Source organism: Pteronotus mesoamericanus, unplaced genomic scaffold (genome assembly GCF_021234165.1).
Source record: "Pteronotus mesoamericanus isolate MK-2021 breed Mesoamerican mustached bat unplaced genomic scaffold, CSHL_Meso_final scaffold_167, whole genome shotgun sequence".
NCBI lineage: Eukaryota > Metazoa > Chordata > Mammalia > Chiroptera > Mormoopidae > Pteronotus > Pteronotus mesoamericanus.
The window spans coordinates 18,786,328-19,074,685 of record NW_026555308.1 but is presented as its reverse complement, the minus strand read 5'-3'; the positions used below and the strand labels follow the sequence as shown (position 1 = coordinate 19,074,685).

The 288,358-nt window shown below is 41.7% G+C and overlaps 1 pseudogene; it reads right to left on the bottom strand.

Annotated features, from left to right (window-relative positions):
• Nucleotides 1–178,219: 178,219 nt before the first annotated feature.
• On the bottom strand, nt 178,220–179,488 carry LOC129083411 (alpha-enolase-like; annotated as a pseudogene).
• Between the last annotated feature and the right edge of the window lie 108,870 nt (nt 179,489–288,358).

Sequence of the window (288,358 nt, the reverse complement as noted above, 5' to 3'; positions counted from 1 at the left end):
AATCAGAGGACAGCATGTACACAAGCTCGATTTGGTGACCACATCCAGAGTTAAAAGGAAACAGAAACTTTGCCCTCAACATTTTACATGGACCCATTTTCTCCAGGAAAGCACATCAGTAGGATCCAGTAAATATTCAGACTTTTATCTCTAGCACTGATCCTGATAATTATCCATTTACCTATATTCATCCTTCCCCTGCTTTCATGTTTCTGGTTCTCGATTGCTGCATAATTACCCATGTCAAAATATTGTGGTATAAAATAGCTATTTTACTGTGGTCACATTCTGTGGATCACAAATACAGCAGGGCACAGTGGGAATGGTTTGTGTCTACACCACAATGTCCTAGGGCCTCATCAGGGAAGAAACAGTGGGCTGAGGGTGATGTTTGGGGACTGGAATGACTCTGAGCTTCTTCATTCACATGTCTGGTGCCTGGTCTGGATGATCCCAGCAGGCCTCAGTGGGGTCCTCTCATTCACTTGGACTTCCTTGCAGTATGGTGACATCAGGGTAGTGAGTAGTGGCTCAGAAATGCAAAAGCGAGTGTTTGAGCAAACAAGATAGATGCTATCTGGCCTACCATTGAAGTCGCGCAGTGTCATTCCATTGGACTCTATGGATTGAAGCAGTCATAGGCCTTCCCAGTTTCAACAGGAGGGAATAGAAAGTAAGGGAGAATTTGTGGCCATGTTTTAAAATTGCCAGTCTCACCATGGCCATTGTGGCTCAGTTGGTTAGAGTATCATCCTGTAACCAAAAGGTTGCAGGTTTGATTCCCAATCAGGAGAAATACCTAGGTTGCATGTTCAGTTCCCAGTCTGGGTGTGTACAGGAGGCAATCAATGGATACTTTTCTTTTGCATCAATATTTCTCCCTTCCTCTCTCTCAAAAACAACAATAAAAAAAATCATCAAGTGAGGATAAAATAATCATAATCATAAAATTGCCAGTCTTTTCTTCTTGACCATCTCTTTCCTGCCCTGCCACTTCATGACAAGGTTTTGACTCTTCTCTGGATGTGTTCTCCTGGATATATCTGGATATGCATCTCCTACATTCTTCCTTACATACAGTTTTGGTCATTGTATTTCCAAAAGCTATGGACAAATGGTCTCTGGGTATGCAGGACTTGGGCTGGCCTCATGTGTATCGACGCTTAGTTTATTTAGCTAAGTTCTGTGCATGCATGATCTTACTGGATCCTTATACAACTCCTTGATAACAGTGTAATTATTTACCCATTTAAAAAGTGAGGAAGCTGAAGCTTGGGGAGATTAAGCAGTTTGTCGAAGGTTCCACAGCTAAGGAAATTGTAAATCCACAATTTAAACTTAGTCTTAATTGCCATGCCATACACCTCTCTCATCAGTGCCCTTCAATGAATACCTGCAGTTCTCTGAACTTGGGCATTCAGGTTATGGTTGTATTTTCTATTCCTCCCTCAACCCCTGCCCACATTATGGTTGACTGGGGCCATGTAACTAGTATTGGCCAATGAACTGTAAGCAGAGGTATTCCATGTCATTCTGGGACTAGTGTTGGACTGCTGGTGCGAAACCCTCCCAGAGAGCCCCCAACCACTGAGACTGGCGTTATTGGAGATGGCAGTTGCTCAGTCTGAGTTTCCAGGTGACTGCAGTGAAGACAGCCCCCTGCCAACGCACAGTGGACGTGGACCAGGAGTAAAAAACAAATGTTTGTGGTTCAGCCACTGAGTATTGAGTCCTGACACAGTATAATCTGGACTACATTACCTGCCTGACTATATCATCTCTTTGATCTTCAGTTTCCATGACTGAACAATGGGATAATTGCTACTACTTAGAGGGACTATGGGAATGAGTGGAAATAGTGTATCTCATTTAGTGTCTTACCTAAAGTACTAATGGAGGACTTTATCAACATCACATATAAGGAGGGCGCATGGCTCAGCCCCATTGATGTGGACGGCCCAAAGACTCACCCCCTCTTTAGCACCCTGTCTGACAGCTGTGGGATGCTAGCAGGGTGACTCTGGCCATGGAGAGAGCAGAAAATGAAGAGAGGCAAAGTTGTTATAACTCACTATGAATGTGATGTTTGCCAGGATCAGAAGAGGGTACTGAGTAAGATGTAAACTAGGAGGTGAAATACAGAGAACAGAGTCAACCACTTCTTTGCTATTCTTCCCTAATTTTGACCACAAGAATAACTTTATAGAACTGAGTTTTCCAAAATAGATTTCCTTCATAACCCAATACAACCAGGTAGGATAATCATGTTTCAAAAGCTGAGCTTCATTTCCCCCAAGATGAGGAATTTTGAACACTTCCTCTAGTGGGAACTGAGGAAGTGCCTCTTATCCAAATGGATGCCAGTCTATGATTGTCCAATTATTCACTGCATTCTGCCTTTGATGGCCCAGATGTTCTCAATTTCTTGTAATAAATTCTTTCATCTGAAAAGTCATTCTACTCAGAAATGCAAAATCCTCTTCAGTTTGCCAGCTTTTTTTGATGAGCTGGTGTAATTGGCCTTTAATTTGCTTATTGTTTTGCAATAGAAAGCCCAAGTTTAATTTCATTTCTGTAAACCTGTAGACAAGAGCCAACCATTCCACCATTAAAGTCATTCTCCTCATTACAATCTGCTTTGGCTCTGCCCACCCCCACTCCTATAATCAGGATGAAATTGTAGGAAACCCTTTATTTTCCTTCCTTATTTTTCCACTTAAAATTTTTCTTTACCATTGCAAAATATTTAAATTTGATTTAATAACAATATTTATTGAATACCTTTTCTATACCCCTCTTGTTCTTAAAATAATAACATATATATTTATTAGTATATGTAGTGACTAATCAATTGATTAACACTTTTAGTCATCAATCTAACCAATATTTATTAAGCTCCTTCTATGGCCCTATATGCCATGTAAGACTTGAGAGAGGTACAGACAAGTATGAGATAGGCTCCTTGTGCACAGGTCACCTATTTGTGCAAGCTGGGCATATTCATAACAAAAATATAACAAGTTACCAATAATAGATCATTAAATTTACTCGTTCAGAAGACATTAATTAGCAAATATTGATTCACCATTTTGCCATTATTAAATACCAGAAGATCAATTTTTCCATCTTTACACTGCACATTTTTGTGGTGTTAATAAAGCCCCCTCTTTTTCTAGAGGGCTTTGTTTCCAATTCCATGCTCTACATTGAGGAGATTTCACTTTGTGGGGTTGAGTAAACTGAACTTCCGATATACCTGTGATATGTGCTCTAGAACATAGCATAGAGAAATGATATCTCATACTGTTTAAAGCATCTGGCCTGGAGTCAGGCAGCCCAGGTTTAAATATATGGTTATGTACTTACTATGGGACCTTCGTCAAGTTGCGTTGTCTTCCCCTTATGCCCAGTTTCCTTATCTGTGACGGTTAAAAGTATGTATCCACTTGACTGGGCCCAAACATTACATTGTTCTGGGTGTGTCAATGAGGATGTTTCTGGATGAAATTATCATTTGAACCAGTAGACTAAGTAGAACATATTGCTTTCTCCCAGTGTGGGTGGACCTCATCCAATCAGTTGAAGGCCCAAATAGAACAAAATGCTGAGTAAGAGAGACTTCACTTCTCTCTACCTGATTGTGTCAAGCTGGGACACTGGTGTTCTGCCTTCAGAATGGAACTATACAATAACTGCCCTGGGGCTCCAGCTTGCCAACTCTAGATCTTGGGATTTCTCAACCTCTGTAATTACATGAATAAATTCCATGTAATATATCAGGTTCTGGCCCTGGCCAGTGTGGCTCAGTTAGAGAGTTGTCCCAGAGACTGAAAGGTCATGTATTCAGCTCCTAGTCAAGTCACATACCCAGGCAGTGGGTTCAAGCCCCAGTCAGGGTGTGTGCAGGAGGCAACCAATTGATTTTTCTCACATCAATGTTTCTCTCTCTCTCTCTCTCTCTCTCTTTCTTCCTCTTGGTCTAAAAAAAAGTCTTCCAGTGAGGATAAAAAAATATATATCAGATTCTGTTTCTGTAGAGAATCTCAACAATATGTTCTGTTTCTATGAAGAACCTCACCTAATACTGTTTATAAATATGAAATAAAAGGACAAAAGTCATTAAATGGCTTAATATACAGTACTTAGAATAGTGTCCAGCACAAGTTCATGCCTCTGTAAATATGCACTGCTACTAATCTTAAAACTATGGTGCATAGAGCTTTTTGGCCATTTTTACCCCAAGACTGTCTCCCTACTGCCAATGCCCTCATCCCAGGATGCCCTTTCCAAAGACTGAATTGATGCTTCTTTGAAGTACTCAACTAATATATTCATTTTCCCCTTTTGTTATCTCACTTGGAATCACATCATCTCCAGTCCGTGGAAAAGGATTCTGTTGGATCACACACTGATTCAAACAGAGAGACTAGAAATAATCAGAAATTACTCATACCAGTGAAATGTCAGGTGAGTCTGCACAAGCCTTTCTTCCAAGAACACTTTCGGTAATTCTGTAGATAAAAGCAGATTGTGAAGGTTTTGTGAGTCTTTCTTTATTCTTCCCCTTCTTCCTCCAGATGAGAAGAGCTCTAAACAGACCTTTGTCGAAGAATAAATTTCCAAGGCTAGCAATTTGGATCTCAAAAACCCAGATTCAAAGAAACCCTCAGTTCATGACAGGCACTGCTATCTAAAATAAATGCCTGAATAGCTGTCAGTTAAGGTACACACTGAGCAGATAGGAAATGGATAGCTACATTATAGATTGCTCTGTGAATTCAAGAGGTCTTTGTCTGGGGACAATAGTAATATGAACAAATATTCAGGTTTCAGTTATGGGCCAGCCAGAGAATCAAGAAAGAAATCAAATTAAATCTAAATTGACTCAGCGGTGGCAGCACCATTAGTATGGAAAGCATGCATCACCAGACATCCTTCCTGGGTCTCCTGGCTCACCTCTTGGAAACGGGGCTGAATTATACCCAATCTAATACATCCAGGTATTTTTCTGGTCAAGTACAATGAGGTTTTATTGTTCATAATTAAATAGAGTTGATTCACAGAATGAAATGGTTCCCCTGTGCCTTTCACCAAATGAGAATTCTCTTAAGACTCTAAACATGTTATCAATAGGAAATCTAATCTATTAGTTACTTGACTGTTACTAAATTTAAGCTCTATTAACAAGAAGATCAGGAAAATAATAATTTCTCATCTATAATCGTACTGTTAATCAATTTAAACAATTTAACGGTATGGTTTGGTTTTACCCATAACTGCTATTGGCTGCATTTTAATCAATGGGGAAATGTATTTATATCTATCTATGTATTTTAAAAATTATTTTTCCATTTATGTTAGGGAGGAAGGAAGAGACAGAGACAATGGTTTGTTGTTCCATTTATTTATGCATTTATTGGCTGATTCGTGTATGTGACCTGGCCAGGGATTAGACCCACAACCCTGGCATCTTAGGACAACGCTCTAACTAACTGTGCTACCCAACCAGGGCTATCTGTGTATCTTTTTGCTCTGATCTGCTATTGTATGTCCTATGTTAGGTAAAAGCACCAACGCTCACCTGATCCATCATCTTTGACACCTCCCTCTCACATCCATGTCCAATCAGTCACGAATCCTGATAATTCCACCACTCACATAATTTTTATGTTCACCCTTCCCTCTCCTTTATTCAAGCAGGAACCATCATGGGCAGGTAACCCCAGCAGAAATGCATCCTCAGAGTTCCCAGTGGAGAGCAAAGGACAAGTTGTGGGTAATGCAGTGGTGGTTTCAGGAAATGATTTAGTCAAAACTTTCCAGAGATGGGCCACTAGCTAGTTTAAGTAACTGAAAGTCACAGATGTGAGACAAATGAATCCAAACCAGAATGTTTAAGTGGAAGGTCTAATATAAGGTGAGTGGGCCAAAAAGAAAGCATGATCCCAGATAGTAGTCATATACAACATTAAGTAAAAGTCAAAACCATGGTTCAGAGTTCCCTGTTTGGATTCAAATAAGACAATATACAAAACAGAATCAAGTATGTTTAAAACAAACAAACAAAAGAGCTAAATATCCCACTCAGATCTAATGGCCTCCTCCCCAACACCACACCATTTAAAGTATTTCATATAGATGTAAACTCCTGGTAAAAATCAGACTGTGCATTTTTCCCAAGAAAGAAACAATCAACAAATATATGAATGATCTTTCTGCTTTCATTTCCAAATTGATTGAAGTAAGGCACTGGGCTTTGGTTTGGACAGTTACTGATTTTGTGTAACCAGAATTGTATTAAATATCTCATCTCACCTTCTCAGAAATGCATTCAACTAACACATTCAAGTGCTGATAACTGTAATCAAGCTATCATAATAATAATAATTATGATAATGATAATAACAATATACTTATCTCACACTTTACAGTTTATAAAATGCATTCCAAGATGGTTTCACATACATTATCTCATATATAGAAGGGCAATTTTCTACATTAACAGGATTGGCCTTGAGAATGAGAAGGATAAACAAAGCAAATGATCATTTATGAATTGGTACTTTATGGCCTTTGTGGCAGGCCCTGTCTGAGCTTGTCCTATAATCCCTCAAATCCTATTGCCATTCCTGTGCATCCCACTCTGACTTCTAAGAGCCAGAACATCACTTTTGTTAGCTGGCTGGCCTTAGGCTACCAGAACCCACTTGGCCCATGTGTAAGGCAGAATAGAAATAACATCTTCCAAGGATAGTTAAACCCCCTTAAGCAATGATTGATGGGTGTGGGAATATAACTGCCCCAGCTTCTTTACCCCTTGGCTAGGATAATTCTGAAGTATGCATTTTATAGCTTTTCCTGGTGCCTTTCTGCAGACATAAGCTTAGTGGCTCACGGCAGTTGCATGGTTTTGACTATTTCCTTTTCCTCTGTATTACCTACACATTATCCTACCATTCTCTGCAACTCCCAAATAAACTATGCATCCTCAAGCCTCCCCTCAGAAATTGCTTCTTAGATGAACGCTGTTCGGTTAGTGTCAAAAGTAATGATGAGTACTGTGAATCAATGGATAATATGTGACATACAAATGATAAAAGTTATGCTAAACTGAACAAGATAGATATCCACTGCAATCTTTAAAAAAGTCTCTAACCTGTCCGTAATAAGGTAGTGGCTGTTATTATCGTGCATTTGTCAAGACAGTTTAAATACTGAGCCCTGAGTGGACAAGATGCAGGACATGATGAGTAAAAATTAAGTCATTGACCTTGAGCTCCCAGACTTCATGGTCTAGAGATTAGGAAGAGACACCAAAATGAAGCATCAACCCACAATGGAACAACAACCATGAACTGGGTGTGTGCCGAGGAAGGAGAGACTGACTGACTATTCACCAATAATCACCTTAAGGTATAATCAGACTAGGAAGCCCATGGAAACAGTAGAGCCAGGGAAATGGCCACCTCTGATTGCTCTGCAATCAAATATGACAGGTTTATTGTTTGTGGACTTAATTCACCATCAGAAGAATGGATGTCAGTAAGACATCATTTAACAGTCTAAAACAAAAGGACAAAACCAGAAGTACTGATCTTAGTAAATCTGCAGAGATCTCAGCATTTTATCACAAACCTTGTTTGTTGTATCAGAAAAATTGATGCCTCACAACCAGTTCTTGTACAACCTGTATCCAAAGACGGAGTGGAAATAGACTGTTACTAGCAAGTTCTGTTGGAAGAAAACAAACACTTTCCACAACGATGCATCAAAGAACAAAGAGCACAGCACTTCCTCCAATCTCTGTATCTCAGCTTCAAGAATGAGTGCTGAGATGCTCACTTAAGTATAAAATCAGTTACCCTCACCCTTTTTATTTTCTAATATGAGCAAGAAAAGCTAAGGCCAAAAAATAAGCCCAGCACTTATTTATACAGTCCATAATAAATAGATGCAACTTGTTTCTCTAAAAAGGCTGTGTAGAACAAATACATAAGTTTTCAGAAAGATGGTGATACATTTGATAGACTCAACACTGATTACTAATAGGCTTGTCCAGGATCAGTCAACCACAGATAAGAGCAGGATAAGAAAAGTTATTTAAATAGAAGGCTGCTATTTATTTAGAAAGCTATCTGCTTGCTTAAGAGCCAGCCATACTCTGCAACTCCTGTTACGCAGTATATTTCTTAGTCCTCAGAATGGTTTCTGTTAGAGATAGACAGACACCAAGACCCCAGAGAAGAATAGCTAGCTGCAGGGCACTTTCAGGCCTCCAGAGGCTTAGTGAGTCCCATAGAATTTCCTTGGATCTTGTAGAATGATATCCCTGTGCCCAGGTGTGACCCTGAAAAAGCACCGAGAAGCAGGAACCCAAGAATCATACACAAAACTGTGAGTTCTCTCCCCAAATTACTCTCTAAAAAAGTTGACCTTACTCCATGTCTATAATTCCTCACCTCCTGTTTTCTCTTTATACTTATTCCAGTTGAACTTTTACCTCTCATGTTCTGCAGAAACTTGTCAAAGGCCTTAAGAGCCTCCATGTTGCTAAATCCAGTGGTTCAACCTCAGTCTATATCATACTTCATGAGTCAACAACATTTATCAGTTATTCACTTCCTCTTCTTCAGTTCACTTTCCTCAGTTGGCTTCCAGGACATTAGACACTCTAGGTTCTTTGTTTTGGGTCCTTCTTATTTCAAAACTCTTAAGATTAGAGTTTCCCAGCTCTTAATCCTTGGTCTATTCTCTCTACATTTTTCCCCCACCTGAGAGCTTCGAATATCATCTATTTATCAACAATTCCAAAATCTATACCACTAATCTAAACTTCTCTCCAGAACTCTGTACTAGTACATTTAACTACTATGCAACATTTTTACTTGGATCTATTTATACACTCTTGCTGGACTCTGACTCTCCCACATCAACCACTCCACCTGTATTCTTCTCCATTTCAGATGGCAGCATTCACACAGATCAAAAACCTTGACCACATATTAGATTTCTCTCCCATTTCGCATTCACTCCATCTATATGACCTGTTGGCTCTACCACTTTGTTATGTCCAGAATCTAACCTTTCCACACTACCTGGTATGAGCCATCATTATCATCTCTGCATCACAATTGGCCTTCCTGCCTCCACTTTTGCCCTTAATTTTACTTTCCAAACAGAGCTAGAATTATCATTTTATAATGTATACCATATCATGTCCCTACTTTGATTTAAACTCTCCAATGGCCCACATTTCATGAGATGAGAGGCGAAAGTCTTTCCAGTGTCTCCTTTATCTGAGGCACCACCACACCTCTCTGCTCTCTTTATCCATTATTATTCTACATCTCTAATTCCAATCAGCCTACATGGGTCTCATCTGTTTCTTGAAATTACCTGGCAAGTTCCCGTCATTATGGCCATTAAACTTGGCTTTGTCTGGACTTTGTCTAGAATTCTCTTCCCCTTGATTTCTGTTTAGCTCCTTACTCTCCACCCCCACCACCACCTTCAAGCCTTTGCTAAAATTTTCCTTTTCAGTGAAGCTTACGTTGACCAACTAAATTAAAAACTCAACCTGCTAATAAACTTTGGCATTCCCTTTGTCTATCTCCCTGCTCCACATTTTCTTATATTACCTTCTGATGTGTTAGATTATAATATAGCCATTTGTGATGTGTGTTGCTCATTGTCTTTCTCCCTTGCTAAAATATGTTTCACAAGGACAGTACTTCTATGTTTTTGGTTCACAGATTTATCTAATGTCAATGTCCAGGGCACTGGCCAGCACATGCCAGGAACTCAATAGACATTAGTTGATTTAATTCCATAAGTAAGTGGAAATAGTTTACCAGTATAGAGAGGGGAAACAAAGAAGCCAAGGGAATTAGAAGGAGGTGACACATTGATCAAAAGTGACTTCTATCTTACCTTTACCTGAATCCTTATTTTTAGAATATTTTTCAGATTTCCCTATATGAGAATCTTGTAAATAAATCTCCTATTCTTGTGATAATTTGATTGGGCACCATTTTGTAACACTAAAACATCCATCCTATTATAGTGATCTTATCTCTCCCCTCTCTAGGAGTTCATATACCCCGTTAATGATTTATTACATTAAGTTCAAAGACGGCATTTGGATTGAAGGCCTTGTGCTATGTGTGTGAACTTCTCAACTATCTAAATCCGACTCAACCTTCAAGGGCTACCTCTTTTAAGAAAAGTTTTCTGAGAGCACTAGAACATTCATTTGCTCTTTAAGACATTTTGAAACTTGATTATTTTAAGTTTATTAGATGATATATTTGTGTTTCTCTTTAGTTGTGAAATTATGGGTCTCTAAAATAAATTCATAAGCAACTTGAGAAGATGCACAATAATAATATCTCATAGTTACTGAAACCTATTAGATGCTGTGAACTGTTCAAAACTCTTACATGTAGTATGTCATTAATCATCACAATAATCTCGTTAAAGAATATGTGCTATTATCTACATTTACTGATGAAGATACTGAGTCCCAGAGCATTTTACTGTCTTGTCCAATAGTGCAAAGTTAGTTAGCAGATGAGCTAAGGTGTAAGCATAACTCAATCAAGCCCTGTATCCCATACTCATAACACTAGGCTATTTCAGAACTTTCCCATTAGTGGCTTTATAGAACATTCAGAGGTGGTGTTCAAAATATGTCCCTGTTACTCAAAGAGTGGTCCACAGATCAGCAGCTTCAGCATCACCAGAAGCTTGTTAAAAATGCAGAATCTGTTCTTCACTCCCCCAACCTCCCAATCAGAATAATCTGATTTTACACAAGATTCCAAAAGATTAAATATATGCACATCAAATTTGAGAAACACTGAAAGATTTAACAACGCAAATTGTATTAGTAATAAGCACACAGGAGGAGGAACGTAAGGAGGGGTTCCAGGGAAGGGCTGGGAAGCTGGAAGCGGTGGGGGAGAATGTTGGATGAAAAAAAATCATGGCTTTTTACTATTTACTGTGATAGTATTTCACTATGTCAACAACAGTGTAAAACTGTAAGTACTTACCAACAGAAGATTAACCTCTAAGTATACTAAAATGCTATGAATGGGTTATGGGTGTGTTATATGTTGACACAAACGCACTTAGACTACTTAGTATCCAAGTGCAGCTTGGAGTCAACAAAGACCCAGAGCCCATGTACAAAAGTATGGAAAGCTTAATTTAAGATTTCTATGAAGTGAGCTGAGCAGATGTAAGACTGACAGTTGATCCCAATATCTCAGCAAGTACTGAGCATGTTAACAATACCTGTTCTGCCTACAATTTTCTAAAAGCTGCGAAGGAGTTTATGCATGTTTTGGACATCTAAATTGCAGCCAGCTGTGTGGTATACTCAAACCCACTGTTAATAAGGGGTCCATAGACCCACCAGTGTAGTTTGTATTCTAAATACCTAAGTAGTTAAGTGCACAGGCAAAATAATAGGAGTTGGAGTTGAAGAGGCTGAGATATCACCAGGTGTTCCTAGCAGAGAAGCTCCAGGGGGCCCTGAATCTCTCTGCCTTCACACATATCAAATGCTTTTGCAGATAATACGCCCTTTTAGTGGCATCCAGGCTAGCTGCAGGGTGACTTCTCTAACAATGCATGTGTTTTCTACTAATTAGAGCATCATCATTATTTTGAAATACTTGATATAAAAACACTGTGTTGGATTTGAATCCCATTTGCATTATCACAAGAAATTTCAACATTGCATTTGTCAGTGCAAAAAAAAAAGCTGTTAACTCTTTTAAATACACTTTTACCTACTGCAGGTTTTGAATAGTTTTAAAAATGGTTTCAAATTTTCATCACCTACTAGTGTGAATAAATTTTCTAGCCAATGGTGACTATCAAAAATTTGAAAAGATCATCATTATAAGGTCATTATCAGGAGTAGAGTATAGCCCTGTCAAGCATATACCTGATAGGAAAAATTATGTTCATGGAGGATAATGGCTGAGTACGATCCAACCAGACAAGCCTACCTGCAGATAATAACTATAAACTGTGGGTATCATACTAAACAACTAGCCACATGAAGCACCAAAGCAGACATGTTCCAGTGAGGAGAGTTGCAGAGTTATTTTCTATTTTACAACTTTTAGCCTGAGGTCAAACATGGTTGGCTATCTAAATGAAGAAGTAGGGGTGCTGATAGAAAAGCCACAGCTTTCTATCTAGGGAAACCATTCAATCTGGACAACAATAACCGCTGGAGAAAAAGGCAAAATACCAGAGATGGAACCCCAAAATCTGTCTTCCCATAACTCTGGTTAACCCCTAAATAATGTATGCATGGAAAACAATCAAAACAACTCAATTAAAACTAAAAGATTTGAGCTGCAATCAGAGCTACCAACCAAGGAACAGGGTTTGCAGTTTAAGTCTTACTAAGTTAATTGTCCACCAAACCAAAATGAACAAACACTTGTTAGAGAAAAATGAAAGAACTCAAAATCTCCATGACTAAATAGCCATAATATCTAGGATATAATGCAAAATTTATTCAAAATAGAAAAAAACAGAAAATGAAACACATTCTTAAGAGAAAATCGACTTGTAATCAACTCCAATATAACTCCAATATTAGGATTAGCAAAATACATTTTAAAACAGGTATTATAGCTATCCTCAAAGAAGTAAAAAGAAATATGAACAAAAAAAGACAGAAAGTGACAGTAGGTAAGTAGAATAATAAAAATGAACCAAATTGAAAGTCTATAACTGAAAAATATAATGCCTGAAGTTTAAGCAGTCACTGGATGGATTTACAAGAATACCAATGGTAGAGTAAATAGTAAATGAACTTGAGGGGAGATCGATAAAAATTATTCAATGTTAAGAACAAAAGAAAAACAACTTAAAAAGATTAGTAGAGCTTCTAGAACCTATTCAGTAATATAAACCAGTCTAACACATGTGTAATTGGAGTACCAAAATGAGAATGTACAACAAATTAGGCAAAAAAAAATTGTAAACATAATGGGCAGATATTCCAAATTTGATGAAATTCATATATTTACAGATATATAAGCAGGATAAATGTGACACACATTATAGTTGAATAGTTGAAAGGCAATGATAAAAAACAAATATAGAAAGTAGCAAGAAAAGAAATAAGCTCATTCCTTGGTTTACAGCTGACTTCTTGTCACGAACCACAGTGGCCAAAGGAAAGTAGAATGGCATTTTATTTAAATGCTAAAAGAAAAATTTTCCAACACAAAATTATACATCTACTGAAAAATTTCTTTTCAAATGAAGGGGAAATAAAGTAGCAATAAGGTAAATGGAGACTAAGAGAATTTATTGAAAACAGACCTACTAGAACAAGAACTGCAAAGGAAACTCTTCGGACAGAAGGGAAATTATTCCAGATTGAAATGCAAATCCTCAGAATGGAATGAAGAACATTTTTAGAAATGGTAAATATTTTAGCAAATATTAAACTGTTCTACTTTTTTCTTATAATATTATTATAATACATATGACTTTTTAAAAAAATTATAAACGTGTGGATAGTATAAACACAAGAGCCAAAATGGACCTATATTATAGCAAAGTTGACATCTTTTACATGAGCTGATGCAATATTAGCTGTAAATGAAGTGTTAGAACTGGAATTTACATTGAGATCTCTAAATGGACCATGATAATGTAATACAAGAAGAAAAACTAAAAGACAATAGAAAAATGAAAACGGAATTCTAAAAATAACTATATTATATTCCTCCCCCAAAAAGTCAGGAAAGGAATAATTAATAAACAAAGGAAACAAATCTAAGGAAACAAAAAATTGGAAGTAAAATGACAAACCCACACCTAACCATAACAATAATTAAATCAACATTACCGACCACCTTGATTTAATTGATATCAGTAGATCACTATACCCAACAGCCTCACAATACACATTCTTTACAAGCATGCAGATCACTTACCTGACTGCATGCTGCATGCTGCACCATGGAACAAGTCTCAGAAGGAAATTATTTTTAGAAATAAAATGATAAGCCACACTCTGGAGAAAATAGTACATACAATGTCTATTTATTATGTTTATACATATAAATATATGTACTTACTATACATTCATAATTTTTCATCACAGTCCATTCACAGTAGGACCCCAATCAGTCCCAGGTGTCACTGTTATGCGGTTGAAGGACCCAAGGGGCACCTGAGAGAAGGGACTTCCAGCTACAACTTTGAGCATTGTCCCAGCTAAATTGGACACAGAGGTAGGGCTCCAGGCTCTTCAGGAACCTGTAATGACAGATAAATTGAGGCAGAATAAAGTATAGTAGAAATGATAGTATTTTGGGCTTTGAAATCAGGCAGACTATGATTTTACTTTCTGTCCTTCCTTTTCTAAGCCATTTGAATTTCAGTGAATTATTTAATCACTCTGAGATATACATTATCATTTTATAATGAGTAATAAGAATTGTATGGTGATGGAAGTGGTTAAAAAAAAAGATACTAGAGAAAAGAACCCATCCCAGAAGCAGAAGTGATTTTAATTCTAGACTCTACCATCTATTGTCCTCCCCGTCCTAGTCATAGACAATTCAGAGATGAGATAAAGTTGAGGCTACTTATATAAAAATTTGTCTCCTCTTGTCAGAAGTTAGTGATAGCAATGACCAACAATGCATTTTTATGTGATGATTTTTTCACTGTTCTAGTGGACAAGTATCATCTAAGAGAAAAAAAAAACACAACTGAGGCCTCATTTTCACTCATAAGTTTACATAATTTTGCACAGCTTCATTTGGAGAACTACAGATTAAACTCCCTCTTTTACTTTAAAAAGATGTATCTCTCAACATAATGATGCGTGTAAAAGAAGGCACACTGCTCTCCAAATCTATAGACTCCACTTCTCAGGATCACAACATGGAATTGCCCTCTCGTTGACAGCGTCAACAATTATTTAATGTGTGTAGGACACATTGCCTTCCTTGAGGAGTGGCTGTGAGCCGTCCCCTAGCCATGGTGGGCAGCACAAGCCTCACAGATGCAGTAGTAACAGAGCTGACTGACTGCGCTGTAGATACAGAACACAGACCACTCACTGGTGGCAGATAAGTAGGAAGGAGCAGAGAATTTAATGACCAACCCTTGCACGGTGCATTTCTAAGTAGAGCCTTGATAGGGATCAATTAAAGGGAGGCAAACTCCAAAAGAAGAGAGGGAATGAGTGCTGAGAAAAGCAAGAGAAGAAGAGAGCAATTTATGGAGAAGTCATTTCCTTTTTATCTCATGAAAATGAGAAATTCTCTTTGGCAGATAGATATTATTAGAAGAAAAATTGAAAAAATAAATTACTTAAATGTACTATGTTTAGTTAAAGTTTTTCAAGACACAATTTCCACAGCAGAAAAGTAACAAAACAACATTTTTTATGGCATGCAAGATAGAGATCACTGGTGCAGATCTAATGTTGGAGAATAAATCAAAAACTCACTTTTTCAAAAAGCTTCCTGTAGTCTTGTCTTGCTCCCTCAGGGTCCCATTCTTCTTATTTATCCCTAACTTGCTTCCAACTGCCTAGTATGTCCAAGTCATCGCCAACAGTCAAGGGAACCCCTTGCAATTTGCTCCTTCTCATCGTTCCCTATTCTATCTACATTTTTCTCTTCAGTGTTGACCATTTCAGGGGACCATATTCTTAGAGTCCTGTGCTCTGCTAGTTATTCTCATAAACACAATGAATATATCAGGAGAATGTAGTGAAATTCAACCAATCTCTCAGAAATATGCCGGGAACCATGGGAATCCTGAAAATGAACTGAAGGCATTATCTCATGAGGCAGGACTCTGTGGGAAATGCGCAAGAGATGAGAACTATCATTTGCACTGCGTACTGACTATGTTTTAGGTGATTTTTTTTTACTTCTCCTTTTTCACAATACCATGAAAGACGATGTCCACGTAGCTGGGAATGAAACTGAGGCTCTTAGAGATTAAGCAACTGGGGCAAGACAGGGCAGAATAGATTGGGAGAACTAGGATTTAGTTTCAAACTAGTAATTTTCAAATCTGTGTTTTTCTACTACACTTTCTCTCATACTAGACAAAGGGTGAATTTTAACTTCAGTTAACTCTAATATAGGCATGAAAGGCATGTTTAGGACCCAAGCAGATATGGGTATGGATTCAAATTACAGATGCAAGCCATGATCTTCCTTCACAGATATTTTTTCCAAAGTGTGTTTATTTACTTTTGGACCCAAAAGCAAGATTACCATCATTTTAACACTTCACCCTTCCTAATTAACAATAATAGCAACAACAATGACTTACGTATAGACATCTTTTTAATACACTCAAAATATGCTGATGACATCATTTTCAGCACTTAAAATTCTTTTAAGGCATGAAGGAAAAATATGATTAAGCTATGTTGCTGATAAATCAACTAGTGCCCCAGGCACACAATGAATTCAAGAGACAGAATTTAAAGCAGGTTTTCCATCTGGTAGTAGAGTGCTTTTAAAGCTAAACCATGTGTACCTTAAGGAAAGAAAATGTTTAATGAAAACTTAATATTAAATAGAATAGCAGAGAGACTCTGTTAGAACTGGAGCAAGATATAATAGTGCCATCTATTCTATCTCTTAGCTTTCACACAATACTTTTGCATTTTCAAAATATTGACTTCATATTGACCAAATTTCAAAAGATTTTGCAAGATAAGTAAATATATGTGGTTGGGCAAAAGTAGGTTTACAGTTGTGAGTACATGTAACAGTCTTTTCCTTGTATTATAATTTGTTAATTATTATATTATGTTCCGTATGAACAAATGTAAACCTACTTTTGCCCCACCCTTTATGTGCATTCTAAAAGAAATATGTTTTCTAAAAATGATTAAAAATAGAAAATAAAACATATTTAACAAATTTTTAGTAACTGAGACTATACCAGAGGCCACACACTGTGGGGATAATAGATTTTACTGAAATAGTCTAATGAAGTCACAAAGACAAATAAAAACATACACAAACCCCCAAAATAAATAAATAAATAAATAAATAACAAGCCCTGGAGAGGGGGTGGGAATATCAGTATCAAAAGTTGCTACAATATATTATTAAAACATCCATCTTTCAACAAAAATTCATGAGACATCCAAAGAAAAAGGAAACTATAACCCATACACAGGTGGGGAAAACACATAACAGAATTAACCTTTGAGGGGTTCCAGATGTTGGATTAGCAGACAAAGATTCAAAGCAGTTCCTATAAATATGTTCAAAGAACTAAAGAAAAACACATTTAAAGGAGTAAAGAAAGACACGCTCACAATATCTTATCAACTAGAAAATATCAATAAAGAAATAGTAAAATTTTAAAAGAAATACTGGATGAAAACTTTGAAAATTTGAAGAAAACCATTATTCTAACATTCAAGACACTCAGTGAACTCAAAGTAGAATAACAGTAAAGTGATTTACACCCAGATATATCATAGGAAAAAATGTAGAAAGAGAAGAACAAGGGGAAAATCTTGAGAGTGGGAAGAGAAAAATAACTCATCATATACCCCTGAGGCCTCCTCAGAAATCATCAAGGCCAGAAGATAATCTGATAAGAGTCAAAGTACTGAGAGAAAAAAAATGAAAACTGCGAAACAAGAATTTTATGTCCACAAAACAATCTTCATGAAAGAAAGACTAAATAAAGACATTACAGGTAATAAAAAGGCAGAGCTGTTGCTAAGCTACCTGCCTTACAAGAAATATTAAAGGGAATTCTTTAGAATGAAAGCAAGTGACCTCAGTCAGTAATTTGATACACACACACACACGTACACACACATACAAGAACACTGGTAAACATAATTATTAGGTAATGATAAAAAATTTTTGCATATTCCTTATCCTTCCTTCTCTTAATTTATTGTTGGACCTATAACATATAGACATGTAATATATTTGCCAATAAAAGCACAAAAGTGATGGATGAGAGTGAAGCTGTATTGGAGTAAGAAAATGACACTAGATAGTAACCTAAATCTACAGAAACTTGTGAAGAGAGCCAAAGCTGTAAGTGTGAAGATTAATATATCAAACTATATATACATATGTGTGCTTTCATTTCTTCTCTCATTATGTTTAAAAGATATAAAATTATATAAAGTAATAATTATAACAATGATTATAATATACATATATAACTGTAATAGTACAAAACAGAAGAGGGGATAGAACTACATAGGAGTAATATTTCTATATAACACTAGAATTGTTATATAAGTCTGAAGTAGATTTTGATAATTTAAAATGCATAGTTAATATATACTGTTAGAGCAACCAATAAAAGATATGTTGTTTAAAATAATTAAAGGAATTAAAGTGTTACACTAGAAAATATTTACTTAATGGATATAAGAGCACTTAAAAGAGCAGATTTAAAAAGAGACATGAGGTATATAGAAGACAAACCCTATAATGGCAGACATAAAGCAAATTGTATCAATAACAATATTAAACATGAGTGGATTAAACCATTAAATATAAAGGCAGAGATTGTCAGCCCTTTGAATTAAAAAAAAAACAACAGGATCTAATAATATGCTGACTATAGGCAACCCATTTTAGATTCAAAGATACAAAAGGTTTCAAAAGAGAAGAATGAAAAGAAAGAAATATCATTCAAACAACAACCACAGACAACTATTCAAGTATCAGGCAAAATTCAATTCATCAGGAAGATACAACAATTATAAACACATATGTACCCAACAAATGAGCCCCAAATTACATGAAGAAAAACTGGCAAAATTGAAGGAAGAGATAGATACTTCAACAGTAACAGTTGGAGATATCTATCGATATTCCCATTTTCAGTATTGAAACAACTAGGCAGAAGCTCAGAGAGGAAATAAAAAGACTCGGGCAGCACTTCCAGCCAAGCAGCCCTGAGAGACATATACAGAACATTCTGCTCACAAGCTGCGGAATCCATTCTTCTTAAATGCACATGGAATATGTGTTGAGAGAGGCCATATGCAAGGCCGTAAATCAGGTCTTAATCAACTTAGAAGGATTGAAATTCTATAAAGTGTGTTCTCTAATCACAATTGAATTAGAAATTAATAACCTAATGAAATTTGAGAAAGTTGTAAATATGTGGACAGTAAACAACACTCCCCTGAATAACCAATGTGCCAAAGATCAAATAACAAGGGTAATTACAGAACACTATGACATGAATGAAAATAAAGGCACACATACTAAAATTTACTGGATGAAGCAAAAGCTGTGCTTTGTTTGAGGACAATGTATAGTTATAAATGTGAACTTTACAAAAAATAAAAATCTCAGAACAATAACCTGATCTCTAACTTTTGACACCGAACAAAAAAAAAAAAAAAGTAAACTAAACTCAAAACAAGCAGAAATTAGGAAATAATAAAGATTAGACTGAAAAATTTTTGAATGGGAATAGAAAACCAGAGAGAAAATAAACAAAACCAAAAGTTGTTTCTTTTAAAAATCAACAAAATTGAAGTCTTTAGCTATTGACCAAGAAAAAAGAGAGAAGAATCACATTACAAAAATCAGGAATAAAAGAGGGGTTTTAGCTTCTGACCTTACAGAAATAAAAAGGATTATAAGGGGATACTGTGAATTTGTGTATGCCAACAAATTAGATAACTTAGATGAAATGAAAAAACAAAAAGCCTAGGAAGAAATAAACTAGCAATACTGACATAAGAAGAAGTAGATAATCTTACTAGTCTTATAACAACTACAGAGACCTGAGTAAGCAAACAACTTCCCACAAATAAAGTCCAAACTCACTGGTATGTTCTAGTAATAGAATATATTAATTCTATTTAAATATAGTTTAGGGAAGAATTAACACTGATTCTTCACAAACTCATCAGAAAAATCAAAGAGGGGGTAATACTTTCTAATTTATTCTATGATATCAGTATTACCAAAACCAAAGACAGTACATAAAAAGAAAACTGCAGACCAGTATCTACCATGAACTTAGATGCAAAAATTCTCAACAAAACCTTCATAAGTTGCATCCAGTAATGTACAAGAGTACATTATACAATTCAACCAAGTGAGACATTATCAAAATGAAAACTTACATGTTATAAAGGACAGCAGCATGGAAAATGACAACCCACAAGTGGGAGAAATATTTGCAAATCATGTGTCTGATCAGGAACTTGTCTCTAGAATATTAAAGAATTCCTACAGCTCGATAATAATAAGATAAAGAACTCAATTGAAAAATAGGCTAAAAGTTGAATAGGCAATTCTCCAAAGAAGCTATAAAAGGGTCAATAAGCGCAGGAAAAAATGTGTAGCAATATTCACCATCAAGTAAATGCAACTCAAAACCACAATGAGATACCAATTCATACTTACTAGGCAATGACAACAGGTGTTGGTGAAGATATGGTGAATCTGGAATCAGTGTCTGAGGAAACACTGCTGTGGGATGTAAATGATGCACGCACTACGGACAACAGCCTGGCAGTTTCTTAAAATGTTAAACATGGACTTACCATATACTCCTGGAATTCCACTTCTAGACTCACACTCAAAAGAAAGAAGAACATACATCTACACAAAACTTTGCACAGGAATGTCCATAACAATATTATTCATAATGTTCAAAAACTGGAAACAACCCAAATGTTCATCAACTAATGAATATAAAATGTGTTATAGCCATACACTAGAATATTATTTGTCAATAACAAGAAATGAAGTACTGATGCACACTACAACATGGATGCACCTTGAGTAAATTAGGTTAAGTCAAAGAAACCAGTCAGAAGACAACACATTTTGTGATTTCATTCATATGAAATTTCTAGGGTAGGCAAATCTATAGAGATACAAAGTAGATTAGTGGTTGCTTAGGGGCTGGGGGAATAGGGCTGGCAGCAAAGATGTTTAGGGTTTCTTTTTGGCGAGATTAAAATGTTCTAAAGTTGATTTTTGGTGATAGTTGCACAACTCTTTGAATATAATAAAAACACTGAATTGTACCCTTGAAATCAATGAATTGCAGAGCCTATGAATTATATCCCAATAAAGCTGTTTTTATTGAATTAAAGAATCCAACAGCAATTTCACATATTTCTCAAGTATTTTGCATTGGATATATCATTCACATCATCATCAGAATCTGCCTGATATTTCAGGCATGGGTGGGCATGTCTCTCTCCATCATAAACTCTGATGCCCTTGAAAGTAGCTGTCATGCCTGATTCATCTTTATGAAATCTCTGAAACCTCAGAGCTCAGCCCTGTGTGTGGTATCTGATACTTGCATCAAACACGTTGTTCCACACTGGCTTTGTAGCATCCTACTCTTAGGAAGCACATTACATTAACATTCTGTTTGATGCAGGCAAAGCAACCTGGAGCACCAGCCTTGGAACGGCTAGCTATTGGACAGCTTCAGAGGAGGTTCAGCTTCATCTCTGGCTCTTGGTTATTTTCTCCCCCATTTTGTCTGTATTGGGAGAAATCAGACACTGAAGGCAGGGAGAATAGAAAAAGGCTGACCTTAAAAATTGTTTTTTTAATTATAATTTTCCTAGGATATAATTCAATATCAATGGTATCTTCCAGCTTGGAAGTATAGAATTAATGGGCTTTTTTGATGAGTCCCAGGTTTCTGGCCCATGGAAAATTTTATTATGAATGGGACTCTGCTTATCACAAAGTTCTGAGAAAGATTTCATGATTACAAACTTCTCTAGTTACATGAAGAACTACCAAGACCCTGTATTACTAAAACACAGAAAATTATTAGCTTGCTGAGACTTCCTCTACCAGAGGAAAACTCCTATAGGAAACTTATACTAAATAGGTGCACAAGTTCATATGCCCAAAGTTTATAAAAGCAAGAGTCTGCATGACAAATTTTACGTCAAAGTCTGGATCGATGTACCCTAATGTACTCTAGTTGATTACTGCTCTAAATATTAAAAAAATAATTGTTGAAGTATAACTTGCAAAGTTTTGTTTAGTTACATAATGGTTCTCAAATTATAAGCAATTGTGTACGAGGGGGGACACAAAAACCCTGTAATTATCTTTTGGAGGGTGGGCCTCTTGTAGTACAAGCTTCCCCCACTAAGTGAGTGTTCTAGAAACCCATCTGTATCAGTGTGCCAGCTGGCATTGTTGTAATGGGAGGTATTAGGCTTCAGTGAATTTGTTTTTGGAGACTGTTTCAACGCCTTTGCCCATTCCATGATGGGTGATTTATGAGTGCACCTGCACACATGGCCTGAGTGTTGGGCAGTTTTTGATCAAAAACAGCATGACCCCCATGCCCTACCCTCCCTATTCACCTGATCTTGCCCTGAGTGATTTTTTTGGAGGCGGGGGTGGGGGGATTCTGTGGATGAAAAAGTCCTCCAAGGGAAATGTTTTGTTGGTATGGAAGAGGTGAAACAAAAAAGCAGAAGCACTAAAAGGTATAAAAATCAACAAGTTCAAAAACTGTTTTAAATAGTAGAAAACACATTTCAATAGGCGTATTTCATCAAATGGAGAGTATTTTGAAGGGACTAAAGTTTAAACATGTAAAAATAAATACACAATTTTTATAAATAAATTCCTCTTTTTTGAGTCCCCCTCTTGTACTATAAACAATTGTTTCATTACTCAAAACTTCCCATACATATAAAAATTAACACGAACATACTTAGATCATTGGACTTAGCGAAGTATAGGGTTCAATCAGTTAAGTACAACCAAGAGAGAAAAGATATTTAAGGGCATTTTCCAGACTATAGAATAGAGGCCTGGTTGGTAGAGGCGCGAAGATTCCAGGGAGCAGAGAGCTAGGGGAAGAAAAAGAGTTGTGGAATTACTGGAGTGATAAAGGAAATATAGTAGAAGGGCAGGAAGTGGTGATCAGAGGGAGGGATGCTTGGAATTGAGATTTCAGAAGTGGAATGTTGTTATCGAAAAATAAGCATGGGAGAATGGCTGCAGCGTGGTGAAGGAGAGGATCATTGCTGGGGAGGAAATCAGCTCCCAAAGTTCCAGTAGTTACACTGTCCACTATCCAGGGGGTCACCGCGGTCCTGATAATTATGACAGGATAAGAATGAGAGGAAGACAGTGAATCAGATGCTTGAACATCATTGACTGAGAGGGAGAGAGGGAGGAAGGAGGACATAGCAAGCAGAATATGGTTGGTAGGAGTCTGATCAGATTGCAGGAGATTCCCAGGAGAAATGGCGTGCAGGTGGCGAGGCAGTGAAAGGGAGACACATTTATCACTGAGGAGAAGAGAGTGCTCAGCCTTTGCTTGAACGCTTCAGGAAGGTTGTGCAGGCGCAGGAAAATGGGGGGAATTATGAGTTGTACAGGGTAATAAGGAAATAAGAACCAAGGGATGATGGCTGTCTGGGGAGCTTGGGTTTTCAGGACCCACAGGGATGTGGGACAGGGTGAGAATAGTCCTCAGAACTTTTTAAATATGGAGGCAACCAATGGAGGCTATAGTCCAGTGTTTAGAAGTCATCTGCAATGAGTGGCTGAGCATGCTACCACATTCTTATCAAAGGTACAATTTAGTTTTCCCACAAGTGACTATGTGAACCAATGTAGTTATCCTTCAGAGAGAAAATAGATCTGAATGCAGAGTTTGACACTGGGCATAGCAGAGTACAATATGAGTAGATGTTTCTAATGGTGACAAAGACAAAATGTAAGTTCCCCAATATATCTCCAGTACCCAGAAAGAGAGTCTGGCACATGACAGGAGCTCAGGAACAAACACATTAATTACTGAATGAAAAAGATTGCAGAGGTATTGGAATATGTGAAAACTTGGCCTCGAGAGAGGTTGGAGGAATAAACTCTTGTCATAAACTCACCCAGCAGGGAAGGGCAACCAAGTATATAGCCCAGAGGGATACAGTGGTTCTCTCAGAGTGAAAGTGTTGTAATTACTGTTAATTTGCTTGGTGTTATCTTGAGTCTTTGATCTTTTCAAGTGTGCCCCCTCCCCCTTAAAACCTTCCAGTATTCAAAAGTATGGTTCAAAGACAGAACGCTTGACTCTTAATACAGTGCATGGCTTGTGATTAGAATAATCCTCCATTGATAATTCATATATTCAGCATGAGGTATGCTAAGGGCCATCCGCTTTCCATATACCAAATATTTCTTTCCTAGGGAAAATGAAATTTGCAATCTTAAGTTGATCAAAACAAACTTAATTTTCATCACATTGAATTAAGAAATACCAGCCCTGCTGATCTATTAGGAAGAAGTTAGGCTGCACAAAATCAAGTGGCAATATATTGCTGCTGCTCTAAAAAAGAATTGCTACTCTAGAGAATACTCCCTTTCTAAATGGCTATAAAGGCCCCACGCTCCAGAAAAGTCAGAAGAAAAATTACCTCCCAGCTTGTGCATTTATTTTTATGGCTGCAGTTGATTGTTCCCTCCCACTCCGGCCTACAACACACCCCAGTGCCTGTCAATTCCCAGACCTAATCCTACACCAGTTTCCAAAGTCCCAACTGGGCCAGTTTGCTGAAATGACATGATATGCTCAGCTTTTGCCAGGCATCCAAGTCCAGAATTACAAAGTGAATGAGTCTATCTGTCTTTATAAGTGCATTGTGAACTTTATAGTTTAATATTAAACTTGCATCATAAAAAATGGCTCATAAATGGCTAATAAAAGCCTAGTTTACAGCTTATAAAGTGCATCAGTACTTTACACGGGTTTGCTTAGGAAGATTTATGTGAGAGCTCTTTGTCTCCTGGTTAAAGATTATTTCCCCCAAAAAAACCATTAAAAATAACTACTGAAAAATGGCCTTTTGGTTGAACTCTGTGTGGTACCAAATTTGAGGTGTGCAAGAAATTCAAACCCAGTGTGCTGGTGCTTATTAATGTCACAGGAAATGCCTGGGGTTTCAGGGAGGCCCACGGTGGGAGGCACCAGGAGGTCTCCTTGGGAGGCACAGCAAGCTCAGACAAATTGGCAGTAACCTTGCCATCAAGTAATGTCTACACAAGCCATAGTATAAAATCGGGTGTTAGTCTTCGTCCTCAGGGCACAAAGAGCTTTGCGAAAACAGCAGAAGAGGCTGACCTGCCAAGCCTTAAACCACAGTCAGGCAGTAGGCTTCCTCCAAGAGCACTTGGAAACTCCTTTAATGAGTTCTTCAAGATGGCTCGGCTCCCTCCCCCTGCCTCCCTGACTGTCTCCCTGGCTTAATGCACTGGTGATATATGTGACTGCAATCCACTCACCCCCTGCACCTTATTTCACTTTTTATTACCCATTGCACTGCTTTACCCAGGTTTATATACTTCATTATGTTCTCTGCTGTCACTTCCCTTATTTCATTTTTGATTTTTACTTTAACTCGGCGGCTGGCAGCTGTGTTGCCACCATCGCCCTCCTGCCTCTTTGTGCCCCTCTGTGCTGCCAGAGATAAAGGTCTTTCAATGTGTATTGACATTTAACTCTTGAGACATTGGCTGTGAGGCAGCAGCCAATGCCCTGGATGTGGGGATAGAAACCTGCATTCCTGCATTGATTTTGCTGCCAGGTAGTCCTGACACTGTGGGGCATTTAGTTAGCTTTTGAGCAGGTCAAATGTAAAAAGGAAGTGATAAAACTAAATGATCTTTAAGGTGCCAAACAATTCTCACTGGCTGACTTGTCTACAAAATATGGATGCGAACTTCTCTGCTTGCCACCCAGGATTGTAATTAGGATGATATGAGGTTACCGCAGTCAAAGATCTTCAAATACTATAACGTTCTTCCCTGACCTAAAAAATTGTACTAATTATTAGAGTGATTTTAGCATCTTTCTTGACAGTGTACTATTTTTTTTTATCTCAAGATCAAGTAATCAAGAGTAATGTCCCCCCTCCCACTTTTTATATGGGAGCAGCTCATGTTTTCTCAAGAGAGGCATTTAATCATCCTTGCATTTATAAAACTAGGTGCCAGAGAGAGGAGATCAAACAAATAAAGAGCACAAATTCTGCCCTGACTCAGCTTTGTAAGAAGACAAAGATACCAAGCTATTACATTAGAAATAGCACACGCTAATGTTGCCGGAAGAAATAGGATTCTTATGCAATATTGTAGGAAAAGCATCTCAGGGATTCACATATTGGAGGATCGGAGGTATAGTGGCAAGATTTAATGGAAGGGCATGCAGACCATAGATGCTCCTGAAGAGGCTGCCACATTGTCTTCATCTCACTGCATAAGTAGTCCAGCTTCTGAGGCCGTGGGCCCACAATTGTCCCCACCAAGTGCAAAAGGAGGGCCAGGACGTAGAGCTACCAAGCCATTAACCTGGCATCCAGAACTCAGTAGTCCAGCACTGCTGCTGCTCCTGTCCTGCCCGTGGTCAGCACTATCCTTTGGCCCACGGGGTTGCTGAAGTGGGAGGGTATGCAAGAGTGCTACCAGATAGGCCTTTGTTTAATTATATTTCCTTGAGTTTGGGTGCAAGTTTTCTTTCAAACTATCCAGTCTCTTTCTTGGAGCTTCCCAGTGCTATGCTGGTGCCTCCCCCTACCCAAACCCTTTCCTGGATCTTCCAGTGTTTCATGATCTTATCCTATCTGATCCTTTTCTCAGATTGTCCAAGGCTGGACTCCTCCCCTTTATGGTTCCCATCCTGGCTCCTACCATGTGTGCATGCCTTAGCACAGGAATTTCCCTCTTACTGTTTACCCCTCTTCCATTATCTGGGGGAACTGGCCAGTTGTTCCCTGGCAATATTGGAAAGCTGGTCTTTCCTGTCAACCTCGATATCAGAAATGACTGTGAGGCTACCTTTCCTAGTTATCCAGCTTAGTTAGGTGCCTGGCTCCCTTCTTTTTTGGTTAATATCTAACTAGATGTCTATTGCAACCCTTGAGCAGAAGGTTTGCTTTGGGAGTCTCCTGAAGTGAAACACTTAAGCTACATCTTGGAGGCAGAAGTGGTTCTCCATAACCCTAAATTAACATCAAATGGCCTTTAATTTTAGTGATTTGGAAACTGATGAGCTCCACTTTAATGAATTGCTTCATATCTGCCAAATATAGATGTCTAGACCCGTTGGGGTCCCCTAGCGAACAATAAGAATTTAGGACCTTCTATATCTTCATTTCAAAACATTGAAGGAAATCCGAATATTTTATCATCAATTGTAGCATACACAGCATTAAGGTGCTTTCTAGGTTGCATTATTTGTCCTCTTTGATTTGAGGAACTTCTTCTTCCAAAAAATTGTGGGGCTCAAATAAAAGTTTCATGACCCAGCCCGCCAATAACAGCCAAAAGGAAATGTCCATGGGCAGTTTTTCCCTAAGACTCATTTGCCTGAACCTGGGACAAGACAGAGCTTTTATCTGATGATAATAAAGCTGAGAAATTGATATGAATTGGAGAGAAGGCTTTGGTGGCCTGGAGCACCAGCATCCAGATAGTCCTGTTTTGCTCTAGCCAATCCAGGTTATAGGGGCAAGAAACTTGTTTATTTCACTTCAGCCAGGTGCACTGGGTTTCTGGCACTCTCTGATCAAAAGCATCCTCAATAGTTACCATGGTGTCACAGTTCCTTAGAAGCAGGCTTCATACAACAAATAGTGTGCAGAGCTGATTCACACAGCTAATGGTGTTAGCCTCTTTCCAACTTTGTGATCATTAACATCATACAGGTAACCTGAAATTGGCCATGGTGGGACTATTTACACCACAGAAATTGACAAACTCAGATGCTGTTCTCCCAGAGTCAGTTGTTAAATATCTATACCTCTTTTGAAAAATTGTCTTTGAATGTAAGAAAAGTAATGAAGTTGTGTAAGTCCTTAAGTCATTGTAAAGTCCAGTCTAAGCCTATCAGTTGAAAGGAGAAAAGGAAGAACTACATATGATTTTGAGGTATGCCTGATATACATGGCCACAGAGGTTCATGGAAAGTGTAATAGCACTATATATTCCTGCCCAGAAGGGATTTCTAAATATTTCTAGGTTACTCATGGGTTCCATGAGGGAAACATTAAAAAAAAAATCATGCTTCAGTCTCCTCTTCCCAACTCATCTCAGGCCAGTCCCTTACCTGCCACATAAGCTATAATTGTGGAGGGTCACTGTGGTTTCTTCAACCCCACCATGCCTGTTCACAACTCCATGGGTTTGTATATTCTTTTTCCTCTGTCTGGAACATTCTCCCCTGATTTGGCTGTCTGGAAACCTTTAAGTCTTCTCTCAAGGCTCTACTCAAACACGATGGCCACTCGGAAACTTCCCACTATGCCATAAACCTGAGGTTTATTTGCACTGAAGACACAATTGTCTAAATGTCCAGTGAACGCTGTCAGCGTGACCAGCACTGGGTTAGACCCAGACGGGAATGCGGAAGTGCGTAAGATTAACAGACACTGCTTCTGCCATCAAAGAGTTAATTGTCTAGTTGAGGAGTGAGATTAATTCCATGAAACAATATGAGAGAATGTACAATCAAGCCCCAATTTGGGCAGTAGAGATTTTAAATGCCAAAGGAGTTGAGGGAAGGAGAAAATTCATCATAGCTGATTCTGCAAAACTCATGGCTCACATATAGATAGCAGCTGAAAATAGTGTGTTCTCACCAATTGTACTGCCACCAGCAAGTTATTGAAATTTCCTCCCTACCAAAGGCAAGGGGGGAAAAAAAGCAGAGAGAAAAAAAGTACACGATTATAAGCATTCTCACCTAGGAGGGAAAACAAAGTAGAAATGCAAATGAGGTTGTCAAAATTTGCTTTACCTCTTTCACCAAGCAATTCCACTTCTTAAGTGTTTATCCTACAGAAATATTCTGAATGCACACAGAGTCAGCATTGTTAGTAATAGAGAAAAATTGCAAACGAGTCCATCAGTAGAAAACTGGTTGAACACATTTCGTTATAGCTGTACCATGGAATCCTATTGCAGCTGTTTAAAGAGAATGGTGTGTTTCTTTATGTACTGTCATGGAATGATCATCAAAATCTATTATTAAACAGAAAAAAATAGCAAGTTGTAGAAGCATCACTATAGTATGATCGAGTTCATATAAAACACAGGGGCAGTAAATACTGTTTCTCTGTGCAATCATTCACTTAGTCATTGATTTAACAGTTGTCTGCTGGGCTCCTAATTATGTGTCAGGCAATGTCCTGAGTATTAGAGCATCCACAGTGAACGAAATAGCAAAAATCCTTATCTTCCTGGAGTTGCCATAGAGTGGTACGAAAAAGACATGAAGCAACTAGGCCACATATCAGACGACGACGCAGAGCATGGAGAAAACGAAGGCAGGGCAGGGGGAAAGGAGGGCCTGGCGAGGGAACATGGCCAGCGGAAGAGGGTGGCAGGGGAGCAGAGACCTGAAGGAGGTGAGGGCGGTGTGGCTCCCTCGGGGAGAGAATTCCAGGTACAGGGAGCAGCCAGTGCCAAGGAGGCCATGCCTGGGATGGGTCAGAGTGAACAAAGAAAGAGACAGTGTATGTCAGACGACAGGGTGCTAGGGGCCACTTCATGCAGAGCTCTGGGGCCATTCCATAGACTCCAGCTTTTGTCCCAAATGAAACAATTTGCCAATGGAGTGTGGGGCAGAAAATAGAGTATAGTCTGAGTTCTGTTTCACTTGGGCCTCTCCAGCTACTGTGTTGAGAACAAATTATTGAGGAGCAGAAATGGAAGCAGGGAGGCCATTTCAGAGGCTAACAAAATGATCCAGAAAAAAAATTGCAGGTGACTTGGTCCAGGATGATAGCAGGGGAACTAGGGTGAACTAACTGAGTTCTGGCTATACTGTCAAGGTAGAGTAAATAGGATTTAGCTGTGGAGTGAGTGTGGAGTATGAAAAAAGGTAGTTGTTCTCTTTTTTCCAAAGTAAATCAAAGAATGAAGTGGCCATTAACTGAGATGCGAAAAGCTATGTCAGGGGCAGGTTCAGGGAGGATATGCTTACATAAAATGAAACATACTGTGTGGATAATTTATGTGTGTCTTCCCTCTAGCTCCTTGTCTCTTTTTCTTCGTATCTCAAAGAGGTAGCTAAGCTCTGTAATTCCTAGAGCCGGGGATTTGAGTAAGGCAGAAACAGAAGGAAATGCAGTCTAAGAATTCTTCTTATTGTGCCAAAGGAGTATCAAACCACATAGAGGAAAGTTGCAGGGTCTTTGGGCAGAGGAACAAGGAAAGTCACCTGAAGGAAAAGCACTAGAGAAAGGCCAGTTACCCTAGGCTGAGTGGGAACGGAGCAGTCTGAGGTTCTAGACTGGGAACCAGGTTCAGCTCCCCAGCAACCCTGCGAGGGGCACAGCAGAACTGGGAGAGGCAGCCGTGCTGACTGGTCCTGGGTCCACAGTCCTTGCAGAGTTTCCTGCCCTGAGCACAGTAGGAGGACAGCAGAGAGAGCCATAATTTAGGAAGGGCAGGGACAAGGGCCATCTGAAGAGTACACTATGGGGACCAATCACCAAAACCCCCTGGGCACCTGCCATGTTTCAGCTCTGCATGAGACTCATTGCTTGGCTCAGTGCAATGGCGGAACTCCAAATATCTGCAATTACATTTTCTGCCAGCTTGACAGAGAGAAGGGTTGGAATCAGAAATTACACTGTGTTACAGAAAATGAAAAACATGATATTTCTTGAACATCTGAATTTGTGTAGCTAGATTTATGTTCATCAAATAGGAAAATACACATCAAATAGTCTGAAAAAAGACTTTCCGAAGTGCTTTACTCCATGAGTTCCATGCTGTTCAACTATTTTCCACAAAAACCTATCCTTGGCATATTTGTATAATTAGTATTATTATTATTTTTTTATTCTCACCTCATTTTGAAGCCCAGCTGTTAAGAAGTCCTGGTACAGACCCCTTTGTGTCCTAGAAGCTGAGGAACTTGCCTCCTTCCCTGCTTTCCATAAGGTCCTTCAAAGAGGGCCTCTGGTTCTGTGAGTCTCATCCCCAAACTGTTTCTCACTAAGGCCACAAGGTATGTCTTCCACTGTGAGCTCTGAAGTGTCCTTCCTCTCCACACCCCTCAACAAATCCATCCCCGGCTTAGGCCTTTCAGGCAGGGAGTGATCGATAAATTCAACATCGTAAAACTTTCACATTGCACTTAACCCAGGATCAGCTACATAATTTGTGGGGCTCAGTTCAAAATGAAAACGTGAGTCCCCTTGTTCAAACTTTATTAAGAATTTAACACAAATTAGATATTGTTAAGAATTTAAAGACAATATCAACAAAGCATTAAATCAAAGTGGGAGCCCTTTCTGGGCCCTGTCATGTGTCACGCATCCATGAGGCCAGCCCTGCCCACCCCTTCTACAGAAGGCCCAAGGTCAATCTCCCCTTCAGTAATGGGATAGCAATGCTTTCCTGGGGTTTCTCCCAAAAGATCGTGGGGCTGCGCCATAGCAGAGGAGAGCAACACAGGCCTGCCTTGAAAGCAGGAGGCCATGAGGTAGACCAGCACAGTTGTGCTGGAGTCATGGCCATATATAGGGAGGGAAAATGACAAATGTCTGGGAGGGGATCTTCTGAGGTCAAGGCCAGCGGGGGCGGGGGAGGGAGGTGGCGGAGGGCGGGAATCACTGCAGGAGTTTAAGGAGGTAGGAGATGGAGGGGGACTATTGAGTATCCAGAGTGAGCCTTGAAACTGCTCATCAACTGCTGAAAACATCTTCCTTAATTTACAATTAAGAAAACTGAGGCTCACACAGAATAAGAAATTTGCTTAAAGTTACACAGGTAGCAAGTTGTGAACAAATGAGGTGTTTTTGTTTCTTTGTCTTACGGAAACTACTTTGAGATAATTTTTTGATATTCTCACTAACCTTAAGTCTTTCCATTTAAATATCCCCAGTGAACAAATAGTAACAACCTAGACCACTCCATACTTATAAATAGTCATTATGTACCAGTCCCAGTGCTAAGGACTTTTGCATGTTTTACATTTAAACTTCCCTGAACAGTAAGATGCAGGCACCTCTGGTTTCCTTATGTTGCAGTGCCTGAAAGGTTAAGAAAATCTCCCATAGATCACATATGTGGTAAAGGTTCAGTCACATTTCAAATATGTGGCCAGAAAAAGCCGTCTCCAAGACCACTGACCACTGGGCCTGTCTGCTCTATTAACGGAGGCAGGCATTTCTAGCACCAGATCCAAACATGCCAGAAGGTACATGGTGATGCAGATGAGCCTTTTTTAAGACTGTGATTCTCAAAGGGTCAAAATAATGTCCCAAATGTACAGGATTTCTAATGAGCATTTCTGCTTTGACTTTGGATCTGCATTAATAACAACTGACATCAAAATGTTAAGATGGTAAGGGTTAAAACCCTACAAATTATGTATCAGCAATAAAGAAATCCAAAATAGGCAGGAGAGAGCGAGTCTAGAGTCCAGGAAGCATCACCAAATGGTTGGTGTCACTGGGTCTCTTGGTTACTTCCATTGGTTAAAATGAGCTTAATTGGAAGAAGTAATTTCTAAAGGCCTAGTTAAGCTCTATGACACTTAGAATTTCTATTCTCAAAACTTGCAATATTAGTACTTTCTTTGTTCATTTTTTCACTTATTTGGTTGGTTTGATTCAAAGTCTTCTGGGCTTACCTTCCTGGGAAAATTCTACGGCCAACTATTAATAGCAAATAAATACATCTACCAACTGAATAAAGCATTGGGGAACAGTTAATATACAATGTTTCCTATGACTGCTCTGAAGCACTGAAACATCAAGGGTGTAGAAGTCTCACTTCTGTCCTAAATGCTGTAATTGTGATGCCACTGCATCTAGCAAGAGCATTTGAAACAGACTCATCATCAAAGCTTTGACTCAAAAAAAAAAAAAAAAAGAAAGAAAGAAAGAAAGAAAGAAAAGCAAAGCTGTGGACACCCACCCTCATACAGTTCTAGCCCAACATCTGGACACAGACAGCAACGTTCTACCCTTGCTCCTTGCATCTCACTTCCTTCCTGTGATACTTTGCCTTCTGAACTTTCTTGGCTCGCTGATTCTTCCTCAGGCTCTCACTTGCCTTTGGTCCTAAGAATACATTAGACCTCTATATTTCTGACCCGCAAAACTGTTTCTTCCCCACAGTTTCCACTTGAAATCTTGGCTTCATCTGCTTCTGGCCACTCCAAGGAGCCACCTACACCCTTGAGCTGAATTCCCCCGGAAACCACTTGCCACCCACCCCCTCAAGCTTAATTTCCCAGGAAACTGCTTGCCCAAGGCCTGAGAATCTGACCTGGCCCATTACAAGAGAAGTGTGGACTTACTGGACATACGGAAGACTTGGTCGTATTTCTTAATTCTGCTTTAGTTTCCTTACAGAAAATCAGAGATCATAATACAACACTTAAGTTTGTTTTAAAGATCAAACAAACTTACAACTCAGAACTAAAATGCCAGTGATTGAAAATCAGGAGAAAGAGGGAGCAAGCGAAGGAAGGAAAAGGAAGAAGGAAAGAATTCTAGCGATAAACCCTAAGAATTAGCCTATATCCAGAAAGTCACCCTGTTACCACAGTACCAAATGAGGCAGCTGAGATCAGTTAAATTCACTGAAATTTGAGATCAGTCATTTTACAGAAAATAATTTTGATGAAATTAATTCAATCTGCAATTCTGGGTTTTAAGCAGCAATAATGATTCCCTTGGCTGAAATGTTGAGCTTTTAAAATGGGAGGAAAACTTTATTAATACCAAGTGGGGTATCCCCCAAGAGTTCTGACTTAGATCTGTAGCTGAGCCAAGACATCTGGCAATTTCAAAAATTGAACTTGATCTTTAACAAATATAGACACAAATGTGAAGAACATAAAATCGCTCCTCAGAATGAGCCTTAATGGGCTGCCTTGCCTCTCAGAAACGTTTTCTAATGAGCCTTCGGACACGAAGTGATTCCAATTTGCAATGTATTTGAGGCAAAACCAAGAGGAGAAATTACATTTGCTTTTCCCTGCTGGGTTGTTAAAGGCCCAGACTGACAAACCTCGAATATTCAACTGTGGGCAGTGCTCTTCCTGGACAAACCCCTCACTTGGTGGGCTGGCACTAGGAAGACCCAAGCACAGCATAGCCCTACAGAGCTGTTACAGACCAGCCATCCAGACAGCCCAGGCAGCAAACAGGGAAGGAGACCTGATTTTATGACAGGCATCATGCTAAGCACTGGATGGAGAAAGAAGAGAAGAAAATGATACAGAGATGAAACAGACATGGAACTCATGGAAGTGGGGGTGGGGGGAGGTAAGTGCTACCCCCGGCTAAAGTCCAGGTCTCCATTCACCTAAATTCACTGGGGAATTGGCCTGTAAGAAGTAGGCCTCTGACCTTGGAACCCCTGCAGACACTGGATCAACATGTACCCCGGGTATTTCCTGAGCTTCTCAGGGAGACCTGTTCTCAGACATGAGATGGCCACACATTTGATTCATGTTTTGTTGATGTACCAAGTTGGTGCTGGCATCTTAATGTTTATCTTCTTTTACATCTTGGCATCAGTTTAACTTGGGGAGAGAAAACTCCAAGCTTGCTATGTGGGTTTTCCCACAGGTCACCAAAATTTAGAGAAACTAAACATATGATAGATTTTTAAATTCTGGCCAAAATTTAAGTCTCTTTCCTTTTACTTTTCCCATTATTTTCACAACTATAGTTAGGAACCCATCACTGGCCCCAGGCTAGGCACTTAAGCTGCCAATAGAGATGGATTGAGCCAAACAATAAAGACCGAGGAAAGAGAATTACTAGGCCTTGGGCATCTTCGTGAGCTCCAGGGGAGCACCACTCTTTTTGGTTTGTCTGGGCTGAAGCCTACTCTATAAGATTCCTTTGTGCAAATTGGAAAAGGTGCCCTCGCAGGGCAGATAGAACTCCAAGGCTCCACAGCTTGAGTAGCCTCTGGTTCTCTGGACTTCTTTAGGATAGACACATACGCACATGCATTGGAAGGCAAGAGCCTGGACTGGACTGCAGTCCCTCTCACCTCTAAGGCAGGTGTCTTTGTACAGGCCAGAACTTGTTTAGCTCTAAGAAGAGGCCCTGTTTCAGGGAATAGCTGCCCTTCTTGTCTCCTTTTAGACTCTTCCTGGGCATTTGCTCTGGCTAAGTACATTAACAGGATGCCTCAGGCCTCCAAAATGACCTGAGCCTCTACTCAACAATTACCTACTGCTTTCCCTGGGTATGACTACCTGGAGAACATCATCACCCCTGGGCAAGCGCACCATGCTGCCTTCCTTATTTCCAGTCCCCTGGGATGCTAATATTCAGCATCTCTGGAAAGGTTGTTAATAATAACTCATAATCAATACAGTTCAGTGGCCCAGAACTTTACTCTGCAACCAGACTGTCTACATTGCAATTCATGCTCCATCCTTTCTTAGTTGTACAAGCTTGAGCAAGTTTTTTATGCAATACGTGCCTCAGTTACCTCCTCTATAGAGCAAGGATAGCAATATTAACCTCACTGCATTGTTAGGAGTATTCACTAAGTTAGCACATGAATAGCTCTTAAAATAGCGCCTGTTCCCATTCAATATTTAGCACTTGTTATATGCTAAATATTTATTATTATTACATTTGTCCAGTGAAAGATGCTTTACAATAACAGATATTTATAGCCTAAATTGTCCTGCTACGTGTCCTCAGTATTCTTGTGAGGTTAAAAATTGTTCAAAATAAAGTTTTGGGAAGCCACAAAATAATTTTAAGTGAGGAATATGGGTTAGTCCTTCCTATTTGCCTTAGTGCTGGTAGTGAAGTCATATAGAAACAGGACCTATCACACATGTGTGCATTAATGTGCATACCATGGGTGTGTAAGTGGGACCCTATTTCACATGCTCTAAAAAGCTCCTTTTCAGCTCTTGGAGCTCATTCTCCATAGTTGTGAAATGAGCAATGATTACATGGGACAATACATTGAGTCTGTCTGTCAGCTCTTCCCTCCCTTTCTGTGTCTCTACAGAAACTCCTGTTCTCTGTCACCCTCATTTTCCTGTTTCCCCACATTTTCCTCTATCTCTCCCCAAAGCATCAGAGCAAAAGTAGAAGGAAAAAATTAACCCATGTCTACCTCCCAGGGAAGGCCAATAAAAATATTGTACCCTGGTTGCTGTGGCTCAGTTCATTGGAGCATCATCCCATGAACCAAAATGTTGCAAGTGCAATTCCTGGTCAACGTACATGTTTGGTTCCTGGTCAGGGTGGGCACTGGAGTGTGTAGGGAGAGCAACCGATCAATTTTTCTCTCACATCAATGTTACTCTCTCCCAGAAGGAAGGAAGGAAGGAAGGAAGGGAGGGAGGGAGGGAGGAAGGAAGGAAGGAAGGAAGGAAGGAAGGAAGGAAGGAAGGAAGGAAGGAAGGGAGGAAGGAAGGAAGGAAAGAAGAAAAAGTATTGTGCTGTATTTTCTTTTTGACTTTGGTTCTGTGTCCTATGTGATGGAGATGGACAGGAACGTGAATGCCAGCCAGAGGGGTCTCATGAGTTATAAATGAGATTATGCAGATTTAAGTGCCTGGCATTGCATGCAGTAAGCATTGGCTCTTCTTTCTAGCTATGGTGCTGCTTAGAAGGTTAATCCAAATCAGTTATATTTTTTCTAAAACTTAACACACATTGGCCTGTGTATAAACCTTTTCTGTTCGGTGTGATTTTTCTGCCTGGCGTCTCTTCTCAGTCCTTCCCTACCACCCTGTGTTTTGCTGATGGCAAATCAATGGCACATTTTTTCTTAAACAGCCTGCACTTGGTATTTTACTACCGACCATGAGGGCCCCCGCCTTTTAATTACTCCTGCTGAGCCCAGCACTATATATAACACTAATGTTTCTGGGACTGCCAGCAATTAAAACCAAAAATAAATAACACATTACAAGCTGAAAACCAGCTAGGCCTGGGTAATGCTACGGATGGATAGAGGCTTTTGTTTTTAATTGCCCAGGTTTCTCCAGGCCCTGCAAAATGTAAACACCTGACAAACAGCTGTTTGCCAGGGATTGGAGCCGAGGAGGCCTGGACTTCAATCTCCTTTTTGATGTTCTTTTCCTTACTCTTGGCCCCAGGAGACTGCCTGCCATTCTTCTGCCTCAGTGTTTCACTCTGCAAAAGGAAGATGTTCATATGACTGAATGCACATATGTGGATGAAAGTGCTGTTCTTGGTCATGTATCAAATTGGAGTAAGCTATGTTGATTTTGGCTGTTGTTTTTGCTTTTTCTAGCTTGAATAGAATACTGAAAGGGTGGTTTTTAATGAATACTTACTTCATTTATTCAGTGTGAGAGTTGAGTACCAGCGATTGTCCGTAATTAGGAAGAACAATTATAAAATCAAGATGTTAAAGCCCTCTTTGAAGCCCAACCTGAGTATATAATGATTTGTATTTTCGCTAAGGAAGTCCTTACCCACCTCCAAAGGTTGGCTGTGCTGCCAACCACTCCCAGCTATGAAATGTAAGAGTAGAGATTTGCTAAGAAGGACCGTAAGTATCAGCCAGTCCCTGTCCCTCACTGCACCATCGAAGGAGCTCTGACTTTTTTCTATCTAATAGACATAAGATTCAGGATGGATCAGAATGCTCTGATGTTGTAAATGTATCTGACACATCTTGCAAAAATGTTCTCAGAAAGACTGCACCATCAGAACTCTGTTTTACAGGGTCAGGAACATTGGTGCTTCTGGTTGTCTCCTAAATGGCTCTTCACAGCACCAGGAGCCCTGTGGACTCTGGATCAGTTTTCCTCTGCCTCAGAGAGGACAGGAAGGTACCTGCTTCTGATGACTGAGGCAAGGGCTCAGCGCCCTTCTGCCCCGCCAGCAGATGGCCGCATTGTGGTTGAGTTCCTGCTCCCAGTCTTATAGACTGGACTGCCAAGAAATGCACGATGTAAAATTCAAACACACCGTAGCAAATCCACATGTATTGCCCTTTACCGTGGGTGCTGCAGGCAAAGCATCTCTCTCAAAAGCAACAAATAATGAGCCTTGACGGCAGCAGTATTGAACTGAGGCTGACTCATGAATGTCATCATTGTCCTTTCCTGCTATGGACATTAGCCCATGTTCAGCCCTAAGCCAGAATATCTGCATAGGGAACAAAGCTGATTATCTTAACCACAGCTTTATTCCAGGCCGCGTGCTAATTCAGGTAAACAAGTCAGTGCAGGGCTGGGCCGCACTTTGTGGGAAGAAACATCCAAGGACCAGAAGCCAAGAGGGCCTACGATTACACTGTCCATTTTTTCCCATTGCCCATTGCTTCCTCTTGATGTTTCCTTCCAAAGGAGGGAGCCCATGAATGGCCTTCGGTTCCATGAGAAGTGTCAGCCACCTTATTCATGAAATGCAGTAATCATCCACATGTTGACTGCCAACAAACCAAAAAACCTAGCTCTCTCCATCAACTCCAGCATTGCTTGCTCTTCCCCAGCACCTGTCGAAGCCCTGGGCACCACCTTCCCTGCCCCTGGAGGGTTGGGGGTGCGGTGCTGAAGGAGAGGACAGGGGACATGCGCTCAGCCGCCCAGCTGTCTGGCACAGCCCAGCTGGAAGCTCAGGCTCACTGCCTCTCCATCTCTTTGCAAGTCACATCCATCAACATCCTTTTTTCACACTGTCAGGTTCCTGGCCCCCACCTCCACCCCCAGCTTACTCTCCTCGGTTGGCAGGCTTTCCTCGAACAAATGTTTTATTTCTCACATTGATGGATATCTTGGCACTGGAGCCCTAGTTATATACTGGATTGAACACCATGGCCATTTAATTTGAGGGATAATCATTTTTCTCTTGTAAATATGGAATGTAGATGGTTAAGGCTCCCACCTGCTGCTCATGGTGCTATTAGACATGTTGCCCTCTGAGAGAAGTATAGGAAAGGGCCAGGGGAGAACAGAAGAATTTGTCCACCACAGTGCAAAGGTGGCATGGGAGAAAAGGTCTGTGTGACTCCAGGGGGAAAATGAAGAACTTATACATCGCATTCCTCAGAAGGTGCAAAGATACCTTCAAGACTACACAGAAAAAGACAAATGCGGGAAACTAAACTTTGTGTAACAACAAGAAGTGGCGGGACCCAGAAGTGAGGACTGCACATCCCCCCAAGGCCATTCAAATCCAGGTTGGAAAATAATTACTATCCAGGAAAACCCATCCACAGACCATTTATGGAGGTTGCTAGCTTGCAATTTCTGGATGGTGGCAAGTACCTGTTCAGTGTGACAGACACCTGGGTGCCAATCTTCAGCTCTACCACTTAATGGCTACTTGACTTGGAAATCATCATTCCAGCTTCTGAGCATTCGTTTTCTGGTTATAAAACAAAATGATAATGACTCACAGCCCTGTTGGGAGGTTATAGGAGCTCTTCTGTAATGAGCCCAGTACAATTCCTGGCTCACCTAGCAGCAAATAAGTGTTTGGTTCCTTTTCTCTGAAGGCTTCCAGAGAGTTCACTTGCACTAGGCAGACAAAAGCAGTTAAGGAGCCCTCCCTCAACAAGTCAGGCAAATAGACCTCTTATAAAACCTTTGAGTTGTTGAAATTGGTAATCTGCAAATACCTGCTCAGTGAAGGAGGCCCACTGGTGTCTGGTAATCCTCAGTGAAAACTTCTTTCTCAAGTAAGAGATGTTGGAAATATGGGCCCGTAGTACCATTCATTCATTCACTCATTCATTTACAAACTCTTGTTAAGTACCTACCAGGTGCAAGACACTTGGAGCCCCAGAGTTTATTACAGGCCGTTCAGATTGGTATTCTGATTTCACTCAGATCACAGAAGTACAAGGAGTATCTTTTCCTTATCTAGCTGTAACTATTGATTAGATGACATTTTAAATCATCTAATTGCTAATTGTGTATCTGCTTAGAAATGTCCTTTGTCCGATTTTCCCTCAAAGCAGCTGCACAGGAACCTGGACTGTAATTTTCCTAACACATCCATCAACATTACGCCCAACTCTATACCACCTACAGAAATGTACAAGGTACTTAAAACCACAGCTGGTTTTCAGCACTCACACTGTAATTCGCCAATTACCAAGGCTTAAAAAATCATTCCAGGGTGGACCAGGCATTCTGTAAGCCACAGATATAACAGTGATTATATCTGGCCCTTCTGGGTGGCTCTCACCTTAGCCACAGGAATCACTTTGCAAATATTAATTAGTTGGATTGGTTTGGAGGTGCCCCAGGTGGAATGTAGCAGGCACTGGAAAGTAGAAGAGAAGCCCTGAGACACTCTATCAATCGAACAGGAGGGTCAGTGGCTCCGAGCCCAGTTTTATTCCACGTGGTGTCCCAGAGAACAGAATGAGTCAACAGAGGCGGCTCTGGCAAAGGTTGCAAGAACCAAGGGAAAAAGAATAGAGTAATATTGGCCTAAGGCTTCCCTAAATTCATAGAAAGGAGGGGCACTGGAGTTATCATTGGGGTAGTGAGTCAACATCTCTTACCATGACTGTCTGCACCTGGTTTAAATTTGCCGGCCCTCTTGACATGAATACCAAGATGGTCATTAATTGATCCTCTGCCTCTGGCCTCTCCCTTTTTCAAGGAAACATGCTCACTGCGATCAATCTTCCCATATCACAGCTTCAATCAGGTAATTATCTGTTAGGAATCTCTAACACCCTCTAACCCCACCGCTGGCTTTTATAAGGGTCAAGGCAAGATCCAGCCTGCTGCCAGTTTTTATAATAAAGTTTTATTGGCACATGGCCACTGTCATTCATGTATGCAGGGTATATGGCTGCTTTGGTGTTGCAATGACCAAGCTGAGTAGTTGTAACAGAAACTGCATGGCCCGCAAAGCATAAAAAATCTCTGACTCTTTGGACAAAAAAGTTTTCCAATCCCTGGTCTATGGCAGCACTTTTGACAGTTTTCCTCCAAAGCACTTTGAAACAAAAAGAGTATTCATTGGCTTCTTACAACTGCAAAAATACTTTAAAGCCTCCTGGTTTATCTTAAAATCATATGACTTTTGCCTTACAATGTGCCCATGTTTGTCTTAATGTAAAAATCACAGCTATTTTTTTCCTCCAAACCTATGGGTAAAATTGATGACCCAAGAAAATGCACAATGGTCTTTTTGTGCTCCAATATGAGAAGGATGACTCATGGGCTAAATTCCAAACTTCTCAGGCTAGCATTTGAGGGTCCACAGTGTGGGCAACCGAGGGGTTCAATGGACATTGATTTTGTCAGGGCTCAGTCAAAAATATAGAAGCCAGTCCAGGCAATATAAAAACAGGGAATTTGACACAGGGAATTAATAACAAAGACATCAGAACTAAGATATCAGAGGGGACAGTGAGATAACTAAGGGATGGGCACAACAGGAAGCAGCTACCCTCCCTCAAATTTACCCAGAGCTGGAAACAAAGGGAGGAGACAGGGGTGCTGGAACCAAGGTCCATTCCATAAAAGCTTGGAAATGGCAGTGGGCTTGTGGTGGCCTTGAGCTACAGTGATGGAGAAGCAATTGTAGGTAACCAAGGCTTCTCCATCCCTCTGCCTTCCAACCTGTCACTGGCGTCCCCTACTGGACAAGCCCAACTAGAAGCCAGATGGCGAGGGAGCCTGGGAACTGTAGTTTTGTTGCATGTTACAGAGTTAGAGGAGGGTAGGTAATGGGTCTGAGAGCAAATTAGCAAATGCCTGGCACAGATGGCCATGAGGAGAGGTTACTGCCGCTAGAAAAAATCCAACCAGGTGGTTACAGAGAGGCCACAGAGAGCGACAGAGCCTCAGGGAATTCATTACAATGCAGGATTTGGTCCCCAGAACCATGACGTAGACCTGTCCCCTGACCACAAATTATTGACTCATGAACATTCACTCTGATGGAATTCACCTAAAACGATGACCCATTGAGAAACCTGAACATTATTTCCCTTTATGGAAACTGCAAGGGGATCCAAATCATCTGCAAACTCTTTGGAGCACAGAGGCAAACCAGGGGACAGTTGTTTTATGATTAGTACATTTTCAGGCAGTAGGTTCCCACAGGCTTAGTGATCACCTCCACAGTAATGCTAAACATCCCCTCACAACCAGATCCATCTCGTCTTTGGATCAAGGCCCCTCTCCACAGAACTGTGCCTACAGGATCACTGCAGGCATTTGCTCAGCAACTAACCCATCACATTCTCATGACTGGCTAATAGGTGGCTCTTTAGTTAGATAGGATAACACAATCAATCACACCTTAATCTGGCATGGGAAACATTCTTCCTCTTTGAGAAGACATATCTTTGCTTTTATCATTACATATTACTATTATGAGTTAACTCTCAGAAGGCAACAGTTTCCAGAATATTGGCATAGCAGGGTGGGGGAATGAAAGGAGGTGTGTTTACTACAGTCCCTTATTTGCCACATGCAGACCCTCTCAGCATTGCTTCCCTGGTGCTTGTCTATAGAAGACAATTCAGGGTCTTCTCTGTACTGATCACTCTCTGTACTTTTTCACCCACAAGCCTTTGCTGATCTGTTCTCCCTCAAGGAAAAACCATTCCCAAGCTCCCTCTGGTGCTCAACCTCCCTTCAGTGCTCAAAGTCCAGCTTTGTGACTAATGTTCATTGGTCTGTCCTGAGCTCCCAGTTAAGACAACACAACTGTTACTCCTCCAAGACCTTAGAGTACCTTGTTTCAATCCTTCTTTATGTAAAATATGCTGCCATTGTTATGGTCATAGGTCTTGTTTGACTTACAGTTACATACAAAGAACAGGAGTTATGTTTTCCTCTCCTCTCTATCTCCAGCAGTGCTTGGTATGCACAAGGAGCCCAATTATCTGAGTGAATAACTCTGAGAGATGATGTGGGTTCTCTCCAAAGACTTCCCCCTAAATTATCCTATTGTTAGATAGATTTGATTTTGAGAATGTTCCCTCTTCTTTTGACTTAAAATCGTATCATGTTCATCAGTTTGTCTTAGGCCATCTTCTGGAGTTATGCAGAATAGTTCTATTTCTTCTTCCATGTGGCAACACTTCAGATATTTGAATAGAGGTCTTAGTCTATGCCTGAGTCGCCTCTTCTCTAATCCATACCTTCCACATGTTGGGTTCTCTATAATGCCCATCACAGTGGCTCTGTCTGATGAATGTCTATTCTACCTTCCACATCTACTGGACTTCCATTTAAATTATGCCTGATATTGAGTATGATGATTCTTAGGCAGTCATGTATGTTTGATCATTGTTGTGTGCTCTTGAAAATCATTTTAGGTGGCTTAATTCTCTCACAGTTCCCACTATTACCTGAGGTTTTCAGCTCTTCTGAACAATGTGGGTTACCAGATCACTTTTTTCCAGACCAGCTCTGAATCATTGCATACCTGGGTTCAATCTGCAGATGCTAGAGCTGGATCCTCTGTCTGGGGATTCATCTGTTCCTGTCTAGCTACCCTGTCAGTTGCCACAGAGGTCTTAGTTAATATTCAAAGGGCATTGATATAAATGTGTTCAATCTTATAATATTCTTCTATAACGCTTCCTTGAGAGAATCCATTACTGCCTGTGCATGTGCAAGAGAGAGAGAGAGAGAGAGAGAGAGAGAGATGAGAGATCGAAAGAGAGAGACTAAATATCTCTCAGGTACCCAGCTCCCACCTGCCTGTATGTCCAAGGTCAACAGCTCGTCCAGACCACCCTCAGCTCTGACCAAGAGCCTGCCTCCAACCTATTCTTCTCACAGTATCTGCCTTAGCTTCTGAATGTAAATCTAGTAATAATATTCTCCTGCTTAAAACAATCCAATGGCTCTTTTTGTTCTTGGGACAAAGACCAAAATTCCTATCAGCCTGTGTGGCATTCCATAGAGACTTTAGAAACCACTTACCAGTCCCTGACTTCCCCACCCCAGACTAAACCAAGCAAACCTCTGTATTACATAGTTATGTAGCCCTGTGCACCATTTCCATGGTCATGTAATTTTACAGTTACATATGTGACTCTGAGTTATGTCTACCTTCCCCTCTAAACTTTGAGCTCACGTGGCAGGAAACAAGCATTTCCACTCACCACCATAGCCCTAGCATCAGGCACTGGATTTGACACATAAAAATACCCAATAAGAATTTGTGAACGAAAAGAAATTAGGACGGTACGATAGTCTGAATAATAGCTACCCAAAACGTACCCATGTCTTAAATTCCAGAACTTTGTGAATATCCCTTTTATGGTAAAGGGGACGTGCAGATATGATTGAGATATGAAGATTCTCCCAGATTATCTAGGTCCAATGTAATAGGAAGGTGCTTACACAAGGGAGGCAAGGAAGTAGGAGACATGGTGACAGAAACAAGAGGCTGGAGTGATTCAAGGAAGGGGTCATGAACCCAGGAATGTGAGCACCTTCTAGCAGCAGACCCTCCCCATGTCGCGCCTCTACCCCTGGTGACTGCCTAAATCCTGGTAACTAAAAGGGTGTAAGCGGCCCCTGTGACACCTGAGCTACTATTCATGAGTGGTGGTGGAGCAACAGTTGGAGCCCATGTCTTCCAGGTCCTTGTCCCATGCCCTGTACACCACCCATGATGCCCCCCCTTTCTACGGATCAGAAAAATCAGAACTGTTTTGGGGCTTTATCTAGGGAGAAAAAAAAATGACCCTTGCTAAAACCTTGCCAACCAGAGAGAACTAATGTATTTCCATCTGCAAATTCCACTCAAATGTATTCCAGAGCTTGTCTTTTCTCCCCCTTGCAGGCCAAGACTTGCCTGGCATGTGTCCTAATTTCTCTCTGCCTCAAAGGAGCCCCCTGACCTAAAGGGCCGGTTCTCCCATTCAAAGGAGTGCAAACTCCCTGCCTCAGCAAATGACATGACATTTGCATAAAGCCTGAATTGAGATGCTCTGGAGCTGGTGATGCATTCAGAAAGCCCCTTGCTCTGTTCCTGTCCATCAGCCTCGCCGGAGATCATCTGGCCCACGCCTCTGCTTCCACACAGCCAGCCTCAGAGCCAGCGCTGGGAGGCAGGAATTGGGCCAGCTGCCTGACGACTTTAATGTTAAAATGTGTTGAACATTCACAGGCCACAGAACTCTGCTAAGTGAACCAAATGGGCCTCCCTAAAGCCATATGTTCACTCTATCACATCCCAGCTGCAGCCCTCCTGCAAACAGGGAGCAGACTTGCTAGGGAAGCTTTGGTTTTTCTCTTTCTTTTTTTCCTTCCTGTTGAACTGCTAATACCAGATGCTGATGTCGCAATCCAAGAACTGGCAGAGAAAAGTCAGCAGCAAGCAGAGCATCTCCAGAGCACTTTCCCAACAAGCACTTTCTAGAGGCGTCTTTAGACTTTTGCATCCTCCGTATACACTTAAAGAATGAGATCATTACTGAGTGATTTCGAGCTGTGGCAGAGATTGGCTTGCTCATCACCAAGACATTTTGATCTTTCTCTTAGGCACACAGTTAGACCGCATTAGTGTCAGCCTTTCCTGTAGTAAGGTGTAGCCACCAACCGAGTTTTGGCCAGTGGAATGGACTATGTACCAGTTCCATAAAATGGAATATTCCCTAATCTCGGGTGACCAAGCATCACAGTTTGCCCAGGATGGTTCCCATTTTAACATGAAAAGCCCTGTGTCTTGGGAAATCTTTCAGTCCCTGGTAAATAAGAATGTTCAGTCATCCTACTGGTCACCCCCGACCCCGTTGTCACCTGCCAGCAATAGAGAGAGGCTCCCAGGCCCTAGATCATGGTTCTCAAATTTGGGGGAGCAGCATCACCTGAAGGGCTTGTTAAAACACAGATTGCACGGCCCCAGCCCAGAGTTTCTGATTGACAGGTCTCAGGTGAGGTCTAGGAATTTACATTTTTGACAAATTCCTCAGTGAGACTGGTGCTGCTGGACCCAGGACCATGCTTTGAGAACCCTGCCCCTAAATCAGTGCTTCTCAAATTTTGCTACATATTAGAGTTACCTGGGGAGTTAAAAAAAATCCCATTACCCAGGCTGAGCCCTGGATCAATCGCACCACAATCTCTGGGAGTGAGTCCCAGTTGGCAGTAGCTTTTGAAGCTCAGTTTTCAGCCAAGTTGGAGAACCAGTGCCCAAGATCAGTGTTTTCAAATGCTAATGTCCCCGTGAATCTCCTGGAGATATTATGTAAGTGCAGAGTCTTATTAAGTCAATTGGGAAAAGGACCTGGCATTCTTCATTTTTAAGAAGTTCCTTGGCTCTAAGCAACAACACCTGGAGTAGCGAGGCCTCAGCTCAGTGGGCCTGAGGCTTTTAGCGGCCATCTGAACCCCCGGGGAAACCTTGTTAGATTGTTGGACCCACTACCGGAGTTGCGGACACAGTGGGCCTAGGGTGAGGCCTAAGAATTTACATTTTTAACAAGTTCCCAGAGAAAGTCCTGACTGCTATTATCCAATGAAGACAAAGGACTGGTTTTGAGGGACCAACAGCAAGTGTTTGCTACCTTGATACAGACCCTGATTGTTCTTGGGGAGGCATTCATACTCCTGAAATTAACAACAAACACTGCGTCTGCCCAGAAAGGGTCACAGTGACAAATATCTATTTTAATCTTATTATTAACTATAGAGCTTCTGGAAGAGGCCAATCAGGCCAGGTTAGAAATAGCTCATGATCAATGCCGTTCCTGACATAAAGACAACAGCTGCCACTAGTACTGCTATCAATACTACCGGTTAACATGTACAGACTGCTTTCTATGCACCGGGTGCTGTCATAAGATCTTAAAATTTTGTCTTTATGACAACTCTAGAAGAGAGGATTCTTATCACCTTCACAATGCATTTGAGGAAACTGAGGCACAGAGAAGATAAGTGACATATCCATGGTCATGGAGTAGAACTAGGATTTTAAATCAGACTCCAATATTCACTGTCAAAATTAGTGCGCTGTACTGTCTTTTGGGGGAACTAGAAAAAAATGACCTGAAAAAGAAACATCTAGATATTCTTATTTAAGATAATTATCACCAATATTCTGGTCTACTTCCTAAGTCTTAAACTTCTGGTATTCACTAAGGTTTTCACTGTTTATAGAGGAATATAAAACCACAGGAGAAGAGAACTTGAAACAGTCCACCAAAGCCTGAAGAATCACTGAAGGTCCCAAATGCCTATTTCATAGCAGAAGCCTTGGACATTTGTTGGCAAAATTTTTCCAGCCCCCATCCTACAGATATATTATACTTGGAGCAAATCAGAAGCATTTTCCAACCAATCTGTGATTTTGGACAAGTCAGTAAACCTCACTTAGCTTCAGTTTCCTCATCTGAAGAAGGAGGGCTAAGAACTGAACCTGTCTCATAGGGTAATAATGAGAATTAAACAAGATATTACATGTCAAGCACTTAGTTTAGTGTCTGCCCTATAGCAAGAATTAAAGAAATGTTAACTATTTTGAATTATTATTGTCATAAGTTTTTTAACATCTACTTTAAAGTATTATTATAAGTATTAGAAATAATATATATGCTACTTCTAGCACTAAATAAACATAAAAATGCTAGCTGTTATTAATATCCCCACCATGTATCATGCTTCCTTTAGGTGAATCCATATTGGTGGAACACTTATCATGTTTCTAGCATTCATTCATTCAACAACTATTACTAAGGAAGGTCACATTCTGCATATATTTTGATGGTGCAGCCAATAGAATATGTGGATGGATCAGATGTAGGGTATGAAAGAAAGAAGTCGAAACTGTTCAAGACCACACAGTCTTCCTCACTTCAGGGTAGAAAAAGAAGGACGTGACGCTGAACATAGACAAAGGACAGATCACGAGAACACCTGGGCATGAGCACTTTGTTCTTCACTCTGAGGCAATGGGGAGCCATCGAAGGGCTAGGAGAAAAGTACTGACTTGAGGATGAGCCCCAGGACAGTGGAACCAGTAGAAATTCTTACATCATATAGTAGTCTGGGTGAAACACAAAGGGACCTAAACTAAGGCAAGCATAGGAGGAATGGATAAGAGGGGAGACATGTGAGTGGCATGTTGGTTTGTCCAAGTAAATTGTTTTTTAAATGCAAAGGGTGAGGAAGTAGAAGAACCTAGATGAACTTCCCGGTTTCAGTCTTGACAGCAGAGTAGCAGAGATTGCCACTGACCAACACTTCTTCATTCTCTCCTTCTTCATTTCCGTCAGAAACGCAGCTACTTTGTGCTCACCTTAAAATGCATTCTGAGAATTCCTTGAGGATAAAGGTAACCATGCAACACCATTCTAGCCAATGAGGGATGTGTTGAACGGAACTTTCTGGAAAACTCCTTGAAGGGGCTCACTCAGCTGAGACACACCATCTCAACTCACCCTTCTTTCATTCTACCTGGAACATGGCCAAAGAAGTAGCCTGGGACGGGGCATGCCTGGCCATGCTGAAACTGCAGGGGGGCACACAAGCAAAAGACAGCTAAGCAAAAGTACCTAGTCCTGATGATGCCACACAACAATGGTGCTAGCCCTGGGCAGCTGAACAAGGAGAAGGTCATGGGAAGAGCTAACACAATAATTTTCATAGCACAAAGGACCGTTCTATTCTGGTCTCAAGTAGAGAGTGATGTGTATTATTTTCTTCTTGTTTTTATCACTTGTCACTCAATAGAACCATAGAGTCATAGGATTTAGCAGTATGTAGGTGTCACTTTTAAATCACTCATGTCATCCAGGGGAAGTGAAAAGATGTAGAAGCTCCCCTAGTACCTGATGCATTGGTCCAGCAGGAAAGTCCTCTCTGAGGTGAGGACTCGTACATCTACTTCCAGATTTTGTCTTCGTCCATCCTCAAGCTTCAGTGAGCCATCTTCATTTGGGTTCAGACATCAACTTCTAAGTTCCTTAGCACTTTCTACATTCATTTCACCACAACTACCCCTTCAAAGAATATCTTTGGGCATATTTGTATAAGGCAAGGCTTTGAAAGGTTAAAGATGTTTCATTCTTGGCCTCAAATGGACTGAGTTGGAATGTGCTCCATCCCATGAAACCAATATGGTTCTCCTCTATGAAGGGCCCTCCTGATGTGGCTGTCCTGACCTTGTTTTACATATGCCATCCAGGACCTGGCATCTGCCCTCCCTCCCAGCTTCCCAGAGTGGGATATTGTTAGTTCATGTAGAGCATATCCCTGTCTCAGGGGAAAGCTCACATTAACCAAGCTTGCAGGCCTGATTTCTAAAGCCAAACAGCAGTTTTTCTCAATTTACAGTGACAAAATGTACCTGTCACATAAAAAGAGATTTTGAGGAACATATCATCAGAGCAAAAAGAATTTATAGGATGGACTGCATGTTTGAGAGCCCCATAATAAAGCACACTTGGCCTAAGCAATGGGACCAAAACACTTGGAGTTGCTTAACCCCAACTTTCCCACTTAGCGCATGTTGGTGGCGCCCATGTCTCCAGCACCAGAAATGCATAAAGACCTTTGCTAAGGGCTCTTCTCCCTGAGGCGACCTACATTTGCTATAGGGATCCTCCTGATTGCCAAGGTCTTTCTTTGAATATGTGAATAGCTATAAGGTGGCGGTCTATTCTTACTGTCTCTTTAAGATGACTTTGTAGTCTTCTGCTGTGATCTATTATGTATCCATATTAAAGTTTAACGCTCAGAAAGCATTCTTCTTTCCCTCATTTCTCAGTTCTTAAACAATGACTCACTTTAGACCCCAAGGACTGACAAGAGCAATGAAACTAGACTGATTTCTGCCTGTGGCAAAGGAACCTTTCTCATAACTTCATAGTCTAATGTTATGTTTAGTACCAGCGAGACTTTAAATTCTGGGCCGCGGGGAAATTTTTCAAGGAGGCTCCAAGTAGCTCTTCTGCTTAGCAAGTAAGCCACAGTTTCCCTGGAAGGGGCTTCAGAGCAGCCTATCTCCAGGAGTCTAACGCCAACTGGGCATAATTATGCCTCCATCAGTAGGGGCCAGTGCAAGGCTTAATTTGTATTTGAAACTTACAGGGCAATCATTGGCATGGTAATGTCACAATTCCCCTAACGCTTGTCACCCCCTATAGTTCTAACCCTCTCTCTTCTCCCTGGCAGGCCAGATTAATCACTCTGTATTTGGACAGCTGAATGGTGAGCCCATGTACAAAAGGGGATTCTTGGCACCTGAGGTGGGTTCCGAACACATTACCTATGAGATAGTCAATTTCTCTGGCACTGGCATGATGGAAACAACTTGCTGTTGACATGCAAGACACCATATGCAAAAATATATCATTCCAAGGGGCAGTTTGTATGGGCAAATGCAGTAGTGAAAAACGCAATAGGAGAAAAGGAGTCTCTTGGCACTTTCATCCCTCTGAGCTGGCGTCTGTCTCCAAACAGCATCAAATCAATCATCATCCCCTCCCCGCCCTGCCCCACCCCCACGCCCCCCGCCAGCTGTCCAGGCCAGAAATGTGAAGAGGACTGGGAGTAGCCCACAGCTGCCGGCTCCCAACTACTCCCGGGACACGCCCTCTGGACTCCATCTACAAAATGAGATGACTGAACTAGCCTGATTCTAAGGCCTCCTCTAATTCCCTTTTATTCCCTTTTAATTGGGGCTTTATTAATTACAAAATCACAGCTCTTCAGGAACATAGGGATCAAGTCACCTCACAATAGGCAAGGAGGAGTAATTCATCTGGCAAATATTTATGGGCATCTTCCACAAGGAAGGCGTCCTGCATGCTGCCAGGGGAGACTCCGTTCCCATGGAGGTGCTACTCTGAGTCTACCATTTTGTCTTGGCAACTATTTAATGCAGTTGGAAAAAAGAAGTCATTACAGTAACAAGGCTTCATTTTCTTATCTTTCCTATGTATTGTGATGCCAGTTTCTCTCACTCCACACCTCAACTCTATCTCATCCCGACCTATCCCAGCCGCTCAGAGCTGCCCCCAGACTCAGGGGTGTGGTGGGGTCAAGGAGGGGCCTAGTGGGTTGGCTGAGAGTCGAGAATGGGTGTAACTGAGGATGGTGGTTGTAGTCTGCGATGCACGAGTCCCTTCCTTGGTATGCTTATTAGGACAATTCCTCCTGCCTGTGATGTTCTTGCCTTTCCTGCCTTCTCCACTTCTTTCAAGGACATGCTCGTGCCCAGTGTCCTTCGTCAGGTCCACTCAGACCACTCCACCACACAAGACCTTTCCCTCGAGAGAATGTTGCCACACGGTATACAGGGCTGGCATGGACATACTGCTTTTTCACTTCCAGTTGACATTTCATAAGTTTATGAAATTCTCCAAGAAGATATTTTATTGAGCATCTGCTAAGGGCAAGCACAACACGGTGCTGTCTCTGCCTGAAGATCTGAAGACTTAATCTCACCCTTCAAGGAGTTCATAATCTGTTGAGGAAGATACTCAACAGCTGACAGAATGACATAAATGCTTTGTAGGTATATGAGTAATGTGTGTAAGGATAAAGCACAAGGGATTCTGACGCATACCCTTTATACAAGGCCCAGACCTTCTATTAATAAACCAGGTGAGGTGCTGAACAGAAGCCCACAGTGTATCCAGAGGCCACTGTAAAATCATACGCAGTCTATTCTATGACTACAGACACTGCTTTTCTTTAGAAACTGTCCATTTGGAATGTACAGATATGTATCCCCAAGCAGATGTGGTACAGGTGGTTTTGTTCATATGGAGAGAGAAGGGTCAGGAAGATAACAGTTGACATCTAGAAATTAGTGGCCAGAGGAGCTCTATAAAGCACTATCCAGGGAGGAAAGGAGACGGGGTCTGAGGCAAGCAGTTATACCCATTTCATAAACTGGCCTGGGCTTGAGTAGTCTGGTGACAACCCAGTATAAGAGCTTCTACAGGGTGGGAGCAGAAAGGGCAGGTGTCCAGGCATCCAGTGGGGTTCTCAGCAATGCTGGAGGGGTGAGGCAGACATCCAAGGTCAGAACAGCAAAAGCCAATGTTGGGGTCAGAAATTGAAGTCTTGACAGTTAAGGCGGCAGGGTCTGAAGTACTGTAGCTGGTGAGGTTCAGGGAAGGAGCACAGGGAGAAGCCCGCTCACCTGCAGGTAAAGTCTGCTCCCTCTCCAGGGCTTCCTGTCTGGGTTAGCTCTTCTGAATGCAATGATACTCTTCTATAGCCAGCAGAGAATCTTAATCCTTGCCCTTCTCAGGGGCCTGAGGCCCCAGGAAAATGATTCCTGCCAAAGTCCCAGCAATACTGTGCTCCTGCCATTGTGGACACCAAGCAACCCCTAACATTAACAGAAAAAAATATGCTCTGAATAATCAGGTGCCTTCCGTTCCTGACATGCAGTGGTCAGAGTGGGGTAATTTTCAGCCATAGTTTCATAGATTAGCTGAAGGTCTTTCTAAGTGTCTTGAAAAAAATCAGTTCCTATCTCAACATGGCACCCAAACCCAGTCAACCCTAGACAATAGGGTAAACTTGGAGACGTTAGTTCTTGGTGGCTGTCATGATCACTGTCCCACAGGATTCAAGCACCCTGTCCTGCCAATACATGTGGAGATGTCCCTTTTATGTCTCTGCTAAGCACATGCCAATGGGAAGCCAGAGACAGACCCAGTTGACTCCCCTTGGAAGAGAGGCATCATGGTTATTGCATTAATTTACTGTGTGACTTTGGACAAGTCCCTTCATTGCTCTGTGCATTTTTCCCATCAACAAAATAGTAATGATGATAATAGAACTCACTTCCTAACTTGTTGTAAGGATTGGATTAAATATATATAAAATTCTTATAAGTGCTGAATAAATTGGCAATTCTTTGTCCAAAGAAGTGAGTTTCCCAAAGTTAAAATTCCATGCACTGAAACAACTGATTGATTGACAGTGTTGAGCAGAAGCACCAACCCTCAAGCTCTCCACACCTACCCTGTAGGAATTCCCCCACCACGTCCCTGAGTAGGACTGGCCTGGCTCCAGGTTCAGCTTTATCAGCTTTATGCCCAGCCTGCCTTCTTCACCTGTGTTGTTTTTTATGGTCATGTGATATCTCTATTCCTTCCCTCCATGCAAACATCATTTTTGTTTTCTGTATTTACTCTCAAATTGATGCATTATACCACAAGCTGTACATTTGTCTTCATTCTGAAGGAGTAATAGTTTTTGGATGTTCTTGTAATTCAATAATTTGTTTTTCTATACAAAGCAATTCAAGTTTCTATTCCTGAGAAAAGTGGGGAAGAAAACCCCAAACAAGCCAATAGTACTACCTCGGTAAATAGAGAGGGGGAAAAAACCCCAAGAGAGACAGGGTTTGATGCAGAAACCCTGAGGGTGAGAGAGAGTGCAATTTCACAGGGACAAATTATCCTCTCAAACATGCGAGGTCTTTCACACCATTTGAATCCCACACAACTATTATTGGCAGGGGCTGGTTAGGGCACGAAGACAGTTAACAGGTCTGAACAGGGTGCTGTGGACCAGCCAAGAGTGCTTTTTTTTCAGATGCTCACAGAAGCCGCGCGCGGGAGAAAAAAAGCTCTCTGAAATTTGTATCGGGAGTTGGACGGCACCCAACAATGATAAGGACAATGACACGCAGGAGAGAGGGGGAAGCCATCACTCTTTTGGCTGATGGATGAGGTGAATCTTAACTTCTCTCCAGCAGCGGTTAGTGGAGTAGAATTCTAGTCTGAGCCAACCAAATAGCACTTTGCTTGTATAGACCCCTGGCTCCAGGTTGGTGCTGCCCCTTCCCAGCTGTGTGTCGTTGGGCAGAGAACCTCTCAGAGCCTACCTCCTTATGATAAAACAGAAATAGCAGTGGTACAGGCCTCACGGTGATGCAGTGGAGTGAAGATAGTGTGGCGATTTCGATCAAGTGCTTAGCATAGGTAGACACTTAATATATATCAGCTATATTTTTATGAAAGAAAAATTGGTTCATATCCCAGTTCACTGCCAGCTACCAATACAACAATCTTGAAAACTTTCTGTCATTCCTATGAGTCTGATTGCAGCTGACTCCGTGCCCCACGAGCTACATGCATAATTATTTTGTGTCAGGTCTGTTTCCTTTGGGCTACAGGTAAGGCTACTTTAAGGCCACACACCCTTAAGATTCTTAGAAGCCCTTTTGTTACACTAAAAGTTTCTACAAGACACTGTATTACAATTTTCTGAACTCTTTTTCCCAGTTTTATTGATATATAATTAATGTATAACATTGTATAAGTTTAAGATACACAACATAATGATTTGAGAGATATATATAGTGAAATAATCAACACAATAAGTTCAGTTAACATCCATCACCTCACATAGTTACAATTTTTTCCTTGTGATGAGAACTTATAAAGTCTACTCTTTTAACAGCTTTCAAATATACAATACAGTATTGTTAACTGTAACCACTGTGCTGTACATTACATCCCAGAACATATGCATTCTATAAAGTTTGCACCTTTTGGCCACTTTTACTCATTTTCCTCACAACCCACCCCTACACCTCCTGCTTCTGACAACCATCAGTCGGTTTTCTGTTTCTGTAAGTTTCATTTTTTTATATTCCACATGTACATGGTATCGTACAGTATTTGTCCTTCTCTGTCAGATTTATTTCATTTAACATATGTCCTCAAGGTCCATTTATGTTCCCTTCTTATTTATGGCTGAATGATATTCCTTTGTGAATATATACCACATTTTCTTTATTAATTCATCTATCATTGGATACTTAGGTTGTTTTCATGTCTCTGCAATTGTAAATAATGCGGCAATGAGCATGGGAGGCATATATCTCTTTGGTATAGTGATTTTATTTCCTTCAGATAAATACCCAGAAGTGGGACTCCTGGATCATATGGTTGATCTATATTTAATTTGTTGAGAAACCTCCATCCTGCTTTCCATAGTGCTGTACCAATTTACATTCCCACCAACAGTGCACTCTTAACAAAGGACCTTACAGACACTCTGTTGATTTGATCTTATCCTGAGGCCGTTTCTTACTTGGAGGCTCTTTTGCTAACACACACCATGGGTGAAAATAATTTTATTTTTCAACCCAGCACACTCTGGGCTTTCTATATTTTCTCCAAATTCTTCATAAAAGCAAAGCAGTTCCTTCTTTAGTTCCTCTCTCTTTCTATCTTATTATATTCAGATGAAGTTAATTCAGTACCGTAATTTGGCCAGTTCAATATTACAGTTGGAAATGCCCATAGCTCCCAGAGAGGTGAGTGCTCCGTTTTGCTGATTATTCCACTACTCAGCACCACAGCTGCCCATTCTCCATCCTCCAATAGCCCACCCAGCCTCACTGACAGTCTCCTCTTCCCCCTAAAGCTTTCATACACCAACTGGTCCCAAAGCCAATGCCACATATTTTAGGTTTTTGTTATGGCAGCCCTCTGTGTCTATTATCTATTGTCTCAAATCTAGAAGTTTAAAACTCCAACCACTCATTCTCTCTCATACTTGGCGGGATCACGATGAGTCTGGTTGTGCTGGTCCTCTGCCAGTTTCTCTTGGGCTCTCTCACTCCCATGGCTGCATTCAGCTGCAGGGTTGGCTGGCAGAGGACAGCCCCATTTCTCCATCCCGCAGTTATTGCGGCCCTGGGCCGGGCCGCCTCTGTCCTCCTCCTGATTTCTCCTCCTCCAGTATGTGAGACTGAGCTTCCTCAGAGTGTGGTGATCTCGGTATTCCGAAAGAGTGAGGGCAGAAGCTTCAAGGCCTATTAAGAGCTAGCCCAGGATGACACCAGGGTTATTTCCATCAGATTCTTATAGTCAAAGTAAGTTATGAGGCCAGGCCAGATTCAAGGGGAGAGAAAAGAGGCCACAGAGGGGAACATGAGATGGAACTGATTGCACATAACCTACCACAAAGTCTCCCCACTAGTCAGGCCTACATTTATTCCTACGTGGAATGGGAATGGTTGGCAGAATCTGGCATTCCCTATATCTCAGGATGATGATGAAATTAAGTGATCATAGATAGGGCCCATAGTTAGTCCACTTTTACTCTCTGTAGAAGTGGAATTCCGTCCCCTGCATCCAGATCTCTCCTTTTTTTTTCTTTTTTTTTTTTTTTTAAATCCTATAACAGGGCTTAATTGATGATTTTTTTTTCAGGTCTTCTAAACCCCTGGCTACCATATGAGCCTCCCCATGCAAGATCTAGGTTTTACGGAGAGACACATGTTTAGATGTTTTTAAATACATGAGAGATCAGAGGGGCCCTAGGCTAGTTACATCCTCTGCTGCTCCCTAGATGAATGACATTGTGCAAATTACTCTCCAAGTCACAGGGTAGACCAAATATCTTTAATTCATTAAAAAATATTTTTTTGTCTTTATTCATGTCTATATGTTGGACACTGGGTAAGCATGGGAAGATACTAAGTTGAACAATACATTATAAGCAGCATACACTGGAGAAATACATAGTCCAGGTTTCCCTGTGTTTTACAACAGTGTGAATTTTAGCTCATTCATTGATTCATTCTTTCAATGATTGTTGAGCACATGCCAGCCCTGTGCTGGGCACCAGGAGCCCTAAAATAAACCAGGTAAGGGCTACCCCTCCCGCCCCATGATGCTTCCATTCCCAAGGACACAGAAGACAAACAACCGGTGGACAAGGTGGTGAATATGTATCGTAAATAATGGTAAGCACTCTGGAGGAAATAAAGGGAGGCTGAGACACGGGGTGTGCGGCAGGCAGGGGCAGGGAGGGCCCTGGAGAGCTCTCTTGAGAGGAGGGCATCCAAAGGCTGCAGAGGACATGCAAGCCACGAGATGGGGAATGGCAAGTCAGGCAGAGAGATGGTGCGGGCACCTAGCCTGAGGAAGGGGAGCCGCTGAGCCGGGGGAGATGGCTTTTCTGCCATGACAACAAGGTCCTCAAAGATCCAGCTCCCAGTCTCACTGGGCTGGTCTTCAGCTGCGACCCGACACCTACATCCAGAAGCAGGCACCAGACACCCTGCTTGGTCCTGCTCTGTACTTCTCCCTGTCCAGTGCCTTTGACCCTGTACTTCAACCTGAATGGAGCCACCCCAGTGCTCTCCCTTCTCCAAATTCAACACTGGTTCCTCATTAAAGTCCACATAAAGGCCTCTTTTTCAACGACCCCAAGTCTAACCTACACACTCTAGCCCTCTACTATGTCAATGTTTAAATGTGTGTATATATGTGTGTATATGTATCACATGTAAGTTATATGTATATTGTATCTTGAGTATGTATATATGTGTGTATATCTATCTCTCTCAGTGATTTTTCTGAGCTGAAGAAACTATGAATTATCTGTTCAACCCCCTCCTTTTACATAAAAGGAGAATAATCCTAAGGCTTTAAGAGACTCACTTACAGTGACATAACTGGGATTTGAACCTAACAAAACAGCTGTCATGTGATCCCTGAGGATGGATCTTATAAAAGTGAAAAGGTTCAGTTTTATAAGATAAGCATATTTGTTGTGAGCTCTCAAGAGGCCTCAATACTCACTTGAATGAGGAATCCACACTCAAATAAGCCCTTTTTGCTTCTCTACACCTTCACATCTGCTACCCGAACACTTATGTCCCCTCCTCACTTTATGCCCCTCTGTACCCCCTGCAGTACTTAGAAACAGAAGCTGCTCTATAAATGTTTGTGAATGAATGAACGACAGTTGAGTGGGACATGGATAATGGTACTTCGCAAGGACGTCTGGGGGGAATACAGATTTTCCTAACAATTTATGTTGCTTTTGACATGCTGTGCTTTTTTCCTTACCCAGGAGGCCAATAGCACAAATACACGCCTTGCCATGAAAAATTTACCATCGTGCATTAGTCAGATACCCTGGTGACTTGACTTGCAAACTGGAAAGCCAAGGTCACGGCAAAAGCTACCGTAAATCAAATGTGTCTTAAACACAGCAACATCCTGCTGGGAAATCTACCCCTTCACTGTGTTTTCCCCAGAATAAAGGCTACTTAGGACTCCTCCTGCTTAAAGAGAGAAAAAGCCTGACACTCAGATATATGTCACGTGATGCCAACTGCAGTCGCGGTCGCTGGCTCTGAGCAGCCATCCCCTCTCCCTGCCAGTAGCTCAAAGCAAACCTTATCTCCTACATGATGCACTCACTCGGCAATTGCAGGAGAAGATATAAAAGGCTTTAAAACAGCATTGTCTAAACTGTCCCACATAATATTCTTAGGTGATGGGCAACTAACAGCCTTCCACGGTCAAATAATTTGAGGAAGCAGTGTATATACCATGTTGTATTCTTGAGAGTTTCACAAAGTATTTGTGAAAAATCCTGCAGGAGAGAAGCCTGGCTAACCTGCTTACCCAGGGCCCCCAATCATTTCAACAAGAACCCCTTCTGTACCTGCAGCAGCAGCAGCTCTGTGGAATTTTGGGTTCTACCATGATAGTTCTTTATAGCAATAGAGGCTATTTGAAGTCCTTGTGGCAAGGACTTCCCCTCCCATGTCTATGGGTCCTTCATGAACGGTAGAGTCCCAGGAGAACACTGACCATGTGGAAGACCAGCTACGCAGGTTTCCCTGACTACAGAGGCACAGAGAAATCTGTCCCCAGTCTTGTCGGGTGCTTGTTTAATGGCACGATATTCAGGGGTTGCCTGACCAAAGCAATTCTAAACTTAGTAAGGAGAAATTTTTAATCAAAACGATTATTGCCAAGTGGGTGTAGGACTATTGTAATAGTGGGGGACACTCTGACCCTAAAATCACCAAGTAGCTCAGAGTTAGGCAGAACAGGGCTTTCTTTTTATCGAGAGGAGTAAGCAAGGCTAGAAAGAATCAGATGTGGGGGAGTGAGGTGAACAGGTGGCATGACTGCCTAGCACATCAGAAAATGTTTTACCTGGAAGCCAGCCTGATTTCGGGAGGGGCCGTCTGCTGGCTCAGGCTGAGGGTGAGCTAACGTCAGGGCCCTGGAGGAAGGGGAGACGCTTAACCAAATTTGGGTAACATGCATTATGTTCCAACTGATCAGTGTGGAAAACGCAGTTCAACTAATCAATTACGGGGCAAAGAATGGGAATTTGGAAGGCCTGTGTCTGGCCTTGTCAAGGTTACACAAGGAAGGCATCTGTGGGTCATATCCAAAGCCTATGGAGACAGGTGGTTCTTTGCAGGTAGATGTCTTCCTGAAAAGAAAGGCTAAGGCAAATACTTTAACCCCTGCTGTATCTCAGGAGCACAGGGCTCAGGTACAATTTGCTGTATTCAGGGCCTGTTTACAGCTATATTAATCCAGCACCAACAGTATCTAAGTAGTTTGCTTCACCCTTCTATTCACTGGGGTCTTAGCATGATTAGGGGGGTTCTTTTAAGCCTCTAGTACTTATAGTGGAAGGAGGGAGATATGTGTAGTCACAGGGAGAGTTTGAGTTCTAATACCAAATGGTGTGACCACAGGCAAAAATAGGGTAATAGAGATACCTTGTTGCCTAACCTGTAGCGACTCTTTTGTCTTTCTCATTGGTTCAGAACCACATACTTCAACTTCTCTTGAATCTAGGTCCAGCCAGGTGACTGTATTCTAGTCAATAGGAGTATGTGGAAGTCATTGGGCAGGATTTCCGGGAGCATTCCTTAGATAGGGACAGAGAGCTGGGCAACATTTTTGCCCATCTGCTTTTATTCCTGCCTTAGCCAGGGTGTGAATGGGGTGGTTGGCACTCCAATTGTCACCTTGGATCATGAGATGACCTTGAAGATGGAATTCAAGCTCTAAGAATGGTAGGGAAGAAAAATAGAAGGAATTTAGCTTCCTGAAAATGAGGTGAGCTGCCAGCCAGCCAAGATTACCTACTTCCTTTCTTCTATTTCTTGAGGGAAAAAAAAGAAAAAAGAAAAAAATTGTATTTAAGCCGTTGTAATTTTAGTGTCTATTGGATCAGCCCAATAAAGCTTCTGATACACAGAGATGAGGAAACAGGAAAGGTAAAAATCAGTAATACAGGGTACTAAAAATGCTTTCCACTATTACCTTTTAGAAATTTCTCTCTGTGCCCCCCAGGCCAAGCTCACTAAATATAAAATTTTCTAAAAGGCAAGTTCTACCAGGAATACCACCACCTATTGTATAGCAGTCCACAGGGCAGAGCTAGATGTTGTAATGCCCTTCACACTTCTTTTCCTGAAAGACCAGGACAAAGTGTGACAGCTGCAGGTGTGAGCCAGAATTTTCCAGAGGCTGTGTCCAGGTTAGCGTGATGATGCCTAATGGGAGAGCAGAGCTCTGAGAAACTATATCTTACAGGCATTATGACCGCAGAGAATGGTTACGAAGGCTGAGAGTTCTTACCTCTCCCCAGAGCAGATTGCCAATGATAGTTAGCAAAACTGGTTTTTTGTTGATGGTGGTATTAACCCATTGAATGACCTTGAACAACCCAGCTATTTTTGAACTCATTTTTCTTCACCTGTGTATTAGTGCTCTATTACTGCTATGAGAAATTACCACAAACTTACTGGTTTAAAACAATGAAAATTTATTATCTTACAATTCTAGAGTCTGGAAATCTAAATGGGTTGGTAGGGCTGTGTTTCTTCTGGAGGCTCTAGGAGAGAATTTGTTTCTTCTCTTTTCTGGCTTCTACAAGCTGCCTTATTTCTTGGCCCCTGGGCCCTTCTTCCTCCATCTTCAAAGCCAGCAGGACAGCATCTTCTAATCTCTCTCTGATTCTGATTCTCTTGCCTCCTTCTTTTAAGGACTTTTGTGGTTACATTGGGTCCATCCAAAGAATCCAGGATAATCTAATTTCAAAATTCTTAATTATATTGACAAAGTCCCTTTTTCCATGTAAAGAAACACAGTCATAGGCTCCAGGAGTTACAATGCAAACATCCTGATGTGGGAGCCATTATTTTGCTTAACACAATGTGAAAATTTGAAAGTTGGGACACTCTAAAGCCCCTTCCATCATTTGCACCTTATTCATCATCATTATTTCTGTGTGGTTCAGATCCATCTGATCTTCAAAAACTGTTATAGTACCAAAGTACTGACCAAACAAACTAGCGATGCCTCGATAAACTCATTTATCTACTCAATATTTCGACAAATACTTTTGCGGCATCTACTGTGTGCTAGACACTCCGCTATGCCCTATGGGTATACAAAGTTAAATAAGGCATAGTCACAGCTCTCAGTAGATTTCAGTAGAGCAGTTGCAAGGAATTAGGAGTGCTGCCTCCTGAACATATGTTCACTACTTTATAGGTTTGGGTTTATCAGGCAAGCATGAATGGGGGTTGTATTTCACTCTAGTACTATACTTGCAATTGAAATAAGGTATTTGATGTTCTCAATAGGGTGGTATTTTAGACAAAACAATTCGTTGTTCTCTTGGAATGTACTGTGAATTTTAGAACATTTAGCATCTGCGGTCTCAACAAATAAATGCCACTAATGTTTCCCAGTCATTGTGGCTCACACACATGCACACACATGCGCATACATTTCTGAGTGCCTGCTGGGGTGGCACAGCTCCTGCTTGAGATGCACTGGTTGAAGAGTCATGAACAAAACCCTTGGTCCTTTCTTAGGCTTTTCATCTAATTCTTAGATTTCAAGCACAATTCTAGTAACCCGTGCCTTTTTTAGTATTTTAAGGTGCCCAATGAGCACATTAGAATTATTTCTTTTATGATTAAATATTAACGGTTTAGCTCATGATGGCAATAATAGTCATCTTATCACTATCTAAATTCTATTCACAGCTGTAGACTGAAGACCACGGGGATCTCTGAGCGCTAAGGAACCACAAAAGTTTTACTTGGGACAGTGAACCAAGGTGAGAATTAAATGTTTGACAGTCTACTTTTCAACAATGTTGATTCAGTTTCCCTTCCCTCCATTGTTTTCGCTTGTTTGTTTGTTTGTTCGTTTTTGCCATATGTAAGGATTTCTTACAAAGATTCTGGGGTGTTTTTTTGTTTGTTTTAGTATCTCTACTTAAAATGGTTTCACGTGCTAAAGTCAAATATTGGGACCCAGAGTCTTTTTCTTGAGAAGGCTTGATGTAGCAATGTTCCCATGTCGCCTGCTAGGTTTACTGGTTTCCTTTACTCAGTCTATTATTGACTTCCATCTTCTTTCTTTTCTTCAAAAGTTTCACCCAACCTCTATTTCATACCTTTCAATTTCATACCTAGGAAATATCCTTATGCTACTTTGTATTTGGAAACAGTTATGAGCTCCTATCTGTCTCCTGTTCTCTTTTAGCTTTCTTTCTTCCCCTAAGGCTTGCACAGGACCAGCCCAAAAGGTAGAATTTTTGCTTCCTCCTTCTTCCTCCCCTTTTCTAGCTCTTATTGCAGATGCCCAGGACCCCCACCATACCCCACGTACTGTCCAGAGGCAACACAGAAAAAGCAAGCTGGGGCTGACGGTCCTGCTCTGGATTAGCCTTTTGCTGACCTCCTTGGCCATTGCTATGGTCCTCACCTTTGACTCCACACCCTCTCACTCGAGTCTGCTCTGACATAATCCATGCCTGCCTTTCCCCATTGTTTCTGGGTGCCCACTGGGACTCTGTTTATTGGCAAACAACTCACCTCTCTGTCTGCCTGACTTTTGGCCCTTGTGCTACTTAAAAAAAAAAATGCACGTGAATATATGTATACATTTCTGGTTGGTATATACCTAGGCATGGAATGTCTGGGTTACAAGGTGTGCACATATATTCAGTATGATATTAGTAGCTGCTGCCAAACAGATTTTCAAAATGGACGAACCAATGTACATTCCCATCAGCAATGTGTGTGATTTTTCCATTGCTCTAAATCCTTGCCAAAACCTTGTCTCATTTTAGCCATTCTAGTGGATGTAGAGTGAAATTACATAGCAGATTTAATTTGTATTCACCTGATTACTAATAAGTGTTCACGCCTATTTGTGTACTGATTGTGTACAGATTTATGTACTGGCTACTTGAATTTCACCTTTTATAAAGTTCCAAGTCAAGCCTCTGTCCATTTTTCTTTTGAATTGTCTTTTTTAATTACTTTGTGAGAGTTTGTATGTCCTTGTGCTACTTTGATCTTGATACCACTGTAAACTTGGGCGACTCATCTGCCCACAAGCTACCTGCCCCTTAGCCTCCAGCCAGGCATGTTGATGGGGAAGGATGTGGGGTAAACAAGTCCCTCTGGACATGTGTTCCTATGGTCCAGAAACCATGCTCTAAGCCTGCTCTCTGCTTCTGTGAGCTGACCTTCAAAAGGGAGCCCTGTGTCATGGTTGCGTCCCACCTCTGACCCCTCATAAGTGACCTGTGTGGCTGACTAAACCCTCTGAGCACCGTGTGCTTTGTCTGCAAAATGAGGATGGTAGTGGACACCCCTCATATTGTGAGGAAATGAGTTATTTAATGTAAGACATTGAGAGCAGTGTCTGACACACTGGACGTCCTTAATACACACCAGTTTTTATTATTCAGACACAGATCACTGACCTCGTTTATAATGGCATAGTCATAACTTATTTGCTTTCTCTGATTAAAAGAATTTTAAGAAAGTCAAAAAGCATCAAGTTCTAGGTCAGTCTTTGTTACCATATCTCTGGGTAAGTCACTTTGGGATGAGTTTGTGGGCTTTGGTTTTCTTTCAACCTCTGAAAAACAAAGTTGACCTAAATCATCATTGCAAAATGCTTTCAGCTTAAACTTCCCACTGTTGCTCCAGTTTATCGTAGCCAGGGATAGAAGGAGAAAGGCTAGAGCACACACACAAATGCTCCACCTGGCTCCTTTCACAACAGATACTGTACCTGCTGTGTTCTCCCAGGTGCACAGGAAAAAGGTAGGTCATGAGGAAAGGAAGTGACTGTGCCAGAAGATTGTGGCATCTCTCTCCCCCTCTCTTTCTTACACACACACACACGCACACACCCATGTGAGCTCTGCAAAACTTGCCTTTTTCAATATTAAGCTCCATAAAGGTAGGAATTATGTCTGGTTTGTACACCCTGCTAGCCTGGGGGCCTGGCACAGAGCCTAGCATAGCATAATGGAGGGGAGGTGGGGAGAGAGCGGCTACTTCACATTCATAGCCGTCTGCAAATCTCCATCAGCCTGCAGGTGGAACAGCTTTGGAAGGGTACCTGGGCCCCCTCATTGTAACCCCTTTTCCAGGTCCACCCTGTAGGTCCTGCAGCCCATATTTTCCATGAAAGTCTGAACGAGCTTCTCCGCAGCTGGGTCGAGCAGAAAGAACCCTGGATGGGGACCCTGGAGACCGCTTCTAGTCTTCGTACCACAGTTTGCTCTGTGTGTCCTTAGCCTTCTAGTTCTCACCCAAACCCCTCTGCCACCTACCCCGCCAAATGTTAGGGGCTGAGACTAGAGAGAAAGATACTAAAGTAGTAACAGTGCTTATCTCTTAACAATAAAATTCTAGGGGATGTTTAATTTCTCCTTTATACTTTTCCTGTATTCTCAAATTGTCTAGCAATGGAAAAATGTCTTTATAATCGTAAGAAACAATGTATGTTATTAAAATGTAAGATAATTCTAGGCCTTATGTTTGGCACATTTAGAATAATGATAATATTGTTTGAGCATTTTCTCCCTTTTATTTCTAAACTTAACCACATATTCACACATCCAAGAGAGGGATCTTCTGCTGATGGTATAACATTGAGCTGTGGGGTGTCGGAAATGTTACAAAAAAACTAGCATGGCACTAGGTAAGTTGTTTAGCCTTTCAAGTACTTCCTTCCCTCCTTTATAAAGTAAAGGAACTAGATTAACATTCTCCAATTTCTGAAACTCTCTCCATGCTTCCTTACACCATTGGCCTGACATGCCTGGAAGGCGACTCCAGGGAGCTGAGATGTGTATTGTTGGAAAAAGGGCAGCGATGCCATGGAGCCCACTTTGTCATTTCTGCTGGAGAAACTGCCATGTCTTTCAAAGCATCAAATCTACTGAAAAGCAAAAGCATTAGAAGTCTTTGAAATGAGCTGGCTTTATGAGGGCAACAGGGGTCGGTATCAGACCCTTAGGACCCCATCAGGCTGCCTTGGCTGTGGCAAGACTAGAACCTCGCCAATTAATCTTTGGCCAGCACTTTCCAGCCAGATTTCTGGAGTCCACAGTTTGAATTATTCCAAAGTTATGGATCAGTAACACAACAACAAAACCCAGCACTGTTTCAGCCGCCATGCCCCCCATTCCTTGCCAAACAGGGAAGAAAACCTTTATGAGGAAGGAGAAAGCATCCTTTCTTTCTCTGTCCCTCTCTTTATCTGTCTCTGTCTGTCCCTCCAGTTGGCAATCACAAAGTGGAAGTTGGCTTTCGGTCAGTCTGATAATGAACAGCCAGTTCTTGTTGGCAAGCACCAAGCATTTTGTGGTGACTTCTAAAATTGCAAGTGACAGAGAACAGTCTCTGCAGCTATCTTCCTCCCATTGGAGTCATCCAGGCTCCAGAAAGGAGGTGACCCCAGCCATCAGGATCCTTTCTTAGCTCAATAAGGATGAAACAGGCTTCACAAGGGAAGTTAACCCTGGATGCTACCTGGGCTTTCCCTTTCTTGTCCTACTTCTGGATGCTAAGGATGACTGTGCGGTCTATTTGCCATTAATATGAATTGCAGCCAAGCAGTGAAGAATTCAAGAATATAGCCAAGAAGCCCAAGAAGCGGGCAGCGGGGTGTTCCTGTAATTCAGAGTCTTTCAAAGGCTCAGAAGAATTAAGTAGCTGCTCTTTCCAGGGAGGCCTGGTGCTAAGGGAAGTCTGGGTGGCTCCTTCCTAGCACTCCTGTAAAATCACCCTAAACCAGTATGTCGTTCATCAAGGCTCATAACCAAATTTGGACGAGACGGAATGCCTAAGAGAAGTTTTCATACGTCTTCATCTACGGATGAGTGGGCGCTGCCTCTCTTTCCCTCAGGCCCAGGCGCAGCAGGGCGGCTCGCAGGGGACCCTCTCTCCACTGGAGTTCTGCACTTCTCCGCATCCGAGCAGACCAGCTTCTGCTTCATTGCATCGAATCCCTCAGACACTGATCCAGCACTTGCCATGGACCAGACATTGGGCAGGACCCAGAGGAAATAGCAAAATAAGATTGTTTATGCCCTGAGCCAGCATAAAGCAAGTCGCAAAGAGACGTAGACAGCAATGCTCTCTCCCCTCCACCATTTGGACAGAGCCAGAGATGGGACTGAGCAACACAGCTGCAGAGTCAAAAATAGAAACAAATAAATGCCATTAGGTATAATGGGGGCTCATATGGAGGCTGAGTGCAAGAGACCCTGGGGACCCAAGAGGAAAAGTGATCAGCTCAACCTGGGAAGGTCATTCCCAGTACTGCAACGGCAGCAGGGCAAAGGCGGTAGGGATAGCTATTAGTGGACAGGCATGAACATATGTATTTGTTTGTTTATGTTAGAGTTACCTATTGATAGTTTGTGGATGGAGCAAGAGAGACAAGAAAAAGGTAAGGCTAATCCTCAAGTTACCAGCTTTTGTAACTTCCTGATGGTGGTACCATTACCAACAAAGGAAGGACAAAGTTTAAAAGGATCTATCATATTTATGCCACCAACATTGTCCAGAACCCCTTGCGTGTGCCAATGGACCTCAGCATCCCTGCGTGACTGTTGTCCTTATGGAAATGTTTGAGGTCCAGGAGGGGTGCCCTGGAGGAGGCACTACAGGATGTCTGTGCTCTTGCTGAGCATGAATGCTCCCTCTCAAAACTCATATAATGATATCGATTCTCAGATAGTCTCTTCTAGACCTCACCAGAGGCCCCGGAGAGTATCACTTCCTTAGTAATTCTTCCGACAGGCATTCTATTGACAGGGACAACAGGAAAACAAGGAGGGGTGAGCAGACCTCACTCCTGCTGAGATTCCCAATCTCCTTACAGAGCCCTCAGCTGGCAGACCTCACATGAAAGCCAGCTGGCAAGGAAATGTGGTGTGGCAGAGTCGCAGGCCAGCATGGCCAAACAGATCACAGGGTGGGTTCACAAGAATTTAATTATCACCTCACCATTCCGGACCTCCACTCACACCCGCTGATACCTGATATCTAGCCTGCAGTTAGATATTTACAGCTCTGAGATAGAGACAGCTGAATATACATTGAGAATGGTGCTCAGCAGACAATAAAGATGAGAGGAATTAACTGAGCAAAGCACAACTTGAGGCTCCTGAGGCTGACACTGTCAACAATTCAACTACTTCCTTTCAGGGCATTTTCACTGCGCACCCTCACCTAGACCCCGCTGACCCTCACCTAGACCCTCCCGACCCTCACCTAGGCCTCTCTGGAGGTATCAGGTGCTGAGTGATACTTATGCAATAAAAAATAGTCTCCGGCAAGAAGAGATCCCGCAAGAAGAACTGGTTGGCTCTCCCGGGAATGATAGGTTCTTGTCATGTCATGCTGTAGTAGCCCCCACTTCCCAATGCTTGGCCTCCTTGTTGTCACTCTGGTTTCCCTTCTAGCACTTGCCCTGAATATTATCCTGGATTCTATACTCATACGGTGGAATGGGTGTGCTTGAATGGATGTATAACTAGTCCTGACCCTGTGAACTCCTGACTTCGAACTCTTCTTGATGGTCAACAGCATGATGAATAACAAAAGGCTCTAAGAAAGAAAAAGAAATGAAGCAGATGCACAACTCTGATCACAGCCAGGCAGAGATGGGATTGGTATGACTGGTGATCTCAACTTCAAATCCATACCAACCATACTCACTACTCTCCCTGAGAAATAATAGGGCCCATTAAAAAAAAAAAATACTGTACACCAATGTCTGGAGTTCTCTAAAGAGAATAGGCCAAATCCACAAGGACAAACACAGGTAAGTACTGAGTGCACAGAAATTGGTAAAACGGGTATAATTATGCCTACTGCACAGACTTCCTGACGTAAGATGAGTTGAACTGGAGAGTATACAATATTGGTGGAAGTGTTGGTTGTACTATTCCTGCACTTGGTCTAAGGCCATTTCCAAGTTTGTAGAGACAACGATAAGGGAAAAGCCTTGGAAGAAAATCTGCTTGGCCTCTTTTTTATCACTGTGTTTCATCAGCAACTTTGCAGTTCTCCTGCAGACCAAACTTCCTTCCAGCTCAGAAGGCAGCAGGTGTGCACTGTTGTGTATGTGAGCCAGAAGCTCTCAGGCTGATTTCAAAATACCCTTAGAACAAGCCCCATTTTATCCAAGTGAATAATATGGTTTTCCTTCTGTAAGCAAAACCATGATATATAGGCAAACTCCATGCTAATTGGATAAACCAGTGGTAAAACCCCAAAAGAACAATTAACTTTTATGTGAAATACTCCCAGCTGAAATCTTGAAAAACTTGCATGTAATTAGTACTCTCTTCCAGCTCTCCGAAGTATAAAATACAATACATTAGGGCTTGTAACACTAATATCGCCAAGAACATGACTAACGTGGGAAGTTTAATTTGCCACTAATGTGCAGATGGCAGGCTAGTTGGTGCTTTCACCTGTTCTGGCTAATTGTTTTTAATGTGATTTAGAAACTCCATGCCCTATGATACAGTGCTCACACTGCATCAAATCCCCAATGCTGGCCTGTGGTCATGAAATTCAGATTTTAAATTCAGAAATGACTTTAGAAGTCATATGGTCCAGTTCCTAAGCAATGGTTCACGGACCTTGTTGCATTAGTAATCAGCCCAGGACAATTTACAAATGATCATTTCTTTGGTTGTACCTTCAGAGATTCTGATTCAGCAGGTCTTAGTTGGACCTCTGAAATCTCAATGAAAAATAAAGAAATGTACACCTTTCTGAATGCCACCACAAGACTCTGTGGCACAACCATGATTGGGAACCACTGATACCCTGAATCTTCAGCTCAATACATGAATCCCTTGATAGCTTGAGTGACCAGTGGACATCAAGTCTCTGCTTGGACACTCCCAGGAATAAGATCAGTGGCTCAGCCCCAGCCAATGGCGACTGCCTGGGCCAGAGGCTGAGGTTTCTGAGGCTGTGTCTACATTCAGTGGAAGAAAGTGACAGGTTGATTAGTGCTCTCTGCCCTGGGCATAGGTAAAGGAGACACGCAAATAAGGACACAATATCTGCTTAGGAGTGTTTTGAGAGTCAAATGCATTTATGAATGTGAAGAGGCTTTGAAAATGCTTATATATAAAAAAAATAATAAAGTGCTCTTATTGTCAGTATACTATCAGACATTAGCAGTGTTTTCCCAGGAGTACAGGTCCTTGAGCAGGTAGCCAAACATGTACTTGTAGTAATAAAGGATTCAAAACACTGAGCCTTTCTTCCTATAATGACATCAAGACTTCTTTTGTTATCAGAAAAAAGGCTTGTTCAAACCCAGAGCAATCAGAGAACAAGTGTGCCTGGTTTTCAAATAGCTTTTGTAAACATATTGTAAACATCTACCTTTCTGCCTTTCCCTCTGTCTTCACTGCAGCTCCCCAGCCTGATCACAGACTGGAATTTAACTGACCTCCCTTTGACTTAACTCCATTTGGTAAAACTAGGTAATTCAAATGGTGATTTGACCTAATGGGCCTAACTGACCCCTGTTACTTTGAACTGAATAGACTTATGAATACTAGATGAGACAGACACTGATTAGACTGAAAGATAACAGATTGTAAAACTTATTAAATGATTTCTTAGTTTGTTAATAATTATCTAAAAGGCAAAAAATAGGTCACACTTATGTCTGTATCTTACAGTACTCAGCTTTATATTTTGTACACTGATTGAACTCAAGACCTGTTTATTGAATGAAGGAATGAAGGAATGAATGAATGAATGACAGATGGAATGAATGAATAGTTCACATGTGACTTCCAAATGAACCAGGGCTGCTTGTGATGCAATGACAACAAACATGTGTGTGTTTGTGTTGCAGAGCATCTAAGACTTTCTTACTTTAGAATAAAAAGAAATATGTCTACCCATTTCCAATAAAACGACCTGATATGTCCACTTGTTTTAAAAACTTATTTTACCTTTTAGTCAGTAGTTTGACTTTAATTCTACAAGACACTTCTGGTGGTATATGTTTGGTATCTTTAGGCATCAACTGCAGGACAGGATGGTGGATAGCAGGAACACCTGCGACTCCAGGTGACCCAATGTGAACTCATCTGGGCCCACACCAGTAATTAAAAATGTTATCTCTGTGTTTCAGTTTCCTTTTTTCTAAAATGGAAATAATTGTAGCTATATCTCAAGCAAAAAAGTGGGTTAATGTCGTGAGGATTATGTGGAAAATGCTAAGGCCCAGTATTGGGTGCATGTTCACTAAAAGCATGTGTACTTCTAATTACATGCTTCCAGCTAATACTAACACAAGCCGTCAAATTGAAAAAAAGCACCAAGTTGATTGTTTGGATTTATGTCCCATCTAAAGGAACCAAAATGTTGTTCCACTGAGACTCTCACAAGTCAACATTGCAACTGTCAATTCTGCTAAAATATTTCATCTATAGGAACTATGGGAAAAGAAGGGTGGAAAGGAGTGGGTAGGATTTTAGCATAGTCATTTGTTGAAAGCTACCATGTGCTGGTGTCCTTGTCAAAATGTCACAGACTGGGTGGCTTTTAAACAACAGAACTGTATTGCTCACAGTTCTGGAGGCTGAAGACTAAGATCAAGGAACCAAGGCACCATGGTCAGCGAAGGTCTTCTTCCTGGTTCATAGCCAGCACCTTCTCGCCATGTCTTCCACGTGGAGGAAGGGTCTAGGGAGCTCTCTGGAACCTCTTTTCTAAAGGCACAAATTCCATTTAAGAGAGCTACACCTTCATTACTTAATCATCTCCCAAAGGCCCCACCCTAATGCCATCATCTTTGGGGGTTAGTATTTCAACAAATGAATTTGGGGGGGACACAAACCTTCAGATCACAGCAGCTTGGCTTACTTCTTGGTGAGAGGATAAGGAACATTCCATTCCTATGCACCGTCGTCTTTGACCCTCATAGCAGTCCTGAAAGGTAAAATTATTCACCTCAAGTGACTGGTTAACCAAGGAGAAAATAACTTAAATGAGTTTCATAGATCTCCTAGCTAGAAATAAGCATGCTTAAGATTTGAACCTAGGCCTGAATGCTTCTAAAGCCTTCTATTCCCTCACTTACTAGTTATTTATTGAATATGTGTGTTGTGAAAGTCCCCATATGAGAGGCAGAGGAATAAGAGAGTAGCCTCCCTGCCCTCATGAACCTTAAATTCCATCCTGACTTTTCAACTACATCAAAATCACCAGCTCTAGAATAAACTCATATCTTGGACACATATTTGACCTTGGCACAAAGTAACCTATGTTTTCAGAGGTATTGATTAATTTACATATGGTTTAAAAAAAATAACTCAAATTTAATCATACCCATTCTATGTACAGTATGGACATGTGCCCCTCTAACTAGTATCAAAGATTTTTGCTCCTGGAACAATATCTTCAGATTTAAAAATAAATGACATTGATTTATCATTAGAGTCTTTTAAATAAGAATTTATCTCAAGAGAACTTTTAAAGATATAAAATATATAGTTTATGTCGCCTTAGGTTTCTTAATAGAACCAAATCAAACTGAATAATAAAGTAAAATAGAATAATAAAATGATCAAATAGTGTAAGATCAAGTCAGAACTGATTTGGAAGCACCTTTATAATTACTAGGCTGGAAGCAGTCTCTGTAGATTCGGCAGAACTGAATCATGAAATGAATTAAGACCATATCAAATTATTAATACTTTTCGTATGCTGTAAAAGAAGTCTTCTTCATGCCTGTCTGGGAACTTGAGCAAAATGTCTCAAATAGCAGGCAGGGAAAATTGAAGAACATTAATTAATTGAATATTGCCTATTGTTCTTTAATAGCCACTCATTTAATCTTTTGAACATTGATGAAGAACTTTTAAACACCTTATCTCATTTAATCTCTGCAAGACCTCTGTGAAATTCTTGAGAGGGGCCTCTAGGTGCAGTAGTGGTTAAGGACCTGAGGGTTAGACCTCAGGCTTTGCTACTGCTGGCTAGGCACCTGCAGGTCAGTTCCTTAGCTGACCCACTCTCCCCTGGCCTCACCTGGACAAAGGGAATGACAGTACTGTGGCAGGCTGGGATATGCAGTGAAGAGTACAGTTGCTTAGCTGAGAGCCACCTCAGCTTAGGGGCTGTGGTAACATCATTCTCAGGTAATCTGTCGGCCCATGGTTTAGTGAGGCAGTAGGACTCGGTCCAGACCACTTCCACCCCATGAAGGACTCCTAGGGCCATCTGTGTTCTGGAACTCCCCACTGGGCCAGCAGAGACTCTGTGAGCTCTGCATTACCTTGACAGCTCCCCCTGCTTCTCCTGCTGCCTTCCGCCACGCCTTTCATAGGTGTTACTCCTAGTAAACCTTTGGTATCCCTAACTCCCTCTCAGCATCTGCTTGCAGAAAGCACAGGAGCCTACCCCCTAATACGACTATGGTGAGTTAATATGGGGGAAGTTCTTAGCCCAGAGTTGGCCCAAGGTAAATACTCAATAAATATTAGCTATTGTTTGTATCTTTACCCGGCTTTATGCTTGGAACAGTAGAAGCAGTACTGTGATTAACCTACTAAACTAAGTTTTCTCTGCAGGTCAGAAATTTTAAAAGATGCCATACCCAAGGAGACTTCTTGACAGTCACATTATTTGACCCTATGTGTCAGCCATAGCCAAGAACTCATGGGTCACTGCCAAGGGTGTGAAGTTTGTGTCTCAAGATGGCGCTCGGCTTGCATGAGAACACAGTGCGTGCGAAGCTCTGGTTCCTCTGGGACTGGTTCTCCAGATTATCTGCTCTGTGGTCCTCAAAGAGGCAGAAGTCCCAGGGGCTCTCCCAGACTCTTTGTCTACATGATAATAACTGGTTTGTTGGATCTTTTTCACTACATCTCAACTGACTGGCTTTATCCTTTTTACAGCTGTGTCTCAATCTGTTGTCTTTATAGCATGAGTTTATATATAACCTCTGGGTGTTACTTTGTGCTTTTCAAAATGTGCAAACAACTCAGAAGTAAAATGCTTTATTGCTGCTTTCATGTGCCATTTTACTACTGTATACTTTTGGCCATTTTGAGATCTTAATTTCTCACTGCAGGACATAAGAATGATTTCAGTCTCATCCTTTTCTCACCATTTATTAAACGTTTTTCAGATGCCAAGCCCTGTGTTAGAATCTTTACCCCTTACTTCATTTACTCTCCTCAAAACTCTTGAAACAGGTGTTGCAGACCAGAGTAGTTCAGAGTCTTGCCCAATGTCACACAACCGGTAGGTTTCTGTGTCATTTGAGGCTCATAGCTCTAAGTAACAAATGACAACTGTGGGTGAGCAGGAAAGGGATTTATTAAAAATATATTGAAAAAACAGCAAAAAATAATTTGGAAAACAATGTAGAGAGGCTTACAGAACCATTGAGAAGGTAGAAGCACCCATCTTGAGTATACGCAGCAAGGAAAATGCTCAACACTTTACTCACAAGTTCCCTTGTTTGTATACCACAACCAAGTCCAGTGTGTGTACCTCTAATTGACTGCACTTAAGTCACAAGCCTGGGTCTGAGAACTTAAGTGTCCAGCATTGTCAGCCATTGGAACAGAAGGCAGTCTTTGCACATTACCATGTCTTGAAAGTGGGAACTTTCTGAAATATAGGCAGGTGTGAAAAGCAGAAAAGCGTCCTTCATCCCAAAGATGTCCATAAAACCTATGAATGTATTAGGTTTCATGGCAAAGGGAAATTGAGGCAGCAGATGGAATTAAGACTGTTAATCAGCTGACCTTGAAATAAGAAGATTGTCCTGGGTTATTCAATTGAGCCCTATGGAATCACAAGCGTCCTTGTAAGTGTAAGAGGAATACAGAAGAGCCAGTGTTAGAGTGATGGAGTATGAAGAAGACTTAATTGGCCATTTCTGGCCTTGAACACAGAGAAAGGGGCCACAACCTGGAACAGGCCAGGAAATAGATTTTCCTCTAGGGCCAGCAGGAAGCAGCACAGCCCTTTTGACACCTTGACTTAACCCAGTGAGATGCAATTTGCACTTCTGATCTCCAGAATATTAAGATAATAAATTGTGTTCTTTTAAACCACCAAGTTTGTGGCAATTTGTTACAGCAGCAATCGAAGGCTAATAAATAGGTTGGGTGCTGGGTAGCCAAGACAAATATCCACTAGAATGCGGAGCCAGGATTCAAAGCCATGTCTGTGTGTTTCAAAGGCCCATGCTCAGGAACGCTGCACAACAATGATTTACACTTGAGATAACTCAAAATGAAGTCACCGAAGACCAGAACAGAGCTGTGTGGTGAAGCAGATGGCATGGAGAATGTGTAGTGTGTGGCAATAATCTGAGGGAGACATTGAGAAAACAGAAAGGAAATAAACCCAGGCTTTAGAAATGCTGTCTTGTAGGAAAGAATGAGATGATACGGGAATAAAAGGCCTGCCAGCTGGTGTTTTGGCTCCATGGTACAGTGTAAATCTACATATGAAGAGTCAAGGTTTTAGAAAGACTCCTAAAGCTTTGGAGGATAAATAAGGTTACACAAAATTTTGCCTGTCTCAAGCATCCAACTGACTCAGGGGTTATGGTGAGAGCCAAGGAGATAGAATCAAAGATAGCAAAATCAGAAACACATTGAATATTTGGATGGAGGATTAGATTTGTAGTTAAGTCTTTTTAGCATGTACATTAACTACAGCAAAGCAAAACAAATTCATTTAAGACTGTGAAGAAGGGAAAGTATAAAATGTTTCTAGGACAAGGAATGATGATAAATAAAAACAGTGGAGTGTTGCTAAATTATGACATGAAACTAGATCAATATTTTCTATAATCAGTATGCTATTAAAGAAATATTTCTAGGGACTTTCAAGTGTTTGCTATTGAGCTTGATCTACTTTCCCCCATGAGAGCTTAGAACCATCCACTGTAAATCAACCATGGTGGAGACGTTGGGGACTGGATAGGCAGAACCATAATTCCTGCAATTTGAGAAAGACTACGAGAAGTGGCTTTTATAGAATTTAGCTTCCATTTTGTCTTCAACAATTTGAAGCTCACCGCTGTGGACCACAGTTTCTGGTCTCTGAGTTTCCCCAAGTGCCCCTCAGCAATGCAGAAATTAGCCATGAATTCTGTCATTTGTCTGTTCTGACCTGGCCGTACTCAGGAATCTTGGTACACTCTTAAATCCTGATGCCAAACCCTTTCAACAAAACCCTGGTTTTGTGATCTCTGTTTTGCCCTGTGCAATATCCCCTGCACTCTATGTGCCTCCCTTGGCCTTCCAGGCTGGGCATGGCCCTAAACCCCCCTGCCAGCCCCTGGCTCCTGTCTGCCCCTGACTTCACACACTGAAACAACCGCTAAGTGGTACCTACACCCCAATCCAGTCTGCGAGATGAGCTGCCCGCCTGTCATGGAGGAGGAACTTCCCATTTGTCTCCTTTTCCCGGGTGCTGGATGTTCATACAGATTCTATGAGTGTCTGAGTTCTGTTTGTCTTTAGAATTTCTAATTTCTTCATCATCTTTTTTTGATTCGGTCTTGATTTCTTTCTATATTGCTTTCTCTCTTGAGAATGTGTGTTCAATCCAGGCATCTGCTTACAGCCTCCTTTTGAATACTCGGGTAAATATTCATTGAATTTCTGTTTCATTGTTTTCCTCCTCTCTCAATAAATTATCCTGTCTCCTCTTGGAGGCCACCATGTCTCCCTCACTGAACTCCAGGCTTCATGTGTGCATGAAAAATCCCCCTGAATTTATCTTCATCTCCAGTGCAACCTCACCTTGATTATTTTCTATAGTCTGCACATATCTGCCTGCTGTCTGGTGTTAATGCACTACACAGCGCACAGAAAAGTTTAACTTTGTTTCTTTCTTGTTTGTGCAAGTTGGCCTCCTGAGTGAATAACTACGGGAAACGAGGTGGCTGCCCGAGCATAGATCCTGCAGGCACCCCCGCCCCCGAGGGCCTGCACCACACACTGTTACCGGCCTCACAAACTCACCAGCCCATTTCTTCTGTCATCAGGAAGACTGACTTCAAAGCCGAGCAGAATTGTGGAATGGCCCCTTCTGGCCCCAGCCACCATGTCTGGGGCTCAGCCTCCCTAGAACTTCCCAGTCTCAGTATGGGTTCCCTAAGCCCAAGGCTGATGGGAATACCTATTCATACACTGAGGATCATTCTGCTTGAAAATCTGAGAGAGGATAGAATGGCATAACATAATGAACCTGAAAGAGAAAAATGTAAGCACTATACAAATGTCAGGAATGACACTGAGGGCAAACTCCATTCACTGTCCACAAGACCCCAAACACTCCAAAGACACCAAAAAAAGGGGTTCCATTCTTTGTCAGTCCACATAAAGACTAAGGGTAAGGGTAAGGTATTTCTTGTCCCTATCTATAAATGAAGAATATTTCCCTATGATATGGGCTCAAGGAAACCCTAACCAGGACAACCAGGAGAATCCTCAGAGCCCTTCACTGAGAGACCAATATGCCAGGAAGCATCACGGTCCTTGTGTTTGCAAAAGACTCCATCCCTTCTAGCTGCACAGCCTGGGAAAACTTATTCAATTTCCCTGCAACTCTATGTCCTATTTTATAAAAAGGAGATAATGATAGCTATGTAACAGGATGTTTTTGATTATGGTGCCCGCCCTTCTCCCTGGCTTCTGATCTGGTGATAACTTTCTAGGTTTGGAATTGTAGTTGGTGATTTTGTGAGACTTTCACTGAGGTAGAGAATTTCCTAGGCATCCTGGGCTTGAGTGAGGCCAGTCTTCACACAGACATGGATCCACAGCACTGTGGTGAAGCATTTGCCTCTTGAGTGGGACTGTCTGGGTTCAGATCTTGCTTCTGCCCCTTAACTGCTCCATGGTCTTAGGTGAGTAATGACCATAATATAAAAGATAAAATTTTTGTGAGGATTAAAAGAAATAATCCATGTGAAATATTTAGCAAATATTTTAATAAATATTTATTAAAATCCAGGTCCTTGATTACTTTAACACATCATTTTCCTAGGAGGATGGGATGGGAAATACGGAGTTACTTCAGCTAAAAGGGAAAAATAAGTTAACGTTCCAAATGTTGAGTTTTGTATATGTTGATCCTCAACACTGTGAGATGAGCCAAGCAGTCATTCCTGCCCCCAGTTTATCGAGGAGGAAATTGAGAAGTGGAGAAGTTCAATGGCTTTTCCAAAGTCACAGCCAGTAAGTGAGAGCACCGATCCTTCTGATGCTTAGCACAATGATCCATAGTCCACTAACTCTCACAGTGAAAGTTGAGTCAACAAGAGCATGTCCTCCAGGCTGAAGTTCAGACAATTTCCTTTTAGACCTTTAATAACACCATTTGTTTGTTTTAGTGCCACATGTAGCTTCTCTCCTTCTCTGCTGGCTGCTTGCCTCTTAGCAAGAAAAGGACATCAACTCGGTTATTCAGCTGGTCTTTGAGATTCTAGGCATCAAGTGGAATCACTCTCTGAGGTCAATCCAAATGATTATTTGAGAGACTCAATTTCCTTCAGAGAAGGCACATCGTCAGTTCAATCTACTGTGGAATTTGTATTATTAATGAATTGAAGTATACTTTAGGGATTTCTCCCAGATGCTTATTTTAATTTAAGCTCTAGGGGTTTAACTTTCCCAAATACTCAATTTTGTTCATTATGAAAACTAATAACTGGCTTATTTCACTGCTAATTTGGGTACGAAGGTTAATTATCTATAGTGGAGTGGTCTCAAGCTAATCTAAAGTCTACCTGAACACGGCACTGTGGCTAATTGATTGCCTCATGCACTGAGAAATGAGCATTTCTTTGTGAAAATTTTAAAAAGCTCCCTTGACTTGGATTCTTTTTGCCTTTGTTTTTGTAAAAGAAGCAGCGTTCCTCTGAGATGGTGAACAACCTTTTCCTTGTTAGGGCACTGTGGAATCCACTCAGTTATTCCTGAGAAAATGTCCCACTCAGTTCCATCCCAGCATCGTCTTTTCCTCAACAAAATTAGGGAATGCTCGTGTGTGTGTGTGTGTGTGTGTGTGTGTGTGTAATCTGAATATAATATATATAATTATCTCACCTTCTAAAATACATAAAAAATAATGACAACAAAAACAACAATAATAATGTCATGCTCTCTTTATAGTTTGAAAAAGGCAAAAGGTTTCACATGCATTTCTGCATCTTCCTGAGTCTTGTGAAGCATGTAGGATACAATTTATTCTCCTCATTTGTAGACAATAAATTGAAGCCCAGAGCAACCAGTTTCACATAAAAACAGGTGTGAGGCATGGGAGCAAACACAGATTTCTTGTTGCTAATTTTGCTCTCTCTCTATTGCACCACTTCCATGATCTGCAATGTACTCAAAATCCATGTTATTTTTAGGATTATCTACTGTTTCAGACAACTTGCTATATAATTCTGTTTCGTGCACTCCAAGAAACACAACTTTTTCTCCAGGAAATGAGATAGACTAATGTTTCCTGTAGGATTCTAGAAAAAACTCCATGGTTTGACATTCACATCTTGCCTGTAAGGTCAGCCCTTTCCCTCTCTGGTGGTTCTGTTCTTAGGACAGGAGACAAGATGTCTGGAACTTATTGATGTCCCCGCTCCTCTGAAGGACTAATGCAAGATTTGGCCCTGAACTTCCTATGCACGTGTTAGTCTTTAGAGCTCTCTTTCCACCATCCACCTCTGATTTATTTAAAAATTACTTTCTAAACCAACTTGAAGCAGCTCAAAATTAATTTAAACTCCCCCAAAACTGAATTTGTCAATGTCCACCATTGTAATTTGTTATGTAGCATTATAACCTACTACAGAACCGTGGCAATGTCAGAACTCCGATGATGTAGTGTGGTCTCCATCTACAATATATCATAAGAGCAGTTTCAGCTTGGATGATAGATGGAGCAAGCCTGGGAAGAATTTAAAAAGAGACCTAAATTTCTAGAATTTTTTTATTCTCTTTAAGTGGCTGAAGGCGTCACCCCCAAGAGATTACTGAAAGTCTAAATCATTTTTTCTCCTCTTTGCTCTGCATCAAACAGAGGTCTGCAAAAGCAATTAACCCAGTGTGTTGACAGAATTGCTGAGGCATAATTTGCTTTTGCTGTGGCCTTGTAACTTTGGCCTTGACATTGTCCCATTGGTTAGGAAAGGGAAAATAAATTTGCTTTGGCTCAAAGGCGTCAACAATTATCTACAGTATGGTCCACCCATCTCTTTGACAGCTCCAGGGTGTCAGGTCTTTGGTAGGACTGATCAAAAGAGGGAAAAGAACTCACAGTCTGCACTTCACATTCTGGCCTCCTCTTTGAGGCTAATGTCTATCAGGCAACCTGCTGGTTTAAATGCATCAATGCCAGGCTGAGGCTCAACCATCATGGAAAATCACCAGGCTATTCTGCAGTGATTTTCGCCTTCTACAGGGGGTGGCAAATAGAGTGTATCCACAGATACGGATGACATGCCATTATTCTGGCCCTTCCCAGAGTTCTACACTCCTCTAGCCAAAGCAGCCCAATGGTCCAGTCATCTCATTTTATGGAGGAAGAAATTGAGGCCCAGTGAATCTCACCAGGTTAACAACTGGACTTAGAATTGGGTCACAGGACCTTGACCCCCATGTTTTGCACTCTAAACTAGAAAGTCTCCATAGCAACTGTTTAACACGCTGGCATGTCCTGACAAACTATGAGTTCAGTTGCAGGTAATTTATTATTTAAAATAATTTTAAAACTCAGGAATTATTTTACTTTTAAAAAATATGAATTAAAGTAGCTGTCTCTGTGATGACATCTCTATAGTCACTCAATTTGCTTTCTTGACTGAAAGAGGAAGGGGGGTTGTAACCATTGCAATTGGGACTGTACATACCGCCAACTTTTGTACTAAAATTCACACTAAGGCTCAAATTACTCGTGTAAGATCTTCATGGAATCTAAAGAGGGGCCAAGATCTATCAACAGTATGAGAAGAATTAAAATATAGCTGAGGTCACTGAGGATAATTGCTTCAATGTCACAATTTGCAATAAAGCTATTTCTTTGCTTCTATCTCTGGGACTAACAACACATACATGCATACATGCATGTATACATACCTATACAATACATAAATGATGTAGGTACATTAACAGCTCAGAGCAAGCCCTGATCACAGAGATATGGCCAGAACTGGGTCATAGGCAGAAAGGAAGACATGGGTGGTTGCGTGCTGACCACTTGATGATGTGGATCAGCCATGGTTCTCACTCTCAGGCAACTGCAGCTTTCACACAGACAGAGGATGGGAGGAAGGTGGCCAGAATGAGACACAACACTGGGCTGCCCCCAGACTTTCTCTGGACCTGCTATGCCCTGATTTAGTGTCAATGTCTCATCACTGTGGTCCCAGAGCCACTGTTATTATTGATCCTATTTGGATGTAGCATAGCTCTTGTTGGTTGCCTCAAAATCTGGCCCATGTTACAGGATATGAGGATAGTGTGGGAAGGCAAATTATGGTCATATCAAGGGTTCAGGACATGACCCATACAGGTGTTTAATAAAGACCAGCTCTCTCATTTATCAAATTGAAAGATCCAACTACCTCAAATATGGTACCTTATGGCTTGGCTAGATCTAAGCTTGATTATAAAGGCTTGGTTTATTCTTATGGCTTCTAAATCTTTGACAACATCATGGCCCCACCCAAGAAAAGAGGCAACAATTTCATCCTTGCTGAAGTTCTGCTCAAAGATGTACCACATTCTGATGCAGATGATGAATACACTGTGCTTGAACAAACCAACTTGAAATAATTACAGGTCTGTTTCTCAGCAACTATTAAGCAATTTACCCTTGCCACTGGCTCCTTTGAAAATGGAAATACTGAGCTAAAGCACCAGGAAAAATAGCATTTAATGGGGCCAAATTTCACTAGTTTTACCTGTCAACATGTTGGCATGCTACAGATGGAGTGAAATGGGGAATTTGAGAAGAAAATCCAGGCCTCTCATCTTCAAGCTACTTTAATTCATCTAAGCTTCCAAAGTGGTAATGAGAAGATGATGATAGTACACTGAATTCTAGGTAAGACTTCCTCCATGGTGAGGCCCTGTACAGCCTCAAAAAAAAGTCATGATTTTTTTTGTTTGTTCGTTTTGTTTTGTTTTGAGCACACAAGGCCATTTGCAGATTTCTTGCTATGGGTTTTCAAGGAAAGTTATTCTCTCTACCACCACCTCCTCCTGGAAGATAAGTGGATGAGGGCAGTGGGTTTCAAGATATATTCTGCAGAGCCTGAGGCATGACACTGAAAGTTCCAAGGAGGGTTGGAGAGGGGAGAAACCCTGGTCATGGAAAGTCTAGCTTGCTGTTTCCTCTGTTTCATCATCCTCCACAGGCACATTTTCTGTCCCATGTAGCTGCCTGTGCTGCCTGATGCTGAGAGGGAGAGAATGGAATAGGGCTGGGAGAAGGAGAAAACCTTCCCTAATTCTTCCCTGATTGTCTTGGCCATTGTTATTCCTAGATTTTAAAATATATATATGTCTACACAAGGAAAAGAGAATAGCTGAGGGATAGAAGCACCCTTAGATGCTGGTGCATTCTTAGGAGAGAACTCTGCAATCTGCCTCCCTTGACCACATCCCTGAAATGGAAGAAGAGCAACAACGAGATCAACAGGTAGATTTGAGGAGTCAGAGACCAGAGAGTCCTTGGCTGCCCAGTTCCAGGCTGAGCTCAGAAAAGCAGCAAGACTCTAGCAAACAAAAGGCTGCATGTTGCAACTGGCCCACGGGTCAAAGGGAGTCTCATGGCTTTTCCACCTCTCTTAAATGAAGGGTGTGTTTCCTGGGTGTCCACCAGCTGCACAGACTTGGCAAAAAAATGCCCTGAGAGATTAAAAGGCTGGGCAGAAAAGAATTAACCCAGCAGGCTTGAGACAGCTTTCTTAGAAAGGTTTGCCTGCAAGGTTGGGCCTTCACTGGCATCTGTGAACTTGGATTTTGGGAATATTCTCACCATTCTTTAATTGGTAAATGTAGCTCATTATACCTAGAATGTTTGTGGAATGTGGATTATGCTAAAGAGTTGTTTTCCTTTTAAAAGTCTGGAATTTTGTCATGTTCTAAGCTGAGAGTGCCCGACCAGCCCCAAACAGAAACCTTGGACACTGAGTCTCTATGAGGTTCCCAGGTGTACAGCATTCCACATGTGTCATCCAAACTTGTTGCTGGAGGAATATAGCATTTCCTTTGTGACTCCACTGAGAAAGAACACTCAGAAGCTTGAGTCCAGTTTCCTTAAAATTCACCCCATTTGCTTTTTCACTTTGATGATTGTGCTTTATATTCTTTAACTATAATAAATAGCCATGAGTTCAACTACATGCTGAATATTGCCAGTCCTCCCTGTGAACCATTGAATCTTGGGGATTCTCAACACAGAGGCTATATGTGATTAGAGAAGGAGGATGCTGCACAGTGATCTCAAGGAGCAAATACCGACGTCAAGACAGATGGAGGGATGCCTCAGAGGTTGATAGTCCAGACAGAAAACAAACATGGTCCTGCATCAACAGGTCTGGCACCACCAAGGGCTCCCTTCATGCACACCTCACCCCAGAAGTCACTGGGAGGACTGTGAATTGATGGCATCTCTGCCATGTGACAGAATGGGGGCTTGTGATAAAAAGTAAGTTTAATTTTAGAAAATTTCATTAAATTTCTGAGTTCAACTTTTTCTTGCTATACATAAACTCTCTTAAAGACAATATTTAAATCTCATAAAATTGAGAGGAGGCAGTAACATAAAGGTGTGTTTCATTCTAGTCTAGCTTACTTGCTTGCTTGCATTATCCAAGCCTGTGGGGCCTCAGTTTCCAAACCTCTCTCTAGACTGCCTTCTTGAGGAGAATCTGGTCTGGCAGCATCTGTCTCCATGGGTCTCTCTCCATTCCTCTTCATGCCTCCTTCACATTCATTCTTCTTAGTCCTTCCTTCTTTTTAACTTACTCCCAATCCACACACTTACACAAAATTTTTCTTAAAAGCTAACTAGTCCAAAGTGTCTCTTACAGCTGGTACATCTTCACAGCCTTGAGCCTGAGCAAGACGTCTTCCAATGGCTCTGCTCTTGGTAGACAAAAGGATGGATAGATTTGGAAGAGATTGGGGTTAAGGGAAAACTGGAAGGTAGTTTGGTTTTTGTTTCTTTTTTATTTTCATAGACATTGTAGGATTAGAGGGACTCATGTTTCTCCCCAAGAATTAAGAATCTGCCAATTATTATTATCAGGTCTGCACATGAGATCCATTACCTACCAGCCCATTCAGTTTGGTTTAATGCTACCTCTAAATCTTCAAATGTTTTCCAGCATCTCAGCATTAGGAAGACGCAGGCCCAATTTATCTTCCTAAATCCTGGGTCTTGCCCTCCTTTTCTTCCAACCAGCCTCAGGAGATTAGTAGAAAAAGGGCATCTTATCACATATTTTAAATATGGGTTCCTTTGAAGATTGTCTTTGTAGAAAGAGTCCTGAGATTTCAAATCTATAAATCAACAAATTACCTTATAGTTCAAAACTATGGCTAAATTTGAAATGCTAAAACTTAAAAACATCCTAAATTCTCTCCTGTTTTCAACAATCAGCACATTAGGCTTCCTGTCTGATGCCCCGCTTCTGACAGGGCCCCCCAGAGATGTTGTGTGGGAGGGTATGATAGTTCTTGACATCAACCTCAAAGGTAACACTTTGAAAATCCCTAACCCCTTTAGTAACAGGCACTAGATCTATTATTCATTGGCTTATCTAAACCTTTTCTTGAAGCTCTTTTATTTTAAACATCTAATGTAATCATATTCCTCAGAAGACAATTAATTATGGAGGTAGTTGGACCGGTATGCAAAGTCCTTAGCCAAGAAATGGTACTCCAAGAGTCCAATAATGTCTCAATGGGCCAGAAACCTTGAAGGCCCTGTTATCAGGCCCTAATCGGGCCTTTTCCCTCCATTATGAGCAGAAAGAGAACCTCCCACACCCATCTCACCCCAGTCAGAGCCTCCACATCTGACTTACCTATAACTACTCCTCTCATCCAATAGAGTGTCTAATACCAAAGACATCAAAATGAAATATTGGGAAAGAAAATGATTCCTTTCTATTTTGTCTCACCGGAGTGTCCATTGAACCTGACTTGATATTCCAGTTTAATTGCTTTGAGAACATCTCCACCATAAAGGCTTCATTCATCTTAACAAGAGCTTCGACACTTTACTTTGCCTGAACTTTCTTCATTTTATCCTTTAATGTTAACAGGGCACTTTTATTTTCTATTCCTTTGAGTGTTTTATTTTAATTACCAGATGAATGTTTTTGTACATGAAAGGAAATGAAAAACCAGACTGAAAACGCCATTTCTTTCAGTAGCATCAAATGTGATAAGCTTACTTACACTAAATACAAGTGTAATGTATTCTGTTTGATGTGAATAGAGTGTGTGCGGGTTTAAGATGGTAATATTCTCATAAGGACTAATTGTACACAGAGATTCACATTTTACAAAGTGTTCTTCTGGTCATGATCTCAACCTCATGAAAACTGAGGGTCAATGGAATGATGGTTGTTTTACAGAGGAGGGAACAAGCTCAGTGCCTGGGGGCATCCACAGCAAGTCCCACTGCAGTTGTGATGCCATGGTGCTGGCAAATCAGGCAGACCTGGCATCTGAAAGGAGTCCACACCAGAGCTAATATCAGGTGTAAGAACACTTGACCTTATACACATACACATAACTAATTGCATGTAAAACTTACTTAGAATCTAAGCAAGGCCTGTGCAATATTCTTATATCAACTTCCTGACTGTGATGTTATGCTACAGTTATGTGAGATGTTACCATTGGGGAAAAATGGGTGAACGGTATATGAGACCCTTTGGTACTATGTTTTACATCTTCTTATGTATCTATAAATATTTTAAATAAATTCAAAAAATCTTGATATTAGTTTAATCTAAATTTTTAGAAACTTCATTTTTCAGAAAGATGTGTAAGTTTTTAAATAAAATAATGGAATCTTCTAATAAGGACACCAATAATACCAACCCACTCTACTTTAACGAGACCTCATCTTTACTAATTACATCTACAATGACCCTATTTTCAAATAAGATCACATTCTAAGATTATTGGGGTTAGCACTTGAATGTATTCTGAGGGGGACAAAGAGGAGCAGAGATACAGAGACAGACAGGCACACAAGGAGAAGACCAAATGACAAAGGAGGTATAGATTAGGGCAATATATCTGCAAATCAAGAAACCACAAAGATTGCTTGAGACCCCAGATGCTAAGAAAGATGTGTAGAGGGAGCATGTCCCTGATGACACCTGGGTTTCAGACTTTCAGCCCCCAGAACCATGAGAGAATAAATCTCTGCTGTTTTAAGCCAAAAAGCCAAAAATCAAAAATATAAACATACTCAATTATTTTGAGTCAATTACACACATACAATAATGCATTGCTCCACTACATAAGCAATGTAAAATAATGGCATACTTTTGCCTTATTTAAATTATTCTTTACTAATGACTTCCAAAATTACTACCACAGTGAACTTCCATAATGAGATTCCATAAAATATAATGGGAAGTTATTACAAAAGATCGGAGCAAGGGATGATGTCTTATAAGATAAAATTTAACAGATCTCCATGCAAAGTGCATATGCATGGATTTGAGGGTTGAAGTCACACACGAGTCACTGCGTTAGAGGGCTGCAGGTAGTGTTTGTGTAGAACAAATCTCATCCAGAACAAGACAGGTAGTGGCCTGTTTACATCCAGACTGGCCAGACAACACCCACAGAATCATTACCCTCAATCTGGGGCACCATAGTTTAAGAAGGACATCAATGAACAGAAGTTAAACCAAGGAGAATGACAAGATTTCTCACCATGAGGAATGGGTGAGGGATTATTTAGTTTGGAAAAATAGACATGTGGGGCTTTGGAGCTGTCTTCTCATATTTCAAGGGCTGTCATGTGGCAGTGAGATTAAATCAATCTATAGTAATTAAAGCTAAGATCAGTGATGGATGTCAGCCAATGGACCACTTGGCTCTATATAAAGAAGACTGAGAGTCTCATTATGATTGTTGGCTTTAAATAAGTCCTCAATGGTCTTCTGGTTACATGAAGTCCTCACCATTCGTGTCACTCTTCTGGGACAAAGCTTTCCCAGGGGTGGCCCTATTAATGGTTATTTGAAAAGGATAACACCTAAAAGCATTAGTTCTTGTGCACACATTTGTACAGATTCTTTTTACAAACTAACTTTCACCTATTAAACCAGAAAGCAAATCCCTAAATAAATGGGATTTAGAGGAATCTGCAAACTGGAGTTTTTAGGGGGAAGGGTGGGGCAAAATATGCATGAGAAGGATCCATGCAGATTCTTCTTTAAAAGTTCTTTTCCTTCATGTTCCAGCAGAATGTTTACAAGGATTTTGGCAAAATCTATAGAATCAATTATCCATTACACTTCCACCTCAAGTACCTGGGGCCAGGACAGGTAATTGGATAGTCCCACCCCCTCTGTACATTCTCTCTTGCACCCACTCCTCACTAAACAACGGACCCAAACATGCTGCCAGTGGACACCCCTTCAGGAGGAGGGAAAGCATGATGGAGAGGGGAGAAGGAGATAGATCAAGAAGAGAAGGAAAGAAGGAAGAAGAGGGAAAAGAAAAAGGAGAGAAAAAAGCAAGGAAAGAAGAAAAGCCAACATTTGTCATTCAGAAAGATAAACATTTTACAGCCCAGCTTGACTGTGTCAAGAACACTTGTGTTTTAATAGTATGCCTGCAAGCTTTCAAAACAACTGTTTACCTGTCACAATAAACAGTTATGAGTGAGGAACACAAAACAGAGAGAACCAGGAGCTGGCGGGCTGCCAGCCCTGCTGTGTGCTGCTCAGTTCTGAGCTTGTCATCCAGGCAGCAGCAGCTCAGCATCGCTGTTGTCCCCATTGTAAGGACCCCCTAACACAGGCCGAAGACTCTGGGCTCACGGGAAGCCGGTTAGAGCCAGAGGAGGCTGCTGGAACCATCCCACAAAGCACATGGGGCAGCAACTACTGACTGGAGGGCAGCCCACATGGGCCAATGGGTGCCATTGGGTCCCAAGAGATGGGAACCCACATAAATTTCTGGAAAGGCCCTTTACGGAGAGCTGGCACACAAAATAACACACATTTCCCATCTTTCCTTTCCTTTCATCTTCACAACAGGCTCATGTATAAAGTAAGTTAATTGCAAGTGCCAAACCTTTGCTACTGGGAGCTGGCAGTCTCAGAAAAACTACCTTTTATGAAATATTTTATACTATACAAAGAGCCTTCATATCTAAATGTCTTCACAATAATCTCTTGAGACAAGTTGGGCAAATGTTATCCCTGAGTTATTACCAAGTATTTGAGTTAACTGGACAAGTCATCTTACCTCTGAGCCTCTACACTGAGCTAAGTGCGAACTCCAACCCCTAAGCATATAGCTCAAAAGATATATGGGTCTCACCCTGGCCAGGTAGCTCAGCTGGTTAGACCATCATCCAAATACACCAAGGTCATTGGTTTGATCCCCTGCTAGGGTACATACAAGAAGCAATCAATGAATACATAAATATGTGGAACAACAAATCAGTGTTGTTCTGTCCCCTCCCCCCACATCTCTCTCTTTCAAACCAATACATTAAAAAAAAAAAAAAAAAAGGTTTATGGCACTCAAACCTGAGTGTGCAGGAGAATCTCTTGAGTTTAAAAAACACATCCCCGTACCTCACTCCTAAGGCTTTAGGTCCTGTAGATGTGGTCTGTGACCCAGGTACCAGCATTTTTAAACATTCAGGAAGCTGATTGAGAGCAAGGTGATTCTGAAACAGGTAGTAAGGAAAGTGCGATTTGAGAAACATTGACCCAGTATCTGTGACACTAAGATGAATAGAATACATCCCAGTTCTTGTGAATTTCCTATCTAGAGCTGAGCTGTCCAACACAGTAGCAGCCAGCCCATGCAGCTATTAAGCACTTGAAATATGGCTGATGACACATATTGAAATGATATCTGGATCTATTTGGTTAAGTAAAATATATCACTAAAATAAATTTCACCCCTTTCTTTTTGCTCTTTTAAATGTGGTTACCAGGCAATTTAAAATGATTTTGAGGTATGCATTATGTTTCTGTTGTACAGAGCAGGTCTACAAAAGTCCGTGAGGAGTATGAAAGGCAAATTTCAACACATAATGGCAAATGGCTAAAAATACAAACAATATAGCAAGTTGAGTCCATTTGCTCTAGGAAGCTCCCAGGGGTTGTTTACCACCTGGCCCATCTATCCTGAAAGGACGAGCAAGAGCATGGAGGGAACAGTAGGGAGCAGTTTGCAGCAGAAGGAACAGCAGCAATTCATGATGTGTTCAAGACAGTCACCAAATCATTTGGTATTACTGTGAATGGACCAAAGATGAAGCAGGAGTGGCAGGAAGGAACCCATCAATGAGGTCTTGAAAGCCATGCCAAAAAGCTAAGGGATGATCTTGAGCAAAATGAACAGTCACAAAAGGCACTGTGGGGAGAAGAAGCATGGTCATCATGAACATTGAGACCATTCACTCTGGCTGCAGTGTGAAGAGTGGATCTAAAGGCAACAAAATGAATATCAGGAAACCAGTTAGTCCGTGACAACAAAAGTCCAAGTAAGAGTAATAAAAGCCTAAATTAGAGCAGTGTTGCAAATTCAAAGGGTGAGCTACAGAATCTAGAAATTCAAGAAATATCTAGGAGATAAAAATTGGCATCAAGTGATAATCAAATATGGGAAAGTGGGGGGAAACTCCTGGTTTTGCCAATGGTGAGAGTAGTTGGTGACCACACAAACAAAATCTGGGGGCTTAGGAGACAGATAGTAGATAGTTTGTTGGTTCATTTGGAAGGAAGTGATTAACTTAGTCATGAATAGGTTGCACATGGGAAATCACTTCTGTACAGAGAATAATGAAAACCACCAAAGTGGATTAAAATCACAGAGAGGGAACAGGACATGAAGCCAAGTACACAATCCTGGAACTCAAGAATGTTTTGTCCTGCAACTCAGCATTGTTTAGTCTACACATTGACATATACTCATTTGAATCATTCCTACACATACTTCCACCACTACCAGGCTGAATGCTTTTTGCTTAAACTGACTGGCTCAGGGGAGCCCATGGACCCAGGATAGGAAATCATTTCTGAGACCCTTGACTGTATTGTTACTATGGGAGTGGTTTGCACTGTGGACGTGCCTACGCAAACTCAAGAAGGATTAGGAAAAGACGTTATGTGCCTTTGTCTCTAGAACTTATACATTTTTTTTCTTGGATGCTGAAGTTACATAGAAAAATACACTCTTACTGAGCTTTCCCATGTCTTTTTAAAAGGCTTTTAATAGAATATAAGTTCCTAGGAACAAAAACATACATTCAAAATCCTTTTGCATCCTCATATTATTCCTGTTCTCAAGGATTAGCAGAGTGCCAGATACTCTCTTGAAAAGTAGGTTTTAAATAAATATTTCTGAAAAAGAATTTATACCCCATCAAAATATGTTGAATTATGTTGACTGAATGGGATGATTATTCAGTTAAGTGGCCTTGGTCTGTATCAGTAAGATTATTAGAACAGCTACAAACTATTAAAGTTTCGCTAGGTAAACTCATACTTCATTGTTCAAATTTTATTTATGCGATAACAGTGACTTCCAAATTTATGTTTTCATAATCTCCCCTTTATCTTCCAAATGTGTGTCTCCCCATTGCCTACTTGAATTTTCCACTTTCACTTATAGAGGAATCTTAGAATTAGCATAATAAAAACAGAACTCTTGATTTTTATTTTCAAGCCTGTAGTTCCTCCATCTTCCCTAGTTGCTCAGCCAAAAACCTAGAAGCCATCTTTAGTTCCTCTATTTCTCTCATGTTCCCATATCCATTCCAGTGCCCTCTTATCTATCTGTCACACGTTGTCATTGGCAATTCTGAATCCCTTGCCCCAGTCACACCATGGCCTGTGGCAATGGCCTTCTCACTGGCCTTCCTGGTCTTCTCATCTCTTAGAGTCCATTCTTCAGTCTTCAACCCAAGGAACTTTTAAAAAAATGTAAATTAGATTGGATCACTACCTACCTCCTTTTCTATCCCAGCTCCCTTTATTTAAAACACTCCAGTGACTTCTTGAATTTGAAATAAAATCAAAGCTCCCAAGTAGGGTCTCCAGGACCTTACACTGTTTGACAATGGCTTCAACCCTGCTCAAATCATTTCTGAGCTTTTCCTCTTCTTTATGTCTGCTCTATCTCTTCCCTCTGTATAGAATATTCTTCATATGACTGACTTCTTTTTGTTATTCATTGTTCAACTTAAGTAACACCCTCTTCAGAGGTAGCTTCACTAATCACCTAACCTAATTTTAGCACATAAGGACTAGCTCTACCTTATGTTAAAACATGATATAAAGCTTGTATAATGAAAACAGTGTGGTCCTTGCAAATGAATATTCATACAAATGCACCAGAATAAAAAGCCTAGATATAGAACCAGCTACATGTGGAAATTCAGTAAACGACAAAGACTCATCTCAAATCTTTAAGAAAAAATATGGCTTTGTAAATAAGTGATGTTGGAACAAGTGGCTAGTCATATGGAAAAGATATAATTGTAGCATTTTGCATGCCCTTCCCTTTGATTGGTTGTGAGCTCTCAAAATCAGAAAGAGTATATTTATCTTTGCATTCTTCATAGTAAATATACAATAACTGTGTGCTTATTGCATGGTATTTAGGAGCCCTGAGCTCCTGAGTCTGGTTGTTTGGAACTTTCCTGGGTCTATCATTACCTCTGGCTCTGAATAAGATACTCTGCATCTCAAAATTTCATATTTTCTGTCTGTAATAAGAAGAGAGAGAGAGGAAACTTGTCTTTCTTTCGTTGTGTTGAGATCGATTAAATAAAGCATATAAAATGGTTAGCACAATTTTTGGAATACTGTATGTGCTTAATATATGTTAGTTATTGCCATTACCACAGGGTCAGGGGGAAAAAAACCCATGGCTTTGACAACTACTTGCTATTTATTGTTATTGTTTGTTGAAAGGATGAAATGTTGAAAAGAACATTCCAAATCTATCCTTCACTAACTGCGTATGACCTTAAGAAAGTCATCCAGCTTCTCTAAGCCTGTTTTCTTATTCATTTCATAGGAAGGAGAAGACACAGCTTACAGGTCTTTGTAAGAGTAAAAGAGGGTATGTATTCAAAATCTGTATGGAACATGGCAAATACTCAATAATTAGGACCCTCATCCTTTCCCTCTCTCCACATCTCTCAAAGATCTACTTTGTGTCATAAACAAGCTTAAAAATCACTTGCCTGCTCTCCACTGATTCAACTTTGAGAGCCAGTCCTGCTCTGGGTCAGGGGAAACCCAGGGAATCCTAACCCTAGCACAGCAGTTGAGCATCTCATCAATGGGGAGCTGGTCCTACTCTGACCATAGTCTACCCTCTCAGTAGGTGACCACATGTGATTGCCTTTCCAGACAAAGGAAAGGAAATGGCTTGTCTGCCTGCCTGGGCTCCTGTTTTAAAAATCCCATTGGACACATCTATCTGCACAGGACTTCTGCTCCTCAGTTCTCCAGCTCTCCCTGGGATCTAAGTTTGGCTTCTAACTTTATCACTGATGATCACCCACTACAACACTGCAAAGCCCGGGAGCCCAGCTTCATCCCTCCGGCCTTGGGATCTCTGAGCTCAGAGCCTGCTTCAGATTTCCACACTTACAGCAGCACCTTGTAAGACAGGTTTTCTTGAGGGGCTGGACAAAATTTGAGAATCTCTGTTAAACATTCCAAGGAAAAATATTCCTATAGATGAATGTTCCAGGAAGTTTGCACTGTGCCTCCCAGTAAGAGCATGTTGCTGTAGAGCCAGCCTTAGTAGAGCTCAGCATCAGGGCAGCAGAGATGAGCAAAGACTAAATAAACCCACAGGCACAGGCCAAAAGGGCAGAGCCCTCAACCATTTGCTTATGCATTAACAGCTTAGTGTAGAGATTGCTCTGCTCCCAATCACTTAAAAATGCACTCCTAGTCACAGAGCGTTTCTGCTTTTAGGAAAGCAGTTGAATCCATAGGTCCTCCAAGAGATCAAAGGCCATTCTTTGTCCTTTAATGAATAAGCTGTTAATGAATAAAAGAAACAATTAAGTTCTGAAGTGACAGAACAATTATGCACCGGCATGATTTCCAGCAGGTTGCACACTGAAACAATACTTAAAAACTGGAGAAAACCCAGCAGCATGCACATGTTTTGAAGAGTCAAAGCACAGTGTGTTGCAAAGAATGTAAAATACAGCCAGTCTTCCATCGACTTGTTCCCTGATTGTAATCTTTAAATGAGTGCCAAAATGACTTGAAGACACTTTGCCCTTCTCAGTGTGGCCCTTGCCCAGTGAGTCCCCAACCTTTTCTGGACGTTACTGAGTGGCTTGTTCAAGTCTGCCCTGATATAGTGGGCACCGGCATCACATGGCCTATATCATCCCAGCCCAGTTCATCTCAACTTGAGGCACTGGCAGCTGTGAGTCTGCTAGTGCTGTCACAGGGGAGAGGGTAGGATAGAATCTACTACAGATCAAGTCAAAAGAAAGAGAGGACTAGAGGGTGGGGAAGAGGAAGTGAAAGAAGAAAGAGATGCTAGCACAATTAAAGGAGACAGTTTCATATGAGGCAGCTGAGAGTTTGGGGCTTTTCTTGCAATTGAGAGAATTGCTAAGAATTTTACATCCAGTTCAGTGGTTTACATTTAAGTTGTACTATCACTGCTGGGTGAGTGGTTCTGCCCACACTCACATGGCATTAGTTTTTCCACATCTCTTGGTCTTTGGCTGTGATGAAGCCAGACAGATGCCTCAGGAGAACTGGCTAGCCCAAGATATCCAGGATGTAAGGAAGGGATGGAATTATGAACCCAGGAAAGATTCGTAATAGATGCTGTTTCTGGAATTTTCTGGAAGTGAGTGTGAATTTTTTGGACCAGCAGCTGCAGCAACACTAATAAGTATTTGCTGAACACTTCCAGGGAGCCTAGGACTCTGCCAGTCCCAGTGGCTGGGACTTTCACCCTTCCTCTCCCTCAGTTGAGCAGTAAACTAGGGACTATCTTTAAACCAAAACCAGAAAATAATCAAAACTCCATGAAACATGTTTACCCTTATGCTGTTAAAGAGAGAAAGACAGGAAGAAAAAAGAGTGGAGGGGAGAGAATATTAGGGGAGAGGGAATCCAAATAAATACCCTAAACTTCTTAAACTCTGCGCCATCTCTCGGTCATTTTCACTGCCCTTACTTTTAGGGTCTGTTCTATTCCCAAATAAAGCAGACTTCACTTTTTAGAAACTGAACAAAATAATAATAGATTAATTAGGCTACAAATATTCATATAAGAAAGAATCCCTGGCTTCATAAAAGATCTGACTATCGGGTTCATTTAAACAGCAATTTCCTTCTATTTTTTCAAGTGTGATTAGATTAACATGCAACTTCTCCCAGGCAACATCAAGTACAAGTATAGAGAGATTTTTTCCAATATCTCTGTTGAATTACAAGTTGCCTGAATTTATAAACTTCAGTGCTTCAGGGTTCAACTCACAATGGCACATGATTCATACATTACATTAAAAGATGGAGAAAGAACTAGATCGATAGGCCATCGTGATACCAACTCATGAGGCCCTGGGCAAATCACATCGTAACTGTAGGCATCAGTCTCCTTACCTATAACATGATGAAGTAACAAAGGAACAAAGCCTATAACGAAGTATGGCTAAATCTTTTCTCTGGACTTTTCAGGCCCATGAATCAATGAATTATTACTCATGTTTCTATTTGTGTTTTTCCATCTTTTGGATTAACTAAAAAGAACTTAATGCACTTAGTGATGTATCCATTTTCATTCAATAGAATTTACCCCCAATTCTCTATCTTTATCTGAATGATCACAGAGTACATCAGAAAACATCTGAGCTAATTCTTGAGGCAAGGCGGACAAGGGAAGACACAGTGAAGGGCAGGGAAACTTGGCACAGTCTCCTGGAAACCTGAAATGTAGTAGTAGCTCTGCTCAAGTATTAACTGATTCACAGTCCTGGGTTAACTCTTCAGTCTCACACAATGTACCATCAAATCTCCTTATGAATTTTAAGGGAGAATTTTCCCCCATAGGTTTCTATCACCCTGGGAGACAGGTTAAGAAAATTCTCCATTCCAATAACAATTCTGATCAACTTTCTCCTACACAGTGTGCACTTTTAATCAAGGTCTAGGAAGCTGGAGTCATTAATTTTAATGAGTCGCTAGAACAGTCTGAACAAGAGCCCTTGCTAATAAGGCCTTGCCTGGGTAACATGTCACATACCCTTCTGAACGGGGAAAAATTTTTGCAGAACCAAAATATATATATACACGTACATATATCATGGCATGTTAAGGCCAAATTGGGGGGAAAAATCACTTTGGAATCTCTAGTTTCCTCAAGTCACAATTTACAATCTACATTTCAAGGTCAATTGAACCACTTGATGGCCAATTTGGGGACAAGGAAAGAGCTACATGAGGAATTATAAATGGCCACAGGGTGTCTGAACCAACTAGACCCTCACAGCCACACTTGACTACATCTGTAATGATCTCAGGTCATTCCAAAAAGCGCAGGTCAGAAGGCCTCTGAAAGCACAAGGACCGCTGATTGAATGCCAGCCTGGTGACATCCATTCTGTTCCCTCTGTGGCCAGATGTTAAATGTGGAGATACGGTACTAATGAGCTATGAGGGAGAAATCGAGATTTTACGTGTTTGTGGGAACCTCACCCTTCTCTGGCAGGCCTGGGTTCCCTCTTCAATTGTGAAACATCTGTCCTGATTTAGAGATAATGCTAGGCACTCTGATGGCTCATGATTAGCAGAGGTATGAGTAGCTGGTATCATGGAGATCTGGGACTCATCCATGGACTCACTTTGAGGAAGTGGTCATAGGAAAGTGCCTGAGAAACCAGAAGATACAATTGGCCTGTGTGTGTGTGTGTTCAAACATAGCAGGTCTCCTTGTTAATGACTAAAGGAAGCCACAACTTCTTTGAGTTCAGTGGGGAGCGGGGAGGGGGGGGTGCCCGGCCAGAATCTATGTCCTAGTCAAGATTAAATGCTTACACAGATATTCAAATATGAATTTATTTGCCTAAATTCATCTGGGTGCTGAATCAGAAGTCACTGAGCCTTCTCTTTGCAGAATTTGTCTTCAGATTAAAAGCTATTGTATCAGCTCTTCTCGATGTTTGGAGGCTGGTGTAGATGTGGCTGCATCCGAGTCACTGGGGGAATTTATCTGTATAGATCCCTACACCACATTTCCAAAGATGTGAGTTTAGTGAGTTAACAGTAGTTCAGCACTCTCACTGCTCAGTTGCAGGAACTGAGTTGTGGAAAATATATTTATCTTTCATGATAAATCTTATTAAATTCTTCTTAAGAAAGGCAGGGGGTAAGTGCATGTAAAATGATGCAGCTGGTTCAAGACTGAACCATGAATGGAAGTGAGATCTTCGACCATCAGTTCAATGTCCTTTCCTTTGCTAACTCATTTTCTTTGTCCATTTGAAGCATTTCCTTCCTCTTAAACCTCCGGCTTGTCTAACTGAAACACTCAGGTCTTTCAGTGTCGTACAGTCTGCCCTGAACCCAAAGCAGAACATGCGCTTTTGCATTAAAAGCTACAGCCCAGTCCTGCACTTCATCAAGGTGTGTGCTCAGCCACAACACTTGCACATGCCCCTAATACATTGTGACACCCTATTATTACAGTGCCTTATGAGCTTCAAGGGAAATTACATTTTAAATTATATAGCATACAAGTATAATGGAAAATCTAATTGTAGCAATGACAGTTTATTTATCAATCATTTATCATTTTGATTTATAAGTTGCCCAACTTGATTTAAAGGTAGCTAATGTTTAAAAATCTCAAGGCACCCATATAACCAAATACACACTGAAAGCAACAAAGTGACTAAATTCTGCTTTTCTGCAGCTCTTTGCTCATCTTTCCCATTCCCTAAGGCTCACACTAGAAACACCAAAAGGTTAATTCCAGGGACCTCCAAGCAGTATCTCAGAACTCGTACTACCATCTGAGCAGTAGCTTTCTCCAATCCCCGTGCACATTTCTGGGTGCATCTAGTTTTGTGGCTTATAGAGTAGCTTTCTGCTGGAACTGAAAGGCCCTGCTCTGAGCTGCAGACAGCACAGCTAAAATTCTGCCACTGTAACTTTGTTTGCCTCCCCTCTATTCTGGGGGGTCAGACTTTGTCCCATATGTCTCCGCAGTGGCTAGTACCTCTCTGTGATTGGAAGTGTAATGTTTATTTCCTCCTGCTGCCTAGAACCTTTCACCATGTTCCACCCGCTGCATGTGATCTCCTTGGAACCAGAGAGCAAAGCTAGTTAAATCCACACTCAGTTCCTCATGCTACCTTAGACACTGTCATTGGATCAGTCACATCTGTTCCAGCTTGCACCCAATCCCATCTTTCATCTCTAACTTGAGGGCCTCTACATGATCTTTTATGACTTGAGAAGTCAGAGAGAGGAACCAGAAATCACCAGATGGGGCTGCATGAGTCTCAGTCTGAGCCCTGAGACACCCAATGCACAGGACACCCACCGCCTTTCTCTGTAGCTTGGCCTCAGCTCAGAGCTTAATCCTTTCACTAGACTTTGAACAGCTTGAGATCAGGGACCAAAACTTACTATTTGCACCCCCAGTGCCTAGCACATGCCATGAGCACCTGATGTGCTCAGTTGATGTCTATTGACTAAATGAACAAATAAACAAAGATCCTCAATTTCCTGCTCCTTGGTATCACCCTAAGATCTAGTTCTGCCATGGTAGCAAAATGGACGCTTATTTTTCTACTGGACAAGTTAGCTATATAGTATTATTAATATCTGCATCAACAAGTAGGACTTAATCATTCAAATGTGGTACAGAAAACTGAATTTGCTGAATTAAGCAATAGGCGTGACATGCAGATGAAAACTACAATGAGCTACCAAGTCACACCCATTAGGATGGCGATGGTAATAACAGTAGGAATCACAAGTGCTGGTGAGAATGTGGGGAAGTCGGGAACCTTTGTGCACTGCTGGTGGGAAAAAAATGGTTGGTTCTTCTGTGGACAACATTTTGACAGCTCCTCAAAAAAGTTAAACATAGAATTACATGTAACTCAGCATAATGGTTTTAAAAAGAATTGAAAAGAGATACTCAAACAAATACATGTATAGGCGGATTCATAGAGGTCAAAAGGTAGACACAGCCCAATGTCCATCAACAGATGAATATATAAACAAGTGGTAGCACATCCATGTAATGGAATATAAGGCAGCCATAAAAAGGAATGAAGTATACATACAAAAACATGAATGAACCTTTAAACATTATGCCAAGTGATAGACGCCAGACACAGAAGGCCACATATTGTACAATTCCATGTATATATACCACACACACACACACACACACACACATACACACACACAGAATAGATGAATCTATAAAAGCAGAAAGCAAATTGATAGTGCCAAGGAATGAAGGGAGTGGAGTAAAAAAAAAATTGCTTAATAGGCACAGAGTTTTACTTTGGAATGATAGAAATGTTTTTGAACTAAATAGAAGTGAGAAGTGACAGTTGCACCACACTGTGAATGTACTAAATACCATTAAATTGTCCACTTTAAAATGTTTAATTTTATGTTAGGTGAATTTTACCTCAGTAATTTATTTTTTTTTAATTAAGCGATAAGTGAATTCCCTCACCTTATGATAATGAGCTCCCACTACTAGTGTACATTATGTAGATTCTTTTGCTAATGTTATTTTTGTCTTTTGGGCCTATCTGAAATAAAAGGAGTCCTTTTTTGAAGAAGGATTATGATCTGTCCATATAGTCAAAGCCAGTTGCTTCTGGGGGCATTGCACAAACACAGCGGCTTCAATCCCAAACCTCAGAACCTGTCAGCACAATGCATGTTTGTTCCAGTAATGATAGATCAGCCTCTCTCAGCCCTAGGACTTAGTAGTGTAATAGTTGGAATAGAGAAGCGCACTAGGGTAAAAAAAAAGAAGGGACTGAGTCAAAGGCTAATGGTGTGCTGTTCACAGAAAAACTAAAATTATGGTGGGTTAATGACTACAACCTTCTGATTCATGGAGCTTACATTTGAGTCAAAGAAATAGATAACTCAGTGAATAAGAAAGTAAGCAAATACTCTTCAATAGTGAAGCTTGTTCAAGACAATAAACCAGAATAATGAGGAGAAAGTGGCGGGGGGAGGGGGAGGGTGGCATTAGTTAAGGTGGTCAGGGAAGCCCTCCCTTAGGAGGTGATGTTTGGGTCAAGACTCAGACACTGAGAAAGGGAATTCCAGGTGATGGAACAGAAAGTGCAAAGGCTTGAATGCAAGATTCCACTTGGGGAAGTTTGCTTCCCTCTTATAGCTACTCAGAGGAAGCATCTTTCCTCTACTCACAACACTTCTTTATTTTATTTTATTTTATTTTATTTTTTATTAAATACTTCTTGTTCTAAAACTGTTCTAATACAGTTTTCCCAATTTCTCCCCTTTACTCTTCTCTGCCCAGGCCACTCCCCACTCCCACAGTCAATCCCCACTTTGTTGTCCATGTCCATGGGTGGTTCATACATCACAACACTTCTGGCACCAAATGTGTGGGTTTTCCCCTCACATTAGCAATTCTGACACTAACTACCCAAAGTCAGTGCAAACTCCACAGGTTAAAGGCTCAGTCCCACAAGCCTGTCCCCCACAATTATAAGTGTGTGTCCCAGGTTTCCCACAGTTTTGTCTGGATTGGCTACAAATTGAGATACCCATGACTCTCTTCTCAGGTTTAATAATTGGCAATAATGGCTCACAGAACTCAGGGAAACACTTTATATACGGACACTGGATTATAACGGGTAAAACTAAGGAATAGCCAAATGGAAGAGATGCATAGGGCAAGGTATGGGGGGTGCAGGAACTTCCATGCCCTTTCTGGCTGCACCACCCTCCCAGTGCCTTGATGTGTTCACCAACCCTGAAGGTCTCCAGGATTGACTAAATCATTGGCCACTGGTAATTAAATCAATCTCCAGCCCTTCTCCCCTCCCCAGAGGTTGGGGAGGAGGGGCCGAAAGTTTCAACCCTCTAATCACTTCTTGGTCTTTTTGATGACCAGCACTTATTCTGAAGTCATCTAGGGCCTCCAGTCGCTTGTCATCTCATCAGCATAAGAAGAACGCTCTTGACACTCCATAGATCCAAGGGTCTTAGAAGCTCTTGTGGCAGGAACCAAGGACTAAAATGAAATATTATAACAAAGATAGGAGCCTATGACCTCTAACACTCAGGAAACTACAAGGCTCTAGGAGCTGTGTGCCCGGAACCAGAGGAAGAGACCACATACACATTTCTGATTATGGGACAGCTGCCTGCTGCCACTGTGAGACCAGTCGAGTCTTCCTGAGCTTCTCCTCCATTCTGGCCTCTGCAACTGTACCAACACAGGGATGAAGCCATGTTTGTCTTAGGCACAAACTCCACCTGCCTCAAACACCCACCATGGGCACCATGACCTAATGCAACTCGTGGCATCTCCTTCCTCTGATTGCCAAGGCCAGCCTTGGCACTTTCCTGGCAGCAGAAGCCCCCTAGGGAATGAAGCATTAGGAGTGTATTCAGCAGCAACTCTATCAGGCATGGGATGAACGCACAACCTCTAACTGCACAGTTAAACCAAGTCCATAGCTGGGGAGTCTACACCTTCGCAGCAGTTACAGAGCTTGGTGGTCTCCATGCATGGGGGAGCTGCAATGACACGGAGACAGGGCCTTCGGGTGCATGGAGGTATGAACAAAGCTGGAAGAGGAGGCTTAGGGATCCGAACCAGTGATGTATTCTACCCCTACAGGCTGCATTCAGCCTGCTCACCCCACAATATGAGTTCGAGAAAAGGACACACAAGTGATTTGGGAAACGCCTCTAGACGCTAACTCTCTCTTCCATGCTCTGTGGTTTTCATGTTCACAGTCGCAGTGTGATAAAACTAGGCCTGTGGCAGCGGCACCGAACCCTATTTTCTCCAAATATGAGTCATATTCTTATTTTAACCAAATCTTATGATAAAAACGGCTTCAATGTAACATCTGATTCTTGGTGAATCATTTCCGTCATTAGGGGAAATGGGGTGGCGCACCCTCAACCCAGGCTGGCGACCAGGAGCAGGGAGTATAGGCAGGAGCAGGGCTCAGCATATTTTAGAAACAGTCCAAGCTGCATATACTGACACGTAGCCACTCTGCTTTGCACCAGTTCAGACGGAGGAAGGCTCCTGTCTTTAGAGATGACTTCCCAGTACGAAAATACAAGGGGGAATCTAACCACCAAATGCCTTCTCAAGAAACGCAACCTCTTCACCAATTCATGCTTCTATCTATTTTTTTTGAAACGCACCTCTTCCAGGAAGTCTACGTGAACTATCCTCTCCAAACCACCCATTCCATAATCTCAGTTCTCTGGAATGTTACACTGTTTTGAATCAAAGTATGTCCTTTTTTCCTAAGTCATCTTAATAAATGAGTAAGAGGGGAAAGGAGGTTCTTAGACTATTTCTCAAACTTAGAAATTAGAAACTTCAAAAGCAAGAAACATGTTTAAACGGCATTTGTTGAGCCTTTTATTAAATATTAGCTGTATTTGTTTTTATGGCCTCTGAGATGAAGTAATAACTTGTTCAAAGTGACACAGCTGGAAATGTGGCATCCAGGATAACAACTCAGGTGTTCTGGAGCCAAGTCCAGCATGTTATTTGTACACCTGGCCTCCTCTTTCCTGATGTCTTCCTATACACTGCCCGTGTAGGTGCTAAGTAAACACGGATGAACAGACTGACCATTGTAGCAGAGGAATGCAAGCCAGGCTCGTTATCACCCATTTCAGAGTCCAGGGAGGAGAAAACAAGCCTTCAGTTCCTAAGAGCAACCCCTCCCACCAACTCAGCTCACACCATAAGGTTATGGGTCACCTTGATTTTTACTCAATTGACTTTAAAATAATTAAATTAGTAAAAATAACCCTTCTGCCTTCGTGTGGCCTGAGACAGAGCCACCTCTCAGCCTCCTGCTTAGTCCAGAAATGAGAAAGTCAGTACTGCACCTCTACCATCTTAACCAGGCTCCCTGAATATCTCCCCTAGCAACTTAGGATGGATAGGACTGGAAGCCCTGTACACTTTTCAGTAGGTTTGTTAACTAGAGGCCAGGACCCTGAAGTTCTGATCAGCATCCCATTAGTAGAAATTGATGACTGATGTCTTGGAGGTCAATTTCCAAGGTGGAGATGCAAACTGGGCAGGCACCAGCGGCGATTTGTCTTAGTGTCATCACTCTACCATGCACCATGCTTTATGTAAGGTCGACTAATTTTACCACACCAGCCACTTGGAGCCTGTCAAGCTGTCAGCACCAGAGTTCAAAAGAAGATCAGATTCAGGGCCAAAAGGAGGTGACAAGAAGTCGAAGCGGATGCTGTGATTCCAGATGGATTTCCACAGACAGTGTTCAACTCTGAAAGGATCCCCCTGGAGAGCCAGCAGCCCTCCACCTCTCAGCATCCACCTCTACCTACCTTAAAGATGCAGCACTCAGAACCCAGTATCTGATGGTGACACAAGAGTGATGTCCTCACCTCCTCCTCTGTGCCCATGAGGTTTCCTAAGGCACTAACCGACACCTGGTGGAGAGGCAGCTGCCTCAGCAGGGGCTGAATAATGGGATAAACCAGCAAACAGCAGAGCCACTTCTAACCGTGACTTTAGCATGTCACTTTCCTTCTCAAATCTATCATTTCCCCATCTTTAAAATGGGACAAGCAATACCCCCTCCACAGGTTGGCTGGCTGTAAGGTCTAAAGTGGTCAAGGAATATCAGAGAGCCAGTCCAGCCCAACAAATAGGACAGGCTTAATAAATGTCACCTCCTTTTGCTCCACCTTTCCACCAACCTGATCTGAGAAGTCAGAGACCAGCCAAGAGTTCTGAGGAAGGGAGATGGAACTGCAGAGGCTGGATGGAGGCTGGATAGTCAGGCCGCCGGCAGAAGAGGCAGTGTCTCTGGAAGATAATTGACTAGGCAGAATGGCCACACACCCCAAGGTGAAGCACAGGGCACTCTACATATCAATAAGGTCAATTCTCAGAGGATGTTGGCTTCCTTGGTGCTGTTATTAACCTATATTGCTCTTGTTTAACCTTTCTGATGAAGAGTCTTTCAAAAAATAATTATATTAAAGTGAAATTTTCTGCAAGTTTAAAATATGTGAATATTCCATTTCAGTACTACTGTGTCATGAGATAATGAACACTTGATTGCCTGGCATCCACAGTGAGGGTTTTAATCACTCCCTTCCTTGTGTTACTGTGGGCTCAAGGCCAGTCCTAGGAGAGGTGGGAAGCCCAAGAGCCCATGGAGGGAGGATTTGGGGTAGGAATGGAAAGGGGGAATGAATTTTTGACAGGAGGGGAAGAAGAGGTCCATCTTCTCTCTACAGAAAGCAAATAGCCACCAACTTGGTATGTGTCCTGGGGTCCTGGAGGGACCTCAGAGGGACCCCTCCCCCATGATTGCCCCCCACATCCTTTCTCTGGGATCTGGAATTGTTTTCTACAGAGAACACATTTTGGTTCCACAATAAGAGACCAGAACAAGCCCCTCCTGAAACAGAAGACTGACCAACTATTTACACATGCTCATTCTGAGAGGCTTGGGGCAGGGGGTTGATCCTATGCTGAGCACATTATTACAGGTTGGGGATTTCTACTGAGGTGCCAGAAAACTGAGAGGAGGTGGTGAAGGACCACAAAAGAGTGGAGATGGGATTCAAAAGAGAAAGGTGACGGGCAGACGTCTTGTCTTTGGACATATATGGTTGGCCTTGCCCACTCTTGTAACTGCCCAAGTGTGAGACGGAACCCAGACAGACCTGCCCAGGAGGCAGGCAGTCCTGTAGCTGCTAGCTGTTGCCCATCCACACTGTCACACAGGCAGCCTCCACTTGGCTGTGTGTTTGATCAAAGTCACAGCTGCGGCAGTGGCAGCTTCCGCAGTCCAAGAAGAACAATTTCAGGAGCTGGCTGGGTTCTGATAGTTGAGCCGCTGGCTTCCTTTCTCCTCCACAATGCCCGCTCACTGCAGGAGATTAACCTGTGTTCCTGAGACTGTACAGCTTTCAGCACAATGACTGCTGCCTAGCCCTCAATTTTATCTTATTAGTACAAAATAATGGAAGTAAAAGCATGTGAGGCAAACACAGGAAGCGGCTAAGGATTTGGCCTTTAAATATAAAGTAGACACTGGCCACTTTCCATTTTAATTTCGCCAACATCAAATTATCCCTCAATCTCTCAGAGCTTTCCCTCTCCGCACCGCCCCCTGACCAAAAAAAAAAAAAAAAAAAAAAAAAAGCTCCTTTCCAACTTTGTCACATGAAATCAATGGGAAATGGGATTTTCATTACATTCCATGCATTCCACACATATTCACTTAAATTACAACCTTAATGGACTAAATGGAGAGAAAATACTGTTCCTAAACGCAGGCCATGGAAGTGGACACAGGGGCCAGCAAAACCATGGACAACTCTAGACCTAAGTCATAACACACCTGTGAGATAGTTACTAAAATCATCCCATTTTACAGATGAGGGGACTGAGTCATGGAGGTGTTTAAAGAACTTTGTCATAGTCACACAGCTAGTAGTGGCAGAACCAGGATTCACACCAGGTATTTGGTTCTCAGAGTCTGATCTCCCATGGTTCTCCGCTACACAGATGTTGAGAATTTAGTTCACAAGTATGGGCTAAAGATGAGAAACCAAGACAAGTACTCTCAGATCAAAGGGAAGTTCAGAAGGTGGCTGAATGTGACCTCTATACGAGCCCTGTGGTCACCATAAGTCAAGGCCCAGAGAATGTTGGTCACCCAAAGAGCCAGACAGCAGGGATCAGGAAAGGATGAGGAGCTTGACAAAGAGAGTCCCAATCTAGACAAGAATCATGTGACAGGTACAAAGCCAAGGTCAATTCTATTGAACCAGTCTTTATCTCAAGGAAGGTGGCCAGAGAATGAGCATCTGATTCTCCCCATGAACTATGTTGGACAGAAAGGTAACAGTATTGCCAGTTTTTTATAGTTAGGAGATCTAGCAAGTGAGCAGAAGCACAGTATAAGAAGTACCAGGGACACACCTGGGGAAGACAAAAACAATCTCCAGGACAAATGGAGAATGTGCCTGTCAGAAAGGCAGGCATTCCAGAACAGATGTAAGGAATAAGGATCTTAGAGCTGAACTGCCTGATCTGGCTTGTAGGCACCTCCATTTACCAGCTGTGGTGTCTTGGGAAAATGGCTGAACCTTTCTGTGCCTTGTTTTCCTCATTGTAGTCACTGGACTAAAGAGAAGGGAAAAAAGTAAACACACACCAGAGCTATCTCAAATGCAGCCATAGCACGTGGTTCCAAACAGTCCCTACTGTGTGTATTAAAGTCCCAGACATGTTAGGAGCAAAGTAATCAAATGAGAAAAATAACTTGTCCAAGAGAGTTGTAAGGATTACTAATAAGTAGACTGGAGGTGACATACACACCAATGTCTTCAAGGACCCAGGCAGGCAGCATTGCAGAATGGCAGCCATTCTCAAACATGAATATGTAGCAGAATCACCTGGAGGGCTTGTTCAAATACGGGTTGTTGGGCCCCATCCCCAGAAATTCTGATTCGGTAGGTCTAGGCAGGGGCCCTGGAATCAGCATTTCTAAGAATTCCCTAGTGATTCCCCAGTGTTGCCGGGCCCAGACCACACTTGGAGAACCACTGGTCTAGAACAATAGGGTGGCGAGACTGTAGAAAATTGAACTGTGGCCTTGAGTTACCAAACCTTCTGATGTTAGAAAGAAAAATATTAAATTTGGAATTCTACGTGCTACATTTCCATGTCTACAAAAAAAACTGCAGCCAAAAGAAAACATGGCTGCCCTTGTGTGACTCCAGCAGGGCAACCTGGGATGAGCAGCCCAGGTGATTACAGACGATGATGATGACAGGATGAGAATCAGCCAAAAGGGAGGGAAAATGAGGAGGCTGATCGTTTTTTGGGTTTACATGCTCTGTTGCTGTTATAATGTCAAGGAAGTTGAGCAGCTCATGTTGTCTGAATTTAGAAGCAACTCTTCTTGTAAACACCATGTAAATGTGTTAAGGGTGTGGGGGGAACCCTGAAAGCTGTAGGTAGCGTTCTACTGAAAAGAGAAGGAAGGTGGTAGAGAGCCAAAGCTGGTTCAGGGAGAGATATTGGGGACATGGGGTTCGCATTTTGAAGAATAACACACCTGTCAACTTTCAAACATGAATATCTGAGATGTCATATAAAGGCTCAGAGAGAGCCAAGCTACATTAAAATTAGAAAAAAAAAATAAAATTCTAATTTCTTTGTTTCTTATAAAAAAAAAAGACCTTCTGAAAACCAAAAAATGCAAGAGTCTCAAAAACACCCCTTGAAATCCAGAAGCTTGTTTTCACTTGTGCATGTTGCCATAAGTAACATTTGCGAATGAAATTCTTATGACAATCAAGGTCCTTGTGGTTTCTATACAAAATGTAAAAACTTAATATATATATTTCCAAAATGAAAGCTCTGGAAGTAGAATTTTTTCACATTTTTGCTAACAAATTCATTCAGATACATGAAAATCTCTATTTTGTGTGTGTTTTTATTTGCATCATTTAAATCTGTTAGAACTAGAATCCAGTGATTTCTACTTACCATTCTAGTTGAACAATTGGATTGAGATCAGTTTTATACCAGCTGAATTCAAAACCCAAATTACATATTTAAAAATGGGCATAGGTGGGTGTTTTATAGCAAGGATTTTATATTTTGTTTGACTTCTTTTTATTATCACTTTGGATTGAAGGTAGGGTCATCAATTTTAGTTTTCTTTCAGAAGTGAACTGAGGGGAGGCACACAGGACAATACCCCAGACCTCAACCAGGAAGCTACGTGAAAACCAAACCAAAGGATCTAAATAACTGGTGCCTGTTAGTTTTAAGAGATTGCAAATGATCTGGTCTCCAGTTATTAGAGAAAAATTAAAGTGTGAAAAATTGATTATACCCAATACTCCTCGGCAGATAAATGGGGAGCTTGGCTAAACACAACCAATGCTCTCATTGTGAACACGCTGGGGTTGCACGTCTGTGTTAAGAGATAGGAGATCCAAGGGCAGGGTCTAAGAATAACTGATTCTCAAAGTAGCCTTAGAAGTCATCTAGTTCACACAGTTGTCTATCTCTTTTTGATTGTATCTCATGCCATGACCACATTCTAATTCTGAGCCCCTTCTCACCCATTAAATTGATGCATGTGAGGCTGTATTTTAATTTCTGATTCACTTAATTACCTATGTGTGCTCAAAATCCAAGGCCACAATTACTGTTTCCATGGGAATAAGAGTCACTGTAGCTTTCCAATACCCCTTCCACGTTCATTTTCATGGCACTTTCATCAGCTCTTCTGGAATATGCATGGAATGTTCTCCATAACAAGCCAAGAAGCCTACAGAATGAGCCATAAACCCAAATCATAGTCATGAGCACCATCTGCCTAGACAGCATCCATGTTCTCCTTTCTTTCCAGTGCTCAGTTGTCAGTAGAAATAATCCTTGAAAACACCACCTCCTGGTTCTCAGTCTCCTACCTAAGAAAGACATCATGGTCCCCAACAATACATCTACTCTCTTCTGGCACAGATTTAAAAAGATAACACTCATAGAGCAAGACAGTAAATGTCACTGAGTGCAAAAACAATCAAGCTATAGAAATTCAGTGGGTCTTCATCTTTGATTTTTGTTAACTCCATTATTTAATGACGACTTAGCAGTGGAGACATGACTGGCACTGGACCTCAAAGGAGGTGGATTTTGTGGGGCATCAGGAAGGGAAATGTCCAGGTTCCTTATTGTTACAGCACAGGGACTCAAGTCTAAAGTGGTAGAATACAGACATTGCTCTCATCTTAGTTGTGCCAGTTACAAGGGGGGCTACCTGAGGAGGACAGCCATGGCCTTCCTAAATTTATTTACTCTTCAACAAAATGAAGAAAATAATAACTGCCTCTTAGGGTCCTTATGCAGAGTAAACAAGAGTGTCCTTGGGAAGGACCCCAAGTGCTTCGTGTATACAGGAGGTGCTGGCAAAGGCAACTCCCTTTCACACAATTATCTTTTTTTTAAATCCTCACCTGAGGATATGTTTATTGGTTTCTTTTCTTTTTTTTCCTTTTCTTTTCCTTTCCTTTCTTTTTTAGAGAAAGAGCAAGAAACATCTATGTGAGAGAGAAACATCAATTGGTTGCCTCCTGTACATGTCCTGACTTGGGACTGAACCCGCAACCCCGACGTGGAATCAAACCTGCAGCTTTTTGGTGTATGGGACCATGCTCCAGACAACTTACCCAGCTGGCCAGGCTCACTCACTTATCTTTGAATAAGGGGCACAAGCAGTAAAAGACTATTTCTTTGAAGTCAGTCAGATTCTGTAACAAAATCATGGATCCGTCACTTACCTGTGATAATTCTCTTTTCTGAACCTCAAGTGGGAAATGGGAGGTTCACCTCAATTGACGTATGGCACCAGCACAGAGTAGGCACTCGATAAACGTTTATTCTTTTTCCCCTTGAGTTCTCATCCTGGCTCTAGTATTACCTCTGTGTAACCTTGGGAGAGTTATTTAACCTTTCTGGGTCTGAATTTCTTTACCCATAAAACTAGAGGATTTGACAAGATCCTCTTTGAATTTCCTTCTATTCTATGATTCTGTGACTTTGAGACACCCAAGGGATATGGTAATGGGTTACATTACACAAAAGACTTGGATGTAATATTATGAGCTGTAACACAGGCTTCCGGCAAACTCTCTTGCTCTCCCTATTCCCTATTGTTCTGACTGTAATGAATAATCCAACACAACACATGCTCTCTCTGAGCACTGCCCATGTCTACACTTGGGGACAGTCAGAGGTAACGTTGTAATGCTGGAGAAAGATGCTATCAACATATCTCCTTCCCCTGGCAATGCCCCCTGCCCAGGTAATATATTCACTTACCTTAACATCATCCACCAGAGCTAATACCACTTGCTCTAATTACTTCCTGCTCCCAAAAAGGAGCAAGGAATGGGGTTAGAAAGGCAGTTTAAACCTTATGATAAAGTGCCTGAAAAGCCTAAATGAGGATTTTTTTCAGTAGACAATGAGGAGCTATTGAAGGACATGGGGCAAGGGTGAGAGGTAGAGGGGCAGATCTGACAAAATTTTTATAAGCAGCTTAATTCAGGAGCTGTGTTTGGGAAGATTGAAGTAGAAACATTGGGGAGAAGGTCGGAGGCTCAAAGTTCTCTGTAAGTGGCCCGGCAAGAGATCATAAGATTTGAGACTCAAGGAGGAAACAAGGAAATGGAGATCAAAGTGCAGGATGGAGAATCAACAGGACTGGGCTTTGATGGCATATGGAGGCAAGAAGCATTAAAAGAAGACAAAGGATCAAAACCTTAATGACTCCAAACACACAAAGGGGAAGTCAGAAAGAAGACTGAGTTTGGGTGGGAAGACTTTGAATTTGGTTTGCCAGATGTTGAGTTTCTGATGCTTTGGGAATGACCAGGAGAGGTGTCTGGGCCCAAATTGAGGAGAGGGAGAAGCTGAAAGCCCAGGTGGAGAGTCAGCTGAACATAGTGAAGTGGCAGCAGAAGCCATGGGATCGAATACATTTGTAAGAAAATGAGTGTTGCTAGAGAAGGAATGGGTGCCAAAGTGCGGGATCAGGAGGGAAGTTGCATGGATGGCTGAAGGAGCAAAACCAGTCAGAGAACAGTGTAGACATGTGGCCAGAGAGTGAGCATCACAGAAGTGAAGGAAGCAGAGGGACTCCGGGAGAGCTCATGGTTGGTGGGTTTACTCCCTGTGGTGCCTTCACTTTAATTTAGAAATAGTGCCTTATCCTGCAGCTCTGAGAATAGGTAGCCCAACCCGCTCTCTCTTGAGAGGCTCAGCCCTGCTCTTGCTCAAGTGGGAGTCCAGTCTTTTCCAGAACCTTTGTCAGCCCCCACATAGAACAGCTATAGTGGGTTTTCAGTGGGAGAGTGTCTTTTCAACAGAATCCCCCCTAGAAGAGTTGGGCTTCATCTGTGGGAAGACCTTTGTGAGCCCGCAGGGAGTAGGTGAGAGGCTGCAGAGTCTGCACAAATGAACAAATGAATGAACGAACAAATGAAAAGGTAGGAAGATCTCAGGGGGGTTGACAAATTTGCTCTGCACAACCGAAGGAAAAGAATGAGAAGCTCTTGGGTCCTGAGATGGGATGGGAAGGAGGAAAAGAAATCTACAAGATGCAGTAAATCTGGTCTGGGGTGAGGAGTGGGGCAAAGGACATTTAAAGAATTGATGCTACATAAAGGAAACTTAAATGCTTATTAGTAAGTGAAAGAGGCCAACCTGAAAGGATACATACTATATGGTTCCAGCTATACGGCATTCTGGGAGGCTAGCCTAAGGAGGCAGCACAAATATCAGTAGTTGCCAGGATTTGGGTGGGGACTGCAGATTTTCAGGGCAGTGAAACTATTCTCTAAAACACTACAATCATGGGTACCTGTCATTACACGTTTGCCTAAATCCATAGAAAGGACAACACGGAGAGAGACTTGTACTGTAAACTATGGGCCTTGGGTTATGATGATGTGTCAATGTCCATTCATCAACTGCAATAAATGTACCACTGTGGTGGGAGATGTTCATCATGGGAGAGGCTAGATGTGTGTAGGGAGGAGGTAAGGGATAAATGGGGACTCTGACTTTCTGCTCAATTTTGCCATGAACCTAAAAATGCTCTACAGAAGTCTGCTTAAATGGAAAGAAATGGATATGGATTTTTTAAAATACTTGTTTGCATTGCTGCTGTGTAAGCCTCTCTTCTTTTTGCCCTGTCCCCCAACCCTCTGCCATCAAGATTTATCAAAGTATACTAAAGTCAAAACATTGTTGGCATGCATGATTATTTTTTTTTTCTTTTTACTGTGTGAGAAATGAGTGAAGAGGCTAAGTTTTAGGTACAGAGACAGTCCTCACAGTCCCGGAATCTTAGAGAAAGAGGGGACCAGGAATGTCCAAGTTTAGAGAAGTTATGAAAATCCTTGGAAAGCTTTGGATTTCCCCAAGGCTGGAGCCAGGAGGAGAGGCACCTCAGGGCCCGGGGAGCCCCAGTAACACCCAGCTATGTCTGGAAGGCTGCAGGTTGGTGGGGTTAATCCCAGCTGTGCCTCAAAATTTCAGTGATTCTGGAAAACAGGCTGAAGTAGAGGAAAGGACACCATGTGAAGTGGGAACAGACAGACAAAGCGTCTTCTCTCAGTTAGGTCATGAACTCTGGCTTTGACCTTGACCAAGTGCCTGGATTTCATGGTGCTTTCTGCTCTTAAAGCCTATGCTTCTAAATCAGGACTTCTACCTTTCTTTGACACTTCCAAAAGAAAAACATCATTTATAAGCAAGTGAAGAAGTATGCATTCAGCCAGCCTTCTTTCCAACCACCCGTATTATTGAATCCCAAACCGTGTAGCATATGCTGCCAGAAACACAGGGCTTCCTTTACTTCAGGAATCACCAAAGTAGCAAATACTGGCCCCACCTGCTGCGGAGGGCTGACTGAGCTCCCACCTTTCACCCTAGGCTGGCAGCATCAAGCAATTACCTGCGGCACCCTGGCAGCTGCCTGACAGGGTGGGCAGGGAAAAGCGCCAACAGCCATGTGCTGGGCTCAGAGCAGCGGCAGCCAAAGAGCATTGTGCCTGGTGAAATGATCTTCACTGACTTTCATTAATCTCTCCAGGGCCCCCTGAGGTCAGAGATGTTTGAACAGTGGTGGAGTTGAACTTGCTCACCAGGCCGGCTCAGCTAATCTATTCCCCATGGGCTGCTGGCTTTCTCAGTCGTAGCCAAACCACCAGGTGAGCAATAGGTGAACTGCAAGGTGTGCAAATATTTGGCTTCATTCATGATCAAATAAATCATTTTTCCTTTCTCTGAGCTCTAGGAAAACCCAGCAAAGCTGCTGGACCTGTCCAGGTGTGGAGATTTATACACATAAAGCACACCCTGCTTAAAGGAAATGTGAGGCTGTAAAGAATGTATGTTTCTATACACACACAAACAAATTACAACCGGGATCACAAAACTTCACTTTTCCAGTAACACATCTACTCAAAGCCTGTTCACTTGAGCATAGTAATAGGTGATGCTATGCATGAAAATAAAATACCTTTACATCATGAGTTAAAATAAGGTTAAGTTTTCAAAATGACTTTGCCATAATTGTTTGGATCCATGCCTCCTGTGTACGGGAAGCTGCTCTAGGCTTTCTTGTTTTTTAGAAAGTCCTGAATCCTTGGCCCCTCAGCAGCTGGTATAGCGTCACCTTGTCCCTTCTCCAAAGAAAAGTATGGCTGTTTTCCTGTGACACCCCCTGCAACCAAAGGAAGCCCTGCTGTGCTTCCTACACAGGACCTAGTATCCCAGGTCCTGGCTCCCATTCTGATTCCTCCCAAAGGATGCTGGGCAAGCTGGTAATAAGGGGGGAATGTTTAGTTAAATTGTTTTGTGGGCTTCATTTTTACCAATTATTCAAGATGATTTACCCTGAGGAAATTCTATTGCCTATTTTGTGCAACTTTTCTGATAGAGTGGCTATGAATTTGGGGTACAGCCTCCCATTCCTGCTTCACAAGCTCAGGGCAGGGACTATGTGGGAACTCCTGTGCTTTGTGTGATTTTTTTTTAAACATCTCAGCTCTTTCCTCTTTTCTGAACCCATAATGCCAGTCTGCTGCCTCACCTTCCTCCTTCTGGGTTCTTTTAAAGAGGGAAATGGCAATAATCCACTCCCAAGCAGACACCACTGGGTCTGGCCAAGGTGTGGGTAGCCTGTTACTGTCACCACCATAATGAAACCACCTACCAAAGTGAGGACTCTCTACACATGTCCCAGGCTTTGCCCACAGTCACTACATGTGGGACAAATAGTTTTCCCCTCTTAGGTCGTGGTCTTGGACCAACCCCTCCATTGTGAATCACCAACATACTCAAATGCAGAGTATGTACTCAAGTACAGAGGGGTGTACAGATGGCTTTCCTCAGGACCCCAGGCCAAAGGGCCCTCCTTCTCGTATTAAGTTTAATCGCCAGGTTACTAGGACCAGGTCTCTCCAAAAGAGGGAAGTCCTCTCTCTGCAGTGCACAGATGTTCATCCAGGTTCTCACACCTAAAATTACATTGTCTAGTCTCTTTGTCAGGCCCTGTCCTGGGTATATCCATCACAGCTGAGTCTCTAGATCCTTCTCTGACTGGATTCATTCTCCTCCACCCACCCGCTTCACCTCCTGCTTTCTCTAAATCCTTATTCTGGTTACCTCCAAAACTTTTCTCAGATACGTCATATCTGCCTCTGAGCCGCATGGGGCTGTCTGGCTCGTTCCCCTTCCACTTCTTTCCAATTCTTTATAAAGTGACCATTCCTCAGCCACATCTGCTGCAGCATACTTTAAAATGGTCTAGAAATTCCAAAAATAAGAGGTGGCAGCAGCAAACCTATAACCAAGTGGGGACAATACACTGATAATCTAGCATGGGGTGTGGTCATGGCGGGGAAAGAGTCGGGGGTCTACAGTGTACTGAGCATCTACTCCATGTCAGATATTTGTTAAACCTTATTCTCCTTAGACTTGGCAACAACCAGATGAGTTATGCCATGTGATCTCTGTGTTAACAGCTGAAGATTTTGAGTCTCAGTGAAGTTTAGGGAGCTGCGAAGACCATGCATTAGCCTGACCCAACTCTTTCTGACTTACTCTGAGAAGTCTCTTCTCACAAGAGGGGTGTTAGGCCCTCACCTCCTCTTCACTCCCTGTGGTTGTTTCTCTTGCCCCTAGCAAGCCATGGACCTGAAATGCTCCACAATTGGGTAAGAAATATAAATTTACATCTCACAAAAGTGTCTCACTGAGAGCAGGTGGGCACAAGAAGTATATGTGGTAGAGCCCACTCTTGAACTTTTTATTTTGAAGTAATTGTAGATTCACAGGAAGCTACAAAGATAGAACAGAAAGGTCCCATGTACCCAGCAACTAGTTTTGTCCAAATTGAACCCACAAGTTTTTATATGTAGTAATGGTGCTATTGTTAAGTTCTAAATATATCTTAATTTTCATTAATATTTCTTTGTCCCATGAAATATTTAAAAGTACCATTTTAAATTGAAAAACTCCAGTGACATGTCTTTTCCTGAACCAATCCTTTGCTCATAGGTGAGAGATTTTGCTGGGTAATTAATGAAGAAGATAGCGGTGCCATTTTCTCCTGACGACATGGGCCACACCGGGGAACGGTTGATCCGCCATGCAAGCACCTGAGAATGGCACGCTGTCATGAGGAGAAGGGGGGATAGATAACTGGCAGCTCCAAACAGGAGACATCTACCCCTCAAACACAAGGGCAGTTTATTGTGGGATGTGTATATTCATTTCATTCACTTATTTATTAATTCATTTAAATGATATTCAGCCATTCATTAAATATTAAATACCTGCCTGTCAGGTGTCAGGGAAAAACTAATAAATAAGACAGTCTTGCTTCTTAAAGAATTCAAAGTTTGGTTACCAGCAGAAAATTAAAGTACTGAATGGTAACGTCTATAATTAGGTGTATGCACAAGGGGCTCATGGAAATAAAGTACAGGTACATCAGGGAAGACCTTCCCAGTGGAAATAATGCTTGGGTTGAGTCCTACTGGATAAACAGAAGTTATAAGGTTAAAAAGGGCACAAATTCAAAGGGGGTTGCATTTCACTGGGGGTGGGACACAGCATCTGCAAAGGCCCCAAGCATGATATGTTTGGAGAGTTTTTTTTGCCATCTTTCAACAATCTCTATTCTCTAGAATTCTACGTCATTGACTTCAAAACCATCCCCCTTCTGGCCATCCATCACTGTTAGCTGCATTTTTAAAACACTGTAGCTTTGTTCAATGAGTTTTAGTTCTTGGTCAGTCTTCCATTTTATTTTCTTTTAATATTTTTAATGTTTTATTGTTTATGCTATTACAGTCATCCCAGATTTTCCCCCTTTGTCCCCCTCTACCCAGCCCACCCCCCACTTCCATAATCAGTCCCTTCCACCATTGTCCATGGGTCCTTCCTAGATGTTCTTTGACTAATCCCTTCACCTTCTTTCCATCCGTCCCCACCTTGCCTCTCCCCTCTTACAGCTGTCAGTCTATTCCATGATTCCATGCCTTCGGTTCTATTTTGCTCATTAGTTTATTTTGTTCATTAGCTTCCTCTTATAAGTGAGATCATATGAAATTTTATGTGAGATGATATCAGCCCAAAGGGGCTTAATCACTTGCTCTAATGTTTGAAGCTATCTTATCTTCTTAGGTAGAAGTAGAAGCATATTGAGGGTCTCATTCTAGTCTGATTCAAACCCCTAAAGAATTCAGTGAAAGGCTTTGCAATTACTGATTAATTGGTTGATATCAGAATGAATTAATGATTAGCCTGAAGCTAATCTCTTGTTTTGTGCCCTGACATTCAGACTGGGAAACCCTTTGAAAGAGAGGTTAACCTCTCTTTCAGAACAACTGGCAGCCATTATAAAAACAACTGGCAGCCATTTAATGAATTTTGCCAGCTAAAAATTGTGCCAAATGCTTTTCAAACATGCCTTTTAATTCTGACAATACCTCTATGGAATAGGTTCTATAATAATTATAATTAGCCCCAATAACAATACTCTGCCCTCTGTAATGAAGGAAACTGAGGCGTAGAGTTGTTAAATCGCTTACCCTAGGTCACAGAGGTGGTTTGCAGTGGAACTCAGGTTGAGCCGTGAGCTTCTGGACGCCAGTGCTTAAGCCCTGCATTTTGAGCCTTCTCATTGGCAGGCTCTCGCAGACAATTGAACAATAGCTCAGGCACAGAAAATGCATTTTACACTTCCATCTCTGCCTCTCAGGGTAATGGCCTATACATCCATAGAGACCTTTTCTAGAGAGAAGTTGCTCCTTTGTTCTCGAAATCTGAGCAAACACAGGGCCAGGATCCCACAGAAGAGGCCCAAATCGCTGGGCTTTCCCAAGGCAAACCAGTCTGTGTCGCCAGCCTCCATTCAACAATCTGACTTTCAGGTGCTGCTCCTTTAGAAGGGACTTCAGGGTTGACAAGTCACCATCTGTTCCTTCCACAAGTTGCTATTAAACAGGGCAACACTCTAGTAGTTCACCAGTTGCTAGAGATCCAAAGGTGGCTCAACATGGTGCCTGCATTCAGGAAGCTCACAGTCTAGTGATAAAAACGGGCATGTAAATGAATCCCTACAACAGGACATGAGAGGCACTGTGGTCCATGTATTATAATAATAACAAGGAAAATAACAGCCACTAACCTTGGAAGGCTTATGAAGAGCTGGACACTGTATCAAGTGCTTTACATTTATTACCTCTCTTAGTTCAGGCCGCTACAAGAGACTAGGAGGCTTTAAATGATGGGCATTTATTTCTCACAGATATGAAGGCTGGGAAATCCAAGAGCAAGGAGCAGACAGATGTGTAGTCTGGTCAGAACCCACTTGATGCCTTGCAGATGGCTGCCTTCTCCTTGTCTTCTTGCATCCTCGCATGGCAGAGAGCAGAGAGACATGAATAGCTCTTGTGTCTCTTCTTGTAAGGCCACTAATCCCATTCATGAAGGCCCCGCCCTCATGACCTAATTGCTTCCCAAATGCTCCATCACCCAATACTGTCATACTGGGGGTTAGGATGGGAGGGGAGGGGCACAAACACACAGTATGTAGCATCACTTAATTTATTCTTCACAATAACTTACTGCAAAAAAGGTGGCATTAGCCTCCATTTTACACTTTTTACACATTTTACAGAGACAGAAAGTTTAAGTAAATTACCCAATGTCACAGTAAATGGTGGGATGTAGGTAAAAACCCAGGCAGTCTGACCCCAAAAGCCAGCCCTGAAGCTGGGCAGGATGTTTGAGAACCTGAAATTACATGGTGATGCTAGCTAGCAGGGATGGGAGAGCCCAACAGGGTGCCAAGGACCATAAAGATGTCTGACAGAAGGAGCATTGTACCAGGGTGCCTTGGGGTCACATCGCAAGCCCCTAGCAGAAAGTCTATGGAAGAAGTTGCAGAAGGCTTCCTGAAAGGCACATTAATTTAATGGAGCATTCAAGAGAGCTTTGATGACAGAAGACCTGGGTTTGAGTTCTGAATGTGTCCCTACCATCCACATGACCTAGGTCTTAAGTTTCTACATATGTAAATTAAAAATAGTAAGTGTTCCCACCTCCTAGGATCCTGGAGAAGAATAAAATGAGATAATCCATATAAATGAGTTAACCATATTGTAAATGTTCAATACAGGTTAGCTTAGGAAAATGTAGAAAGTGACTTTTGCAGGAAGACCTGAAGCTGGACAGGTAGAGAGAAAAGAGGTGGGAAGAGGTGTCACGTGCAGAGGAAAAGCAAGTGATGATGTCCATAGACAAGAGGAAGCAATGGCCTGAAAGGAGTGCAGAACAGCTGGGGATGTGGGGGAGCAGAGGAGGTGAAGGAGATTCCAATGGAAGGGTCAACAAGGTGTGCTCAGGAGGGGCACAGCAGAGCAAGCCAAAGAGACAGGGCCTTATTTTAAGCACGATGTGATGATTCTGTTTTCTGTTTAAGCAGGAGAGCGTCAGGTTTTTCTAGTAATCTGTACCCAGAGATGGTGGTAGTATGGACTAGGACAGAGGCAAAAGAGAAGGATAAGTACATAGATTCCAGGATGCACCTAGGACTTAGTGATTGATTGAGTTCTGGACTTCTTCAGATTGGACAATAGGGCAAATGGAGGTACCAGTCTTGAAATAAGGGTGGCTGAAACAAATATGGTAGAGAGATTCTGGGGTGCCTCTGAGCTGTCCCACTGGGGCATCCGTAGTGAGTGATGAACACACCAAACTATTGCTCAGCAATGAGTTCTGACTGGGAATTTTCAAAGTATGGAAATTCATGGCACCCTGTCCCTATACCCTTTATTTTTTCCGTCTCAGGAATAGAATTCCAATTTTTTTAAGGGCCACTTTGAACCTGGTTAAAGAGTATTTTTCCCAGCCTAAGATTTGGTTAATGAGATAGAACAAAAACATTGTGGAGAAACATTTGTCAGGTCCTCTTTTCTGCTACCTGGGATGCAGATGTGATGGCTGGAACCCCAAGTATCCATCTTTGATCATGAACTATGTTAAAAAACAAGACTACAAGCCCCAAATGGAGCCTCTTATGCTAAGCCCTACCGCACCAAACCAAGACTTAATTATAATTTCATCACTCCCAGAAATGAAATGTTAAACCAGTCGATCAGGAATCACCCGATCACCACTCATTAGGTAATCTGCCTCACAGACCCCCTAAAGGAAAGTGAGCTTGCAACAATCAACCCACTTTTTTGCCTGGCATAACTTTCTTGTTCCTGTTTCCTTCTGCCTACAAATGTCTGTCATCTTGCAGTTCTTCAAAACTCCTTTTTAGCTGCTTGATTGGATACTGCCTGATTCAAATCAATTTTTGCTCAAATAAGCTCTTAAAAATTTTAATATGCCCCAGTTTATCTTTCAACAAGTAGGAAGCCAGGCTTGGAGGCTGTTGGAGCAGAAAGATGAGTGCGTGAGCTCCTGAAGGCACTGTGGAAGAACAACGTTTCTTACTTAGCCATTGGGCTGTGGGAGTTTTCGATGGAGCCAAATATAATCCTTCAAGTACAGATGTCATCAGCCTATAAATGGGGACAGGAAACCTGAGAGTAAGGAATGCCTGTGCCCCAGAAGAGGAGATAGGAGAAGAGAAAGGGACAGAGGAAAATATAACTATAAAAAGACTGAGGAAGAGCCAAGGTGAGTTTGTTGAGAATTAAAATATCCAAGGAAGGCCAGACAGCGTGTTGGTAGATGAGGACCAGATGAATTCCCTGAGCCAAAGACCCTCTGACATGAGCTCCTGTGCAAAGGGATGCGCAAAAACAGGGCTCATCACGCACCCCAGGAATGACGTGCTCAGATCTTCCAAGATAAACACATCAATGTAATCAGCCCTGATGAGTATAAATCTTTTCCATGTGCAAAACCAAAATCTGACTTCCTGTAATTTCTACCTATTCCCACCTGAAGACACACAGTAATATCTACACCTTCGTCTTCAAGACAGCCTCTCCAAACTTTGAAGACAACACTCTTGTTCTTTCCTCGCTGATAAAGACTCATTAATGAATTCTCAAACATTCATCGCACCATTCAAATTTCAGACTCTTCGCAATGCTGGTTACCATCTTCTAAATGGACTTTATTTTATTAACATCTCCAAATGCCCACCAGCTAAGGCAGGATCACGAACTCCACAGTCTGTCACCTCCCTGGTCTGGCACTGCGCTCCTATTAAATGCAGTCAGGGTGGCTTGGGTTTCTTCAGGAACTGATCACCCCATGGCCTATGTTGAACTTAAGATTTTGTTAAGTCAGCTCATCCCTCAAGGGCAAACATGTTGACACCTCTTTAAATGACCCCCAACCTCTCCGCAGAATTGGACAAAGAGATCAGATCCCGAAAGTCAACTTGGACATGTTCCCTGACAGCGTGGAGTTACAAATAAATTTTAATTTCGTCTATTATTTCAGGGAGAAGCAGACTCCAGAATATACCAGCCTCATTAGCAAAGCAAATGACACATATCTCCCAACCCTCTAAGCATTCCCAACTGCTTACTTTCCTTCAGTGACAGAGACAATTGGCATTAAAGAGTTTCAACAAATGGTGCTGGGCCAATAGAACATCGGCCACCCTAAACATGTCTTCTTCAAAACCACATTCATAGAGAACTAGAAGGAACTCTAAAGGTTAATGTAGAGAGGCCTTTCAGAACAGTGAAAAGTCCATGGATTTCATAATTTAAAGATGCAGACTCACTTTCTGGCCCTGCTGCGGTGGAAGCTGGCTCATGGGCATACTTAATATCGCTAGGCCTCAAATCTTTTTATCTATAAAAAGGGATCACAATATCTGCTTCCCAGGGCCTTGTGAAAACTGGGGATAATAAAAGCACCTGATCCAGTGATAACCATCCAGTGGATGGTAACCATCAGCATTACCTAAGCCAACCTTCCCCCGAGGCAGGCTTGTCTCCACAGCATCCCTTTCAAGCAGGTCCCAGTGCCTGCCCCCATCCTGGTCAGTGACTGGGGGCCGAAATATGGGATGGATGGAGGAGAACCCGGAAGCTGTGTGCACGGCAGAAAGAACAGGGGTGCTGGAACCTTTTAGTCTTCTCACCCTGTAACCTCATCTATTACATGGGTGCCGTCATTATGATAATCAGGCACCATAACATTTTTTTAAAGGTTTTATTTATTTATTTTTAGAAAAAGGGGAAAGGAGGGAGAGAGGGAGAGAGGGAGAAAAACATCGATGTGAGAGAGAAACATCAATTCTCTCAAACACACCCGGGACTAAACCCACAACCAGCGGTCTTTCACTTTGTAGGACGCTGCCCAACCAACAGACCCACACTGGTCAGGGCAGACACCGTAACATTTTTTGAAGGTTCTACTATTAACACAGTGAACTCACAAAGCGACTATACTTTTTCTGCACATTTTTCTGCAACCGCTCCCTTTCCAGAGTTATTCTTTCCCATCACTGAATAAAATCTTAGGAGGTTCCGAAGCTTTTCTGGACTGAACGATATTAATCATGAGAACAGGATCATTTCAACATCATAAAACTCTGTATTTCATTCAGCTGAAGCTTCTCCCCTCCTCCCTGGGAAGGTTGTGACCTGTTTTAAAGCTGGAGGAGTAGCTGGAGCACGAATGTCCCAGCGCCTCCTCCTCCTCCCTCCCTCTCCTGTGGTTTCTGCCCAGAGTGATCATATTCACCAGTTTGCCCAGAAGAGTCCCGGTTTACGCCAGTTTCCCAGATATGATTTTGAAAATGTGAAGCAGGTTAGTGGGTTGTTTGTTTTGGGGGTTTTTTGTTTGTTTGTTTGTTTTCTCCTGAGCTTCTCCCACTGAGAACCTCAGCTCCCTCCTCAAAGACCAGGCCATTTCTGCAGGCAGCTTCCTCCTCTCCCCGTGTCCCTCAGCTTCTGGCTGCCTCCTGTAAGATTCCCACTGATCGCGCATCTTCACTCCTCCAGGCAGGATCTCTTTAGCCCAGGTCCAGGCCACACCCATATCAGCCTTCCTTTTGTCTCTAGAATCCATGGAATGCATCCATCTTTGCCCTGGCTTCAGGGAAGCTACCGTGGGGGCAGTGCCGGACACAGCACGGTGCCTTCAGCCTTTCTGGGTAGAAATCACATGCTAATCTCTGCGTGTCTCACTATCCAAGGACACAGGTCAAGCTCTCTGAGAGTAAAGGTCCTCTCGCTCAGTTATCATAAGGAGGAAACAAAAAATGTCAGGGAACTCCAATAGTTTTCTCTGGATGGCTCCTTGTCAGGCTTCATGGCTTCACCTGTGGTATCCTCACGTTGGATGGCTGGGCCAACAGTCTCCACAGCCCCTCAGCGTTCCTGCTTGGATGGCCCAGCACTTCCAAAAGGCATTTTAGAAACTGTGAAGCAGGGTACACATAATTCTTACAGCAGCTAACATTTCCTGAGCAATAACAAAGTGGCAGTCACCCTGCCAGGACCTTTCTGTCACCTGCTACATCGCAGCCAAGGAGCCCAGTGAGCTGGGATCCATTGTTATCTTAATTCTACAAGGTCAACCACTATCTTGTAAACTATCCCACAGTTGAAGTGCTTGTTGATGCAGATTTGCTTTTTTAAGGCTTCTTCTCTCTCCATGGTTCTGATTCAACCCTGAGTGACCGCAAGAAAAATTTCAATGACCACATTTTAATCTTATTGAAATAATTTCTTCTGAACATTTCCCAATTTACACATGACAGGGTCAAGGATCTCTTCATCCCGTCCACCATCTTCTCAGTGATCTAAGCTTTGCCCCTGCTTTCCTGTGTCCAGATACAGGTATGGAATACTAGGTAATTGGTAACATTAATGATGATGACAATTTCTCTGTTGAGCATTTACCATGTTGCAAGTGCTGTAGTAACCTCTTTACATAGATTATTATCTCATTTAATCTTCCCAGCAACCCTGTGAGATACATTTTGGTGTCAACCCCATTTTGCGCATAAAAAAATCCCCAAGGCTCAGAGTGGTTCAGTAACTTACCCAAAGTCACACAGCTAGTAGTGGCGGAGTCAGGATTTGAACTGGAGTCGTCTGGATTTCAAAACCTGCGCTCTTAATTATCAGTGCCAGTACAGAGAACACTTTCTAAAGCTGTTTAGAGTAAAGCAATGGCAGCCTGCCCTGGATGGGCATGGCCGGGGCTCCGCCGAAGGGGAGCAGCGGCCCTGGAGAGCAGAGGAGGTGGCAGTGCAGGGTGGCAGCAGCAGTGGGCAGCAGTCACGTGGACTGTGACGCGGAAGAGAGGAGGCTAGGACCCAGAGGCCTCATTAGACCAAGGCCCAGTCAGAAGGGCTCCCGCAGCCAGCGATGGCTCTCTTTGGCTCTCTTCACTGTAGTAGCTAACCCACAGACCCTGGGACACCAGAAATGAAGCGGATGGAACTTAACAGGCACAGGTGTTGAAGTCTCACTCTGTTTTGCTATTGGCAAGCCACTTACTCACTTTGACCCCTTGTTTCCTCCTTTACAAAATGCTGGGGCAAGGATCCCTCAGCACCGTGTTAAGAAATAAATGGATAATGAAGGGTAAGAACCCACCACACATTCTAGGTTCTTCCACTTCCATGAAGTGTGTGGCTGGCCACTGGGTTCACAATCCCCAGGTTCCACTAACCAGACTCCCTTTCAGAGAAGCAGACCATACATCTGTGTATCATTAGAGAGGTATTTCCTATGAAATGAATAGATAAATAATAGAACAATGAAGAGACACCCCAGAAAAACCCATTAATCCTGGTAAATGACTCCTCCACTTCCCCTTCAGGAGGAGCAGTCACCTCTGTGATATCCATGCTTCACAATAAAACCTCTTTCAGAGGTTTTGGTCATTAACTCATGCCCATTCATTTCTTAAGGTTATTGAAATCTGCTTTCCTAAGCCTGCCATGCAATCCTGTCAGGAGCCCTTATACCTTCACTATTATAAGCGACAAGGCAGCCTGGTCACCTCCGCATTCTCAGATGAATGTCATCCATCTTTGTTAAGTCCAGAGCAGCTGCTTCCCACTGTCTGAGCTAGGAAATGGCCAACGAGGCCATTGAGAATTCATGACTATGAGTTAGGCTTCTGGGAGTTTCCAGACTGTAAAACAGTTTAGTTCCTATCATTCATATGATCCATGCAGCCCAAGATAAAACTGGCGAGGTAACTAGCAATTCTCTTTAACTGTGTATTTGATTTGTCCATGAAAGAGCCACAGATGAAGAAGTTCCACTAGAAGAATGATTGCAGATAAGGATTTAGTGGGAGAGCAATGCACAGGTTCTACTCAAAGCAGCCGGAGGTGCACCAGCCCCCTCTGTGAACTGCTTCTGGCCCTTTCCACCATCCAATCAAATTAACCAAAAGCAAAAGGCTTCTCCAAGGTTTTACCTGAAAGTACACTAGAGAATCATTCTTTCGGCCTAAATGCTAACCTTCATTAAATGCTAATACTTTTTAGGACCTGACACACTTTGCTTGACCAGCATTTCTACCTCAAGATAAAGCATGTTTATTAAGTCCTCTCCTGAGGGGTCCTTAGAGGAGAAAGATTTGGGAGTGGATATAGGACCTGGATATCAGCATCAGGAAAAGACTGTTCCAGGCAGAATGGGTTTGGGAAGCCTGGTAGAACTGACAGGGACATTTCTATCATCAGCAACCCCTGAATTCAAGTAGCCAGGCCAGTCAGTCTAGAAAATACCAATCACTTCTTCCCACTCCACTTAGCCCAGGCCCGGGTTACTGATTTGTACATACAGCTAGTGAGTAACTGCCTGTCTTGTCAGAACCACATTCACAATTACCAAAGAAAAGAGTGATTTTTTTGATTTATATACATCTCATTCTGTCACACTCTTAAAATGCCTGAAAAGTTAAATAAAATGCTGGGGGTTTTTTCCATAGCATACAATGAGAATTAAGTGCAAAAGCGTCTGCTCCTGGAGATAACACGATCACAGGTATCCTCAAAATGCTCTAAAATTACAATAGTAGCAGCAGCAGCATCAACAAAAATTCTCAAAATGAAAATAAAACACTTAGGTTAGCCTCTGACATGGGCGTGGTATTTTATGTATGTGCCTCCAAACCATCTCATAGATGTTACTTCACTGAATTTGTGCTTCTCTCTTAGGTAGAGGGTGAGTAGGCCCCTCCTCCCGGCAGGGGGGCGGGTTAGAGGTTCTGGGGGTTAAATGATCTGCCTCTCAAAGACAAAAGCCCGGCTTTACCAAGCTAACATCCTCCTAGAGATTCTTCACTGCAGTTATCGGTACTGGGAGGCTAGTAGGGGACCGGACTGTGTGCTGCAAAGGTGACTCAGGAATCTGAACCGGTGAGAACCCAGGCTTTCATTCTTCAGGTTGGACGGGATCAAGGGCTGCTCGTGTGAGGGGAGGAAAGTCTCCCTGTGTTGAATTACATTTTCTGTCTGGTACTTTATATGCTCAACACACAAGCTATTAATGCAGGAAAATAAATGATCAGTGAAAACTGAAGAGGGGGAGGAATCTGCTTTCTCAACTTTAAATAGATAATTTTTGTGAGTAAACCACAAAATGGTTTCTGAGACTTATTTGGGCTCACTTCCTATTTCAAGATAAGCTGGGGTGAACTGATCTTTAAGTCTCCAACTTGAGTAACTAATCCACCCCATTTGCTATCATCAGCAGGTTAGTATTCTCACCTGCCAGCTGCTTAGAGCAGCAGCCCCTTTACTCCGGGACACATCTCACTCAGCCTTCAAGGGCGTATACCCGTATTGTCAAAGCCACACAGAGGATCTTAGTTCTTTGACTCCTGGGGCCTCTAATAGAATGCAAACTACTAATGGGATGTTCGAGTTAATAGCTCTGTGATGTCTCCAGAGGGTGTCCGATTCTCTAAGTTTGTTTAAAGCTGATCATCTCAAAAAGCCTCATAAATTAACTAGATGGGCACTTTGAAACATTTATCAAATGGGACTTTGTTTGGTTATTTTAAGCCTCAAAGTTTCCATTACTTGCATTTTGGCTCTAAATGTTAACATTTCTGCCAAAAGGGCCTAGGATTATCTGTCTCTGGTCCAAATCATTTTCCTAGAATTCCGAATGGGTGGTTCACGTTGCTCTCACTGGAGTAGCACTCTCCAGGGTGAGAGAAGGGAATGAAGCTAACATACTTTCTGCATGGTTATTTGTCTCTGTCATCATACATTGTGCATAAGAACATGGCACACATATTAGTATGTGCATTAAGTATGCCCCTTAGTAATACATACCATAATTAGAGTTGTTAAGAATAATATTGGCCAAGGTCTTTGTTAGGATTTACTTCCCCAAAAAAGATTCCAAAACAGGGAGTTGGAGGCAAGCCCTTCATTTGGAGGTGTTCCAGGAAACAACTGAGGGGACCAGTAAAGGGAGGCAGGGAGAAGAGAAAAGCCAGTGAAGGGCATAGTCATGAGAAGGTTGTCTCTGAGGACCACCTGGGCTGAAAACAGCCATGAGCTTCCAAGAAGCCATCTAGAACGTGCCTCAGAATCAGTCTATCCAGTAACATCTACCCACCAAAGCTGAGTATTTATGTAATCAAACCCTTGTTTCTTATTAGTGGAGTGCTGTCCCTGGAGGTGTCAAATGCCTGGCATCCACGGGCTGCCTGCACACAGGCTGGGCACGTCCCTGGGGCCATGGGAACAGCACCCAATAGCTGCGTGTGCTGAGGCGGGTGAACACCACCACCCACAGTCACACCCACGGAAGCTGCGGGTGAGCTCAGAGGGTGTGGTGCCAGCAGCGCTTTCCTCAGCCTGTGCTGGAATCACTGATTCTTGGAATATTTGATCCGAAAGTGATTTTAGAGATTGTACTCTTTTCCTAGGGCTTCTTAATAAATGACCACAAACCACAAAAACAAAAACCAAAAAAACAAAAAACCCAGAAATTTATTCTCTCACCATTCTGGAGGCCAGAAGTTGGAAATCTAGGTGTTGGCAGAACCCACGTCTCTTGGACTGCTGCCTCTGTCTTCGTATTGCCTGCTCCCCTTCCCTCTGTCTCTGCATCCCTCTCATAAGGATACTTGTCATTGGATTTAGTGCCACCCAGGTAATCCAAGGGGGTCTTATATCAATATCCTGAATTTAATTACATCTGCAAAGACCCTTTTTTCATATAAAGTATTATTCATGAGGTCTTAGTGTTAGAGCATCCACATAGTTTTTGAGGGGCCACCATGTAACCCACTCCAGAGATCAAGGATCCAAAAGTTCGATTTAATGCAGAAGGTCACTAAAGCTGGAGAGTCAATAACTGGTTCAAGGTTATACACCTGGAGCCAGACAAAGAGCCAGACCCTGGTCTCCAAATGTGAAAACAGAATTCACCCAATTGCTCAGGACATAAATCCAGGAATCACCCTTCACTTCCCACTTTTCTTCATCTCCTGCATCCACCTTCCAGAAGGCGCTGCCCTCTTCATCCCCAAGTGACACCCTGTGGCCTGCCACTTTTCACCTCCTCTGCCTCCGTTTCTGCAGTCCAAGCAATACCTCCCCTGGCTCAGTGCACTCGCCTCCTAGCTGCTTCTCCTTTTGGTTTTGCATAGTTCCTTCTTCACGCCTGGGTTTGAGTACATTTTCAAGCAAATCAGTCTGCTGCTTCAGACCTTCGGTGTTTCTCATCACACTGAGAAGAGAATCCAGTCCTGCCCATGGCCCTTGATGCCCCAGTGCCCACCTCTCTACCTCCTTGTCTCACCTCCTGCTGCCCATGCTTCCCCTGCAGCCTGCTCCAGCAAACTTGCCTGCCCTTCTGTCCCCAGACACACTCAGTCTTTGCCTCTGTAGGCCCTCCACATTTGCATCCCTTCACTTTAGCACATTTTCCCGCCAGGTCTCATCAAGTCCTGCCTCAAACGTTACTTCCTCGGGGAGTCCTTCCTGTAACGGGTAACTAGGCCCTTCCCAGCTCTGTCAATCCCCATCTTATTTTACACAGTGTTTTATTTTCTTGTATGCCTCTACCTTCTTGCCATTATCTGAGAGTAGCTCATCTGTCTGTGTTTATTGCTTATGGTCTGTGACCTTCTCCATCTCCAGAAATGCAAGCTGCAGTAGAGCACGGACTTTCTCAGTCTTGGCCTTGTGACCTCCCAGGGCTGTGGGGTGTTATGGCACAGCTCTGGGGAGATGCAAAGTTGGGTTAAAACTGTGTCACTTTGGATTCTAGATCCACCATTTTAATGGCTCGTCGATTTGGGGCAAGTTAGTCTCTCTTTCTCTCAGTTTTCCCACATGTAAAGTGGGAACAGAAAAAGTAACATTCTTCATAGGGATGCTCTGAGGGTTGAATCGAGTCATCTGTGGTGGGCGCGGCACATGGTAAGTGCCATATATGTTTGCCACTGTTACTTCCTCAGACTCCCTGGCACGTAGGCATTCCACGCATTTTGATTGAATCACTAAGTCGATGACTAATTCCTAACCCCGCACCCTTCTCAGAATAAATATTCATAGTGTAAAAGATGCAAATCAAGGTTTAACATAAAGACTTACAAACACAGAAACTATTTGTTTATATCTTATTCCTAGGCAATCCAAGTCTACATGGTTGAGGAAGGTAAAAGAAACAAAAAGAGGAGCTGTGACCTTGGACCCAATTTCACCATCGATGCACAGTGCCAACAGTGGGCCCTTGGCACAGAGCTCCCCTCCCAGGCTTGAGTCCTTCCTTCATCACTGGGAAAAGTGGGCTGGGCAGACTCAGATGTGTCCCACAGATCCTCAAATAACACAGTTTCATTCAACCTCATTTCATTATAACTTTTATATCAATTGTTTATATCAATTTTAGCCTATGGGAAAATTGGTTTTATTATATGTCACTTTGCTTAAAGTCATAGAACCTCTTGACCACATTAAGGAGGAACTTACTGTAGTTGGATTCTTGAACATGGATTTCAAAAGAATTAGAGGGAATAGAAGGCTTAACAGCAAAGCTTGAGAGATTCTATAATGAAATACCCTGCAAGAAGCTCAGGGGCCTCTAAAAAGAGTGATGTACTTACCTTTGAAGGTGCCAATGAGGAAAGAAAGGAGATGTCAAACAAAGATGAGTTTGTTTGCATTATAGGACTTCCAGTGAGCTCAGAGAGAGACATGGAAAGGGCAGGTATCCAAGGTGTCAGAACAACAGAACAAGGTGGGAAGTGTAGGTCTCTTGCAAGCAGTGCAAGGAACAATATGACAGATGTAGGAGAGGCTGAGAAGGACCTCTGATTCCAACCCGCTTCTATCTCCTGTCAGTGACTCTACCACAAACCAGCCCTCTCCAAGGATGCCTCCATCTGGACCTCACTGGGGCCTCATGATATGAGTAAGGATGTGCTATTAGCCCATTTTAAAGATGGAACAACCTGGACTTCAAAGAGACAAAGCCCCAGCTCCCACAGCTATTCATTTGAAAGGGAAAATAATTATCAGAGAGAAAAGGGAAGAGCCAAAGTGCAAGAGATGTGGGAACGTGGGTGTACAGAGGTTTGTTCTAGGAACATTCACCTTTCCAACCCCCAAATATCTCCTACAAATGGTGAAGACTGTTCATGGAACTAGATGCTGAGGATGCAGAGATGAATAAGTCTCCAACTGCCCTTGAGCAGCTGACAGTCTCGGGAGGGCAGTGGGGAACTGATCTGTAGTTGAGCAGAGCTTCTGGGAAGAGGGGACCCAGAGGTGTAGCACTTCACCTAGAATTTATGGCATCAGGAAAGGCTTCCCACCCCAGCTGAATACAGTTAGAAGTTGGATTTAGCAGGTAAGAGAGGTCAGGAGAGAGAGTATCCCCCTGGATAAAGCAGCATGTGGCCTAGGGGATCCAGGACCAAGACAGCAGGATCATGGCCTCTTTGCAGAGTTAATCAGCTCAGAAGATGTGCTAAACATCTGTCTTCCTCTCTATGCAGCAAGGGCTATAGGGCAAGAACTATGCTTCTCATTCACCTCTGAATCCCCAGTGCCTGGTACATACCTGCTACTGCATAACCATAATAACAGAAATGACAATAATAATGACTCACATTCATCCAACAGTGACTACTGGGTGCCTAATAAATGTTACCGCCAGAGAGTGTTCAATAAATACTTACCAAATGAGTGAGCGAGGGAACGAATAGCAAGGGTGGCAAGACAATATTGGAGAGTAGCAGGGTCCAGCTCACAAATTCATGGGCCAGAACATGGTTTCTACCCAGAAGGCAAGAGGTAGGGCACCAGAAGAGGTTTGAAGTGGGGGCTGACATGGTCTGGTGTTCATTTTTTAAAGTTTATTCTAGCTGCTATGTAGAAAACAGATTGGAGCAGAGTGAGAGAGGAGGCGTGACACCAGTTGGATACCTTGCAAGATGATGAAGAATGGTTGACTCTAGAACTATGGACATGGGTGAGTGCTACCAGAGCTTAGTTTTTAAAGATTGAAGATAGTGTATGCCATAAACCATAGATCAAACTAGAAACAGTGCCCACTGACTGAAAACAGCTGACATTTATTGAGCACTTGCTCTGTGCCATGCACCATTCTCAGCAATTCACACAAATTAGCTAATTTAATCCTCAAAACAACCCTATCTGATAGATACAATTATTATACCCAGGCTACCTAGTCAATACTCATGTTCTAACTGAAAATCAATAAGACTTCTGCCTCTCAAAGGGAACACAACCTGTTGCTTCATGAAACTGTGATACTGTATGAACAAGTTTCAAAAACAAGAGGAGAAATTGGGTCTGGAGGATGGATAGAATTGGAACCTGTGGACAGGACCAGCTTGATGGCCACATCCCCTGAGGAGTCGCCAAGGGCGCCCGAACTTGGTGACTCAGTGGGATGCTCTGCTGTCACTGTCTTGAGGTTCTGAATATTTTTTAAACTAAAGGCCCCCTGTTCTTATTTTGCACTGAACCCCACACATGGTGTAGCCAGTCCTGCACATGGATGTAAGTTGCACACAGCAGTTTCCCATCCATATGGAGAAGAGTTTCTTCCCCCATGCCAGTGGAGGGACTGAATTTCCTCCTGACACAATGTTCCTTTTCAGCACATATATATTCAGGCAGATGCTGGACAACTGCACAGCAGAGATGTTTTAGGAATAATTTACTCTTCAAGTAGAGGGTTAGACTCAGCCATCTCCTCAGAACCACCCACATCATTCAGAGTAATGATAGCCTCTCAAATTACAGCAAATTGCCTCAAGTGACCAATTTTTTATGGCTGTGGATTTTCCACTGAACCATTGAATTCCAGTCCTTAAGGATGTGACAGGGGTATGGATCTTTAGAAATGCCCTCCCGGTGATTTTTATAGGCACCCCTGGTTAAGGACCACTCCTAGCAGAGACCATCTCTGGCTCTAGTCCATCCAGAAGCTACTGAAAAGGCACGCAGCACTTTGGGAAATGTGAAGGGAGTCCTGGCATGAACACTAAGTTGTGGCTGATCAGTTCCTAGTTCTTTCATCTCACCATGAAGTTACGACTATCCTCACCCTGCTCTACCTCTATCGTTTCAAATATCCAAACTCCAAGCCACTCAACAAAACATAAAATGACCCAGAAACTTAAAAGGAAGACAGACCAAAAGACAGAACGTATTTGATTGATACCTCCCTCACCACCTCACTGCCACTGAAAAGTCAGATGGACCCTCTGCCCATCATCCTGTATCCAGGGGCGTCTAAACTTTCAGCATCTCTGGGCCACACTGGAAGAAGTAAAGTAGTCTTGGGCCACACATTAAATAGATTGCAACATGTAAGCACGAAAAAAAAAAATCTCACGTTTTAAGTAAATTTACAATTTTGCGTTGGGCTGCATTCATAGCCATCCTGGGTGGCATGCAGCCTGCAGGCCTCAGGTTCAAGTGTCTTCATTTTAATACCATTCTCCTGAAGTGGATTAACAGAATCATGCAGTGCAGATTAAGAGAATCCTAGAGGGTCTCCAGAGACACCCTAAAACTACAGAGAACTGAATACAAAGTATATGAAGGTCAAGGGGAGTCTCTTAGTTATCCCAAACCTGTATCATCTCCGCAAACTCGTGAGTTCTCCCTTTGCCCTGTGTGAACAGCCACATACTCTAGAGTTCTGTCTAGTTCCAGAAGAATGCAACAATATTTGAACACTATAAGCCACCTGCTGTGGGGTTTTTTAATGACTTGAAACAGTACTGTTTCAAATCACATGAGTCATCTCTAAATTGAAAAGTTAGCTCCTAATACTCATTGCCTGTTCTGAATCGTATATAATGTCTTCCAGTTTTCTTGTGGGACTCATTGCCAGAAACCTCTTGGTGCCTGGCAATCCCAAGGAGGTGAAATGAAACTCTTTTCTCCACTCTGCAAGGAAACCGAGGCTCTGTGCGCGCGCAGCAAAACAACGAATGGTTTAGTCAATCTTGTGTAAAAGTAAAAAGTCTCCCCAGACCACGGGGAACAGTGGCTCTCAACATAGAGGGTGCTATGGACTGGATATCTGTACCCCCCTCAGAATGCACATGTAGAAGCCCCTGACCCCCAATGTGCAAGTATTAGGAGGCAGGGCCTATGGGGGTAATTAGATGAGGTCCCGAGGATGGAGCCCCCGAGATGGGATTAGTGTCCTTATAAGAAGACACCCAGAGAGCTCCCAGTCTCTTTCTGCCACACGAGGGGACAGTGAGAAAACTGCTATCTGCAAGTCAGAAGGAGGGCTCTCACCAGGAACCAAATTATCCAGCACCCCAATTTTGGCCTTCCTACCTCCTGCACAGTGAGAAATAAATGTCGGTTGGTTAGGCCACCACGTCTGGTATTTTACTATGGCAGCCCGAGCTGGCTATGACACAGAGGGAGGGATGACATCATGACCACCCCTGCCTCCCTTCCCTCCCCTCCCTGCCATCTCTCCACCCGCTACTCCCACTCACACACACAATCCTCACAAGTTCTGCCAATGCCTTGGGGGGCTGTGTAGTTTTTAAATGCCTCAGAGGATTTTACTATTTGTCCCACTTCCCGACAATGCTATCAGCCAACTTCCCCTCTTCAATTGTTGTTCATCTAGACATACTCCCCACACACTCACAGACACATTCACACTCAGGCACACTCCCTTACAACCATGCATGGTCACTAATTTTTCAAAGAAGGGAGATTTTTTTGTGTATATGCGTGTGTGTGTGTGTGTGTGTGTGTGTGTGTGTGATTTTACCTATTTTATTCCTCTCCCATCCCTCAAAAAAGAACCAAAGTTGATTATATTCTTCACATGTCAGGGATTTGCCTTGGTCCCCCATGGATGTAGGTGTCCTCTCTGTGGGATAAGCTGGTGACCCATCTGATGATAGTTTCATTTGGCTAATTGATTTCCTTTCGCTTATTATAAAACCCTGCTGAGTCCTCCAATGACCAAGTGCCTTCCCCACCATGACACCAATCCCAACGTCTTCTCCAATTAGGATATCAAACCACAAACTGCAGTGCCTCCCCAGAGTTACAACATCCCTCAAGTCCTGTCCCCCTAAACTCTCACATGACCTCAAGCACCTGAAAAAGATCTAGTTTATCCACAAAAATAAGGGCCCTGTGGAGATTACAGATTCCATTACAAAGGGTTGTTGTTCCTTTTTCAAAACACACATTGGAAACCACTTAACACCATTTTACCTCTTCATAGTGAGGCAAGTTCACCAAATTGAATGACAAAGTATTGCAGTTCCCAAAAGCCCGGGAAGATTCTGCCCTGACATATGGTCGGTGACGTGAAGAATGCAGTTCAGCATGCTAGCCGCACGTGCACTGCTTGTCAGGTCTGGCCAAGGTCCCACACTCTGAAGCCTGACTCTCCCCGCTGTAGGGGCTGATGGGCCATCATTGCAGGCCCCACACACCCTCCAAGGTTCCAGAAGAAAACTCGACTGGAGGCACAGGAAGGGATTCTGCAGGCACTCAAGGCCCTTCCCCAGCGTGTACCCTAAGAACTGCTCCCTGCCTTTCGTTTCTGGCTGTCTCAGTAAGCAGCCCGATAACCACCCCCTGCCCCCTCAAGGATGCAGAAGCTGGGGGCTGGCCTTGTGCTTCCCTGTTCGGCAAGTGTCCCATCCCAGTTCTAACCAGGAGCAGAAGCTCCATCTGAAAATCAAAAGCACTGAGTAAGTAAAAAATAATAGTAAATGAATAAATGAGCACATTATAAGACATGATATATGGTTGAACTGATGTGATATGATGTGAATGACAAGATATAACATGGACCCTGCTTAGATCACTTAAAATTCTTGCTGCTAGATTTCCCATCTTTTTCTCTACCCACTTATTTGGAACACCTCAATTTGCAGCCAATTATTGTCCAAGTGACCTTAATGCATCTTTGCTACACCAAAGACCTATTTATGTTCTATCAGAGGAACTGGGTTTTCTGCCCTGTGACTGCTGATAGATCTATCTCTATCTAATGTCAATCTTGTCTGATGAAGGAACTTAATTTTAGGGCTGGGTCAATTCATGTTCCCTTCTAAAGTGAGGTTAAGGCTAATGAAGGCAGTGGTTACCCGTAGCCAAGCTCAGAAAGGCAACTTCTTCCAGAAAACTGTAGGGGGGGAAGAGACTAAAAGAAAAGAGCTATGAGCAGAAGAAATCAAGAGTCTCCATTAAGGAAGCCAGGAAAGAACACTGAAAGGGCTTCCAAACCAGAGGCCAAAACCAGGTTTGAAAGTCAGAGCCTGGAGCCATGGAGATAAGGGCAAGGGCAACAGGTGACAGTGAGCCTCAAAGACATTGCTGTCCATGGTGATCTGTCTGTGCCAGCCTGTGGGGTAAGATGTTTTCATTAAAATGGCCAAAGCCAAAGCAATAATCACTTTGTATCTGACCTATCTTCCACAGTTGGTGAAACTGTCCCACCCTAACATGTAATGATGCTGTGCTTCTTTCCACTCTCTAACACACATACATATGCACACATAAACACACAGTGTCCCCACTATGTTTGACAGAGCTAGACAGTGTCTTGGTTTCACATGTTGTATATTTGCACTCTTCACCAAGGTAAACCTCCAGAGAAAGCCCTCCGTTCTTTTCCCAATGATCAACAGTATTTCCGAAATCCTGGTCTTCCACAACGAGCAGTAGCAGGACAGCCACTCAGAGATGTTTGACATATTACTCCACGGCCCATGTCCACATTCACAGTGAAGCAATCAACACAAAGTTTATTGTGATCCTGTTCCCTGGTGCTTGTCCTTCAGTCATTAACCTTAACAATGTCAACAGTGTTCACGACTCCAAGCCTAAATGAACACACAAGGCAGGCCGACCCGGAGACCAAAGCTGTTGGGCGGTAACTCGGCCTGGGTACTCACAGCCTGGGCTGCATTGCCCCCAATAGCAGGAGGGGTTGGAGAAAACCTAAAAGAGTAAAAGGGATTGATTGGCCTCTTAAAAGACTGTTGTACCAACCTGATGTCGATATATACAGATAGAGAGTAAAAACTTCTGTGCATACTGTGGTCATTTGGGGCCACATGTCATTTTAAAAAAGAACAGATAAAACAATAGAATCAAAGAATGATTATCAAAATTACCTACTGTACATCAGAGTAGCCACTCAATAAATGGTAGTGATCATTATGCACTAGGCTGGACCACTTATAATTGATCTCCAACTCTCTGAAGAAGTATACAAGAAGCTTTAAGTGTTCTGACTTTACAGATAAGGAAACTAGGTTCAGAGAAGTTAAGCTACTTGCTCTTGATTACACAGCCAATAAATGGCCAAACTGAGTTTTTTAACCTCTGTTTATTGTGGTAGACAAAGATGTTCATACCCTAGTTCCTGAAGTCTGACTACATTACTGCAGCAAAGGGAAACTCAGGAAGCAGATGGAATTATGGTTGCTAACCAGCTGACCTTGAGATAAGGACATTGCCCTGATTTATCCAAGTGGGTCCTAGGTAATCACAGGGCCCTTATATGTAGAAAAGGAAGGCAGGGGAGTCTGTGTCAGAGTGATGAGAGGTGAGAAAGACGCAACCAGCTACTGCTGGCTTTGAAGATGGAGGAAAGAACCACAAGCCAAGGAATGTGAGCAGTCTCCCAAATCCAGGAGGCCTAAAAAAAGAGATCTTCCTCTAGAGCCTCCAGAAAAGTGCAGCCCTGCTAACACCTTGATTGAAGACACCTTTTGGACTTCTGATCTCCAGAATAGTAAGATAATACATTTATATTTTTAAGTTACTAAGCTTATCATGATTTGTTACAAGTCAAAATCTTATTCTGTCCACTTCAACCCTCATTAATTTTGAATGGCTACATAACAAATAACAATGAACATGGAAGCCTAAAAACAGCACAAAGTCATTGGCTCCCAGGTTTTGTTTTTAGGTCAGATGCCTAGGCACAGCATGGATGGGTTCTCTGCTCAGGATCTTACAAGGCCAAAACATGTTGGCTAAATCTGTTCCTTTCTGGAGGATCTAGAAACGAATCTACTGTCCAGCTCATTTAGGTTGTTGGCTAAGTTCTGCTCCTGACAGAGGTAAGACTGAGATTCTTGTTTCCTTACTGGGTGTCAGCTGAGGGCCAATTTTAGCTCCTGAGGACCACCTGCATTTCTTGCCATGTGGTCCCTTCCATCATCAAAGCCAGCAACAGATAAGCTGCCTTGCATGGAATTCCTCACTTCTGGAAGGGCTCAGACTCTTTAAAGGGCTCACCACATTAGGTTAGGCCCGCCTAGACAAACTTGCTCCTGATTAATTTGAACTCAACTGATTAGGAGTCCAAATTACATCTGCAAAACTCCCTATGCCATATAAAATAGCATAATTGTGGGAGTGATGTCCCATCGCTCTTAAGTTCTACCCAAACTCAGGAGGACAGATTATGCACCATGGGTGGGAACCTTGGAGGGCCACCTTGGAATTCTGCCTACTACAACCACATTAGCATGTATCCAACTGCCTTGACCATGCTTCACTCCACCTCACCCTCACCTACTACCTACCATGTAAGGTTTATTTCCTTTCCTAAGTGAACCACACATACAAAAAAAAAAAAAAAGACAAAAAAAAAAAAAAACCCTCCTGAACTCAATATTGGCCTGCCTACCTCCCAACCCCATCTCCTATGCAAATCTACCTCTGAGATTTCTATCTCTGTTCATGCCATTACCCACCACCCAGGTAGAAATCTAGTGATGTTAAGAGCTCACTTTTATTGAGCACCCTGTCCTGTTGTAAGAAACATGCCCCTGCACCAATCTATGAGGTAGATGTTAATATTATTACCCCAGTTTTACCAATGAGCAAACCAAGGCACAGCATGTTAAGTAACACAATTTCTCTTAATTATGAGGGAGAGCTAGGATTAAAAGGCAGGTTTGTGACTCCAGAGCCAATCTCTTAATACATTGCTGGCTTCTAAGCTTCCAGCCAAGGTCCTCACAGGTAAAGGGGCACCAGAGTTTGCTTGCATTTGTAAATCTGTTGTTCACTTCGCTAATTAGGGCTGTTTTTCCTATGAGGATAGTTTTTCCTCCATACAGAAATGAGAGAATTCACAGAATGTTCTAACAAGCCCTGCGAGTTGGAAGATATGACAGACTCAGACATTTCTCCAAATACAATGATCAGAGATTCCTCCTCCTCCTCCTACCTGCCACCCCCAGAGTGTCCAATCCGGAAAAGTGCAGGGAGATCTGGTCACCCACTCTTAACAAAACCCATCTCTGTCACCCCACATGAATCCTGCTATGAGAGCAAAGAGGAGCACAGAAGAGGGAGCAGGGATTTTGCCAGCAAATAGTGTCTGTGTCTCACTCACACACAGGAGGTGGGAACCTGTCAGGAGATGGTGTGATCAAGTAGTGTTTTCTCCAGCACCCATGGGGTCATCATCTTTCTTAGGACTCATGTAATACAAGTAGAATATATTCAGAAATAAACCATCTGCGGTTCACAGACAACCCAGTGCTGGTGAACTGCTGCCCATGAACTGCCCACCTGCTTGGGTCTGGGGTGAAAACTTCCCAAGAGCAGGTGCTGGGCCCTGCTTTTCTTTTTATCTGCACAGTATGCGAGTTCATCGGGGCTTAATAAAGACTTCTTGTTCATAGGTTGATATTGTTTCTCAAGGGACACAGGTCGTCCATTGCTGCATGCCCTGTTTCTGGCAACTGTAGCAACATCTGTCTAGATGAAACCATCTGATTGCTCTGCGGGGTCCAAGAGCCATGGAGTCCAAGTCTCCTCTCCTGCCAGTTATTCCCTTTCTTTGGACGGCAGCCACGATGGCACCTGAGTCTCATGAGAATCATTAAAGTCTTAGTGTGCTTTTGATGTTCCATCTGATGATTACTTTATTCTACATCAGCAGACCTTATGTGGGAGACAAGAATCCAAAGGGGTCTATGAGACTCTTCCCACAAACGTTTTCAGACTATAGGCCTTCTACGCCTATTATTTCTAATATAATCTAATTTGGGAGCTTTATACAGAGATGGTCATATTTTGTAAAAATTTCTGGGTGATTCTGAGTCACTCTCAGGGAATCCCACCCCATATGATGCACACACACAAACATAAACTATCAGATTGATTATTCTAGAATCATGCCAGTGGTCATTAACCAACAAGAGAGAGCTGACACTTCATTCCTGTAAAGGTCAAAATCGAAATTAAATTTAGCAATCTCAGTTGTATCAATTTGCACAAAACAATCTGAAGAGAAACAGTTGAATCTTCTTGGTCTTAAATTACTTTTGACAATGAGCTTAGTTGGTAGCTAGAATTCTGAATTTATTCAATTTCTATTTTCAAGGGTCTCTGTCACTTTATCTGAGTTTAACTTTTTTACAGAAAGCTTATTTTTCAGGAGCATCTGAAAACATATGTAAGTTTTCAGAGCTCAGTTAACATAGCATATAACTTTGCAACCCTCTTCTGAGTCCTGGATATTTTAAAGTCTTTAAAGATTTTTGGGATGTAATTTGCTAATCAAATTGGACATGTTGGCTTTCTGTTACCTCCTGGTGGCAGAGGTTGTCTCCCAGTGGTCTTTCCTCCCTCTGTGCTAAGAACCTAAGTTCTCATTGCATTGTCTGAACTGTAAACGTGATACCTGAAGCTCTACCTCTCATATTGAAACACAAGGGAAAGGACCACATACTAGAGACGGCAGAAGGAGTCCAGAGCCTGATACCTTGGAAAAGCTGACACTCCAGTCCTGGATTCCCTATTCAGGCTGCCTTTACTATTCTTAATAAATAAAAAAATTTAAAAAAGACATTCTAGTTTGCTCAAGCCACTCTAATGTTGGACTTTCCTGTTACATGCAGCCAGATCTAATCTTAAATGATACAGAAAACTTCAAATTTGTCTTCCAACTTAAATGTGCCAGTATTCCAGTGTGCTCTTCCATATTTCATCTTTCACAATCACCAAGCACCAAGAAAAAGAGCAGAGAGCTTAACTGTCTTGGTCAAGATTCTATAAGAAAAGAATCTGGGTCTTCTCTGATAAGTAGGTCTTGTATTTATCAACGCCTCTTATAAGAAGCTTCAAATGTCAACCCACAAACACATCACTGCTCATCTTGACACTAAATCCCCTAATGCTTTTGCATTCAGTTTCTTAGAAAAGTATAGCTTTCTAAAAGCTGAATTATCACAGCATATCATCAAGTAGAACAGCACTCAATGGTATCCCCATCCATCATTCCTTTTCCTTTAAAATGGTGTGCATTGATTGCTCAGTCTAGAGAATTGTGACAATCAATAACTTTTTTTTCCAGAGAGATTGTGTGTGAGACTAAAGAAATTAGTTTATTTTGTAGTGGAAAGAAACAAGATGTCAATCAAATCCCTTACACCTAACCTCAAGTGCAGATGTCAATTGGAGAAAAATCTAAATCACAACTACCAAAGTCACCCTGATGGGAGAAGGCCAGTGCTGCATGCTGGCTAGGCCCAGGGAGTACATGAAGCACAGAATGCCCTAGCATAGTCAGACTTCCTATTATGCATGATACCATAGAGGATGTCTATCCCACCGAAGGGCTCTACCTCACCACTACAACACTTTATATCATTTTCCATGTTATGATTACCATTACTGAGTAACCAATTACCCCAAAACTTAACAGTTTAAAACAACCATTTTGTTTTGTTGAGTTTGTGGATCAAAAATTTGGGAAAGGCTAAACTACAACATCCTTGCTTGGGATCTCTCATGCTGTTGCAGTCAGATGCCAACGGAGGCTGCAGTCATAGAAGGCATGGAAATTCAAAACAGCACACACGCATGGCTGATGCTTGATGTCAACTGCCGCTGGGGTCACAGTGGGGGCTGTTGACCTAAACCCTTGTACATGGCCCCGCTGGCATGAGGGTCTCAGTGTAGTCAGACTCCTTATGTGACAGATGGCTTTCTCCAGAGAACCAAGCAGGCAGAAACTTCTCGGCCTTTTGTGAGCCAGCCTCAAAATTTATGCCATCACTACCACTGCATTTTCATTGTTGAAGAAGTGTCCTGGCTGCATCTAGACTCAGGGTGAGGAGACTTAGACCTCGTTCCTTAATTGGAAGGATGTCAAAAATCTGCAGTCTTTTCTTGGACATCTCTTTATAGACTAGGATCGGGGAGGAAGTGTAAGTGGATTACAAGGAGGGATAACGAAAAAAATGGACTTTCAAAAACGGTCCATTTTAGCTGAATGCTTTGTTCCTCACTGTGTTCTTCCAAGTTGTCTTTTCGTGACTTTCTCCTCAAATTCAGAGTGTCCTGCTCTGCAGTCTCCAGTCCCTCTGACCCCGCCTGGCTGTGCTTCGGTGACCTGCCGTGGTTCCCCTGTGCCCTACAACTGCCATCACTTGTCTTCTCTCTTTGTAGCACAGTCCCAGTCCCATTACTCAGCTCCAGGTACAACTGCTCTCTCCTTTATACAGGCCACCATTTTAGCAAAGCCTGCATCCAAAGCATCTTAAAAGGAGAAAGTGAGGTGGATCAGGAAAGCAAAGGCTAAAAGTGTAGTAGAAAGTCTTGGTCAAGCTGCAAGTGTCAGTAGTTCTTTGCCAGACCGAATGCATGTAAAAACCAAGGGAGCAGTGAAGAAATTTCATCCTAACTGCTTATCAGTGGCTGGAAAGGACAGACAACATGGAGGCCAAAGGGCATCGTGTTGTTGTCCCAGGAGGCTACATGTTAAAATCTCCACTTGAATGATACCCCTCCTAAGGTTAGACCTGGGCTCCGTATCTCCGCCTGGGTCAGCCCCCTGCCTCAATTTCCAGACTCATCTCCCACCACCCACCACGATCTACCAAACTGAAATGGAATTACTTTTCAGAACAGAACTTTAAACAAGAAAGGGAGGATTAGAGAAGTCATGTTCCTGACGAACCTCAAAATTCCTCTGTGCTGAACGGGACCTTTGAAAAGCCTACGGCTGCATCCACACAATGTCAGAACAGTGCAATATGCCTATTCATTTATTCATCCAGCATGGTAGAAGTGTGAGGGCACTAGGAAAGGGGGGCAAGCTAAGCGAGCTGTTTGTCTTGTTTTAAATGAATGCAATTAAACAATATACTTGATGCTCGATATTAAAATTGATCACAAAACCTCAAGTCAGGACAAATTCCAAGGTACATTTTATACTCTAGAGCTCCCCTACAGAAACAGGCTGGGACTTTGCTTGAAATTGCACCCTTGTGTAGTTCCTTCCCCTGCTCTGCTCTGATGCTCCTATTCCCTTACTGAATTCCCCAAGGTCATGTCCCCAATAAATCATGTGCACATAGTCCCTTGAGTTAGGGTTTGCTTTTGGGGCCCCTGAGCTAAGAAACTCATTTCACAAGGCTGTTAACTAGATGTTCTTGCCCCACCCTGGCTAGGTGCTGTGATGAATTCAAAGATAAGTGAGCACTGGGGGGTGGGCCCGGGAGGCCCAGCATGGGAGAGAAAAGAAGTCGCAATACAGGGCAGGATATCCTGGGTACCATGAGTAGAGAATCAGACTCACAGAGTCTAGGTGGGTGACGTATACTAAGTGGGCTCAGGAGAAAGAAAACTCTTTTCTAGAGGAGCTGACAAGCAGAGTTTTCCTGGAGCTGGCAGAATCTGAAAACAGCCTTAAGGGAAGAAGACGATGGAAGGTCCTCCAAATGGAATGAAATGAGGTATATTAGTCAGGGTTTTCCATAGAAAAAGAAACAATAGGTAATATATATAATGTTCATTTTAAGGAATTAGATCACATGGTTATGAAAGATGAGAAGTCCCATGACCTACCATATGTAAAGTAGGGAACCAGGGAAGCCAGTGGTGGAGTTCAAAGACTTAAGAGCCAGAGAGCTGACAGTGTAGATTCCATCTGAGTCTGAAGGCCTGAGAGCCAGTTTTGCCAAAGGTAAGGGAAGATTGATGTTCCAGCTCAAGCAGACAGGCAGAGAGCAAATTCATCTTTCCTCTTCCTTTCATTCTATTCAGGCCCTTAATGAATTGCATGACACTCACCCACATTAGGGAGAGCCATATGCTTTACTCAGTACACCTATCCAAATACTAATCTCTTCTGGGAACACCCTCATTTACACAGCCAGAAATCATGTTTAACCAGGTAGCTGGCCATTCCATGGCCCAGTCAAACTGATATAAAATTAACTATGAAAGAAGAACATAAGCAAAGACATAACAATAGGATAGAAAATGATTGATCAATGACTTATTACTTACAAGATACTGTTCTAGTGTATTCTAAGGCTTTGCATTTTAACCTCTCTCTAACCCTATGGGATGGATAGCATTATCATACTCATCTTACAGGTGAAAAGGAGGTACAAAGTGATTAGCAGTTTGCCCCACATCACACATCTGGTGGTACAGTGAGGGAGACAGAGCCACAAGTAGACATGGGCAGGCTGATGTCACGGGCCAAGCTCTTAGCCGCCATCCCCAACTGACTCTGAGCATAGCAATCTGCCTGGGAAGGGAAGGGAATAGCACAGGCAAGTATGGATGGAAAGAGGCATCAGGGCTAAACTGTGGAGTGCCTATGCATCAGATACAGTCGGAGCTTCTATACCTCATCCATTCAGCAAATATTTATCAAAGGCCCATTGTACATTGACATGCTAACGATATGGATCTACACCAGAAAGACATTATCCCTCCTCCTATGGAGTTTGCAGTCTTATCCAAGAGGCTATTTCCTCAAAGAAGCAATGGAACAGGCTGAAAAAGCATTTTGCCCCATATATAGATGCAGCCAAACAAGGCTGGAAAGAAAATTGTAGTTATTTGGGGGTCACCCTTAACCTATCCGTTTTTTGAGTTAACAAGGCAAGGGAAGGACAGGACCTCTCACCTTCTTAAGACCTGGAACCAATCACACTGTGGATTAGTTAGGTTACTGCTAGCTGTTGCAGCAGCAACAAAAACTTTTCATGCTTTAGAAAAAAGAAAAATTTATTTTTGACAGACATTCTTTGCTAGCCAGTTGCGTTCTTCCACGGAGTGTGATTCAGGGATGCCATCTCCTTCTACTTTGTGGTTCTGCCAGTTCATAAGTTCTTGTCATCATCCATACTGAGCCAGCAGAAAAGGAAAGAGAACATTCAAAAATGTGCATTTGTTTCTTAAGTGGTATCAGTCACCTTTGTTCACATTTTATTGGGGGCCTCACCTCATCCCATGGCCATACCGAGATGCCAGGGTGGGCCATGTAGCTTGTTCTGGGAAGTCACTTCCCAGCAGTGGCTCCACACCATGGTAGAAGAAATACAAATGCTAGTGGGAGAGCTAATTATCTCTGTCATACTGTCTTTTACCCCACAAAACTACCAAAATATCATAGTCCGATGGAATGAAAGCCAGGAACAGGAACTTCAAGGAAACCTTGAACTTGGGAAGAAGCCACATAAGAACCATGTACAGTATTGCAACCAGGTGATTGGAGGCAGATTGAAGGAATAGGGGTTTATTAATGTTAATGTTTAATTGTTTTCATGTGACTACATCTCAAGGCAGTAGTTGACAGAGCCACATTTTTTATATGCTGCCTTTCTGACATATTCCTCTTCTGCCAGAAGCAAAGATAAACCTAAATTTTGAATTTTGGAGAAAAGTTCCCATTTACCTATCCTCAAATGATATTGTTTAGTTTACTTTTCAGATCTGCCCCATTTGAGAAGATCTGAGTTCTAGCTGAATGCTTGGAGCACTAAGAACTAGGAATCAGGAATTATGCAAGGGGGCCTTATTTTGATACCCAGGATCCTAACAGGAACTGAGGCTGACCAATGACCCCCAATATAGCCTCTTTGGAGGAACTTTAGCCCCCTCTTTCTTCTTCAAGATGAGGCCTGCAGATTGCATTAGACAATTCCAGGGGCAGAGAGGATCTTCAGGACCACATATTCCAGAGCCTTTATCCAATAGATTAGAAAACTGAGGCTCAGAGGGGTTAAGTGACTTCCCTGAGATCCACAGCCAATGAGTGGCAGAACCCAAGGATGAGCAAACAGTGGGCTGTCCCTGGCATGGGGCGTGCACTCAGTAAATATTAGCGCCCATCTTCCCCGGATCTGCCCAGGCTTCTCTCTGTCCTAGCTCACGTCTCCTGCTTTTTATCCAGCCTGACAGCCTGTGACCAATTCTGCAATACCAAGCTGTCATTCTGAAGAATCCATCAACAGAATTGTAAAGGTTTAGCTCAACTCACACATCACCCTCCTGTCAATTTCCCTGGCAAGGGGGTAAACAGTAGATCCTGGCAGTGCCAACTCTATTTCATTCTGGGGTCATCTGGAAGGCTTGAATTTAGATAAATAATCAGCTAGATTGAGTCTCCCTTCACTAAAGCTTCACAGCATTTGGTTTGCGCACAGCTAGTCCCATTAAAGATTCAAGCTGCTATGAGCAGACATGATCAGGATGGTCCTGACCATTTTCCAGGTAAACCAAAAACTGGAGAACCACTTATTGGGATCCTATTGAATTAACAAGTAACCCAGCGGCACTTCCACCACAGTTTCATTATGACTGCATCTGCAGAGCTCAGAGAGAAACTGGTGGGGAGGAAAACCCACAGCTGTTTTTCAAGAAATTAATTTCTATCCCTGCAGTGATCAGTCCTGGTTAAGTGAGAGAATCAAATTATCTAAGTTACTTCTGCTGGGAAGGTCGGCTGCTCTGAATCCTGATGAAAAATAACACAATGGTGCTATTTAATTTAAAACCTCCGCCTGCTTCACTTATAATTCATAATAATTATGCTTTGCGTTTATGTAGTATCCAAGGATTGCAAAGAACTTCGATAGCATAAATGATTCATCCCTGGGACCCATGGAAAAGCAAGGCTATCCTGTCTTTCTCCTTGGGGACAGTGAAAAGGGAGACTGAACCCAATAACCTGGATTCCCAACTGGCTTTTCAACACAAATCAACACTCCCTCTCTGGTTATTTAGGATTTGGCATCAATGCTAGCCAGACTAGTATATTACACAAACGGCTATCATGCTATCAAGAGCATAAAAGAGATAAGGAGTTATGGCTTGCAAATGTAAATCAATAAAGACCATGGGATTTCAGCCTCTTCTTCCTGAGAAAAATGCCTCTGTTGCCTCCAGCAGCCTGGGCAGCATATGGTAATCTTCTACGAGAAATTCTTAAGCATTACCCTGGTAGATTCGTGTATTATAGAGACAGAGGGACCCGTGTAAAAGTAACAATAAACATGTGTCATTCACCTTACAGTTTACAAAGCATTTTTGCATTACTTTATGTACAAAAGTCCTGTCTAAAACTGAAGTTACTCTTCGCACTCCCTCCAGGTTTGTGTAGAAGGATCCGGCAGAGAGGGCTGGCTTCACTCCACTCAGTCACTAAGTCTCCAAGGGCCACGCCGTGAGCCATTTTGACCCTTGAGTCAAAGGTCAGATGTCTCTCCCCTATTCTGAACCAAGAAAAGAATTAAATATAATAATTTTCACAATTTTTCAAATACCTACTCTGCAGCCAGTGATTTGGCAGAGCTTCAAACACTCTAATCATCATCCCTACCCTAGACTGGCCAAATGTAACACAGAGCAAATAACTGAGACTTAAACTTTCCCAAGTCCAGGGTTTCGTAAAGGGCAGGACCAGTCAGATCTTCCCCAATACATAGCCCACATACTTTCCCCTGGAAAATCAGGACAGGGTGGACTAGATAGTCAAGAGAAAAGTAGCCAGCAGACACAGGCAGACCCCCGTGCAGCCAGCCACACTTCTGCTTCAGTGCTGCTGGAAAGCCTGTCCTTCCCTCCTAGTGGCAGTCCCTCTGTTGAGTCCCTTGCCAGTTAGTGACAGACTACCAAATTGCTGACATGGCTGCATTACTATGAGCGTGATATCCAGAATAAGGGAGGAGCAGTTACTCTATAGAGCCCATTTCCCTAAACATACTTGAAATATCATATGGAGTTAAAAATAGTGATCTTCTGGAACACATCCAGAAGGAAGGGACTAGCCTAGCTAAATATGAACTTTTTGAAGACAGGGGCAAAGACCAAACTAAACTTAAGAGGAAATTAGGCAGGGCTGTGATGTCTGTCTTCAGCTCTGGGATGGGATGTCTTCGTTGGAGAAAGCAGCCCCTTTCTCTATTTGCCAAAGGATAGAACTAAGTTGGAAATTAGTTCTGGAAAGTGAACCAGGCAAGCTGGTTCAGATCCCTGTAAGCAATGTGACCTCTTAGACCAATTGTTAATGAGATGACATTAGCCCCCACCTCCTACCATTTCTATGGTTACTAAATGAGATGCTAGAGGGCACCCACAAAATCCAGAATTTATTTATAAAAAAGTGTGTATTTATTCTTCCATGTTTAAACTTCAGTCACCGTCAAAGCACTCTCCATTTGACAAAATACACCTATCAAGATGTTTTTTCCACTGCTCAAAACAGTTTTTGGACTTGTCAATTTTGATACCTCTTAGTGCTTCTGCCATTTGTTTCACCTATTCCACTGCTCAAAACATTTCCCTTTGAGGATTTTTTTCATCATCAGGGGAAACAAACAAAGAAACAAAGTTGCTTGGGCAATAGGGAAGGTAGGGCATGGGGATCATGCTATTTTGGTAAAAAAAAAAAAACAAAAACTGATGAACATTCAGGGCTGTGTGGGCAGGTGCACTTGTAAATCACCCATCATGAAATGGGCAAATGCCTTGAAGGTGTCTTCAAAAAAAATTCACGGAAGCTGAAGGCACCCTCTCACAACGATGCCAGCTGGTACACTGATACAGATGGGTTCCTAGAACACTCACTTAGCAGGGGAAGCCTGTACTACAAGGGACCTGCCTTCCAGAAGATAATTCCATTTTTTGGGGGGTGGGTCCCACCTCGTAACATATGTAAATGCTTAGCTTAGCCACGGTCTGAACCACTGTAATCTTTTGATTGTTGCCAAGCAGCATGCTTAACCTTTAAGAAGGGAAAGAAATAATGGTACAAGACAAGATTTCTTCTGAGGACTAATTTCAGACTAGATATTCTGAAAAGCAAAACAATAACAGGTAGCCTAGCTGTAGGATAATGCATTTGATTTTTTTCCTGCTGCTTTTTCACTGGGTTGAAGAAATACCCACTGGTCTTTTCAATCAACACTGGCCAGGAATATGTCTTCCCTCTCCCTTCCTGTTTCAGCATAAGCCCATATTACTATGAAAATATTTCTGAGTCTCTAACCCTTTAAATAATTGTATATTCCCTAGAACAGAGAATTATTTGGTCTGAAAATCATTCACATTAACTTGGATAAAAGCTTTCTGCTCCACCTTCTGTCAAAAATCAGCCACTTGGGATGGGAGCAGCCCATTTGGTGACAGGCCCTCCAAACTGCAGGACCCCAACACCTGGCTCAGGCTTTGGAGGCACGCCGACCAGAATCCAGCCAATCTCCTTGGTCTCACTTTCTGGGTCACAGGAATGCTGTTTCCTCGTCTCCAAAAAAGGCAATGGAGAAAAAACAGCCAACAGGCGCTCTCTGCCCATTAGAAGCTATTTCCATTGCCAAAGCTGTGTGGCTCCATGGGAAGGACACCACAACTGTGTGCGGTGACGGTGCTGCAGGCTCCAACACTCAGTGCCTCCTGTGTATGGACGAGGAGGACCCAGGAAGCCTCCAAAACCACAGCGCAAGCAGGGGAGTGTGCTCCTGGCCAGAGCGGGGCTCCCCGCCCACGACAGTGCTGACCGAGGCAGTCAGCACACATAGGTGTCAGGACAAATTGGAACATGGACAGGAGAGGCGCGGGCTGATGGTCAGCCTGAGGAAGAGGCCTCTGTGCTCATGCTCCCCACCCCCAGCCACAGCAAACCTCTGGGCTGTTCCCCAATCACACGGGCCCCTCTGTTTCTTCCCAATGGAGCACCTTCATCCTTTCCCACCCCATCCACTGGCCTCACAGGGAGCTGCCACTCTGCCTGTGAAGTCAAGCTCAAAGAGTCTCTTTCATGGGATGTTCTTGGACCTCAAAACAGAATTAATGATTTCCTCATCTGTGATTCCATGACATTTTATCTATATTTCATCTGATGGCACTAAGACTATTGTCTTAAAGACAGTTATCTATGTGTCTGTCTCTTCCATTAGACTTAGATCTCTTTGAGTTCAAAGGCACAGTTTCATTGTCTCTGTATCTTTAATTTTAAGTATTAAGTCTTTGCATGATAGTCTGATAACTTTTGTTTTCCCTTTCCTCACCCCTACCAGACTATAAGCTCTGTATAGAAGCAGGAGCTGTGTCTGGTTGTCTACCTATCACCAGAACCCAGCTTAGCACATGACATTTATTTTATGAATGACTGGACAAATGGATGGATGGATGCGCGCATGCAATGCATGGATGAATGGATGGATAAATAGGGGGAAGGATAGATAGATGAATAGATGGACAGGTGGATGGATGGGTGAAAAGTTTGAGGTATGGGTGGATGGATGTATAAAAGAGGCATAAGAAAGGGACCAACAAAATAGAGAGACAAAAAAGTGACCACTGACACACGGGATGATCCATGGAAAAAAGTGTGTATTTATTCTGGACACGGGGTGTCCAGAAGATGCTATCAGAGGAGGGCCTTTAAGGACAAGTAGAATTTCAGCAGCCAGAGGAGGAGAAGAAGAGCCTTTCTAGCTGGAGACACTGAGGAGGAGAGATGCAGTGGGAAGACATGGAGAGCAGCAAGGATTCCTCAGCAGTGGAGTATAAGATGCCTAAGAGCCCATCGAGGGGGTAAGCTGGGAAAGGTTGGTCTTAAGTGCTTGTCACACAGGGTTCTAAATGTCCTGTTAAAGAAACTGAAATATATCACACACAAATCAATAGGACCTACCCAAGGGTTTTATTTCTTTGTTTTGTTTAAGCAGAGGCACATGTACAGGCATTGTGTTTTCGGGGATAAGGCATTAAGTCTTCTCTTACAACACACATGTTAGAAGCACCCTAATCCATTGGCAGGTGTTGGCACCAGGGATTTACCAAAAGTGCTAAGCCATCAGGTAGGCAAAGAAAACAAAGCACATAAGCCCTGAAGGCTGAGGTGAGAAGATGAGGCCTGGATGGTAGAGTGCCACCAGCCTGTTTGGGAGGAGGCCTCACGAGATCCTCATCTGGCTGGCAGCTTGTCAAGCCCTGGATACAAGCCTTCCTAAACTAGAACCAAGAAAGGTCACACATAGAACCCAATGTGAGTCATGCTATTTGGATACAGACAATCTAGGCCCCACATCTTACACCAATAGGTTTTGTAATCTCATTCCTTCTGGGATGTGCTGGTGTCTGAAATCTTGCCCTTTAGCACCCACACATGCACCCAGCTGTTCCTTCTCATTGCAGTGTCACTTGGACTCTGTGTCTTCTTCAGGGAACACTTGCTGTTGTTCCACGTAAGGAAGGGCAGCCAAGGCAAAAAGGCCTTTCCAGAATGGGGATGCCTAAGGTCTCACCTGCACATCCCTCTCACCTCTGGTCCCCTCCCACACAGTACTTGACCCTGAGGCCCTGTCCTCTTGGAGAACACACTGTAGCACCAGCAGGAGAGGACTGGGGTTGTTTGTTGTTCTGTTTAGATAACAGATGAGATATCAGAGTAAACATCCCAAAGAGAGAGAAGCAAAACCCCCTCCTGCTTTGATTTACTTCTTGCCTTTCCTGCTGTCCAGCCTCATCCTTTTTCTCATCCTGTTCTCACAGAAGCTGATCTCTACCCTCGCCCTGCATCATCCAGATGAGGGGTGCAAACAGACAGCTGTATCTGCTACCTCTCACAGCCCAGTCTGCAACACCTCCATTACCTCCATGGTACCCACAAAAGAAAATGAGCAGGCAGCGTTATTGCAGCAATTCTAATTACTGTATGCTAATTGGGCTACCTTCATGCTCGTGGGATGGTGCCATTTCCTGAGATGAAATGACAGAAGCCCCTGCACTCGCTTTGCTCTACTTATTCTTCCATTGCTCACAAAACATTCTCAATCAGGCAGCAGGCTGCACAAATACCCTAGGCAGGGAGGACCCACAAAGCTGTCTGCAGGTAGAGGATATGTTCCACATTTCTTCACACCCAGGCAGAAGCTCTTGACCTGAGTTCCTGTCTAGTGAGAATTTAAGGATCCCTGAAGGCCTCTGAGCCCCCAGGGGATGCAAATTTCCATACATGTCCATATATGCATTTATCTGGTGAGTTAGAAGGTTTTCTTAGCTTTAAGGAGACTGATACCATTTTTAAAAATGTAACAACCACTGGCCTAAAAGAAAAATCATCTATGTATCAAGAGTTTCTTTTATTCCCTGCATATAATTGGGAAAGACAATCTAACAGCAAAAGTGCCCTACAGGTTGAGATTGAAATTACAAGAGTCAACAATCAAGGGATCAGGACATTAAAGCAAGATGCACATGTCCTGTCTGCCGGAACAGAAATGATTCGCAGCTATGTTACAAAAGTTAATCTAATTCAACCCACTTAACTCTTGCTGGGCTTGTTACCTCTTGGTTTAAATTCCCACCATTTTTTAAACATAAACTAAACCTTTTATTTCTTGCCTGGGCTACTGTCACTGCCCTCCTAACTGGTCTACCCATATCTATGCTTTTTGTTTATTTGTTTAATTTCCAAGCACAGAGAGAGTTGAAAGAGCTCTGCTTTCAACAGCCATGTAACCACCACTTGGATTTGACAATGAACCCCACACTACACTGGCTCTCCCACATCTCTATCCATCTCTCCAGCCTCTATGTATCCAGCAGGCCCACTTACACTCTCTTGATTCTGGTATCTGTTTCTCTCCTACCTCCTTCTATTTTATTCCCCAAGCAGAAGTCACTAATCTTTTGGAAGCAAAATCTGATCATATTCCCCAACCTGTACATCTCACATGTCCTCAGATATGGCCCATAAGTCTTAGTTGTGTTCAAGCTGGGACAATTCCTGATACAATGATACAAACAATTCAATTCAATGGTGTGTACAAGTCACAGAGAAAAAGTGCCTGCAGTGGTTATATGTTAGTGTACTGGTTATGCCACATTAAATTGAAGTATGTAAAACTGGTTTTAAAAAGTTAATATACAATACACACTAATATTATATAAGCCACTGACAGCCTTTTCAATTAAAACTTTCACCGATTAAAAATTAATGTTTTGGCATCAGTCAGAATTCCCATGTTGCACTACAGACTAAATATGAAAATCCTTCCTTCGCAGCTAGAATTGCAGATGCTTCAGATGTGAGGCAGAAAAAAATAACCTCTGTCTTGTCACTGTTTTTAATCTAAGTTGAGTTCAGCTCATTCATCTTGCCAAAGCAGTGCTGCACCAGGGAGAAACAAAATGTGCAACTCCAACTCCGTTATCAAATTTAGACCAGAACAGGCATCTGCTCCGGAGGTTTCGACATGAGGGTCAGGGACTCATGTCTTACACACAGGGCTTTCTTTGTCAGCCCCACACAGACATTCAGGCTGTGATGTGATACAAGTTTTGATTGGAGATACATTAATAGATAAGAGCATCTCGTAGGACTTTGTTGGCATATCATTTTATTATTGTTATTACTGAGAGAACATGGAGAAAATAGGTCCCTCCAACAGCTTACTCTATGTGCTGCTGAAACCAAGTCCCACTTCTGTTCCTACGCTTCTCTCACTGCTGACAGTATGTGTGGCCAAACTGATGGGGCTCCCACCCGTACCTCAGGTGTGCCAGGTAGCCATGGAGAAGGTAGATGGCAGGTGAATTTATTTGAACATCCAGAAATCAATTCTCTCTAGGGCCCTGTGGGGCCAGTCATACTCCTGGATTCATTGTGGGGGTCAGACTCTGAGGCACCCAGCAGCCCGCAGTCCACACAGTTGCTGTGTGATGAACACATTCCTGCTTCCACATGCTCTGGGCAAAACAAAAGCCTTGGGAAGCCTGGGGCAGTTGCCTACAGGCATCCACTCTTCCTTTTTTTAAAAAAAAATTTTATTTTTTAGGTACAGTTAACATTCAATATATTTTAATTTCAGGTGTTCACCATAGTGGTTAGATATTTATTTAACCTACCAATAAATCACCTGGCGCCCTACGTAGCTAGTACAATATGATTACGTTACATCCCTATGACTATTTTGTAACTGCCAATTTGTACTTTATAGTACCTCTGCCTTTTTCAGCCAGCCCCCAAACCTCTTGCTATCTGGCAACCCGTATTTTGTTCTTGTATCTGTGAGTTTGTTCCTATTTTATTTGTTTTGTTTTTTAGATTCCACATATCAACAAAATCAAGACATTTGCCTTTCTCCTTCTGACTTATTTCACTTAACATAATACCCTCTAGGTCCATCCATGTGGTCACAAATGGTAAGATTTCATTCTTTTTTATGGATGTGTACTATCCTATTGTACAGTTATATGTGCCATATTTTCTTTTCCTGTTTGTCTACTGACATTTTATGCACCCCTATGTTCATTGCAGCATTTTTTACACTAGCCAAGATATGAAGGCTCTTTTCCTTCCTTGTTGCTAGAACTCGAAATTTAAATGGGGTGGCATGGCAGCTCCAAGGGGTGAATTATGATTAGTCTAGGACAAAGAAGGCTATCCTTTTCTTCTTTTCTATTTTATTTTATTTTTTTTGGTAGCTATCCTTGAGCCCTTGTACTGGCCAGTGAAACATAAGGGGAGTATGATAGGCAAGGCTCCCAGGATTATCCTCCTTAATAAAAAGAGACCCTTTGCTTTTCCAATTGTCCCTTCATCCTGCATGGCGCACATTGAGTGAGCACCTGATGCTTGGAGCTGCAGCACTCATGTTGCACTCATGAAGGGACTACCTAGAGGAAAAAAAAAGTGATCACACATCCTTGATGGCATGGTGAAGCTGCTGCACCCATCCCAAAACTGTGCACTTTCCTGTTCTGTGAGAAAATTAAATATCTTTACAGCCGAGTCTACCGCTGGCAAGGTTTTCTGTCACTTGAAGAGCAAAGCATTTCTAACTGATGAAGATAGTTGAGTTTCAATATACAATAGTGCAGGTGCTGTGCTGACATTTTGCAGTAGTCTTCTAGTGCTTACCTCTATCTGGCTTTCCTTTATCTTCCTGCTGCCTTGGAGTTTGGTGGTGTAATGTGACAATACTGTCCAATGAGTATATGTGAAATAGACACGTGTCACTTCTGAGCCAAGCATCTAACTGAAAACGTGTGATCTTCCAGAGTTCTTTTTCCCTGCTGTGGCAACCAAAGAGGACCCATGGTCCAGGATCAGCTGATATCCCCAAGAGACTGTGGAGCAGAACCCTTTGTCTATCTATGTGAGATACGTAGCTTGACTTAGAAACCAAATTTTTGTTGTAAAAGCCACTGAGACTTGGGGGTTGTCTGTTACCTTGACATAATCTAGCTATGCCAAATAATGCATATAAGTGTCAGTTTTTCTTCTAAATAACCAATCTGATGTGATTTAATAGGATTTTGCTCTAAGTGGATCAGGCTGTGGCAGACACATTGAGACACTGATTATAGTCGTTCTCTCTTTCTTTATGGCCAATAGAACTGAGATTGTCTTCAGGGAAACGATCTTTCCAAATTCAGGACACTTCCAACCCCAGACATACCCAACTCTATGATGTGGCTATCTCCTTCCCTTTTGATAGACACTCCCAGATTCCTTTGTAAGTCTTTTCATCTAATAAAACATAAATGGAAAATCTGCACCTTTGGGGTGGATATTAGTTTGCTAAGGCTACTACCACAAAGTCCCACAGACTTAATGGCTGAAATAACAGAAATTTACTTTGTCACATTTTGGAGGCTAGAATCCAAAACTGAGGTGTCAGCAGGGGTGTTCCATCAGAAGGCTCCAAGGGAAGGTTCTTTTCCAGGCCTCTTTTCTTGGCTTGTAGATGCTGTCTTCAAATTATTGTCCCTTCTGTACATGTCTGTCATTGTGTCCAAATTTCCCCTTGTGTAAGGACACCAGTCATGTTGGAATAAGGTCCACCCTACTGACCTCATTTTAACTTGATTACCTCGGTAATGACCCTGTCTCCAAGTAAGGTCACACTCTAAGTTACTGGGGGTTAAGATTACAACATTTTTATTTTTGCAGGAACTCAATTCAACCCACAACAGATTTTTGTTGTTGTTGTTGTTTTTTGTTGTTGTTTTTCTTGTATCACTCATCCTCTTCCTTTAGGCCTAGGATGCTAGTATGAAATCTTATGTATGAAGCCAAAGCAGCCATCTTGCCACCATGAAGTAGGAGACCAAAAGTCATAGGGATACCCAGAGAGTAACTTACAACACTCTGACACTGCCAACCTTCAACCTTCTTGCTAAGTAAATAATTGTTCTTGTAATTTAAGCCACTATTAGATCCAGCTTCTATTCATTGCAGCTGTGTATGTACTCATTCAGAGATAAAGACCAGAAGTCCTAAAACAGACTATCACTTCTGCTTCTAGCTTTGTAGATAAGTCATTAATTAAATACTATAGGATACAGGTCATAGTATCAACATTTGGTAAATAAAACTGACACTAGTGACCCTTAACAGACTTAATAATGTAGATAAAGAATCAAATGAAATAATGTTCAACCTTCTTGAAAAATTGAAAGCCCAATAAAAAGTTATTTATTTATTTATTAAGTAGACAGTTAAATATCAGTATTTCCTATTGATCAGCTCTATGCTAGGTCTAGAAACTGCATTCAAAAATAGATGTGGTCCCTGCTCTTTTAGAGCTTCTAGTCCAGTATGAGGAGTAATCAAATAAGTACACAAATAACTGCCAAACTGGAAAGTTAAAAATTAAATTTGGATTAATTATTTAAACACATAAGGAGCTGATGAAGGAATTCAATGTAGTCCGGGGGTTTTCCATAGAATTCCATCAATATGATTGTGAAACATTAGTATCCCAGGGCTTCTTCTTTTAAAGAAAAGGTATTTTCATTATAATTAACTATTTATATAACTTATCAGAAAATATACATACTTGAGATTTAAAGGGACACTGTTAATAATTATTCCCGGGAAAAGGGCATAAAGCAAAATGCCTGGAGAAACCAGGACATGTGGACACCCTGGTTCTGATGGCGATTTGTAGTCTAAAAATTAGGCTATTAGACTTTATGAAGGTACAGAGTCAGGAGTCAAAATTTTCACTCCACAGACTATCATTTTGGGAGGATAAGGTAAACTGGAAAGTAATTTATTTTTCATGTGGCCGAAAATGAGAATTATACATTGAAACAATTTATTTTTAATCTTCCCATAACTTAACTATTGAGACAAAAACCTATATTTCTGGTATCCTATAGTTTGTTGCACAAAAAAGCAGTGACTGACAGGGCCACAGGTCGGTGTGCCACAATAGCGCCCCAGGAGACGGATTGATCTGTGCTGTGCTAAGCTGGGAGGAAACATCCATCCCTGCTGTGGCTTGTCAAAGAAATTTAAAGGCTGCTCCAGTATATTAAGTGAGGCTAAAAACTTTAATCAATAATTTTTCTTCACAAAGAAAACAAAAAGGATGAAAATGATCAGAAATTGATTCTGAATACTAATGCCCATTACCAGCTGTCAGAAATACTTTGCAAGCAATATTTTGAAAGTTGTCAGTGAATTGGTCAAATTGTGAAAGGAATTTTTTAATGTGTTTCATCATATTCTCTACGCATCTCTGAAACTGAGACCCGTTAGAGATGTCTGAGAAGATGGTGTGCAGAGAGACATGACTTAGCAGCTCCTATTGTGCAAATGGGTTTGGGACATTTTAATAAAACAGCAGAGTTTTTATTTTTGTATTTATTTTTTTATTTAATCTTTATTGTATTTTTTCTATTCCCACTTAGTCCCCTTATGCCCCCCACCCCCAGCAATCACCACACTGTTGTTTCTCTCCATGATTCCTTTTTCTTTTTTGCTCAATCACTCTACCCCCTAACCACTCCTCCCTTAGATGTCTGTCCCATTTTCCTTTCTAAATCAGTTTGTTCATTGGATTTCACATATGAGTGAAACTGTATGGCATTTGTCGTTCTCTGACTGGTTTCACTTAGCATAATGGTCTCCAGGTCCATCCATACTGCCACAAAGAGTTAAGCTTTCTTCTTTTTCACAGTTAAGTAGTATTCCATTGTGTGATTGTCCCATGGTTGTTTTATTCTCTCATCTGCTGATGGACACTTAGGCTGCTTCTCTATTTTGGTGACTATAAACACTGCTGCAATGAACATAGAGGTGCTTATGTTCTTTCAAATTAGTGTTTTGGGTTCCTTCAGATTCCCAGAAGTGGAGTTGCTGGGTCAAAAAGTAGATCCATTTTTAATTTTTTGAGGTATTTCCATACTACTTTCCACAGTGGCTTCACCAGTCTGCACTCCCACCAACACTGGGAATTTCTCCACATTTTCTCCCTTTTCTCCACATCCTTACCAGCACTTGTTGTTTGTTGATTTATTGATGATAGCCATTCTGACAGGTGTGAGATAATATCTCATTGTGGCTTAATTTGCATTTCTCTGATGATTAGTGACATTGAGTATATTTTCATGTGTCTATTGGCTCTCTGTATGTCCTCTTTGGAGAAGTGTCTGTTCAGGTCCTTTGCTCATTTTTCAGTTGGGTTGTTTGGGTTTTTTTGTTTGTTTGTTTTTTGTGCTGAGTTTTGTAAGTTCTTTATAAATTTTAAATATTAACCCCTTATTAGATGTATTGATGAATATGTTCTCTGTGGGTTGTCTTTATTTTTTATGATTTCCTTTGCTATGCAAAATCTATTTAGTTTGATGTGGTCCCATTTGTTTATTTTTTTTCTTTTGTTTTTCTTGCCTGGGCAGATATATCTGATAAAACATTGCTACAAGCAATGTCTGAGATTTGGTTGCCAATGTTTTCTTCTAAGATTTTTATGTTTTGGGGCCTAACATTTAAGTCTATGATCCATTTTGAATTTATTTTTTTATAATGGTGTAAGGTGGTGGTCTAGTTTCATTTTTCTGCACACATCTGTCCAATTTTCCTAATATCATTTATTAAATAAACTATCTTTAATCCATTGTATGTGCTTACTTCCTCTGTCAAATATTAATTGACTCTAAAGGTGTGGGCTTATTTCTGGGCTCTCTATTCTGTTTCATTGATCTATGTGTCTGCTTTTATGTCAGTACCATGCTGTTTTGATTACTATGGCCTTATAGTATAGTTTGATATTATGTAACATGATTCCTCCAACTTTGTTCTTCTTTCTCAGGATCACTGTTGCTAGGCGGGGCCTTTTGTGTTTCCACAAAAATTTCTGAAATATTTGTTCTAGTTCTATAAAACATGTCACTGGAATCTTGATAGGAATTGTATTGAATCTGTAGATTTCTTTGGGTAGTTTGGACATTTTAATGATGTTTATTCTTCTTATCCATGAATATGGTATATGCCTCCATTTATTTGCATCTTCTTCCATTTCTTTCTTCAGTTTCTTACAATTTTCCAAGTACAGGTCTTTCATATCATTGGTTAGGTTTATTCTTTTTTGAAGTAATTGTGAATGGGATTGTTTTCTTAATTTCCCTTTCTTTTAGTTCATTGTTAGCATGTACAAATGCAGCTGGTTTCTGGATATTAATTTTGTATACTGCTACTTTGCTGAATTCATTTATCTAGAATTCTAGAGTTCTAGAAGTTTCTGGGAGAATCTTTGGGGTTCTCTATATACATTATGATGTCATCTGCAAGTAATGACAGTTTTATTTCTTCCTTTCCAAAACAGCAGAATTTTTAAAAAGAATCTTTGACAGACACACTGTTTCAAGCTTTCAGTCTTTTAGATTCCACAATGCTGCTCCCCAACTTACACCTAAAAGTCTCTTTTCCTTTTTCCTCTCCCATCAAAAGAGCCGCAAATACTAAAAAAATAAAAAGCACACACCAAATATTACCTATTATTTGAGCTTGTTCTGGGACTGCTTCTTACCATGTGAATAATCCAGGCAAGTTTATTTATTTAATTTCTCTATATCTCAATCTCTACCTGTGAAATGGGAATAATATCAGCTACCCTAATTATAAATGACAGAATGGCATGAAATAGACTAAACATAGTTGCTGGCACTCAGTAACATCAATAAAGATGACATCTTTACCCTTAGTCCCCTGTCTCCCTCTTCACTCCCAAAAATTCCATTGATACCTGCAAGGGGTAAAACTATGGTTTCATTTTTTTTATTTAATAAACAATTTATTGATATATAAGTACAGTGTACAAATCTCACTAAAATGTTGAACATTTAGAAAGAAAATGCACCCATGTCATCATCATCAAGAAATTAACATCTCTAGTCCCTCAGAAAACTCCCACTTTGGCCTCATCCTCAAAGGTCACCAATATACTGACTTTTATCATTAAAAAGTCTGTTCTGCTTGTTTTGGTACCTGATAGAGCATCTACTCTTTTGCATCTCACTTCTTTCATTTAACATTAGGTGTGTGAGATTAAACAATATTACTGATGGGGAAATCATTCATTTTCATTGGTTGGGAGTATTTTATTATGTCAATATATCATGACTGATTTCTTTAGTCTTCTCTTGGAGATTTTAACTGTTTCTTATTTTGGCTTTTTTCCAAAATCATATTATAAACATTCTTGTCTCTTTGGCCACAGAGCATACATTTATGTTGAATATGTACTTAGAATTGGAGTTGTTGGATCATATGGTTACTATATGTTTAGCTTTAATAGTTTTTGTTAAAAGTTTTCCAATGGACTTAACAATTTACACTTCTACTAGCAATTTATGGGAGTTGCAGTTTTTCCACTTAACCAATGCTGAGGTTTCTTGTTTTTTTTAATATATTTTAGACATTCAGATGGGTGTATGGTGGCATCTCATTTTAGTTTGTTGTTTTTTTTTTGAAGATTTTATTTATTTATTATTAGCAAAGGGTAAGGGAGGGAGAAAGAGAGGATGAGAAACATCAATGTGTGAGAGAAACATCAATCAGTTTCCTCCTGCATGTGCTCCAATCTGGGATCAGGCTACCAACCCAGGCATGTGCCCTGATTGGAATCAAACCAGTAACATTTGTTTTGTGGGATGATACCCCACCAACTGGGCCAAACTGGTCAAGGTTCATTTTAGTTTCAATTTGCATTTTTCTGATGACTAATGGTTGAGTACTTTTTATATGTTTAGTGGCCATTTGTATACACGCTGTTGTAAAGTGCCTATTCAAGTCTTCTGTCCATTTTAGTAGGGTTTTAATCTTTTTAAAATTGATTTGTAGGTGCTCTTTATATATTCTGGATATGAGTCCTTCTTTAGTCACAGATATCTTCCCCCACAATGTGGCTTGCCTCTCTATGCGCTCAATGATGAAAAAAAGTTCTTAATTTTATATAGTTCATTGTATCACTTTCTCCATTACAGTTAGTACCTTCATTGGCTTAAGAAAAAAAAGTCTTTGCCTTTCCCTACCATTTTCTTCTATAAGCTTTTTTTAAAATCACCTTTAGCATTTAATTGAAATTCTGTTTGGAAGTTTTGGGTACAGTAAGGTGGTATCAAGATAGCTGGGGGAGGTTTCTTGCGGGTAAACAATTGACCTAGCCCCAAATCATAAAAAGGCCTTCCTTTCTTCATCATTGCAGAGGCAAGTTTGTTATGTGGTCAGGTAACCACTTATGTTTAAGGCTTTTTCTAGTTTTTTCCCCTTTGGTACTATTTGATTTGACCTGAACTAAAACCACATTGTGTTAATTATAGGAGCTTAACAATAGGTACATGGAAGTATAAGTCTTTCCACCTTGTCTTTCATCAAGATCATTCTTGGCTATTTTTATCCCTTTGCATATTGACATGACTTTTATAAAAAGCTTTCTAATTCCACATAATAAGCACGTTGAGATTTTGATTTGGGCTGCACTTAAAGTTAGATTACTCTTAGAAGAATTGATGCCTTTACTATACCAGCCAGTGAACATAGCATACCCATCAATTACTATTTGTCCTCTTTAATGTATTTTGGGATGTTAGCAGTTTTCTAACATAGTGGCCTTCAACTTCTTTTTGTCATAGTTTTATCTGGGAATTCCATACTTTTTACTGAAATTTGTATTTTTTAAATTTTTATTTTCTAGTTTTTTTGTTGCTAGTACAAATAAATACAATTGTTTTTTACAAATCGTCCTTATACCTAGTGGTCTTGCTATATTCAATTATTAATTCTAGTAATTTATCTGGATAGGCTGTTGGATTTAAAACTGATTAGTTTATCTGTGAGTAATGCCATTTTTATTATATTTTTACAGTCCTTATGTGTTCATTTATTTTTCTTGCTTCACTGCAATGACTGAATATGGTTTTTTTTTGCGGGGGGGGAAGAATAATTCTACAGCTGAGATAGGGACAATATTAATATTCCTGGAATACTTGTGTATGTATGTGTGTACAGAAAGTAATGAATTACCGTCCATCAAAATGATACAGCATGTCCAAAAGATATAGAAGCCAATATATAAAAACAAATTATGGGAATAATAGATTATAATGCAGAGAGTAAAAAAGGATCCATGATGTATATTGAGACTAAAAATATAAATAAATAGATGATTAAATAAATAATTTAATGAATAAAGAGAAAGAATGGAGTTTTTCTTCATATTAGATGTCAACTAATAAGTGTATGAAGGACAGAAGTTTAAATATCGACATTTTGCAACCATCAGTGTAATAACAGATCTAGGCAAAAACCACCCATGGATTCTAAACTTACTGGATGACAGTATGTTAAGAAGGCATTACGTAGTCTCAGATTATCTCCCAGAAGATTACCTATTATCACCAAAGGAAAAAAGGGGGTACTTTTACAGCAGAAAAATCTGGTAGACACCACCATAACTAGGTGGTAAAAGTTCTATCTCCAATAGTTGGACAAACTGACATTATACACTTCCTGATGAGATAGAGAAAAACACAAAGTTAATGATATAGTGTTTTTCTATGAAAAATTCATGTGGAAACGCTCAGCTAAACCCAAATTGAATAACACTCTACAGTGCAACAGGCCTGCATAGCTTCAACATGGTAATGTCGTAAAGACAAGGGAAGGCTGAAAAAGCGTTCCAAGTTAAAGGAAACAAAAGGGAGTGACTACTAAATGCAATACATGATCCTGGATTGGTCCTTGCTTGGGGGAAAAATGCTGCAAAGGACAACATTGACAGGATTAGTGAAATTTAGACACGGGCTATATATTAGATAGTAATATTAAATCAGTGCTAATTTTCTGAATTTTATTGTAGTTATGCAAAAATTAGCCCTATTCTTAAGGAATGAATCCTAAATTATTTAGGAGTAAAAGATCATGATATTTTCAACCCATATTAAATACTTCAGCAAAATTAATAACTATAACAATAGAAATATAAAACAGATGCAGTCTATTAATCAGGGTTTCCCAGAGAAACAGAACCAATACAATGTGCATAATATATAAAAATACAATATAGAAAAAATTATTATAAAAAATCAACTCACAAAGTTATGGAGGCTAGCAAATCCAAAATCTGTAGTGTGAGCCAACAAGCTTGAAACCCAGGCAAGCTGGTGGTACAGATGAAGTTCAAGGCAGTCTGCTGGAGAACTCCCTCTTGCTCATGGAAGTTGATCTTTTTTTTATAATCAGGCCTTCATCTGACTGAATGAGACTCACCACATTATAGAGAGCAATCTACTCAGAGTTCACCAATTTGAATGTTAATATCATCCTAAAACACCCTCCAAGTTGACACATAAAATTAACCATCACATGTAGCAAAATCTTAACAATTGGTTAATCTACCTGAAGGGTATAGGGAAGTATATTATACTAGTCTAGCAACTTTTCTCTATGTTTGATTTTTTTAAAAAATAAAAATTTTTAAATGCTACTTAATTTTCACTTGTATTTCTTCTTGGATAATTTAGAAATTTTATTGCCAATTTTCCAAACATGAAATTTACTTATCTTTTCATTATTGATTTCTAACCACTCAGAAATGAGCAAATACTTCAAGGGGAAAAATAGCAGAAAAGTAGTGGCTGCCTGTTCCTGTTTTGCTTCACTTTCCTTACTTCTCTCCAATGCCATCGAACAGCTTTCTGGGCCTTTTTTGATTGTTTTTTGGTATTTTGTCATTTGTTATAGTTATTCTTGGCAAGAAGGGTAGTCTGAGGCAAGCAGCTCCACCACAACAGAACGTGAATGTAGGACTGGGCCACACATTAGCACTAGATGTTACAATGAGATGAACTAGCAGACAGCAAATCCTACAGAAAAGGAACGTGTCACCCAAACGTAACCCTGAGATTCCCTTGAAATAGAAAGATTCTTTGTATTTCTCTCTAAATCCTCAGGGGTTCACACCTTGCAGGCTCTTGTGTTTGCTAAATTTATGAATAAAGGAAAGAATAATGGCAGCCTGACATACCACACCAAGAGGGCCACATGTGTCCTATTGCCATTAAGTCTTTTCAATCTGGAAAATACCAGGAGTTAACTGTAGGTTAACATTTGGGCAAGAAGCACCTGCCATCAGGAACCATAGATTTCATGAGAGTGATTCAACGTGGGATCAGAACATTGCCCAATCAGCCAGACTGCAACGTATGAGTTCCTTTAATTCGCTGCACCAGAATCAAACAACCTCTTTCCAACAAAGTGTGCCTCAACAAGCCTACAGTTCAGTTTTGGAAGAAAGAAGCCAAACATTCTTTTATTCCATAGCAAAGAGTAAAACACAAGAAACAACCTAAATATTTTTCAGTAGGGAACTGGCCCAGCAGTTAAGGGAAACCATGCAATAAATCACTATTCACTTTCTTTAAATGATAATGCAGGAGAATATTTAATAACATGAAAAAGTATCCATGATATACCAGTAAGTGAAATAAACCAGCTAAAAATAAGTATAGAACAACTGAGTTTGTTTTCTTTAAAAAGGAAATATATGCATAGATAAGGGTTCTGTATAGGTAACAAAACACTTATATGGCTATCTTTAGATTATGAGATTATAGCCGATAGAAATTTTCTTCTCTGGCTTATTTATAATGTATAAGTCTTTCATAAAAGTATTTCTACTTATGAATAGTAATTTTTAAAAGTTATTTCTTAAAAAGTGCTGCTCTGTGTTTGTTGCCCAAGAAAAAGGAAAACCTCCATTTCTGCAGCTTTCTGAGGACAAATTCCTCTGCCTGTTGTTTGGGAACAAAATGGGGAAGCTACCGTGGCCTGCAGATAAGGGTTTTATGGGGGCTGCCGCCAGCTGGGCTGAGGACGATGCCACCCTTTGCTATCCACATTTCACTTTAATGAACAGGAGTTACAATAAAGAAGTCATAACAAGTATGGGAGAGGTTGTAGAGAAAAAGGGACCCTCATTCACTGCTGGTGGTACAGCCACCATGGAAAATGTACACTGGTACAAACACTGTTTTATGGAGGTTCCTCAAAAAATTAAGAACAGGGTTACCATATGGTCCAGTAATCCTCACTGATCCATAAGAAAAGATGAAATGCCGCCATTTGTGACAACATGGCTGGATCTTGATAATATTACGCTGAGCAAAATAAGTCAGACAGAAAAAGTCAAGAACTGTATCATTTCACTCATATGTGGGATATAAAACTGAAAGCAATAAATGAACAAACAAGCAAAAATTTATAGACATAAACAACAATATTATGGTTACCAGAGAGAGTAGGGGTGGGAGAGTAGTAAAGGGTAAAAGGGGTCAAATATACAGTGACGGAAGATTTGAATTTGCATGGTAAACACAATGCAATATACTGATGACATATTATATAATTGTTCACCATAAACCTGTATGATTTTATTAAGCAATGTCACTCCAATAAATTTAATTTTAGAATTAAAAAAAGAAAGAAAGAAGTAAGAGGTGGAACCCCAGACCAAGCAGACTGCCCTACTGAGCCCGGCCCTGTGGGGAGGAAGAAGGCTCTACGCAGTATAGAGACCAGGAAAAGACAGCCCTTCTTTGAGTGACTCAGGCTGCTAATCACCTGCAGAACCATTAGCAATTACCTGATCCATACCCTGTGCAGGCAGCAAGGCTCAGCTTGGGGACAGCTTCATGTTGCTCCCTGTCACAATTGCTTAATGGGCTTCCCTGTGGAAATGGCTTTCCCAGTTTCTCTGCAGACACAGTGTGTTATTATGGCAACCACGGGGACAGGGGGCCCTGCATCAGTTATTTTGCTCTGCACAAGCTTTCTTAGGAAGGGTTCTGCTCTACAGCGACAGAGAAACAGCCCTTGTGAGAAACAATGGGGCAGTTTCAGAAGACCTGAAGGGCTCCATCTCCTACTGACATTCACCTTCTCCAGCCAGCCCCCCACCAAAGATCTGCCTCCACCGAGTTCCCACCATCCCTTGAGCAGCCAGCCTTTAGAGCCAGCTGGGCTGGACTGAACCCTGATTCTGCTTCATACTAGCTGTGTGATCTTGGGGAAGTCAATTAACTTCTCTGAGTTTCACTTTGCCATCATAAGATGTTAGTGGTCATAACTAACATTTATATCTAATATTAACATTATTAATTTGCTTAATCCTCACCGCAGCCCCATGAGGTAGTTGGCATAAAGTTTGTTCAACACATTAGTGATGAGGGAGCTGAAGTACAGGGTCATAGAATTGCCTCAGCCCATACCTACTCACTGAGAGACCACAAGCTCAAAGCTGCATGGTCTTATGCCAACGCCTGCTACTTTAACACTGTGCTAAACCATCTCTCTTAATAAAAATAATGCTTACCTCATGCCATTGTTGTGAAGATTCAGTTGATAATATTTGAGGAATTATCTGAAAGGACCTTTATAAAAAATTATTAAGCTATATAATTGCTTAATATACACTGGTTAATGTTTTTGTTAGCTAATTCAAATATAGTCACCTATGCAAGAGGACAAAAGACTCTAGAAGTATCCAGACAACAATTTCTCAAACTGTCAGGATGCAAAGTATCACTACATAAAAATCTTTGAAATCTCCCTCTTTCCAGGGACTTCTTGACAAAGAAGTCCACCATTTTCACTAGTAGTTCTCAATCTGCCATCTGAGGATCTGCCAGCAACATTTTTATTCTATTTGTTATGGTAGAGAAAATAAAGCAAATTTTAACAATTATTTTTGTGGCTTGCAAATAAGAAACAGGATAGCTCAAATCTCCTAAGGATGCGTTCACTAGCTGGTGTTTGTCTTTGCTGGGGACTTAAGTGAGCTTATAATGGAGCCACAACCTTCCCTCCTTCCCAGTCATGTCCACTCGCAGAGCTGTGGTGCAGTAAATGCGGGGAAGGCCAGAAATGCAGTGGCAGATAAGGCCAGCAGCACAAGGCATGCCCCAAATTGTTACTGATGGACAAGAATGGGTCACTTGGAGAATTGCCCTTTGTTTTAGGTTGGTGCTCACTGCCAGTCAGTCATAGAAGGATAATCTAAGCAGAAGCATCAACAAAAATAAACACATCATATTTAGGTAGACACAGAAATTGAGGGAGCTATTGCACTGTAATTGTGACAAAACTCTAAATACTTAGTTTCAACTAAATATTTCCTCATCCCTCTGGTGGTATACATCCCAGTGGTTAAGAACTGCTGCCTTTGGCTCTGTTTGTAGATGCTAGATAATCAAGATGACCAAAGTCACAGGCCAGCAAGTTAGAACCATTTGTGCTTCCATCCAGTGGACTTTGCCATCAGCTTCCCTTGAAATAGTACATTGCCCTTCATGCATATGTTCTGCTTTATTGTCCTCCATTCAATGAAGGCTCTTAGGGTAGGAGATTTGTCATTTCTCTTACATCCGTTCCCCATTCCACAGTGATGGCTCCTCAAGAGCAGTGACAAATGAAAAACCCAGCTCTTTCCATTAAGAGCTGGGGTAAATCTGGAAGTGCCTACTACTAGGAATAACTCCTTGTCCGGGTAAGAGACCAGATTGCGTCAGGCTGGTTGATTACCTAGAGTATCTGGGAGCGTGATAATGTCAGGAACAGGGAGAGAAACATATCCAAAACACAACAGAAAACATGCAGTATTCAAAACAGACTGACTGTAAAACCCACCCATTGTTGAATATGTATCATTCAACAGATTGTGTAAAGTACTTGACTTACCACATTAAACTTTGCAACAATCTCTGTAAGAGACTTATTACCCCATTTTACAGACGACTAAACTGAGACCCAGAGAGTTGTGGAATCTCACAGAGCTAAAAATGAAGTATTGAAACTTAAGTTATCCAAACAGATAGTTTGTTAGATAGAGAGTAAATTCTTGTTAAATGAATGTGCCTCTTCAAGTTCATGCCTGATCCATGAAATCATGCGGCCTCTGGAGGACCTTCACCCTGCACCATGCTGCTTTGTTTCAGGATCAGGGCAGGATCAGTGCAGAAGATTAAGCAAGAGCCTGGGAGCATGAGAGTGCAGGAAGAAGTTAGAAAGCTAGACGCAAAGCAGGCAGTGGCCAGGGTCTGACCTTGAGTCCTAACTGATGTTGACATGGCCAGGTGAGTGCTGTTGTCGGCCCCGATCACAGGCTAGGGGTGAGCAGTCAGAAGTACAGATGCAGACTCCGGGAAGATCACTCTGTCTGTGATGATTATGCAACAAATGTCTCTAGGTTCTCCTGAACTGTTTGTCTGAATTCTGGGAGAGCACAGAGAAGGGTAATGTCTAAACAATTAAAATGTTAAAGATCAATTGGAAGCTAGCCCAAAGCCAATACTTTTCGATAGCTACATTAGTTGTATTATGCAGTGGTATTAATCAGAATCCTGTATGTGACAACTTACAGGTAACCAAATAAATCCCAGAGCCCATTTCTGCATGCAGTCCTGTTCAAAGAGGTGCAGTTTAATAACCAAAGATGTTCATTTGATTTCAACCTCCACATGCCTCTCTTAGGGAAACTTGAAGAATTTAAAAGGCATAACTCACAGTCAGACTTAAAAAACAAACTGTATATTCATTCCCAATTACCTCATACCTTTCAACTTCACCCTGGAAAAACAAAACAAAAAAGCTTTTCCAAAGCCCAGAGAGAATAATGTATGTGCCTGCCCCGCACCCCTTGGCTACTCTCTGCTTCACCCGCCTTTTTTTCACCTGCCCCTCTGACACTTCCTTGGCACCTGGAGTCCCCTGATGGGCAACCACTCCCACGTACCACCCACACTGGACTTGGACCCAGTGAACCCAGGGACACCACAGAAAAAGGGGCTGTCTCCAGGACAGATGGAGTCCAAGGACTCCGCTTAACTTTCCAGCAAAAGAGGTGTGCACAGACTTCTAGAGTGTTGCCCTCTCTCTTACTGTTGTATGTATGCTTGTGTGTGTGTATGATAATTTTCATGGCAAATTTCCAGTGAATAAAATTTGCCATCTTGCGAATGAAAGAAACCACAACTGTCTTTGGTAGAAAGGAAAGATATATTGACTTATTTACCAAAACTACACACAGGCCAAGGCGAAGCTGGCCTAGAGCGGGCCAGTTCCCAGACCCACAGAGCACCAGAAATCAATCAATGTCTGTCTGTCTGTCTCTGTCTCTCTATCTCTTCCTCTCTCCCCTCTCCTATCTCTCCTTACTACATAAAATACATATGGTCCCAGTAACTCTGTATCATGTCGTTTGTGCTCAAGAGGATGGGACTTTATTTCCCTGGGTATTTTCTTTCCCCAGGGAAGAATTTAGAATGCCCTGGTTTAGATCATTTGTTTATTGTTTAAACTAATGACTGTGACCATGGGGATAAAATATTATGATTGACCCAGCATGAGTTACATACTCACCCCTGTAACAAGAGAGGATATGTGATTAGCACCCTCCCTCACTAAATCACAGGTATGCACCCCAAAAGAAGAGAAGTGTTTCCTGGTTGACCAAGCAAAAGTACTCAATCCCCTGATGAATGGTGAAACTATTACTTCTCAATCCTGGGCTCATTTACAAGGCTGAGTTTAGGAAGGAAAGGTATAAATTCCTAGTAGGGAAAGGATCCGAAAATCTCACTTGGATCCTGCTATTTCTTTACTCAAAAACTGTCAATGGGATCTCACAGACTAATAAAAATTAATCTCCTTTTCTGGAAGTCAAACCAGCCTCTACAATCTGAATCAATCCTCCCACCTTTTTCCTTGAATCATGCATTCCAAATAAATTGATTGATATTCTCTTCCAAAATACTCTTTCTACCTTCCCATCTCTCAGCTTCCCGTTTGTGATTTCCTCTGCCTAAAGTAACATTCTTCATTCTCTAACATATTCATCTCCTACTTGTCAGTGCCTCCTTTCCCTAACCCATAGGGTGGGGCAGCAGGTTACCTGAAGCCCCTCATAGATGACAGCAGGTTGCCTCTTGCAGAAAGCAGCCTAAGTCCTGCCCTGGTGCTTCCTGGTGCACACTGCTCTCTTCTACCCTGCCGCCGAACTTCCAGTGTGCCTGACGGCTTAGGCCCCTCAAAGTCAGAGGACCTGTCTTTTAAAGCTGGTCCTCACCACACTGGCCAATACCCTGTCTCTCTTCTGAAATCCAAAAATACCACATTATGCCACATGCTGATTTGTTGATTAAAAATGAGATGATGCATTTAAAGCATCCACACAGGACCTCTTTTGTCTGCAGTAATCATAAATAATAGTCACCATTGTTGTAATTGTAACAGATCTAAACCCCCCTGGTAAGCTGGACAAATATTTGTTGAATGAACAAACAGTTGGATGACTAGCGAGGGGAACAGTAATGAAAATAGTGAATACATTGTTTTCATATTGAAAATCTTAACATGGACATGTGTGTATTTGCTTTTAAATTTCAACATATTTTTAAATGGAAACCAAACTTTTGAGAGGACTACCGCTGGAATATTTACCAATTCCTCAATTTCCAATGTCACAATTTACCAACTTATCAGTGGCATAACTATTTGTACAATGAAAAGTAATAACATATTCTTCAACGTCCATTTTTTTCACAAAGTTACAAAACATTTCAGGTTTTGAAGAAACAAAATAGAAACAGACTCACAGATACAGAGAAAGGACTGATGGCTGCCAGAGGGGAGGGGGTTTGAGGGACTGGGTGGGAAAAGGATTAAGAAGTACAAATTGGTTGTTACAGAATAGTCACAGGGATATAAAGTACAGCACAAGGAGTATAGGTGATAATATTGTAATAATTATGTACAGTGCCAGGTGGGTACTAAAAATATTAGGGGGAATCACTTTGTAAAGTATATGATTGTCTATCCACTATGCTGTACACCTGAAACTAGTACAAAATAATATTGAATGTAAACTGTAATTGAAAAATTAAATTAGACTTCTGGTCAAGGTGACCACATAGGTAAACATGGCTCACCTTCTCGCACAACTACATCAAAATGACAACTAAACTATAGAACAACCATCATTAAGAACCACCAGAAATTGAGCTAAATGGGAATTCTACAACTACAGAATTAAAGAAGAAACCACACAGAGACTGGTAGGAGGGGCAGAGAGATGCAGAATGGGCTGGTCCCATATCCATGTATGGAGGATAAAAACTGGGGGCAGATATCTCAGGAGTGAGGGGTCCCAGCCTCACACCAGGCCTCCCAGTCCAGTGTTCCAGTGCCAGGAAGATGAGTGTCCATAATTTCTGACTCTAAAAAACCAGTAGGGACTGAGGTTGTGGAAGACAGAGACTGCTGGAATCCCAGGAAGTTCCCCTTAAAGGGCCCATGCACAGATTTACTCAGACTTACTCCCTCTGAGATCCAGGGCAGAGGCAGCAGACTGAAAGGTATCAGAGACATATGGGGAGGAATTGAATTGTCCAGCATCAGGGCGAGAGCTGGGGGGTGGAGGGTACAGCTTTCTCCCAGATAGAAATGCTAGCAGAGGCCACTGTTCCTTTTCTGAACCTTCCCCTGCCCCAAGAGCTGCAAGTGGGTGCCATATCTGAGATTCCATCAACCTGGCTCACTCTGTTTGCCACACGCTTGTCATTTCCTGAGAGGCTTTGACCCACTCAGCAAGCCCGCCCAAGCTATTTCCAGTGACTTCTCCATATAAATGGCTTGTCTTGGCCCATGCTTCAGATTTTTCTAAATTCTCTCAAACAAGCAGCATCTGACTTCAATGACCCCAGTACCTCTCACTAAGTTGCCCCAGGCCTGGCACTAGAGGCAGCAGGCCTTGGTCCACAACTTGGTTTCTCCTGGACACTTCCAACCCCAGCACAAGTAGAAGCCACCTGCAATCATTTTTTTAGCTAATCCTGTGTAACCCCAGATAGAACACAGGTTGTGGCTGACCCTGGATGTGCCCACAGCAATCAAGGCTCAACTACAAGAGAAGGGTGTACACAGCCCACACAGTGGGTGCACCTGAAGTATCCAGCTTGAGTAATAGGGAGGCTGTGCCCCTGGACCCTACAGAACACCTACTACATTAAGCCACTCTATCAAGTCTGGGATACATAGATACTCTACCTAAAACATAGAAATAAACACAGAAAGGCTGCCAAAGTGGGGAGACAAAGGAACATGGCTCAAATGAAAGAACAGAACAAAACTCCAGAAAAAGAACTAAACAAAATGGAGAAAAACAGTCTATCAGATGCAGAGTTCAAAATACTAATTATAAGGATGTTCAAGGAGCTTAGTGAGAACCTCAACAGCATAAAAAGATGCAGTAAGAAACAAAGAATACATTAATTAAAATAAAGAACAATCAACAATTGAGAGGGGGAAAGAAGGCGGAGGAGTGAATGGGAGTCACGCTGACCTCCTCCCCGCAAGACCAAACTGGAATTGCGACTAAATAGTGGAATAATCACCTGGAAAACAATGGCACTATAGTGGGAGAGGAGCCTTGGAGCCGCGGACAGACAGTGGATTCAACTCTCACACATCCCAACAGGTGAGAAGTGTGGTGGAGGCTCGAGAGGGTGGGCTGGGTGCCCATGGGCACCAGCACCAGAGGGACATTGAAATGGCCAGTTATATCCCCCTGAGAAGAATGGGATCTGAGTCATAAACAGGGACCTCTAAACTACAGCAGCTAAAACCAGGAAAATACAGACAAAACGCAACCCTGAAAAGCTTAGGGGCGCTCTCTGCCAGAGACAGGTGGCTGGGGATGCAAAGAGACATTTAAAGGGCCAAGGCAAAAACTGCAGTGGCAGCCACCCTCCTTGATCTCTGGGTAGAGGCGGCAGCAGGGTGGGCTGGTGCCTGGGAAAAGATTGGTGAGGAAAACTTTGTGAAGAGAACTGAGATGGTGGCCGGTGGAGCCCCGGTGATAACTCACCTCCCACTCTGCAGCTACCATCTCGCTCAGGCATAAGGGAATCAATTAACCTGCCTTTTGTGCACTTTGCACACAGCTTGTGCGTGTGTGAGCTGGGGGGCTAAGTGCAGACTGTCTGGGAGAGCCCTGAGGAGAGACTGGAGACGGAGGCGTTGGGGAAAGAACGGGAGGAGGAATGGGGGAGCCTCGACTCCTTCTCCTTTCCCTAGTCTCCATTGTGCAGGGAAAAGGACACACCCCCAAAGAACCAAAAGCCGAAAAGCACACAATAGAGAGCCCAAAACCACCCAGTGCAGCCGCGCACACTTGTGCCAAGTGGCCAGCGAGGGTTGGCAAGTGTGTATGTGGACCCGTGCGGGCTGGCGAGGGCTCGCACAGGCTGGCAAGGCCTCCCACAAGTTGGCACCGATGGGGCCTGCGAGGGAGTGCACAGATCGGCGAGAGCAGGTGTAAATCGACCCGTGCAGGCCCGCAAGTGCAGAGCAGTCTGCAGAAATAGTGGATCTGGGGCCAAAGGGGTCACAAAGCTGCCCAGAGTCCCTGGAGGAGAAACTGGAGACAGGATTGACTGGAAAGTCCTGGAGCTGACTTCCTCCCATTTCCCTAGTCTCCATTTGGCGAGGGCAGGCAACATATCCAAAGAGCCAAAAGTGGGGAAAGCACACAATAGAAGGCCTTAAACTGACCAGTGCAGGGTGCCCGAGGGCCTGGGGGCCAGACCAGTATACCAGGTCACCAAGAAGCCCCCTGGGCTGGGGCAAGCATGTGCGAGCCCACACTGGCAGGGAATCCTGCCGGACCGGGCAGCCAGATCAAGGAGCCAGCAGGAGAGTGCAGAGCAATCCACAGAAATAGTGGATCCCTGGCCAAAGGGGTCACACAGCTGCCCAATGCAGGAGTCAGACACAGACAGTAGACTCCTGGAAGGCTCAAACAAATGACCCAAGGTCATATAGGGTCAACAACTGACATCATCAGAAGCAGGCCCAGAAAGAAAAGTAAAGGAAATAAATAAGTAAGTAAGTAAGTAAGTAAATAAAAAGACCCGCCTACTACCATAGAAGTTTAATCCACAAAGTCAGGAAATCTAGACGGCCCAACTGAAGCAGAAGCAAAAATAAATAAATAAATAAATAAATAAATAAATAAATACCTTAACAGACTCTCACAAAAATGGGAAGAAAAAGAAGTTTCCCCCAAATGAGTGGAAAAGGGGAATCCCCACAGAGAGAGCTAAATGAAATAGAGGCAAGGGAACTATCAGATATTGAATTTAAAACAATGGTTCTAAGGAAGCTCAATGAGTTCAGCCACCTCAAAGATAACTGCAGAGAAACTATCAGGATCTTACAACGAACTATATCAACCTGGAAAAGGACATAGAAACTATCAAGAAGACACAAAAGGATATGAAGAATGCCATTTCTGAATTGAAGAACACAGCAGAAGGAATCCAAAGCACACTGGATGAAGCCAAGGATCGAATCAGTGAGATGGAGGATAAGGTAGAAAAAAGCTCCCAGAAAGAACAAGAAATGGAAAAAAGACTCAAAAAGAATGAAGAGGCATTGTGGGAAATGCAGGACAACCTGAAACGCAATAATATCCATATAATAGGGATACCAGAAGGAGAAGAGGAGGAGCAAGGGATAGAGAACCTCCTCGAAAAAGTAATGATGGAAAATTTCCCTAATTTGAGGAGAGAAAGGCTCTCACTGATCCAGGAAGCACAGAGGACCCCACTCAAGAGGGACTCAAGGAGGTCCACTCCAAGACACATCATCATTAAAATGGCAACTATCAAAGACAAAGACAGAATCCTCAAGGCAGCAAGGGAGAAGGTGAAAGTAACATACAAGGGAGCCCTGGATATGGCTAGGAGCTGACTTCTCAACAGAAACACTACAAGCCAGAAGGGAATGGCAACAAATATTCCAAGTAATGAAAAGCAAGGGCCTACAACCAAGGCTGCTCTACCCAGCAAGGCTCTCAATTAAAATAAAAGGGGAAATACAGAGTTTCCCAGACAAAAGAAGGCTAAAAGACTACATCTCTACCAAACCAGCACTCCAAGATATGCTAAAGGGACTGGTTTAAGAAGATGAAGGAAAAGAGTGAGAAAGAGAAAAACACAAGCACAAAGAGAAAAAATGAATAAGTTTCTATCAGTAATAACTCTCAATGTAAATGGACTAAATGCCTGAATCAAAAGACACAGGATAGCTGAATGGATAAGAAAACATGACCCACACATATGCTGCCTACAAGAGACTCACCTCAGAACAAAGGACCTACACAGACTGAAGGTAAAGGGATAGAAAAAAATATTCCAAGCAAATGGGCAAGAGAAAAAGGCAGGAGTTGCCATACTTATATCAGACAAAATAGATTTCAAAACAAAGGCTATAAAAAGAGACCCAGAGGGGCAATTTATAATACTTAAAGGAAGAATCTATCAAGAAGACATAAACATTGTAAACTTATATGCTCCCAATATAGAAGCCCCCAAGTATATAAGGAAATTGTTGGACAACTTCAAAAAGGATATAGACAGAAACACACTCATAGTAGGGGATTTCAACACCCCACTGTCAAAAATGGACAGATCTTCCAAACAAAACATCAATAAGGATATTGTGGAGCTGAATGATGCACTGAATAAAATAGACTTAACTGACATATATAGAACCTTACATCCCAAAGAAGAAAAATACACATTCTTTTCAAATGCTCATGGCAGTTTTTCAAAGATAGACCACATGATAGGACACAACGCAAAACTCAGCAAATTCAGGAAAATTGAAATAATACCAAACTTTTTCTCAGACCACACGGGCTTGAAACTGGAAATCAACCTCAAAGAGAAACTTCAAAAACTTGCAAACTCATGAAGACTGAACAGTAGACTATTAAACAATGAATGGGTCAATAATGAGATAAGAGAAGAAATCAAAAAATTTCTGGAAACAAATGAAAATGAACAGACAACAGTCCAAAACTTATGGGACATGGCAAAGGCAGTCCTGAGAGGGAAGTTAATAGCAATACAGGCTTACCTAAAAAAGATAGAAACATTTCAAATAAAAGACCTAACACTACAACTTCAAGAATTGGAGAAACAACAACAAATAAATCCCAGAGCAAGTAGGAAGAAATAGTCAAGATTAGAGCAGAACTGAATGACATAGATACGAAAAGAACAATTCAAAGGATCCACCAATCCAGAAGCTGGTTCTTTGAAAAGATAAATAAAATTGACAAGCCTTTAAGTAGACTCATTAAGAAAAAAAGGGAGAGGACCCAAATTAATAATATCAGAAATGAAAGAGGAGAAATAACAGCTGATACAACAGAAATACAAAGGATTGTCAGAAACTACTATGAACAATTATATGCCAAGAAATTTGAAAACCATGATGAAATGGACAATTTTCTAGAAAAGTATAATCTTCCAACACTGAAGGAGGAAGAAACAGAAAGCTTGAACAGACCAATAACAGCTGGGGAAATTGAAGCAGTAATCAAGAAACTCCCAGCACACAAAAGCCCAGGGCTGGACGGTTTCCCAGGAGAATTTTACAAAACATTTAAGGAAGAGCTAACCCCTGTCCTTTCCAGACTATTCCAAAAAATCCAAGAGGAGGGAAGACTCCCAGACTCTTTTTATAAGGCCAGCATCACCCTAACCCCAAAACCAGATAAAGACCCTACAAAGAAAGAAATCTACAGGCCAATTTTGCTGATGTCCATAGATGCTAAAATCTTCAACAAAATAGTGGCAAACCGCATCCAGCAATACATTAAAAAGATTATCCACCACGATCAAGAGGGATTAATCCCAGGGATGCAGGGATGGTTCAATATACGCAAGTCAATAAACATAATACATCACATAAATAAAAGACAAAAACCACATGATCATCTCGATAGACACAGAAAAAGCATTCGATAAGGTACAGCACCCATTTATGATCAAAACACTCAGCAAAATGGGAATAAATGGGGCATTCCTCAATGTAATAAAGGCCATATATGAAAAACCTACAGCCAACATCATACTCAATAGGCAAAAACTAAAAGCTTTCCCACTAAGATCAGGAACACGATAAGGATGTCCACTTTTACCACTTCTTCTCAGCATTGTATTGGAAGTCCTAGCCACAGCGGTCAGACAAAAAAAAGAAATAAAAGGCATCCAAATAGGAAAGGAGGAAGTAAAGCTATCATTGTTTGCAGATGACATGATAGTGTACATAGAGAACCCTGTAGACTCTACCAAAAAACTCCTCAACCTAATAAGTGAATTTGGCAAAACAGCAGGATACAAAGTCAATATTCAAAAATCAAAGGCATTTTTGTACACCAGCAATGAAATATAAGAAGAAGAAATCAGAAAAAAAAAATACCATTCTATATAGCAAAAAGAAAAATAAAGTACCTAGGAATAAATTTAACCAAGGAGGTAAAAGACCTGTACGCAGAAAACTATACAACATTGAAGAAAGAAATTAAGGAAGACACAAATAAATGGAAGCATATACCGTGCTCATGGACTGGAAGAATTAATATCATCAAAATGTCCATACTACCCAAAGCAATTTATAGATTCAACACAATCCTTATTAAGATACCAATGACGTATTTCACAGAAATAGAACAGACATTTCAAAAATTTATATGGAACCATAAACGACCCCGAATAGCTGCAGCAATTTTGAGAAAGAAAAACAAAGTAGGAGGGATCACAATACCAGATATCAAACTCTACTACAAAGCCACTATACTCAAAACAATCTGGTACTAGCACAAGAACAGACCCATAGACCAGTGGAACAGAATAGAAAGCCCAGAAATAAGCCCAGGTCTCTATGGGCAACTAATATTTGACAAAGGGGGCAGAAGCATAAAATGGAGCAATAATAGCCTCTTCAACAAATGGTGTTGGGAGAGCTGGACGTCTACATGCAAAAAATTGAAATTGGATCATCAGCTGACACCATACACAAAAATAAACTCAAGATGGATAAAAGACTTAAATATAAGTCGCAACACCATTAAAGTCCTAGAGGAGAACATTGGCAGGAAACTCTCAGATATCCCACGCAGCAATTTTTTCACTGATATGTCTCCTAAAGCAAGGGACATAAAGGAAAGAATAAAGAAGTGGGACCTCATCAAAATAAGAAGCTTTTGCACAGCTAAAGAAAACATCAGCAAAATGAAAAGGGAGCCAACCCTATGGGAAAATATATTTGCTAATGATACACCAGATAGAGGTTTAATCTCCAAGATATATAAAGAACTCACTCGACTCCACTCCAAGAAGACAAACGATCCAATCAAAAAATGGGCAAAGGACCTGGGCAGACGCTTTTCCAAGGAGGAGATACAGAGGGCCCAGAGACATTTGAAAGGATGCTCAGCATCACTAGCCATCAGAGATGCAGATCAAAACCACCATGAGGTACCACCTCACACCGGTCAGAATGGCCATCATAAACAGATCAACAAACAACAGGTGCTGGCGAGGCTGTGGAAAAAAGGGAACCCTAGTACACAGTTGGTGGGAATGCAGACTGGTGCAGCCACTGTGGAAAGCAGTGTGGAATTTCCTCAAAAAGCTGAAAATGGAACTGCCTTTTAATCCAGTGATTCCCCTGCTGGGACTATACCCTAAGAATCCCAAAACGCCAATTCAAAAGAACCTATGCACCCCGATGTTCATAGCAACACAATTTACAATAGCCAAGTGTTGGAAGCAACCTAAACGCCCATCAGCAGATGATTGGGTCAAAAAATTATGGTACATTTACAGAATGGAATACTATGCAGCAGAAAATAAAAAAATAACTACTAAACTTCGAGACAGCATGGATGGAACTCGAGAGCATTATGCTAAGTGAAATAAGCCAGGGGGCAAAAGACAAATACCATATCATCTCCCCTATAAGCGGAACCTAACCAACAATACAAAGATGCAAGGAAAATAAGACCAGCAACACTGAAAGGAAAAGAAACCAACAGAGACAAGAGGGAAGGAGGAGGGGCAGGGGAAAAGGAAGGGAAGGGGATAGTCAAGGAACATATAGCAAGGACTCATGGACAAAACCAAAGGGGAAAAGTTGAAGGAGGGAGGGAGGGGGCAAGGGAAAGTGGTGGGGGGTAGGCAGAAACAAATGTATTTGAAAAAATAAATTAATTAATTTAAAAAAGAAGAACAATTGAATGGATAAAGCCAAGAATCATATCAGCAATTTGGAACATAAGGAAGCAGAAAACAATGAATCAGAACAGCAAGAAGAAAAAAGAATTTGAAAAATGAGAGTAGCATAAGGAGCCACTGGGACAACTTTAAGTGTACCAACATTCACATCATAGTAGTGCCAGAAGGAGAAGAGAAAGAGCAAGAAATTGGAAACCTATTTGAAAAAAAATGAAAGAAACTTCCTTGACTTGTTGAAGAAAATTGACATATAAGTCCAGGAAGCACAGAGAGTCCCAAACATAATGGACCCAAAGAGGCCCACTCCAAGACACATCATAATTAAAATGCCAAGGTTAAAGATAAGGAGAGAGGCTTAAAAGCAGCAAGAGAAAAGCAATTAGTTACCTACAAGGGAGCCCCCATAAAACTGTCAGCTGACTTCTCAAAAGAAACTTTTCAGGCAAGAAGGAATTGGCAAGAAATATTCAAAGTGATGAAAGGCAAGCACCTACAACCAAATTACTCTATCCAGCAAAACTATCACTTAGAATCGAAGAACAGATAAAGAGCCTCCCAGACAAGAAAAAGTTAAAAGAGTTCATAATCACCAGTATTATATGAAATGTTAAAGGACCTTCTGTAAGAACAAGATAGAAAATATAAACAATAAAATGGCAATAAATGCATATCTATCAGCAATTGAATCCAAAAAAACAAAATAAACAAGCAAAACAGAAACATAATCATACATGCAGAGAACGTTTTGATGGCAGCCAGATGGGAGGGTGTACAGTAGGGAGCATGGGGGAAAAAGGTGAAGGGATTAAGAAGTACAAATTGGTAGTTACAGAATCATCATGGAAATGTAAAGTACAGCATAAAGAATAGAGTAGCCAAAGAATATATATTCAGGACCCATGGACATGAACAACAATGTGGGGATTGCCTGAAGGTGTGGGTGGGGTGCTTGGTGGAGGGGTACAAAGGGGGAAAATCTGGGATAACTGTAATAGCATAAACAACAAAATACGACTTTCTATAATTCTACAGGACACTGAAGCCTTTTTTCCTGCACAAAAACCCACTGGGAATCTTCCCTGTGGGCACCTCAGAGATTACAACATAGATACACTTGGCTCCAGACACTTGAGAAGCAAGGTGAGAAAAACAATGATTTGGGCCAATGACATGACTACAGGGCTAGGGTTTCCATCATGGTTCCAAATGGTTAAGCTTGGCCTTTGCAGCAGTTCTAAGGAAGCAGTGAGAACACCACAGGGAAGGGACAAGGCCGTTGACTACCAGAGGCCCATGCAAGGATCAGCAGGGCCCTTGAGCTTCTCGTGCAGACATCAGGAGCAGAGCCAACTAGTGACTGCAGGGCTCAGGGGCTTGCCTGCCCAGAGCTTACTTGGCTAGGGGGTTTCTGGAGTTCCTGCCAGCAAACAACCTTGCTGCCCAGTTCCTCTTCAACTCTGAGGAGCTGATTATATTTGGCCAAGGGCTCAGATTGGCAAGGTGCACCAGTCTTGATCTGACCGGTGCGGAGTCCCACCACCAGGTCAGTGATGAAAGTATCCTCAATCTCCCCAGAGCGATGAGACACTATGACACCCCACCCATTGGACTGGGCCAGCTTGCACACCTGTAGACACTCAGTCATGGAGCCTATCTGGTTCCCTTTGAGCAGGAGACAGTTGTACAACTTTTCGTCCATGGCCTTGGCAATCCACTTTGGGATGGTCACTGTGAGGTCGTCCTCCACCACCCGGATTCCCGTGCTAGCAGTGAATTTGCCCCATGCTTCCCAGTCATCCTGATCAAAGGAGCCTTTGATGGACACCACTGGGTAGTCTTTGATGAAGGACATGTACAGTTTGCGCAGCTCATAAGGGCTGATGTACCTGCTGGGGTCATCAGACAACTAAAGTCCAAGTCACATTTTACTGACCTAAAGAACTCAGGGGCAGCTATACCCTTGCCAATGACAATCTTGTCAGTGTAGCCAGCTTTGCCAATGGCATTCTTCAGCAGCTCTAGAGCTTCTTTATTTTCTAGGATGTTGGGAGAAAACCTACTTTCATACCATATTTCTCCTTAATGAAATTCTTCAGGTTGTGGTAAACGTCTGCTCCAATACACATGGCTTCCTTAAAGTTTGCAGTGCCAATGGGGAGGATGATGAACTCCTACATGGCCAGCTTGTTGTCAGTGTGGGAACCACCACTGATGAATTGAAAGCTAGAACAGGAAGGATGACCTTGGCATTGCCAGCCAGGTCAGCAATGTGGCAGTACAGGGGCACCCCCTTCTCAACAGCCCCAGTCTTGCAGGTGGCCAGGGATGTTCCCAGAATGGTGTTCACACCAAGCTTAGATTTATTTTCCATTCTGTCCATCTCCATTATCAGCTTATTGACCTTTTCCTGCTCCACAATGCTCAATTTCTTGCTAATCAAGGAAGATGAAATAGTTTTATCGAGGTGCTCAACAGTCTTTGAGACACCCTTCCCCATGTAGTGCTTTCTTGTCACTGTCCCAGAGATCTAGAGCCTCATAGATACCAACTGGGCACAGAAGCTCTGAAGAGGCCTTTTGAGGTGTAGAGATCCACCTCAACAGTGGGATTCCCACAAAAGTGGAAGATCTCTCTGGCATGCAGCTTCAGAGTAGACATGGTGAATTTCCAGCTGCCGGATGTCACCACGCAGGAAAGAAGCAGGATGTGAACATTAAGCCCCAAGGTCTCTAAAATATAATTTTAAAATGTTTATAAAATGTTTCAAATTTTATGACCATTACTAACAAAAGGTTAAGGGAGGAAAGAAGAACAAAGCTACAGGGAAGTGCTAGTGCTGCTGGTGCTGGTACTTGTGCCAGTGCTGTTGGTGCTGTTGGTGCTGCTGGTGCTGGTGCTACTGGTACTGATGTGGTGCTGGTGCTGTGAGTGCTGATGGTGCTGGCGCTGGTAGTGCTGGTTGTGCTGGCGGTGCTGGTGCTGAGGACCAGAGGTGCTCACTAGCTGGGTGAGTTGCTCCTTTTGTGCTCATGGAACGCAACATACAAATCTAGTCCTTGGCATCATGGAGCCCCAGGTTCAGTGGAAAGCATTCAAAATCACAGATGTCATAGTCCTCAAATGACAAGAGTTTTGTATAATTGTAACGTGCCTGGCACACAACACCATGGATCTAGTAGACATCCAAAACATTAAACAATTGTTGTATTCACACACTATTATAAAAAGGAAAACTCACTGTTTATATCTTGAGAGTGAGATATATATATATGTGTGTGTGTGTGTATATGTATGTGTATATATGTATATATGTGTGTGTATATATATAATTTTAAATGGGATTTCTAACATATTGAAATTTATTTGAAAACCTTCTATTGTACTTGGGTTAAAGATATGATCATCTTTTGCTTGCATTCATAACTTCACCCAAGAACAGATGAAAAGGTAATGAAGCATCATTGAGTATACATTGAAGAGTTTTAGCTACTACAAGATAGCGTGAAATATTTATTCAAGTGTCTGTATTTCCACTTCTGAATAGATGAGAATGAATTTTCGGCCTTCTCAGATCATGAGCAGCAGCCTTTAGTTAAGAGTGTTAGAACAGGCTGGCTTTGACAAGATGCGCTGCATTAAGCACAGAAGACCAGCCAGGGAATTTGCTAAGCTGGGATGGATTAATGCAAGCTGTTAGCGATAACTTTTTACAAACTCCTTTCCTGGTAATAACAGGGAGAGTAGACACAGACTTGAAATTTTTGGCAGTAAAATTAGCTTTAACATATGACTCACTTTTTTTCCTAAACATAGAAATGGGGTAGGGGAAAGCAACCCAAAATAATTTAGAGTCTCTTTTAACAGGAAATGCATAGACAGGAGCTGGCTGGCTCGTTGGCCTGCCCTATCTCTGTGTGGCATTCTAGAGCCAGGGTCCTTGCCCCATTGCAGGATCATCATGCTCACAGATGGCTGTCATGCTAGCTGTAATCAATGGCAGTCACTCTGTCCTCAACGACAAACACTCTGAGTCAGGGTAACAATATTCCTTATTATAAGGAGGTGAAGTGATGATGGCACCAGATAAGCAAGGACGCCCATCATTATTCATAGCCTCATGGGACAAAAACGAGCTCCATCTCGTCTTCTGCATTCAAGTCACTCTAATTCAGAAACTCAAACACATAAACACAGCATATTGGGAAAAAATAAAAAGCACATGCGTGTGTTCAGTATGCTATTTGTTGTTGGATTTATAGTTAATAGTAGATAAGAAGAGAAAGCTCATGAGTTAAGGGGGAGGCTCCAGCTCTGAGGTGCCATCTCATGCATATTTCTTAATCTTTTTGTGTCTTAGTGTACTTATCTGTGCAATGGAGATAATTACACCTACATGGCATGTCCTGTAAAGATTAATACTCATAAGTATATAAAAACATTTCTCAGAATCTGACACAAAGGTGGTGATCAATAAGTACTAGGTTATAATTCCACTGAAGTTATTATTTCTAAATTATTTGACATGAAACTTCATTCCAGGTTATAACCAATACACTATATGGCACCAAAGTTCTAGCTGGAAAGTGAAAAACTCTGACAAAAGGGTGATTTGGCATCTTATAGGTAGAAAACAGTAGACAACTCCACCTACTGAGTTGGTGGGATTCGAGGCAGCCTCAGTCACGCTGGCTTCCCCCACTGGTGAAGACCAAAAGCATTATTCATACTGGGCCCATTCTCCCCAGTACTCTGAAGCAGTGGGGCCTGCTTCTCTGGGGGAAATGCAGATAAAGGGTTTTGTTCCTGGGAGCACATGGATCTACAAAGGGTGGGCCTGGAAACTTTATACAGTCAATTTCTTAAGCGCCTCTTTATGTGGGGATTTTCTGGCACTCAAAACAAGTCCCAGAGGAAAGTCTCATTACTCTTCTCCCCAGGCTTTTTGCTGGCCGGGGTTCTTCCAGCTTCTCTTTTGATTACTATACATACACGCGCACACATACACCTGCCCCTACAACACCACATAAAACTTAAAAATTTTATAACATGTGATGCTCACCATCAGTAATCATGAAGGAAGTGCAAATAAAAACCACAATGAGATAGCACCTCACACATGTCAGAATGGCCATCATCAAGAAGACAAGAGGTAAGTGGTGATGAGGATGGGCAGAATGGGGAACACTCATGCACTATTGGTGGGACCGAAAACTGGTCTGGCCACTTTGGAAAACTGTTGGGGGGTGGTCCTCAAAAAACTAGGAATAGATTTACCATATGATCCTGCAATCCCACTTCTAGGTATTCAAAAAAAAAATGAAATGAAAACTGGTTATTGAAGGGATATATACACTCCCATATCCAGTGTGGCATTATTCACAGTAGCCAAGATATGAAACTATGTAAGTGTTCATTAATGGATAAATGAATAAAGAAGATATCTGTCTATCTATATCTATATCACATACACAGTGGAATACTATCCTTCCATTTGCGACAACATGGATGGACCTTGAGGATATTATCAAAGTGAGATAAACCAAAGAGAGAAATACAATTACTGTATGAAATTCCTTATATGAGGAATCTAAAAAGAAAATAAACTCAAAAAAAGAGAGAGGAATAGTGATTACCAGGGTCTCAGGGTGGGGAAAGAGGAGAGTTGTTTAAGGGTACATTCTTGCAACTATCAGGTAAGTCCTGGAGATCTAATATACAGTGATTATAGACAACAAAACTGCCTTATAAACAGTTAACTTGCTAAGAGACTAGATCTTAATTGTTCCCAACACTAGGAGAAATGATAATTAAGTGACATGATGCAATAGAGGCATTAGCCAGCTCTACAATGGCAATCATATCACAATATCAGCATATTAAATCAACATGGTATATGCCTTAAACTCACACCATGTAATATGCCAATTATCTCTCAATAGAAAAGTATATTAGAATATTAAAAAACAATTCTCTGACATTACAGTATGATACTGAATGCAGAAATGGCGGAAGACAGTCGCAAGAAAGCTGGCAGTATCACAGTTCACCACTGACCCTCACTCCACCATCTTGATCTTCACCCCAGTACCCAGGAAAGAGCACCCTAGCTGGTCCCATGTGGTCCTGCCTTTACTCACACTCTTAGCATTCTTCCCTGCTGACCTTTCCCTACACACTTCATTCACCTGGCCAATGACCACTAGTGCCCACTGACACCCAATTCAGGACCACATCCTCTGATTCCTTTTCCTGCCCTCTGCGTTCCTCCTCCCCATGGGCACTATGATTGTGTGAACGTCCTCTGTGCTCAATTCTGGGGTTTCATGGGCCCAGGCTATAAGTTTTATGAACATTTTCTTTGGCTATGGGTCACTTCCATTTCCATGGTACACATCTGTGACTAAAGCAGATATCATATCTTTAACGTAATTTCAACACAGTCACATTTTAATGATGTAGTTAGTACAGCTCACATCCTAATGCCATCTGATGGTTTCCTTACCTCAAATAATCGAAATGCCAGGGAACTTCCGTTTGAATCATCCTATTTTTGTACAGTATTCCATCAACATGCATTCCACAAGGGCTTAGGGACACCAGCTCTTTGCCTGATATCTATACATTTTCCATTTCTAGAACCTTCTGGCTGTCCAACCAGCTTGGTCCTTACCTTCTCTCGGCTCATCAGCAACCCCTCCCCTAATCCCAGCCCTGTACCCTTTGAAGCCTCCATTCTACTGTCAAGAGATCTTTTGTATGAGTTACTTTTTCCTGGATTGTTCCACTAACTTCTTTGCCTTAACTGGAGCCTAGAGGACCCAATGCTGCTTCAGCTTCCTTTCCTCCACCTTCCCTATTGGAGCAGGAAAAAGACTGGCAGTTTACCAACCCACCACCACCACCACATACAGAAAATTGTTCTGGAACAGCAAATCTCTATGCCTTTCTCTTGCCATCTGTTCTGACTAACCTCAACATACGTCCCCAGTGAGCTTGCAACATACTCCCCTATTTCAGGAGAGTTGGCTCACAATTTTCTGCTGTGCTCTGTCTTGCCCCACTCTTATCTCCAATACTGCACAATTTCAAAAGTCTTAAGAACCGAGAGAATCAAGATAGCAGAGAAGTGAGTGGAAGTCATGCTGACCTCCTCCCAGGACCAACCTGGAATTACAACTAAATTGGGGAGAAATCACCTGGAACAAACAACAGAGAAATAGTGAGAGAGGAGCCTTGTAGCCTCAGAGACAGAAAAATCGGCTTTAGCGCAATCTAATTGGTAAGGAGTACGGTACAGACTTGAGAAGGCAGGCAGGGCACCCACGGGCAGCAGCACCAGAAGGATATTGAACAGCCAGTTCGATTCCCCTGAGAAGAGCGGGTCTAAACCAAAAGCAGGGATCACTAGCGCACACTACCAGAGCCCAAAAAGTACACAGAAAACAGCCAACTGCAAAAAGCAGCAGTATTGCTCTCTGCCAAAGACAGGCGGCGGCTGGAGACGCAAAGAACTGTTTAAAGGGCCAACGCATAAATTTTTATTTGCAGCCACTTACCCTGGTTTCCGGCAAAGGCAAGGGCAGAGTGGGCTAGAGACGCCTGAGGAGAGACTGGGGAAGGAGGCTTTGGGGAGAGAACTGAGAGAGCAGCTGGTGGGCTCTCAGTCCTGACTCATCCCCTACACGGCAGCGACCAACTTGCTCAAGCAGAGACCACGCCCCTTGAGCGTCACCAGCGTCAGAGGACCCAATAGCCCCACCCCCGGGTGGGATTCCACCCTGCCCCGTGCTGTCTAAACTGCCTGCTGAGTGCAGAGTGGCAGCCACAGATGGTAGATCCCTGGCTAAAGCGGGGGCAGAGAGGTCTGGCAACACTTGAGGAGAGACTGGGGACAGAGGCTTTGGGGAGAGAACGGAGAGAGTAGCGGCGGGATCCCAGTGCGGACTCCTCCCCCATACAGCAGCAGTATGAGAGGACACAATAACTCCACTCCCAGGAGAGACTCCGCCCCGCCCTGAGCTGTCTAAGGCGCCCTGCTGAGTGCAGAGTGAATAGATTAACAGCTGAAGGAGAAGCCACAAACAGTAGATTCCTGGAAGTCTTGAACAGACTGTGTAAGGTCAGACAGGGTCAACATCTGACATCAACAGAGGCAGATCCTGAAAGTAAAAACAGCAGTCTCCAACCATAGAGGTTCACACCACAAAGTCAGGAAATCAAGACAGATCAAGTTAAGAATCAGAAGCAAAAGAGAAAAGTCTCACAAATAATGGGAAGACAAAGAAATACGCCCTACTCGAAGGGAAAGGAAGAATCCCCACAAAGAGAATTAAATGAAAGAGAGGCAAGTAAACTATCAGATATTGAGTTCAAAACAATGGTTCTAAGGAAGCTCAATGAGCTCAGTGAGCTCAGAGAGAATTACCAAAAATTACAGGGAAACTACAAGGAACTTACTGCAAACTATATCAGCATGAAAAAGGACATAGAAACTATCAATAAGAGACAAGAGGTAATGAAGAATACAATTTCTGAATTGAAGAACACAGTATAAGGAATCAAAAGCAGGCTCAATGAAGCAGAGGATCGAATCAGTGAGATGGAGGATAAGGTAGAAAAAAGCTCCCAGAAAGAGCAAGAAAATGAAAAAATACTAAAAAGAATGAAGAAGCATTTAGGGAAATACAGGACAACCTGAAACATAATAATATCCATATAATAGGGATACCAGAAGGAGAAGAGGATGAGGAAGGAATAGAAAACCTGTTTGAAAAAGTAATGATGGAAAACTTCCTTTATTGGAAGAGAGAAAAAGTCACACAAGTTCAGGAAGCACAGAGGGTCACATTCAAGAAGAACCCAATGAGGCCCACTCCAAGACACATCATCATTAAAATGGCAAATAGCAAAGACAAACAGAGAATTCTAAAGCACGCAAGGGAGAAAGAGGTAGTAACATATAAGGGAGCCCCAATACAGCTAGCAGCTGACTTCTCAACAGAAAAACTTCAAGCCAGAAGGGAATGACAAGAAATATTCCAAGTAATGAAAAACAAAGGTCTGCAACCAACACTGCTCTACCCAGCAAGGCTTTCAATTAAAATGGAAGGTAAAATAAGGAGTTTCCTAGACAAAAGAAGGCTAAAAGAATACACCTGCACCAAACCAGCACTGCCAAATATGCTAAAAGGACTGCTTTAAGGTGAAGAAAAAGTTTCTATGAATACCCAGTTCCTCTCAGAGTTAACAGTACTTGATATTACCAATATTTTTAATACTCATTAATTTGATTGTGACAATGATGTTATTTTAATTGTTCCTTTATTATTTGTTGAAACTAAACCTGTTTTAGTATATTTCTTGCCTATTTCTATTATTTTTTTTTAAAAAAGCTTTAAATGACTTTTTGGTATTCTTTATCCATTTATTGATTAAAGGTTTGTAGAACCTTTTTCCCTAAAAAAAACAAAAAAACCTATTAACCATGTTTTAGATGTATTGCAAATACTTTTCTATTCTATTTCTTGTCCTTTAATTTTTTTATATGTATATTACTATATAGTTATATTTTAATATAGTCATATTGTCAATATTTATAGCTTCTGGGTTTGAATATTTTACTTCAGGTCATGAAAAATATTAGTTCTATTTTCTTCTAAAATTCCTTAGATTCTACATATTGATTTTTAACTCACCTGAATATTTCTTGTATAATGTGTGAAATAGGGCTCTGTATTTGTTTTATTTCAAGTAATAGTGGTCTATGCACCTTATCTGTTGAATAAGACTTATTTTACCCTTGGATTTGAAATATCAACTTAATCATATATTATATTGTTAGACAGATATATACATTTGTCTCTAAAATGCCCATTATATTTCATTGATCTAATTGATTATTTCTGTGCTGGTGTCATGTTGGTTTAATTGCTGAGACTTTATAATGGTTTTAAATTTTTTAATGTTTATAATTAACTTTGACATTTAAAAGATAAATAAAATCAATATGCATTTAAGAGAGAGAGATGGAACTCCTACATTTTGCGACAACATGGATGGAACTGGAGAATATTAAGCTAAGCGAAATAAACCAGTTGATGAAATACAAATACCATATGATCTCACCTATAAGTGGACTCTATTCAACAAAATAGACTAATGAACAAAATAAACCACAAGCACGGAAGCATGGAGCAGACTGAAAGTGACCAGAGGGGATGTGGGAGGAGGACAATGGTGGAAAGAAGGGGAAGGGACTAGACAAAGAACGTGTATGAATGACCCATGGACATGGACAACAGAGTGGGAATTGACTGTGGGAGCGGGGGGTGGTGGTGGGATGGGTGGAGGGGGGTAAAGGGGTAAAAATTGAGACAACTGTAATAGAATAAACATGATTTAGAAATTAAAAATATTAAAATTAAAATAAAAATTTTTAAAAAATCCTTAAGAACCTATCCAATATCCTGGCTTCAATCATCTAAAATCTCTGCTGAAAAGCATTCTTTTATAAAGCTCTTCAACCACTTACAGACAAAACTTCATCTCGTAGCTTCAATCTAACTTCCCCTCTCTCTTTTTTTATCTTTTTATTTCACTTCCTTCTGATTCCTGAACTTGCTCTATGAACACAATTCTACCTCTAATTCCTGTACTCCTGTATTTTTCCACTGTGTAAACTTTTTTCCTTTTTTGTGTGAACTGAACCTCAGAATCAACCATGTTTCTCATAGTCAACAACGTTCCATGACACCTGTATCTTCAATCAGCAATATCCTCCTGCCTCCCATCATCCACTTACACCCACTCCTCAGGGTCCCACAACACTGATCATTGTTGATCAACTCCATTTCCTGTGCCCTCCATCCTCATTGAACCCTAACTGCTGTTTGCCATCTTTCCCTCCATCACTTGTTAATTCTCAAATTCATCTTTTCAAGGTCCTTTTCAAAGTGTTTCCACTCTCCTGAAAGGAGCTTCTTGACAATTATTTTTTTACTCTCTGCTGGAAGAGACTTCATGCATAGTTTGTTTCTCCTCCCTTCTCAGAAGTCCTTCTTTTCTCCCCTCCTCTAGCATAATGAGTTTTTTATTACCTGCAGATTCCTGGAATCTTGATCTCACTTGGTCTTCCCTCCTCTGGCACAGTGACTCATTAATTAATTGGTTTGTTCCTCATTTTCAGCTTTCTATCTTATCTACTGGGGTTAAAGTTGAGCTCATCACCTCCATCAACCTCCTGATCGCCCTGCGGATACCCCTGCACATTCTACCCACACTGATATTATCATTATATCACCAGTCACACCAGTTAGAAATATACATTCAACTCTGTCATATCCTTTTTTTTCAGTCTGTGGCCAAGATTGTTATCTGCTCACCAAAATCCATGTCTCCTCCTCTTCCTGGCCACACAGCTAGTCTATTGCACATTTCCCAGGCTCCCTTGAAGTTAAATATAGCTGTGTGAATGGAAGTGACGTGTGCCACTCCTTGGCCCAGAAATTTTCCTTCCAGTTTCCTCCATCTCATGTTACCCTTAGGCTTCCTGGAATTGAAACGATCCTCAGGTCAATCTTGGAAGCGATGTTTTAAAAATGATAGAGTTTCTGTTAGTGGGTGTCTGCAAATGCCATTGTGGAAAAAGGCAACATTTCCAACCTGTTTATCTGCCCAGTATTGCTACATATGCAAAAATACAATCTTCCATTGTGTTGGAACCATGGTATATTTTTGAAATCTACTTGTTATATCAATTAAACTATATAACTAATACATCCCCAAGTGTCAGGCACTATTGATTCTACTTTTCCAGCACCTTTTCCATCAACCTTTCCTTCTCAGACCCACTACTGCCACTGCCCGGCTTACCTTTAATTTCTCCCTCACATGGTCTATTACAGTGACCTCTGATTGGTCTCCCTGCCTTCGATGTCTTGCCTCTAACATCAAACCAATCATTAATAATAAAGTTCTTAAAACAAAAGTCAGATACTTAATCCTGCACCTGTAGAAGCCCTTGATGTTCACAGAATAAACCTCATATTGCTTAGCATGACACTCAAGGTGTCTCATGGACTTGCCCTAAACTATCTTTAGACGTTCATTTACTCTGGGGCCAAATAAAATGAACTGTCTGTCATTTTTGCTTCTCATTATGCTATTCATTCATCCTACCATACCCTCGGTTTGCAAATATAAAGAAATGCTCTTACCTTTCAATTTCCAAATGTTTCTCATATATGAAATATTATCAGATCCTACATTTGCAATTAATCATTTCTTCCTCTACCATTTACATAGTCTAGTATTTAATAGCTATCTCCTCAATGTAAATAGTTTATATATCCATCCCTCCTACCAAAATAAGTAGTCCTTGAATATGTAGCATCAATGTATTGATCTTTGTATTCTCTCTGTTGTGCCCAGAACATAACACATGCTTCACAATTTTTGCACCCAATTATAATGCATGGGTTTTCCCTTCACACCACTAAGTAATGCTCTGACATTAACTGGACGCCTACAATTCAACTGACCACTGACATTATCTACCTGGAGATAGCATCAGATCCCACAGGTTAGAGGGGCAGTCCCATAAGCCCCCATCCTTTTACATACATACAAACTTCAGATACCAAAATTAAGTACAGAGTATCACTGTGCTTCTGACCTAGCAGATATAGAGTAGAGGTTCCCAAGACCCTCTCCTTGGGTTCAATTAATTTGCTAGAGTGGCACACAGAACTCGAGCATTTTACTTACTATGTTACTGGTTTATTATAAAAGATACAACTCAGGAGCAGTCAGATGGGACAGACCCATAAGTACAGAGAAAGGGCATGCCACTCTCCCCGCATCTCCATGTGCTCACCAACCCAAAAGTTCTCCAAACTCTATCCTTTTGGGGTTTTATGGAGGCTTCATTATATAGTCATGATTGACTAAGTCATCGGCCATTGGCAACTGACTCAACCTACAGCCCCTTTCCCCTCTTCAAGGTTGGGGGCGGGGGTACTGAAAATTCCAACCTTGAAATCACATGGTTGGTTCTACTGGCAACCACCCACCATCTTTAGGTGCATTCCAAAAGTCACCTGTTAATGACAACAACAACAACAAAAATGCACCTTTTTGTGCTCATCTCTTAGAAAATTTCAAAGGTGCTAAGAGTTCTGTGCCAGAAACAAAAAACAATGTTATAAATCATAATATCATAATTCTTAACAAATAACTGTTGAAAAAGAAAAACACAAAATTCTAGGAAGGAGAAAGGAGGAGGAAGAGGAAGGAAGGGAGGGAGGAAGGGAGGAAGGAAGGAAGAAAGGAAGGAAGGAAGGAAGTGAGGGAGGGAGGGAGGGAGGGAGGGAGGGAGGAAGGAAGGAAGGGAGGGAGGGAGAGAGGAAGGGAGGGAGGGAGGGTGGGAGGGAGGAAGGAAGGAAGGAAGGGAGGGAGGGAGGGAGGGAGGGAGGGAGGGAGGGAGGGAGGGAGGGAGGAAGGAAGGGAGGGAGGGAGGGAGGGAGGGAGGAAGGGAGGGAGGGAGGGAGGGAGGGAGGGAGGGGGAGACAAAGAAAAAATATTTAGTTGTACAATTTGAAGGACACCCCTTCCTAAACCTGGAGGCTTGACACTGACTAGTGCAATGGAGAAGTGCCAGGCATGGTGTAAAGCACATCTGGGTGCAAGTGCCAGCTCCTCTGTTTAGCAAATCAACTCTTTCTAAGCCTCAGTTACCTCATCTAAATAAAAGGAACATGGTATGAAAATTAATAGACTTCAACCAAGATTGGAGTCAGGAGGGCCTGTAGGGGAAGCTCTCACCCCCTACCACTCATTCACTGTTGCCCCAACAGGAAGAAAAGTGCCTTCCATCTCTATCTGGAAGATGCGTTCTACTCTACTACACCAAGGAGGAGAAGAAAGATTTTCTCCTCCCTCAGCAATGGCCTGGCCAAAGAGAGACTGTCACAACCCAGCAAATGAAAAAAACACTACACTTCAAACTCCCAGTTTTCTCCAACAGATTCCAGTTTATAACAGCCCCTCTAACTTCCCCTCTTTTCTGTAAAAGAACATTCTTCTCCATTATCCTCTGGACTTGCCTATGATTTTGCCATAGCTTGCATGTCCTGAATTGTAATTCTCTGCTATTCTTGAATAAACCGATTTTTTGCTTGTAAAATGACGGTTTTATTTTTAAGGTCAGCAATAGTAATACCTACTTCAGAGAGTTGTTGTGAGCCGTAAAAAAGCTATGTAACTATGTCTCTGAAGGCCTTTGGTCTAGAGCCTGGTGCATAGGAAACACTCAATAAATGACCGTCATTGAGAGTAACCCTCAAGTTCCCTTTGGAAATAGGCAGGAACTAAAATTTAAGTGTGCCACCTTTATTATACAACCTTCTATGACCTCTCTGTTCATTATTTCCAAGAAATTATGCATTTGCTGGCATTCCAATATTTCCTATATATCTCTGCCATCCTTGCCTTTCTAATGAGTTTGATGGAATCCTTACTTTAAGATTATTTAAAAAAAACATTGTCTTAACAGAAACAGTACATTAGCCAATGGTTTTTAGAAACTGTATTTCCTAAGCAATCAAAATCCCAAATAATAGTTGCACTTGACTTCATCCAGAGGGGCTAAAGGTGTTCTTGGGTTCCAGCTCTTACCTCCCTAGAGCATAGGCCTCAACTTGGTCCTCTTGCAGACAGATTTGTCATCTTGGGACACCCTCAGGAGGCATGTCTGGCTCTTTGGGCTACTCTGAAATCTGTCTTTCTTCATAGTCTTAACTGTAAAAAATGGGAGAATTTTTATTTGTGCAAGACTTGTTTTTCTTATCTCTCACACCTGCTATTATGTGCTTGCTTATTCTAGGAGGAGGATTGAGACAGCTATCATTCTTTTTCAATAGATATTTGCTAGATAGAGCTTGGCTTCCCATCTCTCCTTTTCCCAGTGGGTCTTCAAATGAGGCACATGCTTCCCCATGGCATTCCTGCTGAAGGTAGCAGATGTGGGGGGACATCGAGGTCATAGCCACCCTAGATCTGGCTCTTCACTAAGCACTCATCTGCACAATGCTGAGCATTGGTCTCCAAGTGCTTCATTTTCTCCCCGAAACTAGCAACTATCCATTTTCTCCTTTGAATGACAATGCCAAAAGAGAAACAATTAAGTTAAGAGCAAGAGGACAGATTTATAAGAGCCTTTCCTTATGTATCTCTTGTTCCTTCTACTTAAGATCTTGTTACCCATGATTTGTGCCTTGACGCCCTCTGGGTATAGGAAAGCTCTGTATATAGGAATGAAATAGACATTTTGATGGATGTCTTCTTATTTTTCTGTCATTCTCTTAATAACGTATCTTATTCCAAACCATAATAGCAAGTCGTTTTTAGATTGTATCTTGCAAGGGAGAAAAATATGTTAGAAATGGCCTTGCTTTGCATAATCTTTTCTTTGGTACCATTTAGGAGAAAAGATGTTCACTTATTTACCTGGCATCTGGGAAGAAGGATAGAAAGTGAGGGTGGGAAGACTAATTAGATTGTGGTTTATTTGATTGAAATGCAAATGTGGTCATTTCCTATGAAATAAGTTGACCCTGTAAAATCTATTCTGGTACAGCATTTTGTACTGACCTCAAAGATCTTTGATGTTTTCTTTATTTATAGTTTTCCACTGTGAAGAGCCTTAAATTATTTAGAACTTTCAAAGAATCATAATGAAATGTCAGTGGTCTTGTCTCCTGGTTTTCTGTTTCCCTCCTTTCATTCACTGGATCATTATGCCTCACTAAGCATATCAGGTGCAGTGTACCAGTTATATTAAAGTGAATTGAGGCACAGTTTCTGCATTCAGATAGCTACACATTGTCAGGAAGGTGGGTATGCAAACAGACTTAATGATAGGCACAGAAGCAGGGTGACATAGACCGGGGCATTAGGAACACAGGGATTCAGGCATTAACTCTGAACTATGTCCTAAAGGATGAGTAGGAGTTTCTGGGTAAATCAGGCGGGGACAGGACAGTCCAAGCATAGGGAAGACAATGTACAGTGGGACATGTTGTACCAGCGGTGGCCATGCCTGGGGGAATGCCATGCCTATGTGAATGCAAAACAATGGAAAGAGCTCAGGAAAAGAAGAAATATTTTAAAAAGAGAGAGACATACAAACTTTTATTCTAAAAACAGTACATTTAACAAGCACTTAATGAGCACCTACTATATGTCCTACCTTGTGTGCAAGCATCCTATTACTGATAAAACTTTGCTGAGTCATCTAGGGCTAATTTTAAATGTATATATGGACCCCAGACATCAAACCTTAGTTCAGAAGAGAGTCTTGGGCTCTTTTACTAAATACATATGTCCCCAGCACTTACACAAGATACTGCAATGGGTGCTACATCGAGGTTGCAGAACACAGTGGCCAAGAATGCAGTTTTAGTTGGATAGGTCAAATCCCAACAGCCCCAGTTAGAAGTCATGTGACTTTGCACTTACATTCTCTCCATCTCAATTTCCTCATTTATGATTCAGAGATAATAATAGCAGCTACCTCACTGGGTTATTATGAAGAGTAACTAAGCTTATTTATTAAGCACTTACAAAATACTCTGGCATATAGGAAATCACTATATTTTTCTGTATATATTAGTTAACGAAATAAAATAGATTTTATTGGAAAGCATATTAAGAAACGGCCCATGCCTTCAGGAGCTGAGACTAAGAGTTATAACCTGATTCTAAAGGAGAGTAGCTATTCACAAATCTTAGCAATAAAAGCTGAGCTCTACCTGCAAATAAAATACACTTGCTGAAATTAGCCCTGAAATTACAGTCGCTATTGAAAACTGTTAATTTGGGGAACCTGGTAAAAGTTGGTCCTCTCTATACTAATCTTTATTCACAGCAAAAAGTAGCAATTCTGAGATTTGCTTTGAGTAGGAAAAAATGATGAATAGAGGGAGTTAAATTTCACCTCTGGTCACAAATTATTTTCTGAATAGGGATAAAAACAATTTTAAATATCCTCAATTTCAAATTCCTCCTCTCTTCCTGTTCTCCCTCACACTCATTAAGTATTTATGACAAACTTTACAGTTTTTTGGTTTAACGTAAAAGTGTTAATGTAGGGTAAAAATCTGTTGGTATTTAGAGTGGTTAATTGTTAATTTGAATGAGAAGTAACTTTTTAGAAGTTAAAGCACTGCTTTTTTCTCCAACCTCTTGGGCCAAGTACAAACAAGGACAAGAAAAGAGGGGAAAAGCTGACCACTTCCAAACATTTCCTCTCAGAAAAAAAATAAAAATTCTGAAGATTTGCTGTGTTACATTTCTGTTTGTCAATGCAAAGGCCATGTAGAGGCCTTGGATGGTTCTCCTAAACAGCAGTAGAGGGGCAGGGTGTTAATTTCCTTGAACAAATATGGTTGATCAACAACTCTAAAACAAGGTTCTATGAACCACTCCAGCCTCCTGTTGTCCCTGAATAAAGCTCCATCCAGCCTCAACCAGCACTGTTTCCAAGGGTCTGGAGGAGACATAGCTGGGCACTGTCTGGAGCCAGGCCTAGTGTGCCTGACATAGGGAGAAAGGGCATTCCTTTCACCTTTGTCCCATAGGTTTCAGATGGATAGAGCTTTCTTTCTCTTTATGTTCCATCAACAGTGGGAAGAGGTGAGGCGAATGATGTCAGGAATAAAAGACACATTTCATCACTGCTTCCCTTTCAGATTAGGTCGTGATTATGGCTACCTTTTTTTTTTTTAAGCCAGGTTTTCACTAGTGGCCAAAGCCCCAATAAGTGGAATCTGGATATATAATCTAACCATAATCTGTTTTAGCTCATTACGCCAAGAATAAATCATATATACTCTTTAACCCAAATGAAAAGATGCCTTGGAGTTATAACATCCAAAATTTGAACCTCAGCCTTCATACAGATTAGCAATTGTTACTTCCCTCTTGCCGACACTTGTGTTTAAACATCCGTGCCTCCTTCCTATGAGCCCACAATTACACCTTCTTGCAGCCCCTTCAGTAACAAGTTCTACAAAGCTGCCCTTTCACAGGGCAATCCCTACAAAGCACAGAGGGACACAGGCCCGGACTAACGGATACTGTTAAATATGATTTTGATTTAGTGGCTCTGATTTTATCTTTTGTACTGTGCGAAGAAAAAAAAAGGCAGTAATGTTTTATCAGCAGCTACATGGTAAGCATATTGTACACTTCAATTAGATTCCCTTTATCTAGCGTGTCCTCCTGCCTTATGTGAACGGATGCCTTGTGTTTCTTCTATCCCCAGGCAGGCACACGCAGCCCCTGCCGAGGGTTCCAGGGTGCTTTATTAAACAGAAAATTAATGTAATGCTCTTCAGTGAGCTGGCGGCATCTTGAGAGTTAAAGACTTCGTAGCATTTTATTATCAGGACCAAATTTCAGCTTCTGGGAACTGGCAACTGGAGACTTCACTATACGTGCTTTCCCCAGGGGAAAACTGTATAAGACCCCAGTGGGAAGCTTTGGCTGCAAGCACGTGATGCCGAAACAAGTGGTTGTATGAACCAAGGCACACACCTGGCTCTTTCCTGAACTGGAATCAAACTGGCCTTTAATGTGGTATATAAGCTGATGGGATTTGAGGGATTTGTGTAAATCCCTTTTATTTACATAGTAAATGTTTAAATGAGCCCCTTCTACCCTAGGCAATGTAGGTCCCAGGGAGAGAAGAATGAGCTATGCTCTGGCCTTCAAGGAGTTCACAATCTACTAAGGAGAAAAACAGGCAACAAAAGAATTATAATACCATATGTGGCCCATGCTATTCACACTTATCCAATAGTCAATCCCTTCCCCTGTTTTTCTTGCTAACAGATGCCAATTATGTTTAAGATGATGACATGTCCAACTCTATACTCATTTTATTAGCTTCTTTTATAACTAGGAGTAGGCTAGTGACAGAATTCTGGTCAATAAAATATAAGCTATATATATACACACACACACACAATTCTACCGGGAAATCCTGGGGTAGCTTTTGCTCTCTTGAATAAAGAGGACAAACACAGCCCATGCTGCCCTAACTTCCTCCTTTTGCACTGAGCACAGAGGTGGGGCCTGGTGTGCGGGCAGCCATTTTGCAATCATGGGGTAATGAGCATGGGAATGAGAGCTAACACGCAAAGCACAGCAAAACACAAAAACAGAAAAGGACCTTCCTGATGACAATGCTGAAAAGCTGAGTGAATACCAATTGCCCTTAACACTTGGATGCATCGTTAAATAAGACAAAAATACTTGTTGTTTAAGCCATTCTTCGCCCAGCTTTCCATTAATTGCATAGCCTACATATTCCCAACAGATATGGCATAAGAGCTAAAGATGTACCTAGGCTACAGAGGAAGGTGTGAGTAACTATTATTGGAGTGGGTAAAGTCAAGGAAGGTCATGCTTCTTTCTTGAGAGGGTATATTTCTTCCATGGCATGACATTTAGATCAAGTTCTTGTGGAAGCACAGGAGTTCTTGGGAAGGGGGAGGTTAAAGTGGTAAAATGCAGACTAGACTGAGGGGCCAGCATGTGTAAAGACTGGGTGGCATGAAAAAGCAAGGCATGTGGTGGGAGTCAGTGGGGTTCAACATGAAGGATGCATAGGCGTGGGGAAAGGGAAGGTGTGGAAGTGATGGTATGTGAGGATGGGAACATAAGCCAGTGCTAGATTGTAGGGAGTTCTAGAAGTCAGATTAAAAAGCCAATGGAGGTTTTAAGTATGAGTGATGTCATGAGTTGGGAAGATAACTAGCTATGATAGAAACATGCAAGAGAAAGGGGAGGTGGGTTGGGAAGGTAGCTCTGGGAAGATCACTTTGGATGCAATTTTATAATTATTCAGAACTATTTAAACCCTGGAGCTAATGAGCAGTTTTTGTAGTATGTGAAGGAGAAATCATATTTGCACTTTAAGCCCAGTGCACAGCCTATCTTATTTAACCTTCTACAACTTACTAGGTAACATATTAGGTCTCTATGAGGAGATGAGGAGACTGTCAGGAGCTTAAGCAGTTGTCCAACTCTGCACAACTACAGAGAGGAGGTCTGGTTCCTAAGATCACCTTGGTCTGGTGAACCAGGCTGCATGTCACCCCCCTGTCCTTACATGAAAAGAGTCTGTTTGCTTCCAACTGGACAGCTGGGGGAGAATACGGGAAGACTTTGCAACTCTGGATACTAACATCAGGGACAGACAAATTACAAACATAGTGACCAGGAAAACAGAAAGACCCAGACAGATCCTGTTTGTATGGTGGAAACACGCCTAGGCTCTGCCAAAAACAGATCTGCAGGGAAATCCCTCTTGATAAGAATTCCTTAGATCTGTGGAAAACAGAACCTTTGTCTTCAGTGTCCCCAACATAGATTGCCTACGAGCATTTTATTAATAAACTTTTTTTAGTCATTTCCCCCAATTGCCAGGTACTGTTCTAAGTGCCTTACATATATTAGCTCATTTAATCAACGAGATCACATGGGAAAACCTTCAAACTGGGGTTTTTATGTTTCATGTTAAACCATGTAGAAGCTGCCAGTGTGGAGTGGTATCCACCAGGGGGAAGGGAGGGAGCTTGCTGCCACCTGCTCCCTGCTATTTAAAACCTCTGCAACTGGACCCAAAACATGTATTCCTTCAGGGCACAGCCTCTGGAGAGAGGAGCACAGCAGCTGAGACAAGCTGAAGGGAAGCTGAAAGAAAAGAAAGACAACCAGCACTTATCAGGACACATTATATGCCTGAGATGGAGCTGGGTCCTTTGAAAGCCCATACAAAATTGATTGCACATTAACAACCCTTGAGCTAATGCTATTGAGAGGGTTGTTTAATGGCATTACCAGGAAGAATCATGGCAGCTTTGTTCCTGCCCAGTGAGGAAATGCATTTTACTTAGGATATCAACCAGGAAGCTCCACAGTCAGCCAAACGGAATAAAGCACGGATCCCATGGCCTCATCTGGGCAGAACACAGGTAGGTGATAATTCTGATTGCTAAAAATACAGGATGATCAGATCAATTTAAAGAGAGGCAGAGCTAATAAATCAAAGGGTCCATTCCTAGAGTGATTAATAGAGCTCAGACCCAAAACACTGGACCACTAGAACGGCACTGGCACCAGCTGATTGGGCTGGATGATGGCCATGGGGGACCCACCATGGTTGGTGGGTGTTGAACAACTGAATGTCTGTCTGCCCAGGTGACAAGCAGACAGCCGGTATCAGGCCAAGTATTTTAGAGGGAGGACAAGTTTCCCAACAACACTGTAATAATGATCTAGTTCTTGGAGCAAACTTTGAACAAGGATTTAACTAAAGACTGCGCATCTTTACTTGGCTTTATTTTATTTCATGGTGCTCATTAATTTATTCATGCACCAGCAAGCATTTGTTGAGTACTTACACCCTGTATACCAGGCATGGCTGTAAATGCCTAGAATACCACTCTGAATAAAAACAGGCAAAACAGACAAAAGTCCCTGCCCTCTTTAGTTTACATTCTAGTAAAGAGAAAGAGATATTCTCCAAGAAAAGTAGTAGTTCAGTAAACTATTTTGGACGGGGATGTGTGTTATACAAAATAAAATAGGGGCAGGTGGATTGGGAGCACGGGGAGGCAGTGGCAGGGCCCCAGTGAAAAGGTGCCTCAGCGATGGTGGAGAGTCAGTCACGCAGTTGTCCAGGAGAGCTTCCGTCCCAAGCACTGGGAACAACCAGTTCACAGGCCCTGCGGTAAAAGCAGCGTCTCGGCTTGACTGGGGAACAGGGGACGTTCAGCAAATCTATTGAAGTGGGAACAGAAGCCACAGAGCATGGAGTCCTGGAATCCATGGCATTGAACGCATGTCCCAGATCTATTAGGTTCTGAGTTTCTAACCTTTATGAGTCTCGCTTTACTCATCTGTTAAATGGAAATACAGTAGCGCCCCTTATCTGTGAGGGATACATTCCAAGACACCCCCCCACCATGAATGACTCAAATCATGGGTAATACCAAACCCTATATATATTACAATTTTTTTCATAAATAAATACCTATCGTAGAGTTTAATTTATAAAGTAGGCACTGTAAGAGATTAACAATAACTAATAATAGAACAATTATAACAATATACTATAACAAAAGTTATGTCAATATAGTCTCTTTCTTTCTCACACTGTCTTATTTTACCCTACTCGCCCTTCTTGTGATGACATAAGATGATGCAGTGTGCACGTGAAGAGATGAAGGGAGGTGAATGATGTAGGTACTGTGATTAACATTAGGCTGCTATTGACCTTCTCATAACATGACGGGAGGGTCATCTGCTTTGGATGGTCCTGGATCACTGAGCCAGAATGAGGTCAATGAAAGGGTTTCAAGAGCTGATGATGCTAATTGTTTGGAGCCTCAACAGCTGAACTGTTTATTTCTAGACTTTTCCATTTACTACTCTCATGCTGTAATTGACCACAGGTAACCAAAACCACAGAAAGCAAAATCATGGATAAGGGGACACTACTGCAGCAATTGTAGCTGTGTCACAGGTCCTTGTGAGGACTGAATGTACAATATGTGTAAAATGCTTAGACAGCTTGTGTGGAGTACACAGTGAGCTCTCAGAGATGTCAGCTACCCGGCGACTCCTTCCTACACCTCTAACTTCGTATTTCCACTAGTACAGTCCTTGTCTTCCCCCACTACCTTTGGGGCAGGGTCTCTGTCTTATTTAATTCTAAATCTCCAGACCCCCATTTAGGACCTGCACAGAGCAAGTCCTTGGTTGGAAGCTGTGGAACGGAGGACATGTGACTGTCCCAGCAAGTAGAGCAGTAGATAGAATTGATACCCCAGGACCTAATAATGCAAATTCTTGACCATTACACTGAGCCATGTGAACACTCTCTAAAGGTGAGATTTGGGTCAGGTGTCACCAGAAGTCAGTTTTCAGAGGCAGGAGAAATGCAGCCAGGGACATGGGAGAACTACCACAAATAGACACTGATGCAAAGGAATCACATTAACTATGCCTGTGGGGCCAGTTAAGCCTCCTAGTCAGAGATGAGATTTATCCAGGGTCCAGGTCACTATCCATAAAGTGAGAGAAGCTGAAGTCTGTAACCTGGAAAATACTGCCTCCTTCCCCTGCAGCACACCGCCCGAGTCTCAGTGCCAGGACTTCCTAGAGCTTCCATCCCTGCACAGAGATGCGCAGTGATGAGCTGAAACTTATCTCATGCCTCATTCATGGGATTTCTCTATTTCCAGTGACAAAAACAGGTATATTTTTTTTTCCTGGAAGCCTGAATCTGGGCTATTCATGTATCTCTGTCTTCAAATAAACTGGAGACAACTGAGCTTGTGTGTTAGATGAACAAAACAGGAAAAGGAACTAAGGAAAATCTATACTCTGTAGGAGGCTGGCTCCCTTGCCCATGAAAATGAGACAGTTTCTGCATAGGCCCCAGTGCCAGGCTTGGACTGGAGTTGCCTCAGGATCTGCCATTAATTCCCAAGCCTCTCCTGCAGCCAATTTTAGTCTAACTCCTTGATTTAATTACACCCCCATGTACAATAGGAAGCTTGCATTCTTCTATACTTGATGAATATTCAGCTGATAGACCTATAATTTCCTCCACCAGGCACACTCCCATTTTTGCATATTGATGCCATGTTTAGTTTATTTTCTAATTTTCCATCCTTCTGGTCCTGTGCTCACCACCTTCTCCACATAATAATTTCTATCACCCTGTTCCCATAATAATTTCTATCAGCACACACATACATACTGCCTTCCCTCTCTCTACGCCTTCACCCAGATGGCAAGCAGCACACACCTGAGCCCCCGGAACCTACTTTATACCTGTCACAGTGATAGAAAGAGGTTTGGGCTCTAGTTTTTAATCAGAGGCCACATGGCTATAAATGGCCAGGGACAAATGATAAGGAATGAAGCTGTCGGTGGAGCTCTGAGGGTGCATGTGGAGACTGGAGACATGCACACCCCCTCACAGGCCTCAGAGCCAGCCTTCCTCTGCCTGTGCCTCCTGCCAGAAGGTGGTCAGTGTCTTTCAGGTATTAGGGAACAGCAACATCTCACTAGAGAGGGAAGAGGAATAAAAGTTGAGAATAGTTGGGACGTCCAGTAAAACTCTGCCTAGCTCCCACATGTCCTCTCCTGGAGACTGTTTATGTTTTGGGACCTTCCCCTGAAGTCTTAATCAGCCCAGTCTATTATAACATAATACCACAGAGTAGAGAGTGTATAAACAACAGGAACTTATTTCCCACTGTTCTGGAGCCTGGGAAGTCAAAAATGAGGACACTAGAGAATTTGGTGTCTGGTGAGGGCACACTTCCTGGTTCTCAGAGACCCACCTTTTCACTGAGTCCTCACATGACAGAGTGGGCAGGGAGCTCTCTGGGGCTACTTTTATAAAGCCACTAATTTCAGTCATGAGGGCTCCATCCTTATGACCTAAACACCTCTCAAAGGCCCTGCCTCCTAACACCAGCATATTGGGGTTAGTTTTCAACATAAGAATTCAGGAGGACACAACGGTTAGTCTACAACACTTAACTTGTTTTGTCTAACTCCTGAATCTCCTCTCACCAAAAACGTTCCTCTAGCCTCTTCATGGGTTCTGGCTCCTCTTCCTCCTCAGGAACAGCTCAGGGTCTGCTGTGCCAGAGACGGGGCTCAACTCGGGTTGCTCTGGCACTTGGACCCTGGTTTCAGGTTCACATTTCAGCCAGGCCCAAGGTCCCTTTCTGTCTACCAAAGACAGCAAGAAGAAAAGAAAGGAAGCTCAGAACCATTCCGTGCAGGCCTCTTTGCCTGTATCTTCCAATAATCTCCCTTTATGTAGAATGATTTGGATACATCTAACGTGTCCATTCCTCGGAGAAATTCTCCATTCATTGACCCTGTGGCTGTTGATGACCAGATGAACTCTTCCTACCCTTCCTACCCTTCCTTTCAAGACACTGGATAACACTATCAGAGGCTCCCAACCCTTTGCACATCCTCCCATGAATCATATTTCTCATTCACACAAGTCATTCCTTGGGAGAACTGGGGACCGTAAGGGAAGCAAGCCCAGGGATATCAGAATTCCCACGGAGGCCTGTTTCAGGACTTCCCTGTTGAGACTTTCTGACATGTTCCCTTCCTGAGATTTGCTGATAGACAGCTGCTGTTCACATTCACAAAGTTTAGTAACAAAACTTAGATGGACATTTTCATGTAGTTGCATCCCTCTTGAAGAAATAAAGATATTCTTTGAAAGTCACATGAAATGTAGATGGCTTAGCCTCTTTACATTACAACCTTAATTTGAGTGACACAAGCTAAATACAGTCCAGTTATCTAATGTAATACTCACTAGACCCCTACAAAGTAGGTATTATTTTCATCTCCATTTTATAGATTAGGAAATTATGGCTCATAAATGATAAATGACTTGCCCAGGTCTCACAGGTACTAAGTGGCAGGACACAGATTTAAACACAGGTGTCTTTATTCCAAAGCTTATGTGCTTAGCCACTAAGCAGAAAGGACATCCGGGTGGGGCCAGCTGATGGGGCACACTGCCCACCCTCCTCCAGCGACAGCATGTGGCAAGGCCAGCCGCGTTCAGAGCCTGACTCAATTAGAGGACAAGGAGCTCCATTTTGTTACGCTTGTCAGAAGCCCTAACAACTGCCTACCGAACTCATAGGAGGGTCAGCAGGTAACCCAGGGGTGCCTTCCTCTTTTGCAGAGCATCACAACAGCCTTTCTGTTCATCAGCAATCATCTCATTCTCTCTCCTAGAGGCAAGGTCCAAGGGTAGACACTCTCCCACCTGAGGCCACACAGGGCACCTAGAACTCATCAGACACTGGGATGACCTTACAGCCAAAGTTATCCAGTTCTGCAGCCTGGGGTCTCTACCCTGACTCTAGGATGAAACTCGTCAAACAGCCAGCAGAGTTCTTGTTACTGGACAGAGCACCTTCTTTCCTTAGTTCCGACAAGTTCTTTTAACTGACTTCCCTTTTCTAGACTGGATGCAAATACCTTCTTTCTATTTTTAGAGTCCTCATTTAGGCAAACTGGGAGTGAGGGGTCAGGCTGAAGCTGTATTTCTTTTACACGTTCATCCTGAGCACACTCGGGCCACCCTGCTTAGACCAAAGTGGGTGCCAGTCTGATGGAATTATCTGATGGTCTTCAAGTCTCCTTGGCAACACATTTAAAAGATCCTTAGAATAGATTGCATCTGCAGCTGACTAATTCCGCGCGTTACATGTTGCATTTGACTGGTTCTATTTGGAGGCAGATTCTTCCCTCTGTGAGCCTTTAGGATGATGATCCCGGTGAAGATGATGATGTTAACTTACTGTGTCGAAGGATGGCTGTGAAGATAATTGAAGTAATGTATGTAAAGATGTAAACGGTAAGGTACCAAATTGAAGCAGATTGATCTAATAGACTATATGATAAAATAGAGCAGACACTGGACTGGAAGTTAGATTTCGTGCTTTTTCCAAGGTGGAGCATATATCACTTAGTGTTTGAGAAGACCCTTCTCCCATCTGTGAAATGCAAGTCATGGCCTTTGTTTTCTTACTAACAAGACTATTTGAAATCCACATGGACATTCTAGAAAGCCGTTTGTAAACTATAAAGTAGAGTGCAGGCAGGCATACAGGACAATGAAATTCACCAAGAAGTTTCTAACATAGACAATCATATGGCAAGTCCTTTCATAAAGCAAATAATCTCTTGTCACGTAGGCTTCTTAATCCAGAATATGCTTAGAATTCAATTTTAAACCTATCAAATGAATTTGCCATGTATTCATACTGAGGTGAACCTTATTCGATGGCTATTTGATGAAGGAAGAAAGGGAAAAGAGAAGAACAGGGGAAGGAAGGAAGGAAGGAAGGAAGGAAGGAAGGAAGGAAGGAAGGAAGGAAGGAAGGAAGGAAGGAAGGAAAGGAAGGAGGGAGGGAGGGAGGGAAGGAGGGAGGGAGGGAGGGAGGAAAGTGGGGGATGGCTCTATTCTTGCTCCAACTCCAAGTGCTGTTTTTAAATTTCTCTATATAATTAGCTTTATGAACTATCATCAGGCAGCATAAATCTTCATTGGTACCACAAAGAGTATCTAAATTATTGAAAAATCTCTCTTACTATGAAGTTTTATTAAGAAGTATGACACATGTTATATAGTGTTTCTGTTAATTGAGCATCAAGTGAGTGAAATACATCCAGACACAGAGAACGTGCTAGGCAAGAAGTCAAGACTTGGTGATACATTTGCTCTTCTTCCAACACACAGCCGCCCTGGGCCTCTGTCTCCAATGAGTGCCCTGAGCTCTGCTGGCTGTAGGGGAGACCCTGCCAGCTTCTCTCACCCACTCTTCTCTCCACCCACTACAAGCCCAGCCCTTCAGTGTCCAGGCTACAGTCTCTTCACACCTCACTTTGTGGCAAGTTATAGCCATGCAGTAGATGGTGCCTGCTTATTCTGACATTGAGAAAATCCTATCTGCTCATGCTAGTGAGAAAGAAGAGCCATAGCTGTCAGCTTTCTGGGGTGCCTGCTATTCTGCTTTTCCTACCTTGGTTCTTATCCTCCTTTAAATCCAACAAAGATGTTCCCTTCTGCTCAGTCCTCTGAACCCCACGTCTTGTGTATGATACCCCTATATTACAAGATGCTATTCTCAGAGGGCATGTCCTATCCTTAACACTGTAAAAATTAATGGACTGGAGATTTGTGTCCAGTTCTCAAAAAACTTCCCTTTAAAAGCAGCAATAGAAGAAAGCTTAGTTCACTGGTGAAAATGATGACTATCTTGGATGAGGACCAATTCAGATAATTGACCAAAGGCCTCTAATCTTGCTGGCATCCCTCTGTCGCTCAGCAGGGACCTGGCCGATCATTCCATCAATACATTTATTTTGTCAGCTGTCACTGTGTGGCGCCCACACGTCTCAGCTGGGTAACTTAGTCTAAGAAATGGAAACCTGCCAATATTGGAATCATTTTATCCCTGCCACGTGCCTCTCTTGTCCTATAGATTTTCAACGCATTTCTGCCTGGCTTGGCAAATCTAAGCCATGACCTTGTTTTTAGCTGCTGGGTCCCTTTAATTATTAGTATCAAACTCAACTGTCTTGAGCTAGTACATTCCCAAACTGTATTAACTCAATAAGTTCTACCCACTAGATTTTTATTCTAGTCTGTCTGACATCCTCCTCTATAAACACACACTCATCCAATATCACTTTGAACTGGTTGTTTTCTTCTCAACAGCAAACACGTGTATGTTCACACATTGATTTATTTCCATATGACTTTCCATGTATAGTTTTTTTTCTTAGAGTAACCCTACTGCTGTCAGAAGGGAAGTACTAGATTCTTGATGATGTTAAATAACTAAACTATTGCTTGTTCAACACTGACTCTTGAGGTTCCCAAACTGGGTTATCATTTTGAGAGGCAGGCAAAAAATTGTTCCAGGGAAAAGCTATATCTTACTTCATTATAATCCCAGAAATGAAATGAGAACACCACACATCTCACAAGAAAGTGATCGCGAAATAGCCTGCCCTACCCACTGGGATGAGGGACCTGCCACTGGCCTCCACACTGCATAAGGCCCTTGCCTCCTGGCCTCCAGGCAAGCAGCTCTTCTGAGCATTGCACTTACAACATGATTTTGTTATGACATCCCAGGCAGGGCTCCAAGGCATGGGAGGGGAAGGAATGGAAGCTTTCAAATCAGTCTGGCTCCAGACCCAGCTCTAGCACTATGTGATTGTGAACAAGCTTCATCATCTGTATAATGGGGATGATCATAGTGTTAAATAGTATTTGCATTTAAAGGCCCAGTGCAGAGCCTATTAGCTAGTCCCTCAAAGGTGTATGCTGTTCCTGCAATCGCTGGGCTACTGCTCCAGCTCAATCATTAGCCAAGTATGTCAGCAGAAATAATTCAAACTTATCTTGAAACAATCTTTCCACTTCGTACTCCTCTGAAAATAACAAGTGGCATAGAGAATCTGCCAGTTAATGCCTAATATATATCGCCTTCCTCTTTAGTTACGTAATCATGATTTCCCATCAGTGATATTGTCACCCACTTGAAAGAGTACATTCCAAAACCTCCCTTGCAGCTCCAAGGAGACTTGACTGAGTTTGGACCAATAAGATATAAATAAAAGTGGTGTCAAATTTCCAAGAAATACCTTGAAGAGAAGGCAGCATACCTTCTTTTATTCTGCTTCCTTCATCTTGTTGCCTGAACACGAATGTGAATGCTGGCCCTCCAGAAGCCATCCTGGTTTATAAGTGAGGCTCACAGTCTAGGAACAAAGAATAGAAGGAGTCAGGGTCTCTGACATCCTCATGTAACAGCTTTGTTACTCAGGCGCTCCTTCTTTCTGGACTTTTTTTTTATATGAGAGGTAAATGTAACCTTATCTCATATAAACCGTTAAGATATTTTGGGGTTTTCTGTCCTAAAGAGACAAACTCTAACTCATGCACTTGAGTTCTCCACCCTTCTCTTCCCCATCAGCTCAAGGGCCAGTTGGACTCAACAAATTCTGGTTTTTTTCTCCCCTTCCTTCATTTCAGTGATTGAAAGTCCCAGGATAGATTTTCCAATTGGCTGAGCTTAGATCAGGTGCCTCCCTTGTCTTTACCAGAAATGAGGGGCATTGAATCCAGGGGAAGAAGCCCCAGAAACTACTGGGTTGACCATACCTCCAGGAGGTGAAAGGTAATATCACAAGAGGAAATAAGGGTGCTGCTGACAAAGGCCTCCAAGAAACTTTCCATTCCTCACTCTCCTGTTGAGCAACACCCACTTCTGGTGTTCAGTCTTTCACTGAACATTTTATTGCAAGCCTACTCAATGCCTGCCTATTCCAGACACGGGGATACAAAGAGGCAGAGACAACGGGCCTGCCTGATGCTCACAGCCTATAAGGAGATGCACAAGTAGGCAGACAAGTGTGGGGAAAATGCCAAGGGCAAGAGATGGGTGGGGGTTTACAGGAGCACACAAGACTAGCATGTAATTCAGACCAGGGGTAATTGAGGACAAAGGGAGAGTGGGGATCGTTGCCACAGTGAGTCCACCTTGGAAGCAGAATAGGAGTTAGGCAAAGCAGAGGGGAAGAAGAGGGAAGAGCAGGCTGAAGGCAGTGGGGGAGGAAGAGCGGAGAGCATATGGGGTAGCACAGGTCACACTGCTGGTCTTACTGGAGCCCAGTGTGTGAGGGACACACTTAGGAGCAGGCCATGGAGGGCCTCATGGGATAAGCAACTGAGTGCAGAATTTATTCTGTAACCAAAAGAGAGCCGCTGATGTGTTATAATCATGAGGAGCGACGTGATGAAATATGTATTTTAGAATGATTAGAATGATTACTCAGAGTGGAAAATGGACTGCAGAGGAAGGAGGCAAGATTCAAGGCACAGTGACCAATTATGAGCTTGTTGAGATAATACCATCAAAAAATAATGGTGCCCTGAGCTGAGAAGAACATTGCTTTATCCAGAAAGTGCAGCAATGTTCTTTGTTTTACAAAAAAAAGTGCAACAATGTTCTTCATCTGGCCAATTATTTTGTTCCCTCAAAGAAAGCCGAAAACATAATGTTAAATTGCCGACATCTCTGTGTGCATCCGGAAGAACAGAGGCCAAGTGGACAGATTGCTGAGATCCCACTTGACACTGGAGTGGAGCATCAAAACTTAGCAGTTAGCTCAGAGTTTCTTAGACCATCTCCCTGTGACACCAATGATTTTCAACAAGCCCACCCTTTGTCAGGAGCTAGAAAGTTGATTAATCAGGTTTGCATTGCTGGTTATCAGCAATGAATGAAGGAAGAAAGGAGTGAATGGATGGATGCACTTAACAACTAATTGCATTTCTGGATAAGGCCACCCTAGTTTCTATATTTAAGCATCAAGATGAGGGGATTTTTTTTTTCCCATTTCCCATCTCTGCCTTTCTTTCTGAAGTACTTCTTAAAAGGAGTCCCACTCCTTTTAAGTGTTATTGAACCATCCCTACCTCTCCATTTGACTCAAAGTAGTGAGCAATCACCCTCCCTCAGAAATGGTTTCTGGGACAATGTGAGACAACTCATAGCCTGAAATTTTAAATGACCTTACAGTCTTTTACGGATAGTGAAGGCAGATAATTTGGGAGATGTATATTTGGAAATGTTGTAAATGTAGAATAAGAGTTAAACAGATAGATAACACATGGAACCTGAATTACCAAATACCTGGTTGATCTAGAAAAACCTTCCCTGAGTTGTCTGTGTTCGCTTTGGAGGTCTGTGAGAAGCAGATTTTTTCCATGTATGGCAATTGTCCTGGTGGGAATCAATTCAGCAAAGAAAATACTGTGCCATATGTCTAGCAGTTAGTGTTTGTATTTATCTTGAATTGTCCATTATGGGTTTATGCCCTTTCCATCCTGCCTCTTAACTTTCTAAACAAAGTAAAGGGATGTGCCTAGGGTAAATCCACATACAGAATTATCAAACAGATGCTGACCTAAGTCTCAGATTCAAGGAATTCTAAGAATGTTCACAAATGCCTCACTTTCCCTTCCACTATGATCAAACACCTTCATTAGCACTCATGCCTGGACTCTCTGACGATGCCCCAGGAAACTCCCAGTGGCCTGTTTGCTGCCCCAGACCAGGACACACTGGGTGATCACACAAAATGATAACAACTAATGCTTAGCCAAAAAGCATCTGTGGATCACCTCACAGCCATTAGGATGACTACTATTTTAACAAGAAACTAACAAACAAACAAAAGAGAAGGTAAGTGTTGGCAAGAATTTGGAGAAATTGAAACCTTATACACCTGGTGGGAATAAAAAATGGAACAGCTACTATGAAAAACAGTATGGTGGCTCCTCAAAAATTTAAAAATGAACAATCATATGATGCAGCAATCCCACTTCAAGACTCTGAAGAGATATCTGTACGTGTCTTAAGGAGATATTTGTATACCGATGTTCATAGCACCACTATTCACAACAGCCAAAAGGTGGAAGCAACCCAAATATCCATTGATGGATGAATGAATGAGAAAAATGTGGTATGTACATACAATGAAATATTATTCAGCCTTAAAAAGGGAAGACATTCTGACACATGCTACAACACGGATGAACCTTGTTAAGGAAAATAAGCATGTCACAAAAAAGACAAATACTGTATGATTCCACTTCTGTAAGGTAGCTAGAAGAGTCAAATTCACAGAGACAGAAAGTGGAATGATGGTTGCCAGGGGCTGGCAGAGCGGGAATGGGCAGTTAGTGTTTAATGGGTACAGAGTTTCCGTTTTCCAAGACGAAAGGAGTTCCGGAGATGATGGTGGTGATAGCTGCACAACAATGTGAATGTACTTAATAGTACTGAGCTGTACATTTAAAAAAGGCTAAGATGGTCGATTTTATGTTATGTATATTTTACCACAATTAAAAAACAACAACCACAAAAAATAAATTAAAAACCATCTATGGGTCTGTAAAAGACAGAAGGTACCAAAGGCTGGCCAATGCAAAATACTTTAAGTGACTATTTTAAAGCCTAAAGGTAATGTGCCCTCTCTTCTTGTTCTCTTTCTCAGTCCCTTCCCTCCTCTCTCTACCTGCTCAGTTCAGGCCTTCAGAGAACCTCCTGGTGTCCTCAGACCTTGGGACACATCTGTCCTAAACCTGTCCTCCACCACTAATGTCATTCATCACCAAGATTTCAGCCCTCCTCTAGTTAACAAGGAGCTCCAAATCATACCTCCAGATTCCTCCCTTCCACTAAGTTTCAGGTTCACATTTTCACTTGCCCACTGGAAACTTCCTACAGAGAATGAACTCTTTCCCCAGATAACACACCATCTTTCCATGTTCTGATCTTAGTTAGTAGTATTACTTCAAACCCAGACTCCCACACCAGAGCCCTGGGATTCATCCTAGAACTATCCCCCTCTGCCTGCCTCCCCATTTCCCATCTCCCAGGCACAATCCTTTTATTTCTATCCCCCAAAGTCAGACACTGTTCCCTCCACTCAACCCCTTCCAAGTGACCTGGGCAGCCTCTGTCGTAGTCTAACTGATCCTTCAACTCTCTCATTCTCTAGATCTCCACCTTCCATTTTCTACACTGCTTTTTAAAAGCATAGATGTTAATAATGTCACTCTCCTGCTTAAAAGCTTCACCAAAGCTCCCCTGTTTATAGAAGAACCCCACACACAATTTCCCAAGGAAGAATGGCGTACTTTCAAATATCTCAGGAAATAAAATAAGCTTTAGGTCAGATGACAATTGCCGGTCTAACCACCTGTAACAAAGGGTACAATCACTTATAAAGACGGCAGCTGCAGTTGGCAGAATTCTAAAGATGACACCTCAAGATACCTGTCCCTTTGTTATTAAATCAAACATTAATCTAGGGACTGCTGTGGAGGAATTTTGCCAATGCAAGTTAAGTCCCAAGTCAGTTAACCTTAAAATATGGAAATTATCTGGGTGGGTCTGACCCAATCAGGGGAACTCTTTAAAGAGGGAGCTCTTTCTGGGTTTCAGCAGAAAGAGGAGTCAGAGAGAGTCAAGCAAAAGGATTCAACATGCTTTGAAGACACAGGGGCTACCTGCAGAGAGCAGATATCAGCCTCTGAGAGTGGGGAATGACCCACTAAATTTGGCTGACATCCTGAACAAGCCTGGAAGCAGATTCTTATTTAGGTCCTCCATGTAAAAGCCCAGGTTGGCCAACATTTTCATTTCTGTCTTGTGAGACTCTAAGAAGTGACCCCACACAATCCCACCCAGACTTCTCACCTAAAATGTTGTGAGCTAATAAATGGGTATTGTTTTAAGCCACTAAGTTTGTGGAAATTTGCTACAGCATTAAGATATGAATGTAGCTGCTCTCTGAGGTATCTCATGGAGGGGGTGGGGAGAACATCCCAGGGGAGAAGATTGCTGAGCAGACAACTCCATATGTAGCTGTTCCACTCACTGACCCACTTCAAATAGTCCCATTACGTCTATCTGTCTTTCATTATGTTCTCTGCTCTTTATTAGATTCACTATAGAACTTCATGGACTTTTTAAAAACAAGCATTAAAATTGTTATTTTATCCTAATCTAGATATATTTAAAAGTGCCAAAGTCTAATGTGTCATCAGTTTTCCCACATATCCTTGTATATAGTTGAAATAAGCTTAATAAATTAATATCAACTCCTCCCTCTACCTCCATCCCCTACCTTACTCTCTGTCCCTCACATGCGCGTGCACATGCATGCATGCATACGTACACACATACACAATGCATGAACAAATTATGCCTCTATCTCTTAACTGGAAAGACATAAATAGCCATTTTCAGTAAGAAAATAAAAGAGTTAACCATCATGCACACTGTCTGCTAATTCCATTTTAAGAACGTGAACTTTGGAATAGCTTAGAGCACAATCTGAATCCCAGATGTATCATTTTATGGCAATGTGACATCTTAGTCTGTTTTATCACCTATCAAATGGGCACAATAATATCATCAACCTCATTGTACTCCTATGAGGATTAATTTTAATAATATCCATGAAGTCCTCAGCACTTTCCTAGCACGAAGTCTACACTCAATAAATGGGGCTATTTTTATTGTAAATGTAATGAATACATGTGGGCCTTTAAAGTAAGGACATGAAAGACCCAAGATGGCAGAGGAGTAAGTAGAAGCTACACTAACCTCCTCCCAGGACCAATCTTAAATTACAGCTAAATTGTAGAGAAATCATCCTGGATAACCAACTGAATACTAGCTGGAGAAAAACCTTATAACCAAGGACAGACAGGAGAAGCCACTTCACCACAGCGAGACTGGTAGGCAGTGCAGAGGATGCACAAGACAGCCAGCTGAGCTCCCATGGGTGTCAGCTGAAGTTCCAGAGGGATATTCTCAGTGGCCCTGAGAAGTGTGGGGACTAAAACCCAAGCTAGGTTCCCCAGCCTACAACACCAGAGCCAGAAAAGAACCCAGAAAACATTCAGCTGTGAAAAGCAGCACAGTTTCTGTCTGCCATGGAAAGATAGCTAGAGATGCAGAGAGCCTCTTCAAGGGCCAATGCACAACATTTCATTTACAGCTACTTGGCCGGGGCTCCAGCAGAGGGAAGGCAGCTTGGACTAGGGACACTTGAGGAGACTTCTGGGGTTGGCAGCTCTGGGGAGAGAACTGAAGGAACAGCCTCCAGGATCCCTATGCCAAGTCATTCCCCATACTGCAGAAGCCCTCTTTCTCAGTGCACTCTTCTCCAAGTAGCATCAGTCTGAGGGGAAGCAATAGCCCCGTCCACAAGAATTACTCTGCCCCACCCTGTGGGGTTTAAGCTGAGTTGCTGATGACAACTTGATTAGTTTAACAACTGATCAGTTTAACTGCTGATTAGTTAACAGCTTAGGTGGAAAATACAAAGAAGCAGCCAAAATGGGAATACAAAGAAACAGACCCCAAATGAAAGAACAAGAGAGTTCTCCAGAAGAACTAGATGATATGGAGGAAAGCAATTCATCAGATAGTTTAGAGTAATGATCATAAGGATACTCAACAGCATGAAAAAAAAGACATAGAAACCACAATAAAGGACCAGTTAGAAATAAAGAATGCAATATCTGAAATAAATAACACATTCAAGGAATAAACAGTTGTTTGGATGAAGCAGAAGACTGAATCAGTGATTTGGAAGACAAGGTAAAAAAAACAAATAACACCCAGGCAAAGGAGCAAAAACAAATTTTTAAAAAATGATAGTTTAAGAAACATTTTGGACAACATGAAGCATAACAGCATCCACATTATGGGAATACCAGAAACAGAAGAGAGTGAGCAAGGTATCAAGAGCCTATCTGAAGAAATAATGACTGAAAACTGCCCTAATCTGGTGAAGGAAAAAGACACACAAGTTCAGGAAGCTCAGAGAGTTCCAAACAAGTTGGACCCAAAGAGGTCTACTCAAAGACACATCATAATTAAAATGACAAGGCTTAAAGACAAGGAGAGAATCCTAAAAGTTGCAAGAGAAAAGCAAGTAGTTATTTAAAGGGAGCACCAATTAGACCGTCATCAGATTTCTCATCACAAACATTTCAGACCAGAAGGGAGTGAAATATTCAAGGTGATGAAAAACAAGGGCCTACAGCCACGGTTACTTTACCCCCAGCAAGACCATCATTTTAAATTGAAGAAGAAATAAGGAGCTTCCCAGACAAGAAAAAGAAAAAGGAGTTTGTTAACACCAAACCAGTACTGCAACAAATGTCAAAAGGCTTGCTTTAAGAAGAAGAAGAAGAAAAAGAGAAAGAAAAAAAAACCCAGAAGAAAATGGTCTAACAATATAATGGTACTAAGTACGTATCTATAATCACCTTAAATGTAAATGGCTTAAATGCACCAACCAAAAGATATGAGGTAGCTGAATGGATAAGAAAACAAGACCCCTGTATATGCTGCCTCCGAGATACCCATCTTAGATCCAAAAATACACACAGACTAAAAGTAAAGGAATTGAAAAAGATATTTCATGCAAATAGGAAAAAATAGCTGGGATAACAGTACTTACATCCAACAAAATACATTAAGATGGAAACTTTCTCCCATTATAGGATTCTCAGCTATCTTACAGGCAGAGCAGAGGAGTGTTTTGAGGTAGATAAAACCCTGAACTTACTAGACCTATTAGGTAAATTCTAAAAAGAAATCTGATCTAGAACTTTCTGTTGAGTCAGAATGGTGGATAACATGCTGTCTTAGTTGAAGAGTGGAAAGAAGGGAGGGAGAAAATGAATAAATATGAATTCTACATTCTAAAGATACGTGGGGAAGTGATTCCAGAGCATTAGAATCACCCAGACATGTACAGGGTTCCTTTACTTCTACCAACCTGTAGGGACAAAATGACAGGGCTAAGCGTGCCCACATCACTAAGGAAGGGCACTAGGCTGTCTTGGTAACTCCCTGCAGACTTCTTTCTGTGTATTATACCTGGAGAGCCTATTAGGGGAGGCCAAGTCTGAATGAGGACACCTGGGGGAATCCCCACCCCTGGGAATTAAGTGCTTTGAAGTCAGTGACAACAGCCACTCATCTCAGACAGGAGGTCTTTATCTGGGTTTGTAATCATAAATTTGGATGGAGGAAAAACAATTACATCTTTAATTCTCTCTTACCTCTAACTAAAATTGAACATTTCCTTCAATTAGCGATGCAGACAATAACCTGCAGTACAATTGACAGTACCTGAGACTTTATCCCTATTAAGTTCACAGATATTTTCCTGTCACACCATGCTTATGCAGATATCACAAAATATCACCCATGTTCATCATGACTTCAAATTAGGCTTATGATTAGCCCCACAGCTAGAACATATTACCTGACATGTTAATAAAGAAGCAAATACATTACTATGTCAGCGATTTGTTTTTGTAATATTGTGCTGAATAGTTTAAACATAATTGGTTTCTTCTTCAATCAATTTATTTCATTTTATTCTTTAGAAATGATATGCTGAGAAGGGGTCTATCAGCTTTCCAGACTGTGGGATCCATGGCTTTAAGTGGGGTGTAATGAGCCTGCCACCTAAGAGCCCAAAGCATGAGGATCTGACTTTGGAGGACATGCTCTGCCCAAGAGAAAAGTGATTCTTAAGGTGGGGTGTATACTCCACACCCAGGTGAGGAGAATGAGAAACCCTAGAAGGGAAGGAATAAAGGGAACTGACTTTATGAAACACCTACTTCACATCAGAAACTGTACTTTACTGAAAATAGCCTTCTGTTGTCCAAATAGCAACCTCATGAGGTGAAAACAATTTTCCCCCTTTTACAGATGGGGAAACTGTGGCTCAGAAGAGTGCAATCACTGCTAGGAAATAAAGGAACTAGGCACAGCTCCACTCCACATCAGTATAATTTTCCACTCTCTGACCATGGCAATGACCATGACCATGGCTTTGACAGAACTGCTGGACAAAGGGAGAAGTCTATGCATCCACGAGAAAACAGTCCCTTCAGGTGGTCATGGTGCCCACCACTCAGATCCCTTTTTATGAGAACCTGCTGGGATGAGTCCAATGTCTACACCATGGGCTCCTCTACACCACTGGTTCTGAGGACACATTCTCCCCAAGCTACTCACAGCTAATGAGCAAGAACACTGAGCCATTACTAAAGCCAGGCCATTGCTGCCTGATGAATCAGATCTCCTCTGATGGATAATCTGCCTACTGGCCAAGGCTTCTCACATTCAGTGACACCTTCTACCTTCCCTCTGTTCTTTCACAGGTACCAGACTGGCATTGGCCTGAAGGATTCAAGCCTATTTGTGCTCACTTTCCCCTTCATCCTCCAATAAATTTCCTGGATTTCTACCTCCATCTTGGTGCTTGCTTCTTACAGGACCCAAATTATTGATCAACCAAATGTGAAAAAGTCTGGCCCTCTGGTAGATGATCAAAGGAGAGTCTGTTTTTTGTGACATGTTCATGAGCCAAGGAGGGAAGCCAATCCTCCTTCTAAACTGTCACATGAGGAGTTCATCATAGGAACATATGTAGACATGCATGGGCAAGGTTGTTAAGGGTTAAATAAACAGGGTAATTCTATTAATGAGTGTTTACATTGACGGAGAATATATCTGGGGAGGGGACACAAGAGGATATTTCTGGGGTGCTGGTAATGTTCTATTTCTTGAGCTGGGTGCTAATAAAACAAGTGTGCCCAGCTGGTGACAATTCATTGAGATGTTCACTTATGATCTATAGTTTTCTTTCCAACTATTTTTCCTCATTAAAATTCTTTCAAACACTTGGTGTGTTTGTGGTATCCAGCACCTAATGAGGTGAAATTTGAGGGGCTTCTTTCTGTAGGATGGGGTGCAACGTATTCATTAATAATAGGGTAGGCGGATGGTTTGTACTCTGCTCAGGCCACCTATAAGCTCCAGGGATTTCAAATTTGAATTCAGGCCGTGGTCCTTAACAAAGAGCCTGCAGGCTATTTATCTTAGGGTGCTGAGTTGCTACCAGAGGTTCTAGAATAATCTGATATATATGCCCTTTTTAGCCAATCTTCAGCTAAATAAATAAATGACTTACTTATATCTTGACATTTTAGAGATGTCAGAACGAGAGAAATAGGGAGTTCCACAATCCTCAGGACTGCCGGTAGCAGGATTCAGTGCTTGACTTTGAAAGTGTGATGTGTAGCTTGCAGAGAGAATGAATCTGCCCCAGTGGAGAAATGTGCATATATGTTTGACAAATAATTCTCTTTCTTGGAGAAGGAGAAGGGAGGCTTGTGTGGAGGTCAGGCAGCTCAATTACCAGAGGCAAAGCAGGGCAGCAGAGGTCTTGCAGAATCAAGGGGCCCCCTCGCGCTGACGCTTGCACGGGGACTCGCTGGCATCACCTGTTTGGCTGGGAATCACTGCAGGGAGCCTCTGAAATTAATGACATCCTCACCTCTACAAGCAGGGGCCAGCCTCCGCCTTCAGTCTCAAAGGTTCAAAAACACCTCGAGGCGAAAATGCGAGGAGCACTCCTAAACAGGGTAACTGCTGCCAGCAGATCACAGGAGCCTGGACAATAGCTGCCTTTCTCCTGTTCAATCAGCCCTCTGTCCTGGGGTCATTTACCTCTTACTTGCTGACAGAGGGAGCTGGCATTTTGGTATCCAGGCAAGTCTCAGAAAAGATGATCTCCAATCAACAGCAGCACCTTAAGAGGCAGTGAACAGCAGTGTTCAAAGCATAATTCTACCACAAGTTTCTTAACCTGTCTGTGCCTCAGTCTCCTCACCTATTAAACAAGATTATTCATTATAGGACTTAGTTCAGAGGGTTATGAGAATTAAATCAGTGAATAAAAACAGAGCACTATAAAAAGTGCATAGCAACTGGTAAACATCAGCTGTTATTATTGTGGCCATCATTAGTGCTGTTCACCAAATATTTCTTGTTCTATGTCTCCCAGGTGTGTGGTAAACAGCAGAATTGCCCCCCAAAAGGTAAGACAGCCATGCAGCTTATTTTAGCCAATGAAATGTACACTAAATGAAATGAAATCATTTCCAGACAGAAACTCTAAGCATGGGTGTGCAGCTCACCGTGTTCCTTTTTTCCTGACTGAGAAAACCTCAACGTGGGGATGGAGCTCCTGTCAGTCTGAGGTCTTGAACAGGAAGATAGAGAGCCAGCCTCCCCACCCGCATTGGGAGACCCACAGTATGAACAAGAAATAAACCTCCACTATAATTTTATATGTATTTGTTACTTCAAATCATCTGTTCTATTCTGACTAGTACCTAACACAGACTGGTACCTAAAAATGGGATGCTGCCTAAACACAAACTTCAAATAAGTGGAATTAGCTTAGGATTCATGTGGGTTACAGTAAGGAAACTATAATTGGAGGTTGGAAGGATGGTAACCATTATGCAGGGTTATGCAGGGCTGAAATGTGTGGTAAAACTTACTATGACCTAGAATTCAGGTAATATCTTGTAGCTCTAGAGAGAGAAGCTGCAAGACAAAATTTGTGTGTTGATTTCTATTTGCTTCATTTGTGCAAGTAACACAAGACTAGTGGCTCAGAAAATAAACAGCCAGTTTGCAAGCAGGAATGAATAGAAACACAGAATTCTGAATTCAGAGATTTGTGGGTTTAGAAGGGGAAATATCAGAGATGAAATTGATAAATGTAAAGACTAGTTCACCCTTGCAGTAAGAATCAAATCAACAGGTTGGCCTTATACCCACTGCTGATATTTCCGAATGTCTTTGGAACTATGCCTGGAGGCTCAGCTCCACGTAGTAAACCAGAAGAAATTCTGAACCAATGGTTGAGAGGGCTGTGGACTCACTATGACCCCAGGTTTAATTCTAAAACCTAGAGACGACCTCATTCTCCTGGCCTCTGTTTTGTTCCCTGTCTTATCTCACTTCCTGCCACTCACTTCCCAGCCCCTGTATTTGTTCTCGGTCCAAAATTCCAGGGTTTTTAGCTCTTGCCTCACCGACCCCTCCCCCCACCACCGCCACCCACTCCCCTCTCCTTCTAAGAACCAGTGTCCTTCTCCTGAGCTGTAATCCCTATGATTCTGTTTCCACCAGCTCCTGCCAGGCCCTCCAGACCTTGCACACCTGAGCCTCTGAATATAGTCATGGCCAGACAATCCTGAAACTGTGACATTTGCCTGTAACTCACCAACACATCCCCAACTCTGTCATCTTTCTGGGCTTTCTCTACCTTGTGCCAAGGGCTAGCCACTTCACAAGCTACAACTTGGCAAGCATCTCAGTCACTGGAACATGGTTTGCAGCAGTCCAGTGCTCCTTGGGAGCCCTATTTCTAACTCTACCTTCCTTTCCACTTGGTGCCCAAAGCTGATCACAATAGTTCAGATGCTATCTCACAAGGGCAAAGTACAGTAAGACCACCCCCTCCTTTCTCTGATGCCTGACTCTTGTTAAAGCAACCTGAGAGTCCAGTGGCTATTTTATCAGCTGGTGCCTTTCAACAAGCCTACCTACCTGCCCCTCAACACAGCCAGCACCCCCACGAGCTCCTGCTCCCAGAATTGTTGCTTTGTAACACCCACATTCTGAACATTTCTCTTTGCTTAGTGCACTCTATTTGCAGACATTTCCTGATCCCCTGTGTTCTGGGCCTCACAGTCTCCTCTTGAACTCTTCTGATAAGACTTCATTTCCAGGTCACCATTTTTCACTTGTTCTTTAGATATTAGCTGCTTCCAGCAAATGGAACACCCCAGCCCAGGTCAACCTTGGTCTATGGGACTATCCTGGGACAATTCATATGGCTGACGATTCATTTGGAGCAAACCCCAACTCAGAGGAAAGAAACTGGACCCTTGCCACACTGTGGGCTCCAAATGAACTTGTGGTCAACAAATCTGCCCAGGTATTTATCACCTAAACAGCTTTCAAGATGCAAAGATCCTTCATGCTATATCTGAGCATTTAATTTGCTGTACCTACATAAAATTTTTAATAATTTATTTTAGAGCCGTTGTTCACAAAATTGAATTAATTATAATCTTTTACCAATGACACACTAGCAATAGTGAGCAAAAGTGGTCCTCTTCTGATTTATTTTATTAATATTTATTTATACATCTATTTCTTTATGTATTTTTAAATATAGGGAAGTTTCGTGAACCCAAGAACTGAAATTGAGACAACGAAAAATAACCCACATCCACTTGTGCATTCCTTTCTTATCCCATTGGTCTATGACTGGTGCCAAACATTTTCTTGGTTAATCCTTCTGACTCTATCTGATCATTCCTTTCCTTTCTGAGTACAAACAAATTGCCAAGAATCCTGCCTGATCTGACTTTGGGCAACTTGACCTTCTGTCCTCTCCTGACCCTGGGATTAGCCCAAGGATGTTTATTATTTGGCCACTCATTACCATGGGCTTGGAGTAGCATTATCTTGAAAGACTGAGATTTACCTGGCATTGGTTTAGGACTGAAATCTATTCTCTTCCCCACAGCTGACCTCCTGATCTTTTTTATCCCTATTTCCACAAAACATTAGTTTACAAATGTACATTAGTTTATAAATGTAGTTTAGAATGTGGTTAGTCTTTATAAAAAACTACAGTGTAGTTCTTTTGAATCCGGAAGTTCAAGTGCATACATCCATTTTCCTATCTACATGAGAGATTATATGCTGGTGTGTTGCCTTTGACATAAAGGTTGCCTGGCTCATATTCCTGCACAGTTGCTAACTGTCTGGTTTTTCTCCACAATTAATAGAAACCTAAGAAAAGATACCTTAACATCTGTTGGGCTTTCAGGCAACTCGTTATAGGAATTCAGCACCTGGGTTGTCTGTAGAGTATCTGCTCAACTTTGCCCAGGAAAAACATTCCTAGGGGCTTTATACTCAGCTGCTCATGGGGGAATTGATACAAGCAAGTCTCATAAATTTCAGGAAGGTACATTCAAGACGCTTCTTTTGGTACATTTTAAGGGCAACAAAACATTCTGAAAAGGCAATAAGGCAATATATGAAGAGGTAATAGTATAGTAAGTATTTATATATAAAGAGGTATAGAAAGAAAAAGAATGTGGGAGAAGTGGAGAAAGGGAAGAAGAAGAAGAAGAAGAGAGAGAGAGAGAATATAAGGACAGAGGGAGAGGATAAACCTAAACAGGGCTGAGAAAGCTGTCCATTGAAATCTACTCAGGACATTTTCTAGACTTTGCATTGCTAAGCCATGTGGTACGTTTTAGAAGAACAGCAAAGGAGTATGAGACAAAAGGCTTGTGGCTGTCATCAAACTTATGATCATGTGGTGAAAAAGACTTGTTAAACAAATGCTTGTGAAATAATCAAGGAGCCACCAAAGAGTATAGACACCTTAGATTGGTGAGCTTACTCATTTGCTTGGTCCTGTAAATATTAACAGTTATATACATAATAGAGAAATATGGGCCATAGATTATATTACAGTGCTTAAATACAATACCAATAAAACATTATAACTGTTCATAAATTTTCATCATAGACAAGTGTTGTGGACAACAAAGCTATTGTCATATTGTGTAATTGGCCCAGGGTAAGCATGTGTTTTAATCTGAAATAAGTCAGTCTAATATATTTTACAAAACGTTACCTTGAATGCCAATAATGATTTTTCTCTTATTTGTTACCATTGAACAAATATAATTAAAAACTAAAATTTTCCTGCTTTTCTGCAAACTGCTCCCTACCCCCATGCCAATCCTCCCTCACACAAAAAAATAATAATAATAAATAAATAATTTTTTAAAACTACCTCAAGAACTAAATCGTCAGGTAAATCTTTAGCTGAATTATTCCTAACTTGGTCATCCTACCACTACGCGGCAATTAATCTTGAAGTATCTTCTCCTCTTTCAAATACGCAACATAAACCCACATCCAAACCCAGAAGCTCATGCCCACAGAGGTAAGTCTACACAGACTTTTTTTTTAAAAGACTTGAAACAATGCAATGCCCCCAAAAATGCTTTTGAAGATTTAGCAGACAAACTGACTAATCAATGAAGGAAATAAGAAAGAAATGAACTAATGAAAGAACTTAGGATCCAGTGGGAAAAGAATGAAGAAATTTGAACTGGGCACACCACTAACTCCAAACTTCACCAGAGATTTAGAACACCTTTTTTATTTCTTGATTCAGTAGAACAGCTGCTCCTCAGCTGTATACTATTTCTGCTTCCGCAGGCAGAGATTATGCCTTTTAGCAACATGCGCCTGTTGACAAGGGAGTTGTCCCACGAAGTATAGGGTAAAAATATTGAGCTGGTGGTGTTCAGAAGTTGGCTTCCTGTCATTTAGTGTGAAGGCAGGGTGGCCCTCAGACAACCAGGGAGTCAGAAATTATGTGTTAAATGAAGATTTTAGTTTCCAGATGTGAAATACTACCATATATTTAAGGACTCACATATAAATTCTGTTGTCTAGAAAGATTGGAAAAGAAGAACAAAATCATACGGCAAAATTTAATAGTGTGATAGTTCTGAGACATAATTATTTTATAATGTCGTGTTTCTTTAAAAGGCTTGATAAGTACTGTGTTGTTGTTTTCTTCACCTAAGTCTTCCTTCTTGTTCACCTTCTTGTTCTAAACAGGAAGAACAATTCTAATGATTGTGAATGAGAATACATAGTCCCTGGTGGGATCAGGGCTTCTAATTTTATTTCATCCCATTTATAAACGCTCCTAGGTAAGCTATCAGTTGAATTCTAGCCCTGAATTATTCAGTGGAAATTGCATTGAAATATTGTGTAAAATAAAGGAGAGCCTGTAATGCACATTTAGTATTCTTTCAATCTGCTGTTCTATGTTATGCCTTCCTAACCCTTCTCCCTACCTTCAGCTCAGTGATCATATGTGTACATTCAGTGACACACTGTCCCCCACTTCAATAATCCCTTTCTTCTACAACACAAGAAAGCCTTCTCTATCATACCTCACATCATAATAAAATCCTGTTTTTTAAAGCTATTTTTAAAATGAACAGTTGCTTTCAAGGAAAATTATAAATAGTACTGCATTAATTGGAACCTACCCTCAATAATTTTATGTATGTGAAAAGAGTGTAAAAATGCCATATCTGATCCCTTATGAGCACAGATAATTTTGACTGTTATCAGTCATTCTTGTGCCCTGAGGGTATGGGTGGCCCATTTCTATAGCAGGTGTATTTAAGGAGTTTGGTTTAAATGGGACTGACTTAAAATGAATTAGCATATGAAACCCAGGGACCTATTTGGGTAGGAAAGAGGACTACCAATACAAGGAGACTTGATTGAAAATGTAAGATATGTTTGAATTCAAGAAAGTTATAAAAATTATATTGCTCTGCACCTTCAAACAGTGGCCAGTAAACAGATTCATGTTATACATGAACAGTTGAGAGAACAGGGAGATGGTTTCCTAGAGCAGGGCCATACTGGAAAAAGAAGAGTTGCCTTGGGCCACACATTAAATACACAAACACTAATGAAAACAAAAAAATCTCATGTTTTAAGTACATTTACAATTTTGTGTTGGGCCACATTCATAACCATCCTGGACTGCATGTGGCCTGCAGGCCGAGGGTTGGATGCCCCCGGTAGAAAAAGGGTAGAAATAAAAAGCCAGGGCGTGGGAGTTAGGAAGAAAGGAAAAGGTAGAAAGGAAGAGGAGAAAGACAGAGTCAGGAGCAAAAAGGGACAGAAGAATTAGATCACCATCTTAAATATTTGTAGGAAATAATATATTAGAAACAAAGCCAACTTAGTCTGTGAGGTCCCACATAACAAAATTAGGACAAAGAGAAACAGTTTCAAGGAGCAGATTTGTTGACTCTATATAAGAAAGTACTTTCTAGTCATCAGAGCTAAAATGGTATATGTTATATAGGAATGAGTACCCCATCAGAAGAATTATTCAAGCAGATGCTGGGTCACCATCCACCTGGCTCTTCTCATAGAGATTGCCCTAGAAATTCTGAGATTCTATGATTTTGTGATCACATCAATAGAACGTGCTAATCATGAAGTCCATAATACAAAGGAGATTCAGTCAATTCTCACTATTCTCAGTAGTTCTGTTCTATAAAATAACCGTGAACATGGAAATAAAAAATACTACATCATTGTTTCCAGGGAGAATCAGAGTTAGGTTCCTGAGAGCCTCTGGTCACATTTTTATTTTTTGCCAACCAATCAATACATGACCTTGTTTTATGTGTGTTTCTGTTTATTTTAAAAATATATATATATATATTTATTTTTAGAGAGAGGGAAATGGAGGGAGAAAGAGAGGGAGAGAAACATCAATGTGAAAAGAAACATTGATTGATTGTTCTTGCATGCACCCCAACAGGGGACTGGCCGCACAGGTCAAGGCTATCTGTGTTTCTGTTTAAAGCCACTTAAAATATATTGTTGATTCATTAGCATTGAACTCGTGGCCAATAGCACTACAACTCATGTCTGAACAAGGCTTATCTAACACATTTTTATTGTAAGACATATCACTTAGGAACACCAGACAGCTCTTCAGCACTATGATTGGAGGCCAATTTAAATAGCAAAATCAACAACAAAAAAGCACAAACATGCAAAAAAAGTGGCATTAAATAGATGGTGAAAAGGACACACACTTACAGCATGAGTGCTGAAACAAGAAGACAGGATATTGCCTGGTTCACCCTCAGCCAGGAATGTGCATATTGGGCAACTCAAATCATTCACCACTTTGCATGTTGATGAATGGCTGTGAAAGTGCCATGAGTATTGATTTTGGGGTCACAAGTAAATTTTAGTGAGTAGGTGAATTTGCAAATATGTAATCCATGAATAAGGATAATCACCAGAACTTGTAGATAGAGGAAAGCAATAATGGGTAAACCAGCCAGGCAAAGGGCTCTAAACAGTCCAAAAACTACTTCCAGTTCCATGACCTTCCTTTACAAAGCAGAGCACAGTAGAGTTTGAACTTCTGCTTGAGCACAGCTGTCAGTCCTTCTGGTCACAGGCTAGGAAGCCAAATGGTTTTATGGTCCAAACTACAACGGTTAAGAAGCTTCACCGTCTGGTAACAACTAAAACTTTCCATGAGACCAGAAGAGCTGGTTGCAAATGGACCATTTTGGATGGACTTAACTGCCTCTTTGCTCCTGCCTTGTTCCTCTTCACTTCTGACCTCCAGGGGGTGCTGTTATGCAGAATATGGACAGTAAGTCCTCTGGGTTGGCCCAGGTGAGGAAACTGGGACTTAGAAATGTGAAGTGATGACCCTTTGAACCAATTAACGGAAAATCTTTCCACTTTCTGGCACTGCATTCGGTCATCATCGTCAGAATTAAGAGGATCATTTATGCTCTCTGTAACACCAAGTATCCTCATGGATTAAAGTACCTCGTGGAAACTGGCCCCTTGGTATAGCGCTAGAGTCCATGCTTGCCACCTCACGTTTCCTCACTTCTCCAAAATAAAGACACCATCACCATCGCAATCTCATTCATTAAAAGACAAAACTATATATATTTTACATTTCTGAAAATGGGCAGAAACATAAAGATATCAAAATGAAAAGCATTTTGATGTTTTCCCAAATTTAAACAACATGCTAGGAGATGAGATCTTCTTCTAAGGCAGAGGACCTATCTCATCTACATCTAGCATCTGCAAGTGTTGAGCTAGACCTGCAAGGGCGAGATTGCATTGTTATAAAAGAAAGCAGTATTTTCCTTTTTTTGTGTATTTTAATGTAATGATCTATGCAGACTCATTATTAGTTCTAATGAACTGCAAGAATTGAGGTCTTGGGAGTTGAGAGAATGTACTCTGGTGATATAGCCTCAATTAACTCTTTGCAGTTGGCTGAGGACTGGCTGGTGTGAAGGACAAAGATACCAAGAAGTGGCCACTGGGGCTAGTGTGACAACTGGAGTGTTTCCGTCCAGCTACCGCCCCATGAGAAACCACCTCTCATCTTAGAATCTCCAGTGGCCACTGTGCTTGTGGGAGTGGCACTTACATGGAATATAGTGTGAACAGCTTCTCTTGAGGTCTTGCAGTCTGTGTCCCTGACTTGGAGATAAGCATCGGTACTGGAAGGGACATGGTGGCACCTTGACTCCTTGCTTCTGTATAATCCTGTACGCTTTCACAAAGAGGAAGTACCTCATTATTGCAAAGAATCCCAATCACTTTCCTGACCTGGACCCTGTTTACCTCCCCAGGCTCATCTTTTGCCATCCCCACTTATACTTATACTAAGGTTGTTTGTTTGTTTGTTTGTTTCGCCATTTGTTCAGTGAGTCAGGTTCTTTTTAAAAGCCACAGAACCTTCCTTCACCTATGTGCCCCTCTTCACCTAGAATATCACCTACTTTCTCATCCCCTGAGTGTGTCCTACTTCTCTAGGAATCAACCATGATATTTACCAGTTAGCTCTTTTAGCTAAAGTCACAGAAAACTAGACTCATCTGGTTTAAAATGTAACAAAGATGTATTATCCCACAAAACAGATAGTCTTAAGATAAAGGAGTTCTCAGGTTGGTGAATTCAGCTGCTCAACAATGTCATCAAAGACCCTAATTTTTTCCATCTTTCTGCCCCACCATCATTGGCCTGTCTTCTCTGCTCCTTGGTTGCCATGGATGGCTGATACAGATTTGTGCAAAACACGAGGCCACAACAACACCCAGACACTCTCTCTCTCCTGGAGTGTCTTTCTTTAAGAAAGAGGAAACGTTTCTCAAAATCCTTCACCAGGCTTTCAATTCTCAGTGGCCAGCATGGTATAACAAGCTCATGCCTCAATCAATCATGATTGGATTGGTCAAACACAGGTCACAGGAACAGAATCAAGTGTGCTGGAAAAGGTAATGATTTGGGGCTGGCAACCAACACTATTTTTTATTAACCACCCCTCCACATATGTTGCTTTAAGTGACCATAAGCTGACACTGTTCTCTATTACTCCCTTTCTCGGAAATCTGAACCCTCTGTATCATAATTTGTTGTTCAGTTATATGTTGTTCAGTTTAAACATGATACATCATTCATCATGATATTCTAGAACCTAGTACATGTGCTAGGAGCTTAAGGATGAATGAATGGCACTGGCCAGGTAGCTCAATTTGTTAGTGTTGTCCTGATACACCACGGTTACAGGTTCAATCCCTGGTCAGGGCACATACAAGAAGCAACTAATTAATGCATAAATAAATGAAACATAAAATCAATGATTTTTTCCTTTTTCTCTCTCTAAAATCAATAAATAAAAATTTTAGAAAAAAGAATGAATGAATGAGTAAATAAATTTCTGAATGAGTGCATGAAATGACACTCATTATTGTGTGCATGGGTAAATAATCACCCTCTGATGAAGGCATTGTTCTTCCCATTCTACACTCAGAGAAATTCCTCTTCAGAAAGAGTAAAAACTTCCCTATAGTTATACAGTACAGAGCAGAACTAGATCTAACTTCAGTTTTGGGCTCCAATTTGAATGTTGGATCCAACAGATATGAGGATAAAAAGACCAGAGTATCAAATGGCCTGCCCAGTCTCTCAAAGTAGCAGTGCTGCAAGCTTACAAAAATAATTTTACTAACATGCACAAGGATCATTTAAGATTTTGAGTGTAGACACACACAGATCATCCTAAGAGTCTTTTTCCACCTGATTAAATCTTACTCCCTTCATCTTTTTTCATTCCAGAAACATTTATATAACAAATGGATCCTGATCTTTTGAAGATTCAGTTTGCAATCCTGACAAATTAAGGACCCTGAAGAATCAATTATTTTAACTTATCTCCCTGGCTGAAAGGGAAGAAGCCCTACATTTCTGGAACTTTGGCTTTGAAACCTCTTGAAAGCATTACAGAAAAGCCAAGGGAATTAGACAATAGGATTCTTTCAAAACAGTAGGATTTAGAGGATCTTATTACCTACTTTATAATCTTACCTTAAGGCTGTAGGAAGTATTAATTGGAGCAAAGACATCCAAAAGGGAACAGCTACTGTAAGTCATCTCTACTGCTGAAGGCTGCCTTTTATCTCTGTAATTTGTTACATTGCCTTACCCTCTATGCAACTCTTGAATCCCCGGTGTATTTTTTTTTTCTTTTTTCTGGGCACAGACAGCAGGGGGAAAAAAGAGCTAGGCCAAGTGAATCAATGGCACTTCAAATCCCATTTCCTGCCCTGATCAGCGGGTGACCCCTTCAAGAGAAGTGGGGTGGAGAACCCAGGAGGCAGGCTCTGGGCACCTAAAAAAACTCAATCCAAATTTCTCTAGAGAAAGCTTACATGTGGCCTGCACCCCAGAATCCAATTCTTACTAGAAATAATATACTGCTTATTTAAGGAAAGTGTGAAGTGCTTTAAAATAAGCTGGAATGGCTGGAAACCCCTCTAATAAAGGAAAGAATAATGTGCTAATCGGATCATGTTGTCCGTCACTGGTGGGCTTTGGGGACCACCTGCATCCCACACACACATTTTTGTAGTAGGGTTAGAAATGCTTCTTACTTTTTTTACGTGAAGTGATAGTCTTTTGCAAAAATGTCATAATCCCATAGAAAATGGCAGGGTTAAAGGGAGCTTCAGTCTTTAGAAAAGAACAAAAGGGAAAACCAACTGCAAGATTGGTCTTAGAATAATTTCCCTTCCCCATTTGTAAAAAATTTCTGAATGCATTCTATTAGTGTATAATTCCTTTTCTTTTATAAGTACTACCTTTCTGAGGGCAATCTAGGATATTTAAATATTTCTCAAATTGCAGTCATTGTATTAATCAAAAATGCAGATTCCTGGGTGCATGCCAGGGTCAGTAGGCTCTCAGATCTACTGATTCTGAGGCTCTGAGGAATAAGACCAAATTGGAAATGTTTGAAGCTCCTTGGGCAAATGTTACACATGCTGAAGTTCAAAGACAATGGGTATAGTGAACAATTCATTGGCTTTGGAGTCAGAAAGAACAAGGTTGAATATTGAGGCTACCGCCAGCTTAATAAACAAGAACATCAACTCCTATGAAGAAAGAGGATACATTTCATCTTTCTTGATTTAACCAGATAAACAAAAGATATTTATGAAGCTTGGTGGCTCCAAAATGTCAGTTTCACAAAAATTTTATAGGTTACAACTCAATTCTATTTAATAGAGTCCACTGTCGTTTGGGGGCAATGCTGTGTTCAGTGTAACTGACTTGCATGATTTTTTATTCTATCTCTCTCATCTTCCATCATTTTACCATAACTTATGAGTTAGGCACTCCCTTTGATTTTCACCAGCTCTGCATGTGTGTCTACATGGTAGTCTCAAAGGAGTAATGGCTGCGGATAATAGTTGACTCGGATTCAGACATTCAACCCTCCTGCTATTTTGACACATTTTGATAGATTCTAAATTTAGGGATAGCCAAAAGGCTGATCAAAGAATACTCGGGTCCAGGCACTGGGTACTTTGATTGGTTTGGATTCTGGAGCCTATTTTCTGAGTCCGGATGACACTCAGTAGAGGCTAAGCCTCCATGTGGGATGGTGAATTGGGTCAAGAAATGGATCTGTGTACTTCTTAAGCTTACCCTGAGAAATAGTAGAAACAACTTGAGTGAGCTTAAGTAGATGATGATGGTGATGATAATCGTGCATTTCAGAGAATCCAACAAAAGTCGAACAACCAAACCAAAAGAAAGATAAGGAGTCAGGGCTGCCTTCAGGTTTTCAGCAAAAATTGATTAGTCTCTTTGCTAGGACCCTGATTTTATTGACTTTGCTTTTGGCACTCACTCTCTCAAAAGAGAAACTTTAATGAGCCCCCTTTAGGTACTTTCTACCCAGTTCAGTGTGCATGGCCTGAGGGAAGTATCACAGAATGGAAGCATGTGTGTTTTTGAGGCCCAGGCCAGTGAGCAAGATGGCCCAGTCCCAAAACACCAATTCTAGGCAACCACATTGGAATTTACCATGATCTAAAAAACATACAATCAAGGGGAATAAGCTGTAAGCTCCCAGAAGACTGGCAGCTTGTTGAGGGCAAGATATATGCCTGATACGTCTCTCCAACATCTTTACAGGGTCTCATTGGCTGGGAACATTGGTTTTGGACTCAGCCTTCCTGAGTTTGAATGGCCAACCTCCCTCCCTGTCATCTGAATTTGGGCATGTCTCTTAACTCTCAAACTACTCCCTATTCATCTGTAAAATAAAGATAGTGCTAGTACCTAACTCCCAAGCTGTTGCAAGGATGAATGTGAATACCCACTGATATCTCTTTAACAAAGCACCACCAGGGTAAGGGGCCTACCACATCCCAAGCACTATGGGGAAAACTTCTGTCCATGGTCCAAATAGAAAGGTACAAACCTCATTAACTCACCGCAGCAAGACAGTTTTTCAACCTGAACCTGTTGGATAATAAGTTGTCCCTTTAAAATCTAAAAGAGATATTGCAAGGGCAGAGTCTTCAAAGCCCAAAGTTTTCAAAGAAGCCCCTTAGAAACGAGGTGTTCTCCACAAAAAAAAAAAAAAAAAATCCCAACCTCCCCCCCCCCCCAATCAAGCTTTGATATCTCAAAATAGCCCCTCTCATGCTCTGCTTTTGCTATAGGAATTATTCAAATTCCTACTTGGCATAATGGAGTGAGTTTCTGGTTAAAGTCTTGCCCGCCTCTTCAGGGCTGGAAATAGAAAAAGGGTCTGGAGTTCCACAAAGGGGAAAGGCCAATGCCCACACCCACAAAGTGCTGGAGAGGCCAGAATCCAGGTAGGGCTTAGCTTGCAGTACTGGACAGCACTCCAAAAACTGTCCTGGCCACCCCAGGGGAACAACGTCTCACCCTGGTTTTAGTGGAACTATGTAAACCCTTGAGTTCTTATACAGTCCACTGGGGGAAACATGCAAATATCTGACTTCTCAATGACCCTGGCCAATTGGAGCCACGAAGTTTTACTTAGATTTTTAATTTAAGAAGTGTGGCATTTCTTGCACCTCCACTTTAGTCGAGGGACCCCTCTCTGATACACATGAGCATCAGCAAAGCTCCTGCCTGCTCCTTAATGTGGGCCTCACCACTCCTTTCTGAGTAGGGGCAATTCCTTGAGCAGACCTCTTTGATGACTGAGATCATACATGTGGCTGGGGAGGAGCAGTGATTGATCACTTTAGCTGGCTTCAACCCCATACCCTTCTGTGCTCACAATTGCAGAATAGGGTTGAATCTGGTTGGAATGACCCATAGTTCCTGCTTCAACCCACAGGAAGCCAATGGGTTCTGGGCACTGGAGAGAGAACTCAGGCATGTGAGGCCCAGGAACAGAGAAGCCAGGAGTGATGGTTGGAAAGTGGCCAGCAGCAGAAAAGATAGGCAAAGAATAAAAGAGAGGCCTAGGCAAGAGCGAAGGTAACTAGCCAGGGAGGCCTTGAACTTCAGCATTAACAAAAATAACTCCAAAACAAGACCCTAAAATTATATAAATAACCGTTAAGTTTTATGATGATCTAAGCAATATGCTAAACACTTGACATATGTAAATCTCACCTCATTCCTCAAACAACCTTGCCAAGTAATATTAAGAACCCCATCCTACAGAGGAAAAAACAAAACACATAATTTACCCAACATCACCCAGCTCATGAGCAAAGAAGTCACTCACCTCTTGAGGCAACTTTGGGCAGGTCTGCTCCTGACAGACAAGAACAGAGCTCTGGCTGGGGTGAGGGAGCCATGGGGCAGCGGTCAGGCCCCTCTGACAAGACTCTCCCTTTTCCTCTTCAGGGATGACAGAAGCAGTAGACCGAATGGATTCGAAGTCCAGTTTATTCTAGTTATTCATGGTACTCATGTTCTATAAAATCACTGCAAACACTGAGTTAGGAAATACTGACCCATTGCTCATTGCTCCTAGGAGAAATACAGATTCAGGTTGCTGTAAACCATTTGGTCACAACATTTTTACCAACCAATCAATACATAACCTTGTTTTATGTGTGTTTCTATTTAGACACCTTATTTAATATACATTGTTGATTCATTGGCATTGAACTTACAGCCAACAGCACTATAACTCATGTCTGAACAAAGTTTATCTATCACTAGTATTTTCTCCATAAGGCACCTCCCAGCTGTCTTGCACTTGGCAACACTAGACAGCACTATGCTTGGGAGCCATTGTAAACAGCAAAATCACCAACGAAAGCACAAAAATGCAGAAAACAGCACTAAATAGACCATGAAAAGGACATTTGTTGCCATTATGGGAGCCGAAACAAAGAGTGTCCCCCCTGTTGGACCGGAGGGGGGTGGGAATGCATGTATTGGTCAACTCATTTTTCCCTGGTCTATGCAAGTTCTCAAATGCATGAGAGAGTTGCAAGTATTGATTTGATGATTAAACATAAATTTTAGCAAGTAAGCTAAATTCACAAGGGTGATATGTGCAAGTAATGAAAATTGGCTGTAGCTTCCCCACTAGCTGTGCAGCCTTGAGCAAGACAAGCACCAGAGCCCATTTTCTCATCCCTACAATGGGCGTAACACATGCCTTCCCCAGGGCTGCTGGGGCTTTAAGGGTGATGACATAACAGGCTCAGAAAGCGTTCATTCCCTTCTCTCTCTGGCCTCGTACAAACAGGGGTTATCTCCAGTCCACACACTGATAAGAAGCCTCAGCACGTTAGTGAGTGCTCCAGACCACACAGCTTAAAAGCATCAACCCAACATGCTCCTAAAGGGAGAAAGGACCCATTTTAATTTCTCACAGCCTACTGCTGAAATAACTGCTTATGAAAATGGACTTGATGGTCCATATTCTTTTATTCTCCCCCGCCCTTGCCCTTTTCTTTCTCAATTCCTCTTCTGTTGGCCCAGAGAGATTGACTACATGGAAGAAGAAGAAGAGCCGATTAGTCTAGGCAGGGAAACCCCATCACAGAGCCAGCCTGCCTGTGGGGAGTTCATGGAGTCAAGTGCAGGCATTGAATCTCAACACATCGCAGCACCAAAGCCATCTTCATCCATCAGCTTTCTCCAGGCCATTCATTCACCAAATAGACAAATATCTGCATTTTTCTAGATGAAATGAATGCAGAAGGAGCCATTTCCCAAGACAGATGACTGTTCTTTTTCCTTCAGCAAAGTTTAAAAAGGTAAAAATTATCATATTATGGGCACGGTGGTCATGGAGAGAAAATGAGGCCACTGCTCAACAGGGGAAATTGCTCTCCTTGCCTGGGAATGTTTTAGCATTAAATTAACTCTCCTATCTCCTGCCTGCTAATAGGAAAGCGTTCACCTCACTGTTTGGCAGGGGATCTACATTTGCATTTAGATGGAGCTGTTGTAAAGATGGCCCAGCACAGGGGCCTCCATCCCTTATTTACAATAGCAGCTGGGTGATAAAATGATTATCACATAAGTGGTTGTTTCACTGGTTTTGATAGGGCTGGAGCTAGAATGGAAAAGGCTGTCATATGAATTAGTCAATGAAAGGAAAGGATAGTTTCTCCACGGGTGAGAGCTCCAGCTCCATGGCTTTCTTGACCGTTCTGAGGTATGCTGTCGCCCTTCTGACTGCCAGAGCCAGGCAGCCCTGACAGCTGGCTGCAGGAAGAAAAGGTGGCTGATGTGGCTGTTGTAAAGGGCAGATGCCATATTACAGTTTGCGGATCTTTTCACACTTCATTTGGGGTAGGCAGCCCACAGATTGTCGCTCCCATTTTTCAGATGAGGAAACTGAGACTTGGAGTGGGGTGCAATGATTCTCCCCTGGCCATACCCAGAAAATAAAAGGATTTGAATGAAATTCTAATCCCAACACCATGCCCTGTCTCTTGCCAATAATTTCCTTATCATCTATCCTCCCAACATCTTCTTGAGCACCACACCTAGAAGGAAGGTCCCCTGGAGTAGGGCTCTAGAACCTCATTCTGAATACTACAACTAACTGACCTTGGGCAGCTCCTCCCACACTCACTCAAGTTCTTATCTGTAAAAGTTAAGGATTTGGACAAAGGTATTGGTAAGAAAATCTTGCCTCTCTGTTCAAATGTTCAAGCCCACTCTATCACATCAGCACCTGTTCTATGTGTTCTCTGAGAAAAATGTGCAGCTGTTGCAGCTGTCTAGGAAATCAGTTTATTCCCAGCTCACGAGGTGTTTCTCAGACTTTAGCAGCAATCAGAATCACCTGGAGGACTTGTTAAAATACCATTTACTAGGCCCCAGAGATTCTGATTCAGTAGGTCTGGGGTAGGGCTCAATAATTTGCATCTCTAACAAGTTCTTGGGTAATACTGATGCTGCTGGTCCAGAGATAGCAGATGGTACTTGGAGAACCACACTGCTCTAGAGATGAGGAAGTTTGTGCCATTGCAGGAAGGCATCTGACCCCTTGCCTTTTGTGTTAGAACTGAAGCTTTGTCCATTCCTACTATTTTTGCCTACCTGTGATGGCATCAAATGGTGTAAATCCAACCAATAAAGTATCTCACTATCCAAGTGCCTTTATTGGCTATGAGAATAATGACCACAGTAACTGAAACCAATATATGGTTTAGAGAAATGATCTTGAAGTATGTAAGTGGCAAAAGTCTTATGTTATAGAAACTATAAAACTAAGTCATACAAGGTCTTTGGAAAGCTAGTCAACTTATATGCATTGGCAGTATATCCTATAATCAATAGAAATATAACTTCTATTTATCAGGTGATGGATACAAAGATAGACAGAGCTGGATTCAGATCAACTAAATGTGTCCAGAGGAGGAACGTCCTAGGAGACTCAAGATATATATCCAGATAAGGGAAGCTGCTGTATGTAAACAGTGGCTGATCCTTTGGTTCAGACTTCAGCTTTCATTAAAGCATCCTGCTTTGCCAGCACTCAGAAAAGGGGTCAGCAGAAATGCTTGGGTAAGTGAAAAAGGCTGACTGCCTGCTGATGGAGGAGGGGTCAAAAGTGGCCACCTGCTACTGCTGCTTCACCTCCAGCCCACCCCCGTTCCTGGGGGTATTGACCCCTGAGAGAGAAGAGGAGGAAGGCCAAACAGAGTGTGGAGAGGAAATGTAGATGAAAAGAAATCAGAAGGCTTTTTCTTTCATGTTTCAAGTACCAAATTATGCTTGACATTTGAATTTTCCCCAAGGCTCACTTCCATAGAATCATGCCAAATTACCCTGAAAGGGTTGGAGCTTCCTGGGGAGACTTTTGCCTGTAATCAAACAGGCTCCCTCCATTGTTCCAGACACTAGAAGGATCAGGAAGAGAAGGGGGTGGAAGGGCAGGTGACAGATTGCTGGCTGAGAAACAGTGTGGTGGCTGTGTTTCTTCTGGTCAGAGACTCACTGTGAAACTGGGTATGGAAACAGCTGCTCAAATGCACACACATCCCAGTGTGCTGGGAGGATGTGAAAAAGCCAAGACATTCTAACACAAAGGGGCATAAATAGTAATACTCATATTGGCTAATATTTATAGAGGTTTATTGCAATGTGCACTGTGTTGGGACCCTTATTCACTTGAACTTTATGACAGTCGGGCACTGTTATTAGTTTGTGGATATGAAAGCTGAGACTGGGAAAGATGGGCTAACTTACCCTATTCTTTTAGATGCCAAAGCCTCAGCCACAGGCACTCCTGTACTGCCTGAATGACCCAGAATAATACCAATGCAAGAAGAAGAGGAAAGGGGCGATACAGTGACAAAATATCATTGGATTTCAAAATATCAATGGATGTCATTGTTGGGTCTCATTTAGACCAGCTTCTATTCACTAACTAACCAGAAAACACTAAGTCCATCATGTCATCCTCCTGCTGGAGGTGCCAGCATCAATGCTGATGGGAATGAACACCAATTTGAAAAAAGTCTTTAAGACCAGTAGAAGCTCACTTGTTGCAAGGGGTCCCATCTCAGCAGGTCCTTCTGGATCATGCTTTGGAAGCTGGGCCTGTGTCTTGTAGCCTCATGAACTGTGGCTGGCATTCTTGTTTCCACTGTACTTGGCTCCATGCTCTCTCCAAGTAATGCATGCCCGTCCCCGTGCACTGACGCCAGCTTCACTGAGCTCACCATCAGTCTCTCACCTGGATTGCTGCTACCACCTGCTATCGGGTCTCTACTCCAATTCTTGACTCCTCTGCATTTATGCCAGAGTGATCTTTCTAGAAGCAAATCCAATCATGCCACTTGCCTGCCCTAAACCCTCCCATAACTTTCCACCTCTTCAGGGGTCAAATCCAGATGACTTAGGGCTGCATGAAAACCTTCGGCTCTGCTCACTCTGGGCGCACCTCTCTCCTAGCCATGCTCTTTACTTCTCTGCTCCACGCACTGTGAATCATTAGTATGCCTACAAATGCATATTGACTTTCTCAACCTCTGGACCTTTGCGTGGGCTCCTCATACATTATCCTCTGGCGAATAAAGTGTTGGTAGTGGGAAGAAACGTGCTCCGGGCAAACTTAGGTTTGTTCTTCAGTTCTCAAATGCCATACATAGTCACAAGCCCACCTTATCTACTGAGCAACAAACAATGGAAACAACTGCCTTTACCTCATTTCTATGCCAACTTATGTTTCCATGGGGTTTACTGGTGACTGAGTGGGAGTTTCAGCCATCTGTGACTATTCAACTGGCAATGCATGGAACCACTAAGAGCCACTCACAATCCAGAACTAGTCAACCAAGATGTAAAGTTCACTACCAGGAAAAGATTCTCTAATAATATGGAAACCACAATTAACACCACAGGAAAAGTCAAAGGTAACTTCCAAATCATGGCACCCCAGAGAAGCAATCTTGGAAGATGCTTTTTTTCATTGTCCAAGTTGAGTTTCAGGAGTCTCTTTTCCCATTCTTACCTTCACACTTAGCTTCGCTACAGACAACCCTAAGGCAGAGAGAAAAACCACGTGCCCATCCCCCGTCAGGTGGATGCTGGCATCCTGCTCTGCTAAACTTACTCCATGCTCAGCTGTACTTGTTCAGTCTACATGGCACATGCCTTTCTATTCCTATCTAAGAGCCACTCACAATCCAGAACCAATTGTCTGGACCTTGACATCCTGCTTAGCTTTTTCTTTCTTTCACAGTGGGCTGGGTGCCCAGATATCCTGGCTCCCACTTCTAATGAACTGTAAATATGGATGTTCCTGGTCTGTAAGTACTTAGGGTCTTCCCACCTTAGACTCAGTGCTGGTGCATCTCCTACATCTCCACTGCCCCTTCGAATACTTAAGTTTGAATTTCCATTCATACTTCTGGGAGAAAAGACCTACATCTGGACCAGTTCTCCTAATCGGGGGCCTATCAGTTCCTGGCATCTTTCTGTGCCTTGTGACTCAAAATATTTCATTTTAATTATATTACCTCCCTCTCTGCAGGACACACTGGACAATTTGCAAATGTTTAGAGACATCACACAGCTTGGTGTTTTACACAGAGTATGTTTTCAATGAATATTTGAGAGGAAACTCACAGTTTTAATTCACAGTGATGAATTGTGACTATGAGCTGGAGATTATCATGACCAAAAAAAAACCCCATGTCTAAAATATAGTGGATCTGTTAATCATGGTGTCATAGGTTGGGTTTTCCAGAAAACAGATTCTGAAATGGATTACAACAGTGAAAGGGAAAGAAAGGGGAGAAAAGGGAAGGGAGAGGAAGGGAAAGGAAAGGAAGGGAAGAGAAGGGAAGGGAAGGGAAGGGAAGGGAAGGAGGTGGGACTGAGCAGAAGGAAAAACTAAGCCACCGTCCAGTCTGAAGGAAGGACTCAGCAAACCTCTTGGAGAGTGCCAAAGCTGGGTTGGGCTTCAGAGCTGTACAGGATTGAGGAAAAGGAGTTCATCTTTTACCCTTTGTGTCAGACAATCATTGGGTGCAGATTTCCCCAGCAATGGTATGTGACCTTGGGTGAGGTGCTTTTCTTTGGCCAAAACACTTTCTAGAGAGAAAGGAAAGTTATGGCTGTTGCTGGCAGTACTTCTAACAGCAGAGGAACAAATCCTTTATATCTCAAGGGGGACCTGAGTGGCATATCCCACCATTCATAGACAGACAATACCACTCCTCCCCCAAACAGCCAACTCAACTCAGCCAAGTCAACGTGGTGCTGCTCAGGGTGAATGACAGATGTCCCAGCTCTATGTCCCACACATCTAAAGTGGTTATTCACCATTATTCCCTTTCTATCCCTTCTCTTTCCTAGTGTCTCTGATCCATGGCTTTCAAAATCATAGTCTCATCTCCTTTTTAACTGAATGCTTATATCAAGCCAAACAAGACAATACTACTTTTCCCCTTCTAAGATTAGCAGGTAGCAGGTTAGCAGCTAACAGAGGAAAAGGGTGTCAGGATACAGAATTCTAGGGTGTGGCATGATGGAAACCAGGACAACATGAGATCAGACCAGAGGAGCAGGCATGGTGCAGCCAGGGGTAGCATGGGGAGGAACAGGCAGATGTCAAAGACAGCAAATCAGGAGACGATGCCAAGAGCTGGACAGGGAGAAAGAGGACGGAGCAGAACATTCATGTGTCGAATTTAGGACAGTAGGCGAGATAGCTGCTGTGGGATCACAGAGCCATCAATGGGAGACCTGACTCAGTTCTGGCTTGGGGCACCTTCAACCTCTTTCTAAATCCCATCTTCAAAAGTACCATCTAAAAAAGTATACATGAAAAGTATTTTCTAGAATCTAATTTTCTAAAACCTAAATGGCATGTCAGAAATCAGTGAGGATGTAATCAAACACAGGTCTGGCTGGGGGCCACTACGAAAGCCAGTACCCAAGAGGCAGGTGCCGATGGAAAGGAAAGTGGTTTATTCAGATGCCAGCAACCTGGAAGGTGGAAGACTCATGTCTCAAAGCCCATCTCCACCTCTCAGTGGAGGCAGAGGAGGGAAAAGGTAACAGAACAAAGAGATCAAAGGAGGAGGTTGTGAAGTTCTTGCATGCATATGAGCACCATCCATTCCAATAAGACAAGTGATGGTCCAGTGTGGGTCATCCTGGTTTAGTCATCCTGGATTCACGTTATCATGGCTCCATAGTTGAAGGTCAGCAAATCTCCTCAAGCTGGGATGCTTGAAGGTAGGAGTCTGTATCTTTTGAAACTAGTTCCTAGGATTCTTATACAAACATGCTGTTCATCTGCAAGCTATACACTAGTCAGAGTCAGCTCTTATGGGTGGGTTACAACTTCTCACCATTACAATTTTCCACTGTTACAGGTGGGCTTTCTCTGCACTGGAACTCCCCATTCAGTTGGCTAAGACTTTCTAGGGGCTACACCACTCTCTCAAGCCCCACATCCCTTCCTCCACTCTCCTTTCACACGCTTGAGGCCTGCAGAATGGTCTGGCAGCTTTCCTGCCCACACAATAATGGTCTGAGGGCTTTACAGTAGTCTCATATTTATCTCTCACAGGTGAAGCTCTTGCATTTCTAACTACATCTTTGCATCTGTTCCTGGAGGGACTGCGCTGACACAGTATTATTCTACAGATTAGGGACACTGGGACCCAGAAAGGCTAATTAACATCCCTCAGGCTGTACAAGATGACATAAAACAGACAGAATTTATGTCTTGAGAGATGAATATAATGGTCTAAAGCACAACAGCTCTTTCTGTGTTAATGTAGGGATTGTCTAAGATTCCAGTCAAGGATGATTGATGCAGGACATGCTGTGGATGGGGCTAGGCAGACCCAAGAACCAGAAACATTCACATTGGTGCCTGAAATCAACAAGTACACAGAGGGTCCAGTCTGTCACCCTGGGAGGAAAGAGCATGAGCACAGGTGTTAGGAGATCATGTGGACTCACTGAGAACTGTGAAAGAGGGTTTTGAAAATGTGAATCCTGAGTGACAACCTGAAAATAAGGGAAAAGAATGAGAAACCAGGAAAACTGGACTGGCCATAGGCATGCTTTTATGGAGTTCTGTTGACCAGGGCCTTGCTCACCTCGCCCTGCCTGTACCAGCTCTCTACCTCCTGACATCTCAGAGGCAAGCCCAACAGATGGGACCTGAGAAAAGCCAATTTCCCTCTGTGCCTTAGTTCCTTCCAGTGAGGGAGCAGGGTTGAAAAGCACAATGTGGATTATAATTGCTGAACCGACTTTTCTTGGTCATTTGCCAAGGTGAGAGGACTTTTAGAACCATGTATCATTTATAGGCTCACATACCACGCAGAGCAGAAAACCAAGATGCATTTAAGAAGAATACCTGTATCTTCAATGTTTCCCAACATTTCAGAGATTGAGGAACCCCTTTTACCGTCAAAAAATCCAAAGAACCCTCTCTTTCAAAATAATATTAATAATACTTTTTATCTATTGTTTAAGGGAATGGATAACAACTATATCAAAGGATACTATTAATACAGCTGTATTCTTTAAAATAAAACTGTATTTTATTAATCTCAATATTTACAAAGATTAGAAAATTGGTAATAAATAGATATGCAAGCTGTCTTACCTATTTTGTCATAAGGCAAAGCTTTTCTGAATACAATCTTTACATATATGGTGTTATACCTGATCTAACAGCAATATTGACGATCCCCATCTTACAGAAGGAAAAACTGTGGCCCAGGGAAATCTAATAGTTGATAAAGGACACTTGGTGGAATTTGGTGATATCCAAAAAGTGCAGAGTTCTTGTCAGAACAGCACTAAGTGTTTGACTCCTTGCTGGTCTCACATGTAAAAGAAAATATAACTTCAACTGCCTTAAATGATAGTGTCTGGATTTTAAGCAGAAAGTGGTCATGTCCCTAAAAGGTCTCTCTGGCAACCTGTCCACTACCCAGGCTACGTTCCCTGCTCAGCACTGGTCGGGTGGCCCTTCCCTGTCTGTGCCCCTGCACAGCTCAGCACCCTGTCCAGATGCCCCAGCGGGAGCCTCCTGAGGTCAGTAGCAGTGGCCTGTTCCTCTCCACATCCTCAGCGTTTAGCACAGAGTAGGTGTTTAATACATGCTTCTTGTCTGTGGAATGAATGAGTCTGAGAGGCCAAGTAAGGATAGAATTTCCATGGAATGGAACTAATATGCTGAGTAAACCCAACACACTGTTTAAAGTACAGAGGGCCCTGAACTTTGCTCAGACAGAAACCAGGGACCAAGGGACAGAATCCAGACCCTGGATCTGTCAGTCAATGACAGTCTATTGGTGACTGTAAGACAATGACAGCCTGATCTCATGGTGGTCAAAAATCCAGTACGTGTTGTTCTGAATATAACAGCCATGCCAATTTAAAAAAAAAAATCATTTGCAAACCCACTACAATACTGAGCTATGCCTGCCAAATGCCAAACAATAAATTACAAAGGCGTGAAGGGAGGAATCAGACAAATGGTTGTTTGAGTGCCATAGAGAAAAAATAACTATAGCCAGCCATATCCATCTGTGTATGGAGACACAACAAACCGTTCTGTGCTTTCATTCTGAGCAGAGTACTGATTAATTGCCAGGTTCTTAAACTCTTCAAAGTCTGTTTTTAAACTTGAAGGTCTGACATTTCAAAACATAAATGTTGTGGTTTTGTGTATCATAGCCAGGTGTTTTCGCAGTGTGGCAATTCCTGACATGTCAGCAGCTCCCCACAGAAGGAAGAATTGGAATATGTCTTTCTGGCCAAGTGATTCCACATTCGCATGCTCACCCTGGCAGCCACCCTGTTCGGGAGGGCTCGGGGCGGCGATGCCACGCTGCGTCCTGTTTCTGAGCTCATAGCTGCAGGACCTCTGCCTGGCTTACTCTGCTTTCATTGGCCTTTTATCCCATGGGAGCTGAGTGTGGGGCAGGCACCCTGGGTCCAGCACGACAGAAGCCAAAGGTCTCTCATGGCAACTTGTCGCAGGGGAGGTGCTCTCTTGCTTGATGCCACACAAAGCGATCTTGCCAAGTGTTAGTTAAAAGTTTTATTCCAGAGGGAAGTAGCTCCACACTGGATTGCTATGCATACTCTGTAAGAGATACACAAATTTAAGTGATTGTAACTTTATGAAACATGGCAGCCTGTTATACTGGTAATAAAAATAGCTGGCATTTATTGAGCACTTAGCAACTGCTGCATTCCTTCCATGCTCTGGCAGCTGCAGCCAGGCCAGAAAACAGAGCCTGTACCATGGAGTACAACAGCGAGGCCTGAAGCGGGGCACTAGGTGCTAGATGTGTGGGAACCAGGCAGTGAGGCCTCCTAGAGGTGAACAGTAGCAGGAAGCAGCTCTCCTTGGCTTTTTCCACTCAACACTCCCGTCACACTCAGAGCAACGCGGCCAACTGTGATCTTTCCAAACATGATCTGTTTACTGTTCACTCCCTCCATGGCACTGCTGGCTCCGCACTGCCCTTCTGTGTCTTGGGGAATTGCTGGCATATGGGAATCCCTCCTCTGCTGCCCTGGGCTGTTTTGATTTGTTCTTTCTCTTTGCTTCCAAAGCTCTCAGAGAGGCAGAACCTAGTGACAACGCAGCATGCTGTCACCTCACTAGCACCCTTGAAAGTGAAGACTGGGAATAAATCACTCTGCCCCTTGACATGTGTTGCTTTGCACAAAATAGGTACTCAGTGAACACTAGCTGAAGGACTGAACGAACGAATGGTACAGCATGCAGATTCATTAACTATTTTAGATGTAGAAAAAGGCTCCTCAGGCATTCTTTAGGCTCCAAAGCACTACATAATTGTACGCTAATAAAAGTTTAAATTAATGAAACATGCTGTATTACAGAATTCATTTCTTTTCGTGCCCTTCCTCTTCAAGGTATGAAGAGATGCAAGTCAACAACTGCTTATATTTAAAATTGCCCCTTGGTGTTCTTTTTCTTACCTTTACTACCATCTTAGTCTTGGGCTACTTATTCATCTACATAAACTTGTTCAAAAACTCCAGAATTCATTGAAATAGGCTAACAGCAAATAACCACTTAATAGCTATTAATAGTCATTTAGAAAATAACCCATTGTTGAGCTGGTTTTAGTTCAGGCCTTGTTGGTTTCCTTGTTGTTTGGGGAAGCAGTCTGTACACAGTTATGACCTCTCTAATTATTCCCAAATTCAATTACATTTCCAACAGGAAATCCTTCTCCAGAAGTCAGTCCTAGCCTGAGCATCTGGACCATGAAGTTCATGGGACACTGGGGGAGAAAGCCAAGGACCAGTTTCCATTCCAGTGGTGGCTCCAATATAGAACATCTGTCCCAAAATGGTAACAGTACTGGGATTAGAGATGAGTTTTTCTTGCATTGGTATAAGTTTTCCCTTTAGTGTCAGGATTGTACTATTTTTATTATAGATTTGATTATAGATTATACTATTTTCTAATTAGAAAAAAATCATTTGTAAAATGAAGAAAAATAAATTTAAAAGCATCATTTTTTTTTAAGTTTTACTTCAGAAGCAAGATCCAACATTTTTTAAGTATAAAGAAGAAGGCCATGCCAGAGAAGGAACGTAACATGAGTCCATGAGCCTCTGAGCTCACGCCTGTGCTCTGTGTGGGCCACTTAGGCCGCTCTAAGGTTTCCAGCAGCCAATGTGAAAAGGGGATTCCTTAGTAATTCAAGTGTCTGACCTCAGACAGAGACAGACCAATTACTCTTGAAAAGGTACAACATATCCTGGCCCTGGGCTCAGATATAAACTTCTCCTCAAGGTCTTATATGAAGACTGATTGTGCTAACAGCAATGGGGGCGGGGGGGCTCTGATGACCTGAGGACATTACACCACCACCCCTTGGGTTTGCTGAGCCAGGAACACACATCCACTCCTGGCAGAGCTTACCCCAGGTCCGCCTTGTCCATCATGTGAACCCCACCCTATGCCCCCTGGTCTTTCTGCAGACAATTGGCCCTCCTCTAGTTTCTCTCCTGCCTGGTCCTACCAGTTCAATCCAGCATTTAGCTACATTTCCAGCTCTGTACTGTGCACATTTCCCCCCAAACTCACTTGAGCCTTTTTTCCTCATGGTGGTGCCTTTACAAACTGGTCAGCCAGTCTTCAAAGTCCCTGTGCCCGCTTTGACCTGGGCCAGGTCCCACTCTAATTGCCTCTGGTCCTTCCTGTCAGCTACCCTTGGGTTAAATCAGAGGCCAAACAGCTGCTTCCCAATGGGATGGGACAGCCATCTAGAGGCATGCCCCTCTGTCACCTCATCCAGTGCCAGTCCACAGGCTGCTTGGGTTTTTGGCCCACTGAGAGAGAAGGGCAGCAACAGACAGCAAGTTTGTTGAAGCTTTGACAGCATTTGCAGAATAGCCAACTAGGAGAGCACTGGACTTGGTCTTTGTGCAAAGTATAGAGTAGCTCTCAGGTATGGCTGACTCAAGGTGAGTCACATAAGGGACTGCCTACCAATCATATGCAGGAAAACCACTTATCAGTACCTGATGAACTAAAAATCTTTAGAAAGCTCCTTTTCCAAGTTGGTTTGGAGAAACTATCTAGAGCCCTGCAACAACAGATAGTCTTTGTCAAGCATCATTAGGAATTGAGTTCCTACTACTTCCCAGGTACTGTGCTAGACAAATTGCTTATTTTGTCTCATGTAATCACACCCACTCCAAGAAGTAAGTACTATCTTAATCCCCATTTCATGATTAACACAAGGGAGTCCCAGGGTAGTTCTTCAGATAATTCTTAAGTCTTGCAGATGGCACAGGTGAATCAGGAATCCAGACACCAACCTGTCTGAATCTGAAACCCATGCATTTACTCTTGTCCTTCACAGAGTAGCAGGACAATGTCTGCTGGACTTAGGGAACTGGCAGGAAACCTCAGGCCATTTGCCCCTAATGAGGAGGATGTAAGGGTTAGCTAGTTCCCTTGCCTTCCCTACCTCCACTCTTTACAGTTAGCACTTGTTTTTTCTGATTATAAAACAATTGTTCTCATGGCAACACCTTGGCAACTTCTCTCAGCAACCATGGCTATTTTTTAACAATTTTAACACAGTTGGTTCAAATACAGAATTGCTCTTTGAAAGAGTTTTCAGAAGCAAAACAAAATTGACCAGTTCACAAAGCTTAGCTTCTTCTATATCTTAAGAAAATCATAACAAGATTCACATACCCCTAGAAAACAGTTTCATCAACTTGAACAAAGGGTAAAAAAGGGAAGCACCCAGGCTTGCAGTCCACTGTGCTGTTTTGAACCTAAAATAACAAGCATATGTAAACTCTTAAATGTGAATTTTTCCTCTGATTGACAAAAGGTTCACAGATTGAGAGTATTTGGGGTTTATTGATTGCATTAAGTCTCTCTACCACTGCTATGGCAAATTATCACCAAGTTAGTGGCTTAAAAACAACACCAAATTAAATCTTACAAGTCCGTAGGTCAGAAGTCCAACAGAGCTCACCAGCCTAAGATCAAGGTGTTGGCAGGGTGCGTTGCTTTCTAGATGCTCTAGGGGAGAGTCCGTCTGCTTTCCTTCTAAGCTTCCAGGAACTTCCTGCTCTCCTTGCCTCATGGCCTTTTTCTCCTTCTCTGGAGCCAGCTACATTGAGTTGAGTCCTTTTCATGCTGCCATCTCTCTGACATCTCTTCCAATTCCCTCTTCCCCTCTAAAGGGCACTGTGATTACATTGAGCCCTCAGACAACTCAGGATAACCTCTTTATTTTAAGGTCATCATATTGGCAACCTATACTCACAGGCTCCAGAGCTTAGGATGTGGACATCTCTGGGGAGCTATTATTCTCTCTACCCCAGTAGATATAGCAATCCAGGCTGGTTTTCCCAAAATCTCTTCCTCATCCTCAGCCCTGTGTCTCTCTTCAGTTTCTTCTTGTATATTTTGGCTATTGGCTAAGGTATATCTTTATGAAGGGGGAAAGAATTGTGGCCTAAAGTCTTTCCCCTAATCTTTACCCCAAACAGTAAGGCTTAGCACTGAAGAAAGGTCCATGGAGCAAGGCTGGGCCAGTTATGATTTGTTCCAAGGAGACGAGGCTCCGGTGTTAGGGAGTCAGGCTAGACAATCAGCCACGTTGAGGAGTGAGGGCAAAGGCGCCACCGGGCAGGATCGGTGGATTGGCTGGGGTGGAACCCGTCAGACTCGGGGCTGCTGACATTTCAACTGAAGACAACTCGATGGATGCTGGAGAAAAGAGGCTGGCTTGATAACGTGTCAACCTTCCCTGAAATGCCACTGCAATTACTGCACGAATATGTTTACATAGCAGGACAGAAAACAAATCCCCATGGTCATCAACAAAAACAAACCAGAAGACATAACTTACCAGGGACAAATGGCTTCCAGCACCAGCTGAAAATTGCACAAGAACATCACTGAGGCCTATGCCTGGTTCTGTGGGACGTCATGGACAGACACAGTGAGGGAAAGGCCTTGGAGCCTTAGATTCTAGTGGGAGAGGAGAGAAATACACCCCTGGAAAACTAACTTATATTGCAAACACACCATGACAAGGGCCCAGAACTCTGAGCTGCTCTTTAAAGAGTCAGAGGGATTTGGAAGAGGAGGGGCAAGGGATCCTTGTGGCCTGAGGGGAGGCAAGTGAGGGGTCAGCAGAGAGAGAGAAACAAGCAATACGTGGTCGGGAGTAGGGCTGTGCCATTTATCAGCTGTGTGACTCAGGAAGTGACTTTGCCCCTCGTGCCTCAGTCTCCCTGTTTGTGGAAAGGTGGTGATTATAGAACTCTTGGTTGATACTCTTTGCTCTTTGGGATACTCTTTGGGAATGTAGTTTTCATTTGTTTTTTGTTGTTTTTTTTTTTTCTGGTAAGAATACTTAACATGAGATCTATCTTCTTAATAGATTAAGTGACCAATGCAGCATTGTTATGTCCAGGCACAATGTCATACAGTGGGTCTCTAGAACTTCTTGCACAACTGGAATTTTATGCACATTGATTGGGCAGCTGCTCGTCAACATGTTGGTTCTTGTGCTGCAGCTACAAATGTGAATATATTTAAGGCTTTGCTGACAAAGTAGGACTGAGACTGAGCCATTAAGGGTTGGCTACACAGAGAAGAGAAAGCAGCAGCCACAAAGGTGGGGCAGTGGAACAGGAAGAGCTCAGATTGGGGAGCTGGAGCCTCTGTTCAACCAGGAGGTTGAGGTCAAGTCACAAAGCAGTCCTAAAGGCTGCCTAAAATCCTTCAGGAAGTCCCCAGATAACTGAGATCAAAGAAGAGAGACACCAGACCATTTGCTGCTTGCACAGAGATATTCCAGAATGCGTGGTTTTCTGGGAAAGGTCGGGGACCCTGGCTTGGTGACACTGAGAGCCCATTAGCTCACTTGTCAGCTGAGGATGGCAGTCACCTTCCCCTAAGGGCAGGAGTGAAGGCTAAATGAGAAAACGCCTTTAAAGCGCTCAGCACAGCATGTGGAGTACAGTAAATACTCATAAGTATTTATACAAAGGGTGCCTGATCATCTTTTTTAGTGGTTTTCAAAATTTGTCTCAGTTGTTAACAGCGAAACATTTTTTCCCCCTAAAGAAACCTCATATGGTAAAAGAGGGCAGGCCTGAGTGATTTGAGGGTTTACGGCCCAGAGCCACCACACCCCGCCTTCTCCCTCCCTCCTGGACACCTCCCTGGAGCAAGGCCTTCTGCATGCTCTTCCAGCCCAGTCTGGCCCAGCCGCTCTCCTGGGGAGGCCCAGGGGAAGCAGTGCCTTAGCCAGGGCCAGGCCTCATGGGCTAGTCTGGTTGCTGAACAACCCGTTCATCAAATGGTCAGTTCAATGAGTCAATTTTGATAAACGTCAGTGAACTGAATGTCAGCCCACCAAATGCCAAGTCACCAAATGACTAATTTCTGAGTTTCCCAAGTCATCAAAACTTGCTTCAACGTTACTTATTAAGTTTACAGGCATACAGGCAGGGTGCTGGGGAGCCTGAACTCTTTAGTCAGAGACCTCCTCATCCCCAGCATAACCCTGAGGTCTCCCTCTCACTGGCCCCAAATTTGCACCCTATGTACAACCAGCTTGCCCCTCCCCCAGTCTCTTCTTCACTGCCCCTCAGTGCTCTGGGTTTCCCAGCCTGAGCCTCTACCCTCTGTCCTCCTATCCTTAGACACTCCTCTGTGGGGTCTGCTGCCCAGGCTTTATTCTTAGCTGACCCTTCTCTTCACCTTCCTTCCTCAGAGGCGCTTTCCTCTGATCTCGCTCCCTGAGCCAAAGCCACAGGAAGCTGGGGCAGACACAGGATGAATGGTCCTTAAAAATATTATTCTGAAGGCAAAAGGAAAGCTGATTAATTCATTCACCAGTTTAAAATAACCTCCCTTTCTTTTTCCAATGGGGGCACAGATATCTTTTTTTTTTTTTCCCCAACCAGAGCACCAGTTTTATTTTTATTTTTAATTCAGTCCTTTGAATTTGGTATTTGGCAAGTTGACCATATAATGAATTGTCTATTGGCAGATTGGTTTTGGAAAATTTGACCTAAAACTGAAACTCAGGCCCCATATTTCCAGTCCAATTCACTTTCTTCTAAATATTTTTTAATACACAGTGGTAAACACAATCAGTATGTCTTCATAATGATCAGTATGTATATAAATCAGTATGGTTAAATCTGGTTTCTTTTCTCTCTTTATTTTTGGCAACTTTGTTTTTGCAAAATGCATTTTCTCAATTTTTTTCAAAGTTTCTTCTTAAAAATCCAGTGTATTTTTAAGATGCTAATGGCCTCATTTTAATTTGCACGTATTCTTGTTAATAATGAAATCTATTTAATGTGAGTTAAAACTAAAACCTTGTCAGGGTAATTCACACACATTTACAAACTGTGTAACAATTCTAGGAGGATATCTGTTAATATCCTTAAGAATTTTCAATGGCCTTGGTATTAACAGAAATAGCAAACAAATTAAAATTGGACTCTCAGTAACAATTGGGAGAAATGAATATGCACACTCTTCAGCAAGCAATTGAGTCTAGTTGTACGGGTGCCTCCTACACATTTAAAGAGAATATCTTTATTGAATAACCATCATGCTAAGTATCACTTAAGACTAGTATTGAGTCATCTGACTTCACTATATTTCTTTCAGGAAAGCACGAGAGGAGGATATCAATCAAATTTAAAATAATGCAGTCCTCAATTGGCATTCATGTTAACAGCAATCTCTATTTGTAGCGTATAGCAAATTTCCATGTGAGCAATGTAATTTACAAGGAATGCACATTTTATTAAAATTCCAGCTGAGGAGACATCTTAAAAACCATTCTCAGGCCTTGGAGAATATCCTGGTGATCCATAAGAAATGTCAGAATGATCCCCCATTTCCACAGTGGATTACAATTTCAAGAAGAGTACCCATTGCTGTAAGGATAAATCTCTCCTCAGGTTTAATCTCTTTGAGAATTTAGTTTATATTAAAAGAAAACAACTTTGCTATATATTTGTATTTAAAAACATGATTTAAGGTGGAGCTTTAATACATTATCCTACTTAATCTTCACAACAATCATTGATCGTGAGTATTATCATCACCACTCAGAAGATGAGGCATCTGAGGCTCAGAGGGGCTGTGACATTTCTAAGTTTGCACAGCTAGTGAGAAGTAGACAAGCATTAAATTTAAGCCTCTTGGCTCTGAGAAAATAGTCAATAAGTTAAAGCAAAAAACATGCATCATGTGTCATATACACAGACCCTTCTTCTGTTCTTTCCTTTTGCAGCTTTATTGAGATATGATTGACATATAGCATTGTGTAAATTTATGGTGCAGCACTAACTCTGACTCATCATCTGTCACCTGAACGTTTTCAACAACTTCCTGATGTATTTTCCTGTTCCAAATCTCAACATTTCATCCGCCCTATGGTGCCTCATCAATCTCTATGAAATGCCTGATGATTATCTCATGCCTCTGCTCAAAACCCCTTCAATGGCTCCCCCTCATTCAAAATAACAACATTCAGCCTTCTCAACAGGACACACAGACCCTTTATGATTTCTCCCCAGCCTCCCACACCTCATAATCCTAAACCCACTAGAGCTCTGTCATGTGCTGTCTCCTCTATCTGAGATGGTCTTTCTCTTTTGGATCTGGTAATATTAAGACCAACTCAAAGTTCTCTTTGTGAAGCCTTCCCAGGTATCTCAACCATGATCTCAGTTTGTCATCCTTTTCCTGGGGAGCCATCTATTTGACAGCCCTATTGTTTCATAACAAGGTCTGTTGTCCATCTCTCCAACAGCACACTGAGCTTCCAGCTACCTAAATCAAGCATTAATCCACTCTTACTGCCTGTGTGCATCATCTCACTGTTGTTTCTTGATGCACTAAAACAGGGATCAACAACCCATCCCTCTCATGACCTGATGCCTGTTTTTACAAATAAAATTTTATTGGAATTCAGTCATGCTTGCCCATTTACATATGCCTATGGTTGTTTTGCACTCCAAAGACAAAATCAGATAGTTGCAACAGAGACTGTATAGCCTATAAAACTGAAAATGTTTATGATTTAATCCTTCACGGAAAATTTTTACTGATCCCCGCACTGGAAGTAAGGTCAAAAATTAAAGTCTGGTTGACTTGTAGCTCTATTGAGCCAAGGTGGCGGGGGACAGGGGGGATCCCTATGGGGTGTCAGAGACTTAGGTTTCAGTCTAACTTCTGGGATAGGCTTACTCTTACATATTGGACAAATTCATTCCCCTTTTGGGACCTCAGCTTCTCTATTTATATAGTAAGAAAGTCAGACTGGATCAGTAGTTTTTAAACCAGAACTCCCTCTTCAAAAGTAGTTTAGTGTGTAGCAAGCCCTGTGTATAAAACAAAGACAAGGCCATTCTGATGAGGGCTGGGGTGGGAGGCCAGAATCTTAACTCATCATGGCCCTGCCTTGCCCTGTTCCACAGGAGCTCTTTAAGGGGTCTCACAGTTCCCCACAGCCCCAAATATAAAGGCCCCTGATCTAACCGTTCTCTCTGAGCCTCTTCCACAGTCACTACCCATGATTCTAAGCCCAAGGCACTATGTACACCTCCCAGACTGAGAGCCCTCTAAAATCACACTTTGTCTTTTACTTTTTTTTTCATAACCAAACCACAGCTTGAACCACAGAGATGGATTGAAAAGGAAGTAACTAAATAAATATTGCCAGACATTTTTCCTACTTAGCCATAAAACAACCTAAAGTATACCTTCAGCATTCTGGAATGAGCTGGCACTTTCTGTGCCAGCAACTGTCTTAGGCATTTTAAAACACAAAAGCTGAGAGTCAGCTTTGGGGAGATGTACAATGTGAGGGATTGTCACTCTGGTGACAGAGCACTTCTGGGAACAGGGTTCCTTCAAAAGGCATCAGGCAGGTAATGACATTGTGAGTTATTTGTTGCCTGAACAGGGACTATTTTAAGCAGCTCATTGGTGCTTTGTAAATGCATCAAATAGTATTTTGCTCCCTATGTAGGGGGCCTCCAAGAAAGACAGCTGGTCAGAGGTCCTTAGGGTTCAGAGCTCTAGAACAGGAACTCAGGGCTTTTACACATTCTTCATTCTAACATGCTCCATATACCTGTGGCAAGTTCTCTGGGCTCTCTGGGGCCTGGCTTCCTCACCTGTGGAGTGAATAGGTTATACCAGATAATTATGTGTCAAGCTCTATGCTAAGGCTTTACATACAATAACTCAGCGCTCACAAGTCTTCTGTAAACATAAAAGATTTTCATTTTATGAAAAGTATAAAAACTGAATCTTAGAGAAATTAAGTATTTACCCCAAATTACACAACTCATCAGTAGAAAGGCAAAGCTTTATACTAGCTATAGGAAGCAGTTTATCAAAAATGGTTAAACTCCGAGGTTAAGTAGCTTCTGTTAGAATTTTGATTTTGCTACCGATAAGAGCGTGACACTAGTCAGTTTGTTTAAATACTTTAATTTCAGTTTCTTTATCTAGATGATGAGTATGATGGCATTAAATGCCCAATAGAATTGTTTAGAGGATTAGATGAAATAATTTTTGTAAAACATCTGGTAGACACTGAATCATAATTAATGATAACTATTATTGTCATCTGGCTAATTCCATAATCCACGCTTTTAACCACTGTGAAAAAAAATCAGCCTTTCTCTTCTCTGATAGGATTTCTTATCAGTGTCACCTCTGACCTACAGCAGGCCAAAGCCAATGAATGGTCAGGTCTTTGCCTCATCCCATCCCTAATCTTTCAGCAGCATTTGGCATTGCTGAGCATTCTCCCTTAAAATATTTTCTCCTCTAGGCTTTTGGACACCACATTTTTCTGGTTTCCTCCTCCCTCCGCGGCCACTCCGGCTCAGCCCCTTTGCCAGGTGCCCTCTTTCCCAGACTCCTGAAAGTGGGCACTCCTCCACTCTTGCTCTTCCCCATCAACACTCTTTTCTAAGTTTATAACGTTTAGTCCCACAGCTTCAAACAAACTGACAACTCTCAAATTTCTCTCCCTGCCTAGACTTAACCTCTAAGCCCCAGATGTCTTCACGTTTCTACTGGGATGTCTCAACAGCATCTCAAATTTATGTGTCCTAAACAGAAATGTTGGTTTCCTCTCTACTTAAATTACTCTCCTCCCTCTAACCTATGTCAATAAATGAACCCACCATTACCCGGTTGCTCAGGTCACAAACCTAGGTGTCATCTTGGTTCTTCTTCTTCTCTCACACCCCACATTAAGTTCATCAGTAAGTTTTTTCTGCTGTACTTCCAAAATATGTATTGAATCTGACATTCTTCACCACACTCACTGTTCCAAGCCTAGTCTGAACCACTATCACCTACTTTCTGGTGTCTTTGAAAGACTACTTTTAACCCCGATATGCTTCCTTTTGAGCATTTGAATACAATTTAGTTTGTTTTCAAAAAATTTACTGAGTTTTAATCCTAAATTTCTCTAAGGATCGATTGTTATTTAATCTAAGACTCAAGCACTCTCCACTCAGTTGTCAAGTTGGTTGTTTTATTTCCTGTGTTAAAAATGGAACAAATCATGAATATAGTGAATTTCATGATTTATGCAAACTGGAAGAGAATTTAAGCCCAACTGCTATTCCATCCATCTCTTTTTCACTCTGCTTCCACCACCTGACCCTAATCAATCAAGTTACACACTGAACTTTTCTTGATTTGCCAGAATTTGTCTGTTCGTAAATGATGCGGTCATAATCATAGGCCATGCTGGAAGCTCTGGCCTAGGCAAAATGAATACACTGGAATCAACCAAAGACTACGCCAGGACAGAAACATGGACTTCATGCAACAAGCTAGGCTAACAATACAAAGTGCCTAGTAAGGTATGGCAAACTCAGTTCTAAAATAGCTGAATGTAAACGGTGTGGGAAGAGGTTAGACTGGATTAGATGAAATTAGATTAGATTAGATTAGACTGGTTTGGGAGAAGGAGGACCCTGGACTTCAAGAAGGCAGTGATTTTCTGTGTTGACACTCATTCAACAGACACTTTGAGGAGCCATTGTGGCTCTTTTGAAATTGAACCATTTAAAATCTTTTTGTCAAATAACAGTTTGGATATCCCAGAATCCAACTATGTAAGGCCAAAAGACAACTAAGTTTCAGAACTCATGTAGCATTAGAGATATCACATTTTGAGACCCAAAACATCTAAATTGGTTTATGAACAATTTTTTAACACATTTCAATAAACCTACCCAACATATGCAATGAATACTGTAAAAGCTAACTGCTTCAAATTCCTTTGGGTTTTTTTTTCCCCTAAAATTACATCAACTCAGTTACACACCACACACATCAGGATCTCTTGCTCTGTTTCTGAGATTAACAAAAATGAGAAGAAAAATCTTTATTCATATTAGAATACATTTTAAATCATAGCTAATGCAAATATAAGGTGAATACTTATCAAATATTTTATTCTACTCATTAATTACTGGGGGAGCCAGCGAGATGTTAAGACTGGTTCAAATAGCATTTAAGGAACCAGGTCTTTACAGGCAATTTAGTAAAGGGCTATTAGAATAAAATTTCTGGACTAGACACACACCCATTAATGTCCACTAGAGCAACAAGCTCTAAGCTTTGGAGTTATGTTTCATTGGGAAGCAATCATTTGCATCTCTACTAAATAAAAAACTATAAAAGTTAACATGTAACTTCACTAAATCTGGAAACTTTAATTGATATTAAACAATGAGTTGAACAAAATAAACCCCTCTAAATTTGGGTGGGCTGTGCTCCTGTAGGACTTTGAATGAACATGCCAACCGTCCTCCCTCCACCTCTTTTTTATTTTTAGTTTTCGCCTTATTTCCAAATTTTGAGCTGTAGCCTCTCTCGCACCCTCCTGGTATCATAAATTTATTTCCCAAATGCTGCTGTCTGTATGTTTGGCTCGATTACTTACATCAGTGCAAAAAAGGGCGTTTATTAACCGTGCATACTTCCTCAACCTGTGCACAGAAACTGTCCTAAGGAATCTTGGATTGGACTTTTGAAAACCTCTAATTTTTGCTCTTCTGTCCTAAAGCTAAAAAACAAGCACAATGACATTCCACCAGGTTTTACCTGGTGGTGTATTTATCTACATTTGGGGATAAATTCCTCTCTTCTTGAAGTCCCCCAAATTTGTGAAGCCCCCTGGCTGAGCAGGTCGGCTTTCTTACCAAATGTGACACTTGGACCCTGTAAGCCAGACACCACGCTGGTGTTCTTGGGAGAAATTTGTGGGCATTGGCTCCACTTGGCAAGTGAATAATTGTGTTAGTCAGGGCTCTCGAGAGAAACAGAGCCAATAGGATATACATATATAGAAAAAGATTTATTATAGGAATTGGCTTATGCAATTATGGAGACGGGAAGTCCCACATTATGCTGTCTGCAAGCTGAAGATCCAAGAAAGCCGTTCGGGTGATTCAGTCTGCGTCTGAAGCCCTGCAAACCAGGGGCAGTAACAGAATAAATCCCAGTCAAGGTCAGAAAAAGATCATTATCCTAGCTCAAACAGACAGGCCAGAATCAAAAGGGAGTACATGCCTCCTTCTTCTGCCTTTTTGTTCTATTCTGGTCCTCAACAGATTGGATGCTGCCCACCCACAGTGGGGAGGGAAATCTGGTTTACTCAGTCTACCAATTCAAATGCTAATCTCATCCAAAAACACTCTCACAGACACACTCAGACTTAATGTTTAATCTGAGCACCCCAGGGGCAACCATAAAATAACCATCACAGTAATTTCCCTTAATAGTGGGTGTGTCATACCTAATTAAAAGAGAATCCTCCTCAAATGCGACATTTAGTTATGGACTTGGTTGTGCAACTGATTTGTCCAATTATACTTCAGTAAAAAAATAGGACAGATTCTCATAAACCCATGCAAAAACTATATTGCTATACAAAAATTAAGATACTCAATAAAAGTATTTATTTCCAACCTCTGGGATTTTGGGTGAGAATCAGATACCGTTAAAAGTTTCATTTCAGTTTAAAAGCAAATTCTACTAAATTAAGGGCTAGTGAAGAAATAAGAGGAAATGTTTTCTCATATGACCATAAAATATAAAGCATTAAAGCAGCATCAACAATATTCCAAACAACAACCCAAATTCAATTTCCCTCATCAGTGCATTCAGTCGCACATAATTCTCATTCTGCTGGGTCTGGAGAAGCAGTCTGCTTTTCTGAAGTAGACTAAAAAGAGTCCTTGAAATTCAGACTCTGTCTACTGATGCAATCTGAAAGTAGTTTCAGCTATGTCAGCTCAGAAGCCTGTACCCAAGAGTCTATTCTTAGACCTATCAATAGTTTAGAGTATTTGGCACAATCCTTTTCCAAGATGCTCTGAATCTGACCTTTCTTGTTAAAGACACAAATTCCAGCTTGTGGAACCTTCAGGCAAGCATCAGAAGGAAGCAGAAACCTCTTTGATTATGAAACTAAATAACCATATGGTTAATTTATCACAGTAATCCATAGATTTTCAAACTTTCTCATCTAATGGAACATATAACCTAAAATTTTATGGCACACCAAAAAATATATTTTTTGCTGAATGGACAAAAACATAGGAAAATTTTGATTCATTCACACTGAGTAGCTATTGTTTTGTTGGCTACTGTCATTTTTTTAAATTTGACAATCCAAAGGAAAAGAGGTCAGTGCCCCTGACTAAATAGATGGGTATAGGCATGGTTTAAAAAGTCTTGCAGCATACCAGTATGCCTCTTGTAGTACACTGGTTGAAAATCGCTGCAGTAATCAATGATATCATGATGGAGAAGAAAATTCTATATTGGAATAGAGTGCCTTACTATTTCATCAAAGTTTGATTGTTGATTCCCCTGAGGGTAAGAATATATTATGAACAAGAGTATTGACCAAACTCCAAGGCATTCCTGTAAAGTCTACAACTTCTGAAATTAATAATATTTTAACTACAGAAACTTAACTTAAAAAAAGCTGAACATCTCTTTTGATCTGAAAGTTTTTCCTATTCACCTCTTATGAGGTATTGATGTAGAGATATGGAGCAAACCAGAAAATAAATAAATAAATAACAACTTAATTATTTTTAGCATCTGTTTGTATAGGTGAAATAATAGATCTTTATGACTTCCAGGGGACCTCTCAAAAATTTAAAGGTATAGTTTTAGATGTAAAAACTGTCCTGGGAATGTCATTTTATTTCTCCATTTAAGATCCAAACTCAGACAAAATCAAAAGAGTCATCAAAAAAGAATTAGTAGTTTGATTAAGATGGGAACATGGGTGTCTGAGGGAAACTATTTGGCTACTTATTTAATCAAAGTGACAATATAATATTTTAAAATATTTTAAAGGCAACGTGGTTGTAAGGAACCTGAGCTTGTTCACAATGAAAAAACTTTGTTCTTTGTTGTTCTTTTTAAATAATCAAAGATGTGGTAAAGTCAACACAAAGACCAGAAAATTCTTCTAGTGATATTCAGAATCTCTATCTAGATGGGTAAGAGCTGTAAAATCAGTTTATTGTTTTAACAGAGAGAAAATCCAGTTGAAGTTATGAATTAATATAATAGCATAAAATAATTCATGAGTTTACTTTTCTTACTTTTTGTGTGTAATCTTGTGAATAAGCCTATCAAAACTGAGCAAACTTTGCCAAAGTTTTAACACATTTTGTATCCTCTTTTCAGATTCTGGTATTATAAACCCAGACAAATAAAACTCAATTCTTTCATATTCTCTACATCTTGCCCTACATATTCACTAAGCTTTATATTCTGGAAAAAAACTGCCATTTCAGGACAAATCAACTCTATTTTTTTTGAAAAGCAAAACCTAAAACCATCACCTTGCACATATGGTTATATTTCTCTACCAAATCTCCTGTTCCTAGTATAGCTTTGAGCACCAATATTATTTTATTGAGGTAAAACTTACATAGTCAAATTCACCCTGTCTTAGTGGACAGCCTGTGATACCTGACATGCATTCAATCCGGTAACCACCACCACAATCAAAGCCTAAAACAGTTTTTTATGCCATACTCCCAATCCCCTCATACCCTTTTTTAATCATCTCTTCACTCCCTTTCCAGCCTTGGCAACCACTGATCTGTTTTATGTCCCTAGAATTTTGCCTACTCCAGAATGCCCTATACATGGAATCCTCCAGTATGTAGCCTTTTGAGTTTGGCCTCCCTCACTTAGGACAATGCATTTGAGGTCCAGGTGTGTAGTTGCAAGTCTCAGCAGTTCCTTTCTATTGCTAAGTGGTAATCTACTGTATAGATGTACAACAGTTTGTTTATCCATTCACAAGCTGAAGGACACTTAGATTATTTCCATTTGGGGGCAATTTTGAGTAGACTATAAATATTTGTGTTCAGGTTGTTGCATAAACATAAGTTTTTATTTTACATGGGTATGTCCTAGAGTGAGGTTGCTGGATCTCATTGCTTACCATAGTTTAACTGAAAAACTATTTTCAATGTGAATATACTATTTTGCATTCTCACAGCAACATATGAGGTTTTCACTTGCTTCCCACTTGCAGAAGCACTTGCTATTGTCAGGTTTTTGCTGATAGCTGGTTGTTCGTTGGTGGTGGTGGTGTTTTTAGATGTTCTAAGTACACAGTGGTATCTTATTATGGTTTTAACTTATATATCCCTGAAACTTAATAATGATGAACATATACTTATTTGCCCTACATATAACTTCTTTGGTAAAATATCTGTTCGAATCTTTTGACTAATTTTTAATCGGGTTGTCTTCATTTTGTTGAATGTAAAGTGTTCTTTATATAGTCTAGATGCAACTCCTTTATCAGATATTTGTTTTGCAAACACTATGTATTAACATGTGGCTTGTATTTTAATTCTTTTTTTTCTACCCCCCACCACTTTCCCTTGCCCCCTCCCTCCTTCCCTCCCTCAGCTCTTCCCCTTTGGTTTTGTCCATAATTCTTTTGATAGTGTCTTCTGAAAGCAAAAGTTTTCAATTTCAATAAAATACAATGTATTGTTTTTCTTTTTTCAGAGGTCATAGTTTTAGTGTCATACTGAAAAAATTTTTTCCTCTCCCAAGGTCACGAAGATCTTCTCCCATGTTCCCTTCTAGAATTTTTACAGTTTAGATTTAATACAAGGTATGAATCAAGAGTCATTGTCCAATTGTTGCAACACTTGTGAAAAAGGATATAATTTCTCTATTAGTGCCTTTACACCAATTGACCATATATGAAGGGTCCATACCTGGACTCCCTATTCTGTTCCATTGATTTATGTGTCTATTTTTTGCCAATGCCACACCATTTAATCAGTATATCTTTGTAACAAGTGTTGAAATCAGGTAGTGTGAGTCCTCCAACTTTGTTGCTATTTAAAAATGTCTTTGCTTCTCTATTTTCTTTGCTTTTCTGTATTAATTTTAGAATCAGCTTGACAATTTCTACAAAAGTCCTTGTGGGTTTGACTGCTGTTCAGTTGAATTTGTAGATCAATTTGAAAAGAATTGACATCTTGACACTACTGAGTCTTACCATCCAGTAACTTGTCCCCATTTATTTAGGCCTTCTTTTATTTTATTGGTAGTGGTAATATAGTTGTCATCATATCTATGTTTTACATAAGGTGTTAGACTTATACCTAAATATATATATATATTTATATTTTATGAGTTTTTGGTGTCAGTGTAAATGATAGCAGGATTTTTTAAATTTAATTTCCAACTGTTCATTGCTAATCTAGATAAAAATATAACTGATTATTATATATTGACTTGTATCATGCATCCTTGCTAAACTCATGTATTAGTTCTAGGAGCTTCTTTGTAGATTATCTGGGATTTTCTATGTAGACAACTATGTTAATTGAGGGTGCAGACATTTCTAATCCAAATGCTTTTTTTAATTGTTGTTGCCTTTTTCTTGCCTGATTGTGCTGACCAGCACCTCCAGAATGATGTTGAATAGGAATGGTTAGAACAATCATCACAAATTCCAGTCAAATTTTATCCAAAATAATTCAATTTAACCCAAATTATTTCACCAAGAAAACTGGGAGGAAGGTAACTGAAAAGTCAGTATCATATACAAGCATTTCAGTAAACTACCAAAGTTCATGAGTACACATAACAGAGTTATTTATAGCCACATATCTCTTTGCTCCTTCCTAATTGACAAAAATGAGCAAGTTTCCTTAACATGACCCAAAACTATAACCACTCTTCTTTTTTCTACTTTACTTAGTAGTACAGGTTTATTATAAAGGATACAATTCACTCAGTAATGGCCAAACACAAAGGTTGCATAGGATAAGATGTGGGGGAGCTTCTATGCTGTCTGTCGGCAAGTCACCTTCCCAAAACCTCAATGTGTTCACCAGCCCAGAAGCTCTCCAAACCTTGTCGTTTAGGGGTTTTATGAAAGTTTCATTATGTAGACACAATTGATTAAGTTGCTGACTATGGCGATTTACTCAATCTCCAGCCCCTTTCTCTTCTTTAGAGGTAAGGAATTGGGCAAAAAGCTCTAATGTTCTTACGACATCCCATCTTTCTGAGGACCACCCCTAAGTGTCTCCAGTAACCAGACATCTCAACAGAATACAAAAGACACTCTTACCATTCTTCAGATTCCACAGGTTTTGAGTTATGAGCCAGGAACCTGGACAAAGGCCAAATATTTATTTTCTATTATACCACAGCATGAGAGACTGGCCAGTAATTTTTTTCTTATAATAGCCTAGCCTAATTTTCTATCAAGGTTATGTTGGCTACACAATAAGAGTTGGGAAGTATACTCTCTTCTTCTATTCTCCAGAAGAGTTTGTGCAAGACTGGTGTTATTTAAATATTTGCAAGAATTAGCTGGTGGAGCCATATTGGCTTAGAGTTTTCTTTGTGCAAAGTTTTTGAATAACAGAATCAACTTATTTATTAAATATTAGATAGTCAATTTTTCTTTTTCTTCAGTTGGCTTTGAAACGTTACAGTTTTCAAGAAACTTTTTTACTTCATCCAAATTGTCCAATTTTGCTGTAATGTTTAAAAAATAATATTCTCTTATTAAGCCTTTTAATATCTGTAGGATCTGTAGTTGAGGCAAGAATATTAGAATAGGAAGTAAAGGCTAGGAGCTCCACCCCTCTTCTTTTCCATCTTAGCTGGAACATCAAAGATATGACCTTTACTGGCCACCTGTTCTCAGCTTGTCCTTCGCCAATGTCTTATAATTGAGAGAAGAAAAAAAAAAAAGGCTATCTGGAGAAGAGGGACAAAGATGAGCCATGTTGGCAGTCACCCCAACAACATCAGAAGCTGGGGACCACCCTATCCTTCCCCTTGACCCCATTTAATAAAAAACTTCCATACAGCTCTATGGGCTCACCTTGTTCTCCAAGGTCGCCTGCTCTCACTTCTCAAGGTGTATTATGGCCTTAATAAATTTACTGTGCTTTGCTAAGTCTTTCTGTCATACTCTCAAATTCCATCTTGGGCTATGACAAGAACCTGGATTAGGTTGAGGCCTCCCTTGGCCTACCAGTGTGCTGCCCAGCATTATAGTGACATTGTTTTTCATTTCTAATATTGGGAATTTGTGTTTTCTCTCCTCTTTTGTTGATTAGTATTGTTAGGAATTTACCAATTAAAGATATTTTCAAAGAACCAACTTTTGATTTTGTTAATATTTTCTGTTGTACTTTATTTTTCTATTTCACTGCTTATAATCTAATCTTTATTACTTTATTCTTTCTATTTTCCTTAAATTTGCTCTTCTTTTAATAAGTTCTTGAGATAGAAGAATAAATCATTGATTTTTCAGGCTTTCCATCTTTCTAATACATATATATATTTTTTAATATGTATATTTTTAAGGTTATAAATTTCCTCCTAAGTTCTGCATTAGCTTCATTCTGTGAGGGTTTTTTGGGGAATGCTTGTTTGTTTGTTTGTTTGTTTGTTTGTTTTTGACAGCTACTGCCTCAGGTTTATTTGTACAAATAGCACAGGGGGATATCAGCCCCATGCAGAGAGCAGCCCAGGGGTCACACCAGTCCTTTGTCCTCAAATTGGCAGACAGAAGCATCAACTCTGAAGCCTTCCTGGAGGCCTGGACACCTTTGGGAGACTGAGCCCGAGCTGGAGCTAGAGCTGGAGCCAGAGTTGCAGTTGCAGCATGGGCCTTGGTTTGAGCCTTGGTCTTGGACTTTGGTCAGCAGAGCCTTAAAGATGTTGGCACAAGTACATATCCCAATGCAGGCAGGCTGACTGAGTTTGTGGCCACCATCCTTTGGGATCTTAGGCTTGGCCTCCTTGAGCTTTACAAAGGTCTTGATAGCTTCAGCATGTGCAGTCATGGCCTTGGTGTTTCTGGCCTGCATCTTCTTCAGGCCCTCTTGTTGTGCTCCTTGGCAAAGTTCATGTTCCTGAAGAGCTTAGGGTCTATTCCCTTCAGAGCTTCATAGCTTTGTGATCGGGGTTTCTTGATGCTTTTTCTGTACCATTTTCAGGACTGGTTGTACATGATGTTGTTCTTAGACTTGGCCATATCTATACCCAAAGCCCATAACTCTTGAAATGCCTGTGAATTCAACAGACTGGAGCAGGTGGAGCTACCACTCTTTAGCATATAAAAATAATGTCAAATATATAAATTTAACATTTAAAATTATGATTAGTAATCAGTTTCATTATTCATTCATAACTCAATTTAATATTGAATTGAATTGAATTAAATAACTCAATTCAATATTAACTCAAGGTTTCAAATTACTTGAAGATGTTAGAAATTATGTCCAAGCTGACATACTACAAAGCATAAATAATGCTATGAAAACATTTTTCAGACTCATTGAATTTAATTAAGCAAAATTTACATTTTTCAAAAACTTTTATTTTTGTCCTCACCCAAGGACATGTTTTCATTGCTTTTAGAGAGAGAGGAAAGAAGAGAGAAAAGAGAGAGAGAAATATCAGTGTGAGAGAAGCATCGATTGGTCACCTCCCATACATGCGCAGACCGGGAATCATACATACTTTGGCCAGGAATTGAACCCACAACCAAGGCATGTGCCCTGACTGGGAATCAAACCTGCAGCCTTTCAGTTAGGAGATGATTTTCCAACCAACCAAGCCACACCAGCCAGGGCACATTTTTCATAACCTTAAATGCCATGTAGAAGTAATGTTAGTTAATTTGATCCTTTCCAACATGAAAAAATTAGGAAGTTCAGGAGAAAAAAAAAGCCAAAATTTCCATACTAATAAAATCAAGAGAAAGACATATAGTTATTACTTATTTTTAAAACCAAAATTATTGAACCAATCCAATTTTTCCAAAGATTTATCTTAACTATATGAAATTAGATTCTTACATTAAAATGTTTATGAGCTAACATTTTCATTGAGGAGCATTTTTTAAATCTAGTACTAGATTTAGTATTCTTATATTCTGCCAATTTTAGTTTTTATAAAATGTAGTTTCCTTATATTCTGTAATTTTGGGGAATATAAGATTTATGCAAAGTTTATCAATTTCAGAAAACTTGTCCTATCAGAGCTTCTTTATTTTAAGATGTACTAATCTAGGCTGGGGGTAGAAAACATTTCATATTTGTAGAATGAGACATCAAGGCCTTTTCTGAATCACAGACACATGGACCTATAGACACACAGAAAGCTCATAGCTTCAATTGTAGCTACAGCCCCAACTTAAAAGTAATATCAGAAACACAAAAATTTTCTGGTTCAAATCTCAAAAAAAACTATTCAATGAGCATGGAATTCTTAATGGACTTGCCCCCACAGATAGACAAGCATAGAAACAAATAAAAGAAACAAAGACTATCAAACCAGAAAGTCTGTCTCACTTTGCAGGGAATAGATATCCATCATCCATTTATGAGATCACTAAATGATCAGAATATAAAACCAAATTCCCAATTATTGCTAACATAATGGAAATAACAAACCAGAAACTCAACAAAAACATAAAATCTGTAGACATGAAGAAAAGAAGAAATCTGGAGAAAAGGAGAGTCAGCAAAGTCAGGGTTTTATTACCACTTGGGATTCACTCTGGAAGCAAGAAGAGACGTGTCTGGGCTGACACGGCCCTTGAGGATCGCCTCTCAAACAACACAGTGTAATCAGCTCTGTCAGGTTAGTCCATTTGGGCATCTCTATAGCGCAACCTGTAAAAAGTATAAATTTCAAAAAGATAAAATCTTGACTCTCACATAACTATAAAAAGAACACATGTCAAAGATTTTATTTAATTCATTAATTAATGAAGAAACTGAGTAATACGTTAGTTAAGAGTTGTTCAAAGAACATTGAAAAGCTAGATATTTAAGGATGATTAACTAAAGAAGTGGTAGGATATGATTTCTAGATTAGATACAAAACCATTTAAAGTTCAACAGGGTAATAAACTGTGACATTTGAGGCTGTGAGTTCAGTTGGAGAAAAATTACTTGTATCTCTACAGGACAAAAATTTCACATTGTCTGAACCTTTAACCAATAGTAAGCAGACAGGTGAAAAAAGAATGCATGCCCCACCTTGGGTGGAACTGGAGCCATTCATGACATCATGACATCTAAAGGATTTTTGCCTTATTTCCAAGTTCTGGATAATATTTCTTAACAGTGAAAAAATGCTGTGCTTTTTGGGGATAAAAACTTCATGCCATTGTGTCCTTGGAGAGTAAAAATGGAAAAATTGATTGCTCTTGATTTATGAAAAGACATCTACTTCCCTTTGCCCAAGACCACAAAGTTACCGCAGGTCAGGGCTGAGGCTAGAGCCCAAGATTTCAACTTCCACCATTGTGCAAACATTGTTTGAAATACGACTCCCTAAAGAAGGTCAATTGGTTTTTTAAGACAGTTTGAAGAAAGATCAATAAAATAAGAGAAATATACACTCAATGTTAATTCACAAGCACCCACTAGATGAAGTTGATTGAGATAGAGGAGATTAAAAATAGCATACCTCTTTCTGAAAGGAAGGAAAGCCATTCAAAATTTGAAGTTCATAACAGTAAAATTATGAGGCCCTGTATAGTGTCCTCTGTGTGTGTGTGTGTGTGTGTGTGTGTGTGTGTGTGTGTGTGTGTGAATGCCTCCCTCCAAAAAAATTGTAGACCTCCACCTGAGGGGAATTCCATCTGGCTAAGTCCCTGGGCCACCCACTCACTCAGGAAAACCATCAATAAGGGATATATTTGAATGTGAAAATGAGACTCATGGATTTGGTTCTCAAGTCCCTTAACTCACCCTTGGAATTTTTAGTTTATGCTTCTCTCTCTGCTTTAAAAACAAAATGAAGATGAACAGAAAACTGTGACATAATTCATTCAGGTTTCTCCATTGCTGAGACAACGCATTTCAAGCTGCTGGAACATATATTTTTAACCTTTATATATCAAAATAAAACACAGATATAGAAAGGTTGTACCATCTATTGAATTATTAACAAGGTGAGCATCCCACTTACAACCACCTGGGCCAAGAACCTTGGCCAACCACCCCAGAAACGTACTTCTTTCCTCTGAAAGTCACCATGCTGGGCCACGTTTGAAGTAAAGTGGAGTGGAAAATATTAGTGCATATGAAAGAAAGCTAAGCATTGTATTCCAACATTTCTGCTGCAAATAACTTTTACGTTAATGTATCTGAGTGTGTATATATACTGGGTTATAATTTCTCACTGCGGTCACAATAAAAAAAGTTTGATAGCCACATCGTGCCTACTGGATTACCAAGGCCTAGGGAAACTCCATGATTTTGTTAGTTCCCCCAAAGCAGGGTGGACACAGGTTCAGAAGCCTCGTGCTCCCCATTTTACAATAACTGCAGGAGCTTTTTTTCTCACCTATGAGAACATTTGAGAAAACATAAAATATTTTTAAAGGAGATGAACTATCTGTCCACATTATGCAAAAAATTAATATGGAATATTATAAAGAAAGCAATTAATCCACACTTAAAACTAATTGCCTAACCCAGTGGGTCTTTAAATTATTCATTAGTGCTATTTAAAAATAATTGCAGTTTATGAGGAAAACCCATTATGGATTTCTTTTAAGAACTAAAAAGAAAGGATTTCCTTTTTTATTTACCAACTGCTTACAGCTCTTGAAACAACCCATTTTTAAACCAGTTTAATATTCTCATTATCCCCTCCCCAATCTAATTAACTTTAACATTTATCACACCAGCCCTTCATGAGATTCCCTGTAATAGATTCTAAACTCATAGAGAAGACAACGGTATTCTTCTAAAAGACTGTGAATGGTGTATCCCAAAAAAAGGCAAAAAAAAAGAAAGACTTTGACAAACAAAGAAGAAAACCACTGCCAAGACGTGTGTGTTCCCACCAATGGCATTCGTGCTAGCCCCCCATCCCCACCTCTAACCAAAAGACCTGAGGTTTCCCACTGTGTTTGCCCCTGGGAACCAGGGCTTTTGAGTCCTTCTCCTATTATTTATGTCATGACTCAAGTTCCTTAATTTCTCTGTTTTTCTGGTTCCTTCAAAGAACACTCAGAACCACAGCCATGAAATTGTAGAACTGGAAAGGACTTTTGTCTAGTTTAGTGGCTTCCACACTGTGTTCATCAGCACCCCAGGAGTTCCTGGACTGCCCTAGAGCCCCCCGGTGGGAAAGGCTGTCTAACGGGCATGGCTCTGTGATTCCCCAACCTCACCAGGACTCCCCACTCCCCAGACTCCACCAGGAGGGCCCACTTTAATCCTTTAAGATTTCATTGGAAGGAAGTGATCTTCTGCTAAAAACAATACCTGAAAGTTACTCTCACTGTGCAGATATGAACACCAAGGCTCAGAAAGGGGAAGTGACTTGATCAAGGTGGGACAGCCAGTTAAAGAACTGGAGGGAGAACTGGGTCTCATATCTACCCCAGTCTATCAGGCCAGGCACACCAAAAAGAGCCATGGACCTTGGGGCCAGAATGATCTGGAGCTAAATCTGATCTCAGCCACTTTCTAGTTACTTGTTTCTAGAATTATATTTTTCTATAAGATATCTGAACCTCAGTCTTTTCCTCTGTTAAAGACGAGGTAAACATACTAGTTTTGCATAACTAGCTAAGCTACATACCAAGTGTTCAGGTGTTAACAGCATCTTTATCATTAGAGATGATAATGTAGAGAGAGTAAGAACCTCATTGAGAATGTGCTTGTGACAGTCATTACTGTGCCAAAAGCGCTCTGCAAGCTAGACTGTTCGGATTGGTCAATAAAGGAAACTCTTCACTTCCTGCTCCTGACACAATGACTGCCCACACATTTCCTGGTAGGTGTAGACCAGTGCATGTGTAGACACACACACAGAGACCTGCTGTTAGGACAGCACACAGACACAAAGAAGACTGTGTTGGCTGCAGTTTCCCTAATCCCGCCTCCCCTAACAGCATTCATAGGTACCCTACCCTTAGGTAACTTCACATCACTTCTTCCTTCTTGGCTTTGTTAAAAGCACACAAGCAAACTGGGTGTGGGGGAGGCAACGTAAACAGAACATAGGTTTTTGACAGTCTCAGTGATGTCAATTTGTAATTACAAGTAAACAGATTGTTTGGGGTGACCAGGAAAAAGCATGGGCATCTGGTTATTTAATGACTATGGTGAAACCTACTTTATTGACACCTGAGATTCATGCTCCCTTTTGGGAGCAACAATGCTCTGATTTCTATGGCCTTACTTTCTGGAGCCAGTTTTCCCATTCACAGTCATTTGGTCGAAATGACCCTCCCCCTAGCTCCACAACTAGATGCCTATTAGCTGAAGCCAATGGATGTATGCCATTCCTCTAGCCACGGCAACTGGTTCTGGATGGGATATAACTCAGTCAGAGTCCAGAAGAGAAAAGAGATGTTTGGTGGGACTAGTAGAAGAAATCATCTCTCTTCAGCTGACTCTGAACTTCCCTATAGTTAAATCTTTAATAGTTGCATAGATTTTCCATTAATTTTTAATTTTTTTTTTTTTTTTTTACTTATAGCCAGACAATGTCATGTGTATTGATTACTGAATTGTTTGGGGCCCACTTAAATTTTGCATCCAAAGCAAGTGCCTCAATCCCCTCAGCCTACCTCTGGTGCTGTAGGCATGTGGAGCTCACAGCTGCACAGTTATTTCTCTTTTACTTGAGGAGAGACTGGGACCTGAGGTGGGGCCACCACATGGAGCTTTAGGAAGAAGCCATCATTACATGCAACCAAGAGGAACCAAGTCCAAGTTTTTTGAGCTACTGGAACAAGCTTTGCCTAAAGCCAGTCCTACTGTTGGACTGTTTACAGAAACCAGTAAATCCTCTTTACTCTGTAAGCCAAATTGAGTTGTTTTCTGTGATTCAAAACCAGAATAATATAAACTGACACAATGGCTAATTACAAGAAGTCTCTGAATGTCTTGTAAATAATGCTTCTAAATATCTGACTAACACTTCCTCCTTTAAATGTGTGATCCATCAAACAGAGCCAAAGTGTTCTTGCTGGCTGTGGTCAACTTTCTGAACAGCAGCTTTCACTGTAAGGTAATATTTTATTCTATAATTTACAAGGCCCTTTTTACATGCTGGTGCTGTGTTAAACACTTCATTTACACTATTTCCGTTAAATCTCACCCCCCGACACACACAAAGTGATATCAGGCCATGCTATTATTGTCCATATTTTACAGAAAAAGAAGCCAAAACTGGAAGAAGAGGAGGAGGAGGAAGAGGAGGAAGAAGGAGGAGGAGGAAGGAGGAGGAGGAGAAAGAGAAGGGGAAGGAGAAGAAGAAGAAAAGCAGCATGTACAAGTTCACATGAAAAGTGGCAGAGAAGGTGGCAGAGCCAAATCTGTCAACACAAATGCCTGTGTCCTTAGAGAATACCCGATAGGTTTCAAGATTTTAGCTATAGATGGAAGAAAATGCCTGTTACGTAATATCAATAGATGCTCAATACGTATTGAATGAACAAGTGAATTAGTAAATTAATTAGTTCAAAGGTAAAATGTTACTCATGTTGATATCCACTCATTTCCTTTTAATTTACCTCCCTCTGTAAGTTACACAGGGTGGGAAATACAGCCTCTTTACGTCATGACAGGGTCAATAGAAACTTTTCTGTAAAAGGACAGAATTCTCAGGCATTGCACATCATCTACAAATTGATGAAAAGTGCACAGATAAAGTAGAGACTTTAAACTTAAAGAAGTTCCACAGCAAATTTGGTCTCCTTACTTCAAAGCTTTGGGAGGGAATCAAACCAGGTCAAGGACTTCAAAACATTTTATAAATTGTAGGGCAAATAGACAACTGATTATTAGTATGTTTCTGTGTTTAGTTTCTTCATGCAAGGACTTATCATCCAAAAAGCCTACACTGAATGTTAAATTTCTAAGACCTAAAGCGATTACTTGATGAATATGTTTGTAAGCCAAAATCAATATAATATTAAGCAATAAATTTATCTGATGAAGGTAAATATCACAGTAGAGAGTTCCAGGATTTTAGCATTTTAACCAAAGCAATAAGTAAACAAACTCCTCCCAAAGTAAAGATGAAAATATAATTATTCAGTCTCTTCATGTTAGATTTGCCCAGAAATTGAAATATTGTTAGCAAACATGGATTTAAATTTTGTGCTCCAATGAATTGGTAGATCTCTTAGTTTATTGTTTTGGTTTCTCTGCATTCTACCACAGGGAAATTATGCAAACTCTTACAGTACATGAAAAGAATACTGATAATTATGGAATTTGCTGCTTAGCTTGAAGATAATTTCATGAGTCTCTTCTCATCTTTTGGCACCATAGTCTGTCTATGTTTGTATTACTGCTCTTCTTAAGACCTGTGATCTTATGCCCGTGTTAAGTGTGTCTGAAACTATGCAATGCCAAGCCAACTGTTCAATTCAGTGAATAAAAATAATCAGCTAAGGTGGTTTTTTTCTGCAGAGCTCATTGCTTAACAGCCTGAAGTCATCCTGTAGTCCGAGGCTGGAAATTTACAGTGTGGTCCCAACTGTGCCTGCAGGTCAGAATCTACTGGAAAGCTTCATAAAATGGAAACCCCAGGTCCCACTCCAGACCCTTGGATAAACATCAGAGCCCAGGGAGCCTGTTTTGAAATGCTCCCTCAGGTGACTCCTTGGGATGGCCAGATGGAGAACACGTCTCTGTCCATGACCCACAGAGGCCAGGAGAAACAAATACAACTTAATCCTTTGTTTTTCTCCATGATACTTAACATAACTACTTGCATTTTGTTCTATTTATTTACTTATTTGTTTTTTACAAAACCTGTTGGACTCCCTGGCTGCTGTAATGTGACATAAATATAAGCCTAGAGGCTTTGCTTCCATCTGGAAAGTCTACATTGCTTAGAAGTTGAGGGAGCTGTGTTTATAATGGAGTCTTAGAGGGCGTCTGTTTCAAATGTCCCATCTGCATCCTGCGTGGTAGTTCTTCCCAATGAGATTCAAAGTCTTCTCTCTGTTATAAATAACAATGCTTCAACTCTGTGAAGGCAGCAAGTCTCACAGTTAAACATCCCTTTCACATGCCTCATCCGAGACATGAAAATGTAATGGGGTATAGTGGAGAGTGCACAAGCTTTTAATCCAGGGCTTACTGCCTCGCAGACCATTGAGCCCCAGTATTCTTATCTGCAAAATGGAATTAAATGGCACTATTATTTTACATCTACCTCATGGGATTATGAGAATTTACTCATGTAAAATGTATGCACCAAATAAATGATAGCTATTATGATCCTTATTATGGCCAAATGATATTTTTCAGACCTCTGAACACTGGAATTTAGTATTAGATGCTGTCTAATTTATATTTATATTTACACAGAAGTGTAAATATAATTTCAGTTATGGTTTGCCCCATGCAGTGTTAAATAAATAGATAATTTTACTTAAGATTGGGGAGGTCATACCCCCAATATGTTTCTCTCTAGCCAGACACCTGGACTATCACAATTATTTCTGGATATCCTACTTTCAGAATGACACTGACAAACCCAAGTATTGACAGAAAATGTCCAGGGAAGTGATGGAAACCAAGACCATGTCTCATAAGTGTGGGGGAAGAAAAAACTTTCCTCTACCCACCTGGTTCTTCTGGATGGTCTAATAATCAAACAGACATGAGATGGATGAGCAAGAGAAAATAACCAAACTTACTACATACATATGTATGATAACCCATATACGTGAGAGAATCGGAGACCCCACATGTACGAGAGGTTCAGAGGTAGAAATGGGGGCCGAGGCATGTTTAAGACATCCTGAGCTAGGGATGAGGTAAAGGGGTTTCAAAGGGTCATTGCCGGATGATAACAGCAGATGCTTAGTAAATAGAAGTTTGCCCTGCCCTGTAGATAGATCAAAAGGGGTTATCACTGATAATAGCTTATTATGTGCAAGTCTCCCAATTCGAGATCTTCTAGGTAGTTAAAGGGAGCAGCAGAAGTTTCTCTTAAACCTGAGGCTAAAGTTGCCTTTAGCTCCAAGTAGTCTGTACACCACTGAGGCATATCTTGGGGTGGCTCGTACTGCATCCCTGCATAAGAAATTGTTTTAGAAACTGGCATTCTCAGCTAGGAAAAGCAAAGTCATGGGGGAGAGTATGATAGTTGTCTTCAAGTATCTCAGGAGCTGTTGCAAACAGGAACAATGAGACCTAGTGAGATGGCTCCACTACATAGAACTAGGACGAGGGTCCTGGGGAAGAGCTCTAATGTCTTCCCAAAACTAAGGATTTAAGGTAACTTGGATCAGGATTTTCCTTGAACTGAGCACTCTGCTTCTATTCAGGTTCACGACAAATGTGTGTTAACTTTAAAACAGTCATATTATAGCACTGCCCTCTCTGAATATTCCATTGTGGCTGGGGTTCTTGCTGGGAACAAGTTTCCCGAAAATGAGAAAGGAACTGCTGTAATTGACGTGAGAAAGAGAATCCCAAAGACATAAGTGAGTAGCAAATGTCAACTCATTAAAGTGGATCCATAGCCCCATTTATAGACCTTGTGCTCTCCGTGTTCTGTTTAGAGCTCTTACCCTAAGTATTATGACAAATGATACTAAAGTGGAGAGGAGGCTTACCCACCAACAGCCCTGGTTGCTCAACAAACCCATGGACACAGAACTGAAAGCCAGGCAAAAACAAAGCAGGACTCCCCTTAATCTGGAAAGCAGACCCTTGTTTAACAGGACCAGAATCCCCTAAATTCATCAGAGAAGAGAAAATCTACCTTTTACTCAACTTGATTTTCATGATACAAAGCATGATGTGGTAGACTGGGAACCCAGAAATCTCTAGGTTCATTCTATAAATATATTACGACTTTTATTTTCTTTGATCATAATGCCACTGCATTAAAACACATCTTTTCTGGGAAAATCAAAGTCTATCAATATTTTATGCATACTACAAAAATAAAGTAGTTAGCAAATCTAGATGACATATAAGGATTCTCCCTGCAAATGAATTTCATGCCTTTGTGATTCTATCATTTTATTTCCCCAACATAAACCATCTATGGGTGTGCTATGGTCAGAATGGGTCCCCCCAAAATTCATATCTTGAAACCTACCCCTCTAGGAGATGGTGTTAAGAGGTGGCGCTTTTGGGAAGCAATTAGATAGAGCATAAGGCCAGAGCCCTCCTGAATGAGATAGTTGTCTCAAAGGCTCTAGAGAGCTCTGTAGCCCCTCCTGCCACATGAGGAGGGCACAACAAGAAGTGTGAAACCAAGAGAAAAGCCCTCACCTGACCACGCTGGCACCTTGATCTCAGACTTGCAGCCTCCAGACCTGTGAGAAATAGATTCCTGTCGTTTAGAAGCTACCCAACCTGTTTTAGTTTGTTACAGCAGCCTTGACAGACTAAGCCAGTGGGGGACCCATTTGAGGAAGAAGATAGTGAGGCATTAACGACTTACACCCTTGCTCTGGATCATGCAATGGAATTGGCAGACTTGGCACCAAAACTCAAACCTGTTTCTCTTCCTGGTATGCTGTGGACTGAAGCAGCCAAAGGCCTGTTGGAGGGCTACTGGGCAGTGGCTGCCAAAATGCCAACCAAACCTGGGCTCACCCAAGGCAACAACGTATTGGAGGGATGCCATGCTAAGAGCCAAAGTTAGGAAGAGTGGAGCCAATGCCAGACTTGCCAAAGTTAAAGTGTAAGTGGGAAAAGAGGCCTTTTGGAAAATCAATAATGTTTTAGATGTGGCACACTCATACCAAGCAGAGCGTTGGCATTCAAAAAGTTAACTTGAGTCTCCAAATACTAGCTCTGAATCTCGTGGGCCACCTAGAAGTTCTACAGCATGGTCACAAGGGAGACCTCCACGTGGAGAAGCAGCACCGGCATTCCGCATGACTCAGAGGTGTGACGTACAACGTGAAAGACGTCTCCTGGAGCAGTGCAGCGTGGCAGTCCTGTGGCGTAGTGTCTGCTTTAGCAGAGGTCTCAGCTCGTGCGCAAGCCTAGCTCCCTGCCTACATCTATTTCCTGATGTAGCCTTGCTGCTTTCTCTAGTTAATGTCAAATTCACTATAGCAGTTGTGTAAAATATTTTGTGTCATCGTGGGAGGAAAAAAAGACCAGTTACAACTATGAATAATGGAAATAAAGAGAACATGAAAAGAAGTGTTGGATAAATGCAAGGATAAAAATATCACATTTGATCATTGCTTGGAGCCACCAAATACTCTATAAGGAATTAGGAGAAAGTAATTTCTCAAACTGTTCAGCGAGTGTTCCAGTAAGAATTTATTTTAATTGCCTTTATAAATTGCTTTGATCCTATATTTAGGGAATCATTAGGGGCCTGAAAGGGTCACTTAAAATTTTCACTTATGCTTAACTAAATTTTATGGAGAAAATTACATGTTTTAATGGTATTCATAGAATTGGGGACTTGCAAAGGTCTCAAGATGTGTCCTTCTAAAATAGCAAAGGTCTGTGACTCAATATCACTTAATTCTCACAATAGCCCTGTGAGATAAGGATAATTATTCTCTTTTTACAGATGAGGCAACTGATCCTCGGAGAGTTAGATTGCCAAGTAAGCAATTTGAAGCAAGGATCTTGCCTTACTCATCTTTCCATCTTCAGGGTCTGGCACAAGGCAGACTCTAGGCCTATTACTTCAAGGGATTTCAAAGTGTGGTCGGTTCCCAGACCAGCAGCAGCATCTGGGAAGTTGTTAGAGATACAAGTTCCCAGGCCCCACCCCAGACCTTCTAACCCAGATACTCTGAGTATAGGGCCCAGCCATCCATGTTTTAACAAGCCCTCCAGGAGGTTCTGATTCACATTAAAGTGCATGAGAAGTCTGAGTTACATAAATAGTGAATGGAGGTATACCAGATGGGAAGGGGTAGAGCCAGGCTCCTCAGAGCCCTGAGGCCATATCAATGGGAAGAGCTGTGGTGAGCAGGTACAAGGTTTCAAAGAGCTAGAAAACTAACATCACAGTGTGAAATGACCTCCAATGGAGTCTTCCTTGTCCTACTTCTTAAAGGAGCCTCCCTCTCAAACCACGGTTTGCCAGCATTTGTTCACAGCTACAGGGCCCGCACCTGGCATCTCCACCAGCAATGTGCATGGAATGTGGGTCCCTTCCTTACAGTGAACACAGTCAAGTCTCCATTTTTCTTTCTTCCTCCCAAATCCCCCACAATGAGGGCCACCTGAGGAAAGAAATTTTCATCCTGCACAAAACCCAATTTATCAGTGTTCTTTGCACAACAATACAATCAAAGCCCAAATTTTCCGCATTTGGTAGCATTTAGAAGCTTTTCACCAGCACAAGAATAAAGAGAACTATTTTCCTCATTTCTGTTTACCACAGCAATACAGCTGAAAGAAAACAATTTAAATCTATAAACTACTGGGATGCTTTTGACTTAAGACAAGCACCAAAGTTTCAGTTATTTATCTAGAATCACAGCTTGTCTGAGATAAAAGGGACCCAAGAGATCACCTCATTGGTGCAAGATGATTTGTGGTCGTACTCGCCTACAGTTTTTCTTAGAGTTATGTATGTATTTTAATATGTAGCAGGAAAAATATATAACTTTTGTATTGAAGCCTGATTTCATGGATATTATTGTTTAGGATTAAGCTAATTAGTACATTAAGAAAACCAAAAGTGAGATGACTTCCAAAAAAGAAAGTAAATATGCAATAGACCAGGAGTCATGCAGATATGGCAAAAATCATGAAAGTGATGTGTAAAGTTTTGTGATAAGCTAACGATCCCTAATAGGGTCCAGGCAGGAAAGAGAATTCACTCCACCCAGATGGCTCAAATGGAGAAACTTCAACGAAGGGAATTCCTGAGGACTTGTGTGCAGGTTTAAGAGATCCAAAGGTGGTGCTGAGGCCCCCAGAGACCAGCTGTAAGAGGAAGTTTTCATTGCTCTAAGGCTGAAGGGGCAAGGAAAGGAAATAGTTTGGCTGGAACTTTGGAGAGGTGGCCTGGAGAGAAGGAGCAGGAAAAAATAGCTCTACCTCTCCTCCTGCCCTCTTCTCCCCCACCTCTACTTTCCATTGGCCAAAGACAACTGGAAGCCAGAGGACAATGGAGTCAGGTGATTCCCAACAGATGAAGCCAGCCTCCAGGGACACAGGTGGCACAAAGTATGACTTGGGTGGCAGAAAAGATGATGGCTACCAACAGGGACACAGGCTACTCTATTTCACCTCCTCCTTTAATATATACAGAGCTAACCAAACAGCAGGAAATTCAGGCCAGTGAGGATTCAGGAAGATTCATTGGACTGGTCAGAAATACTACTAGAAAGATTTGTAGATCTGAGAGAAGTGACTTAAGCTCTCTGCACCTCAGTTGCTTCCCTTCCCTTCCCTTCCCTTCCCTTCCCTTCCCTTCCCTTCCCTTCCCTTCCCTTCCCTTCCCTTCCCTTCCCTTTCCTTTCCTTTCCTTTCCTTTCCTTTCCTTTCCTTTCCTATCTTCACCCAAGGACATACTTACTGATTTTAGAGAGAGGGTAAGGGAGGGAGAGAGAGGGAGAGAGAAACATTGATGTAAGAAATATTGATTGGCTGCCTCTTACATGTGCCCTTCCTGAGGCCCAAACCTGCAACCCAGGCATGTGCCCCGACCAGGAGTCAAACCCACGACCATTTTGTTTATGGGAGGATGCTCCAACCAACTAAGCCACACCAGCCAGGGCTGTACCTAAGTTTCTTTATCTGAAGAGTGAGAAGATTATTTCTATTTTGCAGGTTCGTTGTGAGGATTATAAATTATATGTAACATTGCTGGGACACAGAAGAAGCTCAATAAAAACCAGCAACTATCATGCCAAATGAGAGAAGCCAGACACAGAAGGCCACATATTGTCTGATTCCATGTATATGAACTATCCAGAACAGATAAATCCAACAAGGCAGAAAACATGTTGGTGGTTGCCACAGGTTAGGGAGAGGAGAGACTGGGGAGTGATTGCTTAATGATCAGATTTCTTTTGAGGAGGCTGAGGGGGAAGGTAATGAAGATTTCTTGGAACTAAATAGATGTGGTGGTTGCACAACATTAATATACTAATGCTATTGACCTTTCCACTCTAAAGTAGTTGTATTAATTTGCTGAGACTGCCGTAACAAACTAGTATAAACTGAGTGGCTTAAACAACAGAAGTGTATTGTCTCACAGTTCTGGAGGCTGAAAGTCCAAGGTGAAGGTGTCTCATGGTTAGTTCCAGGCTTTTCTTTTTTGCCTTGTAGATGGCTGTTTTTGGTGTGTCTCTGTGTCCAGATTTCACGCTTTTATAAGGACTTTAGTCATATTGAATGAAAGGTCCCACTCTACTATGGTAAGATCTCATCTTAACCAATTACATCTGCCGTGATGCTATTTCTGGTCACATTCTGAGATACTAGAGGACTTCAAAATATGAATTTGGTAGGGGATATGTAATTCAACCTATAACAATGGTTAATTTTATATTATATGAATTTCATCTCAATAAAATATGATGGGGGAAGTAACAATTATTATGATCATTATTATGAAAGTCTGGTCAGTGGCTCTTTATTCAGGGGTATATATAGCATAAAAACCCCAAGAATTTTTTCATGGGCCCTGATTTAGCCTCTTCTGGACACCACTACTTTGATTATCATAGATAATACCCACTTATCCCAAGTACCTTCAAAATTACCTGAAGGTATAGATTATGAAGACTTCATGGGGACATTAAGAAGATAATTAAAATGTTTGTTTTAGATACTGAATGCTTACAATGGGGTGAGAACTATATATAGTATAGAATATTCTGACAAACATAAACATGACGCAGAAAGCTATGCAGTGACCTTAATGTCTGTTAACTCCTCACTAAAGACATTGTGATAACTCCTAATTAATTAGCTTGAGAGTTTCCTGGTCTGGTCTAATCTGACCTCATTCCTACCCTGTGTTGGTCAAGTTCTGCAGAGCCCACATTCCCCTTGGGGTCTCATAGCATCCCTGTGCCTTGTCACTCTGTGCTGTGACATTTTCTATGTGTTGCCTCTTTCCCTGTCTGCAGCCAGACTTGGGTCGCTATAAATATGGGTCTTTGCTTTCCTCCAATATGTTTTGTCAAATGGGAGCTACCATTTCCTTTGTGAACACCGGAAATGTCATCTGTTTGGTCCTGGGGTCCCTATTCTAAACTTGGAGCTCTGTCTTAAGTCAGCATGGTCTCTGCCAGCTCATTGTCCCTCCTATAAAACCCCATAGCCCTTCAGTGCTCCCCTCCTCTGTCTATGTGTTCACCATCATATCCCCAAACCCATCCCTGAGAGTAGCACTTGCAGAGATTCGTGTACTAAATATTGCAGATGGCAGTATGAACCCAAAAGTGTAAGCTTACCAGGAAGTCTAATCTGAAAATCAGGAAGAAGCAGGAGTCCAAGGCTGAGAGAGGGTGACAGGACAGGGAAAAGGCAGGACAAAAATGACAGAAGTCAGCAATGATCCAGGACACTTACTGGGAGGATCTTATTCAGGGCTGGCCTCAGCACATGGTGGAGAAGCTTTCAGTCTCAAAACAAGATAGCACCAGAGAGGGGATCTTGGCGCCTCGGGGTTCTTGTTTCCAAGATCAAATTCAAACTAGGGCTGAGGTTGACCTTGGTTATCAGCCTAGGTTAGGGCTGAGGAGAGAGAGAAGAGGGGCATGGTCCACCTTCCCAACCCCTGCTCCATAGGTGGCTCACCACTCAGAATATATTCCAGAGACCCTGAACACTTGTCTTCCCAGCTTTTCTTCCCTACTCTGCTTATTTTTAGCTCGTGTTAATTCTACTCCCTACTTTTCCACTTTAATTAGCCACCTATCATGGTTTAACAAACCACCAAAATTCAGTGAGTGAAAACCACAGTCATTTTTTGTTCACAGTTCTGCAGTTTGGGTTGACATCAGTGGGAAGTCTCTGTGCTGGCCTCATGGGGGGCCCTCACACAGCTGCAGTCCTTCGACAGCTCAGCTAAAGCAGGAAGGCCCAACATGAACTCACTAACATGGCTGGTGGCTCCTGGGGGCTCCTCTCTGGGGAGACTCAGGTCATTTCCATGTGGCTTGTCCAGCAGGATATCTCACGTTCCTTACATGATACCAGCAATATTTTAAGAAAGCAACCTCATGTTTGCTGAAGTCCATTCAGCCCAAAACTGGGGAGAGACACCTCAGTTGTCTCTTCTCATACCTCCAAACTCCAATCAAATCTAGCCAGAAGCCAGTTTGAAAGGGAGCCTGAGAAGAGTATCTTGCAAGGGCCAGCCCCTTACACAGCAGAGCTGGGAAAGGGTGGTAATAAATGTGAGCAAATAACCTCTGTGTTGCTGACTCCTGTTTTTCCTTTAGGCTTCAGCTCTAAGTCACCTCCACAGGGAAACCTTCCTTTGAAATTCTTGGTGAGTCTTCCCTGTTGTCCATCAGCAGAACTGCTTGTTTATTTTGTGCATAGCACTTAACAGTTACTAATTTATTTCCTGAAACAACAGTGAGATACCACTAAACACCTATGAGAAAGGCCAAAATCGGAAACACCAACAATACCAAGTGCTGATAAGGATGTGGAACAACAGGAACTCTCAGAGCTGCTGGGAATGCAAAGTTGTGTGGCCCCTTTGGAAGAGAGTTTTACGGTCTCTTATAAAAGTAAACATACTCTTATGACATGATGCAGTAATCATGCTCCAAATCAGCCAAATTCTGATTTCTCCTTGGTTTATTCCAGGGAAGGCCATGTGCAATCTGAACTAGCTTAGAGCTCATGTGTCCCAGACACCTGAGAACAATTGAAAGATCACCACTTTGCCTCCACCTTCACTCCCAACCTAGATTTAAAATATTGTGTACTCCAGCTCTAGCTATTTCTCATTTGGTGTTTGAAGTCCACCTCCTGGTTGGTTCTAGCACATGCATTAAGGAGGAGACATGAAGACTTCACATTCCTGGTCACTCTTGGCAGTGTGTTCTGATTATGACTTGAACAGCTGGAATGAGTGACAGCTCCTTTTTATCTTTTTTATTAGACAATGTAAAACTTCTGTGCATGATCTGAAAAAAATAATCAAATGCTAACCTCAGATGAACAAGCGAAATGTGTTTCTTAAAAAGTTAAACACAGAGTTACCATATATCTCAGTAATTTCACTCCCTGGTATATGCCCAAGAGAATTGAAAATGTATGCTCACACAAAACTGTGTACATGAATGTTCATAGCAGCATTATTCATAACAGCTAGACATTGGAAACAACTCACATGTCCATCAAATTATGGCTGCATAAACAAAATGTGATTTATCTGTACAGTGGAATATTATGTAGCTAAAAAGAGAGAGAGAAAAGTACTAATACATGCTACACAGCATGCGTGAACTTAGAAAACATTAATCTAAGTGAAAGAAACCAGACACAACAGGCCCATATTGTGTTATTCCATATATATAAAATGTCCAGAATAGGTAAACCCATAAAAACAGAAAGTCAACTCATGGTTGCAGGGATAGGGAAGTGGGGGACAGAGAATGACCGCTAGTAGGTATGGGGTTTCTTTTTTGTGTTGATGACATGTTCTGGAATTAGATAGCGGTGATGATTACACAACTTTGTGAATATACCAAAAAACCCACTGAGTTGTATACTTTAAAATGGTGAATTTTATGGTATGTGAATTATATTTCAATGTTTAAAATCTTTAAGAAACAAGCAACATGAATATCACATCTCTGGAGTAATACACGGAGCCCATTTTCATAATCATAATGTGTTTTTAAATAGTCTGAAAGAAAATGGTAGATGGTAATCTACTGGGTCACTAACATGGTTACCATATAAGTTTTCATCATCATTTCTTTGTAATGCTTCTCATAACAGTCACTAACAGTATTGAGGGCTGACCCTATGTCCAGGACTGCTCCAAGAATCTCACCTGTTTAAACTTGTTGAAACCTCTAAACAAGCCTATGTGGCTAGTACCATTATTATTATTATTATTATTATTATTATTTAGGTGAGGAAACTCAGGCCCAGAGAGGTTAAGTATCCCAAATCACAGAGCCATAACATCTCAGAGGGAAACTGAACCAAGGAAGTCTGGCTCCAAAAACCTCTGTTCGTATCCACCACATCAGACGTCTTTGAATGCAACAAATGCTGTTAATATTTCTATTCTACTAATGTTTTAAATCAAGTAGTAAATCACAGTTTATTGGGTACTTTAACATAACTAAAGGAATAGTTCATTGAATTCAGTGTTGAAATAACATCCTAGGCTAAATTTGGATTCATAAACTTTATATACTAACTGATTTTAATGTTTTTCCCCACCCATAATTTCACAAATGCTGCCTAAGATAAGGAGTGTACTCATTGCTTGAATAAAAGCAAGGATATACCTTTTTTTACCCCCTGCTTTACAGTTTTCAAAACATTTCCTCATTTATTTATTTTTATTTTTGGTCTTGACAAAATTCTTTTAAGTTAAAAATGAATAGAAACAATTATGCCTGTATTTCCGATGATAATATTAAGGCTCCAAAGAGTTGAGACAGAACCTTCTATACAACATGCCATCTACCAACGGAACCATTTGCAGATGATATATTCACAATAATTTGGCCAATTTGGCAAATACTGTTTTTTTTAATCTCTGTTGTAAAAGATAACAGGCCACTGTTCCTCTAGCTAGAACAGATTCTTAACAACAGCGTGCTCAAATATGAGTGTTCCTAAGCTAACCACCAATACTTCAGATAGACAGAATTGAATCAAAACATTCTGATGACTGATTTTATGTACAATACATGTGCAGTGAAGGTAGGAAATGATCCCTGATTCTTTTTGGTATCAACACTCTTCATTCAATTGTGAAGAATGAATTGTGAAGGGTGAGGTAGGGAGGGGATGGTGTGGCCCTGGGGCCAATATCTGGACTGTGTCCCTATATCTACAATCAGCACATTGAAAGCAAAGGAGCTGCTCTCCTCCTCATTTAGAATTACAGAAAGGAAGATTTAAGGTCTCTCGTAGGCCTCCCATCCCAAAGATCATATTTCCCTTTGTGTTTTCACAGCCAGGAAATCCCTTATCAAATCCAAGTAAATCCCTCTTTCTCTCCTCTAAGCCCTCATCTTGTTCTGTTTCCCACAAGGAGAGGGAACAGCTGGCTGCTTCTGAGGAGCAGCAACCCTCGAAACCTGCCCACCCCAGTGTGCAGGATTCCAAGCGTCTCAGTGTCAGACACCTGAGTGTTAATTACCTTTTCCAGTCTGCTATATCGATACTGATGGATGCAAAGCCCACCTGGCCCAGCTACGCATTACAAGAAGAGAAAGCAGAAAGCAGGTTGTGGACTTCCCAGTGGGTCCTAACAACGCAGTGCAGAATCTCATGCATGCCTCCTTACTGTTCCTCACAAGGGCTCTGCCCCTTCTGCAGCTCCTGATTAGCCCCTCCCAGACACCTACATATGCTATGGCACACACACAAATAGAAACCCTTAGGGTTTGCCCTTTCACCCACATTCTCAGTTTTCCTCCCACCCCATCTGACCCCACTCCTGATCCTTTTATATCTTCTTGGGTAGCAGGATGTCCTCTCCTCCCTTGTCCAAAACTAAAGCCTCCTGTCCAAGTCGCATGTCTTATCTATTCCTCTGTTCATAGCCAAGGATTCTCAGGACAGCTTTACACAATAAATACTTTGTCATACAGCCCATGGGATTTTTCCAAGGTGTAAAACGACTAGGAGGAGCAGAGTCTGCATCACTCATTACTGACAGGAAGACACAGGAAGACCTAGTGAGTAATAAATGCACAAAAAACACTCTGTGTATGTTTGATACACTCTGACCAAGCATGCTAAAGAAAACCTTAAGAGTTTGTCACTGGTCCTCTTTTCAAAAATATCAGAAACCAAATCATGAAAAACAGTATAATTAATCAGAGACAGTTCTATTACTATTGGAAGGCTAGGGTCTCTTAAGGATTTGAATGCACATAACCCTGGTCTCCATCATCCTCCGAGGTCTTTGGTGAACCTTACAAAATCTCCACCCACTCCTGCTCCTGCAAATGGAACATTACCAGGAGAGCTGGGATCCAAGCTCCAGGCCCTCGTTACCAGGCCCCCCACGCAGTCCCAGTGAAGGGTCTAGATCAGGGACTGATAAATGAGACTTCTGATAAGGTTTTGACCATCCCACAGAACAGAGGAGTCATAACCTTATAATTACATACACAATAGCACTTAATGGAGGGGAGGGGGAACTCCCCAGTGAGCCACCAAAACCTTTATATATCACTAACTTGGGCAATTACGTACTGTTCTGCAATTAAATTCACTCAGGAAAACGGATCATTACCGTGAGGAGTAGCTAACCAGCAAAGGGCGAAAGTCTGCTTTCACCATATGGCAGGCAATTCCCAATGATGTCAACAGAAAATTGCACATGAGTAACTGTGAGGCAAGACTCGTCCCTGGGAGAGGTTCTGAAGTTTTATGATCATAAAGGGGAGTGGTGAACTGTCAGACAAAGCATGGCTGTACAAAACTGTCATTTTCACGCAAACATAAAGAGACATTTCTAGGTCAAGTTGACCAATACCACACAGTTCATTATAGCTTATTCTTCCATCCTGTCCCATTTTTAGGGGGATAGAAGACTGTTTAGCAAAAATAATGTCTAATTTATTTTTGCACATTGAGATTTTGCCCATAGAAAAGAGACACAGAAACAGTGTCTGTTTTGAGTTAATGAACATAGGTCCTCAGTATGCTGCAAATGATGCAGAAGAAATGCACAGATCTAAAATATAAGCTCTATCGGGACAGGGTCTGTAAAAAAGGTTATTGATAAGATGGAGAAGTAACACACTGAAAGCAATAAACAGAGCACACATTCTGTTCAGTGCTGTAGCTTCCTCAGCAAGGAGGCAAAAGGATGTCTCAGAGCCCATCTTGCCATCATCCTTTTTTGCACACAACCCCTCAGGTCTGAGGTTGTCAAACTGGCATCAGGTCCCTGGATAGTGCCAAGGAGCCCTGGTGCATATGCTAGCCTGGGTCAGATCCCCCACAGCATCCTGTGAAGAGCATGCAGTACGCAAAATAATTAAAATCATTATTCCGATCAAAATACTCTCAATTTTCACTCATTTGCATGAAGTAAAACCCCTGTCCTAAAGGTTGGTTTTGTAAAGTCTGGTGTGGATGATAAATTCAGAGAGGAAAGACATTGTGTCTTGCTCTTACTTTACCTTACTATATATAAACAGGTGAGGATGTGATTGCCCCATCAGTAACATAACAAGGTAGGATGCCAATGAGAAAACAAGTCGAAGAGAAGACAGTTAATCAGAAAGAGATAGGAAATTCAGGAGGTTCCTTAACTGGGTTCACCATGGCATTGCTTGCTTGGAAGAGAATGAGCCAAGCAAGGGTGGTGGCTGTACACAGAATAGTCTCAACAATAACAAAAACAACAGCTAACACATATGAGTGCCCCCTGCATGCCAGGCACTGAGCTAAGTGCTCTGCACGTGTCATCAAACTGCATCCTCTCAAGTACCCCATGTCGACTGCAACCTCCCAACTTCCCTGTGTGGTCGACAGTATTGTTACTCTCATTTTACAGAAGAGGAAGGTGAGTTAATAATGTAGGAAAAGAGCCATAAAGGATCCATTAGGAGGGGATGGGAATGGGCAGGCAGAGTAAAGAATGGTCATTGTGTAGCAAGTCTGGTCAAAATTTGCAGGGGAAGGGATAAGCCCACAAGGTCAACAAAGGCGGATGAGCAGAGACAGGTGGTATCAGCAGAAAGGCAGGGTTCAGGGTCAACTAGCAAATGAGTCAACCAGACTGGTGGCCCATGTTAGCAAGCTCTAATCATAGGCACAGAAAAACTTTTATTGAACAAAGACTCTTTTCATAGTTGCCGCCACATGAGATTCGTACAAAGACCCTGATGGACAAAAGCTGGAACAGAGGCTCAGAAAGTGCTTTGCCTTCACTCACATTGCCGGGAATGGGTGGAGCCATTCACTCAAGGCAATTTTAAAGCACAGCCTCCCCCTCTGCCAGAGCTTAGGGCTGCTTAACCACTACCAAGTTCATAAGTTTCTTAAAATGTTCATGCATCAACCACTGTCGGTATAAACCAGAGTCCCAGAGGCTGAGTGCACACCACAGGACAATTTTTACTTGTGAGAGGGAAGAAGACCTATCTACAATGGGATAGACTGTTCCAGTGAGTGACCTGTGGTGGGAGAGGCAAGGATGCCCCGCCTTAAAGGACAAGACAGGGGTCAACTCATCAAACTAAAAGAATGAGCCAGTAGGTATGCCAGGCCAGTGCCCATGTCACAGAAGAAGATGGGCTGTAAATCAATGGATTGGCATGGAGCAAAAAGCCTGGCCTCCAGCTGGTCATGGCATCCACAAAAAGTCTCAACTGAACTTTGGCTGCAGCTGTGCAGTGAACAACTTGCCAGCAAGAATCTGCCTGTTGATTGGAAGGAAGGAGCCCTGTGTCGTTCCAGAAGCGCTCTCCCTAGGTGCTCCACATGCTGAAATTACAGATAAAAACTTGGAGCTTCCCTTGAATCATTATCCCCTTGGATGGCCAAGATCCAACTCAGCATCTTTTTTTTTCATCTAATACTAAATACCTTCCCCACTTAGTCCAATGTAATATTATCCCTGAGGCCTTATCTGAATGCTCCTTTTTAATTCACTCCCAGACACTTTCCTGGGGGTCAGACACTTTTGAGCAGGTCCAGAGATCCGGAGCATTATGTTATTAAAAGCTTCCTCCCAGCGATGTGTCCCCCAACCCTCAGAGGCCTCCAGCCTCCGTCTCACCTGAGATGCAGGTAGATACCCTCATTCAACTCTCAGGGTTAATTAACAGTTCACTTTCTTGTCTCTGCCAATTTAGAAAGAATCTCCTTTCCAGTTCCTTTTTACTTCCCTGCTTCAATTCTCTCCTTTCGGCAAGAAGAGAGATTAAGGGCTAACAATGTTTTAGTGCCACTAAGAATGAGAAACCCTTTGGTTAATTTTTCTAAAGATAAGAATGTCACACTACTCTCAAACAAGGGAACAGAGAGGTTTTTCCAGCCGTTGCAGCCGGAAAGGTGACGAATGAACGGGAAAACAGTGTGTCAAAAGCAACTACACCCCAGTCTGTGACTCCTTCCTGAGTGTCTTTGCAGCAGACTTTCCTGAAAGCATTGGTTTTGTTACAAAAACAGAGTGTTCGGAAACCAAAACGAAACAATAATTTTGACTGTATGATTAAACACAGTTTATGATAATAGAGGACAGAGCTGGGTTCAAAGTAAGGAGAGAGTGGCTGCTTCTACCGTGAACATTGTCAGAGAATTAGAAATTTCTATTAATGAAATGGTTTCAGTTTTCAAGAGTGGACACGTGCAATAAATGGATAATTAATTTTCAGATAATTTACCTCTTTTTAAAATGCTACCACTCAAATCATACTTCACCTCATTTAATCATGTGTTGGTGTTTCAAAAGGCACTTCAGAGTCTAGTGTGGCTGAAGGTCTTCACTGGGAATTAGAATTGTAATTCCACCATATACTTGCCTCTGGCCTTGCCTCCTTTTTTTTTTTTCAATTAAAAAATAGTTGTTATACAGTATGATATTAGTTTCAAGTGGAAAACATAATTATTCAACACTTATATAACTAAGGAGGTGATCACCATGATATCTTGTTTCAACTCAGCAGCCAGAGTGATCCTTTTATTTAAAATGGGACAGTTTGGCCCTAATCAGGTAGCTCAGCTGGCTAGAGCATTGTCCCAATATGCCCGGTTGAGGGGTTTGATCCTCGGTCAGGGCACATATAAGAAACAACTAATGAAAGCATAAGTGGAATGGCAAAGCAATGTTTCTCTCTCTCTCTTTTTCCCTTCCCTTCCCGCCCCCTGCCCCCCACCCCAGCCCCTGGCCACCATCTCTCTAAATTACTTAATTAATTAAAATAAAATGGGACAGCTCAAGTCACTGTGCTTAAAATCCTCCAAAGCTCTCCCTTTATTAATCAAAGCAAAACCCAAAGTCCTGATGGGGACTTCCAAGGCCACCCAGTTGACCCCCACCTCCTTAACTTGGATCAGCCTTACGCAGCAGCTGTCATTACTCTCCCGTTTTGTGGATAAATACACTGGGGAGCAAAGTGATAAGGACTCCAGACCCACAAATGGAGAGTAATACATGCGAGCCTAGGTCTCTCTGATTCTATAGCTCCTGCTCTTGATTGTGCTATATCACAATCAACACTAAACAGTCTTCTTCCCTCCCCCTCTCTCTCCAGGCCTCCTCTATCCTGCAATTACTGACATGAACTCCTCCACTCTGTTTGCATTCATTAGTCCCTACAGTGCATGCTCTTCCCCAGGTTTCATCGTGATTTATTTCCTTACCTCCTTTAGATCTGGACACAAATAACTCCCTAGCAGTGAGGGCTTCTCTACCTTCTCTAACCACTCTACTTTAAACAGCAAACTCCTCCTCCTAACACACATGCACTCATTCCTTACTGTCTATCCTGTTCTCTTTCCTCCGTGCCGCTTACCTAAGATTGCATTCTTCTACTGTTGATTGCATGACTTCCCCCCATGAGGGCAGGGCTTTGTCTATTTTTTTTCTTTGCTGAATCCCAGCACCTACAACAATGCCTAGAACATGAATATTTGTTGAATCATTAATGCATATGCCTGGCATATAAAAGTTGATTGAAAACTTAAAGTCCTGGCTCACTTATTCAGACTGATTGATCCCAGGCCTGGGAAACATCTGCCTGACTCAGAAGACAAGATAGACAATTCTAGACACTGAGCAGCCACTAGCTAGCTACACAAACTTCAGAGCCCAATCTCACTTCTGTTATAAGCGCTGGCCAATTTATATTTTAATTGTGTATTTACCCATCAACCCTCCTTAGACAAAGAGTTCCCTGGTGGCAGGAGTTGCATTTTTCATAATCAACATTAATTTGGTAAATGGTTACATGTCAAGCACTAGGCCAGACACTCAGGATAAAGAAATAAAGTGCAGTGCTGATCCAAGGCTGCTGCACACCTTTGAGCAGGCTGAATATACCACACACATAAAGCTGCGCTGTGCACAACCTGCAAAACGGTACATAACAGCTTTGTAATGAGGATCAATTAATGACCAAGTCCAATTGGCCACAACTTCCAATGTCTCTGATATGCCTTAGCTCCACTAAGTTGACCTAGTTGATATCTAATTAGCCTAAGTAAATAATCTTCCTTGATTATTGTTTTATACACCTTTGGCAGCCATGAAAATGTGCCTTGCAGATCTTCAGCTTCAGGGACTGTCATTGGCCAAGGGCCTCCATGGCTTGAAGGCTCTGAAATCCATTGCTCAATCTGTGCTCTGAGCAAATGACTGAATGTGGCAGTCATTTCACCAGGAAACTTATGTCTAGGGAGGTGTGACGGGAAAATACACAGGCCCATTCCTGGGAGGCATATTCCTCTGGTGGCCACTGTGGCTTGAGGGTTCCCCAGAACCCTTTACCAACCTTCCTGAGATTACACATCAGCAGTGTAGGACAGTGTCCCTGCACCTTCCTTTTCTCTGTCCTTGGCTCATGGTCAGGCTTGTATTGAGGTCTGATGCTCCCCTAGGCTTCTCTAGCTCTCTCACCAGAAACTCACAAGTGTTTCCCCTCACAAAGTCCTTACACATTTAATCCTGTCTCCACTTCGGCTTCTTGGAGGACCTGAACCAACACACCTTCTATCTCAGCTCCCCAACTCTAGTTTCAATTCCCTACAACACGTCCCAAAAGAGAGTGAACTTCCCAACAGGAAAATTAGATTGTGTTTATTATCTATGCCAAATTCTTTGCTGGCTGTCCATCATTCATAAAATAAACTCCAACCCGCTGGGAGTATCTGAGGCCCTTGATGCATGAGTCTTTGCTGACTTTTCCAGTCCTTCCCAGCCTCTGCCGACTTGCATTTTATGCTTCAGCAGCTCCAAATACTGTAGTTCCCAAAAGGGTCGTGCTGCCCCAGGCTGCTTTATTTTCAGCACGTGTTTTTTTCCTCTGATGAAAAGCCACCCTAGCCCAAGCTCCCATGGCCTGCACACACACACGTGCGCACACACATACATGCATGAACACAAGCATGTTTGAGACTCAGCTGCAGTGCTGTGTGCTCCACAGAGCTCTCTGGACTCCCTTCAAACTGACTCAGGTCCTGAGCTCTGAAATCTACAGCAGCCTCCTTTCCAGAGCCCCTCACAGCACCATTTAGAGGCTTCCTCTTTTCTCCACTTTCAGGAAAGCCCCTGGAAGGTACAGTAACAACAATGAGGAAACCCCAATGGGCTAGCTGCTCGGCCACCTGTCCCAAGGGCTGCCCCCCGACCCCAGTCCCCAGGATGACTTCCCCTGGCCAGCCACAGTATTCAGTATGATCTGGCTCCCCTCACTGCAGTTGAGGGGGCCAGATGTGGACAGCAGCAGTTAAACCAGCTCCAGGGATTTGGATTTTTGAACCATGAGAAAATCAGGCAATTTTTGCATGGCTGGATCTGCAAGACCATCTTCTACCATTAGTGTGAGTAACAGAGAAGAGCAAAGCCAGCACACAGACAGGAGCTGAGACTAAAGGTAGTTCTCATGCCTTGCCACTTCCCCCTCCCCCTCCCCCCTCCCCCTTGCCATGGTGAGACACCTCCGTGTCCTTATTGGAAAACGCTCTTTTCTATTAAGCTAGTTAGAAAGAGGCAAGCCATCACTCTTATCTCTGCACCCAAAGTTCCTGGCACATAGTAGATACTCAATAAATGTTTCGAATAGAATGAACAAACAAAGAAATGAATCAGTGAATGAGTGGTAGAAAGGTCATGGTAGAGGGCCATGATGCCTGTCATCGACCGACTACAATACTGTGACTAAGAGACATTTGAAGACAGCTTTCTGTGACAAGGCAGTGACACTGGTATTAAGCGACCCAGAGAGAAACCCACGGTAAATGTCATAATGACAGTATTCCATGCACATGCTGGAGCACCGAGGAGGAAATAGTTTTCAGCTCCTCGTGGGTGTCTTAAAGTCAGCCTGCTGCTGGCTAGCGGGGGCTTTGACTACCACCCTAAACCAGCAAGCTCTGGCTAAGTGCACAGTGTTTTGCAAAGAAGTCTGCCCTGAATTTCTAGTGATCTGTCATGCTCATCCCAGGGCCCATGCCTTCAAATTCAGCGACATTTTGGGAACAGGTGTCTTAGTAGCAAAAAAGAGTCTGTGCCTGAGGTTGGAGGTCTCATTCTAGCCCTTAGGTGTACCTCGTG